At 41.1% G+C, this 239,631-nt stretch overlaps 1 protein-coding gene across 5 annotated transcripts; it reads left to right on the forward strand.

Annotated features, from left to right (window-relative positions):
- Window positions 1-12,891: 12,891 nt before the first annotated feature.
- On the forward strand, window positions 12,892-215,348 carry AFF1 (ALF transcription elongation factor 1). 5 transcript variants are annotated; one of them, XM_077882800.1, is made up of 21 exons: window positions 12,892-13,066; window positions 28,559-28,635; window positions 123,682-123,802; window positions 124,199-125,119; window positions 162,306-162,347; window positions 167,513-167,599; window positions 168,537-168,573; window positions 171,994-172,045; window positions 180,627-180,681; window positions 180,803-180,840; window positions 183,610-183,766; window positions 189,052-189,999; window positions 198,835-198,938; window positions 199,892-200,144; window positions 200,825-200,916; window positions 201,086-201,146; window positions 204,893-205,029; window positions 205,622-205,690; window positions 206,296-206,433; window positions 208,815-209,020; window positions 210,057-215,348. In XM_077882800.1, the coding sequence occupies exons 2-21, from the start codon at window positions 28,595-28,597 to the stop codon at window positions 210,176-210,178; spliced, it is 3,681 nt and encodes a 1,226-aa protein (XP_077738926.1). In that variant the 5' UTR covers window positions 12,892-13,066; window positions 28,559-28,594; the 3' UTR covers window positions 210,179-215,348. The 5 variants fall into 5 exon arrangements, with proteins under 5 accessions (XP_077738926.1, XP_077738924.1, XP_077738925.1 ...); XM_077882798.1 differs by having other exon boundaries at window positions 12,893-13,066; window positions 162,303-162,347; XM_077882799.1 differs by lacking the exon at window positions 12,892-13,066 and adding an exon at window positions 26,676-26,843 and having other exon boundaries at window positions 162,303-162,347.
- The last annotated feature ends 24,283 nt before the right edge of the window (window positions 215,349-239,631 follow it).

Genomic DNA, 239,631 nt, shown 5'->3' on the forward strand with positions numbered 1-239,631 from the left:
AATAAGTAGTGGAAAAAAGGGATCATAAATATTAACTATGGCCCTGTGAACAGTTACAAAAACAAGGACTGCAGTAGTTTTGCATATTTTCTCGTTTGTTGTATATATGCATTTATTTGTAAATATTAACTATTTTTTCCTTTCATTATTATTTCATATATAAGCTTTTGGAGGTTCACTTTACAATTTAGTTTTTAAGTAATAGAGTATCAGTAAAATTGTGACTGAATTTGAGAAACAATATAGTAATATAGCCTGTGTTAAAGTATAATTTTTTAAGTATAATTTTTAAAAAATATTTTATTGATTTATTCACGAGAAAGAGAGAGGCAGAGACACAGGCAGAGGGAGAAGCAGACTCCATGCAGGGAGCCTGACGTGGGACTGGATCCTGGGTCTCCAGGATCAGGCCCTGGACTGAAGTCGGCGCTAAACCACCAAGCCACCCGGGCTGCCCTTAAGTATAATTTTTTAAAGATGTTTTATTTTTAAGTAATCTCTACATCCAATACAGGGCTAAAACTTGTAACCTCAAGATCGAGTCACATGCTCCATCAACTGAGCCAGCTAGGGGCCCCTAAAGTATAACTTTTAATTATTATTGTTTAATCTGTGATAAAATATGCATAACAAAGTTTATCATTTTAATTATTTGTAACTGTACAGTCCAGTGGTATTAACTACATATATATTGTTGTGCAACCATCATGATTATCTTTCTCCAGAACTTTTTCATCTTTTCAAACTGACACTCTGTACCCATTAAATAATAACTCCCCATGTTCTCCCACCAGGCCTTGGCAAGCAGGATTCTATTTTGTATTTCTATGAATTTGACTACTCTAGGACTGGCTTATTCAAGATACAAGTTTTTTGAAAGCTAAAATCATAAATATCATGCAAATATAAAATGAATATGTCAGAGGTTTAATTTATCTCATTAATTAGTGAAGAAACTAGTAAGATGTTACAACTAGATCAAAGGAGATTCCAAACAGCAGCCACACGTATATAGAATGTAAGATGTGCTAGAACGAATTTACAAAAATTTGCAACTGATGATTTCACTAACACAATTAATTTCCATTTCTCTGGGCTAAGTCTGCATTATTACTAGTTTTCTACCAGTCATAAAATAGTAAAATATCCCTCCCCAAAAATGAAAGAAAAAAGCAATTTGGTAGTGTGCTCAAGGCAGTATATTCAAGAACTATAAACAAGGAACATGGATGAATAAGGCCAAAATAACACTGAGTAGGGCAAAAAAAAAAAAAAAAGGGAGAGAACTATTATCAGTTTATTATTTGTCAGCTCCAAAGCCAGATAGAGCTGGACTCTGTGAACCAATTCTTATTTTCCAGCTGGTACAATGTTGGGCCTTACAGCAGAGGGCACTGGAGGGACACTACAAGACAGAGCAGAGAGGTGGCTTCCCTTCCTATATCTTCCAGTTTCTGTGATGTCTCCTGTGAAGACCCAGTGGTAGATATCACCACCACCCTAAATGGATGGCTTCCAGTTGACCATCCCTGGCCCGCAGGCTGTGCCCTAGCTCTGGGCTGCTGTGGGCTGCTGTGGGCCTCCACTGAACTTGTCTGTCATGGAGAAGGCTACAGCCTTATTCTCTCCAAGGAGGTCTGGACTCAACTTCACCTTGGGGGTAGGGTCTGTTCCAAGCGGGTGGGTGAATATTCTCCCTCAAGCTTAGAGGTAGTACTGTTGCTTATGTTGGTTATTCTGTAGAGTTATCTTTTACCTCTACCTTTAACCACCTTTTATTAGTTCTTAACTGTTACATTAAATATTCCCTGCTAAATTATGGGTGTGGTTTCTGTCTCCAGACTGATACAAACATGACTTTATTTTCCTCCAATTCATTTCTTAAACTTGTCATGTCTGTATTATTATCTTAATGATTATATATTAGCACATTCTCCTGGCCCTTTTTATATTCTCCCAAAGCATCCATCATATTAATAACAACTGGGATTTTAGTTCTGCATTGTAATGGATATATTTTTTCTTTCTCTCTTCTTTGGTTCTACTTGCTTCTTTTTTAAGGCTACAGCAAACTACCTAAATATATGATACAATTACTTCTGATATCTCTTAAAACACATCAGGATTTCTAATTTTTCTTCTCATTTTTGTACTTCCCCAAAAACGTTTTCAATGTGAGTCTTTCTGTGGCAGATTTTCTGAGAACTTGTATACTTGAGGCTGAATATCACTTTTCTTATGCCTTTATATTTGAAAGACAATTTGGTTGAATACAAGATTCTAGGCTCCGGCAGCTTGGGTGGCTCAGCGGTTTAGCACCGCCTTCAGCCCAGGGCGTGATCCTGGAGGCCTGGGATCCGGTCCCAGTCCCACTTTGGGCTCCCTGCGTGGAGCCTGATTCTCCCTCTGCCTGTGTCTCTGCCTCTCTCTCTCTGTGTGTCTCTCATGAATAAATAAATAAAATAAAATAAAAAAGATTCTAGGCTCAGTTTTTTTTTCATTATAACATAACTACTCCTTTATCTTCCTATAGCCAGTAGGCTGCTGAAAAGTCTAACATCAATATGATTCCTATTCCTTTGTAGATTGTATGTTCTCTCTTTCTAGAAAGTTTCAGACCTTTTCTTTATCTCTAGTATTCTTTCACTATAACTTGTCTGGGTCTGATTTTTTCTTATGTCTTCTCTTGGATACTTTATGATCTGAAATCATTCATTTTTCATTAGTTATGAGGAATTTTTTTTCTTTTTTTTAAATTTTTTATTTATTTTTGATAGTCACACACACAGAGAGAGAGAGAGAGAGAGAGAGAGAGAGGCAGAGACACAGGCAGAGGGAGAAGCAGGCTCCATGCACCGGGAGCCCGACATGGGATTTGATCCCAGGTCTCCAGGATCGTGCCCTGGGCCAAAGGCAGGCGCCAAACTGCTGTGCCACCCAGGGATCCCCAGTTATGAGGAATTTATTATTTCTTCAAATATATCCTCCTCTTCTTTATTCTTTTAAATTTTGTCTTTTGAAACTCCTCTTACAAAGATGCTGACACTATTACTTCTATTCTCCATATTTCTTTGCTATGTTTTATTCATTATCATTTCCTGCTACCTTTTCCATTTGTTTGATGTGAGTTTCTAGAAGAAAGATCAGCAAACCATAGTCTATGGGCTAAATCCGGCCTTGTCACCTGGTTTCGTAAATAAAGTTTTATTGGAATAGTTACACTCATTCATTTATGTATGATTTATGGCTGCTCTTGTGCTACAGTGGAAGATTTGAGTAGTTGCTATAGAGACCATGCGACCCACAAAGTTTAAATATTTAAAATATTTGCCATCTGGCCCTTTACAGAAAAAGTTTGCCAATCCCTACTCTCTAGGATAGGAAAAATTTTCTTCTTTCTATTCTGAGGGCCTAGAATGTATCTTGCCCAGATTTATTGACTGAATGAATAAATAAGCTTTGAAGGACAAATATCAATAGGTAGAACTGAGAGAGCTATTATCTCAAAAGATGAAAAGAGGGATGCCTGGGTGGCTCAGCAGCTGAGCATCTGCCTTTGGCCTAGGGCGTGATCCCAGGGTCCTGGGACGGAGTCCCACATCGGGCTCCCCATGGGGAGCTTGCTTCTCCCTCTGCCTATGTCTCTGCCTCTCTCTGTGTCTCTCATGAATAAATAAATAAAATCTAAACAAAACAAAACAAAAGATGAAAAGAGAGCATTCTAGCTAAAGGGAAAGGAGACAGTATAGGCAAAGAAGTGCTTGGGTGGCTTAGCTTGTTAAACAACGAACTCTTGATTTCAGCTCAGGTCCTCATCTCAGGGTTATGAGTTCAAGTCTCACGCTGGGCTCTATTGCTGGGCATAGAGCCTTCTTAAAAGCATAAGTAAATTTGTTAAAAGAAAAGAAGAGAAACCTTATAAGCAAAGATATAAAAGCGAAAATTAAGGGTAGATTTCCAGGAGAGTGAAATATTTAACAAAGTGAAGCTGGAAAGACTAAGAACTCTTTAGGGAAGTCTGGGGTCTAGAATGGGGAGTCAGTGCTTCACTCTCTTTGCAATTGCCAGATATGTCACATGACCAGAGATACACTTTAGGAGGACCCATCTGGCAGCATTGTGAAGAACACACTAAAGAGAGAAGACAGAGGAGGGATGGAGAACAGTTCAGAGGCTACTGGAACAGTGAAATACAAAGGAGTTAACTCAGTGTGGGGATGGAAGCTCAGAGAGACAATGCAGCTTGACAGTCATTGCACTTGGTCTACATCCCAGCTCCACAGTATCCTAACTGTGGGATCCTAAGCAAGTTGTTCAGTCTTTCTGAATTTCAGTCTCTTTGTCTGTAAAACATGATGATTCAGTGAGGATCCAATTAGGAAAATAACACTCATGCCGGGTAATTCAATAGAATTTAATAAGGGAAGACAGTCTTACAGACAAAAGAGCTGAAAGACCAGACAGGGGATTAAGCAACTGCAGGAAGCAATGGACTCTTCCAAGCCTGGAACTAAGTGAAGATAGTGCTACCGGAGCCCAGGAGACAGAGCTGTCAATCAGGACCTGTGGGAGCTAGAGGTAGGGAGGAGGTGCAGCCACTGGGTCAGAGCCATGCCCAAAGCAGAAAGAGAAGAGAAACATTCTGGAGTCTCCTCTCTCTCTTCCTTTCCTCCAGTCTCCTCCCAGTAACATCCATTGGCCAAACCTAGACAGAAGTCAGATTCCCAGCAAAGAAACCTGGGAAGGTGATTTGCAAGAATCAACCCCTTGTGATTCACTACTGAATAGAGGAAGAGCAGGGACTGAATTTGAGGCAAACAAGCAACTGACCAGCACACATGGATATATAATGGGGGGTTACTGTGAATAGCTCAGTTGAGACTACACACTGGGCCACCACAATCAGTGCCTGGTCAGGGACTATTTTGGCTTTCTTTCTTTCTTTCTTTCTTTCTTTCTTTCTTTCTTTCTTTCTTTCTTTCTTTCTAGATTTTATATTTTTATTCATGAGAGACACACAAAGAGAGGCACAGTACACAGGCAGAGGGAGAAGCAGGCTCCCTGTGGGGATCCTGATATGGGACTCTATCCTAGGACCCCAGGATCATGCCCTGAGCCAAAGGCAGATGCTCAGCCCCTGAGCCACTGATGCGCCCCTTTCTTACCCCTCTGTCCTCATCTTTTCTAATTTTCCTCTTAATTTTGGACATATTGAAGTATTTCTAGCTTTTAAACTTCACTGTGAACTCTTGTTACTTTGTGACTTGTGCATATTTAGCTCCCTTTGCCCACACAGCATTGTGCCCTTTCCCAATGACTCACATTTCTCCAAATCCCTCTTTCTCTTTGTTATTATCCTAGTTCTGCCTCTGGCTGGATGTCTTCCCTGAGTCCCTCAATGTTTGTTAGATGCCCCTATCTATGCTCTGATAGCATTCTATGCATATCTCCCTCATAGCACCGGGGCAGACGTCTGACAATGATTTTATCTCTTTTAGTTTTCTACTGCTGCATAGCAAATTACCACAAACCTAGCAGTAAAAAACAACACACATTGGGGACACCTGGGTGGCTGGGTGGCTGAGCATCTGCCTTTGGCTCAGATCATGATCCCGGGGGCCTGGGATCTAGTGCTGCATCAGCTCCCTGCAGGGAGCCTGATTCTCCCTCTGCCTGTGTCTCTGCCTCTGTGTGTCTCTCATAAATGAATAAAATCTTAAAAAAAAAAAAAAACCCACAACACACATTTATTACTTTATAGTTTCTGTAACTAAGAGGGCAACATGCCCTCTGCACAGGATCTTACCAGGCTGGATTCAAGGTGTTGGCCAGCTGTATCCCTGTCTACAGGCTTGATCAAGGAAAGTGCCACTTCCAAGTTTCCTTGGCAGAATTCATTTACTGCAGCTGTATGACTAAGGTTCCTATTTTATTGCCAGCTGGTGGCCAAAGACCACTCGAAGTTCCCCAAAGATACTTTCAGGATCTTGTTGTATGGCCTGCTCTCCAACATGGAGAGCTTCTGCTCTAGCTTCAAATATCTTTGTCTTCCATCTCCTCAGGCCCCTAGATCCCCTTTTAAAAAAAGAGCTCACCTGATTAGGTTGGACTCACCTGCATTCAAGGAGAGAAAAATTAAATAGCAAATACACACCAAGACTGGTAATCTTCGAGGCCGTTTAGATTTCTGCCTTCCGTACTCTCTTGCTAGATGTGAACTGGTCAAAGACAAGGCTAGTCTCTTATTTGTCATTATATCCCAGAATTGAACAGAATTAGTACCTGACCTCTAATAGCTATTCAGTGAAAGAATGAATACAACAAAAAAAGGAAGGGAACTTGTAGCAGAGGGGGATATTTATTTATTTTTTTAAAAAATTTTTATTTATTTATTCATGATAAACACAGAGAGAGAGAGAGAGACAGGCAGAGGGAGAAGCAGGCTCCATGCAGGGAGCCCCATGTGGGACTCCATCCCGAGACTCCAGGATCACGTCCTGGGCCAAAGGGAGGCGCTAAATCGCTGAGCCACCCAGGGATCTCAGAGGGGGATATTTAAATGCAAAGTTAAATATGACTTGGTAGGTAATGAACATTCAAACCGGAATCCTGGGTCTATCATAGTATCATTTTAAAAAGTTGAAAATCAGGGATCCCTGGGTGGCGCAGTGGTTTAGCGCCTGCCTTTGGCCCAGGGCGCGATCCTGGAGACCCGGGATCGAATCCCACGTCGGGCTCCCGGTGCATGGAGCCTGCTTCTCCCTCTGCCTGTGTCTCTCTGCCTCTCTCTCTCTCTCTCTGTATGACTATCATAAATAAATAAAAATTAAAAAAAAAAAAAAAGAAAATCAAATAGGAAGAATTGGGGGATCCCAGGGTGGCTCAGCAGTTTAGCGCCTGCCTTTGGCCCAGGGCGTGATCCTGGAGTCCCGGGTTCGAGTCCCACGTTGGGCTCCCGGCATGGAGCCTGCTTCTCCCTCCTCCTGTGTCTCTGCCTCTCTCTCAATCTCTGTGTCTATCATGAATAAATAAATAAATAAATCTTTAAAAAAAATAGGAAGAATTGGATTGCCTGGGTTGTGGAAGAATGGGTGGATAGAAATAGTATGTTATTTCATACTTCCTATACTGAGTTTGTTTTGCCTATGGTACAACCATATGGAAATTTCCTGACTATCATAAATTAAAAAAAAAAGATTTTATTTATTTATTCATGAGAGACACACAGATAGAGGCAGAGACACAGGCAAAGGGAGAAGCAGGCTCCATGCAGGGAGCCCCACGTGAGACTCGATCCAAGGTCTCCAGGATCACGCCCTGGGCTGAAGGTGGCACTAAACTGCTGAGCCCACCTGGGCTGCCCTTATTCCTTCTTTATACATTGACTAGATAAATCCACATGTTTTCAAGAGAATTAAAGTTTTGTGTGTGAAATGTCTGATAAATTGTAGAAATCCAGTTAAATCCCTGCATTTTTTTTAGAAAAAAATCTAGATATTGTGCTCACATTCTTTTGCTCCAGATTCATTGGGATTTTTCAAATTACTATTATAAATATGAAATCCATTTAACAATATTACTACGTGACTAAAAAAAACCAATATTACTACATGACTAAAAAACATTCATAATCCCCACTGGGATTGGGAAGTAGTATGTAGTAGCAATGAGTAAAAACTCATTGAAACTCAGGTTGTACTTGTGAAAAAACATAATGTCAGGTTACTTGGGACCTAAATATTTCATGATATTTTGCTAAATATTCATGATAAGATAAAGATAGTTATTTTAATTATTTTAATATTAATAATATTGCACCTAGTTCTTTTTAGAGCAAAAGACAGCAGGTTTATATTTGCATATCTGCCTCCCAGGTTGAGAGGTAAAGCTCAGAATTTCTGTGTCTGCCTACAATCTCTGCTGAGCTCGAAGCACACTTTCTTACGTGGCCCCGGGGACTATGACTGCAGCCTTACTGTCTCCTATTCATTTTCATAAGACAGTCCCAGTAGTCTGTCCAAAATGCACCTTGATTAAATATCCTACCCACTGCACTTAGGATGAAAGGAAAACTCTAGTTGCTGTGTAGGGCACTTTACCAACAGTTTCCTATTGACTTTTCCTGTCTTATATCTTATCACTGTCCCTCGTGATCTTTGCCCCAAGGTCCTACTATGCCCCTCTTTGTGTTCTTTTTGGGAACTGGCTCTTCCGCCACTTTTCTTTACCTGGTTAATGCTAAATCTTCCACCTCCCTCCTCACCATCACCTCCTCATCTACACACCTCCCAACTCCAGGTTGCTTGTTTTCTTTTACAAGTGTATACTCAGCTTTCAGTCTGGTTGGGATTTATTTACACTTTAAAGAAATTATCCCTTTGAAACATACATGCAGTAATTTTGGAGTAGTATAATTTAAACTGCTGGTCTTGCTGACTGCAGAGTTTAGAAATATTTCAGGCTGGCCAAGCAAACAGCCGTCTGTGTTGTGATACAGGCACATTTCCCACCAGTCCCCATCTTAACATTATGTTCCTGCTCCTTTGTACCATGCAGGTGCTCTGAGAATACAGCCTATGAATTTCTGTGAGTCCCAGGCGGTTCACCTGTTTGTCTTTAAATTTTAAGTAAAATCATGGCTGAAAATTGTCAGGTAGCATCCCAGGAGTCCTTCCATGAAGAGGTTGTTTTAAAAATACCCTTTAAAAAAGGAAAAGGAAAAAAAAATAAATAAAAATTTAAAAAAAAAGGAAAAGGGCGAGTGGGGGTGGGGATCCCTGGGTGGCTCAGCGGTTTAGTGGTGCCTTTGGTCCAGGGCATGATCCTAGAGTCCCAGGAAAACAAAACAAAAAAAAAACAAAAAAAAGAAAAGGAACCAGAAGAAGGTGTAGCTAATAAGTCTAAATATCTGCATCTCTATTACTTTTCTTTTGTTTATGTCATAATTCTTTTCTTTTTTTAGATTTTATTTATTTATTCATGAGAGACACAGAAAGAGAGAGGCAGAAACACAAGCAGAGGCAGAAGCAGGCTCCATGCAGGGAGCCTGATGCAGGACCTGATCCCGGGTCCCCAGGATCACACCCTGGGCTGAAAGCGCTAAATCACTCAGCCGTCTGGCCTGCCCTATTTATGTCATAATTCTTAAAAATTTAGATATGGTATAATACTATTTTTTTTTTAAGCCTGCTTAGGGGCACCTGAGTGTCTCAGTTGGTTAAGTATCTGACTCTTGATTTCGGCTCAGGTCATGATCTCAAGGTTGTGAGATCCAGCCCTGTGTCAGGGTCTGTGCTGGGGGTGGAGCCTGCCTAAGATTGTCTCTCTCTCAGGGTGCCTGGGTGGCTCAGCAGTTGAGTGTCTGTCTGCTTTTGGCTCAGGGAATGCCTTTGGCTCTCATGAATAAATTAAAAAAAAAAAAATTCTGTCTCTCTCCCTCTCTCCCCCTCCCTCATCCTCCCTGTAGTAATCTCTACACCAATATAGGGCTTGAACTCAGGACCTCAAGAGAAAGAGTCACATGCTTTTCTGACCGAGCCAGTCAGGTGCCTCAGAAAGGCAACTTTCTTTTTTTTTTTTTTTTTAAGATTTTATTTACTTATTCATGAGAGAGAGAGAGAGAGAGAGGCAGAGACACAGGCAGAGGGAGATGCAGGCTCCACGCAGGGAGCTGGATGTGGGACTCGAGGCTGTGCCTCCAGGAACAGGCCCTGGGCCGAAGGCGGCGCTAAACGGCTGAGCCACCCAGGCTGCCCGAGATAAGTGTTTTTAAATAACCTACCATCTTTCCGGAAATTAATCAATAGAAGTATGCATTGGAATTGGTTATTTACTTGTTTGTTTCTGCTAGGCACTGGAACCTTTGTTATTGATATGATAGGACACTGCCTTAGGAATATACTCATAAATGGAATGGACTACTCTCTGAAGCAAAATTACATTATCTTTTACAAAAAAAATTCTTTGCAAAATTACATCTTTCAGCTCCAAAAGCAGAAAAATAAAATTATCAAACTTTCACTGTCAGCCTTATTTACTAAGCTAACCACAGTTTGAAGGTATTAGGAAGTAGTATGGGGTGGTAAAAAGGAACATGATAAAGGAAAAAAGTTTTAGATAGAGTGGTAAAGACCTTTAGATTATAACATATTGTTATGCGCAATATATTACAATAAAATGTAAGTTCCATAACAAAAAGGTTAAAATATTTGTTATGATTAGAGTAGATACCAATGTCTATTAGAAACTTTTAAGAACTACACAAACACCCGTCTGTCAGAGGTGATTCCTGCTCAGAGATGACCTCCAAAGCTTTCATCTAGAGGCATACCAAATTTCATCAGGGACACTTTCTTTTTTTTTTTAAACATTTTTTTTTTTTATTTTTATTTATTTATGATAGTCACAGAGAGAGAGAGAGAGAGAGAGGCAGAGACATAGGCAGAGGGAGAAGCAGGCTCCATGCACCGGGAGCCCGACGTGGGATTGGATCCCGGGTCTCCAGGATCGCGCCCTGGGCCAAAGGCAGGCGCCAAACCGCTGCGCCACCCAGGGATCCCCATCAGGGACACTTTCACCATTTTAGCTGTTAAGGTAAACCACATCGATATCATCACGGGCGCCCAGGGAGTAGAAAGAAGAGTTAGATTTTGGAAAACAATCCCTGGGAAATTAAGTAACCAAAGGTTCAATTTGGAAATGCAAATATCTATTGATTAGGTTTTCAGTCAACACCTTCATGTACACAATGAAGGAGTAAAGAGGGACAAAGCAATAGCAACAAGGAGGAGGAGGAGGGGGAGGGAGAGAAATACAGAGGGCATGAGGGGGTTCTTTTCATACATTATATTAATTCACACTTAATTTATATTACACTTGAAATGCAATCTTCTTCACCCAAATACTTTAACCTACTTTAAACCATTACCATACCACAGACCCGCTGAGCCACTCAGTGTCATCTTTCGGCATCTGTTTCAGTGAGGAAGGTGAGAAGGCCCAACGACGACTTTTGATGCTTTCTGTGTGGTCCTAGATGGAGTCGGGTAGCGTCTTGACTAGACCTCGGCTTTCGCCTCTCCTTTGGTTCTGCTTGCCAGCGCCCCTAGCCCCACGAGGACTTTCTGGCGTTGAGCTGGTGCAACGCAAAGAACCCAGAGGCTGGATTCAGGAGATGTTTCCCATGCCACTTTGTCGCTTGCGACCCTGGGCACCACGCTTAATTTTTGGCTCGTCGGTTTCATTATTTGGGGAACGGCAATAATGATGTATCTGTTTTATAAGGTTGTGAAGAGTCGGACCTGTGGGTGAAAAGCCCTTTAAAAACTGGAAAACACTCTCCAGATGTGAGTCGTTATCTCCTTTGAAGGACACAATCTGTTTCAGTTGTATAGGAAATTGCAGAAAGAAGGCTCCTCGACACTTAGGACTTGACCCTGAGCTGAATCTCTGTAAAACGGAAGGGTGCTTGCGCCCCACATCAGCCGGGGGCAGGGTCACCCACGCTGCCGGGGCGGTCGCTGCAGTATCCGTCCGCGGCGGCCGCTCCCCCTCGATCCTCCCACAGGTTTCCCGAGGAGGGCGGCGAGGTTCCTAGCTGCTTGGGTGGTGCCAGCCAGAGGGCGTGGGCTGGGCGGATCCGCGTGGGCTGCAGGGCTGCAGGGCGGGGCGGGGCCGCGGGGCTGCGGGGCGGGGCTGCGGGGCGGGGCTGCGGGGCGGGGCTGCAGGGCGGGGCTGCAGGGCGGGGCGGGGCTGCGGAGCTGCGGGGCGGGGCTGCGGGGCTGCGGGGCGGGGCTGCGGGGCTGCGGGGCGGGGCTGCGGGGCTGCCGGGCAGGGCTGCAGGGCGGGGCTGCGGGGCGGGGCGGGGCTGCGGGGCGGGGCGGGGCTGCGGGGCTGCCGGGCTGGGCTGCAGGGCGGGGCGGGGCTGCGGGGCGGATCGGGTCTGCGGGGCGGGTCTGCGGGGCGGGGCTGCGGGACTGCCGGGCTGGGCTGCAGGGCGGGGCGGGGCTGCGGGGCGGGGCTGCGGGGCTGCGGGGCGGGGCTGCAGGGCCGGGCTGCGGGGCGGTGAGGCGGCGGGGCTGCGGGGCGGGGCTGCAGGGCGGGGCTGCGGGGCTGCGGGGCGGGGCGGGGCGGGGCTGCAGGGCGGGGCTGCGGGGCTGCGGAGCTGCGGGGCGGGGCTGCAGGGCGGGGCGGGTCTGCAGGGCGGGTCGGCGGGTCTGCGGGGCGGGGCTGCGGGGCTGCGGAGCTGCGGGGCGGGGCTGCAGGGCGGGGCGGGGCTGCGGGGCTGCCGGGCAGGGCTGCAGGGCGGGGCTGCGGGGCGGGGCGGGGCTGCAGGGCGGGGCGGGGCTGCGGGGCGGGGCGGGGCTGCGGGGCTGCCGGGCTGGGCTGCAGAGCGGGGCGGGGCTGCGGGGCTGCGGGGCGGGTCGGGTCTGCGGGTCGGGTCTGCGGGGCGGGTCTGCGGGACTGCCGGGCTGGGCTGCAGGGCGGGGCGGGGCTGCGGGGCGGGGCTGCGGGGCTGCGGGGCGGGGCTGCAGGGCGGGGCTGCGGGGCTGCGGGGCGGGGCGGGTCTGCAGGGCGGGGCTGCGGGGCTGCGGAGCTGCGGGGCGGGGCTGCAGGGCGGGGCTGCGGGGCTGCGGAGCTGCGGGGCGGGGCTGCAGGGCGGGGCGGGTCTGCAGGGCGGGGCTGCGGGGCTGCGGGGAGGGTCTGCAGGGCGGGGCTGCGGGGCTGCGGGGCGGGCCTACGGGGCGGGGCGGGCTCTCCAGAGGAGGGCGTGGCCTCGCCTCCCGGGCGTCCCGGCGCAGCCCGCGCGCGGAGCTTGCGAGCCAGCGAGCGGACTGGCGCGCGTCCCCTGCGCCCTCGGCCGCCGCCTGCGCGCGTCGCGGGCGCAGCTGCGTTTTGGGCCCCGCGGGCGGCGAGCCCAGGCCGGTGCGAGCCGCCTCGGGATCCCGGGAGCACGCGTTCGCCTGCGCTCTCCGCGCCCGCGCCCCTTCCCCACCGCAACAGGTCCGGGGAAGGCGGAGGTGGCGAGGGCGCACGACTCGAGACTGGAGGAGCCAGGGGCAGGAAGGTGAGCGGAGCCCCGTGCGCCCCGGGCCGGGGTCAGCCTCGCTGGGAGCGCCGCAGCCGCCGGCTGCTGGGACGCCCAGCCCTCCCCGCCTTGCTGCCTGCTTCCCAGCACCGCTGACTCAAGTAGCTGGCGTTCCCACTTTTCCGGTGGGAACCTTCGGGGGGGAACGGGGAAAGAGACGCGGAGCTCGCGTCGCCCTTATTTGCAAATCCCAGGCAGATAGAGCCTAGAAAAACTGGGGGAGGAGCGGTGGGAACCACAGGAAGAGCCCAGACCCATTTTCTTTCCCCACTCCCCCAAATCAGACATCTGCTGGTGCGCCCCGCGTTTTGCGGAAGGATGTTGGGTTTTGGAACCTGGCGTCGGGATTGCGTAATACAAGTGTCCCAGAAGTTTCTCGGGGAGTAAACCAGGGGCTTTTCTCTCTTCCAACCCGCGTCCTCCAGTCCTCGTCATTGTCACCCCTCCCCCTTGCGTCTAGCTGAGCTAATTTGGTGGTTCCAACCCAGTCTAATTGCGATTGGGAGGGAGGCTCGTGGCGGTGGTCCGCAGCCTCGAGGGAGGGAGGGGAAAGTTGGAGGCACCTCCTGAGACTTGCCCCTGGGGCGCCGGGGGACGGCCTCTGCAGAACGTGGAACTGGTGAATTTCTCATAGTTTTTTCCGCCGGTGTCTGGTCCTCCTGTGACTGCTGCTTTCGACCCCTCCGACGTTGCAAGCGCAGGGTCATCGAATTAAAAAGGAGCTAGAGAGTTGTGTGAGTCGTAGCTACCTCAGCGTAACGGTAGTTATATTAATGAATCTGCCAGGGACCTTCGGGCGTCTTGATAGTTGCTCACTAGGTTGGTCTTCCAGGAGTTTCTACGCTCACTTACTCCCCATTATTGTCATGCAAATTGTCCCTGGAAGGCCTTTGGCTTTGGAGGTGGAGAGGTGTCCGCATCTTCCGGGAGCTAGTCTGTTGCGGGGGGCGGGGAGGGGGGTGCGGGGGGTGCGAGAGGCGCTTGCACAGCATGTTTTGCTGTTTTTTAAAGTGTGGGATGGGGCAGTTTTAACCCAGTGGGTGCACGCTGAGAGCTGTGAGTGGGGGGTGACCTATCATCAAGGAACCCGACAGATTTAAAACCTTAAAGGCGAAACCATGATTAAGGCGAAGACTTAGTGTGTTCCCTGGGACGGTTGCAAAGTGGAAAAAAAGCTCAAAAATTAAGACACAGAAACATCAGGCGAGGGAGAGGCCTGAGCAGTGTGGGGGATTTTGCTTGTGAAAGATTATTTCAGAGCAAAGACATGCAGAGTTCGTGGAAGGTAGGCAAAGGTGGGATATTTCTGGAGCTACGTGTGTCAGACTCCGGGTGGAGATAGAAGGCACGGAAAAGAAAAAAAGGCCTTTGGACTGTGAGTTCAGTTCTGCTCAGAGGCTTGAGAATACCTAGGCATGGCCCTGTTTCAGTGTTTACTTCCTCTGTCTAATGTATTTCCTTAGCTTGCCTTTCATCTTCAGTGGAAAGTATTCCTTGAGTGGATAATCTGGAAATAAATTCGCAGGAGAGTTGAAAATTCTGGATGATTCCGGTGCTTTAATTTAAAGGTGTTGTCTCTTTCTTGCCAATGTCAGAAAATACTGTTTTTGAAGATAAATATGCAGAAAAGGAATGTAGAATATTAAAGAATGACCCAAGAGAATGGAGACTAGGAGAGAAAGCAAGAGAATAACTCATAATACTAGTTGTGTAAAACTAGAGAAACCAATTTGAGTTTAGCTAAATAGAGAGAGAACCACAGAAGGGACTCGAGATCTTTAAGACAAAGAGGTATTGAAGGGTGGGACACAAGGCTTTGAAAAAAATGAGTTTAGGTGCACTTAGTGGCTTAGTCAGTGGTGTCCAACTCTTGATGTCACCTCAGGTCTCGATCTCAGGGTTCTGAGATCAAGCCCCTCGTTGGGCTCCCTGCTGGCTCTGGAGCCTACTTAAAGAAAAGGAGTTTAAATTTTGGGGGCTTCTCCTCTTTTTCTTAAATTTTTCTAAATATAACATACAGGGATGATGAGATTGGGGGTGTAGGACTTGTTAGTGTGAATGAACTTTATGCTTTCCACCTGCGGAAAGAAAATGAACTGTTATTTATCAGAGTTAATATGTTTTATTCATTCGTTGTAGTGGCTTTGACATTTGTGATTTGCTTAATTCTTCAACTTTGTAAAAATACAATTTTGAAGAATCACAGTGTGTTAAATTAGAATACAAAAATCAGAGACTGTGAATTTATGGTCAGAAAAGCCCAGTGATTTTAAACATTGCTTTCTCTTGCAAAATGCGGAGTATGCATGCATTTTTTGCCACCAGAAGTCACTGTTTCACTGTGGGGTTATAAAACTAACTACTTTGAGGTAGTTAAGACTACATCAAAACTGGCTGTCTCTGTCTCTCCTATTTCCTATCTGGTTTGAATTTTGAAGGAGTGCATTGAGCTAACAGTTACTGCTTTATTAACTAAGATTCTCAGTTGGATTTTGGATTAAATTTGGTTTTCATTTTTAAAAAAATTATTTATTTTTGCAAGAGGGGAGAGAGAAAGGAAGCAGATTCCCCACTGAGCAGGGAGCCCAATGCTGGGCTGGATCATAACCCCAGCAGAAGGCAGATGCCCAACCAGCTGAGCCACCCAGGTACTGTTGGATTAAATTTGGAAGAGTACTCTTCAATTAAGTTACATAATGAGTTGCATGTTTGAATGTCCATAATTCACTGTAGCTATGTGATTGTTCAGTTGGAGTTATAGTGCCTTGAGTTACTAGATGGGTAAAAAAATTAAGTTTAGAAAAGGCAAACTTGTTTTCAATATCGCTTTCCTTTCTTTCCAATTAAAAAAAAAAATCATTTTAGAGAGTGTGTGTGCGCACAAGCAGGAGGGGCAGAGGAAGAGGGAGAGAGAATCTCAAGTGGATTATGTGCTCAGTCTGGAGCTGGGTGCAATGCTTGATTCCATAACCCTGAGATCACAACCTGAGCTGAAGTTGGTCACTTAATCAACTGCATCACCCAGGCGCCCCTCAATATTTTTAAGAAGCAAGTGAAAGGAGTTTCATACTCAACTGTAATTTGTGTTTTCATCAAACAAATTTCCATAGTCATTTATGAAGTTAATTGGCTGTTACAAATTTTAAGGTGGACTTATGCATTCACTTTTTAAAAGGTAGGGCCAATTTATGATAAATATTTTGATCGTTATAAGATGCAGGGAACAATGTACCTTGCAGGTGTCTCTGAAAGTATGAAACATAGTTGGGATAGTGTCCTTACTATTAAAGCCTTGCACTGAAAGCTGACCTTCAACTTGAATTTATTTGCCAACTTAGATATGTCTGTTGAAGCTGAAAGCTTGTGAAGTTCCCGATTTCAAGAACTTTAGATTATTAACTAATTTTTCAGGACACTGAGAAAGTATGTTGGAGAGAGTAAATTAAGGAACTGCATTCACATAAATACACAAAGTTTTGTAAATTATATTTTCCTCATTATAAATTCTGTTCCCAAACAATACTTAATCGGCTGAAATTTTCTAGCTGTCTTTCTCTTTTTTATACACAGTAGTGGTTTATTTAATATTTGCTGACTTGAATCTCAGATTTCATTAAAAGAGACTGCATAAACCCTGTAATCCATTTATTAAAAGTCTACCACAGTGCAGAAGTAAATGTGAAATATGTAGTTCTTTGTAGGTACGCATCCTTTATTCCTGACTATTGATGTATGTACAACAGATTATTGTAGACTTGAATCTTTGAGGTTCTAAGGCTATGGGGTTGCTAATAGGAGTTTCTGTTTTATGCCTTAGGATAGAACTCCTTCAGTAGTGTTCTCCAGAGGAAGAAAATCAGCTGATTTTCTTAAATTAGCTGGCCCATTTTAAACATGACTAAGGATTTCTTGTTAGAGTGACTTTTTCTTATTAAAAGGCTGAAATTATTGTGATAAGTGGAGCCCAGAGGAGTCAATTACATCACTGATATAATACCTCATATTCATTCCTTATACCTCATAAGTACTGGCATAAAGTAAGCCAGGCAGTACTTTAAGCTTTGCAGAGACTGTGATAATGCCATGATCAAGAAAAAGAAAGAGCTCATGCAGGTGGACTTAATATTCATGTAGCATAAAAGCCATTTGAAAGCAACAGCTTTCAAATAATGTATCATTTAAGCCTAATTGCAGCTCTAAAGTTGGAGTTCATTTTCCATTTTAAAATCAGGAAATTGAGTTGAAGAAGTTAAATGACTTGACTCTGTGACTCAAAGCCTGGTGCCCTTTCCACTATGGTACACTGAGTTGGCTTTGTTGATATGTGGTTTCCTGTTTTTCAAGAATTACAGCTTGACTCTAAAATATAAATAGTGTTTCTCCTTGGCTAAGTAATTCTTTCTGATCATTATGGGAATAAAAAAGCAGGTATTTTCATTTAGCATTCTGGATATATTATTTGTGACTCCAAAGGAAAATATTATGTAGGCCTACAAAAAGGGCATGTGATGTTTATTTGTACCATATAAAGATCCTTACCTTCTAAAAGAATTATATACAAGGGCTTATGAACCATCTCCCTTAGTATTTGAAATCTGTTCAAGTTATGAAAGGTCAGTCACATTCCTATGTGAATCAGAATATACCCATATCATTTCCTTCAATCTTATAGATTCAGTGAATATATGCAGTATAGCAGTGGTTTTCAAACTTATTGTCAGAATCTTATGGAAGACTTGTTAAAACACGTCTACCCTGCCCACACACCCAGATTTTTGATTCAGTAGGTCTGGGGTAATGCCCAATAATTTGCAATTATAACATGTTCACAGGTGATGTTGATGGTGCTAGTTCTGGAACTACACTATGAGAACTACTGCCATTTAGCAGAGAATTTAAAAATTTTAAAGCATGGTTATCGAGCCAGACAGCTTGGGCTTAAATCTTGCATTTGTCGCCTACTAGCTATCACACCTTAGCAAATTACTTAACTTTTTGTCAAAAACTGAAGGCTCTGAGATTTACCCTACTTTCAAGCTAACAAGTTAACCTGCCACAGTTTCATGAGCTCTTGGGAATGACTTTATTACTCATAATAATAGCTATTGCCAGAGTATCAACATTTTCTTACACTGGTTCCTTAAGCCCCAGTTTCCAAAGCGAGATGTCGAGAGAGTCATGACACCTGAGAAAAAAATGAGTTGCATTACAGGAAAGGAATCCTGGGCTTACGGAATCCTAAACTTTTATAATGGGCGGTAAGTATGCCTGCCCTTTGCTCCAGAGAGGGAGACATTATTTTGTTTATACTGCACCGTAAACATGTTGCCCTGTGCTGTAGGAGACACAATCTCTATTTTCCAAGGCTGTTCTCTATACGAACATCTTTGAAGACTGTCTAGAACAAATGCAGTTGGTGCCTCTGCTTGTACCATACGCAGAAATGCCATGGACCGATGGAGAACTGGCTTCTATCACTTTTCCATTCCCTTACAACATGGGGTTAATAAGACTTATTCTTGGGCAGCCTGGGTGGCTCAGCAGTTTAGCGAAGCCTTCAGCCCAGGGCAACACCTTCAGCCCAGGGCATGATCCTGGAGACCCAGGATGGAGTCCCATGTTGGGCTCCCTGCATTGCATCGAGCCTGCTTCTCCCTCTGCCTGTGTCTCCTGTGTCTCTCCCTCTCCCTCTCTGTGTTTCTCATGAATAAATCTTTAAAAAGAAAAAAAAAGACTTACTCTTTTTTTATTTTATTCATTCATGAGAGACAGAGAGGCAGGATCCATACAGGGAACCTGATGTGGGACTTGATCCCAGGACTCCAGGATCACACCCTGGGCCGAATGCAGGTGCTAAACTGCTGAGCCAGCCACCCAGGGATCCTCATTCTTTTTTTTTTTTTTTTAAGATTTTATTATTTATTTATTCATGAGATACAGAGAGAGAGAGAGAGAGAGAGAGAGAGAGGCGCAGAGACACAGGAGACACAGGCAGAGGGAGAAGCAGGCTCCATGCAGGGAGCCCGACGTGGGACTCAATTCCAGGTCTCCAGGATCAGGCCCTGGACTGAAGGTGGTGCTAAACCGCTGAGCCCCCCGGCCTTCCCTGGGACCCTCCTCATTCTTAATAAGATCTTCCTTACTGGGTAATTGAGCAGATTAAAGATACTAAAATTTGTCAGGTACTTGGAGCAGAACAATATATGCTACATAAATAGTTCTTGTTATTACTCCTGAAGGAAAATGTGTGTGTGTTTAATGGTATTACTTTATAAGATGAATAAAGCAATTATTGAGTATCCCTAACTTTGAGTTTGTTCCAAGGAACTTCTTTAATGAGTCTAAATTTTAAAATGGGATAATGCGTTATTTTACCAGCCCATGGGGAATGAAACTTTTACTACCAATATTCATGTATTCTTTCATGTTTCTCTGCCTCATTATGATTATATAGAACATGTGACTAATTCTGGGGGTCCCTGGCCAGCTCAGTCCAATGAGCACCTGACTCTTGAAGAGTATGCAACTCTTGATTTCAGGGTCATGAGTTTGTGCCCCATGTTAGGTGTAGAGATTACTTAAAAAAAAACAAACAAACAACATAAATTTTTATTTTTAAAATTTTTTTAAAGATTATTTATTTATTTGAGAGAGAGGTAGCATGAAGTGGGGGGAGGAGCAGAGGGAAAAGAGAAGTAGACTCCTTGCTGAGCAGGGAGCTTGATGTGGGTCTTGATCCTAGGACCTCAAGATCATGACCTGAGCCAAAGGCAGACCCTTAGCCAACCAAGCCACCCAGGAGCCCCCTGTAAACTTTAAACAACAGTAACAACAACAAAAAGTCATGTGATTAATTCTGTACAGTGGGCTCTCTGTGGGAGTAACATGCATTTCTGAGCTAAAGCATTTAAGTGGCTCTTGTGAGGCCCTCCAGCTCTCTTTTACTATGGCAGACCCTGAAGCTCCGTTTTGAGATAGTGGAGATTCCAACAGTTTGGGTTTCTCAACGTGGAGAAAAGCTCGTTGCCTTCTTTCCTACCCTAACACACCAATATACAGTGGATATAAAGAGTATGAAATAAACCTTTGTTCTGACAGGACACTGAGATTTTGAGGTTAATTTGCCACTGCAGAATAACCTGGACTAAACTCACTATATTCCAGTGTCTGTATATAAATATAATACCTGTGAGAAACTTGACTATTACTTTAAAATATAGGCTCTGGGTGTATATATATGTGGAGCTAGACTAGGAGCTTTCATTCTGTCGAGACAATATGAGCAGTTAAAACTTATTTATTTTACATGAAGTAATTTCAGATGGTAAGTGCTATGAAAAATAAGTTTGGTCAGCACTGTTATTTTCCTACCCAATGCCCATTCCCATTTTTGTTGTTGTTAAAAGAACCTTAATTGTGTGTGGGACTACATTGTACCTAGCCTTAGGTGATAGATCATGCTTGTTCTTAGCCAGTGCTGATAACTTGTATCCTAATTTACCTGCCTCCCCTACAGTAACTTTAGGAGACCATGGGACCTAGCTGTGATTTTTGATAGACAAAGTCTTAGGGAAGGATTTTCCTTTCCTGACAAAAGGAGAAAGATGTGGCTGGCATCTTTCTGCCTTAAATGTAGGTAAGATAGCTGGTAACAGCAGTAACCTTTTTGTACCACGAGATGACAGGCATAAAGACAATATGCTAAAGGGGCACCTGGGTGGCTCAGTTGGTTAATCATCTGCCAGCTCAGGTCATGATCCCAGGGTCTGGGATCGAGCCCTGTATCAGGCTATTTCTATTTTGCAGTGTAGCCAGCCTCATCAAAGCCCGGACTTACCCATTTGAATTTTGCACTGACTATATTATCTAGGTATCTGGTTGGCCTGTGGCTGCACTTCATGATAAAGTGGATTTGAACTACCTGGTGGCTCTTCATAAAATGCAGATTTTCCTCTTGTACTGTGATGTCTGATGCAAAGCAATTTGCTAGTTTAGTGACTAAACATAGTCTGGTGTATGTGGTCTTTCTCATCTTCTAGTATCTTTCAAGATGAATCCTAAGAACTTGGACATTCACAATAAAGGAATTTTCCTTTAAAAAAAAAAAAAAAAAGCAGTGAGGAGCCTGCTTCTCCCTCTCCCTCCCCTCCTCACTCGTGTTTTCTCATATCCCTCTCTCAAATACATAAATAAAATGTTAAAAAAAAAAAAAAAGATAACAAGCTGAATACAGCAGAGTAGAGCCAGAGTTCTTGATGGCCTCATTGAACAGCTTAAACTATACCATCTTCTTCTGAACTTGCTATGAAAGTATAAACTTATATTAATTAAGCAGTTGTGGGGCCCCTGGGTGGCTCGGCGGTTTAGCGCCTGCCTTCGGCCCAGGGCATGATCCTAGAGTTCCAGGATCAAGTCCCACATTGGGCTCCCTGCATGGAGCCTGCTTCTCCCTCTGCCTGTGTCTCTGCCTCTCTCTCTCTGTGTCTCTCATGAATAAATAAATAAAATCTTAAAAAAAAAAAAAGCCGTTATTGCAGCTAGACACATTCCTAAGCCATATAGAGCATAATGGAATTGAGAGTGCATTGGTTGGAGGATGTGGCTGAAGGCCCAACTGTTCTACATTAGCTACTGTAACCAGGGAAGGCCTCTTTGAGAATGATCATTGAACAGAGGTCCAAATGATGAGAGGGAGCCAACAAGATATGAAATGTATACTTGAGTTTGGGGTACCACCAGAGCCGCCCCTTGAACAAAGATTTTGAAATGAAGAAACAGTTGGGGAAATCGTGTTCCGTTATGGATTTCTAAGCTGTGGGTACCGTATTCATTGGAGAGCTAAAGGAACTGTGAGTGATCAGATCGGTTTGGGGCCTTGGGAGATTATGATCTGCTTGGGGCAGAGTTCGGGAGAATGCCGACAAAAACAGTGTATGATCCATGACTCACCCCTGACACATTGCCTGTTACTCCTGGAGGAATGTGTGGGGAAGAGGAAGAGAAGTAAACTTGACAGGGACTACTGACCAGTCCACACACCCTTTGAATCTGGATGGAGTTTTTTTTCCCTCATATTCTCTTTTGGGAACTGGGTCATGGTCATGGGACTTTGAGACCTGCTTAGCTCTGTTGTTGTTGAAAAGCAATATATGGATTCTTCCAAGCCTGTGCTTTGATTGGCAGAAAAATAACTAGAACAACAACTACTAACATTTCACTGAGTGCTTAACATGGGCCAGGCATTGTGCTAAAAATATTACAAACATTTTACTTAGCCCTGTCTCAATCCCATGAAGCCCCGTATAACTGATGAGAAAGCTGAGACCTTAGGAAAGAAAAAGTAATTTTTTTGAGATCATATAGCTAGTAGGTTCCAGAGCAGGCCTTTTAACTAGCTTGTCATAAGGACTTCTGAGACAAGGTTCCCTAGAATGTGCTAGGTTTGGAACCCCTTAAAAAATGAAATAAAATTTTTAAAAAAATATATTTTATTTATTTATTCATGATAGACACAGAGAGAGAGAGAGAGAGCGTGCCAGAGGCACAGGCAGAGGAAGAAGCAGGCTCCACGCAAGGAGCCAGATGTGGGACTGGATCCCGGGACTCCAGGATCAGGCCCTGGGCCAGAGGCAGGCGCTAAACCGCTGAGCCACCCAAAATTTTTTTTATTTGAATTGTTTTACCTGTTATTTTGGTGAGAAAAGCAATTTGATATACATGACATTTTTATTTCTGAATAAATTTGGAAGGACTATAGGAGACCTGGCAGGGTGCGTTCCTAAATGAAATGTATTCATTTCACTTATATAAAATGTAACATAGGTGTTGCTGACTTAATAACAAGAGCTGCTATGAATTCTCCTCCCTCACCCTCTAGCTCTATATGAGCTGCTATGTATTAGATGCCTATGATGTGTCAGTGTGCTAGGCATTTTAGCTAGATTTAAAAATATATACATTAAGACAGCAGGAGTGGAGTGGGGCCATATGGGGCAAAGGGAGAGGGAGAAGAAGATTCCCTGCTGAGCAGGGACACCCCCCCCAACACCTGGCTGGATCTCAGGACCCAGGGATCCTGACCTTAACCAAAGGGAGACCCTCAACCAACTGAGCAACCCAGGCACCCCCATTTTATCTAGATTATATAATTTGTTCTCTTCAGTAACACTGTAAAATTTGCTATTTTCCATTTTACAGATGGGAACACTGAGGTTGGTAGGATTTAATTTACCCAAAGTGATCACCTGTCTCAGTTGAATCTATTCTCTTTCTGCTATACTGCCAAGTTGGTATTTTCCTTTTTGTTTTTATTTTTTAAATTTTATTTATTTTTGTTTAATTTTATTTTTTTAAAGGTTTTACTTATTTGAGAGAGAGAGATAGCAAGAGAGAACACAGTGAGAGGCATGGAGGAAAGCAGGCTCTCTGCTAAGCAGGGAGTCTGACACAGGGCTCAATCCCATGACCCCGAGATCATGACCTGAGCTGAAGTCAGACCCTTAACCAAATGAATACCCAGTTGTCCCTGCTTTATTTTTTAATAGGATTTTATTTTATTTTATTTATTTTAAACCTTTTTAAAAAATGTTATTTATTCATGAGAGACAGAGACAGAGAGAGAGAGAGAGAGGAGAGGAGAGACAGGCAGAGGGAGAAGCAGGCTCCATGCAGGGAGCCTGATGTGGGACTCCCACATCCAGGTCTTCAGGATCACGCCCTGGGCCCAAGGCGGCGCTAAACCACTGAGCCACCCAGGGATCTCCAAATAGAATTTTAAACTGCCTCTTTCTCCCCCTCTTTAATCACATCTTGTCTTTATAATCTAGGAAAATAATACAAAAAAAAAAAAAAAAGAATGAAAACATAAAGGAGGACCTTCTGATTTTAATATTTATAGGCCAATTTTCTTCCCAGTCCTTATATTTAAAGAAAAGTATGTTTACACGAATAATAAAAGATTCCTAGCATACAGAGGGTCTCTTTCCAGAGAAGTCACCATTTAGAGCTTGGTATATGTATGCACACATGTGTTTGTATGGTGCATAAACAAAAAGTATTTTTTTCTTAAGCAAATTGGCTCACATTGTACATGTTACACATCTTGTTTATTTTTTTTTATTTATTTTTATTTTTTTATTTTATTTATTTTTTTTTTTACACATCTTGTTTAGATACAGATATTCTTTTTTTTTTTTTTTTTTTTTTTTTTTTTTTACGATAGTCACACACAGAGAGAGAGAGAGAGGCAGAGACATAGGCAGAGGGAGAAGCAGGCTCCATGCACCGGGAGCCCGACGTGGGATTCGATCCCGGGTCTCCAGGATCGCGCCCTGGGCCAAAGGCAGGCGCCAAACCGCTGCGCCACCCAGGGATCCCAAGATACAGATATTCTTTTTGATGTTCTGTTGCATCTCATGATGTATCATAATGGAGTCATTTCTGTGTTGGCATATATTAAGTTACCAGTTTTCTTACTGTTCTAAACAATATTTTATTGCACATGATTCCTTGTATACATGTGACTGTATTTTTGTTTTAAAGATTCTATTTATTTATTCATGAGAGAGAGAGAGAGAGGCAGAGACATAGGCAGAGGGAGAAGCAGGCTCCATGCAGGGAGCCCCGATGTGGGACTTGATCCCGGGTCTCCAGGATCACGCCCTGACCCAAAGGCAGACACTCAGCCGCTGAGCCACCCAGGTGTCCCATGACTGTATTTTTAAGAAAGATTCTTTGAAAGAGACATTAACTGAAGCGTATACTGATTTCCTTTCTTAGCAGTGGTTTAGGTTAATAACTTCCTGACTACAGTAGGCCTCCATTCCAACCTAACCTTGTGAGTTGCGTGGCCACCCGTACAGCTGCATAAATCATACGTTAGCACTTAAACAGTATTTCGTGGGCTGAATTTGTTTTTTTCAGTGAGACAGAATTGAGATAACAGTCAATAATCTAGCGATGCAGCCTCCTTGCACCTGCCTCTGTGGAAAGACTCCTGTCTCCTGGCAAATTAAAGAATAAAGAATTTGAGTTGAACAGACAAGTTCCTGGCTGTGCCCTGGGGCTGCATCCCTCAGAGAATATGTCTCTTTCACTTTCTACTGTATCTACTCATCCAAGAAGCCAGTGGTGAGACCCACAGTTTTGGCCTATGTTCAGTGTTGGACTTGTCCATTTCTACAACAGTTTTTTTAAAAAACAGACTTTTGGGATGCCTGGGCTCAGCCGTTGAGCTCAGGGTGTGATCCCGAGGTCCAGGATTGAGTCCCACATTAGGCTCTTTGCAGGGAGCCTGCTTCTCCCCTCTGCCTTTGTCTCTGCCTCTCTCCCTCTGTGTCTCTCATGAATAAATAAAATGTTAAAAAAGAAAAAAGAGTTTTAAAGATTTATTTCTTTCAGAGAGAGGGAGAGAGAGCTCACACATGCATGCACGCACTGTAAGCAGAAGCTTGTGTAAGCAGGGGGGGCAGTGGGAGAGAGAATCCGCAAGTTGACTCCCCACTGAGCGTTGAGCTTGATGCAGGGCTCTATCCCAGGACTCTGAGATCATGACCTGAGCTGAAATAAAAAGTTGGACACTTAATCAACTGAGTTGCCCAGGTGCCCCCAAAATAGACTAAAGAGTTGTTTTAGGTTCCCAGCAAAATTGGACAGAAGCTATAGAGATTTCCTATAGACCTCCCTGCCACCCCACCACTACCACGCGGCCCCCATGCACAGCCTCCCCATAATCAACATCTCCCAGCACAGTGGTATAGTAGTTTAAAATGATGAATTTGCGTTGACACATAATTATCACCTAGAATTCTAGGTCCATCTTTCTTTCTTTTTTTTTTTTTTAAATTTTTTTTTTCATTTATTTATGATAGTCACAGAGAGAGAGAGAGAGAGAGAGAGAGAGAGAGAGAGGCAGAGGCATAGGCAGAGGGAGAAGCAGGCTCCATGCACTGGGAGCCCGATGTGGGATTCGATCCCGGGTCTCCAGGATCGCGCCCTGGGCCAAAGGCAGGCGCCAAACCACTGCGCCACCCAGGGATCCCTCTTTCTTTTTTTTTTTAAGGACTATCTTTCACTGCGGTTGCGCATGGCTTCTTATTTCCTTTAGATTTTTGCTCAAATGTTACATTCTCTGACTACCTTATATAAAATTGCAACACCTTACCTTGGTTCCTTGCTGGCACTCTACACTTTTGCTTTGTTTTTCTCCATAGCACCTTTTAATATCTAATATCTATGTATTTTTCTTATGTTTTTTCTTTGCTAAACTATAGTTTGCAAGCTTGCTGACGTCAAGTCTGTTTTCTTCACTTTTATTCTCTGTAGATGTTCAGGAAATATTTGCTGGCTTAGTGACTAAATGAACAAATAGGGGAACTCAGGACCATTTTATTTTTTATTTTTTTATTTTTATTTTTTTCAGGACCATTTTCTTTCTTTCTTTTTTTTTATTTATTTATTTTTTATTTATTTTTTTATTTTTTTTATTTTTTTATTTATTTTTATTTATTTTTATTTTTTTTTTATTTTCTTTCTTTCTTTCTTTCTTTTTTTCTTTTTTTTTTTTTTTTTAAAGATTTTTAGTTATTTATTCATGAGAGAGAGAGAGAGAGGCAGAGACACCGGCAGAGGGAGAAGCAGGCTCCATGCAGGGAGCCCGACGTGGGACTCGATCCTGGGTCTCCAGGATCAGGCCCTGGGCTGAAGGCGTCGCTTAAACCGCTGAGCCACCTGGGCTGCCCTCAGGACCATTTTCAAGGTTGGTGTTCCTCTGCAACCCAACCTACCTCCTCCCTCACTGCCCTCTTGCTCTCCAAGACCTAGGGTGGGTACTGTTGGGTTGCAAAGCAAGTGGACATCTTGATTGGGATGATTATGTGGGAGACTGCCATCACTGACTCTTCAGAAGTCTTTACAGTGTTACGAAGAATAATGCTGAGATGACACACTATTTTATTGACCACCCACTGTGTGCCAGCCCTAGTATCAAGAGAGAGAAAAGAGAGCAGCAAAAGGGGAGAAGGGACAGTATTGCTGGGAAGGGACGGGGGGGAAAGAAGATGGAGAAAGAGGGGAAAGGGAAATAAAATTGTGTTGGATAGAGGGAAAGTGAGAGAGAGTAAGCAGCAGTGGTTGTGGGGTGGGACGGGAATGGTTGGGGTTTGAGTTGGAGAATTTAGGAAACCTGCCTAATTAGGCTCCTGTAGGCCTGGTTACTATACTGGTTGGAGGAGTGTGGGACTCCAAAGCATATTTGACCCTGAAAAACTGAGAGCTCTACCAGTGAGTTTAACTAGAATGTTTGTAGCATCCATGTTGCATTCTTTTTTGGGGGGAGGGAGATAGAGAGACAGTGCTATCTACTGGTATGGAAACATTGTGGTCAGCAATTTTAATTTCATGGAGGAGGAGGAGATAAAAGACCTTATCAGGTGTCACAGTAGAGCTGGACTATATTCAGAGTTTCAGCCTCAGCCGGAAGTGTACAGTTAGCCTCTTAAACATAAGAGGCAAGCTAAAACTGGTACAAATTTAGTGTGTTTTCATTTGTATCACAGTTTGTTAAATCTGTACTAAGATCATTCGTAATAAATCCTTTGCCTTAAGGATGTTTGGGAAAATTGAGACTATTTAAAGCAAGTTAGGATAAGTGCAGTGAGTTCACACATACATACAAGAAAGGGAAAAGGAAACAGCTGTTGATAGTGTTAACCATAGAGAGAGGTTGTTTCTAGAGATACGCAGGGCAGTACCAAGGCCGTCTGCCCAGGTTGTATAACTTTTTCTTTTTTCTTAATTTTTTTTTTTTTTTTTGGACCAGTACTCTTTTGAGAGCTCAAAAAATGGCTTTGGGGATTAAGCACCTTTTAGGAGTGGAAGTAAATTCTTACAATTGGCTCTTACTTGGCCTACTTTTTTATTAAGTATTCTTATGTAAAGATCAACTGGCTGATTTCCTTTCTTGTGCATACTCTTACCTTTCTTCCTTTTGATTCTAGACGGAGTGCTGATACAACCTGTTACCTCAGGCAAATTACTTAAAACCGAGTTTCAGTTTTCCTAGTTATAAAATGAGTTATTAGTATGTGGGGTATTAGCATCTACCTTGTGAGTTTATTTTAATGTTTACTTGAAATGCCATCTGAAAAGGGCTCGACACAATGCTTGGCGAGAATAGACACTAGGGAAATGTTATTTCCTTTCTTCCTTCTCATAATAAACTTGTATGCATTGCTTCTTGCTGAAATGGCTTTGAGTAGAGGCTCAAAAGTACATTTGGCCTTTGATATATGATTTGGCCTTTGATATATGATAACCAGTTTCTTCATGCAGTTTGAGAGTCGATGAAGAACCACTGTCTCTAATTCAAATGAAAACATTGAATTCTGTTTCCAGTAAGAATTTCTTGCCAGTCATGTGTACCTATGAGTTTACTTATGGGCTAATATTCACAGGTTGCTCTTTCTCTTTCAGATGAACAGACTCGTTATTTTCCACTGACTGGCAGCAATGGCGTTTACTGAAAGAGTCCAGAGCAGCAGTAGCAGCAGGTAACGGTGAAATCCAGGATTCAAAGATGCAATGATATTTGAGTTTATGATGTATTTTTCAAAGAATAAGCTCGATCCTTTTCATTTTTATGATACAGGAAGGTATGTGAAAATCTTAGTTTTCTCTACACAACCCTGTTAGACCGGCTACATATTTTCTTTAGATCTAGTGCTTTCGGAACCTCATACCTCATTTCTTTAACATATAGGTGTTATAGTAGATCAGCATCCCAATTCTGTGTGCAGGATATTGGTCTGTATTACACTGTTTTGGAGAAAGGAGCACCTGTTCGTGAAATCTGCCCTATCATGAGAACTCTGAAGGACGGAATTCTGACAGTTACAGTTTATTTATTTGTTTATGTAAATATTTTATTTATTTTCATGAGAGACACGGGGGGGGGGGGGGCAGAGACCCAGGCAGAGGGAGAAGCAGGATCCATGCAGGAAACCCGACGTGGGACTCGATCCAAGGTCTCCAGGATCATGCCGTGGGCTGAAGGCGGCGCTAAACCGCTGAGACACCCGGGCTTTCCTGTCAGTTACATCTTACTACTTTCAGATCTCTCCCTCCAAGTGTGCACATATAGTTAACTTCCTTCTTGCATATACTGAATGATCAGGATTGGTTGAGGGGAGCATACTAATATTCTGAAGCAGTTATTAAGAGTAACTCATTTGATATCACTGATCAATTTTTATTTATACTGTTAGATATTCAAAAACAGATTTAAGAATGAAAGATGGAGACTCAGACTTACTCAGCTAACATTTATTAACAGATGCTCGTGCCTGTAATTCTGGAAGGTCCTGCCTGGATGCTTTCCTACTTCCCTTTCTGGTTCATTTAGGAAACTCTTCCTCTGTTCCAGGTGGCCCTGGTGGTACTGTTGTTAGACTTGGTGCACTCTCCTCCCCCACAGAGGAAGGCATGTGACCCAGGCTGCAGCAATTCACATTCTGCTAGAATGAGGGGAAGCTGTTGTCGTCTGTCTTTAGGCTTGTTCATTATGTTCAGTTACACATAAGTTTTAAATTTTTATGCAGTTAAATGTCTTGTCCTTTATGGATTCTGGTTTTGATTGTGCTTAGAAAGGTCTTCCCAACTTCAAGATTGTGAAAATAATGTCATGTGTTCTTTGCTGGCACTTGAATGGTTTCATTTTTTGCATTTAAATCAGAACTTGTGAGCTGGTGGCCTATGGGACAGATCTGGTCAACAGATGGGTTTTGTTTGGCCCCTCACAGTGTTCTAAAAAAATACATATATATCTGCCAATGTTTTTTTACATAACAATCTAGACTTCCATCTTCTCTTAAAAAATTGAAGTTTTAACAACCTCGGCCTTGCGTTGCTGTATAGCAGCACTCAGATACAATCTAATAGCCACTGCTCTTTGCAACAAGGCATGAGGTTAGATGAGTTCTAATTCAGAACTTACCAAATGGTATGCCATCAGTATTTTTCAGGTGTGCCAACATGTTCATCCTCCCAGCCTGTGGGTCAGCCGGAACTCCAGAACTCCCCCTTGTTTCCTCTTGCAGACATCTGCTTTGTCAGGTTGCCCCAGAAAGACTTGCTATTAAAAAAAAAAAAAAAGATCGGAAGAGCACAGGTACTTTCTAGTTCACTAGTTTCCACAGTTGGAATCACACATTCACTTCACTGCTTAGCCCTCTTAACTTGTGACCCATTTCAGATTTTGGATGTTTAATTTTTGAATTTTTCAATTAAAAAAAAATTTATTTATTTATTCATGGGAGACACAGAGAGGCAGAGACAGGCAGAGGGAGAAGCAGGATCCCCGTGGGAATCTGCTCTGCTACTCGGTCCCAGGACTCTGGGATCACACCCTGAGATGAAAGCAGATGCTCATCACTGAGCCACCCAGGCATCCCTAATTAATTAATTTTTAAAGTAGGTTCTATATCCAATGTGGGACTTGAGCTCACAACCCTGAAATCAGGAGTCAGTCATATGCTCTACTGACTGAGCCAGCCAGGTCCCAGATCTTGGACCTTTTAGTATTTTATTTAAAAAGGTATTTATTGATTCATGAGAGATGCAGAGACACAGGCAGAGGGAGAAGCAGGCTCCCTGCAGGGAGCCTGATGCGGGACTTGATCCCTGGCCCCAGGATCACGCCCTGAGCTGAAGGCAGATGTTCAACCGCTGAGCCACCCAGGCGTCCCTAGTTTTTATTTTTAAAATTTAATTTTTTTAAAGATCTTTTTGCGTGAGAGAGTTTGAGTGCATGAGCAGGGGAGGGTCAGAGAGAGAGAGAGAGAGGATGAATCTCAGGCAGACTACCTGCTGAGCCGGGAGTCCAATGCAAGGTTCCATCTCAAGACCCCTGAGATCATGATCTGAGATGAAATCAAGAGTCAGATGCTTAACTGACTGAGCCACCCGGGCACTTTAGGAGCCTTTTTTTAAAATTTTTTATTTATGATAGTCACAGAGAGAGAAAGAGAGAGAGGCAGAGACACAGGCAGAGGGAGAAGCAGGCTCCATGCACCGGGAGCCCGATGTGAGATTCGATCCCGGGTCTCCAGGATCGCGCCCTGGGCCAAAGGCAGGCGCTAAACCCAGGGATCCTGCCTTTTTTTTTTTTTTTTAAAGCAAAAGGCTAGCCAGTTGTTTCAACATAATTTATTACATCATCTCTTTTCTCCATTGATTTGAGTGCTGCATCTAAATTCCATCACCATCTTGAGTATTTGGTTGGACTCTTTTGTTCCATTGATTGATTGTTCTGGCAATGGTGCCATACTATGTCACTGTATTTTCATAGATCTTAATATTCAGGCACTTCTTTGTCACTACTTTTCATTTTTAGAATTTTGGTAGTTATTCACATCTGATTACATTTCCATGTATCCTCTGAAGTCATTAGTCATTTTCTAGAAAAATGTTGACATTTTGATTCAGGTCTTTTTGAATTTTATCAATTAAGGCGGCAACTGGGTGACTCAGTAGTTGAGCATCTGCCTTTGGCTCAGGTCATGGTCCTGGGGTCCTGGAATCGAGTCCTGCATCAGGCTCCCACAGGGAGCCTGCTTCTTCCTCTGCCTGTTTCTGCCTCTCTATGTGTTTCTCATGAATAAACAAATTAAAAGAAAAGAATTTCATCAATTAGGGAGAGCTTAATTCTATAGCATATTAAACCTGAGTCTCCCTACAAAGGAATCTAAATATCAGAATGGTGAAATTTTAAGTGGATGAAGAAATTTTAAATTTAAATTGTAAGATTTTTGCGGGTGTCTGATTTTTCAAGAATTTCTAGTTTTTGGCTGCCTGGGTGGTTCCATGGTTGGGCATTTGCCTTTGACTCAGGCAGTGATCCCGGGTCCTGGGATCTAGTCTCACATTGGGCTCCCTTCAGGGAGCCTACTTCTCCCTCAATGTCTCTGCCTTTCTGTCTCTCATGAATAAATAAATAAAATCTTTAGAAAAAAAAAGATTCTATTTATTTATTTATGAGAGACACAGAGAGAGAGGCAGAGACACAGGCAGAGGGAGAAGTAGGCTCCATGCAAGGGAGCCTGACGTGGGACTTGATCCCGGGACTCCAGGATCACACTCTGGGCCAAAGGCAGCGCTAAACTGCTGAGCCACCGGGCTGCCCAATAAATAGAATCTTTAAAAAAAAAAAAATTTCTAGTTGTTGACATTGCCTCCCATATAATTTCTAGTAGAATATTCAGTTATAATAGTTACAGTATTTTCAGTGTTAAGGTTGAAACAATTTTGTATTCTATTACTTACATATGTTGCTATTGTTAATAATTACTAGAATGGGTGAATGGCATTTGTAGTAACATTCTGGCAGTTATAGAACTGGTTTTATTGTTTGTTACATTTTTTCAACTCATAACCTTCCTGATATGCGCCTTTTAGTTTTAATACCCAATACAAGTGATAAAGTTAGAGGAAATCCTGAATGGAACTCAATTTTTAATATATATCAGTAATCTCACTGTTTAAATGTTTAATCATGACAGGTTAGTCTTTTAGTAGTCCAGAAAAAAATCCCATCAAATTCACGTGGAACTGGTCCAGGGCTAGCACATACTTGAAAGGAAACAGATGTGTATTGAGTATGCAACTCTAATTGTTCAAACCAAACAGAAGTCTGAGTGTGAGCCCTTACTTTGCTCAAGGCTATCAAAAGTCATAAGCGTGGATAAAATATTAATGTAATGTGTAAAGACAATATTTGTTTTAGTTCTTATAAATAATAGACTTTCTGATTTGCAGATTTATCAGCATTAGACACTAGTGAATCGCAGCTCACTTATATTACCCCTACCCTCATTTTCCTCCCGTTCTTTTTGTTCTTTCTAAAAATTGTTACTGGAGTATAACAAACTGAATAGAGCAGACATTATTAGTACAGTTCAGTGCGTTTTCACAAAGTGAACACTCTTGTGTAACCCATCAAGTGACAATACCGGCTCTCCAGAAGCCTCCTCTTGTCCCCTTTCAGCTATTAACTCCCTCAAAGGCTGCCACTATTCTGACTTCTGACATCATGAATTTGTTTTGCTAGCTTTTGAATTTTATTTGCGTTTAACCATAGAGTATGATTTTTAATGTTTTCTATTCAGTTTTGATGTTTGTGATTATTATTCTATTTCATAAATTTAAATATTATGAACTTTTAACTGTCTCAGTAGTAATGTATTTTATATTAAAATACTATGTTAGAGGAGAGGTGGGTGGGGAGATGGGGGTAATTGGGTGATGGGCGAGGTGTTGGGGTAACTGGGTGATGAACATTAAGGAGGGCACATGATATAATGAGCCCTGGGTTTTATATGCAACTGATGAATAACTGAACACTACTTCTGAAACTAATGATACACTATATGTTAATTGATTGAATTTAAATAAAATTTTTAAAATGCTATGTTAGGGGATCCCTGGGTGGCTCACTGGTTTGGTGCCTGCCTTTGGCCCAGGGCACGATCCTGGAGTCCCGGGATCGAGTCCCGCATCAGGCCCCCGGCATGGAGCCTGCTTCTCCCTCTGCCTGTGTCTCTGCCTCTCTCCTCTATCATAAATAAATAAATAAATCTTTAAAAAAAATCATGCTAAAAAATAAATAAAAATGCTATGTTAGGTATATTTTATATAGTCCATCATGAATATTTTTATTTTCCTTTCCATCAACTTTCCATAGTTTGATATAATTATCCTTACTCTTTCTTCCATTTCTTCCTCTTCTACCCTCCAACTATTACTCTGCTTTTATTTTTTTTAAATTTTTTAAAAAGATTTTATTTATTTATTCATGAGAGAGAGAGAGAGAGAGACAGAGACCGGCAGAAGGAGAAGCAGGCTCCATTGCAGGGAACCTGACATACTCCATCCCTGGTCTCCAGGATCACACCCTGGGCTGAAGGTGGCGCTAAACTGCTGAGCCACCTGGGCTGCCCCTGCTTTTAGTTTTAAATTGTCCAGATAGATAGGACATTTTATTTTATAATTATGTCCTTGAAAGCTTTGTCTCTAAATTGATAATAGGTTTTTCAAACTTCTATTTACATTACTTTTATCAGGAAGCAAAATAATGTTTAAAGCTTTTTTTTTTTTCCTAAGATTTTTATTTATGAGAGATAGAGAGACAGAGACAGGCAGAGGGAGAAGCAGGCCCCCTGAGGGGGAGTCCAATGTGGGACTCCATCCCAGGACCAGGGATCACACCCTGAGCTGAAGGCAGGTGCTCAACTCCTGAGCCACACAGGTGTCCCTAGAGTTTCATTTCATGTTTCACATAGGGTTATATTTCATATGGGTTCACAGTTATCACAGATACCACTTGAAGGAGAAAGGTTCATTTTGGTCAGGAGAAATCAACTCTTTAGCTGAGCAAATTGTTCAAATTCATGCCACATTTTAAATTGCTTCATCTTTGATGTTTTTATTTTTCCTGGAGTTTTTAGTTACTTTTCTTTTTTCTTACTGAGAGAATATACCTTTTTGCCATTTCACCAGTCTGTTCCCCTTCTTCCCCTTCTTATTCTTATCTATTTGACTGAAATGTCTCATTTCCTTTTTGGAATCCAGAAATTAAAATTAATTTTTACAAAGTATGTGCTAAACTTCATTCTTCTGAAATTGGGCCCAGGTAAGTGAAGCCAGAGAGTAAAGTGGGGATACATTCTGTGAAAATGTTACTTGATGATGGGTGGAAGATATACGAAGGTAAAATGTAAGAATGAAAGAAATTGTATTTTAGGCTGTATCACCATATCTGTGGGATGTGATTTTGTTATTTCCTGCCTTTAAGGGTAGATACTTCTTTTTTTTTTTTTTTTTTTTTAATCTTATTTATTCATGAGGACAGGGTGGGGAGGGGAGAGAGAGGGAGAGAGAGGCAGAGACACAGAGACACAGGCAGAGGGAGAAGCAGGCTCCATGCAGGGAGCCTGATGCGGGACTTGATCCCAGGACTCCAGGATCATGCCCTGGGCTGAAGGCGGCGCTAAACCGCTGAGCCACCCAGGGATCCAGGGTAGGTATTTCTTGTATGTGTTTTAGGAGATGTGCTGAGATATGCTTTTCAATATTTGGAAAGATTTGAAAGATTGGATTTTGTGAGAGCTGAATCATATTATAGTACTGTACTCTTGGACAATCTCCTTCCCCAGGAGAGTCTGAAATAATGTTTAGCTCTCCTAATTGAGAAGAGTCCTCAATTAGTAAGGAAGCTACAAGGTGTTAAGCTGATTAACACCTATTATATGGACAGATTTTCTTTGTGTGAGTAAATCAGGGGCCTAACTTCCAGATGCTTACTACAGAAATTAATGGCTGGAGGCTGTGTTTTCCTGAAGCAGTGATTGGCCTGGGCATTGTAAATAATCCACACCTGGATTGTGAACTGGGGAAATAGGAAAGTTTCCTGTATTTCTTAAGTCGTTTAAAGCCTAATTTACAAGTGCAATAATGTTTCTTATATAGAACTCATTGTATCCCTTTACTTTAGAAATCAGTTCCTAATTGTTAAGTATGTGACATTGTCATAAGTAGTTTAGGATGAGTCACTTAGTTTGATGGGTTTAGGAGTTTGGTTTCAGACTTATCCCAGACCTGAGGAAATCTTTGTCAGAATTAATTATCTATCTCCCAAAGGGACCGTTAAAATTTGGGGAAGGGAGACTAAACTGTAGGAATACTGCATACTTTCACCAGTAAAATCCAGTTGAGCTAGTATTACATCCGTGTTACAGCAAGCCAAAGTGTAGGACTCTGCAGTGGGATAGCTATGTTTCAACCTCTGACATGTTGGTTACATGGGCAAATCGTTCAATTCTTAAAACCTCATTGAAATGAGAGGATAAGAAAAAAAAATGGGGATAAGAAGAATAATAAGTGGAAAGTGCTTATCACAGTACCTCCTACATCATAAATCTCCCATGAGTTTTTAATTCTACTACTTTGGTGATGATGGTAGGATGGTGTATTTCAGGGGAGTCAGAAGCTTCCTTAATTCTATTTTGAGGGGAAAGGCTTTGTTTCGAGGCAACTCTTTGGATAAAAGAGATTGTTTTTCAAGCTACTCCAGGAATAGCATTCATACAAAGAAGGATGATAGAGGAAACTGACCTTTAAAAACAAAATGTGTGTTTATTTGCAGAGCATGTGGATACACTTACAAGTTTTACAGTGGTCTATTTTACATTTGATATTGGTGATGGGATTGTCCTCAATCATACACATAGGATAAAAAACACGCTACTGCGTAGTATTTTCTTTTTTGCAAGTAGCATCGTCATTAACAACAGCACTTTATGGAGGTATCATTTACACACCATTTTAAGTATACAATTTAATGATTTTTAGTAAGCTTACTGAGTTTTGCAACCATTTCTACATTCCATTTTCAGAATTGCACTCACAGTAGATTCAGCTTTTTCCCACCCCAACTCCAGGTGGCCATTAATCTACTGAACAGTTTTGCCTATTCTGAACATTTCATATAAATGCAATCATATAAAATGTGGTTTCTTCGTGACTGGTTACTTAGCGTAAAGTTTTCCAGACTCATCCATGTTGTAGCATGTGTCAATTTTTGTTTTTTAAAGATTGTTTATTTATTTATTCATGAGACACACACAGAGGCAGAGACAGAGACAGAGGGAGAAGCAGGCTCTCCATGGGGAGCCTGATACAGGGACTGCATCCCAGAATCCCAGAATCACGACCTGAGCCACAGGCAAATGGTCAACTACTGGCCACCCAGGTGTCCCAGCATGTGTCAATTTTTCATTCTTTTGTATTGCCAAATAATCCATTGTATGAATATAGCATGCTTTATTTACTGTTCACCAATGGATGGACATTTGGATAGTATCCACTTTGTAGCTATTATGAATATTGTACATATCTTTCTTTTGGGTAGATATTAATATTTTTTTAATTTTTATTTATTTATTTATGATAGTCACAGAGAGAGAGAGAGAGGCAGAGACACAGGCAGAGGGAGAAGCAGGCTCCATGCACCGGGAGCCCGATGTGGGATTCGATCCTGGGTCTCCAGGATCGCGCCCTGGGCCAAAGGCAGGTGCCAAACCGCTGCACCACCCAGGGATCCCTCTTTTGGGTAGTTATTAGAAGTAGAATTGCTTTCTTGTAAGGTAGATTCGTGTTTAGAGTCATCTTTAGATTATTCTAAATTCTGGTTCATTGTGCTAGTGGGTCAGTTTCAGATTCATTTGCATATGGTTTTTCTCTTTGCCTTCAGCCCTGAACTCTACTAATGCTAAGAGATGGAAGAGAATGAATTAATATTATTTAGTGCCTTCTGTATAATGGTTACTAGTCTAGGTAGTTAGCATGACATCATTTTACGTGATACTTTGGTCTTTGGTGGTGGATAAGATGGACATTGAGTTAAACGATTTAGGATTAGACTATCTTTGTAGGGATCCTAAATTTATGCTTTCCTGATTTGAAGGAGAACCTTTTTTTCTTTTGGGGGGGCTTCAATGACAACAATCCTTTTCTTTTTTCTTTCTTTCTTCCTTCCTTCCTTCCTTCCTTCCCTTTCCTTTCCTTTCCTTTTCTTTTCTTTCTTTTTCTTTCTTTCTTTCTTTCTTTCTTTCTTTCTTTCTTTCTTTCTTTCTTTCTTTCTTTCTTTCTTTCTTTCTTTCTTTCTTTCTTTCAATAATCCTTTTCTTAAGCTGTAGCAGTTAGCCTCTTTAGGAATCTGTGGAACAGGATTAGGAGGAAGAGAATTTCAGTTCCAGGTTCCTGTGGTTTTCTGGAAGCCTGGAGGACATTTCAGAATTGGAGTCTTGTTTTCTGAAGCTCATGATAACCCTGTAAAGTGGTCAGATTAGATGGTAATCAGTTTACTTGTACTGGAGGAAGCAAAGGCCTGGAGAAGTTAATAGCTGGATGTGTGAATCAGACTATGGGGAATGCTAAGGGCAGCTAGTTTTGTTTTGGTTGTGAAATTCTTAAATTACTGTACAGAATAACATTTAACATGTGAGGCACGGTGCAATTTCATTTCTGCTTTTGACCAACAGGTTTGAATGCCTCCATCAGACGATGCGTTTTTCATAGACTGCACTGCAGAGTGCCACCATTTTTGTTGCTAAAATTATAGACACTAGATTGTGTAGGTTTATATAAGATGTTCATAGATATCAAGAGAACATGTCTTATTAAAGCTATTAGAAAGCATGAGGTCGTCCATGACTTCTGGTTAAGAAAAGAGTGTCTAGGAGTGCCTGGGTAGCTCAGGTCATGATCCTGGAATCCTGGGATTGAGCTCCCTATTGTGCTCCTTGCTCAGCGGGGAGCCTGCTTCTCCCTCTGCCTATGTCTCTGTCACTCATGAATAATTAAAAAAATCCTTAGAAGAAAAAATGTCTATTAAAGTTCTGGGTACCTGAGTGGCTCAGTGGGTAGAGCATGCAAGTCTTGATCGGGTTGTGAGTTTGAACTGAATATTGGGTATAGAGATTATGTTTAAAAAAAAAAGTGCATTGGGAACCCTGGGTGGCGCAGCGGTTTGGTGCCTGCCTTTGGCCCAGGGCGCGATCCTGGAGACCCGGGATCGAATCCCACATCAGGCTCCCGGTGCATGGAGCCTGCTTCTCCCTCTGCCTATGTCTCTGCCTCTCTCTCTCTCTCTCTCTCTCTCTCTCTGTGACTATCATAAATAAATAAAAATTAAAAAAAAAATAAAAAAAAAAAGTGTATTAAAGTTATTTACATACTGATCCACGTAAGCCAAAGTGCTTATGTTGTGTTTGGTTTTGCTTCTTTGTTGTTGTTATTAAAATTTTTAATTATTTTAGGTAATTGCTATACCCAACGTGGGGCACAACTTTACAAGTGCAAGATGAAGAGCATCAGGCGCCCCTATGTTTTGTTTCTTGAGTCTTAATCTAGAGCAGCTACCCTACTTGGGGGCAGGGGTAGGGGGCATTGACTGGTCGTAGAATGGAGTTGACTGTATGACAGTTTATTAACTCTTAATGTTTTTAACTTGTTCTTATATACCAGTGGTTCTCAATCAGGAATAATTTTACCTCCCGCATTTGACATCTGACAATGTCTGGAGAGATTTTTAGTTGTCATAATCTAATGGGTAGAGGGCAGGAATGCTGTTAAATATCTTACAATGCACAGGATGGCCCCCACTACAAAGAATCTTCTGGCTCCAAATGTCAGCATTGCTGAGGTTGAGAATCCCTGTGGTTCTATTCCAGGTATTTCCTGTAGAATGGAAGTTAGCTCTAAAGCTCAGAGTCAAGATAAGTCTTTTTACTAAAAATAGTTTAATAGTTCAAGAGTGCTGGTATTGTTCTGTGTTTTGATCTGGGTGCTGGTTACAAGAGTATGTCTCTGTGAAATGCATGTGTGAGCTGTGCACTTTTTAAAAATTGAAATATTAATATACAGTTTTATTTGGGGGTGTACAATGATTCAGTAATTCTGTACATTACTCTGTGCTCATCACCGTAACTGTACTCTTAGTCCCCTTTATCTATTTAACCCATCCCCCCCATTCGCCTCCCCTCTGGCAACCACCAGTTCCCTGTATTTAAGAGTCTGTTTTTTTCTGGTCTCTCTTTTCTTTGTTCATTTGCTTTGTTTATTAAATTCCACATATGAGTGAAATCACATATTTGTTTTTCTCTGTCTGACTTCACTTAGCATTACAGTCTCTAGCTCCATCCATGGTGTTGCAAATGGCAGCAAGAGCTGTATACTTTTAAAATGTGTGTTATACTCTAATTATTAAAGTTTACTTGAAAAAGTCTTAATAGTCCTGTTGTGTATCTTTTACTACCACGTTGAATTCTTAGATATGTTAAGAAATCCTTAAATCCTCTTCTCTTAAACTTCCTTAATACTCAGTTCCATTTAATGTAAGAGCATAACAGTGGCATAAAACAGGTGCCTTGTGACCTAATTATTAGGATGGTCGAGTGTCAGTTATGGACCAGTCAGGTATTTTTCATGTTCTGGAGCATTGCCATGAGAGAGAGAACACCTAAAATCGGTCAGTAAAGTTAGGCCACTTGGAGTACTTTGAAGGCTTAAAGCAGAGAGAGAAAGCCCTTCCAAAGTGGATGGTTTCAAGAGAGAAGGTCGCCTTTCATGAGCAATGGGATTTGGAAAAGGGGCATTTGGGGCTGAAAGAACTAGCAAAGGTCGGGAACGCAACAGGGGTGTGCTGGGAATCCTTTCTGGAAAGTTGTCTTAGAGCCAGCTTCTCTTTCCCCCATCTCTGATAAATCATTAGAAGGAAAGGCAATGAATTTTTTCTGACAGTTGTTTCTTACTGGGGCCAGAGCTTCGTTTGCAAATGAAAGGACTGCTGTTGGAGTAGTTGAAATCACAATGGGTCCTGACTCTTTTCACATCAAAGTGTAAAAGAATCTCCAGGGGTGATAAATGGGGGCTGCTGGACTCATTACTTGTAAACAAAGCTGAGGGGGTGACCTCTAAATTTTTTTTAATTAAAAGAAAACAGGGTTTACTAGTGCTGAGTGTGGGGCTGCTCTTCGTTTGAATTTTGACTACTCATGCTGGAGATTTCTATTAAGGCTGTGAGGAGGTGGCCACTGTTATCCTGGGTTTGCTGTGACTCTCAAATATGGCATAAATGCACCCAGGCCAGGGCAGCTTCACAGGCGTTCCTCCACGAGGGCGATCTGAAGGGCACTGGGTTCTGTTATGTGGTTGTTGCCATAAGGGGAACAAGGCAGGATTCTTGAGCTCTGTACCTCTGAGGAGGTTGAGGGCTTAGACTCTTCCTCTGCTCCTTTTCCCACCCAACACCAAGAGAAAAATGCCCTTAACTCCTGCATAGTACAGAAAGAGGTCAATTTTTTTTTTTTAAATTTTTATTTATTTATGATAGTCACACAGAGAGAGAGAGAGAGAGGCAGAGACATAGGCAGAGGGAGAAGCAGGCTCCATGCTCCGGGAGCCCGACGTGGGATTCGATCCCGGGTCTCCAGGATCACGCCCTGGGCCAAAGGCAGGCGCCAAATCGCTGCGCCACCCAGGGATCCCAAGAGGTCAATTTTTAAGTAAATTCTTAGAACTTTGTAAAGGAGTCCAAAGGCGGTTTTTTTTTTTTCAATTTTACTTTTAGATATATATTTTTACTTTTAAATATTTTTTATTTTTATTTAATCCTAAGAGACACAGAGAGGCAGAGACCTAGGCAGAGGGAGAAGCAGGCTCCTCACGGGGAGCCTGATGCAGGACTCAATTCCAGGACCCCGGGATCATGACTTGTGCTCAACCATTGAGCCACCCAGGTGCCCCTCAATTTTACTTTTATTTTTTATTTTTTATTTTTTTTCAATTTTACTTTTAAAGTTAGATTCCTTTTTTTTTTTTTTTTTAAAGATTTTATTTATTTATTTATTCATGAGAGACAGAGGGAGGGAGAGGCAGAGACAGGCAGAGGCAGAAGCAGGCTCCTTGCAGGGAGCCCGATGTGGGACTTGAGCCGAAGGCAGACTTTCAACCGCTGAGCCACCAGACGTCCCAAAGTTAGATTCCTTTTGTTTGTGTAGTGCAGGGCTTTGCATATGATTGAGGCCTTTCTCCGAAATGATGAGATTTGAACACTTTATGTTCATATGTTCAGTGTTTATATCGAAAGCAACTAATCATGTAGCATTTTATGGAGCCAAGACTTGGGAACTGCTGTCTAAATCCAGCTCTGCAGAGTTGAAGGTCCACCTTCAGTAAACTCCCTCCCTTGTGTACCCAACTTCCATCGAGCTTATCTCTTGCTTGGTTTTCACCTGGCTCCTTTGTTGCAGTCAGTCTAAGCCCCAACGAGATTTTAACCCAGAGGTCAGAGATTGCCCTTTGTAACTCAGGTGGATACTAGTACAGTGCTGGGCACCCAAGAATTCTAATGTGTTTACTGACTGCCTTTCCAGATGTTCGGTGATCACCTTCTGAGTGTATCTTCCAAATAAGTGGTCAAACTTGAGAAAGGAGCAGAGGTCACAGCTGTGGGGGGAGCAAGCAGGTCCCTGGATGGGGGGTAGAATAGCAGTCTTCTAGCCAAGACAATTCAGCTAGAGATAAGGGTATTAGAGGCCGTCCAATCTCTCTCTCTCTCTCTCTGTATATATATATATATATATATATATATATATATATATATATATATATATATATATAAATCTCCTTTGATACTAGAATGGTAGGTGAGCCTGTGGGCAACGCTGCAGTTAGCACTGCCTTTGTGAGCTCAGATGCCAATAGCAGCTAATATCTAATGACCACAGGGACCAGACTTTGTGCCAGTATGTATTTATTTGATAGGCATGATTTCACTTCAGTCTCAGTTTCCTACGAGGCTATATTTTACAGATGAAAAAAAGAAAGGATGGGCAGCCTGGGTGGCTCAGTTGTTTAGTGCCGCCTTCAGCCCAGGGCCTGATCCTGGAGACCTGGGGGGATCCAGCCCCATGTCAGGCTCCCTGCATGGAGCCTGCTTCTCCGTCTGCCTGTATCTCTGTCTGTCTGTCTGTCTCTCTCTCTGTCTCTCATGAATAAATGAATAGAATCTTAAAGAAAAAAGGAAAGGAGAGGTTAATGGACTCTCCGGTGGTTGATATTCAGGCTACCTTCCTTCTGTCACCAGACCCTCAGTCTTTAACCCGCTTTCTGAGCTCTGATTTGAAAGTCTGAGGCTTGGGCAAGAGAGACCTTCTGTGGTGGACTGTTCTTTTCTGCCACCATGAAGGAGTATTACATAAAAGGTTGCTGCCTGGGACAGTGCTTCAGCCTGGCTCCAGTGGTCACAGAAACATGCATCCTTTCTAGGGAAGGGACAAAGCTGGTTTCTTTAAGGTGTAGATTGTGGAGAGGGGACAGGAAAGGAAGGAAGGAGAGTGGGGTGACTGTTGAACCAATGGCAGGGAAAAGATGAATTGAGGGACAGAGGTGGTGCCCGTGCCCAGCTTAGAATAAGATAGGGTCATTCCCCCCCCCCCCCCGCCCCCCAGGATCCCTGAGTGGTTCAGCCCTTTAGTGCCTGCCTTTGGCCCAGGGTGTGATCCTGGAGTCCCAGGATCAAATCCCTCATCAGGCTCCCTGCATGGAGCCTGCTTCTCCCTCTGCCTGTGTCTCTGCCTCTCTCTCTCTCTGTGTGTGTCTATCATGAATAAATAAATAAAATCTTAAAAAAACTAAACAAAACATAGGATCGCCCTGACTCGCCTCTAGCAGAGCTGTTGTCATCCTCGCCGTGAGATGTCGTGTGTCCTCTTGGAGAGCACCGTGCAGTCTGTAGAGTATCACAGATGTCAGGTGGTGGCCCCCGTTCATAAGTCAACATCTCGACGAGCAGAAATTGTAGCAGTTCTTGTTTTAGATTATCTTTTCAACATTTGGTGAGACTGACCTTCCTCCAGTGAGCCTTTTTAAATTTTTTTTTTTTTTTAATTTTATTTATTTATGATAGTCACATAGAGAGAGAGAGAGAGGCAGAGACATAGGCAGAGGGAGAAGCAGGCTCCATGCACCGGGAGCCTGACGTGGGATTCGATCTGGGGTCTCCAGGATCGCGCCCTGGGCCAAAGGCAGGCGCCAAACCGCTGCGCCACCCAGGTATCCCTCCAGTGAGCCTTTGATGCCAGATATGAAACTCCTTAATTTAAGGACGAAGGTGTTGATTTTCAAATACAACAGAAGATCTAATGGATGAGAGCAGAGACTATATCTTGTCCAAAAAATAATTTATTTTTTAAAGATTTTATTTATTTATTTGTGAGAGACACACAGAGGGGAGAGGCAGAGACACAGGCAGAGGGAGAAGCAGGCTCCAGGTGGGGAGCCCGATGTGGGACTCAATCCCAGGACTCTGCCATCACACCCTGAGCTGAAGGCAGACGCTCAACCACTGAGCCACCCAGGTGTCCCAAAAAATATATTTAAAAATAGGTGTTGGCTTGTACAAAAAACAAAAGAGTTGAGAACAAAGGCAATGAGGGGAATGGGAGGGGAGGATATTTGGAATAGTTCTTAATGTCAGCGTTACTTTTCCTTCTGTCCCCGTGTCCTCAACCTACAGTAGGGACCCAGGTGAGTGGAGTTCTTACAGACTCACTGAAACTCTGCTGATGAATTTGACCTGGAGGCAGCTGAAGTTCAAGGGAAAAAGTTTACTTTGAAATCAGTTAGACTTGGGCTTGAATTCTAACCCTACCAGATTGTGTAATGTGGTTTACTTAACCTCTTCAAACTCCACTTCCCTCATTTGTAAAATAAAAATAATAATGTTGGGCGCCTGGCTGGCTCAGTCAGGAGAGCATGAAACTCCTAATCTCAGGGTTCTGAGTTCAAGCCTCATGTTGAGTGTGGAGACTATTTAAAAAAACATTTTTTTTTAGCTAAGTCATTGATTCGAGTTCTTTTTTATTTCTTTCTTTTTTTTCTTTTAAGATTTTATTTACTTATTCATGAGAGACACACAGAGAAAGAGAGAGGCAGAGACACAGGCACAGGAGAAGCAGGCTCCATGCAGGGAACCTGACATGGGACTCGAACCCTGGTCTCCAGGATCACACCCTGGGCTGAAGGTGGCGCTAAACCGCTGAGCCACCCGGGCTGCCCTAAAGAAAAGAATTTTGTGAGATAAAAATTTTTTAAAAACCCAGCAGTGTAAAAATAAATAAATTAAAAAAAAAAAAAAAACCAGCAGTGTGCCTGCAGTGAATTGGTATTTAATAAATATTAATTAGTTTCCTTTTCTGTTGACCTGCCTTTGATAATTTTAGTGTTCAGGGCCTGGAGAATTTGAACTCCGTGATGTTCTTAAAGCATCTAGTAGGGTTTAAAAGTCTGGGCCCCATTGAGCAGAATTTAGTGAAGTAGCCCTGCTGTGCCCTTGAGATGCAACTCTGAAACACCTGGTCATTGACAGGGGTCTGGCAGTGTGTGAACTGCTTAATCAAATGGTCCTGCTCAGGTGATTGAGATTGATTTTTTTTTTTTTTTTTTAGTAGTATCTGTGCTGCTCAAGTGAGAATGAGAATGATTTTTGTTACTGTGGGATTTATATTATTGAGAATTTGGGTAATTCAAAGTGCTAGATGACACTGTGCATCCATTTCTTAATAAAATTCTCATTTCATATTTCCTGTTAAATGTTATATTAAGACTATATTTAGGCAGAATAGCAGTCCTATATTTAGGGTACCCATCAAGATAAGTATGCCTAACTATGTAGAGAGAATATTTAATAATACTTCTTTTACCCTTTTGTTTTAAGGAAATAAATCATTTGTTTCCTTTGGGTTAGTTTGATTTATTATTTTATTTTTTAAGATTTATTTATTTATTCATGAGAGACACCGGGAGCAGAGACATAGGCAGAGGGAGAAGCAGGCTCCCCACAGGCATCTCGGTTTTGGAACTCGATCCCAGGACCCCGGGATCACACCCTGAGTTGAAGGCAGATGCTCAACCACTGAGCCACTCAGGGGTCCCTGATTTTTTTTTTTTTTTTTTTTTAAGATTTATTTGAGAGACAGTGAGAGCAAGCATTAGCAAGAGGAAGAGGCAGAGGGAGATAAAATGGGAGAAGCAGACTCTCTGCTGAGCAGGGAGCCTGATGTGAGGCTTGACCCTAGGCCCCTGGGTTTGTGACTTGAGCTGAAGACTGACGCTCAACTGACCTGAGCCACCCAGGTGCCCCTGGGTTAGTTTGATTTTAAATGAAAAGTCTTTGTTTTTCTGATAATCTAAGATCCAGTCATTCATTCAGCAGTGATTTATAGGGCCTTCCTTGATGTCACAAGTGCCTACCAGGAACTAGGGGTAGTGGATGGGGTGGGAAGGAGCTAGGATGAGAGTGGGTTAGCTGGTAGGAGCTTGTATTAGAGCTTGCATTCTAGTCATCATGTAAAGGTATTACCATCAAGTGATTTTCATTTAGTGCTTTAAACTTTTGTGTTTTTTTTTTTCTTTTTTTAAGATTTTACTCATTTATTTTTTAGAGAGAGTAGGGGGAGGAGCAGAGGGAGAGGGAGAGAGGGAATCTCCAGCAGACTCTGCTGATTGTGGAGACCTACACGGGGCTCAATCCCAGGACCCTGAGCTGAAACCAAGAGTTGGATGCTCAACCAGCTGAGCCACCTAGGCGCCCCTGGTGCTTTAAAGCTTTTTCAGAGCATTAACAGTCTGCTGTTAATTTTAACCACATAAAATGCTGTTGCATTTTAACCACATAGGTATTTTATAAGGTGGATAAGACTTAAAGAGGTTAAATGGTTTGCCCAACATCCCAGAGTTAATAAGAAAACTGTCTCCTTAACCCGGAATGCGTTCTCTCTTTCCCACCCTCCCCCACTCCCCCCATGTCTTTCAAAATTTTTCTTGTTCTTCAAGGTTCCACTGAAATAATACCTCTTTTATAACTCTGATCACCCAAGAAATTTGTTACTCTTTTTGAGCACTCATCTTTGTCCTTTCCTCTGTGCCAGAGTTTAGTTAATGCTCCTCTTTCCCAAAGTCACCCTTCAGTACCTGCTCTGTTAAAATAGATTGGAAGCCTTTCTCCTTTCCAGTGAACTTGGAGTTAAGCTTGGCCAGTAGAGGGTACTGAAGGGACATTGTGGAGTTAGGGATAGTCTCTGCCTGGTTGTAGTTGCTTCTTTTTCTCTTCCTGTAAGGTCATTGTGAGCATGCTCATGATGTGGGCACACTTAACCATTGGTGCTCTACCTCCGTGCATGCAGTCTCTTGGTAACTTTGCAGCCCTTGCCTGGATCTCCTGACCTTGCTTTCATTGTCTCAGTGCAGACACTGCACACTCCAGGCCTTGTGTCTGTTCCCAGCTCCTACTGTGTACCTGCCAACTACCTTGCCCTTTGCCTGCCCTCTGGAAGATTGTTCCTTGCTGCTCTGTTAGTGTAGACCAGTTCCAGCCAACTTCTCTACCACCCAGTGGGCTGCAACCACATTCTCACCAGCGATAGCTTCAGTTTTGGGGAGGGACTCCTCTTCAAAGTTTGTTCTTCCTTGGGTACCTTTTAGAGTTCTTTTTATGCCTTTATGGTTTTCCTCTATCAGAGTTGAATTTTTTTTTTAAAGATTTTATTTATTCATGAGAAAGAGAGAGAGAGGCAGAGACACAGGCAGAGGGAGAAGCAGGCTCCATGCAGGGAGCCCGATGTGGGACTCGATCCCAGGTCTCCAGGATCAGGCCCTGGGCTGAAGGCAGCGCTAAACCACTGAGCCACCCGAGCTGCCCTGAATTATTTTTTGTATTAGATTTCTGTTCACATTATTGTATGGTTTCTCTTTTCTGATTATACCCAGACGAATACAACCTCTAATGCTTATTTTCCTTAGTCTCAGTGTTATTTGACACATCTGTGTAAATTGTTAACTACTTTTACAGCAGAGGCCTGTTTAATCCCTTGGCATTATCTCTGTGCTTTGCAAATAACCTGTGATTAATGAATGATTGAGTTTGCTGCTGCTGCTGTTGTGGCTGTGATAGAGAGAGGATGGTTATAATGGGTATTTATTTGCCCTTTATCAAAAAGACAAAGTTCTTGCTGTATTCCTAGTGTGCTAACTTGTGTTTCTGTGAAATCCTGTCACTTGGGGCAATTACTTGGTGACCTAGTTATCGAAAAGTACATTTTAAGACCTGTGTCGAAAGTCTTCAGAATTGTGTAAACAGTGATTTACTGCTACCTATTTGTCTTCATTGACCTTTTAGAAACAGATTGCTAAAAAACAAAACAAAAACAAAAACCCAAATTGCTTTAAAGCACAGCAAGCCTTATAGCTAGTGGTGCTTAAAAATCACGTGTATTTCACTTTTTAGGCTAATTTGTCAGCATCATCTTACACTAGTGTTATCTGTTTGAGCCAGAGTGTTAGGCTTGGGTTAATGTTCAGGTTCTATGCACATATTTGCTAAGCCTTTTCTCTCACGAGCTCATGAGCAAAAGCAGAGTAAAGCCCATAGGGGAGAGCATCTTTTTCCCCTCCATTTGGCATTCTAAGTCTGTGTTCAGGAAAGCAGTGTAGCCAGAAAAGCAGGAATATTGCCTGTATTTTGAATATAGGTGCTTTATTATGGCTCAGAAGGGAAATATTGATACTTGATATCATTAGGAGACTAATAAACATTTTTGAATCTTAAGAGGTCATTTGGTTCAGTCAGTTTGCCATTGACCCTTTATGATATGCTGATTTCAGCTCATGGGTATTTGCCTCTGCCTTCCCTTTGCCCATGCCCAGTCTTCTCCATCAGTGTTTTTCTGTCGTTGTCCAAATCTTTGTACCCCTTCCCTATTCCATCCGCTCAGATGACTTTTTTTTTTAAGATTTTATTTATTTATTCATGAGCGACAGAGAGAGAGAGAGGGAGAGACAGAGAGAGGCAGAGACACAGGCAGAGGGAGAAACAGGCTCTATGCAGGGAGCCCGATGTGGGACTCGATCCTGGGTCTCCAGGATCACACCCTGGGCTGAAGGCGGTGCTAAACCACTGAGCCACCCGGGCTGCCCTCAGATGACTTTTTTACACTAAAGCAAGATTTCTTTCCGTTTTGAAGATCCGATACATAACAACCCCCAATTTGAAATGTTAGAAGATAATTACTTGTATGAAGAAAATTTTGTTGTTTCTTTTCAAAAGGATTCACATCCAGCATCCTTTGAATCAGGGAATAAGTGTGGTTTTCTGAACTACCTCCCAGAGTATCTCTTTGTAGTAAGACAGGGTCTTGATGATCTACAGTTTCTTTGGAATATATGTAACCTGAACAGAGGTGCTCTGTGTATTACTTTACACTCCAGCAAATGCTTAGCACCTACTGTGTGCAGAGTGCTACACAGTAAATTGGGCACGTGGTGGGACATTTCCTTCCCCTCCTCCCCAGTACCTTATCTGGGACACTCATACTGGATCATAAGCTCTTCACCATTCTGTTGAGCTCCTCCCTTTTCCACACGCAACTTCCTTTTTTTCCTGATTCATAAAAATTTAATTGTCATTCCTCAAACCTTTGTCCCTGACTTGCTTTCTTCTTACACCACAGATTTTCTGTGTACAGTCTCTCTCTGGCTGTCCTAACCACAATAGGTGACTCCCACGTCTAGATTTCTAAGCCAGAACTGCGTTCACATCTGCCATCATCTCCCTCTCCAGATTCCTCTGGCTCTAAAGGTCAGTCATTCTCTCTCCCCGCGCAGCTACACTGCTCCTCCTCTCCCTTGCTATTCCTCAATAGGAGGAACTGCATTATGCCAATAGGTTTCTTGTATGTTCATTTTGCTCCCTTACCTAAAAAACTTCCAGGGCTCCCTATCATCTACTGTTTATAGTTGGATTCCCTTAATGAATCCTAAATCTCCATCCCCTGAGCCTCAACCTTTTCTTCAAGTCTCATCTCTAGTCACTCCAGTCTTTCTACCAACCCTGGTGCTTAGAGGTATAGAAGTTATCACAACTCCTTGTGCAGGCTTTTCTCTTTAAATTATATGCTTTGGTATATGCTGTGCTTTCTCCCATCTTTGCTTCATTTGTCTGTAAGTGCTATCCAGGAAGTCCAGGGCTTTGCAGGAATTTATAGAAAGGGCACCTAAATGCAGATTTGTATAAGAATTAGGGGAGACTTATTGGAGGAAGGGGTGGCTGGGCAGAAAATGAATGTATGTTTAAGAGTTAATCAGTTGAAACAATTGGGTGGTGGAATAGGGAGAAGAAAAATGTATTACAGGTAAAAGGAAACATACTTGTGAGGGTTTGGGTTAAAAAAAACAAAATATAGGGCTCCTTTGAGGAACTGAAGAAACTTCAGAATAGCTGGAGAATAATAAGAGTACCAGGCCAGGAAATGACCTGGAGGGCCATGCTAAGAAACTTGACTTTATATTTAGGGGAATGGGAAGTCCTCAAAGAATTTTAAGTAGGCTAATCCTTGACATGATGTTAGAAGGTCACTTACCAAATGGAGAATGGAGTGTAGTAGGGCGGAAGATGAAGCAGAGAAACCAGTTGGAGTATTAAGTGGTTCATGGGAGAGCTGGAAAGGACCACATATGTTCTGGATAATTTTGGAGAAATAACAAGAAAAGATTTATAGCTGGTTGGATGTGAAGGATATATAAAAGAGGAAGGGTCAAGAACAATTGCTAATTATTTGGCTCTGTTACTGGGAGATGCTCTTGGCAAGGTGGGGAAGACTAGAGGTGCTATGGGTTCTTTGGGGGAGGGTTTAAGTTTGAGATGCCAGTGAAACTCCTTGCAAGTGGAGATGTCAAGTGGGCAATTGGTTATCTAAGAGTGGAGCTCTCTGGTTGAAGGTCTGGGCCTAAGATATACATATGTTTAGTAAAAACTGAATCACAGTTATCCATGAGATTTTCTTGGGACAGTGAAAAAATGAAAATGCCTAAGAGGAGGAAACTAAGTCATAAGAAATTTTAAGGAGCTTGAGAAGATTATTAGCAAAGAAGTGGAGGAAAAACAAGAGGGTGCTAGCTTGGGGACTGAGAGAAGAGAGCATAGCAAGGATGGTTCAGAGTATGGAATGCTGTTTTAACTCTTGGTTCAGTCGCCTTTTCCATGCAACTTTTCCTGCCACCTTCGGGCAGCAATGGTCCTCCGCCTGTCAGAGATACTGCCTTGTATTAGGACCTTTATTTCCTAAATTGCTGTGATGTTTATCTTCCTTACAAGATTCTGTCATCAGACAGCTGATTGGAGGGCTATCATCTTTGTGTCTCCAAGGGCTGGCGTAGTACCTGGACTAAGAAGATATCCAGTAAGTTAATATTTTATAAAGAAATGAGAGGGGCATCTGGGTTGCTCAGTTAAGTGGTTGCCTTTGGCTCAGGTCATGATTTCAGGACCCTGAGTGGGCAGCTTGCTTCTCCCTCTGCCCCTCCTCCCTGCTTGTGCATGTTCTCTGTCTCTCACTCTCGCTTTCTTTCAAATAAATAAAATCTTAAAATAAATGAGAATTCACCTCTACCATCAAGAAATGCTTATGGCCTCTTTGTCTGGATTTTTAGGGTATGTTTTTAAATATATCAACATTCCTTCATAGCGCCTTGTAGAATTTTTTGCACTCCCAATGGCAGAAGTACGACATTTTGACTGTGCCTGGTTCTTGTGATAGACAAAGACCTCAGGAATAAAACTTACGTGACATAGGGGGCTTACACTAGGGGAAGATGGGAAATGGCAACTCTTGTAAAAATAAGCTGGTCAGTGGGTGGTAGGTAAGCCGAGGGAAAAGATTTATGAGCAACATCCTGCTCTGGGATCACTGCTGGGGACAGAATTGGGGGAGAAATTTCTGTATAAATCATGAAGGCAGCTCAGGAAATAAAGTCTGCTATAGGAGTCTCAGGGGGCCCTTTTATGGATATCTTTTGCAGAACACTTGGGTGAAAGAGAATTGATAGGTGGTACTCTTAAGTCTGTGGGGGTTAATGCTGGGCTGAGGTAATCCATCTTTCAGAAGGAAGGAAAAAGGAACAGGAGAAAACAGAGATGGCACAGAGGGCTCAGAATTATCTATAGCTTTATAAATGCTCACTGAAGTGTGAAGAGAGTAGAGTTGAAGGGGCCATTTGGTAGGGAGCAGAAGATTGTGTTCATTGGTTTCAGGTCTTAAATGGTACCCTCTGTTTGGAGTTTCTTCCTGTTCCTTCATTAATCTGCATCAATTTCTGCTCGAGTTCAGGATGTATATAGGTGAGATCCTAATGTCTTGGCCAGAGGGCGAATTATTGGGCCTGGAAAAAAAAAACAAAACCAACATTCTTTGTCATTTCAAATGAAAGATACTTGAATCAGTCCATCAATAGGGACTTGAATTCTAAACTAGGATATAGGATATACCTACAGAATAGAAATAGCTATTAAAAAGAATGAGATAATTTTAAGTATATGAACATGGCAGGATACAGTGTATGAATTGCAGAATAAAATCAAAAGATTTTTTTTTAATAGAAATAACGTAGAGCTCTATCTGTTTAGACAAACATACATAAAACGGATCTGAAAGGAAATTTACCAACCTTTGTGCATAATTTTCTTGGGAATAAGATTATTTAGGATGCTCACTAGATGACTTTCAGTTTTTAAATTCGTACACTTATAGGTAATTTTTTTTCTTGATGTGCATGTATAATATTGAAAACATCTTCTAAAATATTATTTGAAAAAGTGAGGCAGTGGTCTCTTGTTCTGCTTCTTCCAAAGGAAGGTTAAAGTGTTGCTTACTCACTTATTCAGCTGGTAAATATTTGCTTGTTTTGCATTCCAGGCATTATTCTATGCAGTGAGGATACAGGAACAAATAAACCTCACAGGATTCCACTTTTCTGGAGCTTATGGTCCAGTATAGGGACATACTAAGAGTAAACATGTACCAGCTCAGGGTTGTAAAGTGGTGTTGGTCAGGGGAAACAGTGTTAGGTATGTGAAGGAAAGCTGTGCTATTTCATATCCAGTCATCAGGGAAGGCCTCTCTGATACGGTAATGTTTGAGGAAAGATCTGAAGAAGTGTAAGCCAGACAGCTGGGGGTGGGGGCCCTTTTCAGGCAGAGGGAGCTTGTGTAGAGGCCTTGGGGCAGTGTGTGTTTTGCATGTTTGAGAAACAGCAAAGCAGCCAGTGATACTGGAGCAGTGACCAGGGGGAAGGTGGTTCGGATGGAGTCTGAGAGAGCTAACAGGAGGCCAGACAATGCAGGGCCTTGTAGGCCACTGGAAAGTTGTTGGAATGAGATGGAAAACTATTTTTTTAAAATATTTTATTTATTCATTCACGGGAGACAGAGAAGGAGAGGCAGAGACACAGGCAGAGGGAGAAGCAGGCCCCATGCAGGGAGCCCGACGCGGGACCTATCCCGGGGCTCCAGGATCATGTCCCGGGCCAAAGGCAGGCGCCAAACCACTAAGCCACCCAGGGATCCCTGGAATACTATTTTTGATCAGAGGAGTAGCACTGTCTGAGTGTCCTTTTAACAGGGTCACTTGGGAAAGCTTTGTGGAGTTTACACTGTGGTAGGCATGAGCAAAAGAAACCGTCTCTGCAGTGGATGGGGAATATCCTTCCCCCTCACTTCACAAGTAGAAAAAGTTTGGTTTGGGAATGTGAAGCATTACAGAGTTAGGATCAGGCCCGGAGTTTTCCTGGTTGTCATTTCAGCACTCGGTTATACAGGTAAGGGTATCTAATCTGGGACTTTCCATTTTCTATTATAGCATGTTATTTTTAATAGTTAGATTTCTGATGAATTATTATGAGTAGTAGGCCCATGATGCTACAGAATTTCTAGGGGTTCTGGCCTCAGTCTTCTTCTTATAGGAAGATAATGCTTCTGATTTAGGATGTTTGCTAAAATTTTGAGTCAGAGTATGACTTAGTGTTGCTTTTTCCATGGCAGGGTTTGGATGCACCTACACATCAAGTGCTCGTTTTCGTCAGCTGGTTTTAAGCAGTGGTTAAGCTTGCTTTGGAACCATCGGTACCTTGAGTGTGCATGTGAAGGGTACATTTATTTATCATAAGGCTGGTAAATTGGGATCTCTGGGTGGCGCAGCGGTTTAGCTCCTGCCTTTGGCCCAGGGCGTGATCCTGGAGACCCGGGATCGAATCCCACATCGGGCTCCTGGTGCATGGAGCCTGCTTCTCCCTCCGCCTGTGTCTCTGCCTCCCTCTCTCTCTCTGTCTCTCTCTGTGTGACTATCATAAATAAATAAAAAATTAAAAAAAAAAAGATTTAAAAAAAATAAGGCTGGTAAATTATAGAGTTCATATCATCAGAAGCTAGCTTATCATGATCTGCTGTACTCAAAGCAGTGTGCCGTGTTCTCTAAGAGCTATAATATAAATAGCAGTATCATGCCCTTGAGGAGTTTACAATCTGCAAAAGCACTAATGTTATTAGAGTTGCAAGATGAGAACTAAAAGTACAAAGGAGGTAGATATGAGTTAGGAGTGGGGCTTACGGGAAAGGCTTCATGAATGAGGTAGTGCTTGAACTGGGTATTGAAGTTTGGAGAGGACCAGAAGACATTTTGTACTTAAGGGACAGCCAGAGGAGTGCCATGGAAGGAAATGGGTTCAGGAAAGCGTATAGGTTAGCCAAATTAAAGTATTTTCAGGAGGTGAAAAAGAGAGGCAATGGGTGCAGTGGGATCATTACATCTGAGCCTGAGCTGTTACGGTTCAGTACAGTGGCCACTGGCCACATGTGGCACTGGAAACATGGCTGGTCCGGACTGAGATGCCCTGGAAAATTTCAAAGCTGATCTGGAGGCAAGGGGAAGAAAGTAAAACTACTCATCATTAACTTTAGATCGGTTAAGTCAAACAATGAAATTACTTTTTGGTTATATTGGTGTTAAATAAAACATTATTGAAATTGATTGCCCTGGTTTCTCTTTACCTTTTTAATGTGACTACTGGCAAATTAAAAATTACATTTGTAGCCTCCTTTACATTTTTTTATTACTTTATTTTATTTTCTTAAGATTTTATTTATTTATTCATGGGACAGAGAGAGAGGCAGAGACACAGGCAGAGTGAGAAGCAGGCTCCATGCAGGGAGCCTGACGTGGGACTCCATCCTGGGACTCCAGGATCCTGCCCTAGGTGGAAGGCAGGCTCTAAACCGTGAACCACCCAGGGATTCCCCCCTCCCTTTACGTTTTTATTGGCTGTGGCTGATCTTGGTTAGGCCTACTAACACTGGAAGAGGGAGTAGAAGCAGGGTGAAAGGCAACAAGGAGAGACACAGAAGACAACCAGAAAAGGAGGATCTACAGGATTTACACTAGTGGGTGTGGGAGAGGTCAGTGACACCCCCCTCCCCCAGGCTCTGGCCTGATGTCGCAATCAACTTGAAGGAGTACGTGGCTGCACAGAGGCGTTGGAGGGTGGAGGGCAGTGATGATTTCATTTGGGCCTGTTGATCATAGGCTGTGCTGTAGGGAGATTAATTTGGCAGCAAAATGTGGAGCTGGCAGGAGCTGGAGGTTGGCAGACCAGTTAGGTTGGGTCCCATGCCCATCACAACTGGTTGCTGCAGCCTCTTGGAGGGGGCAGGGTGAGAGAGTGATGTCCTCTAGAAATATTCTGCAGAATTGCTTTGTTGATGCTCAGTTTTACACTGGGCTTCCCATTTCTGTTTCAGACATCCCCTATCCTTTTTTTTTTTTTTTTTTCCCTAAAATTACCACACTTTATCCTAGAGAGAAAAGGAAGCATACAAATTATGGTGTGACCAAAAAGATTTAATGCAGATACTTAGACTAGTACGGTAACTTCTCTTTTTCCTTAGGATTTCTGGAAGCAGGTTGGTTTGGTAAAGAGAAAAGAGGTATCCAAATAACAAATTTGCTGAGCTTTATTTCCTAGAATCAGAATGAGGACTGAGTTTTTATTAGGAAATCCCTCCATTTTGAGGATTGTTTTCATTCATTCATTCAGCAGGTACTTATTAAACATTTACTATGGTAGGGAGAATGTTAAAATCTGATATATCAAAGATGATCAAAATAAGAGTCCCTGTCTGTTTAGCCAGCAAGATAGGCCCACAGATAAATTATGAAACTGTGTAATAGATAAATGTTCGGCTAAGGGCCGTCTCGATAAAATGCTACAGATAGTAGAAAGCAGTGAAGTGCCCTACATAAGATCTTCCTGATGAGAACTGTGGTTATTCTGCTCATTTTCACTTTCTTTGCGGTCATCTCCTCTTGCTCGAGGTGGTGCTATGGAAGAGTTCAACTTGTGTGTTTAAGTCTAGTGCCTCTTAAACTTTCTGTGTAGATGCAGTGATCTATATTAACTGTAATCATTTTGGTAACTGTGGAGTTGCTTTTTCCCTCTGATTCTGAGTGTCGAGTGTCGACGAAGGCATTAAGAAGTGCCATCAAGAATTGCTAGCTTGTGATTTCCTGAAAGATGATATTTCTTCTAAAAGCATTCATATAAAACATATTAAAGGCTAACAGTGTAGAATCACAGGAAAGCATTAGTACACACTTAAGAGAAAAAGCTGGACCTAACGTCTTGGCCATATAAATTGAATTCAGAAAAGAATTTTGGTGACTAGCTAAATACGCGGGTCATGATACAAAGAACAGGCTAGCAGGTTGTGGTGTAGGAGATTGTGCTGTTCTTTCCCGGCTCAGATTCCAGGCCTTCTTTCTTTTCCTTCCATCTTCTGAACATATATTGACAGTCTTGTTTTGCTACAGGTTCCAGTTCCCTGTATCTGCAGCTAACAGCTGCCTCTGCTAGTCCCCTCTGTTTGGAACAATCTTTCAAAAACCACAACCGCCTTAAAAACTCTGCTACATCATTGCTGCCTAAAGACAAATAGTGCAAGTCCCTCTGCAGCCTGGTGTGCTGACCTCTCCAGTGTTTTCCTTAGCTCTCCTCTGGGCTCCCTGCTGCGCAGAGAACCTTTTCACTGAGAGCTGCCTCTTCGCGGTGTCTGGGTGGCTTTGGCTCAGGTCATGATCCCGGAGTCCTGGGTTCGAGTCCTGTATCAGGCTCCCTGCTCAATAGAGAGTCTGCTTCTCCCTCTCCTCCCTGCTTATGATCTCTATCCCTCTCTCTGTCTCTCTTTCTCTCACATAAATAAAATGAAAAAAAAAAAAAAAAAACTGCTTCTTATCTCTGTGTTTCTGACCATATTGATCCCAAGCCTTGAATGATCTTCTAAAACTACTTTGTTTTCCTGGGGGGAAATCCTGTTTATCCTGCCATAACAATTATTTATTTATTTGGTTTCAATTCAGCAAACATTTATTGAGGTTATTGCACGCGTTATATATTGGAGATAAAAAACTCGTTAAGATGATCTTTTTTTCAAGGAGTTAATAGTATAAGGTAGCAGGTACACAAATATTTATTAATCTTCCTAAGTGCTAGGGTTAGGTGTTGGAAATATAATGACAGAACAAACCTTATGTTTCCTGCCCCCCATGAAGCATATGTTCTGGTTGGGGAGAAGAAATCAAATTTTGGAAACTGATCTGTGAGAAGTTCTGGGAGAGTGAAAAACCCCTTTGATCTGAGAAAGGAAGTAATTTGGGAGGGTAGGGAAGTCAATTTTAGATTAAAAAAAAGGAGAGTCAGGATTAGCTTCTCCAAGGAGGTGATATTTTATTTTATTTTTTAAAAAGATTCTATTGGGCAGCCCGGGTGGCTCAGCGGTTTAGTGCCGCCTTCAGTCCAGGCCTGGTTCTGGAGACCTGGGATCGGGTCCCACGTCGGGGTCCCTGCATGGAGCCTGCTTCTCCCTCTGCCTGTGTCTCTGCCTCTCTCTCTCTCTCTCTGTGTCTCTCATGAATAAATAAATAAAATCTTAAAAAATAAAAAGATTCTATTTACTTATTTGAGAGAGAGCGTGTGTGCAGAGCAAGAGACCACAAGCAGGGGGAGTGGCAGGGAAAAGGAGAAGAAGACTCCCCATTGAGCAGGGAGCCCTACGTGGGGCTCCATCCCCAAGGAGGTGACATTTTAAAAAAGACATTTAAACAAGTAATTATAGGGGCGCCTGGGTGGCTCAACTGGTTAAGCATCTGCCTTTGGCTCAGATTATGGTCCTGGGGTCCTGGAATGGAGCCTAGAGTCAGCTTCCTGCCTGGTGGGGAGCCTGCTTCTCTTTCTCCCTCAGCAGCTCCCTCTGCTTGTGTTCTCTCTCTCTCTCTCTCTCTCTCTCACATAAAATCTTAAAAAGCCCAAGTAATTGTTGTAAAGCATAACAAAGGTTAATTATCACAGGGTAAGTATAGGAGACCTGTGTGTAGAAATGTAAATGCAAACAAATAGTTATAACAGAGTGTGATAAACTCAATGATACAGGGAGCTAACAAAGGACTCTTGGGTAGTATGAAAGCTCACAAGGTTTTTCCTGCCATGCAGTGGAAGGATCTGTGAGCGGTGGCTGCAGGGCTTTCCATGCAAAAGCACAGAGGTTTAAAGCGACTTGTGTTCACAGGGTTTAAAGTACTTTGGTAGTACTGAAGTTTTATAGTGTGAGGAACCTAGAGGAAGGAAATGAGGCTGAGAAGAAGGGGGAAAGATGCAGAGGACTCTGGAGCCAGAAATAGGCTCAGGTCTCAGCCTTTGGCATTTTGTTATATAGGACAAGGTTTTAAAAAAAAATCTGTGCCTCAGTTTCCTCATCTGTAAAGCTGAGACGATAACACCAACCTCATCAGGTTATTGTAAGGTTAAATAGCTACCTGTAAAGTACTTGGAATGGTGTCTAGCACAGCAGGTGCCACTAAACTGCAGGGGTGGTGATTGTGGACTTAGTGTTACATGGAACTAAGCTATGACCTATTGCAGACCTCTTAAGGATTATTCGCAGTGGAATGACTTGATCCTTCTGTTTTTCAAAGATCATTTTAGAGCAAGCATGAGCCTGCGTGTTGGGGAGGAGGGGACTGGGATTGTATTTTTGTGGATTCTCTGACCTCACCTTTTCTCTTCGTTCCCTGCATAATTATGTGTTCCTTCACCTGTGTTCCCACATTATTTTATCTCCATGGTGGCATTTTCCCATTGTGTTTTATAGTTTGTGTTTCTCCCACTAGACTGAATTCCCCCGGGGTGTTAGGGACTATGTGTTACTCATCTTTACATACCCTTGCCAAGGACAGTGCCTAACACTGGCACATTCCGGGCACTCAAGAAGTGGTTGTTGAATTTATTTGAAAGCTTTACTAGGGAGTTGCCCTAACTTATAATTCAGGAGAAAGGTCCTCCCATGGAAAAGTCTGGGCATGTTGCTATGGGAGGGTGTTTTCATTCTTTAATGCACCAAGTATTTATTGAGTGCCTACTGCACATGGTGCTGTGGGGGATACAAAGATGAATCAACTGTGTACTCTGCCCTGGGTTGTGTTGACTCTTGCACTATTAATTGGTGGGTGTAAGGGAAAAGGTAAATGGTTGCTGATAGGTTTAATGAGAATGGTTTGGTTGTATTGGGGTTTTTGTTTAGAAGTGATTGCTTCAATCAGAGAATCTCAGAATTATTTTTTTTGACGCTGTCTTGTTGAAGGCAGCTTATTTTTCATTGTTATGTTTCAGTTTTCTGTCCTGACAGAATCTGTTTAGTACACTGCACAGTGTAAAGTTTCACAGTAAGCCTGCTCATTTCTCAGTTTTTAATCCTGAATAGAAATTATCCCACTCATGTGGGACAGGGGGATATATCCTCGTCCTTGGATGAAGTACCTTCCTGGGCTCTTTGTTCTTGGACTTAATCCATAATCAGCATCGGGTTTTCTGTTTGATTAGAGGTACCTAGTTATAGGTTTTTATTACAGCTATAGTTTTAAGCTTTTGGCTGTGCCTCTCCTCTCCTCTCCTCTCCTCTCCTCTCCTCTCCTCTCCTCTCCTCTCCTCTTCTTTTTTTCTTTTCTTTTCTTTTCTTTTCCTTTTCTTTTCTTTTCTTTTTTCTTTTCTTTCTTTCTCTTTTCTTTTCTTTTCTTTTCTTTTTTTTCTTTTCTTTTCTTTTCTTTTTTCTTTTCTTTTCTTTTCTTTTCTTTTCTTTTCTTTTCTTTTCTCTTCTCTTCTCTTCTCTTCTCTTCTCTTCTCTTCTCTTCTCTTTTCTTTTCTTTTCTTTTCTTTTCTTTTCTTTTCTTTTCTTTTCTTTTCTTTTCTTTTCTTTTCTTTTCTTTTCTTTTTGATTTTATTTATTTACTCACGAGAGACAGGCAGAGGGAGAAGCAGGCCCCATGCAGGGAGTCAGATGTGGGGCTTGATCCCAGGTCTCCAGGACCATGCCCTGAGTCAAAGGCAGATGCTCAACTGCTGAGCCACCCAAGGTGTCCCTGTCCCTGCTTTTCTCACCATAATTCTCTGGCATCTGTAGCCTACCTCACTGCCTTTTTTTTTTTTTTTTTTTTTTTTTTTTAATACTAAAGGCAGACTTGTTCTGTTGTAAACATTTATCATTCCTTGCTCAGACCATCTCTAAACTCAGAAAACCCTTTGTCTTTTGGCTTAGTGAACTACTCCTTATTGAAAATACCTCAGGTAACTCTCCACTCCAGTGGTCTTTAAACTAGTGGGCTCCTCACTGAACATTTCATCCTTAGCATTCCCATACCCTTTTACCATGCTTCTTTGTTTTATTTATTTAAAAAATTTTTTTGTTTTTTTTTGTTTTTTAAACCACACTTCTGATGGTATGCCAAGGGCAGGTCCTGGTACAGCAAAACCCTCAAATATGTGTTGATTCAATAAACTGATTCACATAAAGCCTATGTAGGGGTGGACGGGTATTTAAATTACTCAGATTTTTTTTTTTAATTAGATTTTTAAGGTGCGTGTTTAATAGTACTTTTTATCTTTGTGAAAATTTTCTTTGAAAATACTTATTCTAAAATAGCAACCCTGTCAGAACGGTTACATTACAATTTTACAATGTCTCTTTAATAAGAAAAGATGCTCCGTCATGCAAAATAAAAGAGATGCAAACGAAAACTACACTAAGCTATCATGTTTTGTCCATTAGGGTGATAAAAAATTAAAAAATTTGATGACGTTTTATTGATAAGACTGTAGGGGACAAAACACTTTCATACATAGCTGGCAGGAATGCAAACTGGTATAACCCTATGAGGGGAGTTTGGCAGTAGGTAGCAAAATTGCATTGCATTTGTTCTTTGGTTCAGCCAGCTCACTTCTTGGAATTTATCCCCAAGATACACTGGGAAAAATTAAAAAAAAAAAAAAGGTATCTACAGGTTATTCATTACAGGCTAAATGTATTAGCAAAAGATGGAATAACCTAAATATCATTAGGAAGTTGGTTAAAAAAAAAAATCTGGTACTGTGGGGGGCACCTGGCTGGCTCAGCAGAAGAGCATGGAACTCTTGATCTCAGTGTCCTGAGTTCAACCCCACATTGGGTGCAGAGGTTACATACATATATACATAAATAAACTTAGCTGGTACTTCAACTTCATGGAGCATTATCAAAGTATAAAATGAAATGAGAACTTTATTCATTATGAAAGTAGTGATCTCGGGCAGCCCGGGTGGCTCAGCGGTTTAGCACCGCCTGCAGCCCAGGGTGTGATCCTGGAGACCCGGGATCGAGTCCCACATCAGACTCCCTGCATGGAGCCTGCTTCTCCCTTTGCCTGTGTCTCTGCATCTCTCTCTCTCTGTCTCTCATGAATAAATAAATAAATAATCTTTAAAAAAAAAAAAAGTAAGTAATGATCTCTAGGGATATATCGTTTTTTAAAAGTAAGGTACAGAATGGGGGGAGGCGTCAGAGTGGCTCAGTCAGTTAAGGATCCAACTCTTCATTTCAGCTCGGGTTATGATCTCAGGGTTGTGAGATTGAGGTCCAGCTTGGGGCCCAGCACTGGGTGTGGAGCCTGCTTAAGATTCTTTTTTTCCCCTTTCCTCTCCCTCTGCCTCCACCCCCGCCACCCCCGTCCAAAAAAATGAAGGTGCAGAATACTATGTTTAATTATGTTATCTTTTGTAAGATAGTAGGAAAAGTAGTAAGAGGGATGCCTGGGTGGCTCAGCGGTTGATCATCTGCCTTCAGCTCTAGGGCATGATTTCGGAGTGCCAGGATTGAGTCCCACATTGGGCTCCCTGCATGGAGCCTGCTTCTCCTTCTGCTTCTCTCTTTCTCTCTGTCTCTCATGAATAAATAAATAGAATCTTTTTTTTTTTTAATTTTTATTTATTTATGATAGTCACAGAGAGAGAGAGAGAGAGGCAGAGACACAGGCAGAGGGAGAAGCAGGCTCCATGCACTGGGAGCCCGATGTGGGACTCGATCCCGGGTCTCCAGGATCGCGCCCTGGGCCAAAGGCAGGCGCCAAACCTCTGCGCCACCCGGGGATCCCTATAAATAGAATCTTAAAAAAAGAAAAAGTAGTAGTAGGAGAAGAGGCACCTGGCTGACTTGGTCAGTAGAGGATGAGACTCTTGACCCCACGTTGGATGTAAAGATTACTTTAAAAAATATAGTAAGGGAAGCCATGGCTCCTGGGTGGCTCAGTCAGTTAAGCATCTGACTCTCCCCCTGCCCAAGATTTAATTTATTTATTCAAGATAGCATGAGCAGGGGGACGGGGCAGAGGGAGAGGGAGAAGCAGATTCCCTGCTGAGCAAGGACTCCCACTCCTGGTGCCAGCCCAGGACCCTGAGATCATGACCTGAGCCAAAATCAAGAGTCAGATGCTTGGGACACCTGGGTAGCTCAGTTGGTTAAGTGTCTGCCTGGGGCTCATGATTCCAGGGTTCTGGGTCAAGTCCTGCCTTGGGCCTCCTGCTCAGTGGGGAGTCTGCTGGAGATTCTCTTCTTCTGCTCCCCACTCCCCCCCCAACCTGTGTGCAGGCACATACTCTCTCTCTCTCAAATAAATTAGTAAGTCTTAAAAAAACTAGTAAAATATAGTAAGGGAAGAATATGAAAATGTCTATGTATTTGCTCATACCAGAAGAATAAGTAATAGCTAACCGAAAAACTGATGGGAGGACAAAAATAGAAACTACACTTTCCTAAATATGCCTTGCTTTGTGGCTCATCTTGGAATTGCTAAATGTTAGACATAATTATAAAATAAAATTGTGGAGGATGAAACCAGCCCTTAAAAGTGGGAAGGAACAATGAACAAATGAATCTATAGTTTCTCAAGTTGGTGGTTTGCCTTTACTGATAGGAATTATAGTCTGTTCTTGCCTTGCACAGTTCCAGTGCACACAAATTTCCGTTATCATGGTTTCAGTAATGTCAATCCTCAAATGCAGTGGTTCAAATTTCAGTTAGCACAGCAATTTCATAAAGTGCAAACTCCCTCATTACTCTACAAATCACTGTATAAATAACAAAGGACAGCATGGTCAGTAACCAATCAGGGCACTTCTGTTAGAGCCTGCTGTGATTAGTGGCTGTAGGTGTGTTGACTCCTTGTCTCCCAGTGATAAACCCCTGGGACATTTCACATAAATGGATAATTGAAAGAGAAAATTCGCCAACAAATATGAAAGCGCAGAAAGAAAAAGAACGTGACAGTGCTGAGAGAGAAATGCTGAAAGAGCATAAAGGAAGCTACAGAAGAAGTGGCTGACTGGGGATGTGCAGCCAGAGAGGACCAGTGGAGAGGTACTTACTGACATAAATAAGGAAAGCGCTTGGGATGAGAAGGAGGGCGATGTTCCAGGGGAAACACGTTAAAGGAATCCTTAGTTCACCACATTGAGACGTTTCACCACATTGAAAGAGCCAAGGATAAAGATGTTGGAAGTTGATCCATACTTAGGAATATGACAATTGGCCAAGGTGTAGAAGAGATAGATGTCCCGCTTTGTGTCGTGAGTTATGTGACAAGAAGACAAACACTGTTCAGAGTACTCTAAGTTTTGTTTTGTTTTGTTTTTAAGATTTTATTTATTTATTCATGAGAGACAGAGAGAGAGGCAGAGAGAGAGGCAGAGACACAGGCAGAGGGAGAAGCAGGCTCCATGCAGGGAGCCCGACGTGGGACTCGATCCTGGGTCTCTAGGATCACGCCCTGGGCCAAAGGCAGTGCCAAACTGCTGAGCCACCCGAGCTGCCCTCTTAGTTTTTTTTTTTTTTTTTTTTTTTTTAAGCAAAGAAATAAAACCCTTTAATTCTCAAAGTGTTTAATATTTTAAATCACAGTATTTTTTATTTTTATTTTGAGAGAGTGTGGAGGAGGGGCAGAGGGGGAGAGAGAATCGTAATGCTTACGTTAAAGGAACTCTTACTTCATCACATTGAGAGAATTCACCAGTGTAAAAAAACCTGTTTAAAATCTTAAATTTAATTGAAACATCAGTGGAAACTAATGATGTCTATTATCTTTTTAAGTTGCATTTTTGGGACGCCTGGGTGGCTCAGTCAGTTGAGCATCTGGCTCTTGATTTCGGCTCAGGTCCTGATCTTGGAGTTAGTTGTGAGATCAAGCACTCCCTCAGGCTCTGCATTGGTTGTAAAGCCTGCTTGAGATTCTCTCTCTTCCTCTGCCCCTTCCCCTGCTTGCATGCTCTCTCTAAATAAATAAATGCAATCTTTTTTAAAAAAATCCATTTTCTTCCTGTCTCTTGACCAAAAACAAAACAAAACAAAACAACAACAACCCTAAAAAAATGGCCAACCCAGCAGCAGGGCTCTCTTTCAGATCCCACAGTATGGATTATACATACAATTTCCCAATGAAAGGAACCAGGACTCTAGGGAGTGAAGATTGATTTTAGGTCTGGGTCTAGAAATGTACAAGATGAGCCTATAATTTCTCGTCATTACCAGAAAGGAAAGCACTATTAAAGGCTATTGGAGTGATAGCAAAAAAGACTCCAGAAACAACTTGAAGGGTTTCTCAGCGGCCAAATGTCAGCATAAGTGCACAAAAAAATAAAACTGAGTGGATTAATCAATTACACTTGATGTATTAATCAAATACATTAACCAAATGTATTTGGTTTCAAATACATTTAAACCTGTGGATTTAAACTGATATTAAAACAACAAAATCCATTTTCACTTTTGGAAAATGGTAGGGAACCAACTCATAATTTTTAAAAAATGGAAATAAAATAAAGTACCAAGTATTTATCATGGCTTCCTGAACTGGGTAATCGAATAGTTAATGAGGAAGCGTTATTTACAGGAAAAAATTAACAAGGAGTGATAGCATTGGAATACTATCATTTCAGTATTGGCATTCTCAAACTGAATAGGCAGTGATCACCAGTAGCTGATAATATCATTAGGTTAAAAAGTGGTGAGAAGGGATCCCTGGGTGGCGCAGCGGTTTGGCACCTGCCTTTGGCCCAGGGCGCGATCCTGAAGACCCGGGATCGAATCCCACATCGGGCTCCCGGTGCATGGAGCCTGCTTCTCCCTCTGCCTGTGTCTCTGCCTCTCTCTCTCTCTCGCTCTCTGTGTGACTATCATAAATAAATAAAAATTTAATAAGTGGTGAGAGGGATCCCTGGGTGGTGCAGCGGTTTAGCGCCTGCCTTTGGCCTGGGGCACGATCCTGGAGACCCAGGATTGAATCCCACATCGGACTCCCGGCGCATGGAGCCTGCTTGCCCCTCTGCCTGTGTTTCTGCCTCTCTCTCTCTCTGTGTGACTATCATAAATAAATAAAAATTCAAAAAAATAATAAAAAGTGGTGAGAAGCTTTTCAATGGGATGGTTTAGGGTGGCTGATAACGCCTGGATCCATTATTTAACATTAGATTTTTTTTAAAAAAAGAGGTAACTATTGTACATCGCAATGTGATTCAATGGGATGTAGGCAAACCACCTGTGAAAGAGTCTTTCCAAAAGTTTGGATGGGAATCTGGTCAAGCCAGTTTATAGGAAGTACACTGGACTAAGAAATGTGTTAAAGGACACTTCCTGCTGGCTTTCAGCAAAATCCATAATGTGAGAACACTACAGGAATAATCTTTTTTCTAACAATTCTGTATGAAAAAATATGTAGATTATATAAAAATCCAAGAGACATACCCTGTAGTGAAAGGATCCTGTTTGATCTAAGCATACCTATTAAATTTGAAGACTAACTGGACATTTGAGGCCATTATAGAAAAATGTTATTAATATTAATATTAAAAATTGTATTTTTAATTTTAATTTTTTTTAAAGATTTTATTTATTTATTCATGATAGAGAGAGAGGCAGAGACACAGGCAGAGGGAGAAGCAGGCTCCATGCAGGGAACCCGACATGAGACTCGATCCCTGGTCTCCAGGATCAGCCCTGGGCTGAAGGCGGCACTAAACCGCTGAGCCACCCGGGGCTGCCCTATTTTATTTTTTATTATTTTTAATTTTTATTTATTTATTTATTTTGGGTTGCCCTATTTTTAATTTTTAAAAAAGAGTTTACTTTTTTAGATAGCGTGCACTTGAGCTGAGGTGGGGGGCTGGGGCAGAGAATCTGGAGCAGACTGCAGTGAGTGCAGAGCCCGACATTGGGTGATCCCAGGACTGGGAGATCATGACCTGAGCTGAAAATAAGATTTGGGTGCTCAAATGACTGAGCCACCCAGGTACCCCTATTTTTTTTATTTATTTATTTATTTATTTATTTATTTATTTATTTATTTATTTATTTATTATTTATGATAGTCACAGAGAAAGAGAGAGAGAGAGAGGCAGAGACACAGGCAGAGGGAGAAGCAGGCTCCATGCACCAGGAGCCCAACATGGGGTTTGATCCCGGATCTCCAGGATCGTGCCCTGGGCCAAAGGCAGGCGCCAAACCGCTGCGCCACCCAGGGATCCCCCTATTTTTATTTAAAGAAAACATTTTAGGTGGGACAATATTATTGTGGTCACTTTTTTTTTTTTTTTTAAGATTTTATTTATTTATTCATGAGAGACACAGACAGAGAGAGAGAGAGGTGGAGACACAGGCCAAGGGAGAAGCAGGCTCCATGCAGGGTGCCTGATGTGGGACTCCAGGATCACGCCCTGGGCCAGTCAGGCACTAGACCACTGAGCCACCCAGGGATTCCCTTGTGATCACATTTTTTAAGAAAATCATATTAAAATCTATTTAAACCTGGGAAACCCTGGTACTTGAGTTTCTTACCTGTAAAATAAGAGGATTAGATTCCTTTTTTTTTTCTCTGCTCCTTATGCAGTAGCCACTCCCTCTTGTTTTCCTCCTCAGAATCTTATGCTGTTCTGAGCATGCAGCAGTGTTGCATGTGGATGAGGCTTTATTTAACAGTGTACCTCATGTAGAAGAACTCCAGGGCTCAATCTCAATGGTCTGATTGACCCAAGGTCCTAGAAAGCTCCTTTATGATTTCTTTTTTTTTTTTTCCCTGGCCGTTTGCCCTCTCAGAGCCAGGGTCTGACCACAACAGTTCTGAGCTTTGAGGGCTTGACAACAATATATGGGCTGCGCTGAGTCAGATTTGGCTGGGAGTCAGCCCACTCTATAGAAGACTTCATTCCTCAAGAAGTGATAACTAATATCCAGGAAGAAACCAGAGGCAATAACTGTTCTAGAGTAGTAACAATTTAGCACTTCTTTAAGGCTACATAAATTGTAGAGATAGCTGGTCCTCTTCCAGGAGGTGCCATCAGCACTCCAGTTTTGGTAATACTCAAAAAGAGTCTTGGTTAGCAGTTGACATGAAAGAAGTATGAAGAAAACACTAGGCCATGGGATACATCTCTAGAAAGCTGTACAGCAGAGGTTGTGTATAACTTGAAATCCCAGGTCTCCCAAGAGCAATTTCAGACTGCCCACAAAGAGGATGCCATCCAAGAGCAACACTGCTAGCCACTAACAGTGGGTAAGCAGAGCACAAGGAGCTACTTGCCAAAGTTGTTTTGGGTAACATGCTATAGATGTCATCAAAGTTCATTGAAAAACTAGGGCTTAGATATTACATGTAGGCTGTGAGGCTGTTTTTCTCGGGAACTTGGTTCAACGCTGAGAATAAGTAAGTGTATGAGCATTAGAAAAATTGTTTGCATAGAGAATGATTTTCTGTTTACTATTTTATCAGCTGTGATCCACTTATTTAGGTTTTTGGAAATATGTAACCTACATATATAGCTCTCTGCAACTGTGCATTTATTAAAGGAGAGAGAAATGCTATTAGTTGAAATTGTTTCAGCCAAGTTCTTATTCTGAAATCGCTTTCTCTTCATAAAGTGATTGTCATAGATGACACCACTATTAATAACTGTGTTACTGTTACCTCAGACTCAGTAGCATTAGCTTACAGCTTTGCAGACTTTCTGCTAGGATGGAGGTGGGCATCTTTTTTTTTTTTTTTTTAAGATTTTTTATTTATTCATTCATGATAGACAGAGGCAGAGACACAGGCAGAGGGAGAAGCAGGCTCCATGCCGGGAGCCCGACGTAGGACTCGATCCCGGGACTCCAGGATTGCGCCCTGGGCCAAAGGCAGGTGCTAAACCCCTGAGCCACCCAGGGATCCCCCGAGGTGGGCATCTCTTAACCACATCTTCATGGTGGGAAACTTGAGTGTTCATAGCACCTGAAATATCAGGTAAAAACCAGGACTGGAGTTCCATGTTTACCTCAACGTGCTTCTTTTATATCCTTATCTTTAGTCATTGAAATATGGTAGATGCCCTGGTCGCAGATATCAAATATCTTATTTATTTTTTATTTTAAGTAGGCTCGATGCCCAATGTGGGGCTTGAACTCATGACCCTGAGGTGAAGAATCACAAGCTCTTTGGCCTGAGCCAGCCAGGCACCCCTCGAATGTCTTTCAACTGTGATCATAAATCCCTAATTTGCCTTCTGTAGAAGCTGTCTAGCTGAGTTCAAAAGTAATGACAAATTTGGGAGTGCTGTGATGAAACATAGCTAGATGTCAGAAAAAATATTTACTGAAAGGCTGTAAAAGTGGTTCTGTGATTGACAGCTTGACAGTGTAACAGTAGCTTCTCCAGAGTCTACTTGGCATCGTGATTAAGAGCAAGAGTTCTAAAAAAAAAAAAAAAAAAAAAAAAAAAAAAAGAGCAAGAGTTCTTGGAGCTAGGGTGCCAGGGTTATAGCTCCATCCCACCACTTACCAGTTGTGACTGAGGAAATCACCCAACTTCATGGGCCTTACCCTCATTATGGATATAGCAGGGAGTGCAGTACTGTTACTTGGCTTAATGGCTTGCAGTGGGAATTAATACAGGCAAAGCACTGTATACTGTGGGTGCTCAGCAAACATTCACAGTTAATGTCACTAACAGAATTATTCCCAGCACCTTCTTACCACTGTGCCCAGACTTTGGCATGTATTTAGGGTTGTAACTAACCATTTCAAGGATGCAAACTGAGGGAATATTGTATTTGGGGGAAAAGTCCTCTTTCTTTGAATTTCCAAGTGGATAAAATGTAGGGGACTACTATTAAGTGGTTAATCATTTTAAGTCACGAGGCGAGGCCAGCTGGCTTTGAGGTGGTAAGGGCACTAACTAGTCTGTCAACTAGGAGTAGAGTTCCCAGCTAAGAGTTCTCACCTTGGACCCTGGAACTGGCTGAGTTCTAATTGGATTAGCCAGAAAGTCTCCTCCTTGCTGAGACTACAGGCAACACGGTGAACTAAAACTGGTGTGATTTTGGTGTAAATGAATTCTTAAACATGGTGGTTGAAACTAATTAATTAACTCAATAACTTAGAGATCCTTGATCTTGAAGAGGTTTCTATTTTTTTTATCATTTTATTTATTCATGAGAGAATGAGAGAGAGAGAGAGGCAGAGACCTAGGCAGAGGGAGAAGCAGGCTCCATGCAGGGAGCCTGACCCGGGACTCCATCCCGGTCCCCAGGATCACATCCTGGGCTGAAGATGGCACTAAACCTTCTGAGCCACCCAGGCTGGGTGGTTAATTGGTTATGAATTGGTTATATTGGTTATGGTTGGTTATGAATTGGTTATGAATTAATTGGTTATGGATTGGTTGGTTATGAATCAACTTTTTGTTCGTCAGATTTGTTGTATGTTCAAGATATTTAGGACCTAGAAAATGTCCCTTTCCCTGAGTTAGTGATTAGAAGACAAGGACTTTTAAATCTCTCCTGTAAGGTTGTACAGGGCTTTGGACATACTAGATGCTTAATGCTGCTTTCATTTCATTTTAATCTTCCTGTTTTGCATGTGACCTAGGTAGGGGGCAGAGCTCCCGACCTCCGGTGAACCACCTCCCCTTGAGTTTTTGAAGAAGAGCTTCTGCCCTCTTGGAATGGAATGGAATGTGAAACTTGGGCCTCAAATTAGGTTTTGAATTGTTTCAATTCAAACATTTGCTAGAAATAAAAACACATTTAGGACAAGCCTGGCTATCATAGACAAACGTCAATAGTTGACATAACCTCTTTTTATGTGCCGGAAGATGAGGTCTTTCTTTGTTGTTGTTGTTAAACATTTTATTCATGAGAAGCAGAGACCTAGGCAGAGGAAGAAGCAGGCTCCCCATGGGGAGCCTGATGCAGGACTGGATCCTAGGACCCCAGGATCAAGATCTGAGCTGAAGGCATATGCTCAACCACTGAGCCACCCAGGCGCTTCGTAAAGATGAGATCTTAATGTAATTTATGAACTGCAATTTACTGATCATTGTGATTTGTCTGTGTAAACTTTTTTTTTTCTCACAAAAGGAGAAAATGGTCTTCAGAGATGGGGGAATGTTTCCTCTCTTCCAATTCTTACATCCTTCTCTTTTTTGTCCTTTTTTTAAAGACTTTATTGGGGGCAGCCTGGGTGGCTCAGCAGTTTAGCGCCACCGCCTTCAGCCCAGGACGTGATCCTGGAGACCCGGGATCGAGTCCCACATCGGGCTCCCTGCTTGGAGCCTGCTTCTCCCTCTGCCTGTGTCTCTGCCTCTCTTTCTCTCTCTCTCTCTCTGTGTGTCTCTCATGAATAAATAAAATCTTTTAAAAAAATAAAAAAGATTTTATTGGCACATCTGGGTGGCTCAGTGGTTCAGCGTCTGCCTTTGGCTCTGGTTTCGGGGGTGATCCCTGGGTACAGGGATCGAGTTCCCCCATTGTGCTCCCTGCAAGGAGCCTGCTTCTCCCTCTGCCTGTCTCTCTGCCTCTCCGTGTTTCTTATGAATGAAAAGATAAAATCTTTAAAAAATAAAAAAAAATTTATTTGACAGAGCACAAGCAAGGGGAGGGGGAGAGAGAGAAGTAGGCTCCCTGCTGAGCAGGGAGTCTGACTTGGGGGCTGGATCCCCAGACTCCAGGATCTTGACCTGAGGTGAAGGCAGACTGAGCCACCCAGGTGCCCTGAATCCTTCCCTTTTTCTTATATGTGTACTCAAGAAAATTTGAGGGTATTTTGAAGGAATGGAAAAGCCCTCAAACATTATTTAGAGATTATTGTTTTAGACTTAATATTGGGATGATATTGGTCACTGGTCTTTGAGAGTTTAAGGAATTCTTAAATCTTCTGTATTTTACAGTGCAGTGCTTCTCAGACTCTATTAGGTGTATGAATCACCTGGGAATTTTGTTAAAATGCAGACTGTGATTTGGTAGGTCTGGAATGGAACCGAAGATTCTGGTTTTTTTTTTGTTTTTTGTTTTTATGTTTTAGATTTTATTTATTTATTCGTGAGAGACACAGAGAGAGGCAGAGGGAGAAGCAGGCTCCATGCAGGGAGCCTGATGTTCAGGTCTCTATCCCAGGACCCCGGGATCACGTCCAGAGCCAGAAGCAGCTTCCCAACCACTGTGCCACCCAGGAGCCCCTAAGATTTTGTATTTCTAAGCAGCCTCCCACATAGGGGTACCGCTTCTGCTCTGCAGCCCTCACTTGAGGTCGTAAGGCTCAAAAGCAGAGATTTTCAAACTTGGCTCCACATTAAATCACCTGAGGACGTTTACCTGCCTCCAGAGAGTAATTGGCCCAGGGGTGTGGCCCAAGTTTCAGGAATTTCTAAATCTCCCCGGGTGATTCTCCTGTAGAGTCAAGGCTGTGAACCAGTGCCCCAGTCTGAAGGATCTGAATCATTTCCATTATTCACATCTGTGGGGAAGTAGCCTGTCTTCAAACATGTCCTCTGTGTGTGTTTTTTTTTTTTTTTTTTTTTTTTTTTTTAAACAGTCTTTTTTTTTATTTATGATATGGAGAGAGACAGGCAGAGATACAGGCAGAAGGACAGGGAGAAGCAGGCCCCATGCACCGGGAGCCCGACGTGGGATTCGATCCCGGGTCTCCAGGATCGCGCCCTGGGCCAAAGGCAGGCGCCAAACCGCTGCGCCACCCAGAGATCCCTGTGTGTGTTTTATATTATTATTTTCTGTTATTATTTCTCCCTTCTCCTTGGAACTGCGTATTTTGAAAGCATCTCTCTACTAAACAAACTATACATTTAAACAACTTTGCTTTCCTATTAAAATTAATCAATCCATATAAACTTGTCAGTCAGACTTCCTGGTGAGCATGAACTCCCTCTTGTTACCACATGGAGTTGGCATAAGCTCCAGAAAGGTCCAGAGCACAGTCCTGCACATACTTTCCATGGGCAAATACATGCTTTCCTTTGGCCTTTTTGAAATGTTGAAAAATAGTTCACTGATCTTCATTTGTGGACCTAGGTCAGAGTCCAGCGATTACATAATGAGAGAGTTCCTCCGGTGGTGCTGGTTGGGGGCAGAGCTCTCCCTGGGGTTCAGGTGTAGGAAGCAGCCTTGCAGCTGCCACTAGCAGAGTTCTTCACAGTCCTGTTTCCGTAGCTGAGTTATCTTTTAGCCGCCTTTCTGCTCAAACAAGCAAACAATCCCCTTGATCCTGTCCCACCCTGTTGACTTGATATACAGGAGAGCTAGGAGCTCGTGGAATAGCATCAAGGTTAAGATTAGCAGAGGAGGCCTCGGAAAAGAGCTGCATTGGTTGGGATTTGAAAAATGGTAGTGGGGAGGGGGAAGAGAGGTAGTGGGGAGGGGGTAGTGGAGGAGGGGGAAGAGAGCATTCCAACAAAGAAAACACTCTGTGCAAAGCTGGCTGGCAGTAGAGGTGATAAGGTGAGGAAGCAGTTGGTAGATGAGCAGGGCTGCTGAAGTTTGACCCAACGGGTATGTGTGTGGGATGTCCCTGTAAGAAGTATGGTCATCATCCTGGAGGCTGTAGGAAACGCGCATTTTATCTTTTTTTTCCACAAGAGAGTAACATCTGATGTGTATTTTAGGAATGATACATTCTGGCAGTAGTGTTGAAGGCTAAGTGGGGAGAGAAAGTTGGCAAGAGAGAATTCTTAAGCTATTGAAAAAGCACGATGATGTATGAGAAAAAAACCTGAGCTAAGAGAATGGTAGGGGTTCTAGAAGACGTTGTGATTATTTTAAATTTCCAAAAGGAATTAGATGATGAAAGTGTAAGCTGGGAATAGGTACTCTAAATAGAATTTGGTATGTTAAGGATGCCTTCTATTAGCCCTAGAGCAGTGGTTTCTAAACTTTAGTAGAAAACAGAATCACCTGGAGGGCTAGTTGAAATTCCGGATGGTGCCCCCTTACCCCCCCCCCCCCCAACAGTTTCTGATTATGTGGGTTTGGCTGGGGCCTGAAAATTTGCAAAAGAATGCAGGAGAGGAGCAACAGGAATCTCAAGGGAAATTGGAAGACGAATAGCAAGTTGGTAGAACTTAAACCCAACAATATCAATAATTAAAATAAATGACTAAACATTTCAATTACAAGGCAAAGATCCAGCAGACTGGGCTTCACCCAACACAATACCCTTAGAGTAGATGCATTTTATTTTATTTTAGATGCATTTTAAATATGAAAGCATACATAGGTATAAGGAAAAAGGACTGAAGAAGAAACACCCTCTAATACCCAGTAAGCATAAGAAAGCTGGATAGCTACATTAAGATTAAGAGGGCCAAAGTAGAACCAGTGGATGAGGGCTGCAGGGAAGCCAATTTTAGCTTTGTGGAGCACAGAACTTTCTGGTGTTCATCCCTGGCTATTGGTGGACGGGGCTGCCTTTTAATTACAATAGATTAAATTGGAGATTTGCAAACAAACTAGGTAGAGAAAGCATTCTTGCATAGAGATGTGGATTAGATGACCTTGGTCTCCTTTCTGGAGCTAAGATTTGAGTAGTTTATTTTTATGATAATTGTGATTTGTTTTGTTTTGTTTTAATGACTAGAAATGCAGATATGTGTTCATTTTATAACACTTAGAACATATTTAAATGCCCAGGATAAGACAAGCCATTTGATCCTTCCATCCAGAAATATCTATGGCTAGCATTTTGGTTCAGAGGCCCAGTCAGTCTTTTTAATGCACATATTCAATTAAATTTTGATGAAGTGGGTTCCTAACAAATGCACCTGTATTGCAATTGCTTTTTTTTTTTTTTTTTTTTAAGATTTTTATTTATTTGACAGAGCACACACACAAGTAGGAGAAGCAGCAGAGGGAAAGGGAAAAGAAATAGGCTCTCTGCTGAGCAGGGAGCCCCATGCTGGGCTTCATCTCAGGACCCTGGGCTGATGACCTGGATGGAAGGCAGATGCCTCACCAACTGAGCCGCCCAGGTGCCCCACAATTGCTTTTCTTAAAGACCTTACAGTATATTATTATTATTATTATTATTATTATTATTATTATTATTTAAAGATTTTATTTATTTATTCATGAAAGACAGAGAGGCAGAGACACAGGCACGGGGAGAAGCAGGCTCCATGCTGGGAGCCTGGTGTGGAACTCGATCCCGGAACCCTGGGATCACGCCCTAGGCCAAAGATAGACACTCAACCCCTGAGCCACCCAGCCATCCCCCTTACACCATATTATAGTATCTTCCCATGTCATGAAATATTTTTGTAAAACAGGAGAGTGAAGATGTATTCAACCCAAGGGAAGAAAAAGTACTTAGAGAATAGTTGTATAAATTGAAAATAATAGAAGGGTGCCTGGGTGGTGTAGTCAGTTAAGCGTCTGACACTTGCTTTCAGCTCAGGTCATGATCTTAGGGTTGTGGGATTGAGTCTAAGTGTCTGGCTCCAAGCTGAGCGCAGTCTGCTTGAGATTCTCCTCCCTCCACCCTTTCCCTGTGTACTTGTGTTCATGCTCACTCTAGCTCTCTCAAAATAAGAATCTTTAAATTGAAAATAATGGAGAATTCTTGTTTTTTTTAATGGAGAAGTATTTTAAATGAAGAACTAACTCCCCACCACTGTATCCCTGCATTTCTCCTATCTCAAGAGACCTTTGGGTCTCTTGAGTGGGTGGTAACTGCATGTGAGGAAGGAGCCAGGAAAAGGAGTGCGTAACTGATCTTTATTTTGGGTGATGGATACTGGTCGATAGCCAAGGGACCAGAGGGAGAGGACTGGGTTGGAGCTGGCATCAGAATAATTCTGGCCCTGTTGAGCATGACTTGCTGGGGGTCACTGCCTAGTCTGTGGCCATTTCTCAGGCTGATTTTGTTTCTTTCCCTCATCTTGTTTGCCTTTCCTTTTTTAAAAGGTTTCATTACTCTGCACACACCACCTGTTACAGTGCACACTCATTGGTTTTTGCTAGTCAAAAATTTAAGGAAGCAGCTGTTATTTTAAGATGCTTATTGCTGTTCATCACAGTTAAACACATTATAAAGATAATGACTTTTTTTAGTTTTCTGTTACTCATGTCCCTCCTGATTGCTAATTGGAAGCCCTTTATAAATTCTGCCTTCTGCTTTTATTTGCAAGAGTGGAACCAGCTCTAGCCTTCCTCCCTCAGTTCTTGACCATCCCTTCTTTGGAGACGGAAACATTGTATCCTTTACAGAGAAAATGCCCTTTGCAGACTCCAGCAACAGCTCAGGCTGAGTGATAGGTGTCTTTTGGCATCTAGGGTGATACACTTTTCAGTAAGTGAATGTTCAGACAACCTTCCAAGTGCCTTTTGATACTCTGGATGGTGTTTTTGGGCAGCTGGAAAGAATGAATGTGGAGTCATGGAGAGAGGTTTGGGCTGAGTTAAACTCACTTTTGGGAGTGTCACTGATGATATTGACCAAGACCACATACAGAATGAGAGTTAATTGAAATTTTCTAATGTCTTACAATGAATGTGTGAACAGAAAGGATTATAAAACAAAATAAAATTATTTCCCCCCAATTAGAGTGGTATCCTAAAATCACTTTGGAGGAGAGCTTTGAAGGAAGGTGGTTGCTGACTGACTACTCTTCATTTAGGAAGTTTGCAAGATGGCAAGAGATTGGGTGATAGCTTTTTTTTTTTTCTTTCTTTTGAAGATTTATTTAAAGCATGAGCTCAAGCAGCGGGAGGGGCAGAGAGAGAGAGGGAGAGGGAGGAGAAGGAGGGAGAAAAGCAGACTCCCAGCTGAGCCAGGAGCCCCATGTGGAGCTTGATGTGGGGCCCAATGCGGGGCTCTATCTTATTAAGCTGAGATCATGACCTGACCCAAAACCAAGAGTCAGATGCTTAACCTACTGAGCCACCCAGGCAACCCAGGGGATAGCTTTTAAGAAGAGAAGACTAACATCTGGGAGAAATAGCTGGTTCTAGAATTGGGGTAGAGAAGAATGGATGAGCCTGGAGCATCTTGTAGTACCAGAAAGTAAGGAAGTGCTCAAAAGACAAAAGAATGGGAGCAAATCAAAGGGACAGAGAGTTAATCTGAGAGCACCCAATGGCCAGGGGTGGAACAATTTGATGAATAAAATAAATCATGTAGCAGTGAATTATAGCCCAAAGGATAAAATAACCATGAGCCCATACTTATATAAAAAAGTGGTTATATAAATTAATAGATGGAGGAGAAGCAAATCTTTCCCACAGAAGAATTCCAAATAAGATGTATAGTATAATTCCCTCCCTCCCTTGAAGGGATAACATCTGATAAACCCAGATGAGTGGAGGAAGGGAGGGGAACATGCTATAGCACACTTGGCCTGAACTCCTCAAAACTGTGTGAAGGTCATGAAAAGCCAAGTAAAATTGAGATACTGTCACAGAGTGCAGTGTGTGATGCTCTGGATTGGTTCTTGGAACAGAAAGAGGACATTAATGGAAAAACTGAATTCCAACAAAGTTTGGAGTTTAAGAGTAATAAAACCAGTGTTGATTTCTCAGTTTCAGCAGATGACAGAATGCTATAATATGTGAAAATGGAAACTGACTGGGGAAGTATATGGGAATTCTTTGCAACTTTTCTGTAAATCTAAAATTATTCTAAAATTAACACTTTTTTAAAGATGCTGTGTGTGTATGTGTGTGTGTGTGTGTGTGTGTGTGTGTGTGTATTGGGTTGGGGTTTGGAAAACTTGAACTTGTTTGTAGGCTGAGAATAAGTAATTGGTACGGAAGGACAGGAGTCCTGGGGAGGAGAGTAAAGAGGGATGCTCTAACAATGCACAAATAGAAGGAGACGCAGAAAAGTGTAAACCAGAAGTAGAGAAAAAGACATTCATTCAGTGAAGAGTAAGCTCAAGTTGGGCGGAAGTTCTGGACCTTTTTACTTGTGTACGACGCTTCCACCCCCGTAGAATGTTGAGAAACTGCAAGTCTTCATTTTCAGACCTATCAGAGAAAATCTTCACCTCATTTTGTAATTCTGCTATATAGCTAGACAGAGAAAGCATGTGCCTTGCTACAGGTTGGTTACCTGAATGTCTTCCCCCCCGCCCCCCCCCCCCAACAATCTTATTTATTTGAGAGAGAAAGACAGAGAGCATTAGCAGGGAGAGGGGCAGAGGGAAAAAGGAGAAGCAGGCTTCCTTGCAGAGCAGGGAGCCCAATATGGAGCTCAGTCCTAGGACCCTGGGATCATGACCTGAGCTGAAGGCAGACACTTTACTGACTGAACTACCCAGGCGCCCCTACCTGGATGTCTTAAATGAGGAATCACCCATGATTATTGTTTGATTTGAGCTCAGGGATTCTTCTCTCTCTTCCTTGGGGCCTCAAAGGTGTTTACACCAGGGAGCAATGTACTGTTGATTGGGGATGAGAGGACTGCTTTTCCTGTTCAGCTAGGGAAAGGCAAGTGAGAAGTGAAAGGAAGGCCTGAAGAGGGTATTTGGAAGTTAAGGACCTTGGAAAGAGATTTGCCTAAAACTTCGGCCCTCATACCTTTTGTGAATTTCCTTGTACCCCCAGTTTGAAGACCATAGTAGAGGACCTGAGAGATGTGGGGTAAGGCTTTGGAAGAGTGCCTGGGGAAGAAGAGGGTTTTCTCAAGACCAGTGAGAGGAGAACTACTTTGCATGGAGGTCACAGCTGAAAGGAGAGTAGTTAATTTCCAGTGGTGCTTATGATACTGTTTTCCCTGCTAGTTCTGGCCCCTTGGACTGCTCATCTGTTTCCTCCTCTGCCTCTTCTCCCTTTTCCTGTGTCTGCTTTATTTGATATCTTCCACTGGCAACCTTGAGCAGACCTCTTTTTGTGAAGTGATTTTTGCAGTGTCCTCATTAAATAACATTCCGTTGAAATGAAGTTGCAATTCTTAGGAGATTTGACCTATATAACTTTTAGACCTAAAAATGCTATTAAAGAGTAGAATCACTGGATGATTATTGTGGACCAAATGTGTAGTACATTGAAAGAGATATTTTATAGTTTGGATTAAGCTAACCTATGTAGCCCTCTTTTTCTTCCTTTAATTTCAACTAGGGTGTGTTAGAAAGATTTTGCCTTCTAAAGTTTTTTAAGAATTAAAAATGTAGGGGATCCCTGGGTGGCGCAGCGGTTTGGCGCCTGCCTTTGGCCCAGGGCGCGATCCTGGAGACCCGGGATCGAATCCCACATTGGGCTCCCGGTGCATGGAGCCTGCTTCTCCCTCTGCCTTTGTCTCTGCCTCTCTCTCTCTCTCTGTGACTATCATAAATAAATAAAAATTAAAAAAAAAAAAAAAGAATTAAAAATGTAAATATATATACGTAATTCTAAACATAGGTCTGTATATTTTGTCAAATAGATGGTGGAGCATTGGAAAGATGATTCTATCTTCTCTCTTGGATGCCAGTATCTAGTACAGGGACACCTGGGTGGCTCAGTGGTTGGGCGTCTGCCTTCAGCTCAGGGCGTGATCCTGGAGTCCCGGGATCAAGTCCCACATCAGGTTACCTGCATGGAGACTGCTTCTCCCTCTGCCTATGTCTCTGCCTCTCTCTCTCTCTGTCTCTCATGAATAAATAAATAAAATCTTAAAAAAAACCCTACAATATCTAGTACATATTTGTGATCATACTTACGGTGTGTTATATATGCCATATATTGTTGCCACTACATGTGTTCAAGTGTCATTTATAAAGGTCATTAATTTAAAGAGCTAATAAAAAAATACTCTTTTGTTATTTAAGAACAAAGTTTAGATTGTGAAATAATCTAACTCATCTTGTAAATTCTACCCTATTTGTTAAATTGTGTCCCCTTACTTTTGGTTTTAGCATACTTGGTCACTGTAGGATTAATTTAGAAAATGTAGACTGATTAGCATATTCTCACTGTACAGAGAAACTTGTTATTTTGTTGTATAGATGGTGTTTTAGTGTCCTGTAACATCTTTCTGATCTTTCTGTTTTCTTTAGCAATTCTTCACTGCACTGGGCATTCCTAAAATAGCTCTAAGTTGGGATCCCTGGGTAGTGCAGCGGTTTGGCGCCTGCCTTTGGCCCAGGGTGTGATCCTGGAGACCTGGGATCAAATCCCACGTCGGGCTCCCGGTGCATGGAGCCTGCTTCTCCCTCTGCCTGTGTCTCTGCCTCTCTCTCTCTCTCTCTCTCTCTGACTATCATAAATAAATAAAAATTAAAAAAAAATAAAATCTTAAAAAAAAAAGATAGCTCTAAGTTTTTAAAGGGACAGTGAAGATTGACAGGTGATCTTACCTCTTAACTTGTAAACTTAAGTTGGGTCTATGAGCTGGTCCAGTTTGAGCATACTTCAGGGCCCAGTGATTCTTCACCTGAAGTCTGCAGAACCTCATGGGCTCCCTAAGGGGGTGCCAGGGAGATCATGAACACATCAAAGTAAACAAATGTTATATATGGGGCTTTCTCCAAATTTTTTCCGAACACCAAAGACTTTTTTGCCCCTCCACCTCCTAAAGATCAAAAATGTCTGTTTCGTTCAGTTTCATTACTCTATAAGTCTGTCAAGTCTGTGGTTAGGACACAGTGGTGTTTTCAGAATGCTTGGAAGTAATAACACCCATGTTTGTATTGCTGTACTGCAGCCACAGGCAGTATCTAGTTCCAGAAAATTTCTCTGCACTTTCCTCTAGTATTTTTAGATCTATTACAAATCAAGTATAATCTTGCTTCAGTTTCAAATTACCGTCACTAATTTACAGTTTTTAGAGCCTGAGTAGTTTCAGGTGTAATCATAATCTGGTGATTCCCTCTTTTTGGGTAACCATTTGCTGTATTCTTTCATATCCTCATATTTAAATAGTGCCAGAACAATTAACACAGTTCACAGAGGAAACACGTAATTTTAATATTACTATTGTTACATTTCTGGCCTGTGGTAAATGGAGACTCTGTGAGTAAATGCTCTTATGAAATACTGTTTCATCTTACTTATGTCTGGTACCAATTTGTTTAAAGCACAGATGATCATAATTGGTATTAAGAAGAAAAAGAGAAAAAAAAAAGAGAAAAAGTGTGGGGGGAGAGGGAAATGGAAAGCAGAAAATTCTTAGGAGTAGACTTTTTCTCTGAATTTATACTTTCTTTCCTTGAAGGTTTATCATTCTGTGATGGCAATAAGAATACATGCATGCGATGGTATTTTGTTTGATAGCGATCTCTGAAGATAAATGCTGTTCAACCATGACTTCTAAAATGATTTTAGGGATTTTAAACCGTTAAGTGAATCAAAAGCTCTTAACATTATTTTCTAAATATCCGTGATCTAGGTAAGTGGTTCTCACATATAAGCAGAAACAAGTATTACCTGGAGAATATGCTGAAATGCTTAGCTGTGGGACCCCACCACACAAGGACTTTGGTTCGATAGTTCTAGACTCCACTGTGTTTTTAACACAAGTCCCAGGTAATCTGGCCATATTTTCTCAAAGCTGATTTAGATGCTAAGAGGTTACATGGGAATAGTTAATAAGAGTATAACCTATAATGCAAGAGAAGCCGTGGTAAGTGTGGAGAGGTGAGAGGGACATGAAAGTATTAGCAAATGACATGGAATAAGTTTGTGCCCCACAATTATTGAGAACCCCAAAGTTTTTTATATATGGGTTTTATCTATTGATACCATATTAAAAATTAAAATTGAGATATTTAATACGTTAAATATTATTTATTAAATAAACCCATTACTTGTTATTTAAATACTTTGTAATTGAAAAAAAATCCGAAATAAAATAAATTAGCAACAGTTATGACCTTATTTTACATTCGTGCAAATCTCTTTACTGTTAAGTAGAAGGTTAATACAGTAGAAGGCAGCTGGATTCTCATATGCTTCTGTATTCAATCTGTTGTAATGTTGTTTTGGTTGAAATCTATGAAGAAGATCCAGCTGCACACAGAAAAGGGGGCAGTATTTTAATCATACCAAAGGAAACAAGTCCTATTTTCTTAAAGCTTAGCTGTAGTGTGGAATCTGAAATCCTATCACTTAGGGTGTTTTTTGTCTTGGTTTTTACTTTGATACGTTAAAATCCATTCATCTGTCTTACGCTTTCAGTGAATCTTTTTCCATGCATGATTTTGTACTAATTAGAAGATACTGGTCACAAAGTTATGCAGATCTCTTAAAATCACATTTATTTCTCTCATCTTGTTACTGGAGCTCAAGGATGCAAGAACACCCAGCCCCAAGGTGGTGGTGTGGGTGGGGGCAGCAAACAGATCAGGTTCAGCCACTTGCCACTAAAAAATTCTAAAGACCCAGAGACAAGTAGTGGTGAAACAAGAAAGGAATTTCAGTGAGGTCAGCACTGGGAAGACAGGAGACCAATGTCCTAAGAATATCTCCAAGGTGCTGAGAATACTTCTAAGTTTATATTGAGAAGACATGGAAAAAAGATCCGTAGGTACTCACAGCAGTAGCAAAGGTCAGGCTGACAGTTGTCTTGGGGTCAGTCGTGGGGTCTGGCTGGCATCAGGGGAGTAGTGATTGCTTGAGGGGTAGTGTTGGTTGCCATCACGGGATGTTTTGCCTGCTGGGTTTTTGCCTGAGTTAACAGATAAGCTGGAGGGAAAAACAAAATCATTAAGAGGAAATGGTTGAAGGCTAAATGGAGTCAATCTGGGCAATGACTGGGACCTCCTTCAAATCCTCACTGTCAAGTCATCATTCCATTTCAGTGGAAGGAGAAAAGTCAGCGGTCATTTCTGCTGTAACTGCTTCCTGCGGGCCAGGGATAATTAATGTAGCAATTTTGGAATAGAAGATTTTGATAGGTTAGGAGAATTTTGTTTCTTGTGTTCCTGCTGAGGAGGACAGAAGGGGATCTCTGAGCTAGTACATGCGTGGGCTCTTATTTGACAAAATACAAAGTCAGACAACAACCAAAGAGAAGACCAAGAAATACAGCAATGCTTAGCAGGGCATATTTCCATTTGAAAGCAATCGAATTTAGTTAACTGCTAAAAGGATCTAGAACTAGGGCATCTATAGCAGTTATATGTGTGTTTAAATCTGTTATGGCTTTAGTTACATTTTTTGAGTAATTTGGAATAGAGACATAACATTCTGTTTAAATGAGAGCACAGGTTCCTCTTTTGGGCTGCAGTCAAAATGTCAAGGACCATCCAGTTTTGAAGGGCTAGTTCTGGAATTTGTGTGGTTTCATCATTTTAGGAGAGTGACTGTATGCTAGGTTTGCTTAAAGGTGGCTGGTTGTATGCTTGCCTAAAGCCCCCCACATTGATGGAGGTGGCTCCTGGGACAAATACGGCTAAGGGAGAAAACCATCAAGAAGCCCTCTTTGCATGATGTCGAGTTTTAACAATATCCCAATTATGAGAAATCACTAGGATTTAACTCCAGTTTAATCAGTGGGAGATAATTCATCCCCAAATGTATGGGCTAATCCAATCATAAGGAAGGTAAGGCCATGCATTATTTCTAGAAGTCCATAGTTAACCCAACAGAGTGGGGTCCACTTGGTTTTCAGGGAGTGATTTTTGCCATACTCGCCACATAGAATCTGTCAGTGTAATAGTGAGTTACATAACTAAAGGAAGTCCATACCATTGCCTGAGATGATCCCTGAATAGTATTTAACTTTTTATTACATACATAATTTACATATACATGTAAATTATTACATAATTTATTACATTAGATTTATTACAAATTTAATACATATTTGTATTTTATTACAAAATATTACATATTTTTAGTACATAACTTTTTATGTACATATGTACAATCTACATTGTACATAATATTACATATTACAAGCTTTATTCCACTGGACTTACTCAGCAGTTAGCTACTCAGTTCTGGCATGTACTGCATTTCCCACAAGAGGGGCATGCGTGGTGGTGGTGGTGGTGGTGGTGGTGGTGATCTGTTCTTTTACTAAGGCAAACACATGTTAATGACCTGCACCTCGCCACCACGGGAGCAAAGGATACCCGCAGATACTCAGCTCCATCCTTTACTTCCCCCAGGGAGGGCCTGTGTGACCTAGGTGATTAATTTGAGAGAGCTAGTCCGATGGGCAACTTCTGACACAGTGTAGACTGAGAAGGGAGTAGTAAGGATCCCTAAGAGCAAGTACCTCCCATTGTTCCACTGCTCAGTCCTATGCCCATGGGTCCTTTTATTATCCCCACAGAGCAACAGGCATGAAGATTGTCTATACCTGAGTTATTGTGGCAGTTCCTCTGAAATTTGCCTCAAGTTATGCAGTTTAGGTGAACAGACCTTTAAAGATAATCACAACTAGAATCTAACATCCACAAAAGTACGTTATTGAAACATAACTTTTCTCTCCAAAATCACCTTCATTTCCAACAAAGGTAGCTAAATTAAGACTATTTTGTAAAACAAGTCCAGTTTTTTTTTTTTTTAATTTTATTTATCTATTCACCAGAAACCCACAGAGAGAGGCAGAGACATAGGCAGAGGGAGAAACAGGCTCCCTGCAGGGAGCCCGATGCAGGACTTGATCCCTGGACCCGGGATCATGACCTGAGCAGAAGGCAGATGCTCAACTGCTGAGCCACCCAGGTGTCCCACAAGTCCAGTTTTAACAAACTTGGCCTAACTATTTACACAAGCACAGGAAGAATAGTAATTGGCCATATAAGTTCTTTTAAATCTGCGTTGCTGGAACTTTTCACAAGGAATTTCAGATTGAGCTTTTTTTTTTTTTTAAAGATTTTATTTATTTATTCATGAGAGAGACAGAGAGAGAGAGACACAGAGACACAGGCAGAGGGAGAAGCAGGCTCCATGCAAGGAGCCTGACGTGGGACTGGGTCCCAGGACTCCAAGATCGCGCCCTGGGCCAATGGCAGGCGCCAAACCGCTGAGCCACCCAGGGATCCCCAGTACTTCCCATTCTTACACGAATTTCAAGAGTCTTGAAAACACCTCTCCTGACTTCCCTACTTGCCACATGTTCCTTCTCCTCTTCTAATGGTACTTCTAATCACGAATTTTATAAATTCCTTGTTACAAATCATATGAACCAGCCATGCAAGCTCAAAATGATTCCAAGGAGCTCAGACAACAGGGAACTTGAGAAGGACAGGGCCCAGTGTACAGTGTGGAGGAGTTTACCAGGGACCACATCTTTCAGGGCCCACTTATTCCTTAGTTCATTTCTCTGCTTCACCAAATGTGGTTAAGGCAATCGGTTCCTATCCAGGGTAAGTGGAAGGAAGTGTGCCCACAACAAGTTTTGGCCACTATGAGGGACTGTTCTCCTTGCCTGAGGTCAACTAGTCACTAGTCCTTGTCTCCAGCCTGTCAGTGTCACTGATTTGGGAAATGAACAGGCGAGCCCTGGTGCACTGCAGCCAACTGCTCCATCCAGGAATCCCAAGAGGGCTGGACAAAACGGAAGCACAGCTCCTGGCTGGCTCACAAGAAAATTTGTTATTGGAGCCCAAGGGTGCGGGAACACTTGGCCCAGGGTAGGGGTGGTGGTGGGGGCAAACAAACCAAGTTCTGCCACTCACCGCTAACAAAATCTAAAGGGCTGAGAGACAAGCGGTGGTGAAACAAGAAAGGAATTTAGTTCAGTGAAGCCAACGCCAGGAGATAGCGGGCTAATGTCCTAAAGAACTACCTCCAAGGTGCTGAGAATACTTCTGAGTTTATATAGGGAAAATGCGGAACAAAGTTTGGTGCTTGCAGCTGAGCAGCAAAACGTCAGGTTGATCATTGTCTTGGGGTCAACCACACGGGCTTGGAGTCCGGGCAGTCCTTATTGCTTGAGGGGATAGTTTTGGTTCCCAGTCCTGGATGGTTTACCCTCTGGGTCCCTTGCCAGATAAAGCTGGAGGGAGAAAAATGGTAGTTAAGAGGAACAGATCTGAAGGCAAAATGGAATCATTCTGGGCGATGAATGGGTCTTCCTCCATTCTCATTGGAAAAGTCTTTTCATGATTCGGGAAGCTATTAAGCTCACAGTGGCAGATGTAAAAGTTTCCCAAAATGCTTGAAAGCTCAAATTTTATCATTGGCAATAGGTAACTGTCAGTTGTTTTCCCTGAGGAAACAGACTCACTTTGTGCATTTTTGAGAAAATGACTGCCAAAAACCCAAGTTGGAATGATCACAGTTCCTCAATTGTGCTTTCGTGTAAAAATGGCAGTCTATGAAAAAAACAGCTGGTTTAGCTCACAACTCGATTACACAAGTGCTTTTCTTCTAGACTATTGTACTTTGCAGGAGCAGGGTGCTCATGTGCACATTTTGTCCCAAAGAACATCCAAAAGACCTCTACTCGAGGCCTTGTTGAGATTTAACAAAAGTAATTCCTGCTGCTTGCTTCATTAAGGACATCGGGAAAGGACACTTGTTTTAACTGCTCTGTGTGGTGGTGCAGAAGTCAGTACTGCTCAGTCCCGTTTGCTGCCACTGCCTCGGTCAGTGCTAAGGCAGTCACCCCACGATTGCTTTGGCACCCAGAAGTGCAAATGTCAGCACAGTTGAAAATGACAGATAATGTCTTTGTGTCAACCTAAAAATAGTTTTGACCTCGGAGAAGTTCTTGGGGCCTCCTGCAGTCTACTGATCACACTTGGAGAACCGCGCATAGAGATGCATTGGGGCCTTCCTCCCAGCACTGTTTTTCATGCCAGAAGTCACACATGTCTGTATTCCATGGCTCGCTAGTAATAAGTCTGGAGGATGCCTTTGTGAGGTGGACAGCGCTGTAACGATTCAAGGTAGAATTGATGAGTCTACTGGGCAGGCATTCATTTAAGAGTTTTTCAGTTCCCACAGTGTGCTGCTGTCTACCCCCCCCCCCCCCCCCCCCCCGAGCTACTGGAGCGTAGCCTCCCTCCATCTCTGCCCACCTAAGGTTTTCCTTCCTTCCCCGGTCCTCTTAGTGTAGGACCCGTTTTCATCTGTACTTCTCGCACAGTGTTTGTATACCGTGTTGCTGGTTTGCATCCTCGATGATTTGGGTTTTAAAGTGCCGGCCCCCAAAATGAGTTACTGTTTACTCTGTCATCAGTATGTCGTCCAAAAAAGGGAAGGGCGTTTTGTTTTGTTTTTTTTTGAGTTTTTTTTTTTAATTTTTATTTATTTATGATAGTCACAGAGAGAGAGAGAGAGGCAGAGACACAGGCAGAGGGAGAAGCAGGCTCCATGCACCGGGAGCCTGACGTGGGATTCGATCCCGGGTCTCCAGGATCGCGCCCTGGGCCAAAGGCAGGCGCCAAACCGGGGAAGGGCGTTTTGTAAACGTTTTTTTTTTTGTTTTTGTTTTTGTTTTTGTTTTTTCCAATGTCATGAAATCAAAACTGAAAGTGAACGGAGTAAAACGAGAAAGAGCGCGTTGGCCGCACGTTTCCTGGCCGCACGCATCGGAACGGCCCAAAGGAGCGGCCGCGGCGTGCTGCTGTGGTTTCCGCTCCTTGCTCGCGGCAGCCTCTAGGGCCCGGTTATTCCACCCAGATTCCGATCGGGGCTGAGTTCCGAGCGCCCGGGGACTGGGTGTTCCCGCGGGGTGTTTGTACATTGTTAAAACCTGGCAGGAGCGCGCTCGCCGGGGGCCTGCGGGCGGGGCTGGGCGGACGGACGGGCGGACGGGCGGACGGACGGGCGGGCGGACGGGCGGGCGGGCGGACGGGGCTGCGTCGGCGCTCGGCGAGGTGCCCCCGCCCGGCGCAGCCTCCGGCTCGGGCCCGCGGAGCGCCGTGCCCATTTAAGGAGGCGGACCGTACCACCAGAACTTTCCTGGCAGGGGGTACTCCGACGAACTCGGACAACTTCCAGCGAGCCGGGAGACCGTCTCGGGTCTCCGCGAGCCGCGGCGCGGGTCCCCGTGCGGCTCAGGGGTTGCCGAGCGCCGCGGGGCCGGGGGCGCGGGCGGCTTGGGTTTCCGGGCTCCTGCGGGGCCGCGCGGGGGGCTCTGGCTTGCTCCGAGTCCGGACGCGCCGTTCCCCGAGCCGGTCCGAAGTGCAGCGGGCCCGCAGAGGCCCCAGTGCCCGGATGTCCCCCGGGCTGGTGCGAGCCCGGCCGGCCGGAGCCCGAGGCTGCCCGAGCAGGTAGTCCCGGAGCGCGGCGAGTCGTGCTGCGGAGGCGGCCCCCGCCCGGCGCCGGCCGATGGTGAGCGCGGCGCTGGCCGCAGGGCCGCGGGTCGGGGGCTCCGATGGACGCAGGTCCCTGAGCTCTGCGGACTGAACGATGGCAGCCCAGTCCAGGTGAGCCGGCGCCGACGGGAACTTCTTAAGCTGGTGGCTGGGGGAGTTGAAGGTTGCGGGCAGGGGGGCGGCGGGGGGGGGAGGTTTGGTGCCGCGAGGGAGGCCGGCAGGAAGCAGCTTTGTCATTGCCCTCATCGTTGCGGGTGCCGCGGTTCGGTACTTACCGTCAGATTAAAAAAAAAAAGAAAAAAAAAAAAAAACAGTTGGGAGAGAGAGCACACTGGACAATTCCTGCAGCGTGGAGGAGAGACGGGGAGTTCGAAGTTAAATGTCTCCCGTCTTCCAGAATAATTGGTTGTTTTCGTGGAAATTGAGTTGTTTTTGACTTGTCTGCCTTTGCCCGGAATTTGCATTTAGTTTCTTTGTGCACCTCCCGTGGGTTCTCCTGAGTTGTGTGTGGGGGATGGGGGTGGGGGGTGGGGGTGGGGGGTGGTTGGCGGCTACTGTTTTGATCGGAATTTTAGAAAGCAGTTGATGTAAAAGCAGCTCGCCTTGGAGAAGGTGGTTGAGAATTTCGGCTGGTGAGTGATCGAGAATTTTAACGGCTAACATGTAGGATTCCACCTAAAACGGCGCAGCGTGCGAGAATCTGCTGAGTAGGCAAAGACCGGGAATGTACCGGGGGGGGGGGGGGGGGGGTAATGAAGTGCAGTTGCTGTCAGAGGAACGCTGTTGTAAGGACCTCGGGCCCTGACTTTTCACGGTCGGTTCCTTTTCTTGTAACGAGGGTTAAGGACCGATGACAAGGCATCAGTGATCCTTACACGACCCAGACTGTTGAGTGTGAGTTCATTTTAGTTGTGGCAGCAGGTTGGTGCTGAGGGCAACTTAGAGTTACATTTAAGAGTTCTTTCTTAACTTTCACTAAAAAAGCAGTTTGGTGTCAAATATTTAAAGTAGGAGGGCCCTTGGGGTTGATAGTTGATGTAGTTTAGGGATTTGGGGGTGTCTTAGAAGGCTAAGAACGTTTCAGGTCTGAAAACCCAGGTGTACCCCTGAAAGAAATAGATGCTCAAATACTGAAGTGTGGGCTATATAAAATTCAAGATGTTTTTCCTAAGAGGATTTTCTAGGAAGAGAACTATTTCATGTAGAAATAGTTCTGCCTCTTGTGTGCTGTCTGCTTTATATATTTAATCCTCTGAACTCAGTGGTTTATCTCCTGCCCCATGTTCTTGGTTGTTCTAAAAAAAAAAAAGGGGGGGGGGGGAAGGGGGTTCTTAACTTGAAACCACATAGTAGGAAAACTTGGATGGATGAGAAGCAAAAGTTGCATCTTTTTTGGCTAACCTCTAATGAAACTTAACTGCCAAGGGTGGGGGGGTGCGGTGTCTGTGGAATAAAGCCTTAGATTAAGATACCTTGGTCTAAGAAATTAAATACCCAACAGAACTCAATAATATGGAGCTGGGATTTGAACTCAGGTGCAAGTGATTTCAATGCCTCAGCTCTTAAACTAATTAAGAATAAGATGAGATAATAGCTAATTGGTCACTGCATGCAGTGTGCCAGGCACAGCTACTTTAATTGGATTATCTCTTTGATTCTTCTCAGTCACTTAAATAGGTAAGTACTATTACTTTTCATGTTTAGTTAAAGAAACTGAGGCCCAGCCAGCCTGTTTCTTGCCTGAGGTCACATAGTAGAGCAATGCCTGACTCCTGAGCTGCTCTGCAGCATTTCCTTACTTCCAGACTTCCTCTTTAATCTTGAGGTGAGATGTGAAAAGGGAACTGCAGAGCCTCACTATAAGTGTACAAAAAGCAATTTCTGCTAAAAGTGCTTTGCTATAAAATGGAAAAATTTGAATTACCTGTGTGGTAGTGCAACTTGCTAGTAATTGAAATAGGTCTGTGTATATTCTGCTCTTCTAACCTGGCCTTCAGACATGCCCTTGAACTAGGAACAAAGCCATGATGTCTGTTGTTTTCCTAGCTTGCATAATGGGAGTAGATCTCACAAGTTGTAAATATTCACTTTCTCCAGTTACATCTCATCTGGTCTGTGGTCTGTACTCATTTAGACATTGTATTTTGTGGGACAGTAGGTAATCTTTGAGATCTAAGAAGAATTCATATATTTTTGGATTTCAAGGAAACCTCAAGCTGGGTCAGATTGTTCAGAGTAGTGCTAAGAGAAACAGAACCATCACCTCTGATTTATAATCTAGGGTAGTAAAATCTTGCCCATGTGCCACTGCAGTATCTCTTTTCTCTTGGAACAATTAGTCTGAATTGGTAGACTCATTGACCCTCAATTCATAGCTCGATTTGTTCTAACCACAGTTGTTTCATTGTGCACTACCTAAAATAATTTGACTTTTTTTTTTTTTTTTTGGTGGAAGAGGTAGATGAGAACTTAGAATGAAATTTGTGGCACTGATAGTGAATACATGAGATGGCCATGGCACTTTTCTCTCATTATTTGACATTGCTGTAAGGGAATATTCTTCATTTGAAACTTATGGTTGGGATATGACTAATTTTTCTTTTTCTTTTCTTTTCAAGATTTTATTTATTCATGAGAGACACAGAGAGGCAGAGAGACACAGGCAGAGGGAGAAGCAGGTTCCATGTTGGGGAGCCTGATGCAGGACTCATCCCAGGACCCTGGGGTCACGCCCTGAGCCCAAGGCAGATTCTCAACCACGGAGCCACCCAGGCGTCCCATGACTAATTTTTCATGTGAAGAGACTAGGCGGTGTGTTCCTTTTCTACAGTCAGCTCCTTAAGACAAGATGTTATCTCACATTTTTAGCATCTCCTGCATAGGCTGGAAGTATTTTGAATGAGAGGTTCTACCTAAGTATTTCTTAGCTTGTGAACCTTTATAAATTGAAGCTGACCAGTTCTCTCCCACATTTTAAAACCTAAAAGTAGGAAGTTGATTATTTTGCGGTTGGGTTTTTTTTCCCCCTTCCCAGAAGTGGTAGACATCTGCCTATGTTTTACTTATTTATTATTATTTTTTAATTTTTAGATAAGATTTTATTTATTTGACAGAAGGAGGGAGGGAGGGAGGGAAGGAGGGAGAACCAGTCTCCCGCTGAGCAGGGAACCCAACATGCGGCTCCATCCCAGGACTCCAGGACGGAGACCTGAGCCAAAGGCAGACGCTTAACCGACTGAGCCACCCGGGCACACAAGTTGCCTATGTTTTAAAAACTATATTTTGGGTCATTATTTTGAAAGCACTTAGTATTTGGTTTGAGTTTTCTTTTTTTTAATATTTTTTTTTTAATATGTTTTTTTTTTTTAATATTTATTTATACATGAGAGACACAGACTGAGAGAGAGAGGCAGAGACACAGGCAGAGGGAGAAGCAGGCTCCATGCAGGGAGCCCGATGCAGGACTTGATCCCAGGACTCCAGGATCACACCCTGGACCGAAGGCAGCCACTAAACCGCTGAGCCACCCAGGGATCCCCTGGTTTGAGTTTTCGAGTTGTGGAGAAAGGCAGTCACTTAGAAATGCAGTATCAGTTAAAGCAGGACATACCTATACTATGCCTCAGCTCTCAGATTAGTGTGTGCTTTCTTTGGAACCTATAAGCACAACAGATAACATTGACGACTTTTTGATGGGAGTTTTAACACACTTAACTTTCTTTAATGTGAAATAGTTAACAGATTGTGGCTTTAGTTTCCAAATTCTCATCTAAGGCACAGAATACCTTATAAAAATATACAATCTGGCATGCCCTCTTTTGAAGGTGGCAAGCCTTTGAATGGGTAGGAATGGGTATAGAATCTTAATAATAGTTTGTAGATTTATACTTTTCTGTGAGGATTAGCTTGCTTTATATTGAAGAGTGTGTTCATGGATAAAACAGAAAGGAGGGCTTTGTCTGGTTCATCTCTGCTTCTCCCCCTACGCCCCCAGTTGAAGCAATCCTTGAATTCTAGAAAGGTATACATACCTTCAACTACTGCCAGGGATTAACCAGTTTTAAAATGCACCTTGTGCTCTTGGAGAAGCCCTGCCCCTCCTCCACCCCCCACCCCCAGGAGGAAGGGGGGAGTGGGGGAGTTAAAATTCTGTTGGAGAGTAGCATCTGGTGGCTGAACACATCTCAGAAGAAAGCACTTTCAGACAAATTGCAAAAGGAAATTAGGTTTAGTTAGTTCTGCCACAGCGTTTTTGTTTGAATTTGACTGAAGTTAATGTTAATGACGTTTAAAAAATAATAATAAAGCAAAGTCAGATTGTTCCCAAGATAATTATGAAGCCGGTTTTTGGTGGATCTCTTTGGTGAGGGAAATTTTTCCATTGCGAAAAGCATTGCTCTTAAACTGGTATAGAACCAGTTTTGCTCTGTCCTCTTCCCTCCTGATTTGTGAGCTACTGATTACCTTGGAAGAAAATTCATGAAAGCAGAGAAACTCTGGTTAAATGTGAGCAGATATCAAAGAAGAATGCTATGGTATTTTGGAAAGTGTGGTTCAAGGAAGTAATTTCAAGAGGGAAATAATTTATGCAGTATTTTGACCTAGTGAATATCTTCATTTTTTCCCTTATGACGCCATTGTAAACAGTGTCCTTGACAGAAGAGAAACAGACAGGTCTCTTAAGTGATTTCCTTCTAGTTCATCCTGAGAGCCAGCTGAGCTTCCTGACTCAGACTACAGCTTCTTCCAAGATAAAGAAGGAGAATTGAGTCATTTTTTTTCAGTCAGCTGGTTGATGGGGATGTTCTTTGGCAACTTTAACTCAAGTGATCTCTCAAAAGATTTAGGGGATTCTGTACGAGAGCATGAAAAGGTATTCAATTGCTGCTTCTGTATTCTTTTAAAAATGGAATTTAGTGAACACTGCATTTAAGCAATTTAAATTTCACATATTCTCCGTAAAGAAAAATGTTATCTTAATCAGGGATAAGAGGGAAATCTCATTTTGGTACTGTCGTTTGTGTTGAGCATTCAAATTTATATATTACCTAATATCTGTGAAGTGGAGGAAGTAAGAAGCCAATTATCTTCATTACTGCTTTGAGATATAACACACAATTTGATTGCTTCTAAATATATAGACTTCCGGGCAGTTGCGGGAGGCTCAGCAGTTTAGCACCACCTTCAGCCTGAGGCCTGATCCTGGAGTCCCGGATGGAGTCCCACGTCAGGCTCCCCGCATGGAGCCTGCTTCTCCCCCTGCCTGTGTCTTGGCCTCTCTCTGTCTCTCTCTGTCTCTAATGAATAAATAAATTCTTTTACAAAAATAAATATATAAACTTAGTTTTCTATTAGGAATTTTCTCTATTTTGTTTTCCAAGATTGGCAAATAAACCTAATTCCAAAAATCTGTCTTTTAAAAAGGAAAGTCCTGTATGTGAGTTGTAGTAAGAACTACAGTGATGGTGTATTTTGATTTTCCCTCAGTACTAGTTGGAGATTCAGCCTACATCTTTAGGACAAAGTTTCTTGGCTCAGAAGTACAAACATAACATGCTTGGATATCATAATCTCTGTTGTGGTTCAGTTACATTTTATTGGTATAGGGTGTGTGCATAACTTTTACAGCAGCTTAAATGATTCTTATTTTACGTAAGTGAAAAAAATTGAGGGGAGAGCTAAAACTAGTATTTTTAGCTCTGCTTCAGGTTGTTTATTATAAATATACATGTATTCATTTGCTCAGAATAATACAGCAGATAGAATGCACAGTAATGTTTTGTTCAAATATAAATGTGTCAGGTGGAGCTTAGCTTTAGGCCTCAAGGGGAGAAATAAGACAGCTTTTAGTGTTAATGCCCAGAGTCCCTAAGTAAAAATTAAATTCAGAACCATCCCAAGTTCTGACTTTTTTGTGTCTTGGCAGTGATCAGTGTTGAGAATCTTTCCCCTGTGCAAACTTTCCCCTACCTATCCACAGTGAGTTAAAGCTTAACCTGATGGCCACAAAGCTAGCAGACTTAATATCCTGGAAGTCTTGTTTTCTGGTGGTGAACGTTTGTTTTCTTGTTATGGTTTATTGGCTTTGTTTTTAATTTAACCAGATTGAACTATCAGATTCTTAAGGCTGTTACTCAAGCAGTAATTTGATGTCAGGTTTAATATCTTAAGGGGAATCCCAGGAGCAACATCTTGTCAAAAAATAACTGAAGTCAACTGAAGTGGAATATATATTGTATTTCGATTGATACCTAAGTGGCCTTTACCATGGATTTAGGTATTATATCTCTAAAGGGCACCCACAGTTTGACCACACTCTAAAAGTACCAAGAATTATTGTTTCTCCATAATGGCTCATATGATGATGAATACTTAGAGACTTGTGGGCCACATGATCCTTGGCTTGGGTGGGCTGGAGAGAGTTAAGGATGTAACTTTTTAGTTACTGACTTGCCTGTATTTTACCCCAAATGATCTTGCCTTTATTTTCAGTATTGCTTACTGCTGGATTGTCAGACAAATAATATTTTAGGTGCAATGTAGTCCTATTAAGTTCAAGGTTCTCAAACTTGACTATACACTAGAAGTGCTTGCCAAGGTGCTGGTTCTACTCTGCCCGACCCCCCGCCCCCCCCCCCGCACCCCCACCGGGTGGAGCTTGGGTGGAGCCCTGCTGGCTCTGAGGTCAGAGGCCCATCCTACTACTCTTTGTGTAATGGAGTCTGTGTGTGAGAGATACATAAAGTATATCATGCAATGCAGTTACATTTTGACTTAATATACTCATATATACACATGTCCTCCTTCCCCCATTGAAATAGACAAGAGGTTGTTAGAAGAAGTAATCTCCATCTCTATAAATTCATGTATCGGTTACAGACTGTAATTGAAGTGTCCATATGCACTTAAATTTAAAAAATAAACAGAAGGTACCAAGAAGTAGTGCCCAAGTTTGATCATGCAGCACTTTCCTACGAATTGTTTCTTCTCAAGGACCTGGATATTTAATTTACCCTTTCCTGTCCACTCTGGGCTCCCTCCCAAAACAACAAACTCACACTCTACCAGGCATCCCCCAGTTTATCAGGTGGCAGATGTTTTTGTTCCCAGGGGAAAAGTTAGAACTGTGAATTGGTCAGTTATATCCAAACTCTGAAACTGAAAGGTGGTGGTGGTGGTGGTGATTTTTTTTTTTTTTTTAAACAAAACATTGTCTATGTCTACTGTTGTTGAACAAATAGTGTTCAACAAAAATTTTAAATGGGCCTCCTACTGGGAAGTAAATGTTCAAATTATAGCAGATGTCAGTTCCTGTAACAAATTCAGGAAACACTTTCTGGTATGTGGGTGTTGTAACTCTTCAGTTCTTGGAACTTTCCTTCAGGAAACTGTCCTGTCAAAAGCAGAGCAGTTGATAAAATATGTAGCACAATTCACAAGTGGTGTCCTGCAGTGTAATTAAATTTTGATTTGGTGCATATGTTTTTGTGGTCATGCTAGAGCCGAGACTATCACGTGACTTTCATCCTGGACAGTGTGCATCTGGACAACTTGTTAAATGATTCCCTTATTCTTGTCGCCTTAAAAATGCAGGTGTACCTGATTTACTCTGGATATGAATTTGTGGAAAGTGGTATAAAATTAACCAGTTCCCATTGTTTTTGTGTAAAAGAATGAAACCTGTTTTCCTAGTTTTGGCAGAAATTCCATATTTTTGTCTCTTGATTAATATTTTACAGTAGACATTTCTAAGATGGCCTATCTAGTAAGTTGGTAGCTTGAGCTGCTGTGAGCCCATGATATTAGGATGTGTGTGTGCATGTTTTAAAGGAAAACAGAACCTCTTAAGTTAATATGCTGAATTTTAAATACTTTAAAAAGTTGTTAAAAGGGATATTTATTGGTACAAAATTCTGGACAGTAACACATAGCTAACTTTTTCAAGTAACGTTGATCTGTATTCTGTTTTTCTGTAATTTTATAGTCTGTGTATCTTCCTTCCCCACTCACTTCCCTTTTAGAGTTAAACCATACTTGCCCTAACTCTCCATTTTAAAAAGCTATGTAAATATAAACTTTGTACCACAGGAAAGAAATTAGGCAGCCACATTTACTGACATTAGCACAGTAAAAAGATACAGTGGAATCCAGTGGGTTATATTTGTTTGCAAAATCAGTTTTTAGCTGAAAACGTGGGAAGGATAAAGAGATGAATGTTGTCTCCTTGTCAGGTCTCTTGGTTTTAGTAAAATTCGGAATAACTGATTAACCATAGTTTTTTGTTTTTAAGTGGGAACTGTGCCCAGAAACAAAAAGCCCTAGATGATTGGGAGTTAAAAAAAGATTGAGTTTGATAATTTTTATCATTTTGCTAATAGTGTGGGGTTTTTGTTTTAAACCTCACGACAGGTGCCTTATTCTTACAAACAGCTTCATATTTTTATTTTAACAGGCATGTTTTTCTAAGGATAAAGTGAAAATCATTAGATTTACTTAATGCGGACTTTAATTTGTAGGCTTTGAAAAGATCATGACAGTGCTCATGATAAGCCTGGAATAAAACTTGGCTTCTTCTCGAGGTCACTCATATTCTGGGGGTACCTCCAGGAGTTGGTTATTATCTATTATGTTAAAGAGTAAAGTAGAAATTTTACTCCTATGTGGTCTTTTGGTAGTGTGGTAAATGACTTTTTTTTTTTTTTTTTTGGCAGGAGGGGTGGGAATAGCTTGCTTTAATCAGTATACATTCACTATCACTCCGATCTTTTATCTCTTGTTACTTCTCATTTTATGATTTTTTTTTAGCTCAAGTTTTTTCTTTATAACTTTGAGGTATATTTTACATATCATAAGAGTTACCCATTTCAGGTGTACAATTCAATTATTTTTATTTTACTGAGTCATACAACCATCACTAGATCATTTTTAGGGCATCTTATCTCTCCAGTAAGATCCCTTAGTCCATTTATAGGTAATGCCTGTTCCTAGCTCCATGTGTGTAATTTTGGCTTTTTGTGGATGGATATTTCACATACATGGAATCTTTTGATTTCTTGCATCTGGCTTTTTTTCACTTGCATAATTTTTTTGACGTACATCTATGGCATAGCATGTGTTAGTTTTGCCTTGTATTCTGCTGTCTGAATGTGATAAACCGGTTTTGTGTGTGTGTGTTCATGTTCATGGGTAGGGGTGTCTATTATTATGAATAATGTTTCTATGAACATTTGCATGTAAGTCTTTATTTAGATATACATTTTCCTTTTGCTAGGTTGGAGACCTAAGGATGAGATTGCTGGGTCCTAGGGTAGTTTGATGATGCCTTACTTTTTGAGAAACCACTAAACTATTTTCAGACTGTATGTCCACCCTAGCCTATGTTTAAACTGATCTAATTCAGTCAATGTTTTGCAAGTTATTTTGCTATCTTTAGAGTCAGTTGGGCTGTGGAACTGGTGGTTTTGAGATCTGGTCAATTTTGCATTTGATTATTAAAAGTGATGTTTTAAATACATATGGCTTAAAAACACAACTGTTTTTCTGTAGAAAGTACTTTATAGTATTTCTAAAATTGGGCTTTTTGACAAATTTATATTAAGGAATATTTAAAGAAAACCAAATTAACATCTAAGGAGCACCTGGGTGGCTCAGTCAGTTAAGTGTCTGCCTTTGGCTCAGGTCGTGATCCTGGAGGCCTGGGCTCAAGTCCTCCATGGGATGGAGCCCTGCGTCTGGCTCCCTGCTCACTGGGGAGACAGCTTCTCCCTCTGACCCTCCTTCCTGTTGTGCTCTCTCCCTCTCTCTCAAATAAATAAATCTTAAAAAAAAAAAAAAAAAAAACCTTTTAAAGTATCCATGTATGTTTTGCCAAAGTAGGAAGTGAATCTTCCAATACATAACTCGTAAACCCTGCAAATAGCAATAAATATAAATATAAATATATTATATATATCCTTTATTTCAGAAGTGTAAAATAGCCCTGGAAATTGTCATTTAAATGTGTTGTGTTTTGTTTTAATGAAAGTGTTCAGGCAAAAATTAGCTGTTCCCATTCACTGCAGTCTTGAATGCAAAGATACGTTATCTAAGTGGAGCTTCTGGAAATTATCTTTAAAATTTGAGTCCTGCTGGGAGAAGGTGGTGACCATATGCCCTCAATCGGTGGTGTGTTCCAAACTTCAGGAAAAGATAGATCTATTTTATGAACAAAAATACTCCTGAAGTGCTCTGAAATTGTCTTTAGATGTATGTGTGATGGTAGTTAAAGTGAATCATCTTTTCAGCACTCCTGCTGCTATTCTGTTAGAGAGCTCTGAGGCCCTGGTTAGCTATCTCCTGCATGGATACCTTTAATGAGTCTGCCCAGTATGCCTTCAGCTTTGGAGCCTTAGAACGTTATGGCATGTTATTGGCATTCACTGCTTCTCGGTATTAATTTACCTTCTTAAAGATTATATCAGCATTAATAGCTTTATGACTGTGGCCAATTCACATACACAAGCAGCACTTTTAATATTTTTCATATCATGTATCGATGAACACCTCATTGCTTACTGAGAGCCAGCCACAGTGTGTACAGGGCTCTAAGCTGGTTCAGACAGATATATCTGCCTCCCCACATGAGGAGCTCATAGTTGATAGGAAGTAGGGGGTGGAGGAGGGAAAATAAGCAAACAGCCTGGCCAATGAAACAATTGCAAACTTTTAAAGCACTGTGACAAAAGACAGGGTGTCTGGTGTTGTGACAGAATAATGGAGTGTGGAACTTGGTCTCCTGGCAGCCACAAGAACCTCTGACAAAATTGACCTGAGGTGGAGAAAAAGCAGGTCATGATATATGTTAGAACTAACTGCTCTTTCAGAATATACATAGAAATAAGTGATGGTAGTACTGGAAAGGATGGCATTTTTAAACAGGGCAGGGATCCCTGGGTGGCGCAGCGGTTTGGCGCCTGCCTTTGGCCCAGGGCGCGATCCTGGAGACCCGGGATCGAATCCCACGTCGGGCTCCCGGTGCATGGAGCCTGCTTCTCCCTCTGCCTGTGTCTCTGCCTCTCTCTCTCTCTCTCAATCTCTATCATTAAAAAATAAATAAATAAAATAAATAAACAAACAGGGCAAATATGGTTTTAGGAAATACTGTCCTGAGGCAGTTTCGTTTCTTTTCTTTCTTTTTTCTTTGGTAAAGATTTTATTCTTTTTTTTTTTTTTTTTTTTTAAGATTTATTTATTCATGAGAGGGAGAGAGAGAGGCAGAGACACAGGCAGAGGGAGAAGCAGGCTCCATGCAGGGAGCCCAACGTGGGACTGGATCCTGGGTCTGCAGGATCACACCCTGTGCTGAAGGCAGGCGCTAAACTGCTGAGCGCCCCGGGCTGCCCAGATTTTATTCATTTGTTCATGAGAAACACATAGAGAGGCAGAGACACAGGCAGGGAGAGAAGCAGGCTCAATGCAGGGAGCCCGATGTGGGACTTGATCCCAGGACCGTGGGATCACACCCTGAGCTGAAGGCAGGCGCCCAACCGCTGAGCCACCCAGGCATCCCCATGTGGCAGTTTCTTGAAATAGAATTAATCCACAAAAATAATTTTTATCAAAAGTCAGCTCTGGGTTTTTTTTTTTTTTTTTTTTTTTTTTAATGAAGGCAAAATGAGTTCCATAGCAAATTGTATTTTTAAAATAGGGATTATATTTTCTAAGACTTTGCCTTAATTGGTGCATAAATATAAACAAGTTAAACATGTGGGAAAGAAATTTGAGAGTACGTTTTTCTTAGTTTGGAAAGCCATCAAATAAAGATTGTGATAAAATTAGGGAAGTCCCAGCTTAGTGAGTCCGGTCATAAGGAAGTGAAGGTTTAGACAGTAAGGAGGATATTTAGCCTGGCTATTAAATACAAAGGCTAATTTACAAAGCAACCTTTCATGCGTGTGAAAGACTGCCATACGAAGTGTGGTGAAAGATGGCCTCCACCTCTGCCAAAAACAGATCTTGGATTAATAAATTATATATGTTAAGGGTTTAAGGAAAGGAACAAACTTCTCATTGAAGATAATTAAATTGAAAACACAGTGGAAGGTGGAGTTCTTTTAGTCTATTTAGAAATAGGAAAGGGATACTCTTCTACGTTGGATATTTTAGGCAGTAGCAGATAGCTTAGGGTACTTTTTTCTCAAGGGATTCTGTGGCTTCTTGAAAAAAATGTGATCACAACAAACTACTATAGGAACTGAAAGTTCTTACCTCTGCATGCATCACAGCTATTTCTGATTATATAAAGTTACCTCAGGGATCCTGCATTCACTGTCACGTCATCTCTTGTACCTCTGTTTCATACTTCTTTTTAAATAAATATTTAGTTGTGGACCTTTTGTGGCATATGATAATTTTATGAATGTATTGTGAACATATAAAAAATGTATTTATTTTCAGGGTCCATAGTTAAATGTGGGTTTGTACATTAGACCTGTTTTACATAATTTCTATATTCATATTTTTGTCCATTCTGTGGACCGAGAGATAAACTAAGTCTCGTACATTAATGAGCTTCGATTTCTCCTATTAATCTTCTGAAGTTTTTGCTTTATGAATATTGTTACAATGCTTTTGTTGCATAAATACTCATAATTGTTATGTCTTCATTTTAAATTGTCTGCCCGCCCTTCAAGGTATTAGTTTCTTAGGTCTTCTTCCAGAAGGTTTCTTTGAGTATTGTTGATGTATTTTTTTTAAAGCTATATCTTTGTATCTTTTATCCATGTGGATTTTATTTTGGTTTGAGGAGTGAGGGTTCTGGAGCCCTCTCTTTCTCTCCCTCAAAAGTAGCCATTCTGTTCTCACTATTCAAGAGCTATTGTCAAACTCAATCACTGTGCCCTTTTAAGGTGTATTAATATGCCTAGAGCCAACCTCCCTTCTTTGACCGTGCTTTTGGAATTTTCGTGGATATTTTTCAAGACAACTTGAGTATTTTGTTTAAAAAAAATAAAAAAGCTGGTGGCCTTTTAATGGGATAACTTCCTATAAAAACCTCATCCTGTTTTTGAGAAGTATTAAAGTTTTAGACAGGATTACTGTGTTCTTTGCAGATTTTCATGGAATGGAAAAGAGTAGGTTTGAGTGCCAGGGACTCCTGAATCACTAGCCAGACACCCCTTATTTATCTTGGGGACATTTGGGAAATGTTGTTTGCCTCAGTTTCTCCAGGAGGAAATGAAAATGTACATTTGCTCTTGTCCCAAATGAATGCATTGTTCGTCTAACTCTCTAGAGTGGAATCCTATTTCTGTTAGGTGACTTACATTGGACTTTAGGCAGAGGAGGATTTTGTAGTCTCTATTTGCTGTAGAGAAGATCTTTCTTTTTCTTTTCTTTTTTTCTTGAACTCTAAGATTTTATTTTTAAGTAATCTCCAAACCCAGTGTGGAGCTCAGACTCAAAACCTGAGATGAAGAGTTAGTTGCATGCTCCACTGACTGAGCCAGCCACATGCTTTGAGAGAATCTTACTTCCTAGCAGATTTTTTTCCATTCACTTTTCCTTGACCATAATACAATTTCTGCTCTAAAATATTCTGTAGTTTGGTAAAACAAAAGCAACAATATATTAAAGTTAATTGTGATTAAAATGAAAGAGAAACATCTTCCATAATTTTCAACAACTTGACCAAACATTTTCCTTTTGATCCTTTTCCATTTTTTCTTTACACATTAAATGTTACCACATTTTGAATCATTCTTGATATATGTTTGATAGGTGATTTATTCAATATTGAGGGGGAAAGGTGAGTTAGAGATTACTTTAGGCGGTTGTGATTTTTTAGATTGTCATTTTGTCTTAAATTTGAAGAGGAACGTAAGGTCTTTTATGCTTAGAAATGCCATGCTAGGAATACATTTTTAAAAGCCAAAAGCCTCCCCTTGAATAAAGCAAGGTGTTATTTTATTTTTTTTAAGATTTTATTTATTCATGAGAGATACACAGAGAGAAGCAGGGACATAGGCAGAGGGAGAAGTAGGCTTCCCGCAGGGAGCCCCATGCGGGACTCCATCCCAGGACCCTGGAAGCATGACCTGAGCCAAAAGGCAGACGCTCAACCACAGAGCCACCCAGGTGCCCCTAGAAGTCGGAATCCTAATGCAGATTGAAATCAGGTTATTTCTCGTTGTGCTTTTAAATATTTTTTAAAAATTAGCCAATGAAAAATTGCGTTTCTTGTTTTTGCGATCTCGTTTTATAAATGTTAAGGAAATAACAGGTTTTTACCAATTGTCTTTAACTGTAAATTTTAATCTAATTGTTTAAATTACCAAGAACAGAAAATTCAGATCTTATATTTTTTATAGAATTCCTTTAAAAATTGTGCCCAAACTGTAGGACAGTAAGAGCCACTGTAATTATTATTATTTTTTTTTAAAGAGAAACATTTCTGATTTAACTCAAAAAATCATTTCTTTCACTGTTTTCATAGTTGAATTGCTGGTAAGAGTGGGTGTTACTTCAATAGATGTTGGGAATTTAAAAAGAAAGCATGCATGGTTTCCTATTTACAAACTGCTTTTTTCCAGAAATAGGTTTGGAGCACAGAAAATGTTTTGCAGAAGCAGCAATGAAAATCATGTGATGAAGGTTAGGCCCCAGGCTGAACCCAGAATGTTTCTTCACTAACGGTGCCAAAATGTCAAACATGTGGTACAGAAATGGAAAACAGTGCAATTGATTAAACAAGGCTGATGAACCATACTTGAATAAGATAGTTTGTCTTCTGCTTAAGTGGGTTCTTTTGGAGGGAGGTAAGAGACCTTTAGGTTTAATAGGAAGAAAATGTGGAAATAAAGAATTCTCCTGGTAGTATTTCTCTTGGTGAACTTTGGGTACTTTGAAGGAACAGACATGTATAATTTTGGTATATGGTAATTATCACTGACTCTCTAAGGTATCGGTTTTCACTCCCATTGTACAGATGAAGAAACTGAGGCTCATGGAGGTTAAATGACTGATCACAGTCACAGAGCCAGAAGGTGACACTTGGCACACAGCCTCCACTAATCTACTCTAGACTTTCACATTAATGTCATCTTTGTCCTGTATACATTAATCTGTATGGTCAGTGGTCCTTGGTTTTACTAATGGAGCAAAGGGAGGATGGAGAAAATGGAGCATGATTCTGTGCGTTGTGTCTTTTAATTAAAGTGTATGAAACAGGAAGAGGGAATGAGATGAGAGTAGAGAAACATGGTATGTGTAAAATTCGTCTCAGGGTGAAGAAAGGTACAGAAGAAATGGGAGATTGGTATTTCCTAATGCCCCGCACTGGGAAGTGCCTTTTCCCCACAATTGCGTTGCCACATGGGGAATTAAGGAAACAAACAGTGCAACTGTTTGAAGTTGTGAGGTATTTGTAACTCAGGGAACTCTGTATTATTTGGAAAGGGAGATTTATGTTGCTGGAACTTCCCTGGATAAAAGATGTGAAATCCCTTGTACCCTTCATCCTCTTTCAGAATGCTGCTTGCTTATAAGAAACTCATTTTGGAGTGAAACTGACCTCCTTCTGCCTCTTCCTGTTTAGTATGAAATGTGTGCTCCCCTTTGCCTCTGCTGCAGGACACCACACTTTTCATGCCACTCTTGGATTCTCCTTTTTTTTTCTTCTGGTCTCTTACCCTGCTTCATATGCTGTCAGCTCTAGGGACTGGTGTACTGTGTTTAGTATTATCTTAGTTTCTCCTTGGGGAGATGGATGGGAGGAACATATTAAAAATGGATGAGGGGAGAGCCAAGGCCTGTGCTGCTTTGCCCAGCGCTGGGACCCCAGCTGTAGATCCTTAATAATGGTGCACAGGGATTGAAGACTTAACTATTTGCTAGGCATGGGACTAAAGTCCCATAAAGTATGTATATGTACACTCGTTCACTTCATTCTTACAACAGTTCTAAACCTTTGGTACAATTAGAACTTGGAGTTTGTGACCTACCCTGTTGGCCTAAGCTTGTAGTGACAGACTCTCGAAGGTGCCTTTCACAAACGTAGCTGTTAGGAAAGATCTCCCGGGTCACTTTGCAGTGTGCTGCACTGTGGCGGTTGCGGTTTCAGTCGAGCACCAACACTGTGACTTGGGGAATATTTCTCTTCTGTGCAGCAGTGCCTCTCAACACGGGGGAGGCAGGGAAAAGAGGAGGAGGTTATTTAACCCCCACCCCCCACAGGGATATTTGTCAAAGCCTAGAAACATATTTGATTGTCACAGCTGGGAAGATGCTGTGCTGCCATCACCTAAGATGCGAGCCAGGGATCCTGCTAAACATCGTACGATGCAGGGAACAGCGTTCTCGGGCACAAAGGATTATTTGGTCCAAAATGTCAGTAGTGCCTGAGTTCAGAAGCCCTGCTCTGCTGCTTCCCCCTAGCTCATAGGTATGGGTATATTAGTGCTGCAGAGAACATCAGCATATTGTAATCAGACTCCATCCAGCTCAGCCATGGCCGGCCCCACGTGTTGGTTATTTAGCCTGTTTGTTTAGGACACAGTGTGTGTGTGTGTGTGTGTGTGTGTGTGCGCGCGCGCGCAGGACGCTGCTGGGCACCATGTGGGTTACACAGCCCTGTAGGAAAGGAAGAAATGGAAGAAACACGTCTGAGTGTGGTGGAGGGGAAAGGATTTGTTGAAGCAGAGGGGACAAGGGGAAGGGCAAAGGCTTGGATATATACAGGCTGCAAATTTGGAGAGTGTAAACCCCGAGTGGGATAAAGAGCACTTCTGGAAGTGCATCCAGGGACATTTTCAGATTTCTCCTTTCTCACTCACCTGAGTGCTCTCAGTTTACTTTGTACTATCAGACATTAGCTCACTTAAACCTCACATTAGTTTACCATTGTTACCATGATCTTTTTAAACTGGCTGACATTCAGGTTAAATGACTTGCTTAGAGGACACTGCTAGAAAGTCGTGGAGCCCAAGTTCAAACCTATCCCTAATTCCAGACACTATGCTCTTCATCAGTTTACTGTGCTGGTAGCCAGAGTGTTGCATCCTGCTGCATATTGCTCATCCTCCTCCCTGCCTTCCCCGAATTCAGCAAAGCTGCTGTAGGAGACTGACACACAGCAGTCTCCATCTGGGGACCTTGAGTGGCCTTTCGGTTGCTCCGCAGCAGGAGGTGACATACAGGGGTCAGAGGTGAGGGAGCCCATTAGCAGAGAACTAAGTCAGGCCTTTTAAGGCAGCAAGGAAAGACTTCTCAGTGACATGGGGCCTTAACATACCTAGCAGGGAAGAGGTTGATTTGCAGAAGCGTTTTGAACTAACTCAAGGGAGAAAATAGGCAGAAAGGGAGATTGGTAGGTATAAGGTAACCACCTATTGTATTACAAATTTACTTGTGTAAAATGCATGTCTAAAATCTTGGCCTTTTGTATCTTAGATATCAGATGTGACTTAAACTAGGGAAACCATAGAATCAAGCCCTTCTTAAAGACCAGGGCTTTCTTGCTTGGTAATATTGTAGGGAAGGACTTGCAGGGAAAACACTTTGAAATATGAAGAAGGAAATGTGATTCCAGTGGTTCCTCTATAGGCATTAAATCTGTACATGAAGAAGCAGGACAAGAATTGGAGAAGATTAATTTTCTGAAACCTCACAACCAACCTGGTTCTCAAATAGGGGAAAACAGTGATTTTTTTTTTTTTTACACAGGTGAAGATTGGAGGAGGGAGGAGGGAAAGGTGAATTAAGCCTCTACAATGGCTGCTAAGGAGTTTGCCTTGAAAGCTTCCCAAATGGGAGTCTGAAATGTCTTTCTTCAAATGCATGTATGTATCTCTGCTGGATCCCTTGTTTCGTCTCATTAGAGCAAAAGTGGAAGATTCTGAAAGAGCAAGGAAAGGTTTGGCTCCGTGTACACACATGGATAAACTCTTGCAGTGTGCAGGCGTATGTATGTTCAAGCTGCTTCAGTTCTGCCAACAGTAGCTGTCATGATGTGTCTCACAGAGTTCAGGACCATTCTTCAGTTCTTTCCTTTCAGGAGCCACTGTACTGGTTAATAGATGAATTTGTGCTTTCCACTTTCCTCTTCCCCCCCAAAGATTTATTTATTTAGAAGCGTGCCCATGCCCAAGTGGGGAGGAGGGGCAGAGGGAGAGATAATCTCCAGCAGACTCTGTGTGGAGCAGGGAACCCAATGTGGGGGTTCAAGCGCATGATCCTGAGATCACGACCTGAGCTGAAACTGAGTCAGACACTTGACTGAGCCATCCACATGTACCCACCACCTTACCCCCTTTCTGATGGAGACTTCTGGTTAAATCTGAAGTGTCTTTTTTTTTTTTTTTTTTTTAAGATTTTATTTATTAAACATGAGAGACACAGAGAGAGAGAGGCAGAGACAGGCAGAGGGAGAAGCAGGCTCCATGCAGGGAGCCTGACGTGGGACTCGATCCCAGTTCTCCAGGATCACGCCCTGGGCTGAAGACACTAAACCGCTGAGCGACCCGGGCTGCCCTAAGTCTGAAGTTTTATCTGTAGATATGGGTGATGGAACCATGTGGGATCTCTTCGTGTTTGGCAGCCTCTTAGATCCTACCATATTTATGCATTTATTCTTTTTTAAAAATTTATTTTTCATTTTTATTTTTAAGATTTTATTTATTTATTCATGAGAGGGGCAGCCCCGGTGGTGCAGCGGTTTGGCGCCGCCTGCAGCCTGGGGTGTGATCCTGGAGACCCGGGATCGAGTCCCACATCGGGCTCCCTGTGTGGAGCCTGCTTCTCCCTCTGCCTGTGTCTCTGCCTCTCTCTCTCTGTGTCTATGACTAAATAAATAAAATCTTAAAAAAAAAAAAAAAGTTTATTTATTCATGAGACACACAGAGGCGGAGACACAGGCAGAGAAAGAAGCAGGCTCCATGCAGGGAGCCTGATGTGGGTCTTGATCCTGGAACTCCAGGATCACACCCTGGGCCGAAGGCAGACGCTCAACTGCTGAGCCACCCAGGCGTCCCTATGAATTTACTCTTGTGGCTAATTTCCCTAACACTGTATTGGGAAATTTTTCAAACATTCAGAAAGTTGGAAGAATTGAACAGTAAAAAGCCTTATTCCCAGATTATACTATTAACTTTATTATTATATTTGTTTTCTCACATATGTACTCATCTCTTCATTGCTATGTCTATCCATTAATCTCTTATGCCTCTTGTGTAAGTTCCAGATCCCAGAATACTTCGCTTGTATGTCATTAAAGTATTTATTTACAGGGTTTTCCCCCTTTCACCACAAAAGTCACATGCCACGAAACGCACAAACTTTAAGTGTACTGGTGCATTTGACAGCAGTATATGTCTGCGTAACCCAAATCCCTCCAAAAATGTAGGACTAATTTTAGGGTCATTATATTTGGTGTGCATGTGGGAAGATGATTAGAAGATGTGTAAATGGACTCACTCTGTTTTATTTGTCCTCCTTTCAAGGTTTAGTTTCTGTGTATTTCTCATTTTTTAAAGATGGATGTATTTTGAGAGATATAGTACCTCAAGCAGGGGGAGGGATGGAATCCTTACTCCCCACCCCCATTGTGGAGCCAGCTGTGGGGCTGCACCCCAGGACCCTGAGGTCATGACCTGCGCCAAAATCAAGAGTCAGATGCTTAACCGACTGAGCCACCCAGGTGCCCCTTGAGTATTGCTTTTAAAATGACTTCTCCCTGACTCATAGACTACAATTTCTTCAGTCTGTGACTGGGCAACATGGGGACTGCTTTCTTTGAAACAAGCAAAGCCTTCTTTACAGAGTGCTTTGACGGCTTAAGTCCAAAATCATTGAATTTTTTTTGGATTAGCTCTTTGCCCAGTCAAGATGCTTCATGGGAGTAGAGCCCCCTGTCCATTCTTTAAGACCTCCCTATTTCTGGGTAACAGTGGGATGCATGTGACAGAGTGCAATTAAAGCCTGATGCTTAAAGAGTGCATGTAGTAGAGGGGCGCCAGGGTGTTTGGGTTGTGTTCTTCCAGGATCATGCTATGGAAGTCACTGGTAGGGAGAATGGGGTCTTTCCTGAAAGTGGTGGACTCAGTGTCACTCATCCTGCATGGGTGGGCTCAGGGTTCTCAGAGCCTCCGTCTTCTGCCAGGATGAATGAGAGAATCTGGGAATACAGGAATGCTTTCCCAAGTAACCTGGTGGTGGGTCTGTAGACAACCAGGGGCCCCAAGCTGAAGTGGGGCAAGTTGTAATTTGTCAATCAAATTATCTGATTGAATGTTACCTGTTTATTTCTATTCTGTTCTTCTCCAGGTTTTGGTAAAGTCTTATGTAAATATTTCAGCCACTTCCTAGCTATTTTATAGTAAGGGAATAGTTAGTTGAATCTGTGATTGGGCCAGAGTTGTAGTGGAAGCAGCATTCCCTGGGGCAGAGGGAAGATAGCAGCCTTAATTAGTGAGAGATCCCCTAGAAGGTTTAAATCCAAGGAATAAGATTAAAGTGTGTAAGAGGTTCAGTCCACATTCATTTTGAAGATCTTGGTTTAATTTTATCAAGGCTGTCAGCCTGTTTCCTTACACTGTCAACCTGACAAATGTCCTTTTATTTAAATGAAGGTATTCAAATCTAGTGGTGTAGTCTCCCACCAGACTTCTAAAGAACCAGGACATTTGAGGAACAGTAAGTTCTGACCTTTAATAGCAGCCACTGGCTTAATTCTTCATATTTTCCACAAACCACACCCGCCTGCTGGAGTAGATAGCTCAGGGAAGTTGGATGGACTTGCTGTGCCTTGGGATTTTGAATCCCAGAGCCTCTCCTGATGTTTTCCTTTGCTCTGCTGTCTCCCTCATATTCTGTCCTTTCCCATTCATTTCACCCTAAATCATATACAGCTGTAGCATGAAGTCTATTACTGCATTGAAGATGCAGCTGGAACCAGTGACTGGGTTGGTTTTTATGCCTCCTCGTTTCCCAGGCTTCCACCAGCACACTATTTCTACAACCCTTTTGAGGCTGTTGACCATTAGGCCAGGCAGGGTATTAGAGCTGAGTCCTGGAGGTAATAGATAACATCGTACAGTGAATGGTGCCAAACCCTGGAGGCAGCCAGCTTGGCACACTGTGCATCACACACTACATTATACCAGTCTTTTGGAATAAAAAAGTAAGGCATTAAAATTAGAGATAAGAGTAGAGATTTCTCATCTTTCGCCCTCAAGTTAGGAAAGCTGATAAGAGAGAAATTTGGTGTTCCTGAAAGACTGACATGTTTCAGAAGACATTTCAGAAATAGTCTGTACTTTACTCCTTTAAAATGAAACACTTCAAAATAAACTTAAAAATTCACCCTCTGTCTTTCTTAATAATTTAGGATCTAGTCCAAGGGCTGACAAACCTTTTCTGTAAAGGACCAGATGGTAAATATCTCAGGCTTTGCCTATCCACACAGTCTTTGTTGCAACTAGTCAGCTCTGCTGTTCCAGGACCAAAGCAACCATAGACAGTGTGTAAACAAATGGGCAGGGTTATGTTCCAATAAATCTTTATTTATAAAAACAAGCAGCTGGGCCAGATTTGGCTCACAAGCCAGTTTGCTAACCTCTGGTCTAGTCCATCTTTTTGTTTCTGCTAACTTTGTTTACTGTACATTTTTAGGTTGAAATTTAAGCATTGCTCAATGATCATTCAAATTGGAATGTTCAAACAAATTTTTTCCCTCTTTGCTGCTGGTAGCCTTATTCTTTTTAAATTGATTTTACTTAAAAGCCTGAAATTTCTGAGCTAAGCATGTTAGGAAATCAAGGAACAATCACATGGGGATGTTCAACTAAATGTTCCTTTTACATTTATTACTGAATTTTTTAAATCGTGGAATTGTGGCTGCTGGTTCAACAAACACGCAAGGATACAAGGAAGTCTTGAAAATAGTGTGAAACCATTTGAATTAGGAAGTCAGGCCAGACTTTGCACAGCAAGGCTCTGTATCCATTGGGCACCAGGACTGTGTTCTTTGGGGCAATGAGGAGGATGGAGGGCTGGGAGGAGTGGTCAGTTTTGTTTTTGTGATCATCTGGGGCCACAGCTAAGTCCATTTGCATTCTGAACTTTGACATCCCCACTCTGTTCATTACCTAAAATTGATGGTTTTTCATGAACAAATAATTTGAGGTCATTGTTTCAGGAGGAGAAAAGTCCACAGGCAATTCTTAGGGGCTTGCTGCCCTAAAATATCACTGAGGCTCTGGGCCAACCAGGTGGATTGGGTGGCTGCAAAAAGGCTGTCATCCCCTTGAATTATCAGTGGTTCTTTGGACCCTTTTTAGGAGAAATTTGGAGTTGTAGTTGGGGAATGATGTAAATAAGATGGTGCAAACATCCCATGGTGAATGATCACCCCTCCAGGACTTACATGCTTTCTCAGCAGGGGCATAGGGACCCCTTCCCCTCTTCCAAACCCCTGTTTGTTCTTCAAGCTCAGATGTCACTGCTCCTAATTAAATCATCCCAGACTCCTTCCTTTAGAGTTGATGTTTTTCTCCTCTGATTCTTTAGTGCTTGTGGCACTTGTAACCAGCCTCTGCAATCAATCTTAGCAGTCTGCCCCTACCCCCTTTTGTATTTCTCCCGCTAGATTGTAGAATCCTTACTCTTTTGTCCTTAGGTCTAGCACATAGGAAGGGAGTCAATATTGACTGGAAACAAATAGATTTTCTGTTTTTATTCTGTGAGGCTGAAGGTCTTAGTTGGACTATGGAAAACCATAGAAGTGCATTTGTGCTCTTAAATAACCTTAGGTGCAATAAAATTTAAAATGCGATGATGTTGGAAGAAACCATTTTACAATCAGACACTGTTAATATAAAGCATCAGTGCATTTGGTTATTTTAAATGTTTGCTTATTGTTTCCTTACAATAGGACTATTTGCTTCTGCTTTTCAAAGACAGAGTTAAATTTTAAAGCAAATTTAAAATTTTAAAGCATTATAAACTCTGAAGCTCTTGAAGTGTATTTAAAAAAATTAAGTGAACTCTCAAGCTTCTAGTTTACTGGTGTTGAAGAAGGTAGAGGGTGCTGTATTAAGTTTGATAAATACCCTTTGTTTTAAGCAAGTGAACTGCCTGTTGGCAGTGATGGGGAAAAGATGATATATTCTGCATATAAATGTCCATGGCTGGGCCAAAATCCAGCCCAAGGAATCCTGACAAGCTTTGTAAGGCTCATAACACTGCTTAGCAGAGGTCAAAATGAAGGGAGACTTCTCCAGAAAAACAATGACTTACTGTTTAGCTTTCAGGAGATGCCAATTATAGCCGGTGGTAGGAGGTGAGCTGGGGTTATGATGAAAATGAGAATATTTAGAAACATGTAATTGTTGCTTGTTGCCATATAAAATACCAATACACGTTTCCAGCTTTCTTCTCCTATAATAATCTCCCTGTTCTTCCTTCTTGAAATGTCTGTAGGATAAAATGGAAGAGATAATGAATGCCTCTAGCTTTTATGACATTAAGCTTTCTTTCTGTGAAAACAAATGTGACATGGGCAGTTAACTAAAAGAAGATAACTGTAAGTCAGGAGGTAAAGAAAAAACCTGATGATTCTGTAAAAACATACCAACACTTGATTCTTACATTATTGTCTGTTTTGTGTGATATGCAAGTGAGTTAGGATTATCTTTGTGTTTTACATCCATGTGTGTTAGAGCCTAACCACCCTCCCCCGCCTCTTTTTTTTTTAGTTGTAGAAAGTTTATCTCTTCATATATACATGTCCACAGCAGCTTGTTTAACTAGGTTTAAAGTATAATTGGCAGTGGCTTCCACTGGAGGTTATGTGTTGACCAGGGGATGGAAAATCCATCCTTAAGTTTAGTCTTCAATATACTCCCATAATGGAATGAGTTTCATTAAATGGGCAGAGGAGGAGCCCTACATTATTTTGTTTGTTCAGTAACTGAAATGTGCTAATGGGTCTCTACATATTCATTTAAAGAATAAATGTTTCTTAACATTTTCTTTTTTAGAAAAGTAAATCACCTCTTGCCAGTTTCCTTATTATCCCATTGTTCCTGACTGTTCTTATCAATACATAGACATTGTTTTTCCTTTCATTTTCCAAAAGTAAGCCTTTTCCTGTTGCTTTTTGCTGTTGGTTAGTGAGTCTGAATGCTGAGCATTTATTCTGGCTGAAGCAGCACTTGGTACATTGGCCCAGTTTCAAACAGTTCTTCTTATCGTATGTGCTGCAATTGGTTCTCTGGAATGTGTGTGTGTTGGAAGTTCGGTCATTGGGAGGGACTTTTCCTTTTGGAATGGTAAATCCTGTAGTTGTCTTAGCTGTTCTGTAGAATGTAATTCATTCAGTTTGATATATGTGGGGAATTATATGCTGCTCAAGATGTTAAGTGACAAAAAAAATCCCCTTAGTATATTTGATCTCTTATGACTCGTCTTAACAAACAAAAAAATAAACTTGTTCCTGAATAATTTCTTGAGAGTAGTTGCTTTTCTTGTTTTTTTAAATCCCTTAGAGGCATTTTAGCAGTCTCATGAGATACAAGATGAATTTAGGAATTATTTGTTTTTCTCTTGCTTTCTGTGTGGTACTTGAAAATTTGATTGATGTGTAAATCTTATTTGTGGGATGCTGTCCATAACTGCCAAGTTTTAAAAAAAAAAATACTGTCTTTTGAAAATGTTTCTGTTAGCTCCAGATTGTATAATTTGTTGTTCATTAAAGAAAAAAAAAAAAAAAGACACTACTTGAGGTTCTGCATCTGTATGCAGATTTCCATCCATTCAGTCAGTACTCCTTAGCCTAATGGGTTAGTGCTTGCTCCACAGTGTGGAGCAAGAGAGAAAAGGTGACTGACGTTCTGTAGCATATGTTCTTGGAGGAAGTGAGTGTGGAGAGCCAGACATAATTTTCTTTTAAAGATTTTATTTATTTATTCATGAGAGACACAGAGAGAGAGAGAGAGAGAGGCAGAGTCACAGGCAGAGGGAGAAGCAGGCTCCATGCAGGGAGCCCAATGTGGGACTCGATCCCAGATCTCCAGGACTATGCCCTGGGCCGAAGGCAGGCGCTAAACCGCTGAGCCACCTGAGCTGCCTGAGAGCCAGACATAATTGAACAGATAAATGAATAGACGAGATAATTTTTAGATAGTGATAAAAAGAGATGGAGCAGGGTGAAGTGCTGCAGAACTCCTGCTGGTGAGGCCAAGTGCTCATTTAAATCTGGGACCTCACTGAGGAGCTCATTTAACCCGAAGGTGTTGCTGGCAACATTGTCCTCCACTCTCCTGAGGGAGCATCCAAGTAGGGGATCAGCAATGCACAACTCTACCGGTTCTAGGCATGGAAATGCCAGTGTGGCTAGTACTTGAGAAGGGCAGGGGGGAGGGGCTTATATCTGGAGATAGTGTGCTGGAGATAGAGCCTTATAGATCAACCTTCTGGGTTTTAATCTTGAATTCTAAGGGAAGCCTATGCTGATCTTACAGCAGTGGAAGGAGCCATGTAATCTCATTTGCATTTTAAAACTTTCTAGATGTTGTATTTTTTGTTTTGTTTTGTTTTCCCCACAATGCATTTAAAACAGCATGGAGAGATTTTTTTTTCATTGTGGGATTTTTGTTGAAGTTTTAGTCCTAGGGACAGCTTATTAATATTATTCTGAATCTTATTTGATTTAAAATGAATGTGTATTTGCTATAAATGTTATTTAGCCTTTTTTTTTTTTTTGGTGTAGTATACTTGGACTTTCATGACTAATAATATGGCAAACTGAAGAATAAAAACCCTAATATTAACTGAGACATATGGTGTTAGCTGAGGCAGCTTTCATGGCTGACCTAGGAAAGAGAGATGTCAGCTTCCTTCTCGGTTTGAGTCATTTGATGGGTACAACAGTCTGGTAAAATCAGTTTTAGGTATGAGACAATGAATCGTATTTTGTCATCAAATAATGAGTAAGACTGGCAGGCTTCAGGAGAATTCTCGACTGTTTGGAATTGAGTAATGCTTGAATGTAATCACTAAGTCAAGGATAGTAGATTAAGCATCACTTTCTAGTTCTAAGCCCTGTGCTCTCAGGAAGAGTCCTTGCCATTAAGAAGCTCACAGTCTGATAAAGAAAATCTGTAGGCACGTGTACAGTCTGTCTCATTTCTGTAAATGTAAACATGGAAAGACTTGCAGGAATAGATGTATTCCAGAGAAAGGAATCATTCACATCAGAGATTGGAGGTGAGAATGGAGTTTGGGGCTAGGGACCCTGATGGAGAGGCAGGGATATTTGGGAAGGCTTCGAAAGGGGGAGAGTTCTCAAGAGAACTGGCAGAGATAAGGGCTGTGCTTTTTTCCTACATCCCCCAGTTCTTTGTGTTCATAGTATTGGGAAGGGGCGCAGGAATGGGGTCTTCCCCATTTTTGTTTGAGAAATGAGCAGAAAGAGGTCTTACCCCTTGAAGGTTGGAGGTAAGTTGAAGCCAGGTACTGAAGGGTGTTGCTTGGCTTAACCACTGTAGTTTTAATCCTGTAGGCAGCATTGGGCTCAGAAAAGCTGTAAATAGGTGAGTAATAAGATCAGATTCATGATTTTTATAAAGGCATTTTCTGTGAGGCAGCTGTGTGGAGCTAAGTGGCTGAGGACAAGAAGCCTTGTGGGGCTGTGCTCCCAAGTCAGAAGTAAGGAAGTCCACACAACACTTCATTTAAATTTTGGATGTTTAATAGATTTAATATCCCAAACTTTTTTTTTTTTTTTTTGGTTGAGCATGAATTAAATGAGACAAGCATAAAAGTCTAGAACTTTGAGCTAGATAGTCTCCATTCTTTCTTAGTTTATGATCACCACATTCTTTTATTTTGTGGCTATTATAATACAGACTTTCACCAGCCTCATTATTTTATAGGTGTGTGATGTGGTCCTTCATGGTCAGTTGAGTGTGAAAGAAGAATGGCATGGTAATGAGGCCAGTGCTCTGGTTGATCCTAGTACAGACGAGATCTGCAGGGGAGAGCCAACAGCTTCTGCCCATGTTTCTGACTGGTGCCAAATGTACAGTTGCCAATAAGGCAGGCGGTCTGAGGTAGTTCCGAACACCAGGGACCTTTATAACTAAATGAGGGAACAGAAATAGTCAAGTGGCAGATTTATCTCTAGTGAGCCTGTTGCCACTGTGGGAGGGGGAGAGTCATTTCTGTACTTGCTTTCAGTTAACTGCAAGTAGGAAGTGTTGGAATTTTAGGGATCCCCTCTGAGAGACTGCCTTTTTCTGGAATTTCTTAGTTACATTAATATGTTCTCATTTCAAATAGCATTAAAAGCAAATTTTACTAACCCCTAGCACATAGATTGTCAAATCTTCAAGGTCGGGAGTGATTTCTTTTCAGTGTTGTGGTTTGTGTAATTGTGCCGTTTGCATGATGGCCTTCCTCAGTCAGTACTAGTTTTTTGATTTTTAAAAAATGTTTAAAATGTGTGTGCTTGTGTTTTAAATGTGTTTAGAAGGTAAAGTACTATGTCTTATGCATAGGAACACAGTAGCTCATCTGTCTCCTCTCCCCTCATCGTCCTCTTGTTGGAGCTCTGTATCCCCACCCACACAGCTTCCCTCACTGCCCTTTTAAGACTATTGAAGAAGACAAATTCTTGTGCTTTTCCATCAATAGGATACAAATGCCTCTCCAAATATATTTATGATCTATTAAGGTAACCAAAATGGGCTATAGTGAGACAGGTTTTCTAAGAAAAAAAATCAGCTGCTGGTGTTTGAACTTTGGAACATAGTCTCTAAGGCACTGCTTTATGCAGATGGGTCTGTAATTTTTAGTAATGATTGAAGACTGAGTCCAGGGTCCAAAATCAGTGTTCATAGGTTCCAGTGAGAGTTAGTGGCAAAATGTTCAACACCTCAATTTTTCTTTAGCCCTGATCTTGATGTTGTTACATGAGGCAGTTTCTTTTGTTCTTAATCAAAATTTTTAACTGCACAAATAATGAATGGATACCTTCTCATTAAAAAAAAAAAAAAAAAGTTAAAATATTCCTTAAACCACTATACTACTCCTTACCTCCTCTACCCTAATCTGGTGCTTCTTCCTGATAGATATTTGTAAAATGAATCCTATTAGACCTTTGCTACATACTAACGTATGTAGAAAAATACCTGGCAGGTTCATTTTGAAAGGTAAATTAACGTGTCTCTCATTAGGATGGAAGTGCCTGACCTTTTACTCAAGTTCGCCCAAGTTGAGGCTCTCTCAATTCAAAACTCATAGTATGTCTATAAGATATATAAAAATATCTTAAAGGTTGATTTAATTTTGCAAAATGGAGTGATATACAACTCCTTCAGTATTCTAATGAGGCTGAGTCTTCTGTGGCAAGCAAAAGTGAGTAGCAGAGCTGTACTTTGAGATAATCCCCTTGGAGCTCCTCCAGGGAAAAAAGAGTGACATAATTCTATTTTGTCATTTCACTTGGCTGATTTTTCTTTTATATTAAATCAGATTTGGTCTTTGAAATTAAGGGTTAAATCTTTGTTTTTTCTTTGCATTTATTGTGTGTGTTAGGTGATGGGGGAAGTAATAAAGGTGAAATCTTTGGAAGATTTAGCTGAGTGATTTTTATTACAAGAAAACCTGTTGCAAATTCTTTCACATGTACAAAGCAAAAGAGGGAAAAAATTCCCCATTCTTTGAAGCAACATTTCTTCTTTCAAACATGGAGCCACTCTGATTTCTCATGTTTAAAGTGTATTGATGAGTAATACAGATTTAATGGCAAAATGAACTTTGTGCTTTGAAATATGTTGACATTGTCCTGTAAAGCCAGTATGTGAAAAATGTTCCCTGAATGTTAGATTGTAGGACTAGAGAAACATGGTGGCAAAGGGCCTGAAGATGGACTTTAAAAGTCAACAGAGGTGGGCAGTCCCGGTGGCTTAGTGGTTTAATGCCACCTTCGGTCCAGGGTGTGTCCTGGAGATCCAGGATCGAGGCCCGTGTCGGGCTCCCTGCATGGACCCTGCTTCTCCCTCTGCTTGTGTCTCTGCTTCTCTCTCTCTGTGTGTGTCTCTATGAATAAATAAAATCTTAAAAAAAAAAAAGTCAACAGAGGTGGTTTCCAAAATAAAAAAGTCGCTTGCATGAGAGTAAGAACCCAAAGCTGCTATCCTTTTGTCTCTGTCACTTTGTGACATATCATATCACCAGTCTCTCTTTTTTTTAAAGGTTTTATTTATTTATTCATGACAGACACACAGAGGCAGAGACACAGGCAGAGGGAGAAGCAGGCTCCATGCAGGGAGCCCGCTGTGGGACTCGATCCCAGGACTCCAGGATCACGCCCTGAGCCAAAGGCAAGTGCTCAAACGCCGAGCCACCCAGGCGTCCCATATCGCCAATCTTTAAACCACCCTTTCCAACTTTTGTGAATAGACTGAGAGTTTTTCGTTTTGTTTTCTCTTTTGTCCATTCAAATCAGAATGGCATAGTCCTCCTAAAACAGTAAAAAGACTCATTCTTTTCAAAAATTAGTCTATGTTTTAGATTTTAGGATTTTTTCCTTTCCTTCCTGCCAAATGTCTCTTCCATGCCTAGGGAGATAAATACACTGGAGAAATTACACTCTATCCCCCAAGGAAGAATTCAACTTTTAAATGTGAGTTCTAGAGAGAATGGTCACATCTGTTAGAGGCAGGTCTGTGTGGAGTGGTCAGTCAAGGGTGATAAATGGGTAGTCAGCTGTGCATAGCCTGCCCTGGGGGCCCAGGGTTGCCATGGAAGCACCCAATGGCATTTGGTGATCCTGCATGACTAACCTAGATTAGCAGCAGGGCCCGTGGGCTCCAGCCTGGACGTAGGTGCTCACAGCCAGATGATGGCCCCATCGCTCACGCTCAAGTTGGCCCTTCCTGTTACTTATAGTGTCTTTTCCTCCTTCCACCTATGTTCTTTTCCTTTCTTTTTTAGTGCAAGGGAAATTGAGAAAGAGGATCTCTCTCATTAATCCATACCAGAACTGTGATTTCTTCATTCTATCACAGTGTTGTAACGCATCTACCCATGATGGCAAGGAGGGACATTTGAGAAGTCAGAGTAAATGGGCCCTGACAGGCCCCAGCATGGGCTCGACTGAGTGACTGCGTTCAGGGGCTGAATGGGCAGCTCTGAATTCCTCAGGAGTTCAGCACCTCTCCGAAAGCGAGAGCAGCCTGGTGTGTGTTAGACTTCCAGGCTTCACCGGGGCTCCCGCGTGGATTACAGCCGTAGGATTCTGTGACTGCAAACCTGCGGCCGCTCCGCCCGAGTAATGGCTGGTGCACTCGTGTTCTGCAGGGCCCACCAGGCACAGGAAGCTGGAGCCTGTGGTTTCCCCTTTGGTCTTTCTAGTTCGCTTACGAGGGGGGAAAAGTGGAGGGCAGTGGTTTGTTGCAGAGATCTTTTTGATCCATCGGTACTGAACCTTTGCAGACGGGGGACAGTAGTATGTGATCCAAAAGCAACAGAGTGGTGACTGAATGGCCGCTGGAAGTAACTCCCTATTTTATTTAGGCAGACTTCTGCGGAAACTCCTGACCATCTGCTGGGTGGTCAGACTTGGCACCCTCCCCCCAGGGGCACTTCAACATGTGGCCTTATTTTTGAATGCCCTCGGTTGCTTCAAATCATCATGTGACTTGGTGGTCTCTCTGTCTCTCTCTGTCTCTCTCTCCCCAGGTCAGGGGAGGGGGCTCCTGGGCTGGCCAAGCAAGTGGCACCAAGGCTCTAGGAACTTGCCTGGGTTAGTGGCCAGAAGTTCCTGGGAGTGGAGCCTGATATCAGGCATGTAATGGCTGCTTTGGTGCAAGTTTATTTACAGCCTGTCCTTGAAAGAAATTAATGTGAAGAGCCCCTTAGCACTTTGGAGAGGACTTGTGAATTTAGAGGTTGTTATGGAGCCAGTAACCTCAAATCTGTAAATTAAAAAGGGCTCTAATTTTTTTTTTTTTAAAGGCTCTAAAATAAGAATTGTGGTGTGGTTTTTATAACCTGAGGAGTAACTTCATGCTGCTGGCCATTCCTCTCTCAAAGGGCTCTCTGTCCGGTCCTGAGGCAAGGACAGACCCTCGTGGATACATTGAACCAAACACATTTTGTGGCTCTGAGATTGCTCTGCTGGCAGGGATAAAACCTGAATCATCGATGTGTACCTTTTTGAGACCAAGGAATTACGAGTGATTGTAAATGAACACACAGCACACCTTCTTTGTTGTTGCCCTATTTAATATTGTTGTTGCCCTATTTAATATAGCCTTGCTGTGCAGAACTTGCTAGCAGAACTGTGATTAAGAATACCTGCTTTTTTGCCAAACAGACCTGCATTCGAATTTTAAGGTTATCATTTAATAGCAAATTAATCTGAGCTTCATTTTTTTTTCCTCGTCTGGAAGATGGGGTTAATAATCTCCCTCTCACAGAGTTGTGAAAATTAAATAGGAGACCGATGTGGTGTGCCTAAATCAGTGCTGACTGAACAACAGCTGCTAAGTGGTGGCAGTTCTTGGCAACCTGCTGGTACTGTCATCCTTGCTCCCATTTTTGGTAAGCTTTATTAGAGTGATCCATAGAGCCAAGTAGAGTGTGCACACCTAGAAACTTGTTACGTGTAAGATCTCACGTCCCACATCAGATTACAGACTCAGAAACTGGGGGATAGGTCTCTGCATTCCATGATTTAACAGGTCCTCCAGGTTGATTCTAGTGTTCATTGATTTGGGAACCTCTCACCTAATCCAAAATGCTGCATAGAAAGCAGGGAAGGAGAACTTGTAGCTTTGTGTGGAACAATGAGAAAGTCCAGTGAAAGGATGATGTTGGGATGGGGTTATCCCCTAAGGGAGAATGTTTTCTCCTCCACACCAGAGGAGAAATGCCACCTTTAATTTAATTAAATGAAGTGATAGTCACCTTGTAATTATTCAAAGGTAATGAAGTCTGTGAATCATGTAGGACATGTACTTCAAATCCCCTCGTTTGAGATTCTTCTGTCGACCCCGTCTTTGCACCTTGAATTAAAGATGATGTGTAAGGCTGAACAGTGATTTACTCACTCATGACTACTAATTGTTTTGATATTTAAAAAAAAAAATATTTCCCCTGATGTCAAAATAGAATAAAGAAAAATATTCATGAAAAAATTTGCCTATGAACTTTAGCAAACCATTCGTTAAACCATTGCAAACTTAGAGTAAGTAAAAGCCAAGTAAACCAGAAAGCTCCCCAGTGTGACTGGTAAAACCCTGACAGTTGCAAGGAGAAGGTAGACAGTCCAGAAGAATGAGGGCTCACAGCCTGTCCTCTGTAGTCCTGGGAATTGTGAACTGGTCACTTACTGTCTCTTCGGCCTACCTCTGCCCTGCCCAGGAGCCTTGGGGAGTGAGACCCAAGGGACAGTTGGGGGAGAGTGAGTTTCTCTCACAAAGTCTAGAACTCATAAAACTCATCCTACCAGTAACACTCATGAGGTCTTTCCTCATCTCACTAGGTTTTTCAGTTGAAGGGTAATGAATGGTTAATTAAAAAAGAAATACACTCAAAGGTTGTTTCAAAATTGGTATAGTATTACATTTGTCTGCCAATAAAATCTTGGTGTGGGTTTTAACTTTTAAACTAATGAAGTAAAACCTCTAATTAAGCCGAGTCCCTAATTTAATAGGATTTTTTCCCCTGTGGGAGGTACCTGGATTTTTGAGTCACATAGCAGCCATAAGCCGGTGTTGGAAACATTGTAAAATTGGGTTCTTATTATTTCCATAGCAATTTTTGTTACTTAAGAAATAAAACATTGAAGTGTGGTAAAACTCCCATGATAACGGAGATAAGGCTGTGCTGATCAATTTAGAAATACCTGAGTACTTTTAAGCCAGGGTAGCTTTGCTTAAAAATATGTGTGGAGTTGATAGAAAAATTAAGTGAGGACCCCAAGCTGCCTATAGTTGGGGTGCCACTGCTCACACCCTCACTTTCCATCTGGAACTGAGAACTTTGCATTTGGGTTACCTTCTCGGAGACCAAGGTAAAAATCAGAAGTGGGCAGAAGTCTGTTATTGAAGTGGAACCAAAGGCTGTGAACACTCATAAGCAAATAAAGCTGTAGGGACTGTGGTGGTGTAACCTGCAGAATCAGAAAGGGAGAACTCCCTTCGTGATGAGGATGGTAAAGCAGGTGCCCTTGGGAAGCTGCTTCTTACCTGTGTGTGGTACATGTACCAAGTAGCTGTGGAAAAGAGAAGCTTGGCATTTCGGGTTGCTTACAAGACAGTTGCATGCCCTACCTGCTCTGCAGGTGGCTGTAAAAGCAAGTTGGAAGGAAAAAACTTATTTCCTGATCAACCCTCTTAATTGGCTCTCGTGGATGTATGTTAACGTTACATGATTTTTTTTTAAGATTTAATTTATTCATGGGAGACATGGAGAGAGAGGCAGAGACATAGGCAGAGGAAGAAGCAGGCGCAGGCTCCCCATGGGAAGCCTAAGGTGGGACTCAATCCCCAGTTCCTGGAATCATCACACCCTGAGCCAGAGGCTCAACCACTGAGTCACCCAGCTGCCCCTCATGTTTTTTTTTTTTTTTTTTTTTGAGCCAATGAAGAATTACCAAAAGTTATAAAATAACTGAAAGGAATTCCTGAGTGGTCATCAGGTTCACTGTGCTGCTTTCAACCAGAAATAACTCTAACTGTCCAAAACATGTGAGATTCAGACTCTGTTGAAGAAGATTCCATAGCTAGTTTCTGGTTTAGTCTTTTTTTTTCCAACTTTTTTCAGTATGTTGACTAACATAAATTGTTCACTTTGTAGTTCTCTTGTAAAGTATGACATCAAGCTATCCATTCTTTAGGAAAAGTTTTTGTTATGGTAAGCTTAAACAGGTAATTCTTTGGCCACATCCAGGTAAATTTAGCCAGGTAGCTTAGCCTCCTCACCACCTTAAGGCTATGGTAAAAGCAGAAAATAACTTTATAGATGGCTATTTTTAAAAAATTGTTTTTGCATATGTCTTCCGGAGTTAATCTTTAAAAATTTATATGTAAGTCTTTAAAAATACATTATAAACATAGTGGCTGTTTTTTAATTTAAAACTAATGGTTAGGGATCCCTGGGTGGCTCAGCAGTTTAGTGCCTACCTTCAGCCCAGGGCATGATCCTGGAGTCCAGGGAAAGAGTCCCATGTCAGGCTCCCTGCATGGAGCCTGCTTCTCCCTCTGCCTGTGTCTCTGCCTCTCTCTCTGTGTCTCTCATGAATAAATAAATAAAATCTTAAAAACAAAACAAAACAAAGTAATGGTTAGTTTCTATGTAAAGTACCGTGCATTAGCATCAAGAGAGAGAGAAGTGAGAGGTTTTATTTTGATGGAGCTCACATTCTAGGGGGAAAGGGGAGGAGGAGAGAGAAGCACTCATTGTGTTATATTAGCACATGCTTGGTGAATTTAAGGAAGCCTTTAGATTGGGTAACATTGGAACCACCCTAGAGATTTGCTGGTAGCTGAAAATCGGGGATAAGGGTGTGAGGTTGAGAGAGAAGCAGAGGAAATTTGTTTGATTAGAATGAAAGCATCAAGGTCCAGGATACCAGTGAGGAGCAAGGAATAGTCTGGAATGCCCAGAATATACAGGTGGTTTGTGGGTGAATCATATTCCATGTGTGAAATGGTCCTGGGAGAATTGATTATCATTCAGAGTTCTAGAGATGAGATTAGAGCAAGAGGCTGCTTTTAAAGGTTATGTTTGGGAAGTAGACATGACTGTCAAGGAGAATGCATGAGGCAGGTCTACAGGGAAACAGTAGGGTGATATCTAGAGTAGATTTGTACTAGATTATTGGGAGAATTTTAATGCCATAGCAAGGATTTAGAGTTAATTCTGCATCAGCAAAGAGCTATCAAATGCTTGTTATTTTAAAATGTGGGTAGTGGCATGGGAACCAGAGCTTTAGGTTGGATTTCTTTCTATGAGAAGGCTAGTTTAGAGAGACAAGATGTTGGGGAAGCAGGGAGAACAGTAAGTAGGCTCTTGTTGGAGAAAATAAGACAAGTCATGAGAGCAGAGAGGCCAGGAAAAGGGGTGTCTGAGATCAGCACTATAATTTGTGAAGGTGTGCATGTGACCTTGGCAAGACAGTTTAATTTTTTCCTACTTATTTATTCACATAATGATGGGGGAAAGGATTCAGTAGCTCCCCTAGAAATACATGTATGAGGACAAAAGTCAGTTTATAGTTCTTACTATCATTATTCTTATATATCACATATGAGTGTCGGGAGAGTGTGGCCTGTGTTGCTGACCTGTGGCCAGCCTACTTTGGGATTACATGCTAGCTAAAACTGCACTCTTGTTGGTTTCCTTCTGCCATTTGTCTGTCAGTGAATGCATTTTTAACCCTTTTAGTGCCAGGGCTGATGATTTAGGATATATTTTTATGTGGTTTAAGTAGGGCAATCAGATTATCAGACTTCTCGGTAGGTAAAGCTGACATCTAAAATTGGATTTTCCTGGGGATCCCTGGGTGGTTCAGTGGTTTAGCACCTGCCTTTGGCCCAGGGGGTGATCCTGGAGTCCTAGGATTGAGTCCCACATCGGGCTCCCTGCATGGAGCCTGCTTCTCCTTCTGCCTGTGTCTCTGCCTCTCTCCTGCTCTGTGTCTCTCATGAATATTTAAAAAAAAAAAATTGGATTTTCCCATCCTTTACATTTGAAATGAGAATTAAAATTATCTTTTGGGGTTTAACATGCCAAGACACTCCCGGTAGAATAGGCAGAGAATGAAGTAAATGCTGTTTTGGGTGCTTGGTAATCTTTTAATTATGAAATAAACCTTTTGATTTTAATCTTCCAAAATGTATAATAGTGATCCAGGAAAACAGCCTTATTAAAGTTCACATCCTGCTGACTCCTTCAGATGAAAAGCTTCTATCTCTACCCCATATTTTGCAAGCTGAAAGTAAAAATAACGCTAATCTTGTCGCTCTTCCACGACTGCCTATAAAAGACTGTTCAGTTTGGAGTCAGTCCTGAGCCACGAAGGGCAGTATTCCAGAGTGACTGCTTAGGTTTCTGGAGCCAGGACTTAAGGCCAGAGGGTCACAGCCTCAATCCAGGAGTGGTTTGGGGGACTTACGCTTTCTTTGAAACATTTCCTTTGTTATCACTTCTTGTTGACCTCTCCTGGCCTCCCTCACACATGTACACATGCAAAACGAAACTTGGACGCTGATAAATTTTATTGTTTTTGTTCCTTTGTGGCATCTGAAACAGCTTGTACAATGAAGACCGGAACCTGCTTCGAATTAGAGAGAAGGAAAGACGCAACCAGGAAGCTCACCAAGAGAAAGAGGCATTTTCTGAAAAGATCCCCCTTTTTGGAGAGCCCTACAAGGTATTCAGTGAATACTAGAAAGCCTGATTTATCACCATATTTCACTCTGTAATAGAAAGTGAGTTTGAACAGGGGTCACAAATATGAAAATAAGACCACTTATCTTAGATTGTCTTTGAAAAAAGACTGAAAATTCTCTGTACTTTGCCATTCAAATTACCAGTTTGTGGTCTTCCTTTGTAATGTTAGTCTCCTGTCTTTAGTAATATTTGTCCAGGGTGGGCTTCTCAACAGGATAATTGAGTTTAAACTGCATGTTACATTTTATGTTATACATTAAATAGAAGTGGATTTTTTTTCTTTAAATAGTATTATGTAACAACATTTATTAAATGATGATTTTCCTTAGATTTTTTTTTTTCCAGTATCTAACTCTGCTATATTTTTCTTTTCCAGACAGAAAAAGGTGATGAGCTATCCAGTCGAATACAGAACATGTTGGGAAACTATGAAGAAGTGAAGGAGTTCTTTAGCAGCAAGTCCCACCCTCATCGCTTGGATGCCTCTGAAAATAGGTTGGGAAAGCCAAGATATCCTTTATTTCCTGAAAAGGGGAGCAGCATTCCATCCCACTCCTTCCACACGAGTGCCCACCACCAGCCTGTTAATACTCCTGCCTCCGGACCACTTCCTGTTGGTAACGTAAGCCAGAACCCAAAGATGGCACAGCCAAGAATGGAACCAATGTCAAATCCTCATGTCAAAAGCTATGGCCCACCAGACAGCCAGCACCCAACCCAAGATCGCCTTGGTCAGGAGGTGTGCGGCTCTGGTCATCACAAAAAAGGTGACCGCAGAGCTGATGGAGACCGCTGTGCTTTGGTGACAGACTCTGCTCCTGAGAGGGAGCTTTCTCCCTTACTCTCCTTGCCTTCCCCAGTGCCCCCCCTGTCATCTGTACATTCCAACCAGCAAGCTCTTCCCCGGACACAAGGAAGCAGCAAGATTCACAGCAGTAACAGTAATAGTAAAGGCTATTGCCCAGCCAAATCTCCCAAAGACCTAGTAGCAAAGGTCCATGATAAAGAGACCCCTCAAGACAATTTAGTGGCAGTTGCCGGCCTTGGGGTGGCCCCTCCCCAGCCACCTTCTCAGACTTTCCCCCCACCTTCCCTCCCCTCAAAAACTGTTGCGATGCAGCAGAAGCCCACGGCTTACGTCCGGCCCATGGACGGTCAAGATCAGGCTCCTAGTGAGTCACCTGAACTGAAACCACTGCCGGAGGACTACCGGCAACAGACCTTTGAAAAAACAGACTTAAAAGTGCCTGCCAAAGCCAAGCTCACCAAACTGAAGATGCCATCTCAGTCGGGTGAGGTGAGTGGAATTTCATATCTGGGGCAATTTCAGTGTGAAGGGGAATTCAAGATGGAAGTTTCTGGTGACTTGGGGGCATGGGTATCAATGGCTTTTGGGTTATGAGACTCCTTTTTGGCTTTAGGATTTTGTTGACCCACAAAGAACTCAGGTCTGAGATGAATTATTGATGACAGTGAAATATGATTTTCAGGAAGGTATTTTTAAAAAACATTGAGCCATAATTTATATACTGTGAAATACAGAGATCATGAGTACATTTTGCTGTGTTTTGAAAAATGTATACACCTGTATAACCCACAACCCAGTCATATTTATCATGAGAAAGTTTCAGGAAGGTTTTGAGCTGTCATTGCTTTTGTTTGTTTGCTTTTACTTGTATGTTTGGGGGAGTACTGACTTATTTTAACATTCTAGAGGAAAAAAAAGAAAGGAGTGGTGGTGGTTAATACTTCCTCAGCCTCAGTTTTTCTGAGATCCAAACCGTAAAAAAAAAAAAAAAAAAAGTTAAAATATTGAAGGCAAAGCATTTCCAATGGTTTGTTCCCAGTAAATTACAAGAAAATCTGAAGCTAAAGTTCTGTTCTAGTATTTTTTCTTTCTTTATCACCTAAGAATGAAGACTGGGGGTGTGATGATGTCTTATGGGAGAGTGAGTCAAATATACAATACAGAATGTTATTCATGGCTTTTTCAAGTAACCAAAATACTTGATCTTTTTAAACAACAAAAAAAATTCCTTTTTCTTCTCCTTTGGTAAATGGCAGCATTGTGTTTGAATGAAGAGAATCAGAGCACACATCTTATCACTGAAATTCTAAATTAGCAACAGTTACACCAAAATTCAGATTAGTAGTGCAAAGTGAAATGTTTGAAGTGAATTTGTCTGAAAGCCTATCTGCTAAGGTAATGTCCTTGGTTTAGTTACATCTATTGTATAAACATTCTAATTTGCATATCCATCACCCGGAGGCTTTTGTGTGTACCCAGATATCAGTCCTCTTACATAGTGCTAGAAGGTAAAATTCCTTAAGGCTTAAAAACAAAACCAAGGGAGACTCCTGGATGCTTAGCTGGAAAGATAACCCTTATCTTGAAGGAGGAAAATCTATTCCTCCGAGGTGTCAGTTTTTGGTTTAGAAGAGGTTATAGCTCTGTCCACAGTCAGCTCTTGAGCTGTAGTGAGTCTGAATGTCTTCAGAATGTGACTTGATTAGAGGCTGAGGAAAAATGGGAAAGAGAGAGGAAAACAAGTGGTAGAAATGACCAAGATAGCAGAATTCTGCCTTTAACCTCTTAAGTTATGAAGATTTCACTGTAATGAAATACTTATTAAACATTTTCTGTGCTGTGCTGGGAGGAATGGTAGGCAGCAAATTAGAGCCCAATGGAATGAAATGAGATCCCCTTTCATAATGGCCAGTCATCAGCCTGCCTTATAATTTGTACAGTGAAGAACTTAGTGGGATTTTCTTTGCTTTGTTTATCAAATGAGGTATGTTCAGTTTTCCGAGTTTAAAAAACATAAGGGAGAAATTTAAACATTTTCTTTCTTTTCTAAGATTTTATTTATTTATTCATGAGAGACATGGAGAGAGAGACAGAGACACAGGTAAGAGGGAGAAGCAGGCTCCCTGCAGGGAGCCCGAAGCAGACTGTTTTGGGACTCCAGGATTACGCCCTGAGCCGAAGGCAGTTGCTTAACTGCTGAGCCACTCAGGCGTCCCAAACATATTTTCTTAATTAAAAAAATTAAAAAGCAACTAAAAATTGCTTTTAAACAAATTTTAAGACAAATCAGATATTTGCATTGTATACCAAATGCATGACCATATGCTTAAGCGCAGGGCAGGATGCCAAGCAAGTATTGGTCCTTGCCCTAGGCGAGATGACAGTCTAGTATATAGGTCAGCCTCCACACAGGAAACAATTAGAGAACAATTGAGTCCAGACTATCTACTACTTGGTGCCTAGAGAAAGTTTCAAACTGCCGGCCAGCAGTCTTAAAGCTGGGGACCTAGGTACATTCAACCAATGGGATTTCCAGTTGACCGTCCAGGGGAGAGGGTCCTGGCTAACTTACTGCTTTCTTGGTGGAAAAAAAGAGATAAGCCAAGCTGAGATTTCTCTAAGGCCTAAGAGCTCCTCAGATTTAATGTGTATTTCAAACATAGGACCATGTGATGGTTCTTGAATATTTTCTGAGTGGATATTTGAAATGCACAAAATCCTCCATAGGTTTGGTGATTGAAGAATGGGGTTTTCTGGCACAGGGTCATCTGCTGTCAACAGTTTGAGTAGATGTAAGTATTTTGTCTTTGGCCTGTGTTTGCAGTGAGCATTCATTTTAATAGGATAGCTCTGTCTAGTTTCTCTTCAGGATTCTCACGCTAGTGGCAGCTGTGGTGCCAACTGCCTTGGAGTCCCTGGGCAGATGGAGGGTGCCGGGCAACAACCACTGTGAAGAGGGAATTCAGAGCTAAGGTCTTGGGGTAAAGGGGGAATGAATCTGGGAAGCAGGGATATTGGTGCTCTCTGGCTGGGTTTTGGATCTGTTTAACTCTTTTAACTAATCTCACATTTCACAGATTTTAACATTCATTTTCTGTTCACACACCTGAGAAAATGGGCATTAAATATTTTTGTTTGTTTAAACTGTAGGTTGGATTAAAATCTCAAATTTTAGTATTCTGATGAATCAAAGGAAAGCCTAGAGTGGGGGTTGGAAAAAGCAGGTATTAATCCCAAAGCAGGTAAACTAAATATCGAACCAGAATATTAGCAATATCTTGGGCTGTTTGTGACATTGAGACAGAAGGATAGAGCATGGCGATAGAGGAAGTTGGCTCTTGGTAGCCCTGAGAGAAGGGGAGTGGGAGTAACTAAGTGGTTTTCCTTTATTTGCTTAATTTGCCCTAAGGCAAGTAAGAGGAGGTTTTTTCCTGGTTTTCTGAGTGTGAGGGTTTTGTGGCTTGTTTCTTCACCGCCAACCCCTTCCCCATGGCTTCCATGAAATAGTATTTTAAAAAACGAACCAAACTGGGAAAATCCTCTTGTCTGCCTGCCTCCTTCATTTTCAAGCCACGTACATGTGAATTCCTTACACCACACTGTCCTTTCATTTTGTGGAACGTGGTTTGTATATTTTAGTTGGTTCTCCATAAAAAATGATATTCTTTTCTGGAATAAGTCATTCTCACAGTTAAAACTTAGTCTTTGCTAAAATCCTACAGGGAAAAAAATCATCAAGAGGTCAATATTCTGACCACATAGAGGCCTGTCTCACAAAAATCTGCACTTGGTTTTTCTGTGGGCATGTCAGTTTTAGTTTTGTGTCAACTGGAAGATGTCTAGCAGCTTGAAATGACCCATCTGAGGGGTACAGCCAGGACTTGGTGATCTTATGTGGATACCTTCCAGCTGTAGAGTTGCCACATCAGATGGACTTGCCCAAGTGGAAGGCTGAGATTCCTCTCTATCCCTCTTTAAAAAAAAAAAGTTTCATTTATTTGAGACAGAGCCCAAGTGATGGTGGGGGCGGGGCAGAGGGAGAAGGAGAAGCAGACTCCCTGCCTAGCAAGAAGCTGATTCCAGGCTCAGTCCCAGGACCCTGGGATCATGACCTAAGCCAAAGGCAGATGCTTAACTGACTCAGCCACCCAGACGCTCCTCTTTTCTTTCTTTAAAGTAGCCTCCATGTCCATCGTGGGTCCCAACATGGGGCTTGAGCTCATGACCCAGGGATCAAGACCACCTGAGCTGAGATCAAGAGTCAGACACTCAACCAACTGAGCCACCCAGTTGCTCCTATCCCTCTTGTCTGCCTGAAGATATCAAATGAAAGTGAGAGAAAAACCAGGGCATCTCTATGTTGTGTTGCTGAGCATAGACCTCAGGATGGGTATAGGATTTATGAAATAGATGTTTTATTGAAACAGAGAAATAGAATAAGCCAAGATGGGCATTTAAAATTGCATACTGGGGATCCCTGGGTGGCTCAGCGATTTAGTGCCTGCCTTCGGCCCAGGGCGTGATCCTGGAGTCCCGGGATCAAGTCCCACATCAGGCTCCCTGTGTGGAGCCTGCTTCTCCCTCTGCCTGTGTCTTTGCCTCTCTCTCTCTCTGTCTCTCATGAATAAATAAATAAAATCTTTTAAAAAATAAAATAAAATTGCATACTGGATTTAGAATATTAGACTTTTAAAGCTAAACAGCCCGTTCATTTTGCAAGTATGGCCTAGGAGGGTGAAGTCACATAATTTTGCTAAGATTTATAGTTAGTAGCAAAACCAGAGCTCGAACTCTCAGTTCTATGATCTTTCTGCTTCTGCTTGTTAAGTACAATTGGAGACTGCTGGAAGATCTTGAGTAGTGATAGATCTTTCTCTTTTTTGGAAAATAAAAATCATTTTAGCTTCTGGGTGGAAAATGGCTTGAGAGGCAAGGGTGGAAGCAGGGAGACCAGTTAGGGGTTGATAAATGATTGATGGCTTGGAATAGGATAATAGAAGTGGACTGGTGCGGACTGGACAAATTCCTGATGTTTTTGGCAAAAAACTGGTAGGGATTTGGTTGTCCAGGTCAGTGCGACAAATTGGCAGTCATAAGTAGCAGAGCAGCTCAGAGAAAATGTTAAGACTAGTAATGATAAGTTTGGACTGTGTTTGCATATAGTCGGCATTTAAAGCTTTTGGGACTAGTCTGCCTGAAAAGTGCCTGAATCAAGCCCTTCCTGGCTCAGCTTAACCTGTGGCAAGGGGCAGCAGGTGGGAAAAATGAGGATGAGCTGGATCTTCAGAAATAAAAGTGGAAGACCAAAAAATAAAATAAATAAAAAAGTGGAAGACCATCCTGGGAACTTGAGAATCTGCTTATAAAGTAGTAGAAATGATAGGTTTCCATTTTTTAGAGTTTGAGGTATACATGTAAATGGTACAGTTATCTTAATTCACTCAAAATAACTCCTGGCATCTAGCAGAATTTACGAGTGGTTTAAATTTGCTACTGCTTCGATGTCCTTATGTGGTCCCATGCCACACCCCTCCAGATGAATCTGATTTTGAGTCCTGATGGTCTCTGATTTCCTTGTGGCCTCTTATGGCACTAGTGAGGAATGATTTCTGTCACCTAATTTCCAAAACCTGGGTGTCACCTGAAGCTGCAAGTTCATTGTTGGACCACCTTGACACATGGCAAGTCTTAAATTGAACTTTCCATTTTCACTAAACTGCCAGCCTAACCGTGTGAATTAATCCACAGTGGAAAACTGTGTGTAATAGTGATTCACTTTGCATTCATATGTGCGAATGGTCTTTCCTTATTTGTTTATTTGAAGATTTTATTTATTTGTTCATGAGAGACCCAGAGAGCGAGGCAGAGACACAGGAGAAGTCCTCCATCCAGGACTCTGGGATCACAACCTGAGCCAAAGGCAGATGCTCAACCAACTGAGCCACCCAGGTGCCCCACAAATGGTCTTTCCTACTTCCAATTTAGTTCTCTTATTTTAAACCTTGAAAAGAACAACTTGCTTATTATGAAATGATCTCACACTTTAGGCCGTTCACTTCTGGTATGTTGGTGGTATGTATCTTGCTAATGCAGAACTCAGTGGAGTTAATCTCACTCTCTTCCATATACACCATCAATTTTGTGACTTGTAACTAAAATATCTAGAGCACCTACGTTGTGCCAGGCCTTATGCTGGGGACGGGGTTACAGTGGTTGGCAAAACATGGGCAGCCCTGGTGGCTTAATGGTTTAGCGCCGCCTTCAACCTGGGGTGTGATCCTGGAGACCCCGGGATCGAGTCCCACCTTGGGCTCCCTGCATGGAACCTGCTTCTCCCTCTGCCTGTGTCTCTGCCTCTCATGAATAAATAAATAAAATCTTAAAAAAAAAAAAGGTTGGCAAAACAGGTCATTTCGATCCTCTTGGACCTTGACTATCTAGTTAGGAACTGGCATTTAAATAACCACTCAGGGATCCCTGGGTGGCGCAGCGGTTTGGCCCCTGCCTTTGGCCCAGGGCGCGATCCTGGAGACCCGGGATCGAATCCCACGTCGGGCTCCCGGTGCATGGAGCCTGCTTCTCCCTCTGCCTATGTCTCTGCCTCTCTCTCTCTCTCTCTGTGACTATCATAAATAAATAAGAATTAAAAAAAAATAAAATCTTTAAATAACCACTCAGAACACTTGTAAGAACTTTGGCAAGTGCTGTAAAGGAAGGAACCCACAAACCATTACAAGACGGATGAAGGGGAACTGTGGCTTAGAGAATGAAGGAGCTCAGAGAATTCAAGCAAGACCTGAATAGAGTAAAAGTGATGGAAGTGAGGGGTTGTCTTAATCTGTTTGGGCTGCTATGAACAAAATACCACAGACTGGGTGGCTTATGAACAACAGAAATTTATTTCTCACAGCTCTGGAGTCTGGAAGTCCAAGATCGAGGCGCTAGTAGGATCACATTCTTGAGAGGACCTTCTTTCTAGTTTTAGTTGGTGTCTTCTTACTGTATCCTCACTTGGTGAGAGGGGGCAGGAATCTCTCTGGAACTTCTTTTATAAGGCACTAATCCCATTTGTGAGGGCTCTGCCCTTAAGCATCTCCCAAAGGCCCCTTTTCTAACTGTCATCAGTTTTGGGGTTTCAACATGAATTTAGGATTTCAGCATGAATTTGAGGGTTACATAAACATTGAGACTGTAGCAGATGTGCTAGGAGTTAGGCAGCATAAATATTTCAGGAAGAGGGAACAGCATATGCCTCTGGCTAATGCCCAGTGATGTACAGAGACTGTTACAAGTACTCTTGGGTTATGAGCTCGGTAGTGTAGATCAAAGGGGAGTTTTGCATTTCTGAAACTTGGCAGCACATCAGAATCACCTGGGGAAGCCTGCTAAAGATACAAGTTGTAAAAAATAAAAATTCCTGGTCCCCAGCCTGGGAGATTGATTCAGCAGGTACACAGGTAGGCTCATACATCTATATCTGTGATTTTTCATGAGATTTGTTCTAGAGCCTGGCAATGAAAACTGCCCCACAGGAGCCAAAAATAGACCCCACGGAGTTAAAGGACTGTTTTCCTCCTACTGGTCCCAATATCTCCCAAGTGAGCCTCAGGCAAAAGGATCACTGGGAATTGATGGGACTTTCTGTCCTGAGAAGGAAATGAGAGTAGCCTCAGGGAAGAAACAAGGGAGTAAGATTCCAAAGACTACAGACACTCCTTTCTTGTCCCACTGCTCCTGTTTCCTTTCTTGTGTCCCCAACATTTTCAGGCTTGTGGGGGAAGTAAAATTCTTTTCTCTTTTTTTGGGGGTGGTGGTGGTAGGGAGTAAGATTTTGATACAATCTTATCCAGCTTGCTTCAGTTTTCTAAAAGCATTTTTATTACAGTAACTTTTTGTAGCAAATTAAATTAGATTCTGGGAGCTAGCACTCAGTTAACTTGGCAGACCTGCTCTACTTAAATATTAAGAAAATGGTAACAGAGCAGAAAGGTTATCTGTGTACACAACTCCCTAATGATGCTGGGTGTCTAGAGTGGAATACTCCGAATCTGGGAGAAATATTGTATAGTAACTAACTTGTATCTGCTTAGAGGCTGGCTGAATTTTAGAGCCCTGAAATACCTAAATATAAAAGTGAAAAATAGTAGCAAGTGATAGAAATTTTAGAGCAGAATCTTACAAACTGGCAGCCTGAGTGCTAGACGGGGCCTGTGGGCTATTTTGTTTTGCCTGTCTAATGTGCCTGCGTTCAAGTGTGTATGTATTTGTGTATGTTTTGGTTGTTTTTGTTTCCTTTGAGCCGATATTTACAAACTGGAGAATTCTGGTGAAAAATCAGATTTCAGTTTCACGAACTGCAGCTGAGTAGAAACTGCTCCTTTAATTTCCTGATCCTGGTAATTTTTTGAGTCTGAAGAAACACTTTAAATTCCGAAGGCAACATTCTAAGTGATAGAGGCAAGATATTACTGAATCCCCTCTAAAATCGCTAGAAATGAGTTGGTATGAATAATGGAATTACATAAAGTAGCCCAAGAAGAAATCCTACAATTGAACCTTGAAAATATTTTTGGGTGGTATTAATTGGACTTGTTTTCCTTGTACGTTTTATGTTCTGTTTCTTCTCAAAATGCCAGAAGTACATTTGGTACCAGGATAAGAAATTCCTGTTCCTCCTTGTTGTTTTCACACTTGAGATGTTTGTGGAGAGTTATTGGATCCCCCCTGGGTCCCTCATGTTGTGCCTTTGCCAAAATGTAGACATTCAACTCTTTAGAATCTTTCCAGGTCGCACGCTCTCCCAGGCTCTCACATAGCCACTAGAGTCATTTTAGCTCTTGTCTAGATTAATTGTGATTTATTTTGAGCCAACTGATAATCTTCAGGGACAGAAAACCAAATATTCCAAGGGGGAATCTGTTGATGACCGAGTTAGTAGTTTTGATTTTGGTTGTTTTGATGGGAGTGACCAATACTAATGAGTTATTTAAGCAGAATTCCTTTTAAGAGAGAATCCTGGTTCCTGTTATCATAACAAGTTTATTTTTTGGCCTTGTATTTCTCCTCTTCAGTTGCCAAGATCTATTTGAAAATTGTTATTTTCTGAGGTTAACTTTGCTCCATGTTCACATTTTCTGAGAAGTTTATAAGTCGCTATTTTTATATTGATATTGTTTTCTTTAATTGTTGAAATCACTAGGTTGACAGCCTCCCCTCCCCCCAGAGGTACAGAGTCCACACACACCATTAGTTTTCTCTTGAACTTCATTTCATTCCCTCTTTAAGCTTGGCCTACTTTCTGTCTGCATTTTTTCCCCCTAACCCTGTGGTAATTTGTCAAGCCCACTCTAATCTCCTTAATCCTTTGGCTGAAGGGTTTTGAGGTTTAATGTTTTAATCTAAGGGCCTCAGCATTTAAGTAATTAGAGGTCCTATTTCTAGCCCTGTCCCTTAGGAAAATCACCTTAGGGTTGGTTTTTTTGTTGTTGTTCCAGTGTACAAATAGGACTCTGAAAACATATATTAGGCCAGAATTTGAAGCTTTGAATTGAGCTGTGTGAATTAAAGAAAGCATTCCATGCTGTTCAGATTTCCTGAAAACCGTACATTCTTTGAGGGTTGACTTTTGTAGCACTTTGGGTTTTGGGTATTGGCAAAAGTGCATTCTAAGCCAAAGCATTTGGGAGAGAAGAAAACACTGAGGGAAGACACAGTGAAGAGCCTATCAAGAGAGGTTGGATAGAGGCAGGGCAGAGCAATGGTGGGGGGAGCGGGGCGGGGTGGGGTGGGGGATGAGCCCTCATGGTGAGAATGGGGACAGTTTGTGAAATTCTTTAGTTCCTTATTGAGTAATTTATCCAAGAACCAATGCTTAATAAAAAGGAGAAATTACTTTGGCTTGAAGGCAGACAGCACAGGGTTACAATTCTGAGACCTTGGTCAAGGAACTTGACCTTGCCATGTTGTTAGTTTATTTACCTGTACAATGGGGCTACTAGATTGAGAGAGGGTAGTCCACAAGAAATGCTTGGAGCAGCACTTGGTACATAAGAGCTCAATGGGTGGTAGTAGGAGCAATTAGAGTTAAAATTTGAACTGGAAAAAGTTAGAATTTAGACAGAGGGATATCAGAATGAGGAGTTGGTGTTGTTGGGAAGGTAGAAAGACTCTGAACACAGTCTTGTTTATTGGCATAGGCTTTAGAAATGTGGGTGGGATCGGGACACCTGGGTGGCTTAGTGGTTGAGCGTCTGCGTTTGGCTCAGGGCATGATCCTGAGTCCCTGGATCGAGTCCTGCATTGGGTTCCCCACTGGAGGCCTGCCTCTCCCTCTGCCTGTGTCTCTGCCTCTCTCTTTCTGTCTCTCATGAATAAATAAATAAAACCTTTAAAAAAAAATGGAGGTGGAATCAGATCAAAGGGATCAGGAATTCCCAGGTAGGTGCTAGGTGAAGAAAGCCCTAAAAATTTGATGTACAGGTATTAAAAATAAACCAATGAAGAGCCTAGCGAAAAACAACATATGATTAGGGGTGGGGTTATCAAGAACATTTTAACTGGTTTGTGAGGTGAGGGTACCACTGTCCAATCCTGCCTGAGAGAATAGGGGGCACTCAACTCCTGTAAGGCAGATTCCCATAGCTTGGCAATTCCTGGTATCAGTGTTTCCCTTTATAAAAACTTAGGCCCTTGAGAATATTTTACTGCCACCCCACCGCACCCCGTTTTAATTCCAAAGCCCTTGCTTATTTGTTTCTCTCAGTTGTCACAGCAACCTTGTGAGTTTGGGCCATTGGCACAAATCACCATCTTACATGCCATGGAACGGAGTGTCTAAGAAGTTTAATGGTTTAATTAAGCTCCTGAGTGGCAGAGCTGGGGGCATGAAACCAGGACCCTTAGCTTCTAGTTTCAGTACTTTTTTTTTTTTTTAAGATTCTATTTATTTATTTATTTATTTATTTATTTATTTATTTATTCATTCGTTCATTCATTCATTCATTCATAGAGATGCAGAGAGAGAGAGAGAGAGAGAGAGAGAGGCAGAGACACAGGCAGAGGGAGAAGCAGGCTCCATGCAGAGAGCCTGACGTGGGACTCCATCCAGGGTCTCCAGATCACGCCCTGGGCTGCAGGCGGCGCTAAACCGCTGCGCCACCGGGGCTGCCCACGATTCTATTTATATGAGAGAGAAGGGGCTCACACATGTGAGCACAAGGCAGGGAGGGGCAGAGGGAGAAGCAGACTCCCTGCTGAGCAGGGAGCCCTATACCAGGCCTGATCCCAGGATCCCCGGGATCATGACCTGAGTGAGCTGAAAGCAGATGCTCAACTGACTGAACCACCCAGGCACCCCTCCAGTATTCTTTCTATCACAAAACATGGTTTCTGTGAAGTAATGATCATTTGTTTAACACTCTGTTTGAAACATTAAGAGCTCTGACCTTTCTCCATGGCCTTACTTTCATGTCAGTGTCTGATACATGCAAATATTGGGTGGTACAGATGATTCAGATGAGAGGGTGATTAAAACTCAGTTTTAGTCGTGATGGCCTTGTGGCTTCCTCTGAGGTTTCCATCCTTTAAAAAAGGAGGCCACCAGTTATGAGATCTCTGGGTTTTCTCCATCTACATTATTCCCCCCACCAATCTATACTTATATTCACCATTTACCTCTTTCCCTTTGGTCTTGTAGAAGGAGCTGATCCTTTTCTTGCCCTTCCACCTGCGCACCCTTTTTGGTTACCTTAAGAAACCTTTTTTCACCCCTTACTCTTAATTACCTCTTTCTTGTTTCCTTCCTAGCCAGAGCTCTGGAGAGAGAAGTAGGTAAACATTTCTTGCCTGCTTCTTCTCCTCCCAGATAATCTCTGAACCCACTGCAAGTTGACGTGTACCCCTACCAATCCACTGTGCTGCCTCCAGTGGACTCCCGATGGACAGAGTCAAGGAGTATTGTTGAGGTGGGCATAGCCTGCTTGGCCTCTCCATGGCCTTTTACACTATTGACCACCATCCCCTGAAATACTGCCCTGGTTTGTCTGGTTTTTCCTCTGGCCTCCCCACACATGCTTTAATGATCCCCTTTGGAGGCTCTCTTTCCCACCTCTTTCCCCAAGCTCTGCCTTCAACCATCTTTTCTCATTCTGCAGCCTTTCTCTGGTGATCTCATTTGCACATAAGGAGATTCAACTGCCCGCACCCTCATGATCACCAAATTGATTTTCCTAGCTTAAAATTGCAGAAAGGTTTTTCAGCTCTAGCTTGTTTTATGCAGCTCTTCTTGATGTTGCACAGACATCTCAAAGTCAGTATCTGTAACAGGTTTCGTTCCGTCTCCTGTACCTCTTCATACACACAGAACATTCTCCTCCTTCCTGGTCATTAGTCCCCGTTCCTTTCTGGAGTGGAGACTGCATTATCCACTTGGCAACCCAGTCATAATGGATATTGCCTTCTAAACATTGTTGAAAGCCTCTCCTCTCTCTTCCTCACAGTCCTCAATCTTTAGTTCAGATTTTTATGCTTACTTTGAACTGTTACAATTTCTTTCTAATGTATCTTCCTGCCCCGTTCTTCTCTTCAAAGTACCTGTGATACTGCTGCACAAGAGTGATTTTATTATATGAAAATAGCATCAAGTCATCCTAGTTTAAAAATCCTTCAGTTCCTCTTCATTGCTCAGGGTAAAAAAAAAAAGTCCAGATTATTTCCAGTTCCCTTCTCCCCTCCCTACCCTGCCTCCCCAAGTTGCTTTCTTGGTGGGATTCTTACCTGTCTCTCCAGGCATGGGTTATGGCCCCCCTGCTTGATGCTTTCCTTTCCCTTCTGCAGCCACCCAGACCCTGAATGAGAGGACTTCCTCCACTATGCTCCTGGTACCCAGACTTCTGGTCTCAGCACTTCTTAGTGCTATGGTCTGTGTTTTTTTCCAGATGGTAAACATTTTGAGGGCAGGATCATTTGTCTCCTTTGTTTCTTGGTCCTTTGTGTTTAGCACAAGTGAGGACAGGGGCAAAAACAGGGATTTTCTTGTTCTGTGCTAAGCTCAAGTTCTTACTTGATTCACTTAAATCCAGAGTCTGAAAGATAATCTCTGATAAGTGTGTGTGTGTGTGTGTGTGTGTGTGTGTGTGTGTGTGGAGGGTGGTGAACAATTTGATTTGGGACTGTATTTACTATTTAGGACACTGGGATGGGAAGCAGGCACTAATAAGTTCAACAATTTTTTAAAGAAATTGTTTGACTTAACCATTTTCAGACTAAGTATTCCCAGGTCATGTTAGGCATTCTTATGTGTGGATTTGAAAATAAGCAGCCTAATCCGATCATTAGGTGTTCCTAGTAAAGCTCTAGCCTCCTAATTGCTGTACTTTCAGTATTGAGTTCAGAGATTAATCAGGTGGTTTTATGTACTATAAAATTTGGAAAGTCATGATTTTTCTATATCTGTCATGTATGTAGGTGCTTTCCTCTCTATTAAATAAGGCACCAAATATCCTTTTGTGTATTTTGGGTTTCTTTTTATATAAGTGCTTATATACAATAAAATTGCTGTTAATCTCCAAGGATTCTCAATTTTAAATATTTTGCCATTGAATGAATCACTTTTTTGGGAATGAGCCAATCATTTTGGGTAGGGGCATTAACTCTTCTAGGCCACTTGGGTATCATTAATTGGTATCCTAGTAACTTAAGAATCATTGACCCTGAAAATGCCCAACTGGCAACCTGGGTTTAATTTTCTAGTAAGATTAATTATCTTGCAGGAAAGGGTAAAACAGAGACACCAGGGTTCTTTATATCCCTCATATTTTCTCAAGATTCCAGTGAGCTAGTTGCTACGATGAGGGAAAACACTGGTGTGTTGTTCTGAACCTAATTGAGTCCTTTATTATGTTATGACTCACCTATAGTTCACAGATTTATTCCGTGCAAGTCATGTAAAATAACTACACTGTGGTTTGTTTTGCTTACTTGGTTCATGTTTCTGGTGATCTGTCAGGCTGCATATGCCAATCTGCTGAAGCAGGCTTTGGCAGGCGCTCGTGCGGCAAACAGGAGACCATCGCACAGCGCAGCCGGGAGGCCGCCGCACACTGGGTCCCCCAGACAGAAGGCCTTTTCACAATCTCCCCAAGGGAACCGAAGATGTTCATAATGTGTGTGGGGCCATGCTTAGTATAAAAAGAGACTCATGTCTTCAAAATGAGCAGGCTCTTAATATCGTGTTTCCCCATTCCCCTATTTGTGAGAGAAGGAAGCATTAAAGCCGGCTTTAGAGAGTGCTCACTCTCAGAGGGGCAGGGTCTTGTATGGTTGTACTGATTGAGTTGCCAGCATCTGAAAATTAATACACTTAACACTGAAGTCTGGATTTTTATTTTATCTTTTTTCTCCTTAAGCACTGAAAACACAGGTTTTGCATTCCTGCAAAGCAGCAATTGGCTGGTCCTTCAAGGCACACACTTTGGCTTGCCCTTGTCCTTGCTTGAGCCCTGGGAGTGTCAGTGTTCTCAGTGAATTCAAGTATTTTTATATCCTCTTGATTGTTCCTCCCTTTTGGGCAGATCCAATGGATGAAAACCCAGTCATGCAAAAAGTGTATTTTTCCAGGAGGATTTATAATGAGGTGTGTTTAATGTAATCTAGTTCAAGTAAAAAAATGAATGATTTTCAAACTTCTTAAAAAAAAAAAAAAACAAAACACAAAACTCTATGCCCAATGAGGGACTTGAACTTACAACCCTGAGCTCAAGAGTTGCCTGCTCTACCAGCTGAGCCAGCCAAGTGCCCCTGATTGCAGATTTCACATTTTTACAAAAAATTATGCAAAGTTGGTCCTGCTTTGCTGCTTTATCTTTTGCTCTTGTTTCCAAATGTGGAGATTTTTCCAATAAGCCTTTAGGTGTATGATTCAGGCACTTAGTCATATTTTAAAGAAAACCCCGCAAGGATAGCCTACTTAACTTTTTTTTTTTTTTTTTTAAGATTTTATTTATTTATTCATGAGAGACACACAGAGAGAGGCAGAGACATAGGCAGAGGGATAAGCAGGCTCCATGCAGGGAGCCTGATGGGGGGGACTGGATCCTGGGACTCCAGGATCACACCTTGAGCTAAAGGCAGAAGCTCAACTGCTGAGCCACCCAAGCGGCCCTACTTTCTTTTCTTTTTTTTTTTTTTTCTTTTTTTTTTGAAGTTGTTTGCTACTACCCAAAACCATGAACATGGGTTCTTATTTTCCTTGTCACCAGTTAGAAGTATACTTACATAGTTTTTCTAAATGAGGAGGTAAGTAGTCATTCATGCTCTTCTCAGTTCTAAAATATCATGATTCTTTTTAGAAAAGGAATTTGAATTCCTAGCAGTTGGATGCTGATGCTATTTCCTATATTGAGCCCAGTAGCATATTTTTCAATCCCTTTTATTCGAAATGGGCTTTCTTGTTTTTCTTGTTTATAGAGCGAATGATGGGAAATGGGCTTTCAACACCCATTCAGCAAACAAGAGCTGCTTTTCTTCCTTTGATCTTAGCAACATGTATACATGTTTTTGTTTTTTATGGTATGAACAGCCTTTACTGATGGAAACAGGAAGTGGAAAAGAGGAAGAGATACAACAGCTCTGGGTCCTAGGTACCTGCAGAAGCCCCCATCACCCCCAAAATGGCTGATCTTAACAATATTGGTCCTGTAGTTATATGGACAACTAATGTTGAAGTTTCTTAGGGTACAGGTTTCTATATTTGTACAGATATGCAAGTGTACCTAATTAGTACTACTATTCAAGAACTGAGGTGTGAGTGTTCTGGAGATTTTCTAAACTATTCTTTCTTGTTGGATATACCCCCCCGACCCCCATTGATATAATTGCTGAGAATTTTGATGTGTTAATACTTAATAACTAGGAATAAATAATAAATCTATAATAGAACATATAATCCATGGGCCACCAAAAACTTTGGAGTTGTTGAAGGGAATGAAGATATACTTTAATTTCTTTTTGTAATCTTGGGTTTTTTGTTTTTTGGCTAATGAGATGGGACTTTAAGGTATTATAGGTAGTGATTAAGAGCATGAGTTTTTGGATTAAGGAAGACTTGGGTTTGAGTCTTTATCTCAAACTAGCGATTAGACCACAGATAAATTACTTAAATACTAAAAATTACTGTTCATGCTTCATTTCTTAATTGGTACAACAGAAATAATAATGGAATTTTTCTCATAAGGTAGTTACCAGGCTTAAATAAGAAAATATTAGATCGGTGACTGGCATGTAGTAAATATTTAATAGCTGCTGTGTCTATGTCATTATCATAGTTATTCTGACATTGTCTAAATGTATGAGTAAATGTAACAGATCCACCTCTTTGCTTCAGCTTCGAATCTGAAATTTGGGTAGTTTTAATAGTTTTAGGTTTGTTTCTTTCTTTCTAGAGTGATATTGTATGCATGTGGGAGGGAGGGACAGGAGGGGCAGAGGGAGTGAGAGAGAGAGAATCTTAAACTCCATGCAAAGCACAGAGCACGATGTGGGGCTCAGTCTCAAGACCCTAAGATCAGGACCAGAGCCAAAATCCAGGGTCAACCAACTGAGCCACCCAGGCACCCCAATAGTTTTGAATTTTAAGGGTTTAAAGAAATACAAGTGGGAGGTAATCTAATGATGGATGGCACTATGGAGTCAGAATACTTACGTTCATTAAATGAGACATTTCTACTTGAACTACAGGTCTGGTGTGAGAATGAAACAGGATATACATTTGCCTAACATATAGTAGGCTGCATGATGTCCCACTTTTGTTGACCTGCAATGACAGTAAAAGCAAATTCACATTGTAGGAAATGGTTCTGTAGATATTACCCGTCTTCCAGTTGTCTTTATTGACTGTAACTATGGTTGGAAGTCATTGGAATCCTAATAAGTGTCCTAATGTTTTGGGTTGGTTTGATTGTGTTTCTCGGGTGTTTTGGTGAAGTGATGAAATTCTATGTCATGCATTTAATTTTATTCAAATTTTAAAATAGGCTTATTTTTTTTTTATTTTTTTATTTTTTTTAAATTTTTTTTTATTTATTTATGATAGTCACAGAGAGAGAGAGAGAGGCGCAGAGACACAGGCAGAGGGAGAAGCAGGCTCCATGCACCGGGAGCCCGACGTGGGATTCGATCCCGGGTCTCCAGGATCGCGCCCTGGGCCAAAGGCAGGCGCCAAACCGCTGCGCCACCCAGGGATCCCAAAATAGGCTTTTTAAAATAAGAGATTTGAATGAATATTTTGTACCACTAGTAAAGTATTGAGTACCTGGTGTATTTTCAGGATTTATTTATTTATTTTTCTTCTTTTCTTTTCTTTTTTTTTTTTTTAATTTTTATTTATTTATGATAGTCACACAGAGAGAGAGAGAGAGAGAGAGGCAGAGACACAGGCAGAGGGAGAAGCAGGCTCCATGCACCGGGAGCCCGATGTGGGATTCGATCCCGGGTCTCCAGGATCGCGCCCTGGGCCAAAGGCAGGCGCCAAACCGCTGCGCCACCCAGGGATCCCTCTTTTCTTTTCTCTTTTCTTTTCTTTTCTTTTCTTTTTTTTTCTTTTCTTTTCTTTTCTTTTCTTTTCTTTTCTTTTCTCTTCTCTTCTCTTCTCTTCTCTTCTCTTCTCTTCTCTTCTCTTTCTTTTCTTTTCTTTTCTTTTTTCTTTTCTTTTTTTCTTTTCTTTTTTCTTTTCTTTTTTCTCTTTTCTCTTCTTTTCTTTTCTTTTCCCTTTCCTTTCCTTTCCTTTCCTTTCCTTTCCTTTCCTTTCTTTTCTTTTCTTTTCTTTTCTTTTCCCTTTCCTTTCCTTTCCTTTCCTTTCTTTCTTTCTTTCTTTCTTTCCTTTCTTTCTTTCTTTCTTTCTTTCTTTCTTTCTTTCTTTCTTTCTTTCTTTTCTTTCTTTTCTTTCTTTTCTTTCTTTTCTTTCTTTTCTTTCTTTTCTTTCTTTTCTTTCTTTCTTTCTTACTGGTTGTCATAAGAACTCCATGGGGGCTAATTCCAGCCTTGTGAAGAGCTTTTAGTTGTTTTTGGGCATCATGAAACATATGGATTGGGGGGGAGGGGCAGGGAATTACAGTGCTGAACTGCAGATCATATAGTATTAATTTTGTGGTCTGGGTCACAAATCCAGTAAGGATAGGCATGAGTAGGCATATTCATGTAATTTGTGAAGGCTTCCTGAGGCTTCCCTCCTGATACAGAGGATGGGCATCTTAATAAATTAATAAAATAGGGTGACTTTATGAAGTAGGGAAGTCACCACAGCTTTACTGAGAAACATCAGTGAAATGTCTGGACATCCATTCAGTTTTTGGTTCTAATAATATTTATTAGTATCTGAACTTCTAAGAGTATGGGGACACCAATATTTATTTTATGTATCGTAATGCAAATTAGAAAAAATATATGTACCAGCTCATCAAATTCAGGATTTCATAAATACTGTAACTTACGGTGAGGCCAGTGAGAAACTGAATTGATCATAAGTTAATTTAAAGAAAATAGTACAGGTGGTACTGCAATACAATATGGTATCCTTGTCAAGATAGTGTGGGAATGACTAAAGTTTGGGTAAAAGTGGTGTAGACTGTACTTTGAGTCATGAAGGAAAGATTTTACAAAGTTTGGTTAGAGATGGGCCAGTGTCAAAGAAGGAAAATAAGCTTGAGGCCTGGTGGTGACTTAAAACATTTCTTTGTCTTCTCCAGTGAAGGACCTCTTCATACATGAAGAGCTTCTTCCCTCAGATCAGAACTAAATTTTGTCCACTATTTTCTTTCCCCCTTCTTCCATCTCCTCTATTCAACTGGTGCTTAAAAATGTTTCTACTACTGACAGCAGCTACTGCTCCTACTAATATCATACTATTAACATTTTTCTTGAGTGAGAAATATTTTTTAGAAGACTTTTATGATAGTATTGTTTGAAATTTATTTCTGACTATGCCATCCGGTTGTCCTGCAAAGTTATTAGGTATGTAGGATTTAAAGGAGATTGGGGCTTAGCTCTATTTGAGAGGTGGAAGGTAGTACAAGGGCTATAGATTATTTTTTTTAAAGATTTATTTATTTATTCATTCATTCATTCATTCATTCATTCATTCATTCATTCATGATAGACACAGAGACAGAGAGAGAGACAGAGAGACAGAGACAGGCAGAGGGAGAAGCAGGCTCCATGCTGGGAGCCTGACGCGGGACTCAATCCCGGGACTCCAGGATTGCGCCCTGGGCCAAAGGCAGGCGCTAAACAGCTGAGCCACCAGGGATCCTCCATAGATTATTTTTTTAAGCATATCAGAATAGGGTAGAGGATCACTACATGGTAATGAAGATACAACTGATTTTGATGAGTATTACACCCTGTGTTTTATTTCCCTTGCTTGAAGACTTAATTATTTGTTGATTGGCACTGTGGGATAGGTGATGGCATTCATCCTGAAGAACAAGTCTCATGCCAGAAGCATCAGAATGGAGAAATTCTCAATAATGCTCTGGCTGGTTAAGTAAACCCAGGGTTTAGCTTTCTAGTGGCCTCTCATTGATTGTCCATTTAGTAGACTCTGTAAAAGGGCAGTCATGGAGAAGGGCAGTGCTGACATGGCCAGTCCTGTTTTCCCCTGCTGGCCCTGAAACTCTTATCAGGGAAAGCTTTTTTGCACTTTCTCCTTGTCCAATAAATGGCTTGACATGAGGGGTATCCTGGAGGCAGGCTCAACTGAACCCTCAAGGCTTATCAGCACTTGCTAGTGGACAGCACCACAGCCCCTGCCCTGGCTCCCTTCATCCTCCCAGTCCCCTGTCCCAAAGGCCCAGGACCCTGGATCCAGCCTCTACAAATGTTTTTGCCCACATTAATTCATTCAGAATTTATTAGAAATATAAGTAGACAAAAGCGTCCATAGGCGATGACTGCTCCAAAGCTGAAGAGACTTTGGCTGTTTAACGATAAATCAGAGGAAGATGCAAGCAAGGTTTGTACTATATAGTACTATATAGTTATTAAAAGATATAAAATTTGTTGTCATTCATTCCTTCAGAATTCCCTTCTCCCTTCCAGAAGAAGTTTTCATACACATTGATTACCTTAATAAAGATTGTGTTTGGGTGATGGGGTGGAGAAGTGGGAAAGTTTAGTAGAACAGAAAAAAAGGAACAAATTAAAAGACTCAGGCTTTTGTGTCATGGTAAGAGTATAAGAGTAAAAATGATATATTTTATTGGGGATGCATTGGGTACCAGGCACGGTGTTTAAGACCTCTCCATGCAGGGGGCTTGTAGTTGGTCCCTGGCAGCCTTATCTGAAAGCCAGTTATGTCCAACTCAGGCCCTTGCTCATAAGCACAATCCTGCAAGGCCAAAATCACTGGGGATGACTTGGAGGAACATCTGAGACTTCTGAGAATCCCCAATTGTAAAGTCTGCTCAAGTTTCTTTAATAAACTGCAATAAATAACTTAAAAAAATAAAAATAAAAAAAGTAAACTGCAGTAAAAAGCCTAACTTCACAAGAATTACTGTATGCATCTGGGCAAGTAGTGAATGTTGAGCTACAGTGGGAAATGGATTCTAGAGTATTGAATTCATGTTTGTTGGCTAAGCAGGATTATAAATCCATGCATGTTAATGGGATTTTAGGGGTTAAATTTGCAGAATCAAGGACGTTTTAGGGTATATTTTTAGTGGCCATAAGCATCACCCAGTCTTTTCTGCTTCATATGAGTGCCAGGTAGAGACTTGATGAGACCAGTAGGTCACCCTGCCCTTTATAGCTGAAGCTGTTCCTATAGAATGTCTTTGAAAACATGTTTTTAATCTGTCAAAATTGGTTGGCCAAAAAGAAAATTGTAGCCTGACTTGTTTAAAGAAACAAAAATAACTACACACCAAAGTTTCAGTGTACAGAGCATGGTTCATTTCTTCGTTGACTCTTTTTGCTTTTTATTACTCTGATTTTTATTTCCCATCAGTGTGTTAGATGAGTAAAGTTATTTGCAGAACATACATACTACCCATAAAAACACTAATTTTTATGTTAGGTTTTTTCTTATGTGTAACATTACAGCATTATGAACTACTTTCGTGTTAATGAGTAACTTTAGCAGAATTCTAAGAAGACTGTTGAGGGATAAAAAAAACTTAGGAAACTTAAGATCATTTGTTTTGAAATACATAATGTTGGAATTAAATGAATTTTCTTTCTCAAGACTTTAGGTTCTTTAGCTTCCTTTGCCATTGATCTGTGTGTGTGTGTGTCTGTCTGTCTGTCTGTGTTAGTGTTTACTTTCGATTATGAAGTTGGGTTATCTACTTCATTGCCTTTATATCTTATACGTATTTACTAATAAGCATTATGTCTTATCAAGTACGTATTTGCATATAATACCTGGTGATAGCATTAGTTATATAGAAAATTTTGAGCAGAATGGGATTTACTTCAGACACGTCCTCAGGTGTCATTGTGTAGGCACTTATTAGGTGGGGTTTAATAGGAACTCCCAGTGGTGGCTTGAATATTTTGCTTTTGTGCTATTGTCAATTTTAAATCACAAAGATTTTTATATCGACCTTTGAAAGCAAAGTAAAGATTTAAACCATCTTGGGGGACTTCACATCCCTGGTTTTGATGGGAAGAGTGGAGGATTGCCCATTTCATAAAGCCGTATGTTTTTAAACTATGAGCATGGTGCTTTGCACAAGTCAAAACACTGCTAAAGGGACAGATGTTGCCAATTTCAGATGTACAGGGGGAAGGCCAATATTGCTAAGCAACGGTGTACTTGAGAGAGCATTTTTAGGAGCAGAGCCAGGGGAGTTGTGCCTGGGAGCATTTGCTGCTTCTTATGGCTCAGTACAAGGGAAGAGATGAAAAGTTGTTTCCTGTCAGGGCCGCCATTGCAACCGCCAGCACAAAAGACAGTGACCTAGGGGCACCAGTTAGGGCTGGCAAAGGGATGTATGAAAACAGAAAAGCTTTTTTGCCATGTAGGAAGGCAGTAAGCCATGTTCACAGAGGTAAGTGCCCCCCAGTGAACAGCTGCCCCACAGTAAGTACGAGTAAGTGTACGCCTGAGGTTTCAGGTGGGGAAAGAGGTGAGAAAGTGAGGCCTCAAAAGAAAAATCTCTCTCCCTCTCCTTTACTCTCTCCATCCTGCCCTTCCCTCATTTCCTTCCTTTCTCTCTTCTCTCCTTCTCTTTTGCTTCCTCTGTTAGGGGCTAACATCAAAGAGAAGGATCCGAGTAACCTCTATAGTTGAGTGCTGCAGTGTGTGACCTTCTAAACAAGGTAAATAAGCTCACCAGCCACAGGTATTCGGCCCCTCCCATGGCCCCTCCCTTGGTATACACTTGATAGGTAGCCTACAGGTGGTATGGGTTCGTTCGTTCTTTTTTTTTTTTTTTTTCTCCCCTTTTGGCTGCCACTAGAGACTTCGAATACCCCTTGAGATTTTCATGGTTGTTGGTTTGGATTATGGGTTTTCCTCTCTCTGTCACTGTCTCTTTTAATGAAATAATGGTGTAAAAGTAGAGAAAGTACATTATCGTTTCGTATTTGCATGAAATCATAGCCTATTTTTGGCAATGCATTTTAAAGAAATTAAAAAATTAGCAGTTCCTTACCACTTAGATCTTTCTTTGGTCCATCTTTCAAACTCCGGTCTTGAACCTCTAGATCTCTTGACAAATACTGATGATTTCTTTCGTCTTTGTAAAGGTACAAATGGAAGATAACTGACAGCTTAAAAGCTTACGTGTGTGTGTGTGTGTGTGTGTGTGTGTGTGTACGTACATGTGTATGCTCCCCCTCCACTTTCTCTCCCTTGCCTCTCCCTCCTTCTCCCTATCTCTTTTTCCCCTTGGCTTTTATTGCTTTGCTTTTGTTTTTTAGCAGACAGATGGAATTTGAGTCAAATTCAAATGATTGTGGGACTCCTACCCAAATTCTAACTGATAAGTAGTAATACTTGATTTCCAGTGATGAAAGAGTATTTTGAAGTAATTTTACTTTGGTGAGGCAGGCAGGACACAAATTTTAATGTTCTTATAGTTACTTGGTTTTTATTAATTGATTCAGAACAGTTCATGGTCACATAGTCTGTATCTTTGTGGGATATAAATTTATGTGATGAAAGGCTAGAGAAGGTGACAGTGTTTCCATTTTTCCCCCTCGGAAGATAGAATTTGTTTACAGTTAAGCAGCAGTGAATCTTCGTCAATGAGGAGAGAGCAGAGAAACTGGGCACAAGTATGTTTGTTTTTCAAAGAACTTGTTGTAATTAAGCCCAGAAGAAACTGGCTTACTTTGTCCTACAAAAAGTTTTTGAGTTTTATTAAGGAAACATTTGACATTGAGATGCCTCTTTAAACATTTTTTACTAAAATATATAATAAAACAGATGAGACTCACCTGCTCCGGAGCTGGTCTAAAACCCTCAGGTTCATTTAATGTTACTTGGTAGGCAGCATTGTGGCTGTATAAATAATACTGCTTATTTATTATTTTTTTAAAAGATTTTATTTATTTATTCATGAAAGACACACAGAGAGGCAGAGAGAGAAGCAGGCTCCAGGCGGGAAGCCTGATGTGGGACTTGATCCCAGGTCTCCAGGATCATGCCCTGGGCTGAAGGCGGACGCTTAACCACTGAGCCACTCAGGCGTCCCAGTACTGCATATTTTTACAGAGGATTCGTCTGTCTACCAATTAAAGAACTTTAAATTGAAAGGACTTTTTAAATAGCATGTGTCCCTTCCCATCGGCATCCCCCAAACCAGCATTGTGATTATGCTAATGTCAGTGAAAAAGTGCCCTGGCCTCCAAGAGCATCATCTCCGCCCCTGCCTCCCCCAGCTATTTGCACTCCCCCTCCCCCTCTCTCAAAGGCAGTTTTCAAGAGGAATTGGTTTTGTTGCAGCTGTGAGAATGGTTAACTGTTTTTCATAGTATCTCTTCTCTGGCACCTAGATTCTATATTCTAGGAAAACAGGAATGGCAGTAAATGCAAGAATATTAGTAGTTAGGACACATGGGGTTGACCTACCCTGTGCCTTAAATCATCCAAAAAGCTGGAGTCTTGGGTCACGGGCTCTGCGTTAAAAGTCAGAAAGTACTTTTAAAATTTCACTGCACGTGTGAGGGGATGAGAAGAGCAAGGAGACTGAGATGGGGAAAGTGAGTAGAGTCACTGTTTCATGTGTTCAGAATGGATATAAACTGTTTGCTGTTGCAACTCTTAGAATTGTGATCATGCATAGTGTGAATGCTTAGATGCTTTAAATTCAGCAGCTATTAGGGAGTACCCGGGTGGCGAGTCGGTTGGGCATCTAGCTCTTGATTTCAGCTCAGGTTATGATCTCAGGGTCGTGAGATTGAGCCCTTTGTCGGGCTCCTCACTCAGCACAGTCTGCTGGTTCCTCTCCTCTGCTCCTCCTGCCAGTCTCGTGTGTGCGCCCGCGGTCTCTCTCTCTTTCATATGTAAATAAATAAATAAAACCTTAAAAAATTTAGCGGGTATTAGAGTACATTTATTTTACAAGCAAAGAATGTTTTTCCTTGGCACATATAAAATACCTACTTAAGACATATGCAAGAATAAAATTTATTTTTTGGGGAGAGCGAGAGCATGAGTTGGGGGAGGGGCAGAGGAAGAGAGAGAATCCCAGGCAGGTTCCATGCTTTGGATTATTTTATTTATAACATAAATAAAATAATATAAATATTATTAAAATTATTAAATAATATAATATAAATAAATATTAGCAATTGTTGAGTGACTAAATATTTTTTCCAAACACTGTTATTAAACTTTTTCATCTTGGGCAATATAGTAAATTACTTTATAAGATGAGCTTTATTGGAATCTTGAGGCAATTTATCTAAACTTTCAGACCAAATTTACATACAAAGATAATGCAGGAAAAGGGAAAGATTATTAGTCTACCAGAATGTCAGTGGAATTAGCAAACTTTTTTTTTTCCTAAAGAGAGTGACCGAATCTCGTTCTTAATACATTATAGAAAAGCAGAACAGTCTCTTAAATTTAGATGTTCTTTGATGATAGGATTAAAGAAGTGATTTGTAACCATTCATAATATTGCAGTATTAGATGAATTGTACTTTCCAAGAATGATCTTTGGTCAGTTTTGTAGACCCTGGCAAGTAACCTGGTGGTTTGTTACCTAATATTAAAGCCCCAAGAAAGGGGAGAATTTACTTGTTTGGAATTGGATGTAAAGGGCAAGGCCATCTTTATTTTCCTTCTCTCCTCTGTTTATTATAGTATCAGTAATCCCCAAGGTGGTTTGAAGCTCAGGTTGCTTCCTCAGAGCATATACGCCTGCTTCAATAATTTTCTTTCCTTTTTTCTTTCACTAGGTTCTGCTTTTTGTTTTTAAAAGTCATCATGCCAGGAGACAGGCAACCAACACCTAGCCCAGAGGGGACTGTTGAGATTACTGCTGGAATAAACCCAAGATAAAATCTTTATGTTCTTTCAGACAAAGCATAGATTAAATGGCTTATCTTATTCATATGACTTCAGGTTCTTTCAACCTAATCCAGAAACTGATGGAAAGTTTTTTTTTTTTCTTTTTCCTGGTGCCTCTCTAGTCTTAGTTTATGCTCAGCTATGAAAAAAAAAAAAAAAAAGTCCAGGCACCCTATGTAACATAGAATTAGATATGGTTCCTGAACACTGTTTGCCACTTAACTTTGATAGACACATACACTCAAAGGAGGAACAGTAATACAAGTTTATGTATCTATAAATCCGGTCATGGTTGACAAAGTAATTTAGTAGTGTGGTTTGACTCAAAACCATTGGTTCATGTGATTTGTGGGAGAGCACTTGTGTGTGTGTGTGTGTGTGTGTGTGTGTAAGCGAGAGGGGAGAGGGAGCATGCATGAGAGAAGGGTGGGATGGGGATTGGAGTAAGCATGATCACAGAACATCACACTGCAGTGTAACACCCTCCCCTACAGGGACATATTTTAATGAAAGACTTCATGTTAATGTACCCACTCAAAAATAAAAATTAGATCTCTCAGAAAAAAATACTGAAGATGGTTTTAGTGAACAGAATTGGTTGTGGAAGGAATGGATCACATAGTTTGGTCCATTTGAAAGAACTTGCCAGTTTATTATCACTAGCATGGAACCAGTGTCTAGACTTGTTCTTTGAGATACTCCCCCCCCCCACCTTTTTTTTGCTTTCTTTCCTTTTTTTCCTTCTTTCTTTCTGTTTTTCTTTTCTCTTTTTCTTTTTTTAATAGCAGTGCCTTTGTAGCCAGGCTTACTTAAATCATTCACGGTTGCTATGCCCACAATGGGCTTCATGGGGTCTCAAGTGATCTTTCATCAAAGGCACAGTGTTTTCAAGTCTTAAGAGCACTGGGGATTTCTGATACCTTATTACATGGTGAATGGTAGTGGTTCACAGTCAAAAGTTAGAAAGTAGGTGAATAACCGAGATTAAACGTAAGTACTATCAAACAATGATAACTTTGTTTTTAAGTCAGTTTAAACCTATTTCAGGTGTACCCCCTGCCCCCTTAACTTTTACACCAAGAAACTAGTTGACATATAGTTATAAATAATATCTACTGAAGATATTTCTGTATATAATGCATAAACAAAAATGGTATTTTTAAAAAAATAGCAACTGTTTCATGTAGCTCTACAGAAACCTTGGAAATACATTAAAATGTACACATTCAGGGATCTTAGGAAAATAATAGTAATCAAATAAGTGAAACCAATCCTTTTAGTACTCCCCTCATAGTCATTTGTACACTTAGATGAAGTAAGGTTTTACGGTTCTATATGTGGAGAACAGCTGCTCACTTCTCTTATTTTTACTTAAACCAGATCTTAAGAACTAGATCCTAGGTTCTATAATGAAAAGATACTTTAACAGAGATCAAAATAGAATTTCCAGAATATTTTAAGTAGCAGTTAACACAAATTAAGAGCTTTCATAAATTTTACACATTTTAGAAAAATATATTAGTGACACTAAAGCATGTAACTGTAGTAAAATCCATGTGACTGGAAAGAAACAAACTATCATATTGATCTTTAAAAGTTCAAAATACTTCTTGTGAGCTTTTATAAGTTTCCTTAATGATGTTTAGGCTTCTTTTCATTTTTAGTTTTAGTTTGTGAAAGACAAGGAAATAATAATTTGCCTATAAAAAAGCAGTTTACCTAAGGGTGAACTTTTAAAAACCAGGGATATTAGCTCATGTTTAATAAATGAATTGGGGTGGCACCACATCCTCCAAGCATTCAGCATTCTTCTACTGTGTTTATCCTTAGAGTATTTCTTAATGTCCTGTCTCAAGAAGACACATGCCTTCCCTTACCCCAACCCACGCATACCTGATATCCCCTCTCCCACCTGTCATGATCTCCTGTAACTCTCAGATCTGAAACTTTGCTCGGAGAAATTCACATCCCTAAATTGAGCTTAGGAAACTACTCCTTGGGTGAAGAACATCTGATGGGGTGGTGATGGAATTTTGTTATAATAGTTTTTTTTTTTTTTTCACGGAGGATATCTGTATCTTAAATCATTGTTTTGTGAGGATGTCTGGAATATTACAAATGTGAACAAACGTATTGCTTTTCCAGTATGTAGGAAAAAGAATTCACCATAAAATACTGCGTAACTTTTGGTGCTCTTGTTTCTGAATTTTGTCAGCGATGCCATGAAATGACAAAATCAAATTCATTTCACAAATACTACTACTTACACATCTGTGTTAGTTCAGAATTATGCCAGGGTCCTGGGAGACACAGAGCTGGATAAGCCCCCAGATCCTACCAAATAGGAAATGAGCCTAGGAGAACAAATGGAAGCACCAAGGGCTGTTTCAGAATTGAAGGTGGGTAGAGTGTCAATGAACAAGAAGACTTCCAGGAAAGGTCTGCCAGTGTTTGTGACGCCCCTGTTTGCATCTACCACTCTTCCTAGATCCCCTGATAAGAGTAGAAAGCATGGTCTTTCCGCAGTAAATTTTTGTTGGATGATAACTGGTGGTGATCTGTAGATCCCTCATCATTTAAAATATAATCTTGTGCTTTATCAATCTCTTTCCTTCTTTCCTTGAAAAATTAATTTGGAGAGGAGCCATAGAGATTTCTGCAGTTAGCATGACATTAATTGTGGTAGCCTTCGTGTGTAGCAGCAGACAGTTTGGCATTAAAAAAGGGTTCCAAGGAAACATGAGTGATTCTTTGCTGCATATTAGAGCATATCACATTTTAAAAGCTATTCCAAACCTTTCCATTATTTGAACATATTTGGGAAGAGATGGGAGGGTAATTGTTTTAGAATTTAACAGTTAAAGTTGGTTTACAGTTACATAATACTGTTAAGAGTGCCTTTTCTGTCTCCTACCTCACTTTCCCTCCTTTCATATTAACAGTCTATAGCTTTCTTTTTAAAAATATGTGTACTATTAAGTGTGCCTTAAATCTGTCTAGGGATCTTAAAAATTCTTCTAAAATACTGGGTATGGAAGTAGACGTTTAGATAGTTGCCCAAAGGGCATGATGCTTCTGAAGAAGTATTATTCCTAGCAACTTTATACCTTTCCCAGCCTAAGTAGGCACACCCAGGCAGAATGAGCAGGTCCTTGTAATAGGCCTCGCTATGTAGGTAATTTATGGTGTATTCACAGAATAAAATTAATTTTGTGTCAAAACCTTGCTCAGACAGGCCTTTTGGTTTCCTCCTCTAATCTGTCTCTTGGAAGTGCTGATTGTAGCATCTTCTTGATAAATGCCTGCATTTATCTGTTTGGCATTGGCTTCAACATGTACTGTCTTATTTCTTCCTCACAACAATCCTGTGAGGTTTTGTGTATTTCATATGTGCCTGCTCAGTATTTAAGTATGACTGATTTTTTTTTTTTTTTAAAGTATGACTGATTTTTAAAAAGCAAATCCAAACAATACACCTCTTTCAAGGACTTTGTAAGTTAGTTTGGGAAGAAAGAGTGAATTAGCTAGCAAACACTGGACCAGGCCTGCACAGCAGTCCCCAGTTTCCACAGGAACAGCTCACAGTCTCATGGAGGACTGACCGTGATCTGTGAACAGCTCGGTGTGCTGAGTGCTTGGTGGGGCAAGCCCAGAACCCTGAGGAAGAAGCTGGGAATAGATTCACGTAGGTGTGTGTTCGAGAGAAGGAAAGTCATTTATTTATTTTTTTTTTTTTTTTAAACTTTTTTTTAAATTTTATTTTATTTATGATAAGCACACAGTGAGAGAGAGAGAGGGGCAGAGACACAGACAGAGGGAGAAGCAGGCTCCATACACCGGGAGCCCGATGTGGGATTCGATCCCAGGTCTCCAGGATCACGCACCTGGGCCAAAGGCAGGCGCCAAACCGCTGCGCCACCCAGGGATCCCCAGGAAAGTCATTTAGAGGAAGATGAAAGTAAAGATAAATGTGGTAGAAGACATTTGACTGTACTTTGAGTAAACATTTTTATCACTTAAAAAATCTAATGATGTTTTTATTTACGAATAGATAATATATTGCATGATTCAGGATTTAAAGGATAGGTTAAAGGTTAATGTTTTTACATTAAACATCTTCCCACTGCTATACCCCACCCCACCCCCAGCCACCGAATTCCCCTTTCTAGAAGTCATTATTGATGTTAGAGGCTTCTCCTCATCTGTATACCCAGGGATGTTTCATTCGTAATCAGTTACTCCACATAGATGTTCTCTTCTGTCACCTTTTCATTTATTTAGATCCTGGCGTATACTGCACCTATGTTTTTTCCTCCTGCTTTTAACAGTGTATCTTGGAGATTACCCTCAAATCAATACGTGGAGAGGGTCCTCATTCTGTGTCATAGCTGTATGGTATTTCTGCGTAAAGGGCATGTACCACAGTTTTCTTCGTTACCGCTGGATGGGCATTTAGACTGTTTCCACTAGGCTGAAATGAATAACTGTACATGTGTCTTTGTGTACATATAGAAGTTGGTGCTAGAAGTCATATTGCTGTTTCAGAGTATGGGAAATTAGAATTTGGGGGCTGTTGCCTAATTGATGTCTTCAGAGGTTTTGACCCTTTACCCTCCCCCAACCAGGGTATCAGAGTGCTTGTTTCCTCATGTCTGTCTTACAGACATAGTATCGTCATTTTTTTGTTTTGCCAAATATGTGAGAAAAGAGTTTCTAAGAGTAATCCTAATGTTTTATTTATTTATTTTTATTTTTATTTTTATTTAATCCTAATGTTTTAAAGGAGGAAACAATTTCCCTTTTGTCCCTAGTATGTTTATTTCCAGTAGTTTGTTACTTAAGACTTTGAGTTACAATTCAGACAAACAACCGTGTTTAATAAGGCTCTAAGCTAAAATCTGAAAATTTATTTTCATGTTCTGAGTTCTGAGCCTGAAGGCATACCAACAAACATTTATTGGTTGCCTCTGTATGGCAGCAGTGTCTGATTGGTGATTTACCAAGGTAGAACTGGCCCCTACTCTCCTGGAACTTGAAATCAAGAAGCAGCAGAGATGCTGCTGCAGGAGGTGCTTTGTCAGGGATCGTATAGCCAGGTGTGGGAGTGCGCGCAGTTTCAGGAGCGACAGGCTCGGGGAATGTTTTCCAAAAGATGTTTTTTAATCTGCTACTAGAAGTCTGGGTGGAAGTTACGTGGTCACCAGTGAGAGAAGGAAGAGAGTCTGAGATAGGGACAAGAAAAGTATGATTCATCTACCTAGATGGAGATCAGTGTGCAGCAAGTAGATACTGCTGGTTGATCCATAATCCAAAAGGTGACATGTATTTGAAGAAAAATAGCATGAGCTTTAATCTTTTAAAAATTAAACGATAGAGAATCCTCTTGGGGTTTCCGTCCATCCACACCATTCAAGAATGCCCCAGTAATGCTGGCACCGTGCATTATTTCACATATCTGTGCCTATGATGGCCTTTCAGGTTTCACATGTGACCTTCTTACCAATCCTGTGGAGAGGGTTAGGATGGGTAATACTGTCCCTTTAGAATCACCATGAGGAAATAGTCAAGAAGTTGACTCTCATGCGTAATTGGAGAGCCAGCCCTCAGCAGGCCAGAACTAGAATCCAAGGTCTTTTGGCTTCCTTCATCAGCATGCTGCCTCTGAGCCCCCTGGGTTCCCCAGTTAGTGCCACTAAGCCTTTTTGAGGATAGCATTGTCACAAAAGCGCTGCTCTGTTGAAACTTGAGATACTTAAAACACAGTGTTGTGAGGGCCCCCTGGTCTCAGTGGTGAGGTATGGTTCTTTGGTTCAGCTCTTTTTAGCTTACTAAAACAAACTGACATTTACTAACATTTTATTTTGGTATCAATGCATTTCCTTAGGATTATAGCGTCATTCCATGAGGTGTGAGAAATCAGACTGAGGCCAGCATTGCTGCCTTTTCTGGTCTGACTCACCTGTAGTACAGAGAGGCGGTTAGATCTGAACACCAAACTGCTGCTTTTCACAAACAGAGGCAAACCATTGTTCTTTAAAAAAAAATGTTTTTGGTCATGCATAGGACAACTGGAGTCACATCCCCTCCTTAAGATGCTAATATATTTGGGATCCCTGAGTGGCTCAGTGGTTTAGAGCCTGCCTTGGGCCCAGGGCATGATCCTGGAGTCCCAGGATGGAGTCCTGCATCGGGCTCCCTTCATGGAGCCTGCTTCTCCCCCTGCCTGTGTCTCTGCCTCTCTCTCTCTCTCTCTGTCTCTGTCTCTGTCTCATGAATAAATATTTTTTTTTTAAAAAAGATGCTAATGTATTTGTCTCTTGCCTGAAGGTTGAGATTTTTGGAAAGGTAGTGTTAACAGTATTACAAACCCAAGCTCAGTCACTTCAGAGCATTGTGTGACTTTGGAGATGTAACTAAATTTCTCTAGAATTCAGTCTCGTTTTTAGAAAATGGGATAATAGCTACCACCGAGGTTGATAGGAGAATTGTAGCATCATACAGAATTCCCTCAGAGATTTTTGTTGTCGTTGCCGAAGTATAATTGACATACAATATTATATTAGTTTCAGGTGTACAACATAATGATTCAACCTTTCCATTATGGAGTGATCACCACAATAAATCTAGCTGACATCTGTCACTGCAAAGTTGTTACCTGTTACGAACTATATTCCCTGTGCTGTATATTGCACCCTGTGTCAAATTTATTTTATAACTGGAAGTTTGTATCTCTTAATCTTTTCCCCTTATTTCAGCCATCCTCCCTCCCCTCCTCCCTTCTGGTGACCAAATTGCTGTCTGTATTTATGAGTCTATTTCTGTTTTGTTTTGGTAGGTAGAATCATACAGTATTTGTCTTCCTCTGACTTCTTCCACTTTGCATAATATCCTCTAGGTCCATCCATGTTGTGGCATGTGGCAAGTTTACGTTTTTCTGTGGCTGAGTAATAATCCATTGTACAGCTACATTGCCTCTTTACTCATCTATCGATGGACACTTAGGCTGCTACCGTATCTTGGCTATTGTTAATAATGCTGTGGTAAACATAGAGGTACTTATTATCTTTTCCAGTTAGTGTTTTGTTTTCTTTGGGTAAGTTCCCAGAAGTGGAATTGCTGCATTGTATGATATTTCTGATTTTTTTGTGGAACCTCCATACTGTTTTCATAGTAGTCACACCATTTTGCATCCCCATCAACAATGCATGAAGGTTCCCGTTTTTCCACATCCTCGCCAACACTTGTTATTTCTTGTCTTTTTTGATACTAGCCATTCTGATAGATGTGAGGTGGTATCTCATTGTGTGTTTCCCTGATCATTAGTGGTGTTGAGCATCTTTTCATGTGTCAGCCATCTGTATGTCGTCTTTGGAAAAATGCCTGTTCAGGTTCTCTGCCCATTCTTTTATTGGATTGTTCTCTGAATAGTGGTTGTGAGTTTTTTATGTATTTTGGATACTAACCCCTTATTGGTTATATCATTCTCAAATACTCTCTCCCATTCAGTAGGTTGCCTTTTTGTTTTGTCGATAGTTTCTTCACCATGCAGAAGCTTTTTAGTTAGATTCAGTCCCATTTATTTATTTTTGCTTCTGTTCTTGCCTAAGCAAGATCCAAAAAAATACTGCTTACATTGATGTCCAAGAGATTACTGCCTGTGTGTTTTTTTTTTTTTTTCCAGGAGTTTTATGGTTTCCGGTCTTAGGTTTAAATCTCTAATCCATTTGGAGGTTATTTTTGTGTATGATGTAAGAAGGTGATGCAGTTACATTCTTTTGCATGTAGCTGTCCGGTTTTTCCCAGCACCATTTATTTAAGAGACTGTCTTTTCCCCATTGTATATTCTTCCTTTGTTGAAGATTAATTGACTGTACAAGCATGGGTTTATATTTCTGGATTCTATTCCGGTCCCTTGATTTCTGTGCCTACTTTTGTGCTGGTCCCATATTGTTTTGCTTACTATAGCTTTGTAGTATAGTTTGAGATCAGGGAGTGTGATACCTTCAGCTTTGTCCTTTTATTTATTTATTTATTTTAAGATTTTGTTTCTTATTTGAGAGAGAGTGCGTATGTGCGCATGAGCAAGGGAAGAAGGGTCGAGGGAGAAGGAGAAGCAGGCTCCCCACTGAGCAAGGAGCCTGATGCGGGGCTCTATCCTAGCTAGGACCCTGAGATCATGACCTGAGCCAAAAGTAGACATTTAACCAACTGAGCCACCCAGGCACCCCAAATGGGATTGTTTTCTTAATTTCTCTTTCTGATAGTTATTAGTATATAGAAGTGTAATAGATTTATATATGTTAATTCTGTGTCCTGCATCTTTTTTTTTTTTTTTTTTTTTTAAGATTTTATTTATTCATGAGAGACACACAGAGAGAAAGAGGCAGAGACACAGGCAGAGGGAGAAACAGACTCCACACAGGGAAGCCCGATGTGGGACTCGATCCCGGGTCTCCAGGATCATACCCTGGGCTATAGGCGGTGCTAAACCGCTGAGCCACCCAGGCTGCCCATGTGTCCTGCATCTTTACTAAATTCATTTATTCTAATAGTTTTCTGGTGAAGTCTTTAGAGTTTTATATATATAGTATCATGTGATCTGCAAATAGGGAGAGTTTTACTTCTTTTCCAGCCTTTTATTTCTTGTCTGATTGCTGTGGCTAGGACTTCCAGTGCTGTGTTGAATAAAAGTGGCAAGAGTGGGCATCCACATCTTCCTCGTCTTAGAGGAAAGGCTTTCAGCTTCTCACAGTTGAATGTAAGCTCCAGTATTTCGTTTTTAAGGTTCTGTAATGAGGGCTGTATCTACAATTGATGGGTACATTTAGTACAGTCACCCCCACCCTACCCCTGCCCTACAAGCTAATGATTTTGCATCTTATAACAGATGGTATCAATCAGAGGAAACAATGGCGTGTAAAAAGGTTAATGCAGTGTCAGGTACAATATGTATTCAGTAAGTATCTGCTCTCATTTTATTTTTAATTGATCAGAATTCTGGTTCTTGTGTTAAGGCCATTCCCTAGTGGGGAGGCGAGGTCAGTCTACACATAAGACACCAGATTTGTGAGGCAGCCACAAAGCAGGCAGGAGGGCAGAGCTGCACTCCCGTAGGCACCTAGATGTTGCATGTGAGAGACAGAAGTGGGATTTGTGATTGTAAGTGCTAAAGGCCCGTCTGCACCTTGGAAGCAGAACTGGACAAGGAAGGACCTGCAAACTAGAACTTCCTTATTGATGCAACTAGCATAGATTTTTGTTGTTGTTGCTTTTTGTCACCTCTTACTGTTTGTGGAGGTCTTACCGGAGGATCTTTAGCCTTAACTAGACCGTGTTTAGAGAGGCTGATTGTTTACTCTTTGGCTGCAGTGTGTGTTCCCGGTAGCCTGGCTTCTCTGAGCAGGAGTAGCAGTCCTCAGCTGGAGACCGGGTGGCCAAAGTGGATTTTAAGGAAGGGATTAGGCCATGATGGCTTGTTGAACTTCCCCTCCCTTTTTGGAAGGTCTCCTTCCAGTGGCAGACTTGGAGGTGCCAGACTGTATTTTATTAAACAAAGGAGCCTGTCCTTACAGATCTTTCTCTGCAGACACATTTGAAGTACTTATACTCTAGCTTAAGAGTCTCTAATTTGGGTCAGAAGAAGAGTAGCGATTTGAATCTCAGATGGAACATAAAATGGGTTCATGTTATATAGACTATCTTGTAACCTCCCCTCTGTTAATATAAAAATAGGTCTTGGTACTCATAGAGGTATTTAGGGGCATTAACTCTAAGATATTCGTAGAACAGTTCCACATAGATGGGTCGGGGAGAAAAATAAAAAACAAATGTGGTAGAATGCTGACATTTGGGGACTCTGGGTGAAGAGTTTGTGGGAATTCCTTTTACTATTTTTATAATTCTGCTGTATCTATAAAATTATTTCTAAAGAAAAAGTTGAAAATATCTTGAGCATCTTCCCATGCAAGCCCATGCATTCACATTATTTTATTTTTCTGTATCATACTGTTGTATGGATGTACTGTGAAGGTCTAGAGCTAAACTGTTGTTGGGCATTTGATTATTAACAGGTATTTGCAATTATAAACAGTGCCACTTGGAGGTCCTTAAATATGATAATACCCTCATGTATTTGGAATGGAATCTCTACACTCCATTGAAATACTCCCACTCTCATAATGGACTTAATAGGAAAATTCACAGTAAATTAACCGAATTAATACTTGAACCTTAAGACCTTATTTTACAATTTTAAATGGGTTAAATGGTGACTACCTAGCAATATTTATCTTATCCAGATACTAATAAATAATGAGCTATAGAAAAATTTCCTTAGCTCTGCTTCATCTGATGTAATAAGACTTTAGAAAAAAAAAGAATCAGCGATGTGAAGCACCTTGGCTAAGTGTTGACTCCTTGAATAATTACAAAGATCCAAAGGTCTTTTAGCATTCTCATCTCATTCTGTTGGAAGTGGTAGGCAAATCTTTCTCTCTTTCTTTCCGACATGCTTCACTACTATTTCATTGATTCCCAAGCATGTTAATCAGATTCCCATTCCCATTCCAGGAACAGATGAGATAAGGGAATTGTTTGATCAGAGTCAGTAGTAATATGCTATATGCTCTGTTGTATTGATTCACCTTCAAGGTTTGAATAACAAAAAGCAGGTAAGCAAATGTAGTTTGTGATATGCATAATGCTTACAGGCAGATCTGATAGGACACTCAGATAAAAGGAATTACCCTGATTCTTCGGTTATACCTCCTTCCTCAAAAATACCAAACTGCAGACATTTCAACAAAATTGTTTCCGTGAAATTTACATGTTTTAAAACCAGACCCAGGTGGGTTAAATTACATGTGAACATTGACATTTCCATTCGATTTGATTCCACAACAGTGTGAATGTTGTGTGCTCTTTTCTTTCCTTTTCCTTCATCCTTAAACTGAAATGGTGCGTTAATGAATCCTAGATCAGGAATTAGCAACCAATGCTGTATTAAATTACACTCGGATTAGAAATGAGAGCCTGGAAAAGAACCCTTTCATGTCCTCTCCAGCTGGAGGCAGGTATTGGACCAGACAGACTAGGAAGACCAGTGCTTTATGCACATAGCAGTGGCAGTAACTGAGGGAAGGGGGGGAGGGAGGTTGTTGTATAGAACTTGCCCAGAGCACTTGGCTCTCAATTGACACAGAGCCAGAAGTTGCTTTTCCAGGGAAAAGCATGAGGTCATGGGATTTGTTTCATGTCTCTAGTGAAGGAAAAGTGTTTTGTTTTGTTTTTTAACTTTTCCATTTTCTTTGCACTTAAAGTTATAAAGACTGTAATAGGACATTTCCTAGACACTATGGTGACAATACTAGTGGCAGCAGCTGTCATTTGTTTAGGTGTGGAGAAGGAAGAAGTATAAATAGATCTTTCATCCAAGACACTAGGAAATCTCTCTTCCTGGGGTCTTTCTCTGGGGAAATATTTACTGTGTGGGTGTTTGTGTATACATGTGCATATATATATATATATATATATATATATATATGTACATATATACAATGAAAATACTGACTTGAAGTCGAGGGAGAGACATTAAAGTGAATGTCATTACTTTAAAGCCAATTTTTGGCCAGCTAGAATACTACAAAAACAAAAAACCACAACTCTAACCTATCCTTGATTCGATGTTAGCCTCTTTACCGTGGGCTCACAGAGGTGTTCAGATGATTTCCATCTTTGTGTTCATTTTCCTTGGCTGGCTGGACAGATGTTGCTGTGAAGCAGCAAACTGTGACCCCAGTTTTCTTTCTTTCTGCCTCCATTTTTGTTAGTATCTGTTATTCCCCTAGATTTACTAATTTATTAATTTTCTTTAAGATCTGCATTTTCCTCTGGAAACTTTGACCTGAGAGTCCATATTAGTCTGCCACAGTCTCCCAGCAGAACCCTTTCCCCACTGATGAGGTCAGGTTAGTCTCCAGTCCTGTTTTCATCGAGAATGTGAAGTTCCAATACTTAACCACTCAAAGATGGCGCCTGGGGTGATTCAACCCCTGCAAGAGTATTGCTGTAATAATACCAGCATCTACTAATAACCGTCATTGGAATTGGGTTTTGTTCATTTGTGCTAACCTTTTCCTTGTTTTTCACTTTCAGCAGACCTACTCCAATGAAGTTCATTGTGTTGAAGAGATTTTGAAGGTGAGTTCATTTACCTTCAATCTCCATTTGAAGAGTTCATCTTCACTCTCCATTTGAAGAGTTATTGAGGGAGGTAGACATATATCCACTTTGACTTTAATGAGCAGTTGCCATTCCAAACCCCTTTCAACGGTTCCCCTCCTCACACCTCCCAATACAAAATAAACCAGAGAAATAACAGAGGGACCCTAAGAGCCTTACTGAGCTCTCTGACAGATTGTTTATTAAAATGAAGTCTACAAGCTGCAAGGCATTATTTGGACCAGTGTTTTAAGACCTCAGGTTTTCCTGCTTGTTCATAAAGACCCACAAGAGTTGCTCACTTCTTAGAAAGGAAAGTCCTCTGTATCTGAGGGGTGAAACAGTGCTTGATTTATACCTCTTGGTGTTTTGTAAGGTGACACCTGATATGTATGCCTCATCTTCAGGGGGGCCATGAATTTTTAAGGGAATTAAAAAAATAACATAGTAAATGGACATCTATAAACCTACCTTAAAGGGTTATTTTTCACTCTTGTTTCTTGAGATGGTGCCATGATCATTTATTCAGCTACAGATACATCATTGAACCCCCATTATCTATGGGTTCAAGGTTTTTTTGCACAAGCACAACAAATGCCTCCTAGAATTAAGCTCCAGGAAAAAATAAATTCTCCTTGTGAACTAGCATGCTTTTTTGGGGGTGGAGGGGGGGCATGCTTTATCAGAGAAGAATTATATTAAACTGTTGTTTCCCATTTTGGCTTTAATTTCCAGGAAATCTAGAGCTAAATTTAATGTTCAAGTACTGTAATTGTAATAACTGAGGGTTTTATTTCTCATTCCTCTTTTTTGGCTTCTAACTTCCGTGTGGGTTTTAATGATAACCTTGCTTTTATCTTTTACTTTATTTTCTGATTTTTTTTTTGAAGTAGAATATATATGTCACAGGTACCTATTCATGTGTATCTTCACTGCGCACTTTTCCTCAAACTATACTTACCCAAATTTTCCCTTTAATTTTTCCCTTTAATTTTTCATTGTAAAGTAAGGCGGCACTGAAACCAACATTTTTAAAAAAGATTTATTTATTTTAAAGATTTTATTTATTTGATAGAGACAGATCACAAACAGGGGGAGGGGCAAAAGGAGAGAGAGAAGCAGACTCCTCAAAGGGCAGGGAGCCTGATGTGGTGCTCTGTCCCAGGACTCTGGGATCATGATCTGGGCCTAAGGTAGATACTTAACCAGCTGAGCCTTGCAGGCATCCCTGTTTATTTATTTTAGAGAAAAGGGAGAGAGAGAGAAAGAGAAAAAGTGATTGAAATCGGGGGATGGGTAGAGGGAGAGAGAGCCTTAAACAAACTGTAGGGAGCCCAACGTGGGGCTCAATCTCACAACCCTGAGATCACTACCTGAGCTGAAACCAATAGTCTCAGATGCTTAGCCAATTGCATCACCTAGGTGCCCCTGAAACCAGTAATTATATAGGTTACCTTCTCACTTGCAACATTTTTGACAAAGGTTGTTTGGAAAGTAGTCTCATCATTTTTGTTTTCTTTATCCCCTACTTTTGCAGTTAGGATCTTCTGAGAAAGAAATATCTCTAAGGAAACACACTTTATACTGCTAGAATTGAGCAATTTTTGTGAACCAGCAAGGAAGATTAATAATAAACAGGTTATCTTGATTAAGCTTTTGTTTTATCTTCTCCTGGTATTTCTGAAATCCTTTGGTATGATGAGTCATAAAAACAACAAATGACTTCGAAAATACGGCCTTAGCATTTTCTCTAAGAGTATATGTGATTTGTTTTATAGTTATTTCAAAAGCAAATGCAATAATATAGTTAGTTTGTCTTCTATATATGTCAAATGCTACTCTTAGGTTTTGTGGTGTGTTAGTATACTACTTGTGAAATATCTTATTTAGGATGATGGCAGTAGAGTACCAGATAAGTGATTTTAATTTAATGAACCCTTTCACTCTCCCTCCCTTCTTAGCCAACATCACTTTCACATCACTTTCCTTACATGGAAATACATGAAAATGAACGGTTAATGCAAGCAAACAGATGAGTATTTTCATTTGGAAATCATACAGAAAGCAAACAGAAGGTTGTCCTGGACTGAGGAAGGGGCACAGGTCTTGACATAGTAGAGACTTAGAGTTTGTCCCCCTTCTTTTCTCCTCTCTTTGGAGCTCCAGCTACATCATGTGTACTGCTGGGGCCTCAGTTTCCTTGTTGGTAAAATGAAGGCCCTGGGCTAATAGATGATCTCTAGGGTCTAATCTAACTCCCACTCTTTGGTGCTGATCCAGATACTTTCCTCCTCCTCATGGTTCCTGTTCTTCTCTTATAACAACAATGTATGATGATTGCCAGAGGTCCTAACACAAATCTTTCTGATGGGCAATAGAAGCAGTAAATAGTTACCTAACAGAAAAAAAATCAATCATAGGGGATATTGTTTGGTTCTGTGGTGGAAATATTAAGAGTGGAAGTGTTTTAATGAAGGGGAGGCGGTGGCCTGTAATTCCTGCAGTTGATGTGGGGTAAGAAGACAGCAGATAGACACTACTAGAAACTAGGAAATGGTCACACACAGGATCCAGACAGGGCACTGTGCCCTCATGTCCTCATGGGCATTTGGAAGCAGCTCACATTTTCTACTTAAAGTGGCCTGGCCTGGACAGCCTCCTGGGGAAGTCAGTGCAGCACTCGTGGGCATGACCTCAGTGTAGCATTGCAGTGATGTTGGTACAATGAGTGGCAGCACTCATTCATTCATTCATTCATTCATGCAACAGATAGCCACTCAGCCTCAGATACTTTTCTAGGCACTGGGGATTCCATATGACTAAGAGTTCTCGCTCAAAAGGGAGAAGATAATTATATAATAAAAATGCTGTGAGTCCTATAGCAGACAAATGAAGAGGACTAGACAGAGGAAAGATTGCAAAAAGCCTTGAGGTGGGAACAGATTGGTGTACTAGAAAAGCACCAAGAGCCAGACCATGTGTGTGCCTAGAGCACAATGACCCAGGTGGAGAGGGAGGAAGGAGCAAGAGCAGCCATGGCACCTAGAAGTGGAGCCTGAGGCAGGTGTGAGAAGTCACTGTTAGGGTGGGTAGTGAATTCATGACCTTGCATGTAGCTCTGGCCAGCCTCCTTGACTGATGACCCCAATTCTCCCAAGGCCTAACTCCTAGTAAGCTAGGCATTTAGGGAAGTATATAAATTCTTTCAGACCTTTGGCAAACCACTTAGGGCCTGAAAGAGTTTATGCACTTTCCAACTGCCTAATTTAATAGCTTGGGGCAGCCTTAGGCATTGAGAGTACAATGGACGTTTTCTGGGAATAATTGGTGACTAAAAAGTCATAGATACCATTGGGATTCTAAAGAAATTCTTGGAAAACAGAAGAGGGGAAGAATACTTTCAAACACCTGCATTAATTACATTTTCATATTGTAGCGGTATGATCCATTCCTTAAAGGATAGTCAAATACATGAAACAGCAGGGAACTCTCTTTGGTGCAGTATTGAAATTCTTTAAAAATTAGACTTAATTAAAAGTTGTGATGCTTTTCATTTATGGAGTACTTTCTATGACCATGTATCTAAACTCTTTACTTAAATTGCCCTCATTCCACTTAGGAAAATAAGTGGTCTTGGTTCGCTTCTCCCTGAGCACAGCTGTTCAGAGGGCCCAGGCATGTGAGACTGCCAGGGCTGGTAAGGATCACAGTTCAGATTCCAGTCTGGGCCTCTGGCTCCAATGTAAGCTACTCTTTCCATTCCGTTTCAGGACAGAATTCTTCCTTTGTGCTAAACAAAGCAGAAGGTTAGTCAGTAGACAGGGGCATGTCTTTACCTTTAGCAGAAATTAGTTAAGAAAGCCAGCATCACTTACTTGGCTTGCTACTGTGCCAGATCATTTGTCTGTCCTGGGGTGATAGCCACCCAGATAGTGGCCGTGGGGAAAGGCAAGGAGAAAAGGTACAGTGGCTGGCAATGGAAATACTTGCTGGAGATCCCTCTCTGGTTGCTCAAGGATCAGACGGCGTTTCTGTGGTAATGGGCTGGTTGGTCTGCACTTTGAAAAGAATGCAGCGTTATAATACACAGTGTTGTACACCTGAAGTAATTCAGCACAGTCTCCGGCCACCAGCTTGCTGGAGTTGTCTGTCATTCTTTAAGCCAGTTTCCCAGGCAAGTTGGACACATATGGGAATGGATTTCTTGCTCTTAGATTAGATGAGCCAAGAGGCCCACACTGTGCGTTGTCAGCCATCAGCCTGATCCACCCATTTTGGACCTCAGTTTTCTCCTCGGGAAAAACGAAGGGATTGATATTAATGATCTCCAGTTACATTTTAGCTCTTTACCAAAGTGGGTGCGTGCATAAGTGTGTGTGTGTGTGCGCGCGCGCACACATATTTGTGATTAGACATGTTTAATCTGACATTGTTTTCTGCCAGTTTTTTTAGCAAAGCAGACTATAGGTCATAAATGTGCTTAGAAAAGAATTCATGTCAAGATAAGTGTATTAATTTGTAAGACAGAGAAATCTTGCCTCCATGAAAATAGTGAATAGAAGTAAAACTTGTTACTGGAAAGGGAAGGTAATTTCTTAAGGTCCTGTCCTCAAAAAAAAAAAAAAAAAAAGGTTCATATGTCCTAATAGTGTTTATCAGGGGAGGGTCAAATCCATTAAAACTCTCCCAAGTGGAACAAGTGACCTGAATTACTTGTTTGCTTAAGTCAAACAGGAAAGTTCTTCTTCCTTTGAACTTAAATAATTCCAGGAAATTCAATAAAGAAGCTGAGGGGAAAAAGAAAGCATTGAGTAGAGACTCCGTGGTCACAGTTACATAAGCTCTGTTAATACCTATTACTCTTTATATGCTTTATAATATTCAGTGTTAAGACTGTTCATGTTCTGTATTCTCGTTTTTTTCTTCTTTGAACTGATCTCTGTTTTGTGAGTTGGAGATTGTCAGCGCTGGAACATAGTCCTTTAAGTAGGAGTCTTTTTTTTTTTTTAATAAAATAACTTTTATGATTTCTCTTTTTATTTACTACCAATCCACTCTATGTTTAGTGTAAAATATTAACTTACTTAGCTGTAAATGTTCTATTTATAATTTACTTTTTCTTCCCTTTCCAAATCTCTTTCCAGGAAATGACCCATTCATGGCCACCTCCTTTGACAGCAATACACACGCCTAGTACTGCTGAGCCCTCCAAATTTCCTTTTCCCACAAAGGTAATTCCTTACAAGTCCAGCAGGCATTGTATCCACACCAGTGCAAAGTCTGAAGTATTCCTGGGAGCTAGATGGATCTAGCACTCGCTGATGAAATCTCTGCAGATTAGGTTAAAATTGCAACTAATTTAGCTTCTGAAGTGCTTCATAATGTTTTCAAACACTTCACTCTCCAAACTATGTCAGTAAGAATGTCTTATATTTGTATGAGGTTCTATAGCTTATGAAAGCATTCAGCACTTTTCAGTAAATTCTCTCATGTGAGATTTTTTACTTAGACATGGGAAAACAGAAGTACAGGAAAAGTAGGAGAGATAGAGGTCTGATTCCTCATTTGGAATTTAGATATATGCGTAACACATAAATCTTATACTTCTCATGCCTACTAATTTTTATAAAGTTTGATGTGATCATTTGTATTAGTGCTGGTTTTAATAACAGGCGAATCAGTTGCTAACTTGGATGTTTCCACTGAAGTATTTGTGAACAATGCATTTTAAACACTGCCATTTTCCTTTTCTCATTTGTACTTTTGTATAAGCTTCAGAGTATAGAAATAGCACCTTCAGATCTGTATTCTGTTCAGCTTGGTATGCAGGCAGATTGTTAATATAGCTATTCCTTTCCATGGTATTATTTTCATACTCAAACCAGAATTTGGTTACATATTTTCTCATGATAGGATGTTTGTTTGTTTGTTTTAAATGTTTGTTATTACTGGTTTTAAGGTAAAACATTAGACTTTGAATCAGTCTTTGCTTAATGCCACAGGAAAAATAAATTCTAGGATAGAATAGAAGAGGAAATTAGAAGAAGTAAAAACCCATTTTACATATGTAAAAATTAGATTTATCAGTATTCATTAGACTTAGCAGTGATGTAGCCTTAGATTTATAACCCTTAATATTTTAATAACTAGAGATTTTTTTCTTTCTAGGATTCTCAGCACATTAGTTCTGTGACCCAAAATCAAAGTAAGTGGAACTGATTATTGCATTGGAGAATAAAGCATGGTTTTCATTGTAATATGAAAAAACAGTGAAAAATAGCCCAGCACAAGATGAGATGCTTCCTATGTTGAAAGAGTAGGAATGGAGTGCAAACATAAAACTTCTTTAAGTGAAGTTTCAGATTGTTAGGAAGAGCTAATGATGTCCTAGTAAAATACTTGGCAAATAAAATGTGTCATAATTGTAACAAATATAATTCCCTGACATATGTACATATCTCGAATGTGACTCTCAAAGCATTGTAACCCAGGAATAGTATATAAAACAGATTGGGATATTTTGTGTGGTTCGTGTGTGTGTGTGTTTCCCTCACAAAAGTAAGAAATTTGTGTGAGGAATAGAGTACATAGGTTCTTTAGTTTTTCTCAGTGTGTTTGTCCTGCAGTTCTTGTTTGGTCCCTCTTTATGGATTGTAAGTAGTTGAGAATTCAGAGGGAAACAGAAGTAAGCTAACTGGATCCAGCTTTTCTCTTCATTGATAACCCCTTGGTTCAATAAATTTTTTGTGTTCTGGCTACGTACAAGGCATTACAAACCTTATAAAAATGACTAGGATATTTGCAGTCATTTAGTTTATGAATATATGGTGAGGTGTCCAAGTTATGAAGTATTAGTCTTCAAAAAAATAGGACAACCGAAGTAGGGTTTGTCTGTATGTTGGGAGAAGGTTGCACATAGATACTCCTTGGAGGTGACTCTTCCTCACCTCTCCCCACCCCATTCCTTTTCCTCATTCATATTTTTTCCCCTTTATTTTTCCACAGTTAATAAATCACAGTATGTGAGGAGAGTAGGAAAGATGAGGAAATCAAGAAACAGATACACTTTCCTTTAGAGCCGGGGTGGACCCACTGTAGCCTGAGAGTCCCATCTGTTCTGCAGCAATTTTTTTTTTTTTTTTTTTTAATGATAGGCACACAGTGAGAGAGAGAGAGGCAGAGACACAGGCAGAGGGAGAAGCAGGCTCCATGCACCGGGAGCCTGACGTGGGATTCGATCCCGGATCTCCAGGATCGCGCCCTGGGCCAAAGGCAGGCGCTAAACCGCTGCGCCACCCAGGGATCCCTGCAGCTAGTTTTTGTAAAGGTTTTATTAGGACACAGCCATGCCCATTCATTTATTATTATGCTACAAGGTACAGCATGCAAAGACTGAAATATTTACTATCTGACCTTTGTAGAGAAAGTTTGCCATCCTCTCCTCTCGATACTGAATAAGATCTTGCAAAGAACTCAACTGAATTTCCCCCAAATGCAAAGAAATAAACCCAATCATCCTGCCACAGTATTTTATAAGTAGCAAGGTAAAATGAACATAAATTAATGGCTCCTTGGGGGGAGATTGGGAAATCTTTTTGATAGTTTCTTAGGGAGATTGGGAAATCTTTTTTTTTTTTTCTCAACATCTTGGCAGCCTATCCAGAGACAGATAAGCAGTGAAGTGGCACAAGTCTCGGATGGATCACCAACTCAGCTGTGGACAGGATTGCTGTATGCTCCTTTACCTCTTGCTCTCCCTGCTCCCCATTTGCTAGGTAGGGCTGCCCGTCAGGCAGATCACATCTCTTCAACTGGGTTGCTCACAGGTTTGGTGATTGCTCACTCCTGGTTTAGAAAGACCCTTTAATCCTTTAAATTGTTTGATTTCCTCTTTTAGCAAAATATGGTTCAAGATGAGCTAGTAGGTAAGCGCTTTCTTGGCTGAGGATGGATGGCACTCTCAGCCAGTGGAGTAGTGTGGGCTGATATCTCTTTGCCACGAGATGTCTTCAGACCCTGGCAGGTCTCCAGTAGGCCTTGGCTCCATAGATACTTACCCTAGGGATTTTCATGCTGCTTGCCACTCTGTTAGTGTTCCGGGGAACCTTGTTTACTTTTGTGAGAGTTGGGGCCTCGTTTTATGCTAGAGAGTTCTAGTTTTACGTCAGATGAAGAGGGAGCTATCTTAAGGCTTTGGAGTCTGTAGAGAATGAAGTATGCCTGAAGATAACTGGAGCTTTGTGGCACTTAAAACACAGTGAAGAGTCCCTGTGAATGCTTAGAAGAGTGACTTTAGCCCCTCCAGTTTGTAATCCTACCTCTAGCTTTCTAGCCCCAAAGGGAAGCATTTACAAATATCGCATAAGAGCTGCTGCCACCATGAGGATGAAGTGATTCATTGCAAGGTCTCCACATGACATTTTGGGGAAATCTCATTCAGTGCTGTTTAAAAGGCACCCGTATTTCCATGCCATTTCAAGTTCTGTTTCAGGTCCCTACTATATCATGCCTAAAGCAACTACCCACATGGTTTGTTGCCTCCACATTTAATATTTCCCCATTCCTTTCTAGGTTCTACCGGGTGGTACCACTAGATTAATCTTTCTGAGTAATCTCCTGTCACACCCCCTTTGGTGGTGTCTCATTGCCTAACAGAGTTATAACTTAGCATCCTGGCATTCAGCACCCTTTGAAGTCTGACCTTTACTCATCTTACCACGGTGTCCACACATTTTGTACCCCATCCTTCCCCTTTCCAAATCTGTGCTGTTTTAAATCCTTCCCTCTTCTGTGCCTATGCTCACACTGTCTCTTCTGCCTTCCACCTCCCCCTCCCCCGCCTCCCTTGGGCCAGCAGTCATTCTGTCAAAATCTCATCCATCCTTTGTGGCACAATTCATTTTGCTCTTTGTCTAACTTGTCCTCTTAGTCACTCCCAATAGAGAGACTGTTCTTTAGATTAGACTGTTAATTTATTTGATTGATTTGTGTACGTTGTAGATAGCTGTGTGCCTGTCACCTGTCCCTCAGGCAATTGTAAGCTCATTGAGGGTAGGGTTCAGTGCCTTGAACATCTTGTATCTGTACGGTAGTGTGAAGAAATGATTGGGGACAGGTGTTAAATGATGGGTGGGGTGGGGGGTGCGGCAGTTGAGAGGAAGAGCATACTCGACCAAGGGCAGAAACATATAAAGGGACTGCTAGCAATCACTGATGCGTAGGTAAGGGCAGACCGGGTAGGCGTGAGAGCAGCCCTGTCATTGCGCTTGCATGTGAGTCCACCACAACTGGATGTCAAGGAAAGTCAGTTCCCCAGCATGTAGGGAACTTATCAGCCAGGTGGTGTGGGGTATGCTGCAAGCGGTGCTCTTCTGTGGTTTTTGCTCTATTCAGGATATTTCAATTCTGAGCAAGTCCTCTTTCTAGAGGTAATATGTTGTTATGTAATGGTGAGATTGTACCAAGTGCAGTGTGTATAGCAAGCAGTATGGTTGACGGAGTTTATACTAAGTGTTTAGGTGAAGACGGGTGAGGGGGACAGCAAAAAAAAGGGGGGGCACTTACAACTAGCAAACTCATGGGTATATCTCATTGTGCTGCTCTGATCATTTTCCTTTCCCCACAGAACAATATGATACATCTTCAAAAACCCACACTAATTCTCAGCAGGGAACATCGTAAGTAAAATGCTTTTGTTTATTAAAAGTTTATAATGTAACATTGTAATTACCCATCCATGTAAATCCATTGCTTAAATTTTTTTTTTCCCTACTGCTTTCAAGTAATGACTTGCATAAACTACCACTGGATTGTAAAAGGAAGTAATGCCCTACATTTATACTTGGATTAATTAAGGCCTTCTGTTGAAGGTTCAGGTACTACAAGAGAGTTTGCTAAGGGGCTTTCTCAAAAGAAAGGCATTTGAGCCATTCTTTACATATTAACTGTGGAAAAAGAAATTTTAGCTTTGTAAATTTCAGTCTTAAATAGCTTTTGTGTTGGAAAACACATTTTGGAGGATGTGTACAATTTATGATTTTTTTTGCCACTTTTTTGGCCTGATTTTAACTAATAAAAAACAAATCCTGTTGCCCAGCTGTTCTTGATTAAGGGCAAGTTAAGTCCAGATACATTTGAGGGGTTTTGCAACACTTTAAAGTGCATAATAAAAATTTGGGTCCAAATCAGCATTTGGACCCGATTTGTCATTTCTTGATGGCATCAAAGTGATACTTCTTTTCTTTTCATACAGCTGCAAAGGGTTTTTAGGAACAAGGTGATACTCCAGTATCTAATCAGTGACAAGTCACTGATACTCCAGTACTCCCAGTCACTGGGAGCTGCCAGCCTCCCAGGATTTCAGGTGTATGCTCCAGCTTGGTTCTGGGCAGTGTTTGTTCCATGTATCTTGTAAGGGGTCATTGCTATGGGTTGAATATTTTTGAAAAGCTGTGTAGTCGAGGCAAAGAGGTTATATTATCTTTTCACCATGACTGAGTGTGGGACCTGAGTTAAATCACTGCCAAGTGCCAGCCCCTCAATGTCCTGTTCAATTCTCCATCGCAAAATAAGAGAAAAAGAACAATATAACAAGATTTTTTAAAACAGTAATTTATTGTAGTTTGAAGGATGGACTTTTTTTGTACATGTAATAAAAATTATTTCATTTGTGGTACTGGCAGATGGTGAGATTTTTGCTTGTTTTTATTTCCTTTACCAGAAAAAGAAAAAATTTTTTAAAGCTATGTGCCTTTTCTTCCCTTTCCCCCCCCCTTTTTTTTTTCTTCCTTCCTTTTTAAATTTTACTGGCTGCTGAATTCTGGAGGTCAATAAGGAGGAGGTTTGTTAAACTAATGGCTGGTAGAGAATAGAAACTGTAGCTTGAGGGACCACAATTCTAATGATTCTGTGGAGGCTCTAACTTCCCCCAAGGCTTTACACCTTGTGATCTTTGTAATGATTGGTAGTAAAGTCCTTTAGACCATGAAAGGTCCTTGTCAGTGTCTTTGGGGGCAGCTTGCATCCCCCTTGGCAATAAGAGTAGAGGGGAGGAGGTCCCCACAGAGCAGTGTGTGGAGGCAGCAACACCAAGAGAAGGAACCCGCTGTGTCCTTAGGCCTGTGGGTAGAGGAAGAAAGGCAGCTGGATGTGAGCCAGGGCAAAGTTACACCCTCTTACACCCATTTTCATCAGCTTTCAGGCTTGAGTAGTTAGACCATTTTCTTTTTTTTACTAAAGATTTTATTCGTTTATTCATGAGAGACAGAGGCAGAGACATAGGCAGAGGGGAGAAGCAGGTTCCCTGCGGGGAGCCTGATGTGGGACTCAATCTCAGGATCCCGGGATCACAATCTGAGCCAAAGGCAACCACTGAGCCACCCAGGTACCACGGACTTAGACTATTTTCTATGACAGTTTTGCTCCTCAGAGAGATAAGCAGTTCTCCGGCTGAGTTAAACCACAGAAATCAAAGGTGCCTGAAAGTGTGTGACAGGTATACTTGTATCTTCTGACATACGTAGTGCTTCCTGTACAAAACTATTCATTTGCCATATATAAAAGTATAGTTACCTAGAAAATAATATTTATTATGATCCTAATAGATTGAAGGAGGAGAGGAAAGCAAGGCCTCATGGAAGTGAAGAGGAAGGGAAGCATGACGGAGGAGAGAAAGTAGTACCAGGGCTCAGTAGATGATGAAAGTGGTGTGGTTGTGTTTATCCGGGGCTGGGGCTGCTGGTATTGATAAGTGCCAAACGCAACTCTGGGAAAAAGAAATCACTTTAGTGTTCTAATTAATTTGTAAAGTGCAATCGTTGTATCATATTTAGTATGTCACATCTGTTAGTGCTCACAGGTTAATTTAATCTAGAGTCAACATTAAGTTCTTTGACATTCAGTTAAACTATTTGAGAGGCAGAGTGCCAGAGAGGTGGTCTAATGCACTTTGTATGTCAGAGAAAAAAAATGTTCATTTCAGGGTCATGTGTACTATGGTTTTAAAAATCAATCTAGGTCTTTATGCTTTTATCTTTCAGTTGCTAGTACTTGGGAATCCTTAGATCTATTGTTTTCTGGACTGAGCTCCAGGTGACTTGGAGAGATTTCCAAAAATTGCTTCCATTCATCCATTCAGAGCATAACTAGTGAACATGCTGTGTGTCTGGTGCTGCTTGAGGTACTTGGAAACAGTGGCCACTAAGAAAATTCTTATATTCTATGTCTTGTAACTTAATGCTGGTGACGTGTCATGCAAACTAGGTGATGTGTGGTGACAGGCTTCAGGAGCAATTCTTTTGGGTGGTGGTGATAATTTTGGGAGGGAGGTCATGAAAGATCTCTTAGATGAGGTGACATTTGATCTGATGCCTGAATGATAAGAGGGAGGCAGAGAATTTCTGCGAAGGCTAAAGGGGCCTGATAGATTTTGCAGCAGGCCCTGAAGCCATTTGAAAACATTGGGGGAATAGTAATTCTTAACTGGAGTGACAACTTTGAAGTAAGTAGTTCTTTGCGTATGCAAAACATGGTTTTGGGGAGCCCTTGGAGGTCCATTTTAGTCTCATATTTGATCATAACTGCTGGGCAGCCCGGGTGGCTCAGCGGTTTAGTGCCACCTTCAGCCCAGGGCGTGATCCTGGGGTCCCAGGATCGAGTCCCACGTCGGGCTCCCTGCATGGAGCCTGGTTCTCCCTCTGTCTGTGACTCTGCACCTCTCTCTCTCTCTCTCTCTCTCTCTCTCATGAATAAATAAATAAAAGCTTAAAAAAAAAAGGTGATCATAATTGCTAATTTCCTGCAGTAAGTGACCATAGGCTAATTTAAACAGGGACTGAAAGATTGAACATGTTTTAATTCACTAAGAATCTGTTAGCCCCCAGGCAATTTGTGTATTCCGCCCACTGTAGGGTGCTAGACTATTACATCAACAAGATGTGGTCTACTTCCCTAAGAATGTGTATTCTGTCTCACCCTACAAGGGCCTCCAAAGCCCACCAGCAACTTACCTGTCTAACCTCCTTTGCTGTCCTTTTCTCCCCATACTCTGGCATACTTTCCATTGTGGCCACGTTGGCCTCCTTACTGGCTGTCATCTTTCTTTTTCTTTCTAGATTTTATTTATTTGAGATAGAAACAGAACACAAGTAGGGGAAGGGGGGGGCAGGGGCAGGGGCAGAGGGAGAAGGAGAAGCAGGCTCCCTGCTGAGCAAGGAGCTTAATGTGGCTTGATCCCCCAAGCCTGAGATCATGACCTGAACCGAAAGCAGGTAAACTTAACCGATTGAGCCACCCAGACGCCCCTTCCTTGCTGTTTTCTATGCCCTAATCACTACCCCGTATTCCCGCAGTGGATGCCATCCCCTTATCAGTGCAAACTTCCCTGACTACCCCACGTAGAAAAACAACCTGTACCCATCTTCACTCTTTTATTCCCCTCCATAGGCTTTTTACCCATTGGAAAGGTAAACTTTTTTCAGCAGTGATTTTTCTAGGTTTTTCCTGTTTGTCCAGTATGTCATTCTTGCATTAACATCTTATTTGTCATACTTGTTTTTTTAAGTAATCTTTCCACCTACCATGGGGCTCAGACTCACAATCAAGAGTGACTCCCAAGATCAAGAGTCCCACGCTCTACCCACTGAGCCAGCCACACACTCCTGTCATACTTACTGATTTAATCTTACTCACTTCAAATTTCCCCTCATTTATATACTCTTATAATTTTTCTCATGTCCTCAGGTGACCTCGGATAATCTTCACTTCATCCATGGATTTTAAATAGTCCTTTACACTAATGACAAGTTTTACTTTGTCAACCGTAATCTTGAATACTAGATCTCCTGTCACTTTCCTCTCTGTCTTGTGTATCCATAACCTCCCATAGACAGTGTCTCCATGAATTTGAATAATGCCAACCACTGCCACCATTTGGAGAGAGTTCCCCTTGGATATAGTGTCACAGCTGCTGGAGATTTGCCTTTTCAGCTTTTCATTTATTATATGTGGAGACTTCTTCATACTTTGTAGCCTTCTGTCATCTCCTGCAAAGCATTTGTAGTCCTTATTTCCGCCCTTGATCAAAAAAGGGAATCACAGCCTGATTGAATTTTAGATTTGGGGAATTAGGTATATCTGCTCTGGAGCTGAACCTTTTTCTCCCCACTCCGTCGCCTATTCTATTCCCCATGTCAGTTTGAAGTTTGTGAGATTGTTGAAGTTCACACACTCTCACGTGTTCATTAGCGGTTTCTGAAAAGTATTACTTGCCATCTTAACCACACCTAATACCAGGGTTGTGACTTATTAATTACTGCGAGCTTGCCTTCACTTGCTCTTTCCCAAATAAAATGTATGGCCTGATCTTAGGAAACATTGAGCCAAAAAAATTAACGTATTTAAGTAGTTTTTGGGTTTGAATTGAGATGTTACAGAATATTGGCAGTGAAGTCTTTGGCAAGCCCAGGACTGGGGAATGGGAAAGGAATAAAGGCTTGTCTTGTGTGTCTTCACACAGTAACATTTGGGCTCTGACTCACTGAAGCCTCTGTGCCGGAACCTGTACGTGGCTCTTTAAGCTTTGCAGAGCAGCTGCCTGAAGAATGCATTTGTACAAAGGGGTTTGAGGATTGTTTCTAACCTTTAAGTAAAAACTCTACCTCACCAGTAATGTAAAATGTGGTCACACCTACGTGTTAGTTCAAAGAGTTGCCGTACCTGAGTATTTGGCTTCTTTTGAACAGTGCCAAGGTAGGCTGTGTATGGTGACATATGCTTTGAAATAACTGCTTTGTCTTGGTGTTTGGAAGTGAAATTAGTCATTTAACCAACTTTTAAAGTATGTAAGGCTTATAGTTCATTTATTTTCATAAGAGAAAAATAGTGTATTCATTTTATTCCAACAGGATAATTATTGTTTTCTTTTAAATCAAAGTCTTTCAGGGATCCTGGAGCTTAGATACTCCTCCCTATCAGGTTTTCTCTAGCCATTGTGCCCTCTATTGGCTGGAGCAAGGCGATCGTAGAAGGTGGAATGGCTGTTGGATTCCAGATCCAGCATGTACCAGCTTCATGATCTAGGCAGGCTCAGTGGCTGTTCTGAGCCCGTTTCCTCTCCCTCAGACTGCGAGGGGATGATCAGAGGAGAGGCAGCCTTCAGGGTTGTGCGTAAAGGCAGTGTCGGTAGAGTTCTGATCACTCAGTGGGCACAGCTATGTGTTACTGTTATTCAGCAAAAGGGTTGCTGTTCATTCAACTGGCCTTGTAGGGTACCTGCCAAGTTCTGCATATAGATGATATGAAGGTGAAAATGACTTGGTCCTGCCTCAGAAAAGTTTACAATTGAGCAGTTGAGTATGTCTTTTGGGCCTTATGCTCTCTTGACCTAGATCTTACTGGTATGAGTGAGGTCTGAGAAATTTGATTCCCTTCTGGTGGGTGCAGAGGTGGTCACCCAGATGTGCTGTGATTAGTTTTGCTGTTTTTCACATGAAGGACCAGTTCTCCTACATAGACTATGTGAAGTGTGGTAGAGTATTGTGCTTGGCCTCAGGCCTGTTTGTGAGACAAGTAGGGGATTTTAGCAGCTGCTTCCTTTACATTTTTTTCCTTATCTCTAAAAATAAAACCATTACCTGTTACTAGGTTAGATTTCCCCCAACTACATAGATTCTTTTAATTAAATCACAATAGCATTCATGATTAATTTTCTGTATTAGTAAAACTTAGATATGGTTTTTAAGTAACTTTTCTTTGTACTTACTTTTTATTACAGATTCAGTACATGTTTGTTATAAAATACTTTAGAAGTTAATCTTGCTGGTTTATGTTAAGCTGCCCATCTGGTGATATAATAAACTGTGGTTTCTGGAAGATGCTGTGGTTTCTCTTGGCAGGGTTGGTAGACACTGATAATACACTTCGTCAATTTTTGCACTGGGGTGCCTGGCTGGCTCAGTTGTTAGAGCATGTGACTCTTGATCTTGGGGTCATGAGTTCAAGCCCCACATTGGGCCTATTAGAGCTTACTCTTAAAAAAAAAAAAAAAAAAAAAAACCTGATTTTTTGCATCAAATAAGTTGTACCGTGAATTTTGATGAGATGAAATACCATGTGTAAATAACCAGTATATCCCACATAAGGGGTAGATTTGTTTGACCCTGTGGGGTTATTATTGCTTTTTGAGTGAATGTTTCTTTGGAGATATCTGGAGCATTCTTCCTTCAGAGGTCACTGTCCCTCATCTCTTTAGGTGTCATACCTGCAGGGTTATTTTGTCATTGTCTACGTAAGGCTCTGAAGGGGAAATTCTCAGAATCTGGGACAGCATTTTTACATTCCCTTTTATTCCCTAAGAGCAAGTAGAGCTAAAAGTCAGAACATATACTTTCTGATTTTAGGAGAACATATTTGTGGAAGCCAGGCAGACAGCTTACAGCATATTTAGCCTTCTGCTTACAAGAGGAAGTGTGATTGGTTACCTGATTATTGATGTTTCAGGAAATTAAAGCAAGTTAGTTTAGTATAAAACCCAATGAGTAAGAAACAAAGAGCTCCACTTATTGTGGTTTTGTTGGTAGTGGTCAATATTGGGTACACTGTCAGGTTTAGTTTTTGTTTTTCCATGGTTGTGTTGTACCCTACATTTATTCAAAGGTACATCTTTTTATCTTTTGCTTGGGTATGCCCCAGCCAAACCAGGACTTGGCAGTAACACCATTGAGTGACTTTTTCTTATATACTATTATGATATCTACTACCAAATCCTGCATCTGAAGGCTGCGTTTTCTAGCCTTGCTAAAATAAGAAGTTAGCTCTCATTAGATAAATATTGAGCAGCATCTACATTTACAAGTAGCTAACAGTTTTCATATTTTTTAGAAACTTATTGCAGGATAGTTTTAGTACATTTGTTGGTGAAAATATTTCTTTGGCAGAATTACAACATTGCATGTAGGTGGTCATTATGAAAGAGCCAAGTTTTATCATTTATTTTCATTAGAAAATATAATGATTTTACCAAGGATTCCCAAAATAATCATGCTTACTTACTTCAGTGGCAGATTAGTGGGTTTGCAGTAAAAATCAGATTATTGAAGAAGTATTTTATTTTAATTAATTTATTTATTTGAAGAAGTATTTTTAGAAATACTAAAGGATTATAACTTCTAATACAATTTTGCCTTTTGGAGCATTAATGATACTTAAGGAGATTGGTTGTTTTTTTGTTTTGTTTTGTTTTGTTTTGTTTTGTTTTTCATTTGCACATTTCCTCCAGTAGTCATGCTCATAAATTTTGGGGGAAACGGGAGCAAGCAGTTTAATGAAGGATTGATTCTTTTGATATTTAGGCATCCCCCATGGAAGATGGTAAAAGAGGGAGGAGATAGGGAAGGGCTAAGATTTCAGGAAACACATGCAGATTGAAAATGGCTTTTTAAAAAATCAAAATATAATGTTTGCTTTTAATATTCAGGTTGATCATTAACCAGAATGCCTAGAGAAGTATTAAAATAACTTTGAGGAAGCGAACTGAGCTTTTATATTTTCACTAGAATGACACCTGTAAAGTTAAGCATATTTTCCAGACAATAATAATATTTATATATTCTTTCAGCTTTCAGCTCGTTAATGTTTAAGCAGACTGTGTTTGAGAATTTGTATGGGGGGGGCAGTGAAAAATAAAGTTCGGTATTAATAATGTCCTTTGGACGAAGCTATTTAAGAAGCCTGCACTGTTTGGTGACAGTGGCCTCTGTAGCTTCATCTGCCTTACTAGGTACTGAGCTGACATAGAGCACTTTTTTCTTGAGTCCCTTGGCACCGTTTTCAGCACTTGACAGATATTCACTTCTCCAGGGTTAGCTAATGATTAATCATTTATTCTATAGAGTATAGAATAAAATAGAGTGTATTTGGTGTATTTTTTCTCTTTGTGGTTGTCACTGTTTGTCTTGTTTGTGTGGGCCTGGGAACAGGAGTCCCAAGGCTGGCCACAAGGCCCTGTCTCATGGTATTTCTGCTTTTTAATGCTCAGAACGTGTGAAAGAGTGAGTCTTGAGATGGTAAGGAGCCTGGACTGTGTTATAAAGGTAAAACTTAAACTTCCAGGAAAATGAGACATTTGATGAATAAATAAAAATTACACCGTATCCCATCTCTCTTTTTTTAGTTATTAAGCATATTTTCTATTTATATGCTAAAAGAAATTATTAGAAATTATTTTAAATCCTCCAATGTCTTTGTCCCTGCCCATTTCAGCATGCTTGAAGATGACCTTCAGCTCAGTGACAGTGAGGACAGTGACAACGAACAAGTAAGTTTTGTACACCCCATAATACCAGGGATCCTTTTAAATCTAGTATTTCTGAGCTGCTTATCCTAATCTGTTTTTTGTTCTTTTCCTGGTCCTTCTTCCCCTTATTGTGAATCCCTAGAGCCCAGAGAAGCCTCCTCCTGCGTCTGCACCTCCCAGGTATTGTGTGCATGTGTGAGCAAATTTTTGCATTTTTCTACCAAATGGGGAAAATACAGCTTTATTTAGTGCTTTCATAGCTGTTTCCTAGGGAAAGACATGAAGGATCACAGAAGAAAGTACCTGTTTAATTTTTTGGAAGCTTAAATAAGCCTAGAGAGGTTGTTAACTCTATAAAAGAGAAAGTCCCTGTACCCACCTAAATCATCAGTTTAAAATTTTTGAGACTTTATGGGTGGCTCAGTCAGTTGAGTATCTGCCTTTGGCACAGGCTATATCTTGGGGTCCAGGTTGTGATCTTGGGGCCTTGGGATGGAGCCGGGAGACTGCTTCTTCTCTCCCTCTGTCCCTCCCCCTCGCTCCTTGCTTTCCTCTCTTTCTCACTCTCTCAGATAAATGAATAAAATCTTTAAAAATATATAAAATTTTTGAGAGTTTAAAAATAAGCTCAAATCACTTTTTTCAGTATTATATAACCAGTATTTTCAAAGTTATGCTGAAGAGCCCAATGTTTGTATGAAAATTTTTATGGAGATTTATTTGCGCTTTTCAGAAGTTGTAAAACTGAATCCTTTCTAGAAATTGTTTTCCATAGTACCTGTTTTCCCAGTCATGAATTTCTAATTGTTTCAGTTGCTTTCATTTCATTTTATTCAATTTGATTTCACAAATAGATTTTTTTAAAAAGATTTTTATTTATTCATGAGAGAGAGAGAGAGGCAGAGACACAGGCAGAGGGAGAAGCAGGCTCCATGCAGGCAGCCTGACGTGGGCCTCGATCCCGGAACTCCAGGATCGTGCCATGGGCCGAAGGCAGGCGCTAAACTGCTGAACCACCCAGGGATCCCCAATAAATAGATTTTTAAGTAATCTCTATTCCCAGCATGGGGCTTGAATCCACAACCCTAAGAACAGGAGTTGCGTACTCTCCCAACTGAGCCCAGTCAGGCGCCCCTCAGCTGCTTTTAAAAATGACCTAAAATACATTTTAGTGTGATGGAAAATGGCAGTATTTTTACTTTGTAAACAGTAGCCATATTTCAGAAAATACGATGCTTTAAGTTTTGGAAATGGGAGTTACTGGAACTGCCTTTATAATATTTTCCTCTGGTACTGAATTTACCAGTATATGCCAGTATATACTGGTGTGTGTGTATATATATATATATATATATTTTTTTTTAATTTATTCATGAGAGACACAGAGAGAGAGAGAGGCAGAGACATAGAGGGAGAAGCAGGCTCCATGGAGGAAGCCCGATGTGGGACTCAATCCCAGGACCCCAAGATCATGCCCTGGGCCAAAGGCAGTTGCCAAACCGCTGAGCCACCCAGGGATTCCCCGTATATACTGGTACATTAATGAATATACCAGTACCTGTCTTCCATAGACAGAGTTAAACTATGCTATCGCTGTTGTACTTCTTGAGATGGGGTCATCCGTTCTGAAGCTCAGCAATAAAACCGTCCTGTCAAGCAGGTGATGTTAGAGTTCATGTGAAGGAAGATCATGTATTCATAAGCTCTACTCATTTATTTATATTCTATTCTGTTCAGTAATTTTTCATGGCTTGTAATAACCCAAAAATTATGACGAGCCTAACTTAAAAGTTGAGGAAAAAGAGGAAAGGTGGGCATAAATTAGAAGCAGGAATAGCATTGAAAGTGCATCTCATTCCAGTCATCACTGACTTAAGTTACCAGTGGGAAAAGGACCACAAGCTTGATGTAGCATTTTTATATGAGGAAATTATAGCATAGTGTGTGTGTTTTAAAATTACTTCAACTAGTGACTTTAATTTTTTTTCTACTTATTAAACAATTTTATTAGGTCAGTATTTTAGGAAGATGTGGAGGCTTTCAAGATTATAGTTATTGATTTACTGCTCTGGCCGATTCCATCTGGGGCATGACAAGCTATGAAATTCTATGTGTGTCCAGCAGTGCGATTAGCACGTGTTTTCTCACTGACCTAGAGTTATTGCCCTATTCTTAAAACTTGGGAGTAGTTAATTTCTACTTTGGCTGGTGTTTGAGGGTTATCCTAAGCCACTCATTAAAGAAAGGCCTCTTTTACATTGCTGCCTAAGAGTGTGACTGGATTACCTTTGAGGTCACTTACCAGAGGAACACCATTTATATTCAATATATTCAGTAATTCTCTGGCTACCATTTGTTAGTTTTCATATAGAAAATAGAGGGAAATTTTATGTATTGGCCGTTCTTTTATAAATTAACTTCTTTGGGCTAAAATGTACCCAATTAAAGTAAACTTTTAAAGCGTCAGAAAGTAAATATTTTAGGCTTCGTGGGCTACATACCCTGTCTTAAAACTATTCAGTTCTACTTCTGTAGTATAAAAGCAGACACAGACAATATATAAAATAATGAGTGTGGACATGTTCCAGTGAAACTTTATTTAGAAAAACAGGCAGCCTGTCCATGTTGGGGTTTACCAACTTCTGATACAAAGCATTACCATCGAATGTAAATTTTGTATAGCTCAAAATGTTCTTCAGGAGCAAAATTCCCACAGGCTTTTCTTTTATGTAGTTATTTGGTGAGCTATTTTAAGGATTTTTCACTGGGTTTTGAGCCACCATGGGCTTTTCCCTCAACTGGATGATAATGGTGATTTAGTAATATGGAGGCCCTTGCTTTTGAGTAGCAGAAAAATGATCAAGAGGTTGGAAATGAGTAGAGAGGGGGGAAGAGAAATCCACCTTTGAGGTGTCTTCAGAGTCTCTCTCCGGGTTGCTTGCTTCGCAGTGCCCCGCAGTCGCTTCCAGAAGCAGCGGCCTCAGCACATTCCAGTAGTGCCGAGTCAGAGAGCACCAGTGACTCAGACAGCTCCTCGGACTCCGAGAGCGAGAGCAGCTCAAGTGACAGCGAAGAGAATGAGCCCCTAGCAGCTCCGACTCCTGAGGTACCGTGTCCCCTCCAGGAGGCAGAGAGGCAGTCTAAGACGGCAGCGTTCTGTCCTTTGGGGCTAGCGTCCACTGTGGGCCAGCACTGACCCTGGACTGAGTGGTTCTGTCCCACGGGCACCTCTTTCCTACTCTTGTGCTGTGTAGAGCCGAGCCAGCTATTTCTATTTACTTCTTACAGACATGTGGCAACAGAGGTTTGGGAGAGAGGCCTTTCTCTCCTATTTAAAATAATATGTTCTTCTCTGTCATTGCTAGTGTTGTTTGGAAGAGTAAGTCATTAAGAAATGTTTGCACACCATTTTCTTTTCCCTTCTGTTGCGCAAAAAAAAAAAAAAAAACACCCACAAAAAAAAAACCAAACTTGTTTTTTAGTAGGCTGCTGTTATAATACTAATGAGAATTCTTTTTGAAATTTCAGGAATGCATGAATTAAGGAAATCAAAAGGAGACAGCCCAATTTAGCAAAGGACAAGAACGTGAACTAGAAATAAGTCGTCAGAGGTTCTATTTTTGAATCACTAAAAGCCATGCATTAAATTGATGGCAAAGTGATTTTACCAGGGCTGTGTTTCTTGGTCCCTTTGCTCCATGTAAAACAGGGATAATTGTGTTTGCCTGTCACCCCTACCCTTGGGAGATATTGTAAGATAAACAGATGAGATGGCAAAATCGCAAGCACTAAGTATATCTGGAGGATTTATACTATTTTTTTACTGGATTGTTTAATGCAAGAAGTCTAGTAACAATCAGGGTTGTCAGATGCCCTCAAAACTTGAAATAGTGATGTAAAAATTATGCTGGGGAAGACTACCTCGTGGAAAGGGAAGAAAGACATTTTTGGTGAGCTAGTCCAGTTTGTATAGAGAAAATAACTCTGCATATTTTAGACGGGAATCCTGGGAAATGAGCTTTTCTGATTAAGAAAGCATTAAAGTTCCCAGTATTTGTCTCTGCTATTTAGCAATCAGGGCAGTTCCACTAGACCATTAACTGAATACATCTGGAGAACATGTAGTGAGCCTTAACAGCCATGTCTGAGAGCAAGAGAAACTGGAGAAAGAACTCCCAAGTCATTTTTTTGTTGTTGTTAGATATGAATTTATGTCTGACACAGAGTAAGTGCTCAATAAATATTTTCTGGAGTGAATAAACATGAATCAGCATTAACTGCACTTAAAAATGCCTTTTAGATTGTAGGAACTACTCTGTGTATATCTGGGGGCTGTTTCCTTGTGTGATACTAATCACTGTTGAAATAATTTTTCTGTGCCTCAGGGAAAAAGATATTGAATATGCTGTGCAGACAAATTGTGTGTTTGTTCCTTGTTTATAAGATCTTTGCTTTATGTCTCACCTTATTCAATTAGAAAAATCTGCATGCTTGTTTGGTTACTAAAAGAAGGAAGATAATTGAATTAAATAATAGAATTCAGTTCAAGTAAAATGGAAACCGTACAGATTTGGCTGAATAATTGAAACTTGAAAAAAGAATTTAATCTGGTGTTTGTATTAATGAAACCATTATATCTTATTGCTCAAAAGGTTACTGGAATAAATTTAGAGACTCTTAGTTGAAAAATAAATGTTCCCATCCCACTTTTTTTTTTAATCGCCTTACAAATAGGCTGATATTTGTATGTTTGTGTTGACGAGTAAATCTATCTAGACTTGGGTACAGTTTGTGTGTCATTTCCTGACACTTGATTTCACCAGAAATATTTTGTCTGGGTCTAGATTTTAAACCTTTCATTTCCCCCAGTGTATTTAACTACCTTCTTTCCTTTTAAAAGGAATACCCGCTTTATTGTAAATCTCCTGTGTGAGAGTAACATGAATTCCACAATAAGCCACAGTTACTAATTTTAACTTTCTCACCTTTTTTAAAATCTATTTTTAATGCTGAGAATTTTGCTTTTTATGGCTCTGTCTTCAGTTCATTTGACAGTGATCTTATAAGATCTAAAATGTCCTGTGCCTGTCAGTGGGCTGGCAGTGAACAAGGGGGGAAAGCCGCTTTTAGCTCTGCTTTATAGTGTGAAACGAAACGTAAATCTCAGCTTTTCACAATATGTGGGACACATCGTCTTTTACTGCTTTGGTTCAGAAAAAATGCTTCTCTTCTCAGTTATTCAGGGATCTACTTAGTTTTCTAATCTGTTCACTGTCCAGTTTTTTGTTTTTGTAATAAACAACCTTTGTTGATTTTTCTAGATGCTTGGTACTTTTTCATGAATTATTTGACTTAGCTCTCCATCAACCCTGTGGGGTTCGGAGCTGTCTTTTCACCTGTAAAAAAGGTGGCAACACCAAGATTCAGGCGCATAGCCATCTAATCCTGAAGCCTTTTTTCCTACTATACCATACTTCTCTTCATTTTCTTTTTCTTTCATTTTAGGATTCATACTCAATGATGATGTTTTTATTAAAAAAATGTAGACATTTGTGCATAGTTTATAACTTTTTATTCAATATCACAATTCAGCCTAAAATGAACTTCTGACAATTTGAGGAGTTAGGACAGGTAAAGGGACATGCAGTTCAAACATTTATTAAAATGCCTAATGAAAAAAAAAAAGGAAAAAAAATTTAAAAAATGCCAAATGAAAACCAATCTGGTATTTTTTTTCCACACCTGATGTGCAGTGTTTGGGTTGTGCCAGCCCAGGGTGGCTGTCAGTGGGGCACGGGGCAAGGTAGGGCAAGAAAACAAAGTCCAGACCTTGATCCTATCCAGCACTTAGACTTAAAATTCATTTTAGAATCTATTTCAATCAATCCCTTATGTAAAAAGTTTTCCCCATCTCAACACCCAAATATCTGACCTTAAAAGAATTCTATACATTTTCCCATCTTTATAGCAGGTCTGTAGAAAGGATTGGCCCTACTGATTCTCCTTGCCTGGGCACATAAACTCAATTTTACCCTGCAATTGGGCCATATGCCTCCCCTTCTGGACATTTTTAGGACCACAGTGGAAGAAAATGTGTTTTATTTCTGTAATCAGGACATTCCTTTAGTAGGACATCCCTACTAAATGTATCTTATACTGCCCTGTTTTGGGGTGGGGGAGAGTAGATGTTATTTATACCAGGAATGACTTTCCTTTTTGGTTCACGAATAAATACTCTGTCAGTGATTCAATTGGGGCTGTAAACTTAGCCCTGGTGAGAGATCCATTCCCTTCCCAAGAAAGGGTTTGAAGGGTTTGGTTCCTTAGGTGAATGGCAAGTGATATATCCTAATGTCTTGTCCCGGGTTAGCCACCCAGATTACCACACCCTCAAGTGTTTGCAGGAAATATCGTTTGACAAGTACGTATTGGGTGCTAATCTTTTCTCCACCCTTAACCATCATCCTGTCTTGTTAGAATATGGACTATAGTTTTAGATTTCCTGTGGCAAAATAAATGCCTGGCACATTGGAGTAGTTTCCTTCTTGCTTCCTCCCTGCTCTGAAATTCAAATAAGAGTCTGGGTATGTAGAGTTGATCCTGAAGGAGACCTATTCTATTAAGCAGCAATAAGAGGTAGCCAGAAATAAAACAGTTTTGCAGCCTTCTTTGTGGCCAAAGTTTGGTCCTACCAGGCTCCTTAAAGTTGCTCTTCTGTTGTAATCACACCAAGCCCAAACTACCTACCTGGTCATTTTATTACCTTTTTCCTGGCCGAAAACTCTTTACGTTATATCCACACATCCTGATATATTAGGTTGTTGTGTTTTTATAGAGTTGAATAATTTGGGACATTCTTCTTGGGAAAATTGTTAGCAGTCCTCCCTGTAAAATATCATCCCCCTACTAGAATGATCTCCTTATCCATAATCTATCTATCCTGTTAAATCCCATGTGGAGTATCTTTCATTTAATTTCCTGGTGCTTTGTGTATATGAGTTAGTCATTCATACAAGCCACCTATCAGAATGAATGGATCTTAAAAACATGTAGCATAATGGTGATGTACCATCACCATTTATTTATTTATTTATTTTTTAAAGATTTTATTTATTTATTCATAAGAGACACAGAGAGAGATAAAGAGGCAGAGACACAGGCAGAGAGAGAAGCAGGCTCCGTGCAGAGAGCCCGAAGTGGGACTCGATCCCGGTTCTCCAGGATCCCACCCTGGGCTGAAGGCGGCGCTAAACTGCCGAGCCACTCGGGCTGCCCTGTACTGCCCTTTTAAAAGATGTGATCATTGCTTACTGTATTAGACATGAATATGTTTCCGTATGGCATAAGTGTAGGTACATTAATAGGTCTGTAGAAATGCTCAAGTTAATATCTCATGTATAGCACTATATGCAAGATAATAGTGGAACTTGGAGATAGAAATGCCATTGGGTCTTCTGTTAATAATCTACTTGGAGAGATGAGTTGGGATACATCAATAGCAACAAAGATTTAAAGAACAGGGTATCAGGAGAAGTCAGAAACTTCTGTTCATTCGTCAGATGTATATATAATCAGTATAATCTCACTGCTTTTAATTGTGTGCTGTGGAGTCTCCCTGTGTTTCTCAGAAAAATAGATGTTATTTCAGATAAGATTGTAACAGGATACTTAATGTTTGATTTTTAAAGAATTCAAGTGGGACTAACTTTAGGTGGGTTACTGTGACTTCACTTACTCTTTTACCAAGGCGTAAAATTTGAAAGTCAGGCTGTTATCCATGATATACTGCAAACCTTGTCAAGTATAAATGTTTAATGTTTTTAAGTAAGTAAAAGTAATGCAATCAAGTCTTCAGGAAAGTCATTTTCAGTTGAAAAGTTAGGTCCAAAAAAGGGGGTTAAAGCCTATAGGTAATCACTAAGAATTAGTCTATTCACTAGCCTTCTGAAACTCCTCTTTATAAAAGGATTCTGTTTATTTCATTTCTCCCTTTATTTTCTGATAGTTTACAAACCAAAATAATGTGTCAATTCTGTCTAAATTATAATTACCATTAGGACAAAATACTTCACATTACGAAGATTTCTCAGCAATTGTCAGTTGTCTAGGTTGGTCAGTATCTCATGGTCTATTACTAGTCAACATCTGCTACAGCGAAAATTCCTGTAGCACAAACGGACTGGAAGATTGTGTTGAGTTAATTATTAAGAGACTCTGACCTGTAATTAGAGAAAGATAAAAAGGACTTGAATTCTTAGGTTTGGAATGATTGCATTTCTCCCCGGGTGGGGGTGGGAGGCAGGGGTTGTGTACGATTGGTTGACTAACACAGAAGAAGAGTTTTTATCATCATCGGTCAGCTCACGTTTTTCTCTTTTCCATTGTTTTTAGCCTGAGCCTCCTACAACAAACAAATGGCAGCTGGACAACTGGCTGACCAAGGTCAGCCAACCGGCAGCCCCACCAGACACCCAGGAGGGGAGCGCAGAGCCCCCGCCTCGGCACCCAGACAGTAAGGGCAAGGGGGGAGGCGACAGCAGCGGCCCCACCACTGGTCACGAGCTCTCGGAATCCAAAGATCCTCCCCTCAAGAGCTCCGGCAAAGCCCCCCGGGGCTCCTCCGAGGGCCCTCACCCCGGCAGGAGGAGCTGTCCGAAGTCCCCGGCCCAACAGGAGGCCCTGCCGAGGCAGACTGTGGGAACCAAACAACCCAAGAAGCCGGGCAAGGCCTCCACGCCGGCGGACCCTCGGGCCGGCCTGCAGGTGGAGAGCGAGCCGGGCCCCCCTCCGTCCGGCTCCAGAGACCAGCCTTCCAAAGACAAGCCCAAGGTGAAGACGAAAGGGAGGCCGCGCGCCGGCGACAGCAGGGAGCCCAAGCCCGCCGCGCCCAGCCCCGGTGACCGCAAGAAGCACCAGAGCGGGCCGCTGGCCCCCTCAAAGGCACTCTCGGGCCCCGAGCCCACGAAGGACAATGCGGGGGCCAGGAGCCCCGAGCACTTTGCCCTGGTTCCCCTGACCCAGAGCCAGGGCCCGCCCCACGGCGGTGGCGGCAGGACTAGTGGCTGCCGGCGCGCAGTGGTGGTCCAGGAGGACCGCAGGAAGGACAAGCTCCCGGGGCCTGCCAGAGACACCAAGCTGCTGTCGCCGCTCAGGGACCCTCCTCCCCCACCCATCTTGATGGTGAAGATAACCCTGGACCTTCTTTCTCGGGTACCCCAGCTTCCTGGGAAAGGGGGCCGGCAGAAGAAGCCAGAGGACAAGCAGCCCCCCACAGGGAAGAAGCCCGATTTGGAGAAGAGAGGCGCAGACAACTCCAGCAAGTTGGTCAAAAAAAGAAAGGTGAGTGTAGAGGGCAGGGCCGCGCTCTGCAGGGTGGATTGTACCTACTGTTGGCCCGGAGCTGGCTGTGACCCGAATTGTCTTAGAAGAGGCGGGAAGTCTTTGCTTTGATCTGCTATAGCCTTTGCTCCTATACCAGAATGACCCTGTCCCTGGGGACCTGCGTGCTTCCCACTCTGCCGGCAGGCATTACCAAATGCTGGATCCCTTCAGCAGTCTGGCTAGTTTGAGAAGAGGTGAGGCAGTCCTTGAAAAAGCTATCTTGTTTTAGGATAATCTAGCATTTTCAGGTGCACTTTTTTTCTGATAACATTGGTATTTGCCACCTGACCCATTATTAGGTTTTGCCCTTGAAATTAATATCTTACATGAACTGAAATTTTAATCAGTATTCTGAATTACTGAAAGAACTGCTGTATATTAAATCTTACTCTTCTGGTAGGATCCTTTTTAGTACTGATACTATATCTGTATTTTAACTGATGGCTGCCTAACACCTCATTAATTTGAAACTACCAGATTTAGAATTTGTGACCTCTATTAAAGACTTTTATTAATAAGCAGAAAGTTATAAAAAAAAGTTATAGAGCTATTAAACATGCGGTTAGGATATCTTGTGGAGTAATACCGGGCTGATAAGGATATATTGTGAGGTAATGAAAATCTGTCGTTTCATTTATCACCATTTTTGGAGATTTCATTTAAGGAACAAACACAATGAAAAAAAACCACATTTGTACATTACTTAAGATCCTGAGTTAACTTGGACATACCACTATTTTGGATAGTCTCATTTCTTCCTATATCCTGAATCACTGAGCCCCCGATACACTTTTTGCTGATGCTTCATGGTGAAAGATAAGTGAATTTTTCCCCTAGTGGCATTCCAACCTAATCTGTTCCAGATTCAGAGTAAAAGGCACGGGAAGGGCCAACTCTTTCCTGCTGACAAGGGATAAAAATTTTAACACTTTTATAAGTACACCAAAAACTTCTTACTCAGTCGTGGAAGTTGAACTAAGAATAACAAAGGACAAAAAGATCCTGAAGCCTGTTGTCCCGTCTGTGTGATTCCACCAATTACTCCACCAGGTTAAAAATATAACATGACTTTATCAAATAGCACAGGGTGACTGTTTTCTCCAGAAGCTCGTTGAATGAGATGTGAGGGTGTGTATTACCACTGTAACCGCAGCTGGCAGCTCAAGTCCTAATTGGTAGTGCTGCTCCAGCTAGAGGAGGGCATATTCCCATGTCAGGGAACTTTTCAAATGATATGTGTGTGTGTTAAAGGTATAAAACTTTATGGATGAAATGGCGATGGATCTGGCTAGGAAAAAAACGCCTGCATCTCATATCCCTGAGAAAGGTTCAGAAATACACTCCTTGGGGCCCTTGAGTGGCTCAGTCAGTTAGGCCTATGAATCTTGGTTTTAGCTCAGGTTATGGTCTCATGGGTCTTGGGATCAAGCCCCTTGCGGGGCCCCATGCTCTGCATGGAGTCTGCTTGAAGTCTCTCTCCCTCTGCCCTGCCCCCCACTCCCTGTCTCTGTAAAATAAATAAATCTTAATAAATAAATAGATAGATAGATAGATAAATAAATAAATAAATAAATAAATAAATAAATAAATAAATAAATAAATAAAACACAACCCTCCTTTACCTCCCCTTCCTCCTGGGAAATATTTTATCACTTACCTCTCACCTGTCATGGTCCTGTCTAATCTCAAGTGAACCTTCTGCATTAGCTGGATTGGGGAGAAGTATTCGCTTCTAAAATACTAACCGGATGGGAATATTAGAAATTGGAGGCTCTGCAGACAGTTCTCAGTCCCAGTCCATACCCCAGTGCAAGTCTAGAAGCATTGTTTGCAGCTCCGGAACAGGAAAGTCAGCTCTCCCTGTTGAGTATTTGAGCTGTGCGCTCTAGGCTCTAGAAAGCCATTCCCAGCCCTTGGCCCTGCTCCACCAGGGCGGCTCATTTATCTCTCTCTGTTTGGAGGATGGAGAGATAATGACCTGCTCATCTGAGTCAGATACATGCTTGCTTGAATGCTTTGGCAGGCAGGGAGAGATCTGCCCCTGGGAACAGTTTACCTCTCTGCTGTGATACTGACAGGATCAGGGTCTGAACCAGTGGTTCCAAACCCTGGCTACACATGCTGGTCACCTGGGGAAGCCTTTATTGCCTATGGCAGGATTTGCACCCCCTACCTTACCCCCTCCATTGGTGTTTTCTAAATCCTAATGTCTAGCAGAGCTGGGAAGTGCTGGAGCAGAGCCATACCACAGGGCTGAGATTGTACAAAGCTAGTTCTTTGGTTCAAGAAGTTCCTCCACTGTGCTACATTTGAACATCTTGGATCTAGGCAACCAGGAATTCCTTGCCAAAGTATATCACTAGTTAGAAGCTTTCAGATAAATCAATTTAAAAATAATCAACTGTATACTTTTTTCATGATCAGAGAATCACAGTCTTTTGGGTTTATTCCTGCTGTGTGCCCGATATTAGGAATATTGAGCATATGAACCTGAGATCCTGCCCTATATGGGTGGACTTCATCCTGTCCGGACCCTGATTCACCTGTTCAGGCCTTCCCCACAGAGCAGCTGTTCCCCCCAACATGTGCACCTGGGCCTCAAGGCAGGCAGGGCTGTTCTCAGGTTAAGCCTGTGCACTCTTTCACAAACTCAGATGGTGACGATTTGTTCATCTTCATTTTAAGTGTGAACACTAGAAAAAGATCTCTGAGGAAGTAATGAGAACAGTTGAAGAACATGCCTGGTTCTTCACATGAGTGAAATTTCATTTTTCTTTTGTATTTTCTTTCTTTATTTTGTAGTAGACCCCATGCCCAACATGGGTCTTGAACTCATGACCCTGCTATTGAGTTGTATGCTCTCCTGACTGCACCAGCCAGGCACCCCTGAACTTTAGCTTTTCGTTTAAACTCTGTTTCTTTCATGGTGCCAAATTTAGCAAACATTTTCAGAGAGTTAACCAATCCTTGTAACGATTTTAGACTTAAAAGCATGAGAAGATAATCCTAAAGACATAATGGTGGGTTGTGGCAGCTCTGATGAAGCTGTCACATGTTGCCTCTGGAGAAAAGGACGAGGCAGGGAGGCAGGTCATGACGAAAAATGGAGAAAAGTGTGGGAGTAAATAGGCATGACTTGACATCATGCTCCCTACAGAAACTGCAGAATTTCATCATCTAGCTTACAATTTAGAATTTAAAATACTACTTGTATTTTCACTTACTTAATTCATAAATCAAGCTGATGTCTTTGCAGACTAGGAAGACAAACGGAAGTCAGGAAGTACAATATAATGAAAACAGTGCAGCACAATTGAGCATATTCTAATGACACATCTAACGTGCATAGAGCTCCATGTATGACTTTAGCATATTCTAGGCACTTTTGTAGATCATATCTCATTTAATTTCAATCATTGTATAGATCGCCTTTCAAATAAAATGCCAGACTGTCCTAACCATCATGTAGACAAATATCTCTGTCCTTTCATTTTTCTAAATAATGGCTTCACTGACCAAGATGCTTTGGCATTTTGGGAAATAACATTTCAGAGCTATCAATTATGTCAGTTTTGGGGAACGGGAAAAGGAAATTATGGGATGTGATGGGAGTGCGCATTTTTATTGCTTGTGAATGGTTGGTTCAGTCCCTTCCTTCTATCCAAGATCTGACCATCTTTATTTGGATTGTTTATTCAGACCAACATTCCCAGTTATTCTTCAAAATCAAGGGTTTAAAACGTCATCCCTTATAGTTTCCTAAGGCCATTGATGTCTAATTTCATCATGTTTTGTTAGTTACCCCAAGAAGGGCCTCATAAACATATGAGCATGATAGTGAAGACTGATTTAAACTGTTCTTATGGGGGTACCTGGGGGGCTCATTCCGTTAAGCATGTGCCTTTGGCTCAGGTCATGATCTCAGGGTCCTGGGATTGAGCACTGCTTCAGGCTCCCTGCTAAGCAGGGAGCCTGCTTCTCCCTTTCCTTCTCCCCCTGCTTATGCTCTCTTGCTCTGACAAACAAATAAAATCTTTAAAATAAATAAATAAACCATCCTCATGCCTGTGTGTTTCGTCACCAAGAAGGGGGGAAAATGGGTTTTTTGTAATACTTATCCCAGTGCCTCTAATCTGTCTTCTCAGTAAGTCCCCACCCTTGTTCTTGGTGCTGATTGGCACTGTATCATCGTCTTCTTGAACCTCCTGCAGGGACACACCTCGAATTTCCCAGATGGCTGCTTCTCTACTTTTCCTAACCCCAGGTGCTACCAAGCCCATTTGCTTCCCTGAGGGAGATGACAGCCTTAGAGTTTGAGTGCTAAGAGCCTGTGGGTTGCTTGTACAGCTGCTCCCTTTCCTAGGTGAGATCTGGGAAAGCTCTCACATCACCTGGCTGCTTAGCCAACGTAGTTCTGGAACTCCTGTGTGCTCACTCTGCCCAGTCCAGTGATGTTCGTTCTTCTCTTTCACACCTGATGGGTTTTTTGTTTGTTTGTTTGTTTGCTTTTGTTTTGGTACACAGGTATCTGGTTGGGGGGATTATTGGAGAGAAGCACAAGGTCATAGTTCAGGATGGGTTCACGGACTCTGATAGTGTCATCCCTGGCTCAGTCCTTCCATTGTCCCCATTCTTGCCACTCCAGGGCCTGCGCCCTCATCCCCACCCATTTCCCTTTCAGAAGCTCGTCGTCTCTATCATAGCTAACTAAGCATCAGGGAGACCAACCTTCTACCTGTTAGAAACTCTGTGGCCTGAAATGAGTGTCCGTCCTAGAAAAGCTGTCTTCATTTTCCCTCTGCTACCTGTAGGTACTTAGATGGTGAGCCAGATGCCAGGGCAGGCATGAGGCCGCTCTCTCCCAGAAACCACCCTGGCTCAGCACTGTCCCATCTCTTCCTTTTATGGTCTTCATACTTGCCCTTCTGCTGTACCCTGTAGGTGGAGCAGTTTTTGGCAGATAATCTGGGCCACCTGATCCAACTGGTTGAGAAAAGCAAACAAGTCAACAGCCTCCTTTTGTTGTGTAGATGCAGGCTTGTGGAGATGCTTATCCTTCTGGAAAAAGGGAACTTCCAAAGCCCAGACCTCATACAGGGTTGACCTGTAAGTAAGCCACGGGCACAGGAGACTTCTTTTTTCTCTTGAAGAGTGAGTACCCGACTCTTGTCTCATTTTCAAATGGCTTCTTGTCCCAGAAAAACCTTCAGAAGTCCTTGCCTCCTGCTTTTCAGTCTTGGAATTCAAGACTGCATCTCCTGCCACTGAGTGTTGCTGGACTCCCTGCTTGCTTTCCTAAATCCACCCCCTGAGAGTTGTCGCACAGCCCAGCTTGCCCAGGGGCCTCCACTGCACCCTTCAGCTGCTCAGCTTGTGCCACTTGACAAACGTTTATTCCGGGGAAGCCTCTGTGACTGTTCCAGACAGAAGATGACAAGGTTTCAAGTGCATAGTGTACGGAAGTACTGACCTCAAGCCCACAGGCTTGAACTCAGTCAAGCAAGGAAAATCACAAGAAGGGGAATGTTGTTTGATTTAGTTTAATGGCTTACTTTCTCCTAGCTTACCAAATATTATCTGTTTGTAAGTTCTGCGTATCAGTGTAATGAGCATATTATTGCCAACATGGGTGTTAAATGCTAGTGTCAAAGTTCGTGTGTTTGGTGATTTCTTGAGGGTTATTTTGGCTGTTCTCTTGAGTCACCGACTGGCACAAGCCAAGGTTATGTCCAGTTTGTGAGGATTGACTCACTATGAATCTTATTTTCATGTGTGGTATATAAGGTCTACCACTTTGGGTTACCGGCATGTCCTAAGCAGCATGAAGATATACAAACAAAAACTAACTCTCCACCTCTGGGGTTTGGTGGGGTTTTTTTGTTTTGTTTTGTTTTGTTTTGTTTTTAAGGAAGTAACCTTGTGGACAGTTTATGCCTGGTTTTCCCTTGGGGACTTATTCTCTGTGTCATTAATTGGCTGGAAATACCTTCCACTGGAAAAAGTATATATTGCCAACTACCTCCTGTACAAGTTAATATCTGTCTGGGTATTTTAGCAAATTCTGTGACTTGGCCTAAAGGTAAATCTCCCATCTTTTTGCATGGCTTGCTAGGCCAACTTTCTAGCCCTTAATTTAAAACTGAGAACTCACTGGGCCCAGTGGTGGCAGAGACTCTTGGCACAGTAGGCTCCTTTTTTTTTTTTTTTTTTTTTTAAGATTTTATTTATTTACTCATGAGAGAGACACAGAGAGAGAGGCAGAGACACAGGCAGAGGGAGAAGCAGGCTCCATGCAGGAAGCCTGACGTGGGACTCCATCCCCGGTCTCCAAGATTAGGCCCTGGGCTGAAGGCAGATGCTCAACCTCTGAGCTACCCGGGCTTCCCAGGCACAGTAGGGTTTTAACTGACAGGGAGAATAGTAGGGTTCTGTTTTAACCCAGTCATTTCCAATTCACTCTCTTCTCTGCCAACATTGATGGTCTCTGGAATGTTAGCAGGACGAGTTGAATTGTGGATCTGTGTGCTGTGCAGAACCCCACCTAGGAGGGCTCCCCTGGCATGTGCCGGTACCTTTCATTTTCATGTCTTCTGAATTGTGCTCCAGAATTCTGCGGCCGGCCCCTGCTGCATGCCACAAGAGAAATAGCTGTGTGAATTGCCCTCTCCTTGTTCAGCTGTGCCTTTGAGATGTGCCTATTTATGTACATCACATCATCTCCTTACCTGCTCTCCCAAGATGTTTTTTCTCTGGTCTTCTGTAATAAATGGTTATTATTTCTGGGCAACTGGTCTCTTTTTTATCTTATCTAACCCATACATTTTTTTTTTTAATTTTATTTATCAGAGGAAGTGAGGAGCAGAGGGGGAGGGAGAAAGAGAATCAATCCCAAGCAGACTCCCCACTGATCACAGAGCCCAGCATGGGGTTCCATCCCACCACCTCGAGATCATGACCTGAGCCAGTATCCAGCGTTAGACACTTAAATGACTGAGCCACCCAGGGGCCCCTCACCTGTACATTACATAGTTTCTTCTTTGCATTGACTAGTTGGAAGTTCAGAGTGCAATTTACAGATTGGCACTAGAAAACTGTAGCACAGCACTGCAGTAGCACAGTACTATAGCAGTACAATGTAAACCACATATGTTATTTTATTTTTTTTACATACGTAATTTTAAATTTTCTAGTAGCTACATTTAAAAATATAAAAAGACCAAAAAAAAACTAGTGAAAATAATTTTTAGATTTTTATTTAATCCAGCATATCTAAAACAGCACCACTTGAACATTTAATCGATATAAAAATCATTACATTTCCCATTTTTTGCACTAAGCCTTTGAACTTGGTCCCTTTGGACTAGCTGTGTTGGAGTTCCATCTAGATACTGTCTGGTGGCTGTCGGGAGTGCACAGGCCATGCAGAATCGGCCTCTAGGAGAGTGAAAGCCTGCCCTTGGATTTCATTTCTCTTCTCTACCCATATTTTCCCTTCTTAATATTTTCACTTGTACACACATCAGGAGATTGGAGGTATTAGGTACCTTGAATGATCCATTTTGAAAGGAGACAAACTTTTTCCAGTGGAGTTGTGAAGGGCTGAGTGGACGTGTATGCTCAGGCACATTGGTTTGCAGAATATCTGGTGGAGGAGGGGCATGTTTTTCCTGTTACCCTTCCTTTGAGTGGGGTCAGGCTGCCTATTAACGTCTGGGCAGAGCTTGAGCCTGCACATCTTAACTTACTGCTTTTTCTTGGAGAAATTCAGGGAATGAGGGAGAGACAGCGGTGAAAACTGGGGCCTCCCACTATCAGTTAATTTGAAGAACGTTTTTTTCCTTTAAGGCATTAAGAGAGGATTTCAGGTTTTTTAGGGATTGTCCTAGATTGGGTGGTGTCCCAGATTTCTCTCTTGGTGAACAACTGACAGTTGGAGGAGTTTAGTTCTAAATGTGCATCAGAATTAATTGAAGGACTCCCACCAATCACTGCACTGTCACTTGTTGTTCTTCCCATGGAGTCATTACGTGAGCCCAGACCAGTGGGAAGGAGGCCACTGTGAAGTCACTGAGTCTACGTGAGACTTGCTGTAAGCTTGGTCTGTGTGTTGACAAGTGAAAAAGACTTTTGCCATGAAGAATTCTTTGTTCTCTTAATGATTGCGTGTGTTTATCTTGCACTTTAGTTGGTGTAAACAGATGTTTTTGAGGTATGTGACTCTCCATAGAATTAGATAGCTCTTCTGCTCATACTCTTCTCTCATTAAAATTATACTTACCCTTCATTTTTTTTCAAATTTTTTGAAAAATAGAAACACGTGTGTCCATATGTATATATATAAAGATAAAGACAATCTCTTAAAAAGAAATTAGTGGGTATAAGTATATAAGCAGATAGTCCTTTTGAAAGAGAGAGGCTGTCCTTATAAAAATCATCTGTTGTTACTTGCTGTGAATATGCATGTTTTATTCTTTTATATTTAGAAAAACATCAGTGAGATATTGAGGACCATTACTTACCCTTCTGTTGTCAGCTATGATTTAGACATCCTCCCTTCCCTGGGTGGGAAGAATATGCCTTCCTTATGTGAAAACCTGTCTCAGTACAAATCTCATCAAATCTCGATTGCTTCCCTCAACCCCCCGAAATACAGTGTACGTACTTGTAAGTTTGCTGTGTGTGGAGGTGTCACCAGAAGTCTAATTACTCTTACTCCATTTGCTGTGTAGCATTTTCTGTTTTATCTGTACACCTGTGTTCCTAACAGTGTACTTTGTCATGCAACGCTAACAGGCTGAAGCTGAGAAAGACCATGACAGCAAGAAAGCCAGACTGGAGAAAGAAACCAAGTTGCAGTCATTATCTTCATCCCCCCACAAAGAATCTTCCAAAACAAAGTGAGTATAGAGATTAGCAGCGGCCTTGAAAGGTGATCAAGTCTTCCCCAGGCTCGACAGGGCAAAATCATTTTTCTTCTGCAGTAGGAGTGGATCAACACACTGTCTAGCTCATTTTGATGACTTGCTAAGTTCGTTTCATGTTGCTTTCATCCACGAGGCCCTTTTGGGAATGAACAGTTCATTGAGCCCAAACCTAGGTTTATCAAAGACATTTTAACAATGGAAAATTTCCTGAACATCTGGAAGTAATTTCTTTCTAAAATAATTTTTAATGAAAAAGGAAGGGTACTCTTATAATCCCTACTTTGCAGAATTGGAGACAGAGGCACAGAGAGAAAGTGACGCCAATAGTCACAAAATTCTTGACAGATGGAACTACCACTTGAACCCCGGGAGCCTGGGAACATCCAGGCTGACTCACTAAGTCTCCTGCTTTGGGGAGAGGTGGCCACAGGGCAGGCGGCTAATTCCAGGAAGTTGTGAATATAAAAAGTTATTATTCACTCCCTGGTTTATTCAAGAAATCACTGCATAAAATGACCTGGCAAAAGAAAGTAAATGCATAGTGTCACTGGGTGGGAGCCAACAGATTTGAGAGGGAGGGTGGAAGAAGGAGCAGAGAGAAGGTGACAGCTGGGCTTGCCCGCTTGTCCAGCAAAGGTCCAGGTTGGGGCACAGCTAATGAGATTAACTTGGTTGGGGAAGTTAGGATCTCTGGCAGACTCTATGAGTTTAGTGACAAATCACACAACTTAATCCATTATTCATAGATAGGACTAGATCTCTCAGAGGTACCTGAAGTCCCTGAAGTTTGGCCTTTCTATAAGAATGGATTTCATGCTCTGTGATTTGTTAATTTTTGGTGTCAGCAGCCATTTTACAACTAAACTACTAAGCTAATGTGTTTCGTGTTCTGCCTTAACTTAGTTTTGTGTGATGTTTCCTTCCAGAACACCCAGGCCCTCCTCTGAGCCCTCAAAGAAGGAGATGCTTCCCCCCCCACCTGTGTCATCCTCATCCTCATCCTCATCCTCCCAGAAGCCAGCCAAGCCTGCACAAAAGAGGCCAAGGCGGGAAGCTGATCCCTCCAGCCAAGACGCTTCCCAAAGTGCCAGTAGTAGCAAGGGCAACCACAAAGACTCTTCCACTCCCAAGCACAGAAAAGTAGAGGGGAAGGGATCTGGAAGCAGTACAGAGCACAAGGTAAGCAGGCAAGGCTGGAACTTAACGGAACGGAATACATCAACACATCATTACATCTTTACTTTAAATTCCCAAATAAGAGAAGTTCCCAATGATGATTTTTCAGAACTCTTCATCACTGTTAATAAGGCAATAATGAGTTATTTGTGTTTAAACTTACAGAGGGAGAGTAAAAAAGGGAGAAGGAGAATAAAAAAGATGACTACTATTCCATGTTGTTTAGATGTCAGTTTATTCTTCTTAAAGTGGTTCAGAGGTGAAAGATCAGAATAGATTTTATCGTGTTGATTTTCTATCAGTTGTCTTGCAGTAAAGAATGCTACCTGGTTAGTTCTTGGTTTGCATGTCACCTACTGTCGTTATTGGCTGTAATGGGAAAAATGTAGCCACTTTCTCTTCTGCTGACCTGGGCTGGGTGGGTGTGTATGTGTGTCAACTAAGAGAAAATGTTATGTTTAGCTTATCTGTGCTCTTTGACATTTTTGTCTTACATCTTTCTAGTCCTCAGTATAACCAGAGCCTATAGTTTCAGTTGAATCTAGTTGGGAAAATGGGTGACCAAGCTGAATTGTACAGTGCTTGATTTTCTCTGTTCTGAACTGGTATTTTGGTCTAATTTAGAGGGGTGGTCAGTGGTTTTAACTGTTGGAGTGTGAGCTGTATGATGATTTTTTTTAAAGGGATCTTCTGGAGATAGTGCATATCCTTTTCTAGTGCCTTCTTTGCCAAATGGTAACTCTAAACCAGGGAAGCCTCCAGTGAAGCTTGACAGGTAAGACCTTGAGTGTTCTGTCCCCCTCAACCCCGTTCATTTGAAACCGCCCCCCCCCCCCCATCTCCTCCCATCCTTTTTCTGCCCTCATAGTCTTAAGGTCATCTTGTCCCAGTCTTAATAATTCCAGGTTCCTGTGACCCACCCCTGATGTTTGCTTCTCTTTCAGACAACAAGCAGATTTTCACAGGAAGGAGGCCAAAAAGTTGAAGCAAAAAGCAGAGTTAATGGTCAGTTTGGCTCTTTCATCCCTTTGGTAGAAAGTTTTCTGATAAGATAGATATCTGTTATCTCATTGAATTCCCTATCACTGGACGGCAGGGGTGGAGTGGGGAGGGCCAACATGGGCTGCGAAATAAGCGGGATCAGCGGGTCTTAAGGAGTGAGGGGTAAGGGATTCTTAGTGAAATTATTTTCTTTGACTCCATCTGAACATAGGCAAATGTACAGGGTACCTAGTGACAAGTTTTATATGTAAATGAATGGAAGTTAAATCCACCCAAAAGTGTTTGATTTAATTAATATATGCCACTGGATCAGTGGATCAGTTCTTTGGATGTAGAAGACAAGGTCTGCTATTCAAAGTCTGTCAGTTTGTGTTTAACCTGAAACATTTCAGGAGATGAGGTAGTCTGTGCTCCAGAATGGTCTTAGAGCCCTTGAGATAATAACCTGAGAGAACAGTAGACCAGTGCCATTAGGTAAGATTTTAAGATGGAGGTAATGATTGCACTGTTGGTGAACATACTTTTAAAAATGAGCTGTCTTTATCCAGTGGCTGTTGGGACTTTCTGGAAAGTGGTGCTTTTGTGGTTAATTGCATACGCAATTAAATGTACTTTTACTTCTCTGCTGCAGTATAATTAGATAATGTTTGCCCTTTGTTGTGTTTAAATATCTAAGACTTGGGCGCTTTTATTTATTTAATGTATTCTCCAAACCCAAACCCCTACGAATACCACTTACTGAACCTTGTACCACATGAGAAGAGCATGGTGGCCACTAATGTCCTGGCCTGGTGTTCTTCAACCCCAGGCTGTAGGCGGGCATCTCTTCTCAGGCAGGCGAGGGAAGGCTGGACTAGACCCTTTATCAGTCCCTGTTCATCAGGTCAAGATGTTTATCAAGTCCTTACTATGCGGGATGCTGTGAGGGGGTCAAAATTAAGCCTCTCTATGTAGACCTGTCTCCAAAACAGCCCTGTTACTAGGATGGCCTGAGTCAGATTAAGATGTCTGCACTAAAGGACAGTGTTTTTTCTGGCCTGTCTTCCAGCTCTCCAAAGTTGGTGCCAGAACCGTAAGAACCTTTAGAATTTTGCAAGAGAGTAAATACTCAGTGCTTTGTCAGCCAGTTATCTAACACTTACCTTGAGGTTGAATGTTTTTCAGCCACTAGGTTCCTTCATTATTCAAACAGTAGTCCAGGGAACTTTCTGTTTTGCTATTAATTTATACAGATTCCAGATGCACCTCTTCTACTCCCTACCTTAGCTGCCCATATATTCCCGTGTGTACAGGGCAGTCCTGATTTATACCTTGCTGCATCTCATTTTAATAGCTAATAAAAGCTCATTTCACCGTGAAGTTATGCTGGTTTGCATAAAACCCAGAATGGCAATCTCTTTATAATATTCTCCTTTAATTGAGCAAGGTCTCATATAAGTTCATTTTGCATTCCAGGTAGTTAAGTTCACCACTGAATAGAGAGGAATGTATTTTCTCTCTGCATTGTACTCACTGTTGAGTAGGGAGGTGAGGATGCTACTGCTTGAACACTGTCTCTGGAGCTGCAGAAGGAGCTGTCTCGGAAATATTTTCATTATTAGCCTTGCAGAATACGTCCCTCAGAGAAGTAGATATTGGCAAATTGTTTTACTATAGTTCCTTTTGTTTGTACACTAAGGCCAGTACAAATCTTGGAAATTCCATGAAAGAGATGGCATTGAGTAAGTAAATATGAGGAGTCATAGTCTCACCAGTGAAGCAAACCACTAAAGCCCTATACTGCTGATAGAGTGGGCTTTGCCAATTTGATTCTTATTCTTTCTGTCACTAATTTTCTTTTTCTTTTTTTGGAATATAAAACAGATTTTTTTTTTATTAAACACAAAATACACTTTTCAAGTATAAGAAGTTGACAGCACTTATTAAATAGTGTTTCAAGTTTTTCTTAATTTTTCTTTATTTTTAAATGCTAGTTAGTTACAATATAGTGTGATAGTTTCAGGAATAGAATTTAGTGATTCATTACTTACATATAACACCTAGCACTCATCACATAAGTGCCCTCTTTATTGCCCACCCCCCCCCCCACCAGCTTTCCCTTCAACAACCCTCAGTTTGTTCTCTCAGTCGAGTCTGTTTTATGGTTTGTCTCCCTCTCTTTGTCCATCTTATTTTCCTTCCCTTCCCCTATGTTCATCTGTTTGGTTTCTTAAATACCGTATACGAGTGAAATCATGATATTTGTCTTTCTCGGACAGACTTATTTCAGTTGACATAATACCTAGCTCTATCCTTGTCACTGTAAATGGCAAGATTTCGTTCTCTTTGATGGCTGAGTAATACTCCTTTGTGTGTGTGTGTGTGTGTGTGTGTGTATGCACACTGTGTGTGCAGATTTATTTATGTATGTATGTATGTATGTATTTATGAAAGTCACAGAGAGAGAGAGAGAGGCAAAGACACAGGCAGAGGGAGAAGCAGGCTCCATACACCGGGAGCCCGATGTGGGATTCAATCCCGGGTCTCCAGGATCGCGCCCTGGGCCAAAGGCAGGCGCTAAACCGCTGCGCCACCCAGGGATCCCCTGCAGTTCAGTTGTTTATCCATTCATCAGTCAGTGGACACTTGAGCTCTTGAGCTCTTTCATAATTTGGCCATTGTAGACACTGCTGCTATAAACATCAGGGTGCACGTGCCCCTTGGAATTAGTGTTTTTGTATCCTTTGGGTAAATACCTAGTAGTGCAATTGCTGGGTCGTAGGGTAGTTCTATTTTTAACTTTTTGAGGAGCCTCCCTACTGTCACCAATTTTCTGACCCTGTCTTCTCTAGAAAAAATATTTTAGAATCAAGCTATTTTTTAAAAAAATTAGTAGCCCCACACCATCTTTCCTTGCTGATTTGTCACCATCTTCTTATACTCCACTTGCATCTTTGCTGCTTTTATTAATTCTTTTTGAACATATCAAATTGAAAACATTAGCAGAAACTACGAGCTTGGATATGCATTGCTCTTATAACACATGGTCCATATGACAAATGTAGAGAAAAGGTGGAGGTGCTCATCGCAGTCTTGGAGGAGGTGGCTGTGTTCCAGTGAGGAGAGCATTCAGTGACAGGGTGTGCTTTCAGGTTTACGTGAGCACCAGTATTCGATTTCATTCATATTTCTACTTGCCCTTTAAGGGACTCTGAAATTTTATCCCTGCTGGCTGGCCCAGGGATAGCCTTGTACATTTAGCCCTGACTTCCAAATGAGATTGGATGATCTGTTTGGCTCTAAAATACATAAAACAATTATTGTTAGAATTAATATTTAAGATGCTTATAAACCATAATGTTTCCTGTTGCACGTAAGATAAACACCACAAGTACAAAGAAATTTGTGTCTGCATCATTCTAGATATGTAGAAAAGTCTATTTCTCAGGAAAATTATATAATGAGAAATTGCGCCCTAATAACAAGGAGAGGATGTGCTTACTGCCTTGGTTTTTGAATATGTAGTTTAAGACTTAGAGTAGTCTTAATAAGATAGTTTTCTCTTTTCTATTAAATTTTCTCTAAAAGAAATTTTTCAGTAGGTGAGAGCCAACAGGCTTTGGTTGTCACTGTGAATTCATTTGTTCTCACAGTTTTCCTTGGCCATAATTAAACTAATACAGTGGAGGGGAGAGGGAAGGTAAAGACTGTGTTTGAGAAACTAAACAAAAGTCTGTCTTGGGCCTAATACTGACCATATTCTTCTACAGATGGACAAGGTTGGGAAGGCTTTTAAGTACTTGGAGGCCGCCTTGTCCTTAATTGAGTGTGGGATTGCCATGGAGTCGGAAAGCCCAGCCTCCAAATCGGCTTACTCGGTGTACTCCGAAACCGTAGACCTCATTAAGTAAGTGCCAAGTCATTTTGCCATCTTCCTAAGAGCTTCTCTTTCCTCACCTTTATTGCCTGAATCCATTTGAACTCAGTTGGAAGACAACTTAATAAAGGAGAGCTTTAAAAAAGTGACTGATCCAAGACTTTTTCTTGGGTCCTAGACGAAAGTTGTATCCTGGATGAAGTGCTAGAATAGAGGGACTGAGTCCAGCTCCGTCCTTTTGCCAAGTGTGCTGTGAAATGCCAGACCTTTCAGAGAGAGGCTGGTTTTTCCAGTTTGGTTTTCTTATCAGATGCGCTGGCAGCTCAGTGTGAAAGCTCCCTTCTTCATCTGTATTTGGGCAGGGGACCCAGTGAGGACACAAGTACGTGGTTTCAAGCAGGTAGACAGGCCAGAGAAGAGAAGAGACATGTCCTTGCCTGCTTTTCTGAATGGCCTGAATTACTGCTCTAAAGCCTGGGGTTTTTTTCTTTGTGGTTTTCATGTCTACACATCTTCAGGAAAATCAACATAAAACCAAGACAAATATAATAAGATGTTTTTGCATCTGGGGTTTTCTAACTGCCTTTGTTTAACCTGGTGTATTTTTTAAATTTTCCTATAGATTTATAATGTCATTAAAATCCTTCTCAGACGCCTCATCTCCACAAGAGAAAATATTTGCTGTTTTATGGTGTGTACTTTTTACTTTGTCTAAATAGTATTTGCTTTTGCACCTTTTGCTGTTATAAAAAAGATTTGGAAGTTTGTTTTTTTAACGTGGAAATTAATAATGAAAGGTAGAACAATACCAGAAAGTAGGATGTGTGGTCAAAGGGGTTAATCCCACTGATACTTTGTATGAAAGGCATCTATTGCCATTTTACTGTTGACTCAGTAGATGCTTTGGTCTCGTGACTTGAATGATATTCTTGTGTATTTGTGTTTTTCCGCCAATATTTACTGAGGGGTGGGGATGAAGAGAGAGAGAGAGTGCCTTAAGCGGGCCCCACACCCAGCATGGAGCCCAACCTGGGGTTTGATGTCAGGACCCTGAGATCATGACCTGAGCCAAAATTAAGAGTCGGACACTCAACTGACTGAGCCACCCAGGTGCCCCTACCAATAGTTCCTTTTGATGATAGTTTGAACAATACAGTAAGATTCTTAAGATAGTCTTCCTCAGGTAGATGAGGAAAACCCAATGTGTTCCTCAGGCTATAAAAGGCTAGTTATATGACTTTCTGTACTCATGTCTATAAAGTAATACTTCACTTTAACTTCTGTTTATGTTCATAGCATGCGTTGTCAGTCCATTTTGAACATGGCGATGTTTCGTTGTAAAAAAGATATAGCAATAAAGTATTCTCGTGCTCTTAACGAACACTTCAGCAGTTTTTTCAAAGTTGCCCAGGCACCTTCTCCATGCATTGCAAGGTAATGAAAAGTCTAATTTATGTAATTTTCAAAATTGAGTGCTTTCTTTATTTACCTCTTGCTTTTTGCAACCATCTGTAGGACTCTGGCTTTTCAAAAATTGTGTATATTTATGTGCTGATTTGCCCCTGAAACTTAAATTATTTGCATATCTCTACCTTTTTGAGGAATAGTTATAAGTCCAGGTGTTTGCTGATTAAGTAACATAAAAAGATAATTACAAGGAATATAGGGTCAACATTTTAGAGCTTTGAGAATCTTCAGATAGGCCTAACAACACAAAACAGAGGCAGAGCCAATCAGATAGTCTTTTCTCTGTCTATATGACATGTGGTCTTGTCATTTCAGGTAATAAGAACTTTCCAGAACTGTATACCCTTACCTAGGATCCATGAGAGTGATAATAAAAATGAAAAAAAATTTTTTTTTTTTTTAGATTTTTTAAAATTTTTATTTATTTATGATAGTCACAGAGAGAGTGAACGAGAGAGAGAGAGGGGCAGAGACATAGGCAGAGGGAGAAGCAGGCTCCATGCACCAGGAGCCCAACGTGGAATTCGATCCCGGGTCTCCAGGATCGCGCCCTGGGCCAAAGGCAGGTCCCAAACTGCTGCGCCACCCAGGGATCCCCGAAAAAAAAAATTCCTACCTAAATTTCACCTCCACCTCACCCCTACTACCCCCACTTTGTGAAGGAAGTTGTTCATCTGTGCCATAAGATGTTGGAAAATAGAATTTTTGTGCAGGTTGTTAAAATGAAGATAGAATTTTCTTCCCTATAGTGCTTGCCTAGTATTTTTTTTTTTTTAATTTGGTTATACTCCTTGAAAAGTTTCTGGTTCTAATAAGTTTTGCTATTTTAAGAATATCACCTAGAAGATTGCCCCATTTCTAGCACATTCAAGAGAAGAAATTCCCATATGGCCTGTCTTTATTTTTTTATTTATTTATTTTTTATTTTTTTTTTTATGGCCTGTCTTTTAAAAAAGACAGAAAGAAAGAAAGAGAAAGAAAGCAAAAGCCCTGATTGAGAAGTAACTTCTTTCTTCTGAAAATTTTCATGACTCTCACCTCTGAGATATTAATTCTTAGTAAGTTGTCAGTCACATTATTTTATATAACTCCTTCACCATTTGTCCAGCCACTATATAGCCTTCTTTGTACGAAACCTTGTTTTTAGGTACAGGGAATAAAGCAGTAAGCAGAGGAGGCAAGAATCTCTGCCCTCATGGAGCTTCCATTCTAGTTCTTACAATATACATTCTGCAGGAGACATTTAGGGTCCCTGCAGCCCCCGAGGGCAGATGTACCCAATCATGGGGCTCCTGTTTGACCCATCTTTCCATTACTTTTTATTTATTTATTAAAATGAATGAATTCACACAAGAAGCAGAGACACGGCAGAGGAAGGAAGAAGCAGACTCCCTTTGGGGACTCTGATGTGGAACTTGATCCCAGGATCTCAGGGTCACAACCTGAGCTGAAGGCAGACATCCAACCACTGAGCCACCCAGGCACCCTCCATTACTTTTTATGTCTAAGCGTTTTCCTTGTATTTCTCACTTGATGCACATCAAGGCCCCCATTAACCTGCATGTGCAGGTATATGGCCAAAAGGGGAGTGAAGGGAAGACTGTGAAGCCCCCGATGCATAATACCTTTTGCCCAGTCTCCTTGGAAGCTGTCCTGTATTCATTTAGTCATGGATTCAATAGTTACATGTGAAGAGCCTACTCTTTGTGCTAAGTGCTAGAAATGCAAAGATTAGGAAGAAATGGTTCCAGCCTTCAAGGAAGGAAAAGGAATAGACAGAAAAGTAAAATGGGATGTGATAAATGCAGTAGATAAATTAAAAGGTAAATGCAAAGAGACCAGCTTAGGTGGTGGCTGAAGGGAAGCCTTGCTGTATCCCTAGTGTCTAGAAGAGTGCCGAGTGTAGAGTAGGTGCTCGGTAAGTATTTGAGCGAAAGAAAGAATGAATGTATAGGAGGTCAGAACCGTCTTCACAGGGAAGCATTGTCTTGGTAAAGTTAGAATTGAGGGGATGGGGGAAAGAAGGGATTCCAGGCCAAGGGAGTAGACTGTAAATGGAGCAAGCATATTTGGAATATAGATAGGTCCACCTGATTCTGTGTCCAGTGAAGGACACGTTGCCTCCATCCATTTACTTCCTCTGCTTGGTGGGTCCCATTTTGTTGTCTTTCATGAAATAAATTCCCTAAATACTGAAGGTGAAGGGTGTCTCTGATCTTTTGGAAGCGATTGTCAATTTGGCTAGTACACACTGGAACTTTGTAATTTGGACTGCAGTCCCAGAGACAATAAATCCATAGTCCTCGGGTAGGTGATTAACCAGTTGTCTTCTTTCTTTCGCCTTTTAGAAACACAGGCACACCATCCCCTCTCTCTCCAGTTCCTTCTCCTGCCAGCTCCGTAGGGTCCCAGTCCAGTGCTGGCAGCATAGGGAGCAGTGGTATGCCTGTCACCATCCAAAACATGACATCTTCTTATGTCACCATTACTTCCCATGTCCTTACCGCCTTTGACCTCTGGGAACAGGCTGAGGTCCTTACAAGGAAGAATAAAGGTAAATGGCTCTGTGGTGGTAATTACCGGGGCAGGGGGATCGGGAGGGAGTAATGTGGTTGGTTTGTGCTTTATGTTCAGTGTTTGGAAGAAAAGGAAGTATGTAGGTATTTGCTCTCCTCACATCTCCTCCGTTCTGCCTCACGCCTGAGCCACACTGCATGAGCTCTGCAGCTTGGAGCCAGATTTCTGTGACTAGATCTCAGCAAAATTAAATTAGAAGTGGTTGTAGCACCTTGCCCGTCCAGAAGTTCTGGCATCGTTTATTCCAGCTTGAACTGAAATGCTACCAAAAGGGCAAGGCAAGTGAAGAAGGGAAGTCACTGGCTGTCTTTGGGCACAACCAGTTTGGTATGTGAAGTAGCGTAACCTCAACAGCAAGTGACGTTATCTGCTTTCAGCGTATGTTAAGAAAGACGGTTTGCAACAGTATAAGAAGTATGGCGTAGTGAATATTCCCGAGACTTCTCTGAGAAGCAGGCCCTTGGAGAAATTCAAGGTGTAGGAGGTGGTAGAGCTTCTGCTATCAGAGGAACTGCTCCGTGTCGTACCGCGACCACTGAGTCACTGCGTCTGTGTAACTGCCGCATGACCGTCATTCCTTAGTTCTTCTGGCTGTAGGGGAAGCGGTGGCCAGCCGGCTCTAGCCACTTAATTTTCTCATAGCTTCTTACAATTTAATTTTCTTTCATAGCAAACTAAGGATGCTTTTAACACATTGGGGATTTTTTTTGTTTTGGTTCACGCATCCATTGATCCAGTCGCATAAATTGGGGTATTTTCTGGCACAAGCCATCTGCCAGGCATTATGGATTCAGCTCTAAAACTAACCCAGTTCTTATCCTTCTAGTCTAGTGGAGGGATGTGGAGAACTAGTGAGCCATTATAGTAGATTGTGACTTTTTTTTTTTTGTCTGGGATGAAGTATAGAATAATGTGGGGGATACGGTTGCTGAAACTTTGACTTTTTAGGTATCCGTTTTTATTTTCGTGTGTGCAAATGTGTTTACTTGGTTTTGGTTTTGTTTTGTTTGCAGAATTTTTTGCTCAGCTCAGCACAAGTGTGTGTGCCTTGGCCCTCAACAGCAGTTTGATGGATCTGGTGCACTATACAAGACAGGGTTTTCAGCGGCTAAAACAAGCAACCAAAACACCTTAACGGAGGCCCAAGTTGATTTGATGGCTTGGGAACTTTTTTGCACATTGAAAGCCTCAAAAACAGTTCAGACGTTTGTCTCATCAGGACACCAGACTCGAGAAGAGAAGCACCATGAGATGGCCAGGACATGTGTCCACTTAAACGTTCAAGAACTTATGTGATCGTTGGTTGGACATGGTGGTTGTGCAGAAGCAGCAATGAGGAGGCTGGCCTCAGAGATGATCTTGCCTTTCCTAACTAAAGGACAGAAGTGCAATGTAGACTAAGTGGGCGTATGAGTGGTCTAGAAACATTTCCGTACTTTTTTAAACCAACAGGATGCAAAAGGCAGATGAAATGAGGAGAAGCAGTTTCAGCTCTGAAAGCAAGTTCATGTCCTCTCAGTAGCCACCCCAATCTATTCCCAGAAAAATTTTTAAACAATGAATTTTGGTGTAGGGTTTTGTGGATGATTTTTTTTTTTTCCTTTTAAGTTCAGGGGGGAATGTTTGTTTAGTAAATTCTAATGGTCATCTGTAAAGCATAAGTTGTGAAGGACTCCACTGTACCCCACTTTCTGCACATGAACAGTGGCTTTGATAATACCAAGTATTGTCACAATTTAGAAAATTGAAGGCAACTCCCCCCCACACCCCTGTTGCCTGGAGTACCACGCGTTCACCCCAGTTCGGATTTCTCTGTCACTGCTGCAGTCAGCCTGAGTCAGAGCAGTGGAGGGAGGAGCTGCCGCTCATGGGGAAGCCATCTTGAGATCGCATGCACCATGGAGGACGTGGTGCTGCCGTCTCCGCCCCCTGCTTCAGCGAAAGGCAGTCACCATTGACTATATTCTGACTTTTCTACTTGGGGAAGAAGGGAACCAACATTTATACCTGACCAGATGGCTAAAATGCTTTTTCATTTTTGTTTAAGTAGAGCTGGGATTTGAGGTGCTGATCTGTGGTCTACAGTTATGTGGTAACTCATGTTGTCTAACCAACACACAATTTTGTCAGCAAAGAAAAATGAAAACTACTTCTTAGAGAGGCTATATTTTTCTGCTACAAATTATTTTATATTTATAGCAAAAGTAGATTTTCTGAGCCCTTGATTGTCTAGGGTAAATTAACTCCCTGAGAGGATGTGGAGATTTGGGTGGTTAATTTGACTTAAAAAAAAAAAAAAATTTGTCACCACATGCCTTCACTCCAAAGTGTTCTCAATCAACTAGATTTGATTGGATTGAAGAGGAACCGTGGCCTTCCCATACACTGTTATTGCCATATTATAGACGTTAAACCAAGTTCATAGGGAATAACCTAAAATGAAAGAACACAATCAAAATTCCCACATAACCATAAGCACAGATTTTTTTTTAATTGAAACTTTGAAGGTTATTGGAAGCATTATTTTGAGTGCAGTGTTTTTAAAAAGCCAATTCTTTATATCCCTTTTAGAAGTAGAATTTGCACACATATTAAAATTGAGGAGTGAGTGTTATCACTACTGTTGGTTCATTTTTTTTCTCCCTTCGTCCCATTCTGCCCCTCTCCGTTTTGACTCCTATCAAGAATGTTTGTCATTTTCATACTATTCATGAAGAAAGGTGGACCATCTTTATTACAAAGAGGTCGAAGATCTGTACGAGGAATGCAAGAACTTGGTGATTTGGTCACTAATATAAGGATGTGTAGAGGATGGGAGTGATGATTTTTCATGTATGAATTGTTTGCGTGAAGCTGTTCCTTCAGTGTCTAATCCAGCCTATCCTCTTGTTATCCTAGCTAGTGTAGTGGTTTGTTACCTCATGTTTAGGTGAAAGCCAGAGTTACAGCAGTAGTAGTATCTGAGCGTAAGAATTGGATGTGTGATCTTGATGGGCCTGTTTCATTCATTGATGTTCTAAAGCAAGGCCATTTAACAGAACCTTTGGTTAAATGAGCACTAACTGCCTGGTGGGTTGTGGCATTGTGTCCATCTCTTACATGTGTGAGACCAGACACCAGAACCAGGTTGATGGGATTGTTTAAGTCTTTTTTTCCCCCCCTTATTCACTTGGCCCCCCTGGCCCCGTTTCCCCTACCATTCCCTAATACAAGTCACCTGTCAGTTTGGAAGGGTATGTCCTTTTAGGGACAGGTTCTGATCTATGCAGATTGTGTTGGAGTGTGTGTGTATGTGTGTGTGTTCTGTTGGTGAGAGCGACAGCATTCCTGTGACTTAAAGACATTTCTAAGCGATTTCTTAGCCACTTCTAAAATTGGTTGCTTTTTCAGTGGCCTTACTCTTCTTGTGTAGTGTTCCCCACCTCCAACCTTTATATTAAAATTTTATTTGTCCCTTGAAAAACTCATCAATTTGCAGAGATCAATTTGTAGTATTTTGATCGTGGAATATTTCTAGTTCTTACTGCATTATACCGAAAAGAGGATTCCCAGTGGCTACTTTTTAAATAGAGTATGAAAAATAGTGGCTGATGAATCCTTAATGTTCATAAGATCTTTTTCTTGTTTCAGTTGTGTATAGAAATCTAAAGAATTTTAAAAATCACAGCAGTTTTTCACTGCATGCTTAAATTCCCAAAGGCAGAATTTGTACTGGGGTAGATAATTGAAAGGACTAGATTATAAAATGAGACAAATACAGAACATCTTAAGGAGTGAAAATTGAGTGTAAAATCTTGCCTTTGGCACTATAATTTTGTGTGTGCGTGCGTGCGTGTGTGTTTACTAGGAAATGGAAGAACACTGTTTCACTTTTTAAAATGTTGAATGTTTCTGTCCTTTCTGTAGATAATTAAAATGTGAATCACTAAACTTGAGATTTTTAGCCAGACTAGGGGCCCTGATAAAGAATGAAAAACACTTCACTGAAATCTACCAAATTGCACTGGGTTAAGAATGTGAAAACCTTCACCGCACGCTCGCTGTGGTAAAGAAGCGAGGGTCCAGCAGGCATATTATCAGGACGAGAACTGCAATAGAAGGACTGACTTCTACGAATGATACTAAATGAATCTGATTTTTTTTTAATAAAAGGACTTTCCTTTATTTTATAGGTCTGTTTTGATCAAGAAATTTAGCTTTTGCCCCTAGACAAATTTAAACACACTTACATCCTCTAATTTCAGATCTCAGGCTTTTGAGAAGCTAACTGTCCACCCCTTTCTGGCTGAAAGCTTGCCTTAATTGGTACCTGAAATATTTATGTTAATAGAACCAGGAGCTTACTATTTCTTTTATGATTCCTGTCCAGTAATTTTTAGAAGCAAAAAGATGAACCATTGCATCCTCCAAAATGAACAGGTTTTATATCTGACATATGAAAGGAGACGTGTGTGTGTTGTGCATGTGCATACATTCATACACAGAACAGGAGGCTGGTTGAATTGGATATATTCATTGTGTCTTTGTTAACCAAGCCTGATTTTGAAATCCTAATTTGAGGATAATGCTGTATTTATTTTGATGTGGCTTTAAGACCTGTTAATGTGGGTCTTGTATCTTTTGTTCTGCTTCGTGAAGTTTGAGGCATAATTATTCATCTTAAGGTAAATGAATCATCAAATTAGGCTTGATTCCCTACCTCCCACCACAGATTCTACTTTTTTCTTAAGGATTTATTTTCCCAGACACTACACAAATCTTTGAAAAACTTTGCCACTTCTTCTACTATGCTCTTTATCATCAATTACCAGTATTTAAATTTTGCAGGAATATTTGGGCTTCTTTTAGAAACATAAATGCAGAGCTTTGCTCACTGGAAAGTGAGTTGTACATTGTGGCTATGGAGGGGTGTCAGGATTATGGCGATACTTACTCCTTTGTTCCCTTTCTGTAGTGGGTTGCCTATTTTGATTGTTTTTCGTCCTATTCAGAATTAATGGATGTAAGGTTTTTCCTGTGCCTTTTTATCTTTGTGCTTTTGTTTGCTGGAGGTGGAGTGGTGTTGGGGGATTTTTCCTTCAAACAGTGCAAGTGATATCTACCACATGAACCTCCAATATGCAATCCAGTTGTGTTGGCTTCTCGGAGACTAAGAATGATGACCACTGGCCATGTTCTTCAGTTCTTATGATGAGTTGGCAAGGCGCTGTCTACTTAAGGGGGCTGTGAATTTCCTCTTGTCCGGGGGAAATCACACTATGTTCCGCTGTGCAACAGATATCAACAGGTACTGTGATGGGTAGAAAAGTGCCTATATTTCTCTACCCACAAGGGCAGGAAGGAAACCTACAGCTCCCTGTGAGCCTACATAGTACTATATTGGCCTGGAAAGACAAGGGAATAAGACCACTGGCAGCAAGGCTGGCCAAGCTGCACTGGTGAGAGTGGGCGGTGGCTCACCTGAGGAAGATAATGTGCTTTGCTTCAAAGTAGATGTTCAAATGATGCTTCACACAGGCAGTATTAACTTTGCCTTTTGTTCAGGCCATCCACATGTATTGTTAAAATTACTGCACATCCCCCTCAGATATCAAGTATACACTGTTCATGGTGTGTGTGTGTGTGTGTGTGTTTGTAGGCATGTGTCCCAAATCTTTTTTGTTTTTTCTGAATGTGATCATGTTTTGGATGATACCTGAGCAGGGTTGCCTTTTTTTTTTTTAATTTATTACCATTATATATTATATTATATTATATATTTGTTGCTTTCTTATAACTATAGAGGAAGTCAAATCTTGGTATTAAAATTGTTTAAAAAGGAATAAATTGTCCAGTTGATAAATGATCACTGGTCTATCTAAAATATGAATTTGTCTTTAGTTATTGTGGAATAATGTGCCAGCTATCTAGTCCACACAGTGATTTTGTATGTAGGATAGGGAAGCAGTGATGCTCTCAATGGGAAGATGTGCAACACGAGTAAGGGGGGACTCCATGTATTTTATCTACTTCAGCAATGGAACTGCAACTTGGGGCTTTTGTGAATAAAATTTAGCTGCCTTGTATAGTCCTTTGAAAGAGACATATGTGATCTGTGAAAATTATAGTTTTCTTTTTTTAGAAGAAAAATTTGCAAAAGATCTTTCCAAAGATAACGTGCCACAGATCTTTTGTTTGTTGTTCTCTGTAATGAGGATTAATTGCTGTTTAAAAAAAATGTAATTGACTTGTTAATCTTCAAATTCTTTCCTTTTCACAAGAGGATCGAACTGTTAAAAAAAATCAATAAAAATTTAGAGAAATCATTGGGGTTGAATCCATGCTTTCATTTTGCCTGAATAAAGTGATTCCTAAAATTGCTATATGTAATTACCATTTATAGCCAAGAAGAGTCTGACATGGTGGGATAACAGAACATGCCCTTACTCACAATGTGTATTAAGTGTTGAAATGGGGAAAGACTGGTGGGTAGAGGGTAGGTCATCCTTCTCTTTGGCTTACTTTTAAGAACTTCAGTCACCCACAGATTAGCCTAATATCATCAGTGTGGCATCATTCTCTTTCCCACATTAAGTGCCAGGTGCAATGGTGACCATCATTTGCCTATTTTGAATGTTTGTTGGGTGGACCGATTGGTGGAATGTTGGTATTGAAAGGGATTCTAAAGGCCATCGGGTCTCTCCTCCCTTTGTAACTCTGAAAGAACTAATGTTCTGCCTCAATGATGTTAGTAAATCAGAAAGAACCTAGGTGCTGAAATCGGACTCCCCTGAATTTGAATCCTGGCTCTTGAGTTTGCTCTGTGGCCTTGGGCAAGTTACTTGACCTCTCTGGGGTTTTCTCATAAACTTTGTTGATTTGCGACCTACCTAGTAAGATGATCAGGATTGCGCTAGATGGTAACGGAGAGTGCTTAGCGTGGTGCCTGCCGTGAATGCTTATTGGCTGATGGCTCCTTCAGTTTACTCCTTGCCCTTACTGCACCACAGTCCCCCCAACACCTGCCCCCCAGCCTATGGCTGAACACTGATAAAGACCTCACTACCTGCCACCACCTTTTTCGTTTTTTGTTCCTTAGGTTAGGCTGACCTCTGCCTACCATCGGGCCTCCTGAACAGACACCCACTGTCACTCCGCAAGCTCGTGATGAGTCGACCAGCAGCAAGCACTGGTAAAGCGCACGATGGCAAGCAAGTGTGGGGCAGGGAGTGTTTTTAGTCCTTCTTCAGAGAAGCTATAGGGCAGATGGGTCATAAAATCTCTGGTTTTCATCTTTTTCACAGAAGCTGTCCCATGTCCTATCTTGTCTGTTACTAATTTTCAGTTGTAGTTGTCCTTTGTACGATTGTATCAGTTTATTTAACCAACCTCCTTGTTAGACATTGAGATTATTTGTAACTAGGGGATATTATAAAGAATGCTTCCACAAACCTCCCTGAAATCAAACTATTTGAAACAGATTCAGCAATTAATACTTTACCGTATTGTCCTTGAGTAAATGGGTGCATGTATATATTTATGCTGAATTAGAGGTTTCAGCCCTAGCAGGTTCAGGCATTTCCCAGGACATTTTCCAACACTAATATCATGTTAACAGCTAAGAAACATTTTCAACAAACGTCTAATATTCAGTTCATGGCAAAGTTTCTGTAATTGTCCCTGAAGGGTCGATTTTGCAAACCAAGATTCAGTTAAGTTTCATGCATAACATTAGTCATTATATTAGGAAAAACCTTTTAAAAAATATGATGTCCTCTTGTTTCCCAAAGTGTCCTTCAATTCATTCCTCCAACTCCTTTATTTCCTGCAAACTAGGTTAGATCTTAGACGATTATATTTGGCAGGACCCCACAGGGGATGTAGTATGCTTCACATTGTGTTCTATCAGGAGGCACCTGAAATTGTTAGTGATGCTAACTTTGAACGTTTAGTCAAGATGCGACCCCTGAAATGCTGTGGTGAATATGGGCTTTTCCATGGCCCAACAGCTTCTGACACTTAGTGATTTTAGTATGCATCGACAAGCCATTCCTTTAGCAGTCCCGGGTATTATGTTTAAAGAATGCAAAGGGAAAAAAGAAATCACCTAATTCTTTAGGTGGAAAACAGTGTCTTCTGATGTTTTCATTCACATTTTATCCCCGTGGCACTCTTTTTTTCCCCATCACATACCAAGGCGCCATTCGCAGCATGTGGGTTATATGGCCAATACCCTGAGACCTAGATCAAATGCCCCAAACAGTAGACACGGGGAAGGTTTTCACCTAAATCATGTCATGAATTCACCAGCAGGAAGGGTTCTCTTAAGGAAGAGAGAGGATGCTGAGCAGCAAAAAAAGAATAGATGATTCCCTTCCGGGCTATTCATCTTTTTCCTTTTGATTTCTGTATTCAAGATATTAATCTCTTAGGTTAGAAAGGTTTCTCTCAAATTATCTTTTGCTTTTCGGTTTTTATTATGGCACTTTTAAATAAAGTTTGTTTTTGCTTTATGTAGGCCAACCTCTGCCAGTGTGTGTGCACTTTCTGCCGGTGGTGCCCTGCGGCGCACCCGCGCCGTCCCCCCTGGAGCAGAGCAGCTGCGTCCCGGCGGCAGCTCCAAGGTAAGCAGTCCTCGCCCTTCGTGTGCTGCTCAGTCTTTGTACCGGCAAGTATTTGGGCACTTGGGAGCCTGAATTTCTTAAATAGGTATTTGTTCACTATTTGCCAGGTGGTTGGAAATGTAAATTGTCACACCCAGGCTACGTTTCCTTAGGACATCTAGGTGTTTAGAGTCCTCCAGTCCATTCTCAATGACTTTGAAGCCCAATGGGTCTTTACCGTAACATAATCCGAGGTTTATCTGCTGCTACTTTGGCTGTGCTTGGTTGGATAAATGTACCCATCTTGTCTGTTTTGTCTTAGAGCAGGACTGTGTCAGGGTTTGTGGTTTCCCTGTAGACCACACTACGCCGAAAGCAAGACTGTAGTGAGACATCAAGGCTCTGATAATAAAGACCTGTGCCTTTGAACAGACTAGAGGGTGGACCTGGAATACTTTCTAAACAGACAATTCTATTTTAGCTTCAAAAGACCATGTGCCTGCCCTGGATAAGTGCTGTAAATCACCCTTCTCTATTACTAGGGCCCAGTCCTAACTTCTCATTTACCTTACTTCATGGGGAGGCAGTGAAAACAATTATGGGTTTGTAGCTCTCTACTGCTAAATATTCCTATAAACGGTCATGTAAGCAACAGTACACACACAAACAGGAGCACGCACACATATTTTTCTACAGGTATATACACTCGTGGATATGAAAAATGAGTTGTACTCAACTGCGTGGGCTTCGGAAATATGTCTTCAGTTGAACTATTTGACGCCCTGCTTTTCCATCTTTGTCCTGCAGTTTTTGAAGAAACTCTTCCTGCAGGTAGGACTTGGCACCTGGGATTACAACAGGACTTGCCAAGTATCTTAAGGAGGAAGTCTGTGATATGCTAGAGTGGCTTGCAGAGCTTCCCGAACCTACATTGATTAATGCAAATCATTTGGGATTTTTTGTTAAAATCTTGTTTTTAACTGATTCACAAATCAGTTCACAAACCTGGACTAGGCTGTTGATTGCTATTTGAAGGAAAATCAAATGACATAAAAGCATGCAGAATAAAAATCGCAAGGGCAAACATACTTCATCCCTTTCCCTCCAGAGTTAACAGCCATAAAGTTTGGTGCATGTCCTTCCAGAACGTTTATTGTGCAATTATACCTTGTTTTTAAACATAAATGTGGAATATTCCATATTCTGACTCTTTTCACTTTATATCAGTCTTCTTTATGGTAATCCTATTTTGGCTGCAAACTACTGCATAATAAGGATATATCACCCTTGATGTAAACATTCTCGCATTATGCATACAGGCCTTCCCTGTAACCCTCCCCCACCCATTATTCTGTTACAAACAGTGCTATACTGAGGATTTTTTTTTTTTAAAGGAATCCTGATACCACATCATGTTGTATTCTTTTAAGTATTTTTACAGGATAAATTTTTGTAAGGGGGATATGAGTCAAAAGATAAGTCAAGTTTAAAATTTTTGATGTTAAACCACTTCTCCCAAAAAGCTCTCATACCAACTGTGGATGGGCATACATTTTTTTCCCATTTATGTATTTATTTATTATGATAGGTGTATTCTTTTTTTTTTAATTATTTATTCATGAGAGAAACAGAGGCAGAGACACAGGCAGAGGGAGAAGCAGGCTTCATGCAGGGAGCCTGATGTGGGACTTGATCCTGGGACTCCAGGATCACGCCCTGAGCCGAAGGGAGGCGCCCAACCACTCAGGCTCAGGTTGAGTCACTCAGGCGTCCCTGATAAGTGTATTATTTAATCCTTTCCCCCACTCCTCCCCTCTGGTAACCATCAGCTTGTTCTCTGTAGTTAAGAGGCTGTTTCTTGGTTTGTCTCTTTTTCCCCTCATTTATTTTAGTTCTTAAATTCCACGTATAAGTAAGATCATACATACGACATTTGTCTTTCTCTGACATTTCATTTAGCATTATACTCTCTAGCTCTAGCCGTGTTGCAAATGGCAAGATTTCATTCTTTTCTATGGCTAAATAATACTCTCTTGTTGTATATAACACATCTTCTTTATCCATTCATCTATCAGTGGATACTTAGGATGCTTCCATCGTTTGGCTATTGTAAATCAGGCTGCTCGAAACCTAGAACTGCATGTATCCCTTTGAATGAGTGTTTTTGTATTTTGGGAGTAAATAACCCAGTAGTGAGATTGCTGGATCATAGGATACTCCTATTTCTAACTTTCTGAGAAACTTCCATACTGTTTCCCACAGTGGCTATAGCAGTTTGCATTCCCACTAACAGTGCAAAAGGATTCCTTTTTCTCCACATCCTCGCCAACACTTGTTATTTCTTGTGTTTTTGATTTTAGCCATTCTGAGAGTAATTTTTCTGGTAGTACCTCATTGTGGTTTTGCTTTGCATTTCCTTGATGATGAGTGGTGTTGAGCATGTTTTCATATGTCTGTCTTCTTTGGAGAAATGTCTGTTCATATCTTCTGCCCATTTTTAATTGGATTATTCATTTTTTTGGATGTCGAGTTGTGTAAGTTCTTTATATATTTTGGAGTATCCCTTTATCAGAGAAGTCACTTGCAAATATCTTCTCCCATTCAGTAGGTTGCCTTTTAGTTTTGTTTCCTTTGCCGTGCAGAAGCTTTTTATTTTGATGTAGTCCCAATAGTTTTTGTTTTTATCTCCCTTGCCTCAGGAGACATAGCTAGAAAAATGTTGCTATGGCCAATGTCAGAGAAATTAACTGCCTGTGCTCTCTTCAAGGATTTTTTTTTAAATTTTTTATCTATTTATGATAGTCACAGAGAGAGAGAGAGGCAGAGACACAGGCAGAGGGAGAAGCAGGCTCCATGCACCGGGAGCCCGATGTGGGATTCGATCCCGGGTCTCCAGGATCGCGCTCTGGGCCAAAGGCAGGCGCCAAACTGCTGCGCCACCCAGGGATCCCTCTTCAAGGATTTTTATTTCAGGTTTCACATTTTGGTCTTTAATCCATTTTGAGTTTGTTTTTGTGCATAGTGAAAGTGGTCTAGTTTCATTCTTTGGCATGTGACTGTCCAGTTTTCCGAACACCATTTGTTGAAGAGACTCTTTTTTCCATTGTATATTCTTTCCTCCTTTATTGATTAAGATTAATGAACCATATAATTGTGGGCTCATTTCTCGGTTTTCTCTTCTATTCCATTGATCTGTGTGTCTATTTTTATGCTAGTACCATACTGTTTTAATTACCACCACTTTGTAATATTTTTCTTTTTCCAGATTGCTTTGGCTATCCAGGGTCTTTTGTGGTTCCATACAAATTTGAGGATTGTTTGTTCTAGCTCTGAAAAATGCTGCTGGTGTTTTGATAGGGATTGCAGTAAATCTGTAGATTGCTTTGAGTAATATAGACATTTTAATAGTATTTGTTCTTCCAACATATGAGCATGGAATGTCTTTCTATTTCTTTGTGTCATCTTCAGTTTCTTTCATCAGTAGTCAGTGTTTTAGAGGGTTTTTTTCTTTTTTTAATCAGTTTGCAGAATATAGGTCTTTCACCTTCTTAAGTTTACTCCTAGGTATTCTTTTTGATACAATTGTAAGTAAGGATTGTTTTCTTAATTTCTCTATCTGCTGCTTCATTATTAGTGCATAAGAATGCAACAGATTGCATTTTATGTTGATTTTGTATCCTGTGACTTTACTGAATTCACTGATTGGTTCTAGTAGTTCTTTGGTAGAGTCTTCAGGCTTTTCTATACATAATATCCTGTTATCTGCATATAGTGAGTCGTCTTTACCAATTTGGATGCCTTTTATTTCTTTTTGTTATCTGATTGCTATGCTTCCAGTACTACGTTGAATAAAAGTGGTAAGAGTGGACATCCTTGTCCTGCTCTGACCTTAGGGGAAAGGCTCTCAGTTTTTCACCATTGAGTATGATATTAGCTGTAGGTTTTTTCAGTAAGGCCTGTATCAGGTTGGGCATACATCCTTGCCAGCTTTGAATACAGTATGAAAAACCTTATACAATTCACACTTCTCTGACAAATGAAGTTGACCATTTTGTCAGATTTATTGGCCCTTTGTTTCTGGTTCCATGGAATGCCTATTCCTGTGCATAGCACATTTCCTATGAGGTTATCTTTTTTTCTAATTTGTAAATTAAGAAACCTGGACTAGGCTGTTGATTGCCTCTAACCCACTGCATGACTCTTCCCAAGTTTGCTCCATAGCTTGCACCTCAGGAAACATCATCCATGAGCTGCTTACAATTCCCATTTCCTTTTTTCCAATGCTGTAGGAGGCAGTGATCAGTCCCTAAGTAAGTAAACTACATGCACATCATTGACATAGGAATTGAAGGTCCATTAATCTTTAAAACCTATTACTTGTGTAAGCAAATGATATTCATCCTTGATAAATCGAAAGCTGTGAAATATTGGTAGTTTTGAAGCCCAATGGATGTACAGAATGAATTTCACCATAGGTTTCTTTCTTTTTTTTTTTTTTTTTTTAGAGGTTTCTTTATGGCCTGCAGAGATCAAATCTAAAATGCATCACAGCTCAGTCCCAAGCCTTACTTGACTATAGTCCTATTAATCTGATATTTGCTTATTTTAAATTAAGGTGAAAGAACAAGGGAAGACTGATTTCTTATCCCTATGAAGTTTACTTCTGTCCATTCAGTGGTCTGAGTGATTGTTTTGTGTCTAGTGACACACTTGAGTGTTTTAATACAAAGCATAGGTCAGGGTGCCTAGCTTCTGGACAGCATGTCTCTTTTCATCCAGGTGACAGGTAACTTCAGATCTGTCACTTTCCCAGTCTGACAGCCATTGTCCTTGCCTCCAGCCAGTCCTAATATAGATGCTATTATAAAACTAACACCCTGTGGCTAGCTCCCTTGTTCAGACTGAGTTATTTCAGGCTTAACAGCATGGCATAAGCCAGTTTATCTAGTAGGCTTCTTGTGCCTATATATCTGTCCTAAATTCCTCAGAGCAAAATGGAGCTACTCAGCCTTTCCCCTTTTCATTTACTACATCCATGATACATCCCCATCCCTACGGCACAGTAGACCTAGAAAATGGAAAAATGCGGAAGGGGAAAGGAATGTGTGTTAAACCACATGTTCTGTATAGTCTCCATAGTCTATATTTTTAAAATTACCTTTCACATTAGTCATTATCATGCTTTATAGATGATAAAACTTAAAGATGAGTGAGTTACGATCAAGCAGCTAATAAAAGGTGAAACCCAGATTATGATACAGATTTGTCTGACTTTTCATTATAAAGGATTTTGCTTATGAAAGTAAACTGAGGAAATGCACCTTTATAAGTTTTTTTTTTTTTTTAAAGATTATTTATTTGAGAGAGAGAGAGCACATGCATGCAGAGTGGGAGGGAGAGGGAAGGACCAGGACAGGCAGACTCAATGCTAAATTCAGAGCCCAACGTGGGGCTCAATCTCAGGACCCTGAGATCATGCCTGAGGTGAAACCGAGAATCAGGCACTTAACCAACTGAGGCACCAGACACCCTAATATAAGCTGTTTTTTAAAATAAGCTGTTTTAATTTCATCTACAACCAGTATCCTCACTCTGTTTTAACAGTTAACCACTTTTGGATTACCACTAGAGACAATTCATAAAATAGGATTATGGGTAGGAATTAGAGAGGTTTTATAAAACAGAATTTGAGAAGGAAATCCTGAGAATCTGCAGATACTAAACAATGACTAGCACAGTGGGGGATTTTCCAAGTCTGATGTTACTTTACATATGCCTTGTAGATTTTCTCCGTTTACTAGTACTAGTCAGGATACAAGTGGACCTCGAGGGCTTGCTGCAATTGACAAGTTTTTTTCTTTTTATGGGGACATGGATTGTTTAATGAAGTATAGTTAAAAAGTACACCTCAGTGATAAGCCTTTAAAAAAACAAGCATAAAACAAAAGTTCTAAAGTCATGAACAATGCAAAGTAAGCTTTAAAGGTTAAAATCCCAGCAAATATGAAATAACCGAAACAGGCAACAGCATGATTCCCCCACCCCCACCCCACTGCACCCCCCCGGGCCCTCCAAGTTGGAGAATAGTGGAACCAAATAAAACTTTAGCTCAGAAAAAAAACAAAACAAAACAAAAAACAAACAAACAAACAAAAAAAAAACCTTTAGGTCAGAAACGTATGACTTTGAAGACTGAATGCCTTGGCCCTGCAGGACGCTTCTCACGTTCACAGTTACAGTGTCTAGGAAAAACAACCAGAAGCCAAAAACAATAATCATCCTCTACCTTGTGCAAGTCACCTGAATGTCTGGTACTATTTCCTCACCTGTGACAGAAAGGCCATCCTAAAGTCTATGAAGTGAAAAATGTTAATATATTTGTTAAATGTGATGGGTTAAAATTTAGAGATACACAGAATTTACTAAAAAGACTACTGTCCTTGGGGCGGCCCCAGTGGCTCAGCGGTTTAGCACCGCCTTCGGCCCAGGGCATAGTCCTGGGGTCCCGGGATCAAGTTCCCCGTCGGGCTCCGTGCATGGAGCTTGCTTCTCTCTCCCTCTGTCTGTGTCTCTGCCTCTATCTGTGTGTGTCTCATGAATAAATAAATAAAATTTTTTTTTTTTTTTTTAAAGAGGGGATCTCCGGGTGGCTCAGTGGTTTGGTGCCTGCCTTCGGCCCTGGGCGTGATCCTGAAGACCCGGGATTGAGTCCCTCATTGGGCTCCCTGCACAGAGCCTGCTTCTCCCTCTGCCTGTGACTCTGCCTCTCTCTTTCTGTTTCTCATGAATAAATAAATAAAATCTTAAAAAAAGAAAAGACCTTCAAAATAATCTTGTGGTGGATGGCAGTTGTACACACATGTGAGAATTGTTCCAAACAGAGGCAGAACACTTTAAAGTTGTTTGCAAGACTAGATGGGCAGACAAGCATATTTATTTTATGGTAGTTTTTCTGGGAAGAGCTAAATAATACTACCCATTAGACTTGGCTCTGAAACACCAATTTTAAAAAAGCAGCAGAAAAAAAATATGTCCCTATTGAATAATTCCAGTATCCTTATGTTTGTTTTGGCGATGATGGCAGCATCGCTGGATTAATCAAAATTTCCACTTATTCTTTATATATGGCAATATTCATTGCAGCAACATTTTTTTTTTTTTAAAGATTTTATTTATTTGTGAGAGAGGCAGAGACATAGGCAGAGGGAGAAGCAGGCTCCGTGCAGGGAGCCCGATGTGGGACTTGATCCCGAGTTTCCAGGATCAGGCCCTGGGCTGAAGCCGGCACCAAACCGCTGAGCCACCCGGGCTGCCCTGCAGCCACATTTTTGATGTTCTAATACGTGTTTAAAAATTCTTTTAATTTTCCCTTCTATCTAGTGTTTAAGCTAAAGTTGAGTAGACTTCCTCCTATCCTAAACGTTATACCCTTATATCCAACCTCAATTGGGAACATAAGAGAATTCAACTATATTTACTATGAAGTATAATTATTGTGTACAGAAATGTCACTCAGGGATGGCTTGGCCTCTCTTCTTCTTCTTGCCTCCCTTTGACTGGAGCAGGGACTCAACCACAGGGAGGCCCATCCATTATATTCTGTACTATGCTGTGCTCAGGCATTTGTGTATGCCTATGTATTTATGTATATATACATACAAATGAATATCCATGATCATTTAATGGACATATAAGGATAGTAAAATGCATTGTTAGCACAAGGCACTTACCTCAAACACAGGAACTTAGGGAAATTTCACATATGGACACTTTGTTGGGGAAAAAAAAAAAGGTGAGATATCCTGTTGTACTAAAGCAAATGTTGTAGGTTCTTACATTATACCATTAAATGTTTGGTTCTACTTCCCTAATTTCCTGAAGCTACATCTTTCATTACTTACCAAATATACATTCCTGTAAGTAAATCCCTTGCCGGGTTCCTTCCTTGGCTCAATTTCTTTGCTATTTTTAATGCCCATAGTTGCTCTCTCCTTTCAGCAGAGCCTAGGAGCCTGGGGTCAACTGAGACCCATTCTCCTAAAACTTTACAACTCTCTACAGGCATATTTACAGAGTGTTACCTGAAAATGCCAAGGAGCCAGCAGACATTCCATTGGTGTGCAATTCATTAAAAAGAATTTACATTCATTCCACTAGTAAGAATTATTTACTGCTTCAGCTTGAAAGGATGTGGTAGGTTTGAGTCAACAAAACTGTCTCTAGCCTCTTCCTCCCCTTATTCATAGGCATTAGCCACTCCACAGGTGTAAACCCATACGCCAGAAGATCTGTGTGGCATCAAGTGGAGGAGATCTGAAGCGCAAGAGCTTAGAGTTTGGACTATAAAGTACCTCTGGGGATTAAGTAAAGGCCACAGCCAAGAGCCAGCTCCTGAGGATTATTATTAGTGGTAATGAGGAAAACATTTTGAACCTGGGCCTCAAATCGCACTTGGTGTGCTAAGCAATGCAGGCACAACATGACATGAATGTAAATTTTAACAAGTTTTAGCTTTAGGCTTCTCATTACTGCCCTTATTCCAACTGTAATGTGCAGAATGCACCACCAGAGAGCAATCATTTCCCTTAGGAAAAAATACATGGATTTAAAACCACAAGAAGGTACCACTTCCACCCAGTAGAATGGCTGTAACCAAAAATACAATATACAGTGTTGGAGAGGATGGAAAGAAACCAGAAACCTCCTACTGTACGGATGGGAATATAATAGAGTACAGCCACTGTGGATAAGTTTGGTAGTTTCTTAAAAACTGTTACCATACAACCCAACAATTCCAGTTGTATGAAGATAAATGAAAACACATTTATGTTAAGATATGCTCATGAACATTCATGGCAGTGTGAAAATAAAGAACAAATGGAGACCAGCCTTGAAAATTCTCTGAACAGACAAAACCAATTTAGTCAGACAGACAAAGCTTAATTAAGCTTATTTTGCAAGACTAACTTGACCTGGGTCACTTCTTGCTTATGCCTCTGAAAGTCATACACAAAGTTGAGCAGATTCCAAAGTTCGTAGGAGGCAGCACACTGACCAATTCCCTATCATTTAAGAATATTTTAATATAACCAAACGCTGTGAAGAATAAACAGCTACTGCTTTCTCACTATCGTAGCTGCTTGCTAACAAATATTCCTCTGAGCTTCATCCCATGTTTTGGTTTGAGTGTTCCCAGTGTGTGTACAATAAACTTCCTAATCAGTACTTTGGTGACTGGTTTTGCTTCTGTTATTTCTGAACTTTTGACATCTCATGGCAACAGAAGTGGGATCCAAAGAAGAACCTGAATGTCTCCAAGGCCAGTGAGCAAATAGGTGCTGGTACCCACAAAGTCCACTGAACTCCCTGCTTCCTCACTAACCCTGGAATTGGAGGGTAAATCTCTTTGGGACCTCAGCTGTGCTGTGTATTTTGAGCACTTCAACTTTATAGCACCCCCTGCAGTTTGCTTGTTGGAGCTCCTTGGTGAGTCATTCTGTTCTGTCCAAAGTGAATGGGGTGGGGTGGAATGTGACTCCCTGTGTTTTGAAACAGTTGCTGGAAAACAGAGCCTCCCTACTTAGACATTTAATTCATTTAAAGAAAATGAAGTGTTTTATCAGGTATACTCTCAGAAATATAGGAATGAACCCAGATGTTTTTCAAGGTCATATAATCTGAGATAATCCTAGATACGTAAAAGCTAATTTAAGTTTGCTAGTTTAATAAAATTAAGTATATCTTCAAAGTTTGCCAGAAAGAAAAAACAAGATGATTTAGTTGTTCAATGCCTAATCCAAGCATCAGTGTTCAAAGCACTAACTTGAAGTTTATATTAATTTTAACTGAATAATGGATATTCATTGAATATCTAAATCATTTCCAAACTTATATTTAGCATTTAGTGTTTATCTTTGGCTTTTTAATTTTATCCACAGGGAGATAAAAGATATTTGGATCCATTAATTAACATGGTGCCACATCAAAAAATCTATCAGGAAAAATATACTTCTAGAAGTTATGAGATATATTTATAAATTTGCCAACACAATTGCTTTTTTCTTAGTTTTAATTAGTAATTAAAGATTCTAATAGCTATGAATTCTAATACATGTAATTAAAACTATTAGAAATAATAGGGCTAAGAAAACCAACTGTAGATGAAAAGTAGGTAAGGGGGATCCCTGGGTGGCGCAGCGGTTTGGCGCCTGCCTTTGGCCCAGGGCGCGATCCTGGAGACCCGGGATCGAATCCCACATCGAGCTCCCGGTGCATGGAGCCTGCTTCTCCCTCTGCCTGTGTCTCTGCCTCTCTGTGTCTCATGAATAAATGAATTAAAATCTTAAAAAAAAATCTTTTGACATTTTTAACAAACTGCCCCAAATCAAACTCTGAATTAAGAGAAGTATTAATTTATTTAGGCTTATTTGATATATTAAATTGCATGGGAAACATCAAATAATTTGTAATTGCTTAACCTTCTTAGATCATATTTCTGGGATATATAGGTCATTAAAATTCAAATTATAAGATCTTTAAGAATTTCATGTGTTGGTATAGTATTATCATAGTTCCAAGTATGATCTTAAAATATTGTAGATCATAAAAAATAACCAAATTTGTCAGTTGTATCATTTTGGTGGTGTAAATATAGGAACTCTCATAGGATGTTTTTAAAAAGTGTCTGTTTTTTAAGTCTTTTGCCATTGACAGACATTAGTTGTTTTACTCTGATGGTTTTGCAAAAGTATTCCTGCAAAAATGCTTCATTTTGAAAGAAATTCATGTGAAAGATCTTGACAATTACTCAAAGATGCAGGCTTCTAAACAACTTCTTAACACTGAACTGGGTAAGAATTTCTAAAGCTCTAATGGAAAACTGATTCATAAAGCCGCTAACCCAAGATGAAACAAAAGAATTACATACAACTAAATTGAACTTATGAAGATGATTAGAATTTTTATGACTTCATTTAAAACACTGTTGGTTCCTTAATGTTTTTCAGATTTTTTTTTTAAAGATTTATTTATTCATTCATGAGAGACACACAGAGAGAGAGAGAGGCAGAGACACAGGCAGAGGGAGAAACAGGCTCCATGCAGGGAGCCCGACGTGGGACTCGATCCTGGGTCTCCGGGATCACACCCTGGGCTGAAGGCAGGCGCCAAACCTCTAAGCCACCCGGGGACCCCTGTCGTTTATTTTATTTTATTTTTTTTTTTAAAGATTTTATTTATTTATTCATGAGAGCCAGAGAGAGAGAGACAGACAGACAGACAGACAGACACAGGTAGAGGGAGAAGCAGGCTCCAATGCAGGGAGCCCGACGTGGGACTAGATCCTGGGTCTTCAGGATCTGGCCCTGGGCTAAAGGCAGCATTAAACTGCTGAGCCACCCGGGCGGCCCTACCCCTGTCCTTTAGATTTAAAGGATCACTTTCTCTCCTCTCTTAAGCTATCTATAACTTACAGCAATTTGGTAAAGTGTATATTTGCAACAAAGGCTGAAGCATTTGTCACTTTCCACCTGATTTCTCCAGATTTTGAAAACTTAAGTTCAGGGGTGCCTGGGTGACTCAGTCAGTTGAGTGACCCTTGATTTTGGCTCAGGTCATGATCTCAGGGTTGTGAGACTGAGCCCCAAGTAGGGTTCTGCACTGGACTTGGAGCCTAAGACTGTCTCTCTTCTGCCCACCCCACCCCCCCGCCCCCCTACACACACTCGCATGTGCATGCATGCATGCTTGCTCCCTCTGGAAAAAAAAAATTCAATAATCTGTTCTAACAGGACCCAGTTGGGTAAGTCCTAGGCTTGGCTTCCTAGCCTCAGGCTTTTGAAAGTCCATTCTAAGATTCCTTATAAAAAGTCCCAGCAAAGCAGATTTAAAAGAGTCTGTATGGTCAATCCCTATTCTTGCTGCACTTATGTAATTAATTAGGCCAACTTTATTGAAACTAGATTTAATTTGCAAACAAATTAGTCATTATCTCTGATTGTAATGGAAGTGATGAGAGAAATTACATTTCAATAATATACCTTTGTGGATATTGGATTCTACTGCTGTTGTCTTTGAGGTTTTGTTTTCTACCTGTAAACTAGACTAGATCCTGAATTATTCTAGTTTGCTCCAGTATTTGGCTAGAACTCCAAACTAACACATCCAGTTTTCTCCCACTCTTCTGACATAGAATCACTATGAAACTAAAGTTACCCTTTACCCAAAGCCAATGGCTTAAAGCTGGACAACTTGATACAAACTTCAGAGAAATCATCAGAATAACTCATATATAGACATTCACACTGCAAACTGGAAAATCTGCCAGACGGTCCCTGCCTGCCCTCACTCCATCTGAACCCAACCCTAGAAATTTTCTCAACTGACAGCTCTCCAGTGTGCTGGAACTATTAATCTTTGTTTTTCCTTTGTTTCCATAGAAATGTATCTCATTACTGGTTTGTTCATATTCTATAGAGACCTAATTTAGGTGAAAGCTCACCTGAAACAGGATTGGATGAATATAAGGATGTTTTAAGTAATGAAGCTGTGAATGCTAATACATCCTGTGTGCCTATGTATATAAGTGGGTTTCATTTTTTTTTTTTCTTCTAAGTGGTTATCTCTGCTCTGGGGAGTTTTTCAGTCGTTGGTGTGGTTTTCCCTATAGTCATCATATACACCTGTCCAGTGCACTGCATACTCTGGAGGGTTTTCAATACCTGGCAGCAGCCACTCACATTCCAGTGATCAGACAACTGGATGAACTCAACAGTAACCCCAGAAATGATGAAGATGGTGCCTACATGCCTTGCAATCTGACAACTCAGCGGGATGAAAACACTGAACATGCAATTCTTTGATCCCGACTACACCAACAGTAGTAACTGAGAATCCCGCCATACTGGTTAATAGTACTCTCAGCCCCCTGAGGAAATGACCAAAAAGGCATTTATTAAAAACAGAGACCAGCCTTAACAGTTCCCTGGGCCGACAAAACCAGTTTGGTCACACACATTAAGTTTATTTTGCAAGACTCACTTGACCTGGGTCATTTATTGCTTATGCTTCTAAAATTCATAAGCAAAACTTGAAACGTTTCCCAAAGTGGATATGAGGTAACCACTAACCAGTTCCCTGTCAAACCCTGTGAAGAATAAACAGCCACTGCTTTCTCACTATATACGCTGTTTGATAATAACCCTTAAGCCTCATTCCGTGGTTTGAGCACTCCCAGTGTATGCACAATAAACTTACTAATTACTACTTTGATGACTGGTGTTACTTCTTTTATGTGTAAAGATGCTGTCAAAAGTTCATAAAGAGCCAAAATTTGTTAACAGTCCAGATGACCAACTGGTGAATGGATAAGCAACATGATATATACATAAGATGAAATACTATTCAGCAATTAGATTGGTTTTTGAGGTGAACCTCAAGAAATTTATACTAGAAGATGCAAAATCATATAGAATATGATTCTTTATAGACAGAAACCACATCACTGGTTGCCTGGGGAGAAGTAGAGATGGACTGCAAGAAGGGCTCATGAAAATTCGGTGGGGGGTGTGATGAAAATGTCTAAATCTGGATTATGGTAATTTTGGCACAGCTGTAAACTTACTAAGTGATGGATTGTAAACATGGTGAATGAGTTTTATATAAATTTTGCCTCAGTAAAGCTGGATCCAAAAAAGCACACTGATTTAGTATTACATTAGAATAGGCACTAAGAAATGAAACAAGTAGAGGGAAAACTAGAGCGCTGTTAGGATATAATACAAATAGCCACTGTGTCATTCATTTCAGTCCTGGGCTCTGGTTTCCAGGCAGGAAAAAAGAACATTGTTTGCAGACCAATGGAGGGAAGTCAGGGAATTTACGGTCAGGTAAAAATTTTATTACTTCTGGCCGGAGGCCAAAATGGAAACATTAAAAAAAAAGTTGCAAAGTTGCAAAGTTTCAGGCAGAATGCAATTATTTTCTGAATGAAAACCAGTACTTTGGAGTCACTTCTGAAGGGATTTATAACATCAAGTTAAGGGTCTGGTATGTATAAAATAACTGATACTTGAGACAAGTGATCAATCCATCTATGTCACGTAATATTACATATTCTGAATTATCCTTTATATATTTCTGATTTTTAAATGTACTCAAACTTAAGGGGTGCCAGGTGGCTCAAACATTTGCCTTCGGCTCAGGTCATGATCCTGGGGTCTGAGGATCGAGCCCCGCCTGCATCAGGCTCCCTGCTCAGCCGGTAGTCTACCTCTCCCTCTGCTCCTCCTCGCTCTCTCGCTCACCCTCTCAAATAAACAAAATCTTAAAAGATATAGCAAGTGTCTGGGGCTAGAAAGCCCTGTTACAGCCTTCTAAGAAACTCAAATTTTACAAAGGAATCTAGCAGTAATCTGAGAAAGGTAAGTGAATATTAAGACAAAACTATGCCCTTTGGCTCTAGAATCGCAGTGGCAACACTCTAGTATCTCCCACAAGTAACTGTTTTAATAGAATATACTCTGTCATTTTTTAAGTAAGTGGTAGGCCCAATGTGGGGGGGCTTGAACTCACAACCTTGACATCAAGAGTCCCATGTTCTACCTATTGAGCCAGTCAGGCACCCTCCAAAGGGTTCTCCCATAACTATCAGTTCTTGGATAAAATAAGAAAATTTAAAAATCCTTACTGGATTCTCAGGGAAGCAGAGAAACCTCCAAGGACTATATAGAAGCAGGAATGGTGAATAACAGAAAAGCATGGTTGTCCTGAGGACACATATACCCTCATCAGCACTGGGATTGAGGCTAAGCCTTGGATGAATGGTAAGGGGAGGAGCCAAGTCTGAGTACCCCAAGTCAGGCCAGGAACCAAGAGGAGGGCTAAAATGTCCAGGGACAGCTCCCAGCCTAGAGAAGCAAATGCAAGACGTCTTTGAGAGAACATGTCCATCTTAGAACCTCTGGATTCCCACAGGCTCAACCAAGGAAGCATTCACAAAATCACACATGTAGAATGGCACCATAAGAACAACTCAGCAACAAGACATTTAGGACCCCCGACTTCAAATACCAGAATTCCCAACCATAGGATATAAAGTTACCTATGTATGAAATGCTCAATGAAACCAAAAGAAGAAAAAATCAGAACGCTTTAGGCCAAGCCTCCCTAAAAGAGAAAGTACTTTGGGGAATGAAAAACAGCGGTTGAAATTAGTCAGTGGTGGTGACAGCAGATTAAGCTATGTTGTTATTACTTTCATTTCAGCTCTGTGTAAAGTCTCAAAAAAAGTGATATTCAAAGAGGTCGTGGTTGAAATTTCCTAGCAGAAAGATAAATGAGGAATCCAGAGACGCCTCTAGATGCATTTTAAAGAAACTACAGCTCAGAACAGATGATGAAAAGACGTTAATAGGAGCAGAAAGTAAAAGGAGATCCCATAGGAGACAGAGGATAGCAGTTGACTTAAACTACAAAGGAAACTAGATAATAGTGGAATGATACCTTCAAACTGTTGAAAGATAAAAATTAGAACTGTACCCATAAAACTATCAAGAATAACAGTAAGTGGTGTGTATTTGAAATCTGCTGAGAATAGACCTTAAGTGTTCTCACCAAACACACACATAAAGGTAACTGTGAAGTGATGGATGTATATGTGTCAAATCATGTTCTCTCTCACTACAGATAAACACACACACACACATTTTTAAAATGTGATCTCTACACCCACCATGGGGCTCCAACTCAGCCCAGAGACCGACTCTACTGACTGAGATAGCCAGGTGCCTATAGGTTCTATACTTTAAATATATGATTTTGTCAACTGCAACAAAGCTAAAAAACTTTTTTTTTATGAAATCGGCAGTAAAATGACATTTTCTGATGAACAAAAACTGAGTGATTATCTTGAACTCCCTTAAAGTAACTTCCTAGAAATACATCCTTTGAAAACAAATTACTTCGGAATGCCTGAGATACACAAAGAAAAATGATCAAAATGACCCCAAATAGTAATGTTTACATGTGGGTTGGGAGACAACTAAAATACTGGATAACAAAGTATTTTTACTTTGGAAGAGAGGTGATGAATTTTAGTGTTCTAAGGCCCTCGGTATTCAGGAAGGCATTTAACACACTAATTAACTTTGGATTGTTGAATAGTCCAATGCACATTTAAGGTTAACTATTGAATAGGAAGGGATGGAAGGAAAACACAAAAATCTTAAAGGCAAAGATCTTGGACAGAAATGGAAGTGCTGGTAAAATTTCTGACCCTTTAACCTGCTCCCCGTCTCCTACTCCCCAAAAAACAGGACAAGTAGGATAACAAAAAACCTACGTACAACATCCTAATTAAACTAGGAACCCCAAATTTGGGCAGGTGTAAGACCTGTGAGAAATGAGTAACTGAGCAGGGGAAAAGCAACCAGGTATATAAACCACAAAAGGTGGAAACACAGTCACTGGAAAATTCGGAGACTAGCTCCAGAACACCACTGAAACTGAATTGGGCGGGGGTGGGGGGAGGTTGCCTTCTCCAATACTGAGAGAGCAAAGGGTGTGAGACAGGTCTGAGGCATTTTTGGGCCTATGAACTCTCAAAACTAGCCAGTGAAAGCTCCCTTCCAGGATAAAGTCCCTAAAAACAGAGTCCTATACACACCTGAGAAGAGACAACTTAAAATGCTCAACTCTTTTTAAAATCAGCCTACACACCTAACACCCCAACACATAACTAACCATAATATGAAATGTCAACATACTTCCTCTGTTGATAGGTCAAATAGCCAAAGGAAAATAAATGCCAATGTATAGACTTTTAGGGGAGGTGGGCACTGAGGAGGGCACTTAATGGGATGAACACTGGGTATTATATGTTGGCAAATTGAACTTAAATAAAAACATGTTAAATAAATATAAAATACTGATCCGAAAAAAAAGTGTAAATTATGAGCAGCACAAATTGCTACTTTGATATAATGCACAAATACAGAAACTGCATCAAAACAGGCTTGAGAATACATAACAAAATTTAACTACATAATTGGACATAAATTCAGTGTATTTCCATGAAGTGGAGTCAAACAGATCATGATCACTGATCAAAAGAAATTAAAACTAGTAATTTAAAAATACACTTCTATAAAAAAAATACACTTCTAAACTCATGGTTCAAAGAAAAACTTGTAAACATTTTAAAACTATTTAGAAATAAACACTGAAATGAAATAAGGAAATGAAAATAAAACTTGTGGGATCCAGAAAATGGCATTTTAAAAAATCAAACGTACCAAAACCAACTTAAAAATGCTAAAATATTCTATAATCAACAAAATAATGAACTGGTAGTTAATTTTTCCACAAAAGAAAACTGTAGGCCCTGGTAGTTTTACAATTAAGTTATATATCAGATGTTCAAAAAGTGGATTATTTCAATGTTAAATAATTCAGAGAACAGAAAGAACATTCCATAACTCATTCTATGAAGCTAAAAACTGTGAAAACAAAGTAACAGACCAACCTCACTCCTAAGCACAGATGTAAAAGTCCTAAGCAAAACATTAGCAATTAAAGTTCATCAGTGTATTTTTAAAAAATGATCATTAGTGATCAAGATGGCTTTAGCCCGAGAAGGTAAAGACGGCTCAACATTTAAAAAATTTTAAATGTGTAATTCACCACATTACCTGATTAAAGTAGAATAAATACATTGACTTCAAGAGGAAAAAAAAGTGTTTCATAAATTTCAACCCCTATAAATTAAAGCTTAACAAAATAGAAGGAAACTTCCTTGCCTTGTTAAAGAGTAGCAAAACTAGTAAAATTCAATATTACCCCAAAGAGTAGGGCTGTCAGTACTCTCTAATTATCCTATAGATTAAATATGATTCTAGTTAAGAAAAAGAACCTCCTGCAGTTGTTTTTCTTCCCAAAGAATCTGACAACTGATTCTAATATTTAATGAAAGAACAGAAAGGTCAAGAACACTCCTTAAAATGAGGATAGGGTTACTTTACAAGTTATCAAGACCTTTAATCAAGTTGCAGCAATTAATGTACCACTTAGCTCTTGGCTAGCCAAACTGACCAAAGGAATGGCACAAAAAGTCCCAAAATAGACATTTATTTACGTGGAAATTTGCCATGTAGACAAAGTCCCTGAAGAAAGGATGCATTAGTCAATAAACAGTAGAAAGAAAACTGGTTATCCGCATAGTAAAAAAACTGAAATTATTTCTCACACATACATAAATCAATTCCAAGTGGACTAAAGACAAATGTGAGACTTTCTGACTTCTAAAGGAGACTATAAAAATATCTTAAAACATAGGGTACCTGGCTGGCTCGCCTGGTGTAGCATGGGACCCTTCATCTCAGGGTTGAAGGTTCAAACCCCATGTTGGGTGTAGAGATTACTTTAGGTCCTTAAAAAACCTTTTTAAAAAAGATTTATTTAGCATGTGCATGCAAGGGTGGGTAGATGGGCATAGGGAGAAGGAGCATTTCAAGCAGACTCTGCACTGAGTGCAGAGCCTGACACAGGACTTGTCATGGGGCTTGATCTCACGACCCTGAGATCATGACCTGAGCCAAAATCAACAGTTGCATGCTGAACTGACTGAGCCACCCAGGTACCCCTAAAATAAAAAATCTTGCAACATAACTACATTTGAAAATGTTAAAATTACAGAAATATTAGTATCCTATTATGAAGAACTTTAAGAAAAAAGGACAAAAGACACCAAGAAGTATTTCACAGAAGAAACAATAGCAGCTAATCGTGAAAACATGTTCAACTTATTGTTTGGGAAAATGCAAATTAAAGCCACAGTAAAATGTCATTTTACACCTACCAAATTGGCAAGAATCATCTTAGAGCAGTAAGCAAACTATAAACCAGGTTGTACACTAGCACAACCATTTTGGAAAATAAGCACATACCTTACTACCAACTCTGCTAGTACTACATACTCTGAAGAAATTCTTGCACATTTGTACCAAGACACTATATAAATTATCTGTAAAAGCCAAAGACAAATATAAGGAAAACTACTCCCAATATAAATTATAAAAATGAACCTGTTGAATAGAAAAAAAAACAAATAGGGCAGCCCGGATGGCTCAGTGGTTTAGTGCCTGCCTTCGGCCCAGGGCATGATCCTGGGGTCCTGGGATCGAGTCCCACATCGGGCTCCTTGCGTGGAGAGGGAGGAGCATACTTCTCCCTCTGCCTGTGTCTCTCCCTCTCTCTGTGTATCTCATGAATAAATAAAATGTTGTGTTAAAAAAAAGAAAAAAAAACAAGAATACATACAGTACAATACTATTTTGTATAAAGTCCACCAACAAAGGTAAACATTACGTGGGACGTGTATATATACAGCAAAAGGCAAAAGAGGAAATGATTGATTCGGGACAATAGTTACCTCTGAGGAGGAGGTAGAAATACATCCAGCACAGACTGGGTACTGGAAATGAGAAGAACAAGAAGGTACAGTCAATACTATCAGAAATGTTCTAGTTCTTAATTACAGAATGGGTATGCAGGTGTACAATTATTACTTCCATATTGCATATATTTTTATATATGAATCAAACATTATATAAAAAAAAAACAGTGACCAGTGGTTGCCAGAGGTTGGGTGTGGTGGGTGGACAAAGTGGGTGAAAGTGGTCAAAAGTACAAACATCCAGTTATAAAATAAGTCCTAGGGATATAATTACAGCACCATGACTACAGTTAATAACACTGTGTTATATATTTGAAAGTTGCTAATACGAGAGATCTTAACCTTTCTCAACATAAGAAAAAAATACGAGAGATCTTAAACTTTCTCAACAAAAAAATAGATCTTAACTAGACTTATTGTGGTGACTGTTTCACAAAATATACACATCGAATCATTATGGTATACACTACAAACTAGTCAACTATATCTCGATTTAAAAAATTAAGTAACTGGGCAGCCTGAGTGGCTCAGCAGTTTAGCGCCGCCTTCAGCCCTTGGCATGATCCTGGAGACTGGGATCGAGTCCCGCGTCGGGCTCCCTGCGTGGAGCCTGCTTCTCCCTCTGCCTGTGTCTCTGCCTCTCTCTCTCTCTCTCTCAGTCTGTGTCTCTCATGAATAAATAAATAAATAAAATCTTTAAAAAAATAAAAAATTAAGTAACCAAAAAATAGTGACCAGAAATACTTTTATATTTCTAAGACACTATGAAAAAGGAAATCATCTTTCCTTAAATGTACATACACTACCTTGTAAAAGCAGATGTACAGTATAGCTGGTTAAGTGCAACAGTAGGATCTTTTGGTCACAAAGAATACTGGTCAACCACTCATTAGTTGTGGATCTTGTGAACAAGTCATTTTATGTCTGAATTTATTTTTTAACTGTAAAATACAGAATTACTGTAAAGATTAAATGTTATAAAGTGGTATAAACTACACACTTAAAAAAATAGTTATTCTCTCCTCAACTATTACCAAATTTAAGAAACCAGTTATAGGGGCACCTGGGTGGCTCAGTCAGTTAAGTATCTGACTCTTGATTTCAGCTCAGGATTTTGGGATCAAACCCCAAGTTATCAGTTTCTGTCTCAGACGGGAGCCTGCTTGAGGATTTCTCTCCTTCTCCCTCTACCCACCCCACCTCCAACGCATATTCTAAAATAAATCTTTAAAGATTTTTAAAAAATTTTTTATTCATGACACACACACACACACACACACACAGAGGCAGAGACACAGGCAGAGGGAGAAGCAGGCTCCATTCAGGGAGCCTGACGTGGGACTCGATCCCGGGACTCCAGGATCAGGCCACGGGCTGAAGGTGGCGCTAAACCGCTGAGCCACTCGGGCTGCCCTAAAATAAGTAAATCTTAAAAAAAAAAAAAAAAAAAAGGAAAGAAAAGAAAGAAAGAAAAAAAAAAGAAACCCCTATATTCTACAGAGTTTGTTCAGGTAGATTGAACTTAGCCTCAACCATTATTACAATGGAGGACTTTCTGAAACTTTCTGAAACAACAAAACCACCAGAATTTTTGCATCAAATAAGGTTTCCCCTAAAAGAAACTACAATCTGAAGTTACTTTCACTCAGTGATTTTAGAAATATTCCATTGGAACTATTTATTTGTGAAAAAATTGTCCCACAAAGTTAAACCTTAATTTTTGAGGATAGATTTCCCTGTTGTAACTATAAAATATTTTAATCAAGTTTGATGAATAAAGTACACAGGGCCACAATCAAGATTCTGGTCAAAATTAGCATATGACTGGGAGGCCTGGTGGGCACAGTGGTAGAGCATGTACCTCTTGATCTCAGAGTTGTAAGTTCAAGACCTATGCTGAGTATAGAGATTACTTAAAAGTAAAATCTTAAAAAAAATTTTTTTTAACTAACATGACTAAAATGAGTGACAAGACTAGTTCTTTTGGATGCCTTACAAATGGAGTCTTCTGGCCATTTTCAGAAAAATGTTTAGCAATGGCAACATAATTGAAAAAAAAAACAGGATTACTTACTTGGAAGGACAGCATTCATCCTAATGCATAAAGAATCTCATTTCTATACAAGTCTGCAGTTGCTGAAGAGACAACTGCTTTAATCAGTTACTAAGATTAGTGAAACTACTTACATTAGTTGCCTACATCCTTTTTTTTTTTTTTTTTTTAAGTACACTCCACGTCCAACGTGGAGCCCAGTGTGGGTCTTGAACTTACAACCCTGAGATCAAGACCTGAGCTGAGATCAAGAGTTGGATGCTTAACCAACTGAGCCACCCAGGTGCTCCTAAACATCCTTTATATGATAAAACATATTACAGCCAACCTATTAAATCAGTTTCAGGAATGGAAAATAAACAATTATATAGTTTTGATAGGATTCTGTAAAAACACTCAAAAAATGAGAAGCAAAGTTACATAGACTTTATAGAAATTGCTATTCATAATAGATGTAGTATATTTTGAACCAATAAATAGTACTGATGTGAATCCAACTCTGA

The sequence above is a fragment of the Canis aureus genome, chromosome 33 (genome assembly GCF_053574225.1).
Source record: "Canis aureus isolate CA01 chromosome 33, VMU_Caureus_v.1.0, whole genome shotgun sequence".
NCBI lineage: Eukaryota > Metazoa > Chordata > Mammalia > Carnivora > Canidae > Canis > Canis aureus.

Coding starts and splice junctions, on each gene's coding strand:
- AFF1 (XM_077882798.1), top strand. CDS start 28,595: ATGGCGTTTACTGAAAGAGTCCAGAGCAGCAGTAGCAGCAG. Junction 125,120..162,302: donor TGCCATCTCAGTCGGGTGAG/GTGAGTGGAATT, acceptor TTTCACTTTCAG/CAGACCTACTCCAATGAAGT. Junction 209,021..210,056: donor CCTTACAAGGAAGAATAAAG/GTAAATGGCTCT, acceptor TTTTGTTTGCAG/AATTTTTTGCTCAGCTCAGC.